Below are 288358 nucleotides of genomic sequence, written 5' to 3'. Positions count from 1 at the left end.
GGGGAAAAATTACACTTCAATGAATTTAAAAAAAATCTCTATTGATTTGAGATGATTTGTGCTAGGAGAGGGATTTTTTTTTTTTTTTTTGAGGGGGGGGGGGGGTTGCTAGAGATGGTAATATGGTAGGGGGTAGGGCATTTGCGCTATGAGGGGAATCTTTTTTTGGGGGGGAGGGGGGATTTGTGCTAGCAGGGATGATTGGGATATTTTTGCTAGAAGGGGAAATTTGGGGGGATTTGTTGTGCTAGGAATGGGGAATTGGGGAGAATGGGGATTGGGGAGAATATGTGCTGGGACAAGGGGGGGAGGGATTTGGAGTGGGGGTAAAGAATTTATCCTCAGAGGGGAAATTTAAGGGGTACAGGATTTGTACAAAGAAGGGGGATTTTTTTTGGGGGGGATGGATTTGTGCTGGGGGCATATGGGGAATGAGAGGATTTGAGCTGGGGGGTTTGAGGGGACAAAGATTTGTGCTGGGAGGGGGGATTTCAGTAAGAGGCGCATTTGTATTGGAAGGATGGGGAATTTATCCTTAGGGGGTAAGCATGCAGATTAGTGCTCAATTTTTTTTGGGAGGGGGGTTTGAAGACACATAATGCTCATACATATTTGGGGGGGGGGGGAATTTGGCATGTTCGTCCTGGGCTCTAGATGACCTTGTCCTGGCACTGGTGCTTATGTGCATCTTTACACTGGTAGTTACTATTCAGCATGCACCCTTGCATTGGTATTCAGTGTGTCTCCTTACACTGGTAGTCAGTGCTCAGTGTGTTCTCTTGCATTGGTGGTCAGAGCTCAATGTGCACACGTAAATTGGTTGTCAGTGCTCAGTGTGCATTCCTACATTGGTAGTCAGTGCTAGCAGGCACCCTTTCATTTGTGGTCAATGCTCAGCATGCCCTCTTTCATTGGTGATCTCAGCTAAGTGTGCACCCTTATATCATGTTCAGTGCTCAACATTCGCTCTTACATTGGTGGTCAGTGCTCAGTGTGTTGTATTACACTGGTAGTCAGTGCTCAATCTGTGCGATTACATTGATGGTCAGTGCTCATTGTGTTCTCTTACATTGGTGGTCAGTGCTCATTTTGTTCTCCTACGATAGTGGTTAGCACTCACTGCACTTTTACATTGGTGGTCATCAATACTCAGTGTGCACTTTTACATTGGTGGACAGTACTCAGTGTGCACTTTTACATTGGTGGTCATCAATACTCAGTGTGCACTTTTACATTGGTGGACAGTACTCAGTGTGTACTTTTACATTGGTGGTCAGTATTCAGTATGCACCTTTACATTGGTGGAAAGTACTCAGTGTGCACTTTTACATTGGTGGTCAGTATTCAGTATGCACCTTTACATTGGTGGAAAGTACTCAGTGTGCACTTTTACATTGGTGGTCAGTACTCGGTATGCACCTTTACGTTGTCGGACAGTACTCAATGTGCACTTTTATATTGGTGGACAGTACTCAGTGTGCACTTTTACATTGGTGGTCAGTATTCAGTATGTACCTTTACATTGTCGGACAGTACTCAGAGTGCACCTTTACATTGGTGGAGAGTACTCAGTGTGCACTTTTACATTGGTGGTCAGTATTCAGTACTGTATGTACCTTTATATTGTCGGACAGTACTCAGTATGCACCTTTAGATTGGTGGAGAGTACTCAGTGTGCACTTTTACATTGGTGGTCAGTACTCGGTATGCACCTTTATGTTGTCGGACAGTACTCAATGTGCACTTTTACATTGGTGGACAGTATTCAGTATGCACCTTTATGTTGTCGGACAGTACTCAATGTGCACTTTTACATTGGTGGAAAGTACTCAGTGTGCACTTTTACATTGGGGGTCAGTACTCAGAGTGCACTTTTACATTGATGGTCGGTGCTCATCCTGTCCATAAAGCTACTGAAATGGACAGCAAGGATTTTCAAATCTAGCGCAGACCATTTTGAAGGTCTGTACCACCAGAAATATGTCACTAGTACTTTATTGAATCGCACCGACTGTGTTCTAGAAGCTCACAGTGTGCAGTAAAACCAGATAAAGCAATTTCAGTCCAGGAGAAGGCTGGGGTTCAGCTTTAAAGTGATGAAATTGTGGGTTGCTGACTTGCTGTGTCTTGGTGTGAACATTTATGTCAGCCATTGTCCTGTACACTGCACTGACTTCAGAGACCATGATAGGTGTGCTTCTTCTATCCATCAGATGAGCACCATTGATAAGATCACCTCCTGGGCTGACTATCTCCCTGTGTAGCTCCTCCAGAATGAAGACAATGGTCTGTTTGGTGTCTGATGAAGGAGGACAGAGGGGAAAGGCGCTGAGGTCTGATGGCAGGACACATTCCAGGACAGACATTCATCTTCCACATGATAAAAAGGGAAAAGCTCTGGAAAAGAGAAAGTGTTAGGCGGCAGATGGGATGTAAAAGAGTGAGAGTGGGATGCTTCGTCTCCTTATATGGTCAAATGATATGGAGGGCTCCCGGGGCGCTGGGATCGGAGTCTGCCTGCACACACCGCCCGCCCGGGACACACAGCCGACACCACCACTGACACCGCCACTGACACCTCGCCGCCGACACCGCCAGCGCCATCCAGGTATTGTGTCTTTGTCTGATCGCACACAGGGCTGAGCATACACACCATCAGCTTCCAGCATCCGTGCTTTGTACTACTACACGTGGGTTGTCAGTGGGCTGTGTGTGTGCGGGTCCTGGGCATACACGGGGGATATATAGTGAGGGCAGGTGACAGCAGACAGCCTGAAGATCCATCTCATTTTAGATGGCATAGGACATTTATTCATGATGATCGGTGCCATCCCTACATCTGTTTTTAATTCATTCTAAACATTGCAAGGAGCCTCATTCATAAGCGGAGGTTTTTGTTGCAAATGTAGACATCTATTGCTTTCATTTATAGACTTAAAGTATATATCTACTGCTAGTTATATACAGATTGCTTTGGGAATTGGGTTATTTATAAAAAACGGAAGGTGTACCCCAGGAGATATGTGTACGGGAGGGGGTGATGGACTCAGAGAAGGACATGAGTACTTTGTAAAGGGCATCTTCATTTATAGACTATACATTAGGACTGAACATGGCATTTGTCATTTTAGAGCCATACATTACATTTATTGTTAATGGAATATACATGGCATTTATTGTTTATAAAATATAGATGTCATTTGTAGTTTATAAAATATAGATGGCTTCTGTAGTTTATAGAATATAGATGGCATCTGTAGTTTATAGAATATAGATGGCATCTGTAGTTTATAGAATATAGGTGGCATCTGTAGTTTATAGAATATAGATGGCATCTGTAGTTTATAGAATATAGATGGCATCTGTAGTTTATAGAATATAGATGGCAATCTGTAGTTTATAGAATATAGATGGCAATCTGTAGTTTATAGAATATAGATGGCATTTGTAGTTTATAGAATATAGATGGCATCTGTAGTTTATAGAATATAGGTGGCATTTGTAGTTTATAGAACATAGATGGAATCTGTAGTTTATAGCATATAGATGGCATCTGTAGTTTAAAGAATATAGATGGCATCTGTAGTTTACAGAATATAGGTGGCATTTGTAGTTTATAGAACATAGATGGAATCTGTAATTTATAGAATATAGATGGCATCTGTAATTTATAGAATATAGATGGCATTTTTAGTTTACAGAATATAGATGGCATTTGTAGTTTATAGACTATAGATGGCATTTAAAGTTTATAGATTATAGATGTCATTTGTATGTTATAGAATATAGATGGCATTTGTAGTTTATATAATATAGATGGTATTTATAGTTTATAGAATATAGATGGTATTTATAGTTTATAGAATATAGATGGTATTTATAGTTTATAAAGTATAGAGGCATTTCAAGTTTATAGAATATAGATGGCATTTGTAGTTTATAGACTATAGATGGCATTTAAAGTTTATAGATTATAGATGGCATTTGTATGTTATAGAACATAGATGGCATTTGTAGTTTACAGAATACAGATGGTATTTAAAGTTTATAGAATATAGATGGCATTTATAGTTTATTATACAGTATCTCACTTTAGGCATATATATAGTATCTCACAAAAGTGAGTACACCCCTCACATTTTTGTAAATATTTCATTATATGTTTTCATGTGACAGTACTGAAGAAATGACACTTTGCTACAATGTAAAGTAGTGAGTGTACAGCTTGTATAACAGTGTAAATTTGCTGTCCCCTCAAAATAACTCAACACACAGCCATTAATGTCTAAAAACCTGGCAAGAAACGTGAGTGCACCCCTAAGTGAAAATGTCCAAATTGGGCCCAAAGTGTGAATATTTTGTGTGGCCACCATTATTTTCCAGCACTGCCTTAACCCTCTTGGGCATGTAGTTCACCAGAGCTTCACTGGTTGCCACTGGAGTCCTCTTCCACTCCTCTATGACAACATCACAGAGCTGGTGGATGTTAGAGACCTTGCGCTCCTCCATCTTCCTTTTGAGGATGCCTCACAGATGCTCAATAGGGTTTAGGTCTGGAGACATGCTTGGCCAGTCCATCACCTTTACTCTCAGCTTCTTTAGAAAGGCAGTGGTCATCTTGGAGGTGTGGACTCAAGCAGCCCCAGACCCTGACACCCCCATCACCATGCTTGATTGTAAGCAAGACACGCTTGTCTTAGTACTCCTCACCTGGTTGCTGCGACACACGCTTGAAACCATCTAAACCAAATACGTTTATCTTGGTCTCATCAGACCACAGGACATGGTTCCAGTAATCCATGCCCTTCGTCTGCTTGTCGTCCGCAAACTGTTTGTGGGCTTTCTGGTGCATCATCTTTAGAAGAGGCTTCCTTCTGGGACAACAGCAGTGCAGACTAATTTGATGCAGTGTGCGGCGTATGGTCTGAGCACTGACAGGCTGACCTCCCACCCCTTCAACCTCTGCAGCAATGCTGGCTTCACTAATACATCTATTTCCCAAAGACAACCTCTGGATATGACGCTGAGCACATGCACTCAACTTCTTTGGTCGACCATGGTGAGGCCTGTTCTGAGTGGAACCTGTCCTGTTAAACTACTGTATAGTCTTGGCCACCATGCTGCAGCTCTGTTTCAGGGTCTTGGCTTTCTTCTTATAACCTAGGCAATCTTTAAGTAGAGCAACAATTCTTTATTTCAGATCCTCAGAGAGTTCTGTATCATGAGGTGCCATGTTGAACTTCCTGGGACCAGTATGAGAGAGTGATAACACCAAATTTAACACACCTGCTCCCCTGGAGGGAGAATTGCTCCAAAATGGCTAATTGGGCCCAATTTGGACATTTTCACTTAGGGGTGTACTCACTTTTGTTGCCAGCAGTTTAGACATTAATGGCTGTGTGTTGAGTTAGTTTGAGGGGACAGCTAATTGAGAGCCGGTTCACATATATGTGATGACTGACATCGCATGTGATTCGCAGCGCACTGCTCTGCAAATCACATGCGATGTCTGTGCGATGCAAATTCAGGTATACAGATTGTATGGCGGAATTCGCATTGCATTCGGACACAACTCGCACAGGACCCTTTTTTGGGTCTCCACCAGAATCGGATCACATGGGTGTTCACATCTTTGCAATCCGATTCATGTCCGAACTGACAGTTCACACTGCGATATGCAAACTGATCTGGGGGTGTTGTTAAGATTGTATTGGCACCCCCAGCGATTCGCATATGGCAGTGTGAACTGCCTGCGATTTGAATGAGATGTGGGAACCCGCTGTGGATTTTGCAGGGTTCTTGCATCGCATATGTGTGAATCAGGACTTACACTGTTATACAAGCTGTATACTCACTACTTTACATTGTAGCGAAGTGTCATTTCTTCAATGTTGTCACATGAAAAGATATAATAAAATGTTTACAAAAATCTGAGGGGTGTACTCACTTTTGTGAGATACTGTAGATGGCATTCTTAGTTTATAGACTATAGATGGCATTTGTAGTAAATGAAGAATAGATGGTATTTAAAGTTTATAAAATATATATGGCATTTGTAGTTTATAGAATATAGATGGCATTTATAGTAAATAAGGTATAGATGGCATTTAAAGTTTATAGAATATAGATGGCATTTGTAGTTTATAGAATATAGATGTTATTTATAGTCTATAAAATATACTGTAGATAGCATTTATAGTTTATAGATAGATGGCATTCGTAGTTTATAGAATATAGATGGCATTTATAGTTTATAGAATATAGATGGTATTTATAGTTTATAGATAGATGGCATTCGTAAGTTTATAGAATATAGATGGCATTTATAGTTTATAGAATATAGATAGTATTTATAGTTTATAGAATACAGATGGCATTTATAGTTTATAAAGTATAGATGGCATTTAAAGTTTATAGAATATATATGGCATTTGTAGTTTATAGAATATAGATGGCATTTATAAAATATAGATGGTATTTCAAGTTTATAGAATATAGATGGCCTTTGTAGTTTATAGAATATAGATGGCATTTATAGTTTATAAAGTATAGATGGCATTTATTGTTTATAGAATATAGATGGCATTTATAGTTTATAAAGTATAGATGGCATTTATTGTTTATAGAATATAGATGGCATTTATAGTTTATAGAATATAGATTGCATTTATTGTTTATAAAATATAGATAGCCTCTATTGTTTAAAGACTATGCATTGAATTTATACTTTAGGGCTATAGGTGGCATTGTTTAAAGACTATAGGTGGCATTTAGAATATACCGTACTCTAGTGTATAGCATATACTGTAGATGGCATTTATACAAGGACTATACATGGCATTCTTCGTTTATAGAATATACATGACTTTTATTGTTTGGTTTATAGAATATACATGACTTTTATTGTTTGGTTTATAGAATATACATGGCATTTACCATTTAGTTTATATAATATGCATGGCATTTATTGTTTAGTTTATAGAATATACATGGCATTTATACCCTAAGGAGTATACAGGCATTTATCATTTATGGAATTTACAGGCATTTCTAGTTTATGGAATATACATGGCATTTATTTCTTAAGGACTATACATGTTTTTTATAAGTTAAAGTGTATCTAACCCCTAAAGCAAAAATGCAACTAACCAAGCCCTAATGTGATGGCTGTGTTTGTTTTCCTTTTCCTTTTTTCCCCCTGTATTTAACAAATCAAGCAAAAGTTGCAGTTAGAGGGTTGAAACAAACCATTTCATGCTGATAAGGATGCATTCAATGGTCAGCCAACTTGCCATCAATAATGGTTATGTCAGGGAACAGGATTATTTGTTTTGTTTGCCATCACATTCACTGTTCTATGTTTAAATGTTTTGGCTTCCTTAAGGCTCCTTTCACACGATCCAATCAGGTCCTCCTGACGTTTTTTTAGGTGGATCTGATTGGATCCTCCATGCATCCCTATGGGGCAGCAGATGTCAGCGGAGACGTGTCAGCTGACACCCGCTGCCATCCGCATCCGATCCAATGGCCAATTCTAGTGGCCCTGGTGACAGCCTAGGCTTTTCTTCACTTTGCAGGGATTTCTTCTCATTTCCTGTTCTGGCTATGGGACAGAAAGTGAAGAGAAATCTCTCACATGGGACACAGGTCGGAAAAATATGTCCAAAAAATAAAATAAAATAAAAATTTGCAATTATTTGTTAGTCGCAGTTGATCCAACAGTTATTCTTTTTAAAAGCAGACCAATGTTACAACTTCTAAAACAAATGGCTTTAAATAATTGAGCCCACAACAAGATGCTATGCTTTAAATATTTTTTGAATATCTATGTCTTAACCCCATGATAATGTTGTGTGCTATAATTGCAACCATGCATGCATGCTCTTATATCTGTCAAACACTGCGGATAAGGGATTTGGCTTTTAATGTGTCTGTCAGTAAGTATTATAAATGACTGATAATAATACTGGCTGCCAAGTTTCTTCACTTTTCACGATAGGTTCCTTTGAGAAACATTGAGGGGCCACATCTATTATGTGTTAAACCCATAGCATTTTTAGCTTAACCTGTTGAGCACATTAAAAGAAAATTCCCTAGTAATCTATTTGTTAAAATTCTTTCACCAGCACTCACAGTTTACATAGTTCAATGGTGCTGGCTCCTGTTCTCTCAGTGAGGCTTCCCTGAACTTCACAGGAAACAGTTGATAGTGGACAGTGCAGTCACCAATCAGTCTGTTAGCTTGGAGAATGGAGGGGGAAGTGGAGAAAGGAGCAGGGGAGTACCTTGGCATCTTAAGCCATGGGACTGTGTGTTTCTATTGATGCATGCAGTGTAGAGAGACACAGCATGCAAGGGTGGGTCTATAGGATGCTGCAAGAGAGAGGAGCCAACCTAAAACAGGTAACCCGGGGCAGTGTGATGGCATCAGTGTAAACTGGAACATAGGCAAGGGATAAAAGATGAAAAAGTTGCATACTTAGTAAGTGATTAAATCTGTTACTGGAAGCTCTTAAAATGTGGGGTTAATAATCCCTTTAGGAGCTCTAAATGTTTAGCAGAAGAGATGAGAGTATGAAACCATGGCAGGGGCATACGTACAGGGGTCCCCATTGCAACTTGGTCCCACGCTCTAGGGGGCCCATGTGGACCCCCCTGTACACCTGAACAGGTGGATGGCAGCATGTAGAGGAACTGATCCCTCCATGTAGCCGCTGAATTCTCGCTTCTCCTCCTCTCTCTCCTGCAGACATTTAGCAGCTGCCAGAGGGAAATGGTCATTGGTTCCTCTACATGCTGGCTCCCTATCCCAGTCCTGCAGCCCCAGGCCCCTGTGTGCTTCCCTGCCCCCCCCCCCCCCCTCTGCTGCAGGTGATTTGTCAGGATGGAGAGGGAGGAAGGGGTCGGTAAATGTTTCATTTATTAGCCCCTTCTTTGTCTTAATGACACTGACTCTGTGTTTTTTTTTTAATTAATTCATAGCTGAAGCATAGTAAACTGTGTTTATTATGCTTCGGTTTATGAACGAACAGGAAACAGCTATTTCTGTTCATTCAATTTTTGTGCAGCTGAAGCTGCAGAGAAAGGGACTGATGAAGCTATCCTTAGTCCCTTTTTCTGTTTAGACCCCTGATATTTCAACAAAGCCCCCCAAAGGGGGTCCATAAAAATATGCAAAAAATAAACAATACAATTGTAAAATAAATTAAAATAAAATGGTAAAACAAATAATAAAAAATAAAACAACAAAAATAAAAAATACCAGTGGCGGAACTACCAGGGTCGCAAAGGTCGCACTTGCGACTGGGCTCTGGCGTTCCGCCACTGCGGGGTGGCCCCAAGACAGCAGGAAGGTGACCGCTGTGGAACTGTAATTAAAAGGTTCCATGATGGTAGTAAAGGACCCTGGGATTAGTGGGAAGGACCCCAGTTGAGGCCAGGGGGGCCCTTCATGGTTTCTTGCACTGAAGGTTCTAGTTGCACCTCTGAGCCACAGTATCCATCTACAGCATTTTTCCTATGACCAGTATGAAGCTATGTCACTTACAGTACCATTTCTGATTCTAGATTTGTCCCTGAACGTTCTGGGTAATATCACAGAGGCTTAGGCTGGCCATAGACAGTTAAAATCTGGGCCAGTTCAGCATCGACTGAAATCCGAACCATGTACGGGCAGGCTAAATCTACCAAGTTGATTGATCGATCAAATGGGTAAAACCAGCCTTCTGGATTTGACTTGCGATTATTGCTAGCTGCTTCCCCCACACCTGTGGTTGCAGGAAAGAAATTCACTCTGTGTAGGGCCTGCCTAAAGCCCCGTACACACGTACCGATCGTCGGCAGAACGATCGGCCGTCTTTTGTCCAGGGCTGTCGGTGTCTGTTGAAAAGTGCAAAAGACTGCACAAGAATTTTGTCCGCCGACTACAGCCGACTGCAGAAGTGATGTCATGTAATGGTTAACTTTCCCTGTATCTTTCCTTTTCTGAGCATGCCCAGTCTTGCAAATCTGCGGTCTGTCGGCCGAAATCTGTACTGACTGGCGAACAATCGGCCGCTCTGGTGTCGTCATACAAAAATTTTAATGCTTGCATGACAGATTCTTTTCGGCCGAATGTGCGCTGTCGGCTGTCGGAGGCATCATACTAACAAGCCTACAATCGGCAGATCGGTCGTCGGCCGAAGCTTTTCGACGATCGGTACGTGTGTACGGGCCTTTAGGGAACTGTCTTACAATTAATTTTCTTAGCAGTGTTTACACGCTCGCCTTGCAGACAGAGGGTGTTCTCCCACACAACTTTGCAGGCATGACCATAGTGTGTTTCCTAGTATGAGATTTTATCTGGACTGATTTATTGAAACATTTACCTGATACTGTCAAACTTCCAGTATACACTAATTTATGGGTGCAGAACATATATCCGCCTCCAGTGCTAAAAGACCAAGTGACAATCAATGCTCCTTATACTGTTTTATTTTGCTTTGATGGCCTGAAGCTGAATGCCAACTACAGAAGCAAATATTTTTAACTATTTTTTAGCAGATCCCAAATCAACGAGCTGCGTGCATTTGGGTTCCATTGTCCGTCAATGACTCTCCAAACACAATGTGATTCTGCTGCGATTGTTACAGGACAGGATTTTACGGCAAACTGCGCCTTCACAAATCACGTGAAGCAGGAGCTTCTTTCACGGCAACAAATGCCCATAGGGCAGCCCATTTAAGTGAATGGGCTGCTATATGTGGCACGCAGAATCGCGTGAAAATCACATGTCAAAATCATGTGGCGGGAACGTTCGCCCCCTGCTACACAATAATGTGAACAGGGCCTCTGTAGTATGCTGGCAGGGGACAGGCTTTCTACTCTGCATTGAGAAGAAACATCTCCTGCTTTGATGCACTTGGAATGTGTTTAACTGATTTAAAGTTATCGTAAAGGCAGAAGGTTTTTTTTTTTTTTTTATCTTAAGGCATTCTATGCATTTAGATAAAAAGCCTTCTGTGTGCAGCAGCCCCCTAATACTTACCTGAGCCCCATCTCGATCCAGCAATGTCCACGAGTGCCTTGGCCATCCGGGATTCTCCCTCCTGATTGTCTGAGACACAGCAGCCATGCCAATGGCTCCCCCTGCTGTCAATCAAAGTCAGTTAGCCAATCAGGAGGGAGAGGGGCAGGGCCAAACCGCAGCTCCATGTCTGAATGGACAAAGGGATCTGCGGCTTAGCTCGGGTGCCCCCATAGTAAGCTGCTTAATGTGGGGGCACTCCACAGGAGGGAGGAGCCAAGAGAGCCTGCAAGGGACCCGAGAAAAGGAGGATCTGGGGTGCTCTGTGCAAAACCAACTGCACAGAGGAGGTATGTATAACATGTTTGTTATTTTTAAATAAACAAAAAATGAGACTTTAGTATCACTTTAGGCTGCATTCACATGTCAGCGTTTGGATCGCGGGCAGAACCGCCGCGGTTCCGCCCGCGATCCGGAGATTATTGCAAATCGCGGGACGCCTAGCGTTGCCCGTTGATTTGCAATAGCCCCCCAAACGCTGAGCGATGTTGCCGCGATTTCCGCCTGCCGAATCGCGGTAACATCGCGCAAACAAAATCGCGGGACGCAATACGCTCCAAAAAAGTACAAGAGCTTCTTTGGAGCGTATTGCGTCCCGCGATTTTGTTTGCGCGATGTTACCGCGATTCGGCAGGCGGAAATCGCGGCAACATCGCTCAGCGTTTGGGGGGCTATTGCAAATCAACGGGCAACGCTAGGCGTCCCGCGATTTGCAATAATCTCCGGATCGCGGGCGGAACCGCGGCGGTTCTGCCCGCGATCCAAATGCTGACATGTGAATGCAGCCTTAAACTAAAGGTTCAGTTGGGTTTCAACTTTCATTTTTAATTCTTCTTCAGGACAGAATCACCGAACACAAGAGGGGATCAGGTAATTGACACTCCTGGAAGTGTCGGTTACTGAAGAGACTGCAGTGGATTATTTCCTATCATTAGAGTGGTAGAAGTGAGTACTTACCATCTTCTTTGCAAGGCATCCTTTTTTTTGCACTTTTTCTAGCAAAAGATGTTAGCAAAAAGGTCTTATTATTTTTTAGTTTATACTTGTAGAACTTTTCCTGTAATATTTGCTAATATCTTGTGTTTTTTTGGTAAATGACTAAATCTAAATTCTAAAATATGTCATAAGTACATTCGATCTTTTTTTTATTAGGTTTTATACCGGGAGGGATTCTCAGGTAGAAGGTAATAGAAGATGAAGCAGGATTTTTGCCTATTTTGCATTTTTTTATTTATACAGTTGTATTATATTATGTTGCTAAATATGTTTTTACTTAATATTAGTACACTGCCAGGTTAAAATAGATTTACACATTCAGCCCAGCATTTATCCCCAGATATTTTTTAATCAGACTTTAAATCACAGATCTCTGTAAAATGGCCATGCAGCCGCCAATGTTGAGTGTCTAGGAAACTACAAAGCTTTCATTGTATAGCCATACCTTAGGCTGTGGAATGTGGTGTGGTCACCGTAAAATAGTAACCCCCACATAGTTCCACAGCGGAGAAAGGGAGCTGCCTTTTATACATTCTTTTATATACGCTAACGCATGAATGACAAACATATCCACATCTGCACTTTCTGTATTACTTTCATTCATTGCACTCTGCTTGGGAAAATGCAGATTCAGCAAGTTTAGAAGCCTTTTTTTCTGTATTTCCAGGGTTCTATTTCCAAAGCAAACAACTCATTTAGTCAGTTATGTCACAGAATTTCAGTTACCTCTGGAACACATTCCACAGTCTCATTGTTCAAGTGGTTAAGGGGGCTGTTGTGGTTTCCAATCCAAACTTTTCCTTCCCTTTTCTAATTTCAATGTATATTCTCAGATTCTTCTTATATAAACAGTGTACTTGTTCATCATGATTACAACCATATTTTTAAGTTCAGTGCATGGAGCATGGTCACTAAAGTGCTACGTACAGTACATAGAAGAGTCTTTTGTCGTTGTTTATGCTGGACAACTGCTTTCAGTGGAAAATATCCTGGGACTGAAAATGTACCAATAAACTTTGGATAGTTGTCACCCTATACAGCTCATTCTTTATCTTCTATGGTGATGGATGTCATCAGATTCCTTGGTTGATATTTTAGCCATTCACTAGAGGTATTTGGCTTCCCTACTTCTCTTGCATAAAATGGGAATAAAATGACCGCTAAAGCAACCCAAACATAAATTTGCAGCTGATTTAAAAAAAAAAAACAGCTTTTCTCTATCGTCCATTGACAGACGCAGCCTCATCTTCAGGAGCTGTGTGGGTTATGCTGCCACCTATACACAGCTCGTGAAGATGATACTGCGTCTGTCAATGGACATCAGAGAAAAAAGATTTTATGGTAAGATCTTACAAAAATCTTATTTTCTCTATCGTCCATTGACAAACGCAGCCTGATCTTCATGAGCTGTGTGTAGCAGTGTTAATTTTGGCAGCACATTTCAATTTAGTTTTAGTCTTAGGACTAAAATGGCATTTTAGTTTTAGTCCCATTTTAGACTTCTGCAAGTGTTTTAGCTTTAGTCGTATTTAGTCGACTAAAACTCCAGTACATTTTAGTCGACTAAAACGTCCTACATTTTAGTCATCTATAATCGAACGGGTGTAGTTCAATTGTAATTTGTAATGCATTATTTAAGCATTTCTCTACAATTTCCAAACTCATTATATACTACTGCTGGTTCTGGAGTGAAAAATCTAATATGTTATTATTTATGGTATTAAGCTTTGAGCATGCATTTTGGCAGTGTTAATTTTGGCAGCAAATTTCGATTTAGTTTTAGTTATAGTCTTAAGACTAAAATGCCATTTTAGTTTTAGTTGTATTTTAGTCATCTGAATTGTTTTAGTTTTAGTCGTATTTTAGTCGACTAAAATTGTGTTAATTTAGTCGACGAAAACGTTTTAGTCGACGAAATTAACACTGGTGTGTAGGTGGCAGCATAACCCACACAGCTCATGAAGATGAGGCTGCGTCTGTCAATGGACATCAGAGAAAAAGATTTTACGGTAAGATCTTACAAAAATCTTATTTTTTTCCATTACAAAAATTAATTATCTGTTTTTATTTGGAACACTCTGGGGTTGGGGCATGGCAACATTACCTGACCTATATCTATAAAACCATGTGCTGTGCTTCAGTAAAATAAAGTACTTATTGTTTGTACACAAAGTAAAATATAAAAATTAAATCAAAATATGGCAAGAAAAAATTGGAAAAATAAATTGAGTAATCCACTTATAACTCAATATCCACTCATCAGTATCGGTATTCAACTCTAAGAACGAGATAGAATAGTGCATCCCACTCCAGTGAAATAAGCCACCACCAAGGGTAGATTTACAAAGGCTTAATGGAATTACATGACCCTCTAATTTAATAGAAATGTCATAGACCACATGAGTTAATATCCCTGGCACACTTCAAGGCACAAAACCTGATTGTAGATTAAGCCCAGACATACTCAAAGGTGTTCAATCGCTTCCACATAAAGCCCAAAAGGAATTGCAATAGTCATTCCATAGGACACTTTTGATGGTTAACGCTGATGGCAGAGATCCATACGCGGACACACAGAGGAAACACATCAGGAGACCCATGCTCCAGTGTAAATCAGTCACCACTCTTTTATTATAAACTAAAATTGCATTCACGTGTAAAAGGATAAAATACAGCCCTGTACAAACACATCAATCCAAATGCCCTCTTGGGGAAACTTCTGGTGCAAGCTGATTGCTATCCCATAAATGTCTTTTTTCTTTGGCAATCAGTTCATCATTTATAGACCTGTATGTTGTCTTTATATAAACCTATGCCTTCAGTGACCTATACTTACATCCCATTTTCTTCTTGCTTGTGGACCTTCTAATTTTTTCTTGTTGTAATTTTTCACTTTGTCATGTTGAAAATTTACAAAAAATTTAAAACATCTGTTTCATGCTATGGTTTGAACCTTTAGGCTGGGTTCACACTAGCTGCAGCCGCGGCTTGCAGCAGGGGGTCCGGTGCGACTCCGTCCTCCGTTTCAGGGCCAAATCAGGTATGAATTTTTGCAGACTTGAAACGGAGCCAAAGACGCACAGGACCCTTTTTCAGTGCAGACAGCGGCCGCCCAGAAGGTCTGTGAACGGGCTTTATTGAGAGCCAGTCACACTTTCCTGTCCTGCGAATTGGATGCAGGGAAACCTGCATCCAATTTGCATAAGTGTGAACCCAGCCTTGCAGTTTAAAGACAAAGCCTAACCAAGTGCAAATCAAAATACAACAGCCAATCGGAACCCATCAAAATTGTTCTTTTAATGATCTGACTACAGAAAACCCAATCCAATCGGTTGCTGTGCAGTACTTCACCTTGCGCAGCAAATTATAAACTCAAAAATTAAATATATTTAAGTGGTGGGTAAAGGGGGGGGGTTGCATTGTTTGTGACGTCCCATTTTCTTCTTGCTTGTCTACCTTCTATTTTTTCCTTGTTGTAACTTTTCACTTTGTCATGTTGAAAACTTACAAAAAGTTGAAAACATCTGTTTCATGCTATGGTTTGAACCTTTAGGCTGGGTTCACACTCGCTGCAGCCGCGGCTTGCAGCAGGGGGTGTGGTGCGACTCTGTTCTCCGTTTCAGGGCCGAATCAGGTCTGAATTTTTACCTGAATTCAGACTTGAAACGGAGCCTAGGACGCACAGGACCCTTTTCCAGTGCGGACCGTGGCCACCCGGAGCTGTGTGAACCGGCTCCATTGAGAGCCAGTCACACTTTACTGTCTTGCAAACTGGATGCAGGGAAACCTGCATCCAATTTGCATAAGTGTGAACCCAGCCTTGCTGTTTAAAGACAAAGCCAAACCAAGTGCAAATCAAAATACAACAGCCAATCGGAACCCATCAAAATTGTTCTTTTAATGATCTGACTACAGAAAACCCAATCTAATTGGTTGATTGAATATATTTAAGTGGTGGGTAAAGGGTGGGGGGGGGGGGTTGTTTGTGGTTGTTTGTGACGTCCCATTTTCTTCTTGCTTGTGGATCTTCTATTTTTTCCTTGTAACTTTTCACTTTGTCATGTTGAAAACTTACAGAAAGTTGAAAACATGCAAATTATAAACACAAAAATTGAATATATTTAATTGGTGGGTAGGGGGGGGGTACATTGTTTTTTTTAAATATTTTTTATTTTCACCTGCTGATTCTTGCACACTGATGAGGATAGTTGTACTTTGGGATAATTAGGACTTTCATTAACAGATTTGAAAAGACAGATATTTATTTGGATGAGGAAAAGTAAAAGTGCATTGTCCTGTAATGACTCCCAGTCCAAATTTTACATTGTTAGCACAATTCTACCATGTTTCACTGAAAATAAGATAGGGTCTTACATAATTTTGCCAACAAAAGACAAAGTAGGGCTTATTTTCAGGGTAGAGCTTATCATGTAATGTGTATTTGCCAGTTCCTGTGCCCCCGTCTTCTCTCCCCCTCTCCCTCCCTGCCTGTCAGCTCAGGAGTCATTAGCATTTAGCATTATCCGTTTAAGTGGTTGTAAAAATCCTATAATCCACTCTATTACAGTATTATATAGTGTACAATGTGTGTGTTTCTGTAATATAATTGTGCCAAATACCTTTGTTACAGCGCCACTGGGCACTTACTTGAACCACCAAGCTCTCTCCCCGCCTTCAAGCACTGCAGAGGGAGGGCTGAGATCCCCCCGCTGACAGCCAGGATAAGAGGAGGAGCAGCAGGAGGTCAACTACCGGCGTTGTAACAAAGATATTTGGCACAATATTATGACAGAAACACACACATTGTACATTATATAATACTGTAATAGATTGGATTTTAGGATTTTACAACCACTTGAAACTAGGGCTTATTTTCGGGGTAAGGCTTATATTTCAGTCATCCTGGAAAATCACAGTAGGTCTTATTTTCAGGGTAGGTTATTTCCCCTAACATTTGGAAGAGGAAGTCTGGCAAAAATCGACATAAGTGTGATTCATATGTAGCACTGTGGAGTGGTAAAGCTCAGTGTCAAAAGTTTAGATTTTCCCCTTATATTATGATGCACGCAGGAAAAATAATCTGTTTGCCTAAATCATTAGTGTGACATTGGGATAACACCAAGTCAGGTTTGTATAGACAGAAAGGAGAATGATGCAATTATTTTCACAAGTGCGCAACTGAAAACATTCTGAATTACATTGTACACACACATACTGTAAATGTTGATTTTATTTTTTACTTCTTCATGGGGGGAGGGGCTGTATTAGGTCATAGGGATAGGGGAATTTTCTGGATGTCTGCTTGAATAACTCCTAAAATAGGATAAGCTTTGTCTGATGGTTTACACGCTTTTTCACAACTGTATAATTGCTGTACTATAATAGAGGAGGAAGAATTTTGAATTTCTGCAGATACCTCCCTCTATATCATTATATTCAGCAGGTAAAATAAGTATTGAACCAGTCACCAGTTTTCTAAGTAATTATATTTCTCAATGTGCTATTGACATGAAATCTTCACCACATGTCAGTAACAACCTATGCAATCCATACATACAAAGACACCTAAACAAATAACTTCAGAAATTAGGTTATGTGTAATAAAATAGAATGAAACAGGGAAAAAGTATTGAACACGCTAACTGAAATGTATTTAATACTTTATACAAAATCCTTTGTTGGTAATGACAGCTTCAAGATGCTTCCTGTATGGAGAAACTAGTCGCATTTATTGCTCAGGTGTAATTTTGGCCCACTCTTCCACACAAACAGTGCAGTGCTATTTGACATGGTGTGTATTATGGCATCCAAAGAGTTAAATTTTGGTTTCATCTGACCAGACTATATTCTCCCAGTATTTCACAGGCTTGTATAAATGTTGGGCAGCAAACTTTAAAGCGTCAACATGCTTTTTATTCAACAATGGAGTCTTGTGTGGTAAGTGTGTATACAGGCCATGGCGGTTGAGTGCATTACTTTTGTTTTCTTTGAAACAATTATACCTGCTAATTCCAAGTCTTTCTGAAGCTCTCCACAAGTGGTCCTTCGCTCTTGGACAACTCTTCTGATAATTGTTTTTACTCCTCTTTCAGAAATCTTGCAAGGAAAACCTGGTTGAGGTCGGTTTATGTTGAAACTATGTTCTTTCCACTTCCGAAATATGGCCCCAACAGTGCTCACTGGAATATGCAGAAGTTTAGAAATCCTTTTGTAACGAATGCCATCAGTATTTTTGAAACAATAAGGTTACAAAGTTCTTAAGGAAGCTCTTTGCTTTTACACATCATGAGATGTTTCTAGTGTGACATATGGGTAATGAGAGACCATTTCTCTGTCGCTCATTGACAGACGTAGTCCTCCTTGATTAATATCAACTCGGGTTATACTGCCCTCTACAGGAGTAGGACTAGACAGGAAAGAAAACGTTCTGGCCACACCCTAGGGGCAGTCCCAGAGGGTATAACCTCTCACTTCCTGCTACAGCAAATCAGTTTTTTTCTGTCTAGTTAGGAATAAGGACCTAGATTCCTTGCTAGGATCTTCGGTCCTGGCAGGATTTTTTTTTTTTTTTTTTAGAAATACTTTTTTAGACAGCTTTTTTTCTCCAGTGTTCCTGTGAGATCTTCAAGCAAGTACGCTGAAACTGGGCGACGGGCTGGATGTTCAGATCCAGTGGTCACCCCAGTTCAGCCTACGAGCGCATGCAGGCCATAGCTCCGCGCTGGGTCGGCCGCGACATAGTCCCACTGGACGGGGACTGACCCTGCGAGTTAAACGTCTCGCCTGGACGCCAATGACCAACAGAGTCACGGCGTCCGTATTGGTCGACAGCCCCCCCACCCCAGTGGAGAGGGGTTCTGTCAGGAGTTGGCGCCCGCCTGGTTCCGGTATGGTGAGTAGAATGTTCCCCCTCTCCCCCTGTCGGGTTTGTTGGTGGACGCGGGCCCCTCTCTGGGATGGTCGGACACTCGGTTTTCTGGGTCTCCCCTCTATCCTATAACAGGTCACAGATCCCCCAATTTGAGTGTGATTTTTGTGAATAGAAACCAGGAGGCTTGGTTTGGGAGCTGACTATCTAAAGTCACTAGATGACTGTAAGGGTGACTGAAGTCAGTAGCAGACTACTAAAAGGCATTACTATTGAGGTATAGAGGTATCCTACCTGTCTAGTGTGTACACAGGCCGATGCCTATGCCTGAGTTACTGCAGCCACAGATCGTCATCCCTCCAGAAAGCCGGTCACTTCCACAGGCCACACAGCCTCCCGCAGGCCGAGGACACCTCCCGCAGGCCGCACAGGCCGAATGCACACATCCCGCAGACCGCTGCTAGCTTGCAAGCCGCCGCTATCCTACACAGGCTGCCGCCATTTTCCTGCAGATCGCACGAGGCCGCCATATTGGCGTAGCCTCGTGTCTCCAGCATGGGGGCAGCCATGTTTGAGGTGACCAAACACCTTGTGGAGTAATTGGGAGGCGCCAGAAGGCGTGTAAAGGGGCGGAGCCACCTCCTTGGCCCAGGGAAAGCAAGCCAAAGACTTCCTGTCTGTAACAGACAGTGCTGGAAGCAGATTGATAACAAACTTCTGTGCATCAGGTGAGCCTTGGGGTCTCTCTCTCTCTCTCTCTTTCTGAGGGGTCCAAGCAGGTAGACTGAGGGGCGCTACTGCGCTGGGGGACTAAGTTAAAAAAAAATAAAAAAAAAAAAAAAAAGTTTTTTTCTTGCAATTAATTTTTTGGTGTTTTGCTGGCAAGTGTCTTGTTACATGAACCCTGCCACACATGTATCCCCACCTGATCCCCTCAGGGTGGCCGCAGGACCCTCCAGTACCCCACTTGTGATGATGCATTATCAGCGTTTTGGAGTCTTTGGTGTCCCGGGTGGAGGTAGCCTGTCAGGGACGGGGGTCAAGAAGAGCGACCCCCGCCTACCCCTATGTCATCTGATACCTCAGATACGGATTCTGAGCTGGTCATTGCAGTCCCTTTTCTGGGGTTGTTGTCTCAGGTACGGTCTCCTCAGACAGTAAGGAGGACGCTTCTGCCTCCGCCATAGCACAAGAAGCGTTGGTGGAAGCACTAGTTGTGTCTGTCCGGGAAACCTTAAATCTTGAGGTTACACCGGCAGAGGTAGCTGAGACTCATATTCCTTTTTTGGTACTAGCAAGCCTACCAAAAATGGTGAAGGGTTTCCCTTGCCCAAATAGGGTCGTCCGTAAATGAGCCCTGCTATTTCCAAACGCATTGCTAGGCGCTATCATTTTGAGGAATCCCTCATTTCAAAGATGGACGGTACCACGAATAGTGGACTCACCGATTTCCAGACTAAATAAAACCACTGTTATCCCGTTGGATTGACAGAATGGGCCCCACCCATCTCTGGGGTGGGGGGACGTCTTCACCGGTTTCCGGATCCAGGGCTTTCCAGAATCCCAGATAAAGGGGTTCGCAAGGTCATATGGTCGGGATACAAGATCGAGTTTCGATCACTTCCACCGGTGCGATTCTTCCCTTCCAATATTCGACATCCCCGGGTCGCTTAAAAAGCTTTGCGGGGGACAGCTTGATACAACAAGCAGTGGTAGTTCCCATTCCTTGGAGGAGTTCTAGTCGAACTTGTTCACAATGCCCAGGAAAAAGGGCTAGGTGCGTCCAATTCTGGTCTTGGAAGAGATGGAGTCCATCCATACAGTGGTGGCCTCCCTGCATCAGGGGGATTTCCTGGCGTCCATAGACATTTAGGATGCCTATCCTCATATCCCCATCTTCGCAGGACATCAGCGTTTTCGTTGCTTTTCACAAAGATCATCCCTGGTTCCCACCAGGAGACTGAACTATCTGGGCCTAATTTTGGATACATCCTTGGCAAGAGTGTTTCTCCATGCGGAGAAACTCCAGAAGATTCAGTCAATGATTCGGATGTTGCTGTCCGTCAACTGGCTTGGATTGATGGTTGCCTCCTTAGAGGCAGTACCGTTTGCCCAGTCTCATACCCGAATTCTCCAAAGAGGAGATTCTTCCCATATGGAATCGGAATCCCGATTCCCTGGACAATCGGATCCGATTGAGTGAGCGGACCAGGGAGGCTCTGGTCTGGTGGCTTAGGTCTCCGATGCTCAGCCAGGGGAAGTAATTTCTTCTGATAAATTCCAGGTTACCGATAAATGTGTTGGAACTGAGAGCGATCAGACTTTCTCTGATTTACTGGACCGAGCAGCTCCAGGGCAGCCCGGTTCGGATTTAATCGGACTATGCCACGGTCATGACTTATGTCGATCACCAAGGGGCACCAAGAGTGCCCTGGCGGCCATAGAAGTGGCCAACATTCTTATTGGGGGAAAAGTTGTTCCAGTTCTCTCCGTGATATTTATCACGGAGTTGGACAGGCAGATTATTTCAGCCGTCAGATTTTGGATAAAGTGGAATAGTCTCTTCATCCAGAGGTATTTCACCAGCTGTCCCTTCATTGGGGCACCCCGGATATGGATCTGTTGGTAGGTTGGCTCAACAGGGCTCGCACCCGCGATCCTCTAGCGGACGCAGCAGACGCACTGAACGGCCTGTAAAGGCAGTATCAGCTACTATATGTCTTCCCCCCTCTCAAATTGCTGCTGAGATTTCTCCGCAGGATAGAGGTGGAGGGAATTCCAGTTATCCTGGAAATTCCGAGCTGGCTTCGTCAAGCCGGGTACGCCGACTTGGACAGGCTAGTCGCGGACGCTCCTTGGAGACTTCCTCTCAGGGAGGATCTGCGGTCTCAAGGACCGATCTTCCATCGTGCTTTACAGTCGCTGGTTTTAATGGCCTGGCTATTGAGACCCAAGTACTGAAGGACAGAGGGTTGTCAGCTTCAGTTATTCCTACTCTAATTAAAGCAAGGAAAGCGACTTCCAGCAAAGTCTATTATCGCACATGGAAGACTTATATCGCGTGGTGTGAATCTTTGGAATTTCCCCCACGTACCTATTCGGTGACCCGAATCTTGGCTTTTCTGCAAAAGGGGGTTGAGCAGAAACTATCCTTGAGCATTATCAAGGGTCAGGTTTCAGCATTAGCAATCTTCTTTCAGAAGCCTTGGGCTACTCATTCCTTGGTGTCCAGGGGGTGCGGCACTTGGCTCCGCCAGTGCGCGCGCCCTTACCGCCCTGGGATCTTAATTTGGTGTTTGTCGGTTCTTCAGAAACCTCCCTTTTAAAATATCAGGGAGATTCCCTTGCTTACATTATCCCAGAAGGTGGCCTTCTTGGTGGCTATCACTTCTGCACGCAGGGTGTCAGAACTGGCTGCATTATCATGCCATTCCCCATATCTAGTGGTTCATAGGGATAAGGTAGTTCTTCATCCGAAGCCATCCTTTCTTCCTAAGGTGGTTTCAGATTTTCATCTGAATGAAGATATTGTGCTACCTTCCTTGTGTCCTAAGCCCAATCATCCTCAGGAATATGCGTTGCATTCCTTGGATGTGGTTCGGGCAATCAGGGTATACCTGAAGACTACGGAATCGTTCCGTAAGACGGATTCACTTTTTGTGATCACGGATGGCCCCAGAAAGGGGTTGCCTGCATCTGCCGCGACTATCTCCAAATGGATTAGACAGACGGTGGTACAGGCTTATTCTATTAAGGGTCGGAATCCTCCGATCCCTGTTAAGGTGGTCCAGGTGGGCAAGGCGGCTACCTGGTCGTCGGTTCATACCTTTATAAAATTTTATAAAGTTGATGTGATGGCATCGGCGGATGCCTCATTTGGCCGCAAGGTTTTGCAGGCCGCAATTTGAGGAGACCGGTGGTCTACCTCGAGGGTTTTTTTCCATTGGAATTTCAGTTGAGTCTCATTGTGTGATTGATGAGCCTTAAAAACTTCTAGTTGGCACCAGTTGGGCCTTCTAGATTGGATTTTGATTTCCATTTTCCCACCCCTCATTTGTGGCACTGCTTTGGGACGTCCCGAGTTGATATTAATCAAGGAGGACTACGTCTGTCAATGAGCGACAGAGAAAAATTGATTTTTGTAAAGTCTTACCGTAAAATCCTTTTCTCTTAAGCTCATTGACAGACGTAGTACCCGCCCCTCTGTTTTTGAATTGGGTTGGGTTAAATTCTCTAAACACTGCTTTGTGACATAACTGATTTGCTGTAGCAGGAAGTGAGAGGATATACCCTCTGGGACTGCCCCTAGGGTGTGGCCAGAACTTTTTCTTTCCTGTCCAGTCCTACTCCTGTAGATGGCAGTATAACCCGAGTTGATATTAATCAAGGAGGACTACGTCTGTCAATGAGCTTAAGAGAAAAGGATTTTACGGTAAGATTTTACAAAAATCCATTTTTTATAGGCCGTCAATTGAGACTGAACTAGGTGATATTATTTGCACTGACAAGGGACAGGATTGAATTCTAATTACTGAAAGATATCAGCTGGTATCTTGGCTTTCCATGCTTTTTTTTTCACCTCCCTTTCTTCATGTGTTCAATACTTTTTCCCTGTGTCAGTCCATTTTATTACACATAACTTAATTTCTGAACTTATTTCTTTTAGTTTCTTTGTATGTATGGGTTGCATGGGTTGTTACCGACGTGGTGAAAATTTCATACTAATAGTACCTTTTGAAATAGATTTACCTTGAAAAATGGTGAATGATGTGTTCTTTACGTATTTTACCCACTGTACCAATTATAATCCTTTCACTTTAGTAGACAATTATATGGCTATGATTTGGCAACAAACCCTATTTCATTGACAGCATATGTTAGTCCACTATATCCTTTGAGCCATCTGAATATGTTTAATTAAAAATTATTGAGTAATTTAAAGTGACTGTAAAGTCTTGTTTTTTTTCTATTAAAATAACAAACATGTTATACTTATCTGCTTTTTGAAGTGGTTTTGCACAAGGCAGCCCCGATCCTCCTCTTCTCGCACCCTTGGCTGGAGCTCCTGGCCTCTCCCTCCTGTTCAGCGCCCCCACAGCAAGCAGCTTGCTATGGGGGCACCTGAGCCAAGCCACAGTTCCATTCAGACATGGAGCCGTGGTTCAGCCCCGCCCCTCTCCCTCCTAATTGGCTAACTTACTTTGATTGAACACAGTGGGAGCCAATGGCGCGGCTGCTGTGTCTCAGACAATCAGGAGGGAGATTCCCGGGTGGCTGAGGCACTCGTGGACATTGCTGGATTGAGATGGGGCTCAGTTAAGTATTATGTGGGCTGAGGGGGGCTGCTGCACACAGAAGGCTTTTTATCTTAATGCATAGAATGCATTAAAAATGCATAGAAACTTTACAACTACTTTAAGAAACTGGAGACTAATTCATGAATTTGGGCAAAAGCTGCATTTTTGCTTTGACAATGACACCTGTCTGTGGTGTGGAGGAGTGAACTGAGTTTTTGTATGAGTTCTGTGACTTGTAAGTCTATAAAGGGTGAGATGTTCACATCTCTGAGCAGATCTACATTCTTAAAAGTCAAAAGATGCCCCTGTAGAATCCAACTGGGACTGCTTTAGGCATATATATATATATATATATATATAGTATCTCACAAAAGTGAGTACACCCTTCACATTTTTATAAATATTTTATTATATCTTTTCATGTGACAACACTGAAGAAATTATACTTTTCTACAATGTAAAGTAGTGAGTGTACAGCTTGTATAACAGTGTAAATTTGCTGTCCCCTCAAAATAACTCAACACGCAGCCATTATTGTCTAAACCACTGGCAACAAATGTGAGTACACCCCTAAGTGAAAACTTTCAAATTGGACCCAAGTAGCCATTTGCCTTCCCCAATGTCATGTGACTCGTTAGTGTTACAAGACCTCAGGTGTGAATGAGGAGCAGGTGTGTTAAATTTGGTGTTATTGCTCTCACTCTCTCATACTAGTCACTGGAAGTTCAACATGGCACCTCATGGCAAAGAACTCCTGAGGATCTGAAAAAAAGAATTGTTGCTCTACATAAAGATGGCCTAGGCTATAAGAATATTGCCAAGACCCTGAAACTGAGCAGCAGCTAAGACCATATAGGGATTTAACAGGACAGGTTCCACTCAGAACAGGCCTCGCCATGGTCCACCAAAGAAGTTGAATGCACATGCTCAGCGTCCTATCCAGAGGTTGTCTTTGTGAAATAGACAAATGAGTGCTGCCAGCATTGCTGCAGAGGTTGAAGGGATGGGGGGTCAGCCTGTCAGTGCTCAGACCATACGTCGCACACTGTATCAAATTGGTCTGCATGGCTGTTGTCCCAGAAGGAAGGCTCTTCTAAAGTTGATGCACAAGAAAGCCCGCAAACAGTTTGCTGAAGACAAGCAGACTAAGGACATGGATTACTGGAACCATTCCCTGTAGTCTCATGAGACTAAGATAAACTTATTTGGTTCAGATGGTGTCAAGCGTGTGTGGCGGTAACCAGGTGAGGAGTACAAAGACAAACGTGCCTTGCCCACAGTTAAGCATTGTGGTGGGAGTATCATGGTCTGGGGCTGCATGAATGCTGCCGGTACTGGGGAGATACAGTTCATTGAGGGAACCATGTATGCCAACATGTACTGTGACATACTGTAGCAGAGTATGATCCCCTCCCTTCGGGGACTGGGCAGCAGGATTGTATTCTGATATGATAAAGACCCCAAACACACCTCCAAGAGGACCACTGCCTTGCTAAAGAGGGTAAAGGTGATGGACTGGCCAAGCATTTCTCCAGACCTAAACCCTATTTTGAATATGTGGGGCATCCTCAAATGTAAGGTGGAAAAGCACAAGGTCTCTAACATCCACCAGCTCTGTGATGTTGTCATGGAGGAGTGGAAGAGGACTCCAGTGGCAGCCTGTGAAGCTCTGGTGAGCTCCATGCCCATGAGGGTTAAGGCAGTGCTGGAAAATAATGATGGCCACACAAAATATTGACACTTTGGGCCCAATTTTGACATAACTTTTGTTGCCAGTGGTTTAGACATTAATGGCTGTGTGTTGAGTAATTTTGAGGGGACAGCAAATTTACACTGTTATACAAGCTGTACACTCACTACTTTACATTGTAGCAAAGTGTCATTTCTTCAGTGTTGTCACATGAAAAGATATAATAAAATATTTACAAAAATGTGAGGGGTGTACTCACTTTTGTGAGATACTGTGTATATAGATGTATATATATAAAACATTCAGTAAAATGTACTGTATATAATACTCAAGAGATCCATTTGCACTTAGTTTTATATACAGTTTACAGTCACTAGTGTATCAAGTCATGAGGCCATTTAAAGCTACTGATATACCACCCTGTAATTTTTACCTTCATGTCCAAGTGTTTATTTAAATTGTCTTGTCAAGCAAAAAACCTGATTTTACATATTCTGTAAACACACTGCTATTACTGTTGTTATCCTATAGCAAACCATTCCTAATTTCTAGGGTATACCCTGCCTGTTGTCACAGACCCAAGACTAACACACTTTGATGATGAAATTTTATATTTGATTAATGTGAAGTTCTCAAATGGTAATTAGGTACCTAGATGTGTTGTACACATAGATTAGGCAACTAAAAATTTTGGAGCAAGTAGTTGGGTGAAATTACTTTTAATTGCCAGAGATAAATGATGGCAGTGCATAATCAGCAAATATTTTAGAATGTGGTTAATTTAAAATACGAAGTAAGGATTATGGTAGGCTGTAATATCAGCACCCTGGACTGCAAATTAGAAGTTATAAACTAGGAATCTCTAGCAAGAATACTGAACACACATATCACACAAGGAGCCAGTTCAATTTTAGACCTGAGAGTGCACATATGCTCTCCTCTAGTAGCCAAAACGATCTTATTTGCACAGTTTCAGAATACCACACCCCAACATCTTGTTGGCTCTCAATTCCAAGAAAAAAGCCTATATAGTCTAAAAAAACATTAACAGTTGAAGTTGAAAAGTCCATGGGAGGAGTGTAAGATGTATAAAACCTAATTTGAGTGAATGTAATCACCCTACCATTCAAACTGGATTTTTTTTTAAGTAAATGACCTTCAACTGAGTATCTGCCATTCAGAAACATTCATATGGTTTCATTTAGCTTTTTTTTTTTTTTTTCTGGTAGTTTTGCAAATGGTAATATGTAGCAGTCTGTCTGTGACATAAATGCTTAAAGCAGTTGTGGGTAGACAAGCAAAGTAAAGCGGCAATACAGAAGAGACTAAGGAAAATGAGGTTTTATTTTTGGCTGTGATGTCTGGAAGGGACAAAACAGGAATAGAGGAAAGAAAGATATCTTGAGGGCATGGAAGTCAAATCATTTCCTTGTGTAATTCTTGTAGTATTTCAGTGAATGTCGGGGTGTGAAAGTAGAAATCCAATACCTTCTTTGGGTGGAATAAGGAGGTGCTGGGACCCCATATAGGGACTGTTGCTGTGACATAGAGGCCTTGTTGGGCTGCAAATGATAAGCATAGACACAGAGGTTACTCCCAAAACAGGGTAAGTGTAGGAATACCTGGGAGTAATTACCTGTTTCAAAATGGAAGTGTCTGATGATGATAGTAGGACACATAGGTTTGAAAGAGCAACTGAAGATATATTGGTTCTCATATAGGACCATTCCACAACGTGCTAGCCAAAGAGTTCATAAGATCCATATAAAAACAAAAATGAGACATCCTAAATACTGCTGTACAATTTTATTCATAACTAAAATTAAAACCCTAACCCATTAAACCACTTAAAACAAGGATATAGCTTTCTCTCATGTGCATTAAATAGGAAAAACTTCTTCAAAGAGATATAAATAAAAAACTGGCCGCCATTTACACTTAAAAGGAGATATGATCCCAATATACAAATATCTAGATCAGGGGTAATTAATTAGAATTCAAGGAGGTCCGGTCGCTAAAATTTTCTTTGGGCCGAGGTCCGAATCTGAAGTCTGTGCTATGACTCAGAAAGATGGGCAAAACAAAACGTGTCCATCAGCGTTGCTCTTAACATAAAATATGCCCATTTGAGTGCCCCTTAACATAAAATGTGTCCATCAGCGTGACCCTTAGCATAAAATTTGCCCATCAGCGTGACCCTTAACATAAAATAAGGGGCACGCTGATGGGCACATTTTATGTTAGGGGGCATTCTGAAGGGCACATTTTATGTTAGGGGGCACGCTGATGGGCACATTTTATGTTAGGGTGCACGCTGATGGGCACATTTTGTAAGGGGGCACACTGATGGGCAAAACAAAACGTGTCCATTAGTGTTGCTCTTAACATAAAATATGCCCATTAGAGTGCCCCTTAACATAAAATGTGCCCATCAGAGTGCCCCCTAGCATAAAATTTGCCCATCGGCGTGACCCTTAGCATAAAATTTGCCCATCAGCGTGCCCCCTAGCATAAAATGTGCCCATCGGCGTGACCCTTAGCATAAAATTTGCCCATCAGCATGCCCCCAGCATAAAATGTGCCCATCGGCGTGACCCTTAGCATAAAATTTGCCCATCAGCGTGCCCCTTAACATAAAATATGCCCATCAGCGTGACCCTTAACATAAAATAAGGGGAACGCTGATTGTCACATTTTATGTTAGGGGGCACTCTGATGGCCACATTTTATGTTAGGGGGCACTTTGATGGGCACATTTTATGTTAGGGGGCATTCTGATGGGCACATTTTATGTTAGGGGGCACTTTGATGGGCACATTTTATGTTAGGGGGCACTTTGATGGGCACATTTTATGTTAGGGGGCATTCTAATGGGACCATTTTATGTTAAGGGGCACGCTGATGGGCAAAACAAAACGTGTCTATCAGTGTTGCTCTTAACATTAAATATGCCCATTAGAGTGTCCCTTAACATAAAATATGCCCATTAGAGTGCCCTTTAACATAAAATATGCCCATTAGAGTGCCCCTTAACATAAAATGTGCCCATCAGCGTGACCCTTAACATAAAATAAGGCGCAAGCTGATGGGTACATTTTATCTTAGGGGGCACTCTAATAGGCATATTTTATTTTATGGGGCACTCTAATGGACACAAATGTGTGCCCCTTAACAAAATATGCCCATCAGTCTGCATTTTATAAAACTGTGCCCCACATACCTTTGGGAGCGAAAAATGTGGGAGCCAGGAGCAGCGAACATCAGGGGGGCAGGGCGTGCATGTGATGTCCCGCGGCTAGGCTGAGTGTGAGAGTCAGGAGCCGCAGTTAGGAGCAGGGGGGCGGGGCATGCACGTGACGTCACGCCCCAACTCGCGGCTGGCTGGGAGGGAGCCGAAGAAAGAAGCAGGGGGCGGGGCGCACACACGGAATGTCACTGGTTGCTGGGACACCCGCGGTCCCAGCAAACCAATGATTACTTACGGTGGCGGCCTGACGGGTCCGGGCGGAAGCCTCGTGCGGGCCGCTCCTGGACCACGGGCCGCCATTTAGTGACGGCTGATCTAGATGGTGATTCTAGCATATGGAGAAACCTATTCAGTCTCAGGTCGCTTAAATAGACACTTGCCACTCAATGTAGTTGGACAGGAAGTGGTTTAAGCTGAAATTGTGTAAGAGGTTCCTTACTGTTGGAGTAGTAAGGTTGTGGAACTCCCTTCCACAGTTGGTGGTGTCAGCATAAAGTATCGATAATTTCAACAATCTTTTAGATGGGCATTTCAGTGATGGGATATGGGAAATGGTAGCTATATAAATTCAAACACACATACAGTACACATATACACCCACACAGGTGGAACTGAACGAAATTATGTCTTTATTCAACCTTACTATGTAACTATGGGGAACAATGAGTTCTTTTAGATGGAGAAACCGGACATTTATTAAGAGGCAGGCCAGAGGATCGAAATTCAATACCAGAACAGTAGATAGGATTGTAGTTAACAGGTAAGCCCAATGTCAGTAACAGTGGTTAGAAATCAAGATACCAAATCATTGGACAAGAACAAAGTCATTAGGAAGGCCAAGGTCACAAAAGGGTAGTCAGAAAAGGGAAATAATGTAGCAAATACAAAGGATAGGGCAATATGGCAAAGGGCCGGACACACGTTTTAAAAGCTGGGGGTGCAATTAATGAGGGAGAGGTGCAGGGCTTGTTGAGATGAATAGTTGATGCACAGGCATTTGTAAGATTAGGCACTACAGTATTAGTTATGCACTTAATTCTGGATGTGGCTAAAGTCAAAGTTCCAGCATCATTCCAAAATAAACCCTGGATTTGACCCTAGGGCACCATTTGGCACCATTTGGTGTGTAGAGAACTGCATATAAATCTGTGTACCTGCACAAGGACTGTTCTGTATCCTGTTCCATTAAGGATTGTATGTACAGTACTGCCCAGTTACTGTATGGCATGTTTGCATGAGAATTAGCTATCGTAGGTATGCTATTACATAGGTACTATCCTGTACTTCTTATGATACCAAAATCAATTTTTTTTTAGATTTTCAGTTGTGAAACTAATGAGGTGACAGAATGCTGTCTAACATCCAAAATTAGTGCCTTTGCATAGATTTGAAGCTAAGCGGACATTCCTGAATGACATAATGTTTGTCAGAGCAGGCCCACACATCTGTAGATACAAAATTGTTAACAGTTGCATCTTGTGTCATCAGAAGCATAGGCCTGTGATGACATACTCTGTCATGTAGGAACCTCCAGACATCCTAGAAATTAAGAGATGTCTTCTGACAGCCAGCGACCACTGTAAAAGTAGGTCTGTGTTTCTATATTTGGAGCTGACACATTTCTCAGTAAGTGGTTATGTCTTATGTACAGTTTAGTTCTTAAAGTGTAATTGTGGCCAGGATATTGACATTCAAGTATTTACATATTCTTAACAAGCAGTAAATTAGCCCTCACTGAACAATAAAATAAGCCCTCGCTGACCTTTCTAGGTGCAGGCATTGTTGAACAAGTTGTTCTCTCAGCAGCTCAGCTCACCCTGCTTCCCATCCCAGCAGTGACTCGGCAGCCTGTCAGACTTTAAAGCGGTAGTAAACCTGTTAAGGAAATTGTAAAATCTGTAAATAATTGTATTCTATGTTGTATGCTTTGCCTGTATATTGCACAGTGCACTCATTGTGCACACTGTTTTGATTACATGTTGCATTCTTTTAAGTCCTGATTAGAAATTAGCTTGCCTATGTTACGCCCCTTGTTACCATAAAAGTACAATTGTAATAATAATGTGATAGCTACGTAATCATGTGTATAAAAACTTACATTAGGTCAAATAAATGGAACAGTTATTTGGAAAGATTCTGAGTGTATCTTTTGTGTCTGTTCCCTACTGCAGTAGTTAATATTTAATTTGGAATCACTAATCAATATGAGGATAGGAGTTGCCTATCTATAAAATTTCCAGAACAAAACCGCAGCATATAAAAAAAAAACCCTGCAAGACACTGGCAAATTGTGCTAATATGCATCGCATACTAGCATATTATGAAAAACGTACCTTACAACGAAGACTTCCAGTGATGCACAGTCACTGCTGACAAGGCTTACAACTTCCCCCAGTCTTCCTTCTGGGTTCACGGGCTCCGACTGTATGAGAGGCCGAGGCCACGATGACATCAATCCTGTACATGCGTGTGGGAGCCTTCGGCTGGGGCACAGAGTTCTGAAGGTCCAGCACAAAATGCCAATCCTTCAGGCCGCATGCGCCATTGATGTCAACGGCTGCATCCAGTGTGAATATCTCCTAAACCCTGCAAATTTAGGAGATACTCACTCTACCCACAGGTAAGCCTTAATATACCACTTATATGACCTTTCTACCACTTTAAGGAAACCATCACATGGGGAGATTACTTGTGTGCCCCTTGCAGGGCTGTTTCTGGCACAGGAATGCACAGGTGTTCCGTGCATCCCCATGCCGGCAGTCTGTTACATGTCTACTGGGACACAAGGCTACATGGACACAGCTGCTGTGGCCCAATGTGACATCAGTGCAGGCACCTGTGCAGGGCCTCAAACACAACCAGGGTGAATCTGAGGACATGCACCTGAACCCACACCAATGTCATATTGGGACACAGCAGCTGTGTCCCAATAGACATCTATGGGACTGCTGACACAGGGATGCACAGAACACCAGCACTTTCCCTTGCTGGCAAAATGTGGCCCCACACGGGGCATGCAAGTAAACACATTGTGTAATTGGGGCCTATATCTCTGGTGTAAAAACAGGCTAGGGGGAGCAGATTCAGCTGAGCTGCTGAGAGAACGGTTTGGATGTCCTCAGTGCTTCTGCACTGAACCTATAGGATGAATTTCTTCATAGTGTCTGCAGCTACAGACCTCGGTGAGGCATTAATTTAACCCATTTAATTGCAAGAACTATAAACATCCACAGCCTGACCACAGATACCTTTTAAAAGTGGTACGACTACATCTATCCTTTAAGAGCTGCACAAAGTAAAGCAACATTTCCTTTTCCTTCTCTTTTTGTAATTTCTCTAAGCTTTTCAGCATGTAGTAAAACTAAAAATATGGGAGGGCTTGGCTAGCAGCCTTACAGTATCTAGTAGAGATTGACCGATTATCGGCAACGCCAATATATCGGGGACCGATACGCACTTTCCCCGATATATCAGAATCGGCTTTTGTATGTTGCATCACGCGCCTCTGTGAACTAAACAGCTCTTAGGCCGCCTCCCTCCGCCTCCTTACAGTGTCTTTTACCCGCCGCTGCCACACTGGAGTTTGCATGCGGCACAGGCGGTCGGTCGGGAGAGTCGGGACAGAGTTCTTCTACATCTAGTGAGTGCAGTGACCAACAGTCTGACACACGCTCTGTATTCTGTTCTGTGATAATTGATAACAGTGACCAACAAAAAACACTCTCTCTGACACATGTTCTGTATCTGTTCTGTTCTGTAACACAGCCGCTGCGGCCTCCCACCCACCACCCACAGCTGCCCGGTGCCAGCCAGCAACCCAGTCCCACACAGTCCACAGTGTAGTGTACCAGCCAGCCACAGGCCCTGCCTGAGACCCTCTCCTGACTGTACCAGCTCTCCAGCCACAGGCCCTGGGCCTGTACGTAGCAACACATAAAGTTTTTGGTGCAAAGCACCTGTTCCCTGCGCTCAGAGTGGTGTAGTCTCTAGTCCACCTTATTAGGGTCTTTCCACTGTTACTGGTGCTGTGGACACGACAAATCAGGAGGTATGCTATGGCCTTGTTGCCCCTTACACGACCAGGGAAGTCTGGAAACACTGTAAAAAACAACAAACACAGGGGCGCATAGGCCTAGTGGATTATCCTTTGGATGATTTATTTAAAAGTAGAAAGATTAAAAATACTCAAAAACTAGTTCTTGTTAAAAAGCATATCACATAAGGAACGCAGTCCTCAGTAAAGGGATCCGAGGGTGAGTTGTCCCTTGAATTCGTGAAGGCTAACGCGTTTCGAGGCTTAGCCTCTTCCTCAGAGCCTAAAGAAGCATGTCTAGGCACTTACTTAAATACCATACAATGACATATGAAAAAAGACACAGATCTTTAAATAAATCATCCAAAGGATAATGCACTAGGCCTATGCGCCCCTGGGCCTGTACGTGCCAGGCCAGCCACCACACAGGGTGCCAGCCAGCCACAAAAGGGTGCAAGCCAGTCACCAAAGCTTGATGACCCGGTGCCAGCCAACCAGCCATGAAAGGGTGCCAGCCAGCCACCCACCCACCACAGTGTGCAAGCCAGCCAGCCACCCACCCACCACAGGGTGCAAGCCAGCCACCCACCCACCCACCACACAGGGTGCCAGACAGTCACCCACCACAGGGTGCCAGTCAGACAGCCACTACAGGGTGCCAGCCACCCACGCACCCACCACACGGTCCTTGCCAGCCAGACAGCCACCCACAACAGGGTGCTAGCCACCACAGGGTGCCAGCCACCCACCACAGGGTGCCAGCCAGCCACCCACCCACCCACCCACCACACAGTGCATGCCAGACAGCCACCCACAACAGGGTGCCAGCCAGCCATTTTGTGTAAGCCTAAATTAGTGTCTGACTGTTTCTTGTTTCAATGGAGATGGATGGAGATAGAAAAATTAAAAGTGTGGTCTGGGAGTATTTCTCTTCTCCATTGCCAGTAAAATCAATAGCACTGTGCAACACATGCAAAAACAATGTGAGCATGGGATCAATAATTGCAAAAACCAAAAATACGTCTAGTCTTTGGGCCCAGTTCATCATCGTCTTGAATTGTTCATCATTTTGAATTGTATAATGCAGCACAGAAAAAACAGGTGAATCATCCCTATCCCAGGCAACAATAACAGTGTTTCAGAAAAAAAAAACAGGTGGCTAAAATCTGAGGGAAGATTACAACTGCTGGACAGAGTAATCACTGAGATGATGGTCACTGATAACCAGCCATTTACAATAGTGTCTGACTCTGGATTTAAGCGGTTATTATCCATAGTTGAGCCATGGTACACACTGAAGAGTGACAAGTTTTATCGAACTGAAATGCTGCAAAAGATTCACCTAAAGGTTGTTGACAAAGTTAAGACTATGCTGCAACCAGAGAATGCTGGCAACTCACTCTCCTTCACGACTGACTGCTGGTCAGGACAAACAGAATCACTAATGAGTCTTACATGTCACTACATTGACAGCGGATGGACAAGAAGGCATTTGGTGTTGAATACAAAAGTGATGCAAGGATCCCACACTGGGGAGTACATTAAAGAAAAGATTCTAGGCATGCTAGAAGAATGGGGAATCAGCAAAGACCGAGTGATGCTTGCGCTGCGAGAAAGTGGAGCGAACATGGTTAAAGGTATGAGACTTGCTGAAGTGTCAGACCTCAGTTGCATGGCACACACACTCCAACTGGTGATAAATGATTGTCTGTCGCACCAGAAAGCATTGCTGGACATTATTACCATGCTGTAGAAGTGCGCAGGCCATTTCCACCATTCTGTTCTTGCCAAGCAGCAACTGAGGTGCATTCAGGAAGATCTTGGCCTACCCAAAGACAACCTGATACAGGCTGTTCCAACACGATGGAACTCAACGCTACACATGTTACAGAGGATGCTGGAGCAGAAGCGAGCTCTCACTATATATTCTGGTGAATATGGACTTGGAGGACATTCTTACCCTACTGCAGATCAGTGGGACATAGTAGCCAACATAGAGACGCTCGTACCCATTGAGGAAGTAACACTGGAGGTGAGTCATTACGACTCATCTGTTTCCTCTGTGATCCCATGTGTGAGAGTCCTGAAGATGCTTCTTCAACAGAATGAAGGACCCAAAGCACGTGGCATCAAAGCATGTAGGCAGGCCATGAGGGACAGCCTCACCAAAAGGTTTGAGAAGCATGAGGAGAATAAAACTGTTGTGCTTGCATGTCTTTTGGATCCTCGATACAAGAACTATCCTTTCTCTTCTGATGATGTATTGTTCAAGGCAAAGCAATGGCTGACAGAAGATATTCAACAGAAGGTGCAGGAGGTTCCTCCTGATGAAAAGAAAAGTCAAGGACAAGAAGAGAAGGTTTCTGAAGTGGAAGAGCAGGATGCAGGAGAAAAATGTCCCAAAAGACAATGGACAGAAGAGAAAATTCATCGTGGTCAAATAGATGCAAAGTTCAGCGTTTTATTTGGGTCTCATGCAGAGGATTCATCAGAATCGGCATTAATGAGCCTGGATTATGAACTTCATCTCTATTTGAAGGAACCAGTAGTTGACAGAAGAAGTGATCCTCTTCAGTGGTGGAAAGAAAATGAGGCATGCTACAAAAGACTTGCTTCTCATGCTAGAAGATACCTTTCTGCTCCTCCTTCCTCAGTACCAAGTGAGCGTGTTTTTAGTGAAGTGGCAGCAATTTATGAAAAGAAAAGAAGCCGTTTAACTGGTGAGCATGCTGAAATGTTATACTTTCTGTACTATAATATTGTTCTACTTAACTGGGAGTATTGATTTGAAAGTGTAGCTAGTCTATAGTAGTGTCTGTCCACCAGTCCACTGAGTCTGTCCAATTCACTGTCTAGATTGTGTCTATCTATTTTTTTCTAACAGTTTTGCACTGACTGTGCTACGCTGCAGTCAGTGCAAAAGTGATAGAAAAAAAATTAGACAGTGGCTACTGTGGATAATGAAATTGGCTCTTTACCACGTGTCCAATCACAGCCAGTCACAAATGTCAACAAAGATGTGGTAACTCACTGTTACCAGGTTCTCCTGCTCACACACCGATCCAGTGTGAGGAGGAGATCTGGAAACAGTGAGTTACCACTTTACTGTGCCCTGATTGCCCCACAAAATAAAGATGACCTGTCACCACACTGATCCTAGTACCTATCTGTGAGCCCATCAGAGTACCTGTCACCTGCCCATCTGAGTACCTGTCACCTGCCCATCAGCGTACCCGAGTACCTGTCACCTGCCCATCAGAGTACCCGAGTACCTGTCACCTGCCCATCAGAGTACCAGAGTACCTGTCACCTGCCCATCAGAGTACCAGAGTACCTGTCAACTACCCATCAGAGTACCCGAGTACCTGTCACCTGCCCATCAGAGTACCTGAGTACCTGTCACCTGCCCATCAGAGTACCCGAGTACCTGTCACCTGCCTATCAGAGTACCCGAGAACCTGTCACCTGCCCATCAGAGTACCCGAGTACCTGTCACTTGCCCATCAGAGTACCCGAGTACCTGTCACCTGCCCATCAGAGTACCCGAGTACCTGTCAGAGAGAGCAGGATCTGCTAGTGAGGTCTGCTCATGGTGCTCAGGTGCAGCTCAGTCTGTTTGAAGTGTTTCACACTGGTCCAATAGAGAGGCATTTGGACAGTGGGAGGAAACCTGACAAATGAGTGCACAGGCATTTAGTACAGCCCTGGTGATTGGCAGAGGAAAGTGACTTGGTGCATGCGGGGATACAATATAAAAAAGCCAAGGGCTCATGTTCTCGGGGTCTTTCAGCTGGAGAGCAGGGTCTCGGAGGGAGGGGGCAGCTGCCCCTCCTCTGTAGAAGTCACCATGCGGCCTCAGGTGGTCGACCTGAGGGCCTGAGAGTTAGAGAGGAGCTGAACCCGGATGTCCTGCAGAGCTGTCTAGAAGGGAGACAATGGAAAGGATCTGATTCGGCATACAGTGAGTAAAGATCTGTGTCACGGGGCCTATCCTGAGAGGGCCATCCCTTCAGCTAGAAGAGTCAGTGGATGGGTGTCAGTCAAGGGGATGCTAGAGAGTGTCCTGAAGATAATGTAGTGCATCAAGTCTGCTGCTGGAGAGAGCAAGAAGACCTAAACCCTTACATACAAGTGGCAGTATGGTTAAAAACGTGTGACTGCTTCCACAAGTAACCTGGTGAGGCCAAGTTATAGTTGTCCTTATCAACTGTAGATGGTTCAGGTTGGAGTATCCCACTGTTACCTTCTCCCATCCACGGTTCCACAATAAATACCAAAACCAAAACCCATGGACTGTTTATTGAGTAACGAGCCATTAGGAGTAAGAATGGACATGTGAATTGTACCTAAGTGACTGCCTGCAGGTAATCGGAGGAGGACCAGCAAGCCCTACGGGGACAGTGCTACACTTGGCAGCAGAAATTGCCTGCACCCTAGTATGCTTGGCAGCAGGAACTGCCTGTATCCTTATTTGCACTGCTCGCTGTAGACATGTGAATGATACCACAAATGTAACAAACATACAGTTTAAAGACAAGATTTTATGTAGGATCTTGCTGCCAACAAAATTCTGCGTAAATTCATAGAGCTGTGTGCCTGAGCCCTAATAAAACAATTTTGAAACAGCCACTAATTGGTTTGATTAGGTCCCAAGGTACCTGGGCCTTCTTATCAATTTATTAAAAATATCTAATTCAGTCCAAAACTATTTTTTACTAAAATAAAAGATAAAACTTCAATTTATAACAGAGTCAGACTGGGAACATGCATTACAATCTCATATACATGTATCATTAGAGATTAATAACCAGATGTCACAATTATATATTGTCCAACAATGTAATTTCTAGCACCTTATTTGGGACTTGCCACTATATACCTCAATTTTGATCAGAGATTGTGTTCATTTTGTCCAATGCGTTACACCACTAAATTACACTATACCCTAAACTTGTTTATTGGAAGTACTTGGCTCCTAGGAGAGTGTTTATTTATGGCAAGGAAAACTTTAGCACTAAATAGATGGGGATGCCAGTCGATGAAGGTAGTGTCAGAACCTTCATCGACTGGCATCCCCATCGATTTGTTGAAGACTACCATTCAATATGAACATATTATGTGCCAAAAAAGAGTTGTCTCAAAAAAATTTAGAAAATCTAGGACAATGGTTTTCTAGTGAACACACTGTATGAAGTATGATTACGAACTTATTGTGTAAATATTGACCCTGATTGGACAATCACAAACCTAAAGCCTAAGATTGTATACTCAACTTTATTATAATTTCATTGTAAGAATTTTTTTTCCATACTTTTTTTATTGATTATTGACATAAAAAAGAAAATAATAACTGTTGCACTTACATATGATGAGTGAGATCCTGTCCTCTACTTTGATAACTACCCCACGATGGTAGAACGATGGTTAACTTACCTTAACCACTTCAGTAGAGGGCACTTTCACCCTTTTTCTACCCAGGCCAATTTTCAGCTTTCAGCGCTGTCACACTTTAAATGACAATTGCGCGGTCATGCAACACTGTACCCATATGACATTTTTATAATTTTTTTGAGACAGATAGAGCTTTCTTTTGGTGGAATTTTATCACCATAGGGTTTTTAATTTTTGCAAAACAAATGAAAAATGACCAAAAATTTTGAGGAAAAAACAAACCTTTTTCTTTGTTTCTGTTATACATTTTTGCAAATAAGTAATTTTCCTTCTTCAATGATGTGCGATGTTGAGGCTGCATTTATGGGCACTGATAGGCTGCACTGATGGGAACTGATGAGGCGGCACTGATGGGCACTGATAGGCGGCACTAATATACTGCACTGATGGGCACTGATGTGCTGCAGTGATGGGCACTGATATGTTGCACTGATGGACACTGATATGCTGCACTAAAAGAGCCCACGTCATTGGTTTTTTACCCTGATCCGTGATGCATTGTATCAGAGGGACACAGCTTACCACCAATAATAATGATGCTGAGTGCCCCTGGGGGTGCGCATGAGTGGAGCGATATGAAGGATGTCGTTTAAAATATAGTCTGAACGGTAAAGCCACCAGCCGGCCATCATTCTGCTATAGGCTGGACAGGAAGGGGTTAAAAATAACTCTATATTGTTATTGATAATATAATCTTTATTATGATTCATTATTATTCTATATGATTCATATTAATACCCATTCAAGATTTTATGTGATTCTTTAATTTTCCATTATAAATGTAGGTATTGTTTGAATTTTTCATATTCATATATGTTATACTTCTATACTGTCAATTTTCTCACTCATCATTAAGAGAATTTATAATGTTTGTCAAAAACAATCTGATTGAATACTACACCATGGTTTCTGGTTTAAACAATAGAAGATTTAATAGTTTACATTCAGCCTACTTAATCTATTATAATGCATTTAGTAGTGTAATTCATCCTTTACCTATTGTTCATCTCCATCAGTGATGCTCTTTAATAATGTGATACAATGCATCGCCCTTCTCTTAGCAGGCTTGTACCAATAGCTATGTCTTTTAAAACCTGTTTACTTGTATGTTGTACTGATGGTAAACAAAATAAGTTAAAAAGAAAGGGAATATCAAGCAATGGGACTGCTATCAACTTGGAAAGCTAAGAGATAGTAGACTTTCCTGGACTTGTAAACATTGTTATAAGTATAACAGGTTTTATATTTTAGAAATGATTAGGCCCTGTTATTATACTGCTAATCTTAAATTGCTGGAATAGAACCTAATTATTTAAATATCATGCACACAGGTTTATATATATATCAAAACAAAACTGGGCAATTCACCCAACGTTCACCCTGAAGCATGTAATCAAATAAGTTCCTCTTTATTAATGCTCAAGTGGTAAAATAAATAGGGGCTAAGTGGATTAGTGAAGCCAAGGAGAATTTATACAGCAATGACAGTGTTAGACTCCATCTGTATGCTTCTCTTGTAAATATTTAGGAGGAGTGTATGCCTTTAGCTCACATGCCACTGTTTTTATTCCATTAGTGAGTGTGGAAAGTGACAGAATCCAGAATAGATATGTTGATAATGAGTTGGTATTAAATTATGAAATAATATACAAGAGCGTGCGGTCTGTATAGATATGACATATGACATTCACATAGTAAGTTCTGCATTGGGACTATTATTTATACATACGCCAAGACCTTCTGTCTGGACAGAGAAGTCTGGATCTGGTAGTCTCACCTAGAAGTATCTCCTGAAATGAGGAATCAGATCTCTCTTTCCTGTAACAACATGTCTTGGATATTTTCTTTTCAAATCACACTTTCATCTACTCTCTGGGAAAAATGTGAAATATTTCAAATCAATGATGGACTAAAAAAAAGAACTTCAGTGTATTCATGTGGAACAACTGGCTCAGTGTAACATGAAAGGGAATTAGCTCAAATATACAAGAATGCACAAGAAAATATACAAATTCAAGATGTAAAGGATTTATTTGCAAAAAAATTAGAACAGCAGATAGACAATGTGGCATGGTTTGGATGAAGCTTCCAAAATATTTAAGATATAATAGTTTGAAAATTGTTGCTCGGGGATTCAATATATAGTGGGGACAGGGAAGTCTTGTTTACAGTTCATACAGTTAAGCCATGGAATTAGCAAAATACCTTTAATTTATAATAATTTACCAAATGGAAGAGAAGCATATGTGTGTAGCCAGGTGCTGCTCCCTGGCTGTGTGTGAAGAGCAGGCTGTGTATCCTTGTACCCACCTACTCCTGCCCCCCCCCCCATCAGCAAGGCAGTAAACAAATCAGCTATAAAGGGAGAGAATTCTGGGAGATGTAGTCTTCAAGTAGCACAGTGCAGTGTAAGTGAATTGAGGCTAATGGGCTGTGGAGTTCACTACTCAGAGATCTCTGCACCACAAAGGAGGAGAAGTTGGACTTTTCCCGATCAATTCAGCAGAGAGCTGGGTCTTTTTTAGGAGAATGCCAAGTTGTTAGACCTGTTCCCTATGCTGGGACCAGGGGCCACGGCAGTTTTTGCCAAGAGGAACCGAGAGAGTGCAGGCCTATCGCTGGGATGTCTGTGCCCACACCAGAGACACTGAGAGTTCTCCTGCCATGCTGGGACCCAAAGCTGGAGGAACCCATTGCCACATGTGCCTACAGTCAGGACGGAACTAGTGAGAGTTTTAGTGTGAGGGACTGGTCATGAAGACCTGATTGTGGGGACTGAGCCTTCTGGTACAGCTGACCACCAAGCAGAGGGGACAGGATCCATTGCATACCAGGAGTGGTGAGCCAAACAACTGAGCTTAACCCCTTACTGCCCACAGTTAATGCCTATAAAGACTGCCCCATGCTTAGCAGCCAATTGCCACCCATTGCACAGTGTTATTTTCGGTAAGGGAGTCTTCAAACAAGACCTTCAAGATGAGATAGTGAGTCCAAATTGATGAAAGAAAGGTGCATTTATTCACTGCAGTGGAGAGATACAATACACAGAGGCTCAATTTATGTGAGTTGAGCAAAATAGAGAAGTATCTCTAGGTAAACATTAGGCTAACTAATTTATAGTAATAAATATGCATAAGAGATGGGCGTTTTCTAAGTTGTAATCTAGGTGTGATCGTATAATCAATCCAATCAGTGTCCATATCTTCTGAATGGCAAACTAATACATAAATGGGCGTTAACATCATGTGACTGACACAAAAAGGGAACTAGCAGCAGTATGCCATGACAGTTGTTGGTTCAAACTGGTTCTGACCACAAATGTCTATTCTTTGATCAAACAGGAAGGTAGGTGGTTGGTTTTCATCGGTGAGTGTCATCACAGGTTCAGACTTTTGTTTCCTACAGTTAACAGAAATGTTCATTAGCTCCTACAATGAAATGACAGTAATAAGCAGAAGTAACAATATATGTATGGTACATAGCACACACATTTCTTAGACCCCTATATATATTTACTCAATTCCCTCCTCTTGACCCCTATGGTTGGGTCAGTACCTTTTTTTCTCTACCTAATACAACGCCAAGGGTCCACAGTACTACTTCACTGCTAAGTAGAGTAAAGTTCATCTTAAGGTGTATGTGGATACTAGACTTTACTCATTCGCATCACTCATCTTGGTATCATATGTATCTGCTAGATTGACTTTCTGGTAACACTCTATCTCTTCCTTGGGGTCATCTTCCTTAGTCCTAACTGTCATTGTAGTAATCTTTTGTATTCCACTTTTAGCACACCTGTAAAACAAATAAGCAAGCAATCCTATGACAATAATTCTTGCAAAGACAAAAATAATTTGTTGAATCCATGAGCCCACCCACCAATGTTCCAACCAGCAAATTAATTCCAATTACTATCCTTTTCAGGGGTGGTGAGATCAATGGCCTGTTTCCTCAGTTTTACCATCTTCTGGAGATGGGCTTTTATCATGTCTTGTGTCTCAGAGCTTTCAAACCAGGTACAGCAGGCAGTATCATTTGCAAGCACACATACTCCTCCCTCTTTGGCTAATAGGTAGTCTAAGGCCAATTTAATTTGCATGGTATGCTTGTGTAGTAATCTTAGGTCTGCAGCTATTTCCTTGGTTGCACTGTCAATTTTGTTAAACATCTAGTCAACCAATGCACTATAATTATAAATAGGTTTTTTCATTTTGTCTACTATATTTAAGCCTCCCTTAGTATTGCTGAAAAACATGCCCATACCTTATCCCCAGTATTAAATAGAGCTCTACGTTTTTGTACAGGCATGGGTTGATGGTGGTCCTCTAAATGACTCATTGGTACCTTATATGTCCTGATGTCATTTTCCTCAACTACAAAGAGGGATGGCACTATTGTCCAAATGTAGCAAGAACCATAACTATGGGGAGGTATCCACTCATAAGTCTTTTGACCACAGATAAGGTAGTAAGGATCTATTAGTACATATGGTGGAAAAAGTCTGTGACCAGGGCAAAGTATATACTCCCTAGTCTGAGGATTGTAACATCTGGCTGCAGAAAGGTTTCCCATCTTGGGATATTGCCACATTCCAGCATGGATTAGAGAATACAGATTCTGATCAAACAGTGGGCAATTATCCACTTCAGCTTGAGTATAGCCCAATAAGGGCTCAATAGGATTTATAGGTAAATGGATAAACTTGGCCCCATAGTTTCTGGGTATAGGTGTTCCTGTGCAATCCTTGGTGGCTAGAGACCATTCTACTGACTTAATGTATTTACAATCTCTATAAAAAAAAGTAATCTGGGTTTGAAATATTTTCTATTTTAATACCACATTGTATACCTTTTTTCTGTGCCAAGCAAGGGGATGTTCCCAAATGTCTTTTATTATATATAGCATAAGGTGTATGTTCAAAATAGTAAAACATTTGTGCCATTTGTAGACACGCTGGTATTTGGGCAGCCTTGTATTGTTTAAAATCAGAGTGAAGATAAATTGGTTTAACATTTGGGGCCCTATCAAGGCCAATTTTTGGCCTGGCCCATAAAGATACAGTTTTCCAGTTGGTTAAATTAATGGTAATGGGTGTCAGGTGTATATCTTTTGAACTGTCTGGTTTATGTGAACAGTTCCAGCAATTACTCAAGTTACCCCTTATGCCTGCCAACATGTGCAATTTGTATAGGTGGTTTTCTTTTATAGCCTTGACTACTAGGATCAAGCAAAGGTATAACAGCAATTTATTCATCTTTTAAGAGTGGCTGTACTTTCTTGCAATAGCTGGCATGTATCCACATCTGTTTTCCTTCCAACTTTACAGCTGTGGCAGTTGTCAGGGTAGGGTCGCTCAAACTTTGGTCCCAATGGTACTTTCATGTGTTCTTTCAATAGGACCCAATCACCTGGCTGTAAGTCATGTGTTCTACAGTAGTTACTTGATCTGGATCTGGAATAGAATCAAAAACAAGCTTATGCGTCAAAGTCAGTTGTTTGTGCAAGGCAATTATATAAGCAGCAAGATCATTATACATTACAGCAGTCTGATGTGGAAAATACAATCCTGTCTTAGGTGGGCTCCCAAATAAAATCTCATAAGGGCTCAATTTCTCTGTCTTATAGGTAGGGGTAGTCCTGATGCTGTAAAGAACCAGAAGCAATAGTTCTGGCCACTGTTTCTTCACTGACCCTTCCTCTTTTTCCTGCATTAGCTTAGCATGCCTGTTCTTAATAATCCCATTGTATTTTTTTACCTTTCCTGAACTCTGGGGATGATAAGGGGTATAAAAGGCCTGCTCAACTTCCAAGTCTTTACATATAATTTGCATGATCTGTCCAGTGAAATGTGTTCCACAATCACTCTCTATGGTTTCAGGGACTCCAAAACTGCATATTACTTCAGAAAGGAGCTTCTTTGCTGTCGTCTTGGCATTTCCTTAAGTTACTGGCCAGGCGTCCACCCATCCTGAAAACATGTCCACGCACACCAAAACATATTGGTATTGGTCTGATTTAGGTAATTGGATGTAGTCAATATGAAGTCTTTAAAAAGGGAATAGTGGCTTGACCAAATGTCTTTGTGTCACTCTAGTTGGCTTTCCTGGGTTATTTTTAGCACAAATTATGCATCCCTCAACAAAGCCTTGACATGCATTCCTGGAGTAATGAATAAACCACCAAGCCTTCTTAATGTTTCTCTCCATTGCTTTAGGGCCTACATGACCTGGTCCATGGGCAAATTTCATGATCATTTTCTCAGTTTGGGGTGGGACACATATTCTATTTTCCTTGCACAAGAGTCCATCTTGCTTGCTCCATCCCTGGAAGTGTTGAAGAGCGTAATTGGGTCTCAACCACTTCCTCCAGTGTTGTCACTGCATTTGCCGTTGTTGGGACTCCGTCCTTGTATAGGTGTAAACCGTCTACAAACAGGATCAGATCGGGATTTTTAAGAGGAGTGTCCTTTACTGGGGAGATTTGCTGCATTTCTTCTTCCATGAGTTCCAAGCAATTGTGATCACCCTCCTCTTCATGGTCTTTTCCCCTCTCTGGGAGAAAGCTAGCAGGGTTGATTGTAGTACATGTTCCCACTTCTATCTCTCCTGATTCAAGCAGGATTGCTTCATATTTGCTCAGCCTTGCTCATGACAAATGTTTGGTCTTTGCTCTTTTCAAGATTTAATTTGCTGCATGTGTTGTGTAGACTGTCAGAGGCTGATTCATTCTTACAATGGCAACCTTCTCAACTAGTAATGCAGTGCTGCAACTGCTCTTACACAGGTTGGTGTTCCTTGAGGGATTGGGTCCAGTTGCACGCTTTCATAGGCCACTATGTGTGTTCCTGATGGTGACCTCTGAGTAAGGACTCCATTGCCTGTAGCTCCCATGACAGAACAATATAATTGGAAGGGCTTGTTTTGGTCAGGCAATTTGAGAGCAGGTGCAATCTGGATATCAGCTTTCAACTGGTTGAAGGCATCCTCCAATTCCTTTGTCCATTCGAAGGGTATAGTTAGGGCAGCATACAAGGGCTTCAACTTGGTGTTAGTATCTGGTATCCATTGTCTCACATATGACACCATCCCGATTAATTCCCTAAGTTGCTTTTGGTTTTTTTGGCTGAGGCATTTTATATATTGTCTGTTTTTTTTCAATGTCAATGTGCTTGGTTCCAGGGCCTATACAGTGACCAAGGAATTTCACATTACGCCTACACCATTGTACCTTTTCCTTTGACAGCCTGCAATTCTGTTCACTGAGATATTTCAAGAGAGAAAGAGAGTCTTATTCACAATGTTCTTTTGAGTCTGCACATAGCAAGATGTCATCAATGTACACTTTAATCACTTAATCACTGTGCCTTCATGGGCTGGTTGCCATCTGATCAGGATTGTCATCATGGCCTTTGAGAATTCAGTTGGGGAGGAAACCATACCTTGTGGAATTCTTGTCCAGGTGTACATTTCTCCCTCAAACTGGAAAGCAAAGAGTTTTTGGCTTTCTTCATCCAGGGCGACACCATGCATTGGCCAAGAATGCATTGGCCAATTCTATTATGGTGTACACCCTTGTTCCTGTAGGTATATCATTGAGCAAAGTACTAGGATTTGGAACAACAGGAGTGTCTTCCTCAATGATCTGATTGATGGCTCTTAAATCATCTACCATTCGATATACTGGCTTCTCTCCCTTTTTGACCTTTTTCTTTACAGGAAACAATGGCGTTTGTGTTCTGCTCTCTGTTTTCTTTATAACACCTGCTTCAAGTAGTTCTTTTATATGTATTTGTATACCGGTATTTGGGCAACAATTTCAGGTGCAATATTGCCTTTAATCTCTTCCTCTAGTACCATTTCTGCCAATCCACATAAAATGTCCTAATCTAATTTTCCAACATGTACTTCTACTCCCTTAGGTGTATACTGTACATCTTAAACTCCTTCTTTTGGGATTGGATCTGGTCTGTTTGTAGTCCAACCTATAATAGTCTTAGTGCCATTCCTTAACCACTGTCCGTCATTTCTGCCAAAGGACTAAATTTACTTGTGCCATTTTTACCTCTCTCAGCATTGAGAGGTCCATGGGTTTCCCACTGTCCCATGTCTAGAGTCCTGCTTGAGTCTCTACTACAATTTGGGTCGTCACCTAAATTGTTTCTCCAGGCCACACACAATAGCCGTCAAATGGCACACTTGCCACCCAGGCTTACACTTGCCACACAGGCTCTTTATACCACTACAGTCCTCTGGTCAAACCTTTTCACAAGTCTCACAAATCTATTGACACCCCAAGCATAAAAACAGAACATTAAGAATCCACCAATAGGTTCTATTATTTCTGCAACAAGTGAAATAGTGGAGTTATGTGGGTCAGACTGCGTAACATTAACAATATTCTATAATATAATAAAATATAATAAAACTCCTCCTACAAGCTTTATTAAGAACTGATAGAAGTCACAAGACTGCTATATACTGCTGATTAGAATGGTATTTAGCAGTTTATATTTAGTAAAATAATTGCATTTCCATGTAACAATGCAATTTTTAGATGTTATACAGTCTACATGTAATAAAGTCTAATTGTCCTGACTGATTAGCATTTGAGGAAAAGTCCGAAGAGGTTTGTCATTAAATGATGTCCCACACTCTTGGTGAAAAATTACTTATTTTATTATATTTGATTATATTCTGTAAAGGCACTCTGACCCCCCCCCCCTCCCCCCCCTCCCTGAAATGGAATGCACCTAAATGCAAGTAAATAAACAGTGTAGATTATACCTTTTAAAATAATTACATGCATTTATATGTCCTATGGTTATCTTTAAATGCATCTAAGTATATATGTGAATGAAGCCTAGAAAGATAAAAACAAATAATAAAGAAAACAAGAGGCAAGAAGGAAGGAAATAGGGAAAGAGTGTTACATAGGGCAAATTATCTCCGCAAAAATGTATGAATCAAGTAAAAGTACACTCTAGTCTAAGAGAAGTCATATGTTTTATTTTTTCAAATATTAGCAGAAAAATGATATATGTAATTTCTTTCAGGATAAAAAACGATTACATTGAAAATGGCAGAGCGCTTTGACTGCCATTACTGCAAGGAATCTCTGTTTGGAAAGAAATACCTGCTGAGGGAAGAGAACCCATACTGTGTGAAATGTTATGAAAGTCTGTACTCCAACACATGTGAGGAATGCAAGAAACCCATCGGATGTGATGGCAAGGTATGCTGACACTTCCTGTTCATCTGATCATGTCTCCACTGACTAAACAGAAAATTCCATTAGTGAGCTGGAGGTTTTAACATAATTGCAAGTCAAGTGGGGATCAGATGCAACTCCAGTATTAAAATCATCTGTGATTATGTTTGAGATTATATACTGTACATGTGCATCTTTCTTTACACTAGAGAGAATAACCTGAAAAATGAATCGCTGAAATCAACTTTTCATTATAATTTTCCTTATTTATATAGCATTTTATTGACCTATTTACATAAATGCCTGATAAGTTATTGTAGACTGATGGTCACTGTACATATTTGTAAATGAAAGTCATTGGAAATATCCAAGATGACCAGATCTACTTTGCCTTGCCTAATGGCAAACAGCCACATATAACGCATGATTTTGTGAGTATCAGAACTGGTAACCAAAAAATGACCTTTAAAAGTTAGCTCTTTTGGCAAAATGTTGAATAGTTAGAAAGCTAAAATGACTGTTTACTATTTAGAATGTCTGGATTCAAGGTATTCTGAATGTGGTAACTGGCAATGTTTTCGAATATGGTCAGATCTATCCCTTTTCAAGAGATGAGGTTTGCACTTGCTGTAAATGGCAGTGTCCAGTGGTAAATTATGATTATTCCATAACAAGGTCATCTATCTTGATAGGCCAAATCACAGTGTTTAAAGAAAAACATACAATTTAAACAAAATCCATGAGATATTTCTGGAGGATTGAAAAGAAGTTCTACAAACCTATCATGATATTGGTACCTGAAAAAAACTTGCAGACCTATTAATCCACATATACAAGCAAATATACCTTCAGATTGTAAAGGAATATACTAGAGTATATGCCCCGCGCCCGGTGTTCAAAGATAAATATGTGAGTATTAAATTAATTAAGTGAATAAATTAAATGGGTACTAAATAGTGCATTTTGTAGCAGCTGCTATAGAAATAATGTAAACGAAATGCAGGTAAGTAGTCTATAAGAGGCTACCTATAGCGCTTGCTAAAATTAATTATTGCAGTAAAATTATTGAAAATGAGGTATAAAGTGATATACATAAAATTTCATACATAAATTTCATTAAGGTGACTGCAGTGACAATATCATTTAGTGATATATACAAAATTAATTCATATAAAAAAATGTCATAAGGTGACTGTAGTGAAAATATTAAAAAGATGTCCAAAAAGAGTTTTAAAAGTCCAAAAAATAAATAAATAAATAGTGGGTCTCTTGTGCAAAACAATGCTTATTCCCAGACAATAAGTGCAAGTGCTCGGCGTAGTGTTTTCTCAATTCGCTCTGTGATACTCAGTGCAGCTTCTATTCCACCGTGATAAATGGTAAGATTGGGTCACTTACCAAATAACGTGGGTCATGTATGCCTTATGGCATCAAGACCAGCCAAGCTTAGATAGCCTTCCAGGCTATAATGGAGTCTCCTCGTGGCTTGCTTTGGGTGGATAGGATGGCGGGTTCCCCCTCTCTCTCCTCTCACCTCGGACAAAAAGCTCCGGATAGTGTAGTATTTTTTATATAAATTTTTATTTCCCAATTGTGGGTAAAAACGTACTGGCAGTAATACGAAGTATAAACACGGTATAAGTCAAAAATAAAGTAGTTTGCCAATTAAAAAGGGGCCGTAAGCGGCCGCTAGTGAGTGTGTGTATCAGTGCGAGCTGAATACAGGGTAGCGACTACTTACCTGCATATCTTCAGATTGTTATTTTCTGCATTTTGTACATTACTGTCCCCATAATGGGGCTATCTTGGTCAGAAGCCATGAATGTTGTTCAGCTTCCATATATATGCCTACCATGAGGTTTCTTCTAAATTACTAGTTCCTGGGCAATATGAATGAGCATTTAACTAAACTTTGGAATGGTGTTGCACATCATTTCTGAATAAAGTAAAACATATTTGCAAACGGTACTCTGACCCCCCCCCCCCCCTTCTTCTTAAGCTCCAAGTTTAAGAGGACAGGAAAGTGATGAGTTTGGATAGAGGTATCTGTCATACAGCTGGATAGCGCATACCAAGCAGTAGTCTTTTTTTTTTTTTTAAATATGCATGTTATAAACCACTAACAATTTTTTTTGTTAGGTACAGTATGCGTTATATAATGTAATTAATATTGCTGTTTGTATCTATATTGTGACTGCATGGTGGTTTGTTTTCTGAACTTAATTTAAACTTGCTGTTATGTGAATTTAGCATGATAAACACAGATTTTGCTGTTATGATTTAGAACATTTCAAGGGGTACCATGCTTCTTTAGCGATTTCTCTGAACATTGACTGATTATTGTGGTGGTGGTTGTGGTGGTGGTATATTAAATCAGACCATAGGTCAGGTTTAAGGCTACGTTCACATCTAGGCGTTGCTATTTTATAGCGTTTTCCAGGCGTTTTTTAGGCGTTTTAACAAGCGTTTTACAGGCGTTTTTATAGGTGTTTTTTACAGGCGTTTTTGTGTAGTCATACGAGTTTAGGTGACCAATGAAAAGCAATGTGTTTTTTACAACATTTGCATAAAAAAGGGACCTCCTCCTCAGGATTTTGTGGTGGTGTTTGGTGTCTGTGTGAGGTTGTGTTACTGTGTGGTCTCCGGCTTTTTGTCTTTAAAATGGCCGACAAATACAGATTTCTGTTTTTGTGCATCAGTTGCACTTCTGATGCTGGAGGAAAAGGAGGAAGCGAGGGATCGACAATACTGGGTCCATCCTGTGATCCCTAATTGGCGACAGCGTGGCCAGTTCTGGGTAATGTATGATGACCGTGTGCATGAGGACAAATTCTTCCAATACACACGATTCTTGTAATGCACATTCTTTGCATCGTACACACATTGATATGTTCTCACTAGTGCAATGAAGCCTTCAGCTTCCAAAAGTAAAGTGCTGTCCTTCATTTTGCAGAACATGTGCTAAAGCAGAGGCGTGACAAGGGGGGGGGGGGGGAGCTGCTGTTTGAGCAGATCGGCAGCTACAAAACGTCTGTAAAACGCTCTATATCACCATTTCAGCGTTCACATTGAATTCTATGGGGCAAAAATGCCTGTAATCTGCCCAAAAAGAAGCTCATGTACTTTTTGGAGCGTCGGGCGTTTTGCTCAAGGCGTCGTAACGCTCAGATGTGAACAGGGGCCATTGAACTGAATAGGATTTGTCTTGTTGGGCGTTTTTTGAGCTGATCCTTAGCGCTGAAAAACGCCCCAAAACGCCTACATGTGAACGTAGCCTAAGGGCCTTGAAGTTTTTGTATTTTAATTCTGCACACAGCAACATGGCCACACCCAAGCAGTTTTTGTTTTCCTGGAAAAGCCAGGAGACAGAAAGCAGGCCAAGAGACAAGCTTATAGTAAGGATAGTGCCCAAGTAAATACAACATGTTTGAATCTGGCCTGGTCTTTAAAGCAGCAGATTACAACGTGCTCATCACATGTGGCTGATATATGCTAATAAACACTGTTTTGAATTAAAAGCAGGCTCTTGGTGAATGACACACTTACACAAGTGAAAATGTAAGGCACACACAATTCCACAGGAAGGACTTGCAGCAAACAGTAAGCCAACTGGGAACTGAGGTTTAGATTATATTACTGCAACTACTGGCAACTGCTGCTCACAGACAGCGTGGGAGCTATATTTTTTCATATTCATACATTTTTAGACACACGATCAGAGTGTTAGACCATAGGTTATAAACGGTCTTCAGATGACTGGACACTGGCAAGCAACAGATGCCGTTTCTCTTTTTTGAGAGAAGCAAACTATTTCCTTTTGTAATTTTTTCATAAAGAATCACCTAGCAAAATTCCTCGCTGCTAAGTAGCCTCTGCGGCTTTCCCTTTGTAGCTTTCCAGAGTTTTGGCAGACCATACACACACCCTGTCAACAAGAAGATATGGGGCCAGCCTGTAATGTTGCTTTGGGCACTGGATCCTGCATTAGGTGCTCACCTAAGCATGTAGAGCAATGTATTGAGTTAGCCACAGGGTGCTATACAGGTTCAGGACCATGATCTATCTGTAGGTGGAACCCTGTCCCTGAAGAATCCTTAGGGATATGCCCACTGGGAGGGTGAAAGGTTCGCTGTGGCTTGGTCCCTAATATCCCCCCTTTATTGCAGGGAGGAGTGCTAGATTATAGTAAGTCAAGGATACAGCCCTATCTGGGAGCGCAGGGTGCTGTTGCTGCAATCCCTAAGGGGTTACATATGGAGCTCTGACTGCAACTCTATTGATCACAGCAGCTGAGATTTAACTTTTTAATGATGCCCTTTTGTTAATTTACCTTAGTCCCTGGGCTGTGATTATGCCTGCATGGTTTCTGTTTTATGGGGATTTACTGTGCTTTTGGCATTCAATTTTGCCTACAGCCATAGGCAGCCAGCTTCTCCTCTGCTCTCTAACCACTACTTTACAGCACAGTGGTCCTTGGACATTTCTGGGCTCTCACTACCTACAGTGACTGGTCAACAAAAGGATTTTTTCAGTACCGGTTGGTAGAACCCCTGGTGGGATACCCCTTTTACACATAGAAGATCATAAGTGCAAGGGGAAAAGGTCAGCAGGCCTTGCCAGCTCAAACTCAGCTAATGGCTCTGGGAAAGTGTGTAGCATCTCCACAAAAGGTCTTGTTCTGTTAGTCCTGACTGCTGTCTCCAGCCTGAGTCGCTTCCCTTCTCAAGGGCCCCTAACTTCTTCTGGCACACCCCTTCCTCCTGTTTCAACAGACAGGAGTTCTCAGCCATTATGTCTGTATTTATGGGTAGGCTTTCAGCTCCTTTGGAGGCCCCAAAATGCAGGAGTCACAAGCAGGTACCCCCAGCCTCTCTTCCCGATCCCATCTCTGATATTCCTCTTACTGCTTCAGTGCCTTGTGAAGATAAACTTTGAAGACTCTTTGGTGACATCTTGGACACCTACATCAAGGAAATAATGGGGGCTAAGAGTGCCCTCTTACCCCAAATAAGAAGACATAAACATCTGCAGGCAAGCCTTGGGTTCTTCAGATGAGTTAGAGTTCCCTTTGTTTCTCTCAGGCCCCATGGTCCAAGTCCAAGCCAGGAACTTAATTCCACCATAAAACCTGGACCTTTGGTGGTCCATTTACTGTGGTCATGGAACATTACCTATATGTTGTCATTTCCTTTGGTTTGTACACAATACCTCTGGTCTTCATCAAGGTGCTAGCTACGTTCCTAGCTCTGCTTCACTCTTGGGGTGTTCCTATAGTGGGATATCTGGACAACCTTCTGCTGAAGGAACACTCAAACAAAGCCTAACAGACAGTAGTTTGGATGGATCATAACATTTCATGACCCAACCCTCTGATTGAAGTACGTGGACCTTATTTTGGATACAGTCCTCACCAGGGCGGTCCCAGTACCATCAGCAGAAGCCCATCGTTTAAACAATTATCTGGAACTCAGGGCAATTTCATTGTCCCTTCAATGTAGGACCTTTGAGCTGCAAGTTTACCCAAGCAAGATTAGTCTGGACAGTGTCATGATAGTGGCCTACTTCAACCATCAGTAAAGAACCAGTTCTGCAGCTCAAAGAGAAGCAGATCTAATCCCAGCTTTGGCAGAACTCTACATTCTGGCATCAAAAAATAGCAGTTAGATCTCCTCAGTTGTCAGTGTCTGGATTCTGAAGTATGGTCTCTGCACCAGAGGTGTTTCAAGCACTTTTTCCCAGGTGGGAGACACTGGACAGAGAACTTCTGGTGTCCAGATTCAAATACTAACTGTGCAAGTGTGTCGCTAGACTCCCCCTCTAAAGCACCTTCCTTGTCTGCTTTACAGGATTGAGATGGAGGACATTTTGGTGATCCTCATTGCACTGAACTAGCCCGGGAGGATGTGGTACTCAAACATACTCGACATACTCAGACTGCTGGTGCACTTTCATCTGGCCCTCACGGATTGTCCAAATCTTCTGTCCTAGTGGTCGTTCCACCATCCTGCTTCTAAGGCCCTGGCTTTAACTGCTTTACCCTTGTGTGTGTATGTGTGTGTAGGTTACATGTTATCATTTGAATAGAAAGCATCAGAGAGATATTATTTGATCTTGATGGTGCTAGGGAAAATATGAAGGTAAGTTGCGTTTATTGACAGCTTAAACTGCAATCCCACTGGCAAATTTCTACTTAGCGATAAGCATAGAGTATGAATAACAAATGTGAAACATTATGTAGATCATTATTTGTGTTCATAGTATGGCATCAAGAAAACATTTCCTCACCTTCAATATCAAAATGATTCATTGATAGCAATCAACCCTCCAGTATAGCAGATTCTAAATCTCCTGCCAAACTCCTGTCAGCTCTTCCAACAACCAGCTTCTGTACCCTTGTTTCAAGACTGTGGTTTGATATTAGCTATATATTAGATATAGTAAATGCTGACAACTCAATATACTGTCCCGTATTCTATAAAAGGCACCATTGCTTTATAATCGACAGTGCCTTGCCAAAGTATTCGGCCCCCTTGAACTTTGCGACCTTTTGCCACATTTCATGCTTCAAACATAAAGATATAAAACTGTAATTTTTTGTGAAGAATCAACAACAAGTGCGACACAATCATGAAGTGGAACGAAATTTATTGGATATTTCAAACTTTTTTAACAAATAAAAAACTGAAAAATTGGGCGTGCCCCCTTAAGTTAATACTTTGTAGCGCCACCTTTTGCTGCGATTACAGCTGTAAGTCGCTTGGGGTATGTCTCTATCAGTTTTGCACATCGAGAGACTGAAACTTTTGCCCATTCCTCCTTGCAAAACAGCTCGAGCTCAGTGAGGTTGGATGGAGAGCGTTTGTGAACAGCAGTTTTCAGTTCTTTCCACAGATTCTCAATTGGATTCAGGTCTGGACTTTGACTTGGCCATTCTAACACCTGGATATGTTTATTTGTGAACCATTCCATTGTAGATTTTGCTTTATGTTTTGGATCATTGTCTTGTTGGAAGACAAATCTCCACCCCAGTCTCAGGTCTTTTGCAGACTCCATCAGGTTTTCTTCCAGAATGGTCCTGTATTTGGCTCCATCCATCTTCCCATCAATTTTAACCATCTTCCCTGTCCCTGCTGAAGAAAAGCAGGCCCAAACCATGATGCTGCCACCACCATGTTTGACAGTGGGGATGGTGTGTTCAGGGTGATGAGCTGTGTTGCTTTTACGCCAAACATAACGTTTTGCATTGTTGCCAAAAAGTTCGATTTTGGTTTCATCTGACCAGAGCACCTTCTTCCACATGTTTGGTGTGTCTCCCAGGTGGCTTGTGGCAAACTTTAAACGACACTTTTTATGGATATCTTTAAGAAATGGCTTTCTTCTTGCCACTCTTCCATAAAGGCCAGATTTGTGCAGTATACGACTGATTGTTGTCCTATGGACAGAGTCTCCCACCTCAGCTGTAGATCTCTTCAGTTCATCCAGAGTGATCATGGGCCTCTTGGCTGCATCTCTGATCGGTCTTCTCCTTGTATGAGCTGAAAGTTTAGAGGGACGGCCAGGTCTTCGTAGATTTGCAGTGGTCTGATACTGCTTCCATTTCAATATTATCGCTTGCACAGTGCTGCTTGGGATGTTTAAAGCTTGGGAAATCTTTTTGTATCCAAATCTGGCTTTAAACTTCTCCACAACAGTATCTCAGACCTGCCTGGTGTGTTCCTTGTTCTTCATGATGCTCTCTGCGCTTTAAACTGACCTCTGAGACTATCACAGTGCAGGTGCATTTATACAGAGACTTGATTACACACAGGTGGATTCTATTTATCATCATTAGTCATTTAGGTCAACATTGGATCATTCAGAGATCCTCACTGAACTTCTGGAGAGAGTTTGCTGCACTGAAAGTAAAGGGGCTGAATAATTTTGCACGCCCAATTTTTCAGTTTTTTATTTGTTAACAAAGTTTGAAATATCCAATAAATTTCGTTCCACTTCATGATTGTATCCCACTTGTTGTTGATTCTTCACAAAAAATTACAGTTTTATATCTGTTTGAAGCCTGAAATGTGGCAAAAGGTCGCAAAGTTCAAGGGGGCCGAATACTTTCGCAAGGCACTGTATCTGTACAAGAGTGATAAATGTATACAAAATATATGCAAAACTATATTTTTCCTTGTCCTGCTAAGAAAGATTATAGACACCAATCCTAGTACCTCCTGCATTCCAAAAAATGAACACATTTTGCTCATCTTTATTTCACAATACAGGAACTGACATAAAGGACTTTTTCTTTCTTTCATGTGTCACTGCAATAACTGATTTAGCAGCAAATGCTATTGCAAAAGAGTTACTTCAATACCAAGCATAGCTTTTATAATGGAAAATTGGCATTTTTCCATTGTAACATATTCCTGATTTCTAGATTTATGTGATCATAAATTATTGTTAATCATACGGTAGGCAGATGTGTTAAAGTTGTATTACTTTAATAACTGATGCTACAGACAAATGTCTATTTTTTTAGATGGGAATGAATTAGAAATTAGTTAGAATTTAGAACTCTTTTCAGTTTTTTTTTTCTTTTATGGTCTGTTGGGTAATTCCTCTTCATTTTCTATACTTGAGACATTACAAGAAATAAAGGAAAAGCCTCTCAAAAGTGAAAATAATCTTTTCCCCAGAAAGTTGTTACTTGTATCTCTATTGTAATGTTTCTGTTTCTATGTCTTTCTATGTCAAGCCTTTACCTGTTTTATTACAAGAGAGTATCTTCCTCACTCTGGAAGTGGTCTTCAAAATTTCCAAACAAAGGGCCAGTTTACTGTTCTTGTTGCCAGTGGGAGTAGAAAATGTCCCAGTGTCAGTAAACAATGTCTGTGCTAAATAGGAGTAGGAATAGTGCCCCATTGTTGGTGTCAGTTGGGAGGAATTGTTCCCCTAACATTGGTGTCAGTGGCAGGAACAGTACCCTATCATTGGTGTGGGTGGGAGGAATAGTTCCCCTTTTGTTGGTGTCAGTGGAAGAAATAGTGCCTCATTGTTGTTGGCATCAGCCAGAGGAAAATTACCCCATCATTGGTGTCAGTGGGAGGAAAAGATCCCCTTTTGTTGGTGTTAGTGGGAGAAATAATGCCCCATTGTTGTTGGTATCAGCCAGAGGAATACTGCCCCATCATTGGTGTCAGTGGGAGAAATGGTGAATCATCATTGGTGTCAGCAGGAGAAACAGTGCCCCATTGTTGGTGTTAGTTGTTGGAATAATGCCCCATTGTTGGTGTCAGAGAGAGGAATAGTGCCCCATCATTGGTGTCAGTGGGATGAATAGTGCCTCGTATTCTTGGGAGGAATAATGTCCCAAGGGCCAGGTAAAGGCAACGCATCTAAACCTGCAGACCGCAGACTAAAATGTCCCTGCGTCAGTGGTATCACTGGAAAGAAAAAAGGTCCTAAAGTGGAGTTCTACCCAAAATTCCTGCTTTAAGGACTCCTCACCCTCTTACATGCCACATTTAGCATGTCATTTTTTTTTTTGGGGGGGGTTACCTAGTTTTGATAGGTACCCAGATCCCACTTCCACTTGGAGCGCTGCAGCGCCCCAAGCAGAAGTTCTCCTCTCCCCTCCCTCCCTGCAATCTTCTGGGACATGTCACAGGTCCCAGAAGATTGTCCGGTTATTAAGGAGGAGCAGCGTGACTCACGCATGCGCAGTGCGCACCTGACTGTATAGCTGCAATGCTGTCACAGCTGGGTGCCCACACTTGTGATGCTGGCACCGGGGAGAGGCAGGGTAGAGAACCGAGGGCTTGAGTGGCTGCATCGCTGCATCGTGGGGCAGGTGAGTGTGTGTTTATTAAAATTCAGCAGCTACACTTTTCGTAGCTGCTGAATTTTAATAAACACAAAATAATGACTGAAACAAGCTGCTAAGTTACACTTGTTGAACTAGATGGACTTTGTATTATTGATTGAACTAGAAGGACTTTTTTGCAGCCATACTAACTATAAAACTACGTAACTTGTGGTTGGGGGTGGTAAAAACATTTGGTTAGGCCTTGGTTTTAGTGAAACCCACCCCCCACCCTCCCTCAAGTTGCAAAGACAGCAGTCACTCCTCGTCAATGAGGCATGAAGGCACAGGCATGAAGGCACAGAAGGTCCCAGTGCACCCCCCCCCCACGTATTAACACTGCACCCAGGGCACGTGTCCTTTCTGCCCCCCCCTCCTGTTTGTTCCGCACCTAATTCTTCTTACTATGGACATTTTAAGCATGTTGTGTGTGTGCCCATATGACAGTGCGAATGACATTATATTGTGAGCTTGGTTGAAGACAAGATGATAGAATTCCTATTGCTAAAAATGTAGACATGGTCTCCCATGGGAGTCCTGGAGTCTGCTAAAACCCAGCTGTAGCACACACGACAAACAGAAAGAATAGAAGCGTGTGCTCAGCTGTAAAACACACGACTAACAGAAATAATAGAACAGTATGCTCTCTGCATTGACATAACCCAGTCCAGACTGAAGTCACGCAGCCCTCTGAAATAAACAAAATTCTTTCTGTTTTCTATCAGTTTCACAGTTTAAGCAGTACTCTCTATGTTGATTTTATATGTTTTACCCGCAAAACATATTTTTTAAAAAATACTCAAGGAGGAATTTTTATAACAGCCATTTGTTAAGAAAAGAGGATAGAGTAAATAGACAGCTTTGCTTTTTCTCCCTGGGAAAGCAGACAGTAAATTATTTTCTGGATTTTTCTGTATAGGACATTAAGAATTTCAAAAGCTGGAAAAAAGTCAATACATCAGAGTTAGAAATGTATTTAGGCATTAATCAGGCTGAACTTTTAAACTCAAGATTTAATACAGTCACATACCATTTCCAAAATATGTTTACAGAAAAAAAGATTCTTTGTTGGCAGACAGATTATCTAATGAGGACATAAAACGACAATCTGCAGGAATTGGACCTATTTTACAGTATCAAATTAGATAATAGAAAATTTGTTATTATAAAACACTGAATATCTCTAAATCCTACTTTGACAGAATGTTTTTTCTATCCCGGTAAAGAAAAAAAAAAACTTTCCAGGGAGAAACATAGCTTTCGTTGCTGGCTTCTTTCTGAAAATAGGAGTTATATGGTTATCCTTATCTCCTAATTTAATATTTTGAGTCTCTGCTCAAATAAAACATAAAGATAAGGAATTCTGGTATAACTTTGATCAGCGTTATTTTTTAGGTTGGTGATTTAGAGTTTTGAAGTCAGAGGGTCAGAATGACAGCCAGGCAGTTAGCATTTTCAGAAGGAGGTCAGCAATAGGAATAAACAAGCAGATCCATGAAATGGTTTCTGTTTTCTCACTGGATTTAGCCAGTCCTAAACTTGATAGTTTTCAGGTTTTTATCACAGTTTCTGCAGGATTCAGGTTTTTATCCTGTCACTTATTCTCATTAGTCCTCCCTCTACTTGTGTTTCTGCTATTACTCACCAGGGCCAGGACAAGGGGTGGGCAGGAGCGGCGGCTGCCCTGGGAACTGTGGTATCATGTGAGCTTGGGGAGGGGGGGGGCACCACAAGGAGATTGGGGGGAAGGGATTTGTGTTGAGAAGGGGAATTTGGGAGGCGGGGGGGGTAAGAATTGTCCTAGGTGGGCAAATTTGGGGAGGTGTGCTAGCAGTGGTGATTTGGGAGTGTTGGGAAGGAGGACAGGGGGGAGGAGGATTTGTGCTAGGAGGGGGGGGGGGGTCGGTCGGTTTTTGCTATTAGAAATATAATGGCAGAGGGGAAATATTTTTTTGGGAGGGGGGATTTTTTTGGTAGAAATGATTGCAGGGTACTTGTGCTAAGAGGGGAAATTTGTAGGGGGAATTGGGGGAGGGGATGTTGTGCTGGAAGCTGGGTATTTGGAGTGAGGAGAGAGGATTTGTGCTTGGAGGGGGAATTTTTTTTCTTTGGGGTGGTGGGGGGGGGAGATTTGTGCTGGGGACAAATAGGGAGAGAGAGTGGAATTTATGCTTAGTGGCGAGCATGCAGATTAGTGTGCTTATACAACTTGGGAGGAATGTGCAATTTGGCATGTTTGCCATGAGCTTGTCCCAGCCCTGCTAGTCACAGTTGGTTAGCGTCAAATCAATTGATTCCCCCATCCACGCTAATAGGGTGGATGACTCTCCACTGCTGGCAGCTGCTGCAACTTGTGGAAGCTGATGCCACGACACTACTACAGTGGTTGCTGTTATCTTTTGGGCCCTGTGCCAAGTGGCTGCCCTTTCTGCACACTGACCATAGGGGTCTCTCGCTCTTCACTGCCACCATTCACAGAATGCCTTGTATTTTTGTTATTCTTTGATTGGAGGAGATGGAGATTGTGACATCACCACCCTGTCTCTCCATCTTGTCTAAATCGGAGAACACAGTGAATAATGGTGGTGCCAAGCGAACAACCCCTGTGGTCACTTGGCAGAAGATTGCAGCAATCACTGTAGTAGCACCAACTACTACAATGACTGTCTGCTACCACAATGGTCCATCAGATATAAAATATGCATACCTACATTGTTCCAAGCTAGGTAAAACAACCCAGCGTAATAATGTGCAACTTTCAACTCAATAAATATACTAACAATGTATCAAGGTATTGTAATAGTAAATCAGTGCCGCACAGTACTTCTCAATAATCCACCTCTGTTATATACCTCATATACACATAATCCAACATACCCAGAATAAAATAAAAATTATCCCCCAAAAAAACAGAAAGAAATATAAATCAGCGTGAGTCCTAAATATATCCACCACATGCTCCTTTAAGTGTCCGCACTTGTGCGTGTGCGGGGTTCGCATGTAATGTCGGAGCGCACTGCTCCGACATTACATGCGATCGGCTGTGCGGTGCGAGTTTAGCCATACAAACTGTATGGCTAAATTCGCATCGCACCCGCAGCAAACACGCACAGGAGGCATTTTTGCAGCCGTATCAGGATCGGATCGCACAGCAGTTCACACTTGTGCGATCCGATCCTGTGCGAACTGCACGATCGCACTGCGATATGCGATCAAACTGGGGGTGTCGTTAAGATTACATTGACACCCCCAGCGGATCGCATATGGCAGTGTGAACTGCCGGGGGTGCGTGTGCGATGCGGGAACAGGCTGCGAGTTTGCAGCCTTCCCGCATCGCATCAGTGTAAACCGGACCTAAGTCCACTTCAATTTGCAAATACTGTATTATAATCTTCATGTGCAATCTTCTCATGCAATTGTGTTTCAATTCACCCAACACGGTCTGCACCATTCAACAATTACCTGAACCTTCTGTGTTTTAGGTCAAATGGGCTTTTCCCCTTTAAACCAAGGTCAGTATAGCCTCGACCAGTTTCTCACTCTGCAGTATCCAGATGTTCTCAATCCACCTCCATCCTCTTTACACCATGGGAAAATCTTTGTTCCAACCTGAAAATGAACAAGCCATCATAGCGCAGTCCATTTACCCGTCAGTATTTTTTATTAAGCAAGTAAAATATCCACGCATATTAAAATTTTAATTAAAAGCAGTGCGTTCTCCCTTAAGGGATAGTATCTCTGGTCACTCACAAGATGGCGGTCCGCTCACTTCCAATTGCAGTGTGACGTCATTGTCTCCTCCCTACGCGTTACGTCACAAATCACGTGACTTCATCAGGGAATGGCTATCAAGGCAACCTGTGAAGGACGGCAGTGCCAAGCTAACAACCCTCTGTGATTAGTGTGCAGTGGAACACCCACTTGGCACAGGGCCCAGAAGAATGTGGCAATCAGTGTAGTAGAATCAAATACTACAATGATTGTCTGCTTCCACAGCAGTCCATCAAGTATAAAATATGCATATCCTCATTGTTCCAAGCTGGATTGTAACTATGCAATTGAGATCATACCTGGAATTTAGCTTTAAAGTTATATGGTAAAGTTCTCTGGCTATGTGAATGGCTGATTTTTACCATTTCAGAGTGAGAACTGTTGACTAAGAGCTCTGTTCAGGTAGGTAAAATGTGGTGTGTTCATAGAGAGCAGGAGAATCAATTTATAATATGTACTGGAGCCATCATGTATCCTCTCTTACCAAAAGTCAGAAACACCCCCACAATCAGCATTATAGCCATTCTTACATCAGATTTTATTAACAAAATAAATAAAGAAATCACAGAGGATTTCAAGATTTATAAGAAAAGACTGATGCAATGAGGAAGGATTTTTTAAACTAGTTTATTCTTGTTTTTTTTTTTTTTATCTTTCTGTCTGATGAATAGCAACTGCATGTGGTACTAATAACATAGTTGGCAAAAAGCCACAGCGTTGCATGTAGTCATTTCAAGTTGTTGTTTGTAAAACCAGTGAGTAAATTACAAACGCTTGCATTTTTTGTGGTAAAGTGATCTGGCACAAATTAGCAAAAAATGCTGTTTATCTTGGAATCTGTCTATGATACATGACTTAAAGGTTTATACAACTAACTGCACATCCCAAAGGTATGGAAGAAAAACTTTTCTTAACAAAGGAAGAGCAAGATTTTACAGACTACAAGTGCAGTATACATTTGCATGATTGTGCTACAAATATGTGCAAATGCATTCTCCTTGCAAAACCAACAACCACAATAATTAGTTGTTGGTATATGACTCATTGCGGTCCTTTAGGGAGAGCAAACAAAGGCGTTATGTAAACGCTGGCATCTTGTGCACCTCTGCTTCAAGGTCTTCTCCTACTGGTATTTAAATCAGAATTTATTAAAGATTTTCCTATAAACAAGATAAATCAAGGAAACAAAATACTAAGCAAATAGATAACAAATCCAACATATAACAACACTATTGCAACAAGTACAAAAAAAAAATCACATCACTTACTCTATAATCAAAATTGACTGCATGCAGGGCTGCTGATAGAAATCGCAGGGCCCCACAGACTACCTGACCCCCCCCCCAAGAAAACATTAAAGCTATATTTCTATAAAAATACAATAAACTCATTATTAGCAGACATAAATACAAGATAACTCACAGAATTCCTGAGAAATCTAAAAGATGAAAAGGAGTTGGTAAATAAATCTCTGTGTGTGGGGGAGATGTTGGGGTTCATGCACATGGGTGCTGTGGTCTGTACATCAGTGGTTCATTTATGTGGCTTGAACCACCTGGAGCTGTATGTACACAGCTGCAGGTCCTAATTTGACAGACGTGGGGATGTAGGCGTACGGCCCGAACACAGACAGTGTGCATTTGGGGACTGCTCATCTGCACACCTGTCCAATTAGGGTCTGAGGCTGTGTTCGTACAAGCGCTGCATTCCCATAGAATGACACAGAGTACCTGTGTGAATGAGCCCCTAATTATATTTATCTAACCTAAAAAACAGCGATGTGCTCCAGCGATGTGCTGTCACTACTAAGAGGGATTTCATCTTCATCTGGTCTTCTCTCTGGTTTCTTGGGCTCCATTTGTTTGGCCAAAGTGAGATGATGTAACTCAAATCACTGTACCTTTGTGTAAGCCCTATTAACGGCTTACCTGTAGATATAAGGTAAAAAATGGAGTATACTACTGCCAGATCGGTTAGTAAATGGTTAAATAGAGGGAGTTAATACATGGATGCAGAAGGAACTGACAGTGAAGGGAAGAAGAAGCAAAGCTGCACAGGTCAGGAAACAGTCTGGGGGAGAGGAGTGGGAAGCCCAGCCACATAAAGCACACTAAACTTCACTGGGACAAGATAACAGGCAGCTATGGAACCGGTAAAACAGTAAATTTTTCACCCCATGGGAATGCAGCTGATCATCTGTGACTGTGTCAGGAAGACAGAGCAATGGGGGAGAGAGAGAAGAAAAAAATATCCAGACTGGGACAAGGAGTATAGGAAGAACTGCAGGAAGAGGAACAAAGTTACAGAGATAACAAACTCAGGAGCAGAGCTAACATTAGAGCTTAGAGCCAATGCTGGGGGGGGGGGGCACACAGGGAGGGGGATTAGTGAGGGACAACTGTCTCTTTCTCAGCAGATAAAAGCTGGCAGCAGGGAGAGGAGGAGAGATCAGCTTTCAGCTGCTGGAGAAAGATTTCTGTAAATGTCGTTCATCACTAATCCCCCTCCATGTGTGGGCCCCCCTGTGTGCTCGGACCCCCTACAAGAGGACCAGTGGTCCCCCCTATCAGCAGGCCTGATTGCATGTATAGGGTGAGTAACAGAGCTGACCCCGCATAGGAGCACATATGGATAAATCATTGCGGGCCAGTTAAAATTGAAAGAAAAGTAACAAAGGGAGCAAAAAGCAATAGGATAGGGAAGAAGAAAAAAAGGGAGGGAACGAGAGAATGACAAAAAAACAAGGAAAGAAAAAAAAAAAATTGAACACTCCACCCAGAGGAAAATATAATACCAAGGAAGGCAATTGATTCCACTTCAGCGTGCTATTAGGAGAAAGTCTAAAGACCTTCCTAGGGGAGGCAAGTTTGGTGATTATGGTCATAGGTGCCCAGTTCACGTGCATTGAGATCCTCCATACACTCAATATGGTCCATCTGAGAAACCCATTTAAAAAGAGTTGTGTCGATTTCCAGTGGTGTGGGATAACTGCCTGGGCTACTGTTAAAAAAAGCCGTAATATGACTTTCTAAATATCTTTGAGAGTATCAGGAGTAACAGAGAGCAGTATGATCTGGGGAGAGTCGCATCAGTGATTTTTGTGTCCACCTCCAAGATCAGGGTCCAGAACCTATGAACAGAAGGGCAAGCCTAGATAGTAATTTGCAGCTGGTCTCATAGGCCCTACTGGCTAAGGATAAATGGTGAGTACGTTTAAAAGGATTTAACTTAGTTTTCCGATCAAATAAAAACATCAGATTCTGTTGCTCGGCCGTCTGTATAATCAGGAAAATCGGGATGTGCGTAACACACAAGGATGTTATATATCTCTGAGAGGGTATGATCAGGCACAGAGTCTTGAAGGAGCAGATCCTCTAAGGGAGACCTCTTAGGCTTCCACTCGGCTGTATCATGTAACAGTATTAGAGCCACCAGAGAACCCTGGTATAGCTTCTCTTGGTTCTGTGCTGCTCTGTATCTGAGTTCTATACACACCAGGGCAGAGGCAAATTTTCAATATGTTGGTGTAATAGATTCACTCAGGACAGAGGCTTTTGAAGGGGGCTGCAGGCTAGCCTCTTGCCTACTGACTATGGGCTCTGGCATTTAACCGCTTGCCGACAGCCGCAAGTACATATACTGCGGCGGTCAGCCCCTCACAGGCAAAGTGACGTATGGGTACGTCACTAGCCTGTGAGGCTCTGGGGAGCGAGCGCGCCCCCGGAGGCGCGCTCCCGCTCGGTCACGGACCCCCCCGCGCGTGCGGGCACTCGCGATCGTCCGTGACAGCGGGAGAAAGTCAAGCGGCTGATGTAAACAAGCCGCCTGTCATTCTCCCCTGTGTAAGAACAGTGATCATACGGTTCTACTATGTAGGACCGTGGATCACTGTTCCTACACCTCAAGCCACAGCCAATCACAGTAAGAATCACACCCCTAGAGACACACACCACCCCTCCCTCTCAAATAAAGTTAACCCCTTCACTACCAGTGTCATTTTACAGTAACAGTGCATATGTATAGCACTGATTACTGTAGTAATGTCACTGGTAACCCCAAAAGTGTCAAAAATGTCAGTCAAGGGTCCGATCTGTCCGCCGCAATGTCGCAGTCCTGCAAAAAAAAAAAAAAAAAAAAAACGCAGATCGCCACCATTACGCGTTAAAAAAAAACAACAAAAATGACAAAAATCTTTCCCTTAGTTAGTAAACGCAATAACTTTTGCGCAAACCAATCAAAATACGCTTTTTGTGATTTTTTTTACCAAAAATATGTAGCATAAAACAAATTGGCCTAAAATGTTAAAAAATTTTGATTTTTACATTTTTTTGGGGGGAATTTCATATAAAAAAATGTGAAAAATATTGTTATTTTTGCAAAATTGATGCTCTTTTTTTGTTTATAGCGCATGATCAAAAAATCGCACAGGTGATCAAATACCACCAAAAGAAAGCTCTGTTTGTGGGAAAAAAAGAACGTCAAATTAGTTTAGGTACAGTGTCGCACGACCGCGCAATTGTCCGTTAAAGTCACGCAGTGCCGAATCGCAAAATACCCCCTGGTCAGGAAGGGGGTAAAATCTTCCGGGGCTTAAGTGGTTAAGGGAACACTACTCTTTGGAAGGGGTATGCCTGGGGGGTCCGTAGAGTGGTCTTGTTTCTGATTCAAGTTCATGTCTCCCCAAAACACACAGACTCCGGGAACTGGAGGTTCCATATCCATTTGGGGCCTCTATGCCTCAGACCAGCAAATGACTGTAGATGTTAATGTAACATCTAAACCGCTGACTGCATCTGCAGTGCTCCGCACCTTGCCTTGCCATCCTCTAGTATTAAAGTATCTTGGAATTCCATGTTGGAACATGTGACATTACAAAATATATAAAGGACAGGGAAGAAGAAATTCTATGTGAAACATTGTATATATGTCTTTTTATTTGTTAATTTCTAATAAGAAATACTACTCTTTATTGTACCTTTTACTCTGTAATGGGAGATTAGCAAACTGTCCTTGCTAGACACATTTATGTCATCAAACTTTCCATAAAAATAGAAAAGACAAAATCTACAGGACTTGGCTGGACTTACAGATCTAGAATTTGCTGTGCGAGGCCTATTGTAAATTTTATAGCTGTATATACAGTATGTAAAAAAAGTATTCATCTTTTCATAAAACATCATATTTTATTATATTGAGATGCCTTGGCAGTGAGATGCAACATATTACAAGCCTAATCCTTTTAGTTGTTTGTTCATATTTGCAGATGGTAGCCATATAAACTGTTACTTGGATTAATTTAAGACCATGACTTTATTTATATAGGCTGAGAGAAACATTTTATTTTGTAAAGTGGTTTTGTAGCACAAGATGAATTGTATGTGTCAAGACTTTATCCTAGATTTGGCTAGAATTTAATGTTATCGGTATTGCAAAGATCAGGAAAGACAATATTGCTTTAGCTTAAATAAAAATGATCTGGCCAGTGACTTTGCATGCATGGAAATGCCTTTGGAAACAGAGGCTTTCATTAAAGTAGTCTAACTAGTTTTTATGATTGTATTAAAGTGTTACTAAACCCACAATAGTAAAATCAGTCTGTATATGCAGTAAAGCATGCTTGTTATACTCACTGTGGAACCTCCCTTAGGAGATTCCTGCGCAATGTGAAAAAAGGCTGCCTAATCCTGTCTTCTCTGATCCTTCCATTCTTTTACTGTCCCCAATCCATCTGCTGAGCTGGGGGCACTCTGCACATGCTCAGTTTGGTGTCTATTGCTAGAGATTTTTTTTTCTTCTTGGGAGGATCAGGACAGGGCCAATCAGCACTGTCCAGACAGAAAGTCGGGGGGTCATGCAGCCTCATAGGACAGTCAAAGGAGAATAAAAACTCCTCCTACAAGCTTTAAAGAGGTTGTAAACTCAAAAAAAAAAAAAAAACCCTGTAAGACAAAGGCATAATGAGCTAATATTCATCGCATACTAACTCATTATGAAATACTTACCTTAAAACGAAGCCCCCGCAGTGGCGCCTGCTCACCAGTGACACGGCTGACATATTCGGCCATCCTGCATTCTGGTTCACGTCCTCCGGCCATCTGATTGGCCGGAGGCGCGATGACATCATTCCCGCGCATGCTCGCGGGAGCTGTCGTTCACAGCTCCGCTGGTGGCTGTTCCTTCAGAGCGCATGCGCCGATTGCGTCATCGGCTGCATGAAAAGTAAATATATCCTAAACTGTGCAAATTTGGAGATATTTACAGTACCTATAGGTAAGCCTTATTATAGGCTTACCTATAGGTACAAGTTATCAGAGTGGGTTTACAACCTCTTTAACCAGACACTGATAGAAGTCACAAGACTGCTATATACTGCTGATGAGAAAAGGTATTTAGCAGTTTATATTTACTAAAAGAATTGCATTTCCATGTTCTGTGTACTGTTGGAGTCCAGATAGTGAATGCAGAGTCCTGGGTTTAGTAGCACTTTAGGTGGATTATTGGAATTTATTGTGAAAGTCTTGATGTGCCACATTACATACAGAAGGAATGTTAAGATTTATCTTAACTGGTTTGGATGCCAATAAAAGTAGCATATTCACCTGCAACCATATTTGAATGGTTTTGGTGGGATTGGAGGCCTCTAATTAGAAACATGAGTGGGACCCTAAAAAGCTGCTTCCAACTCCATTAACAGCAAAATAGAATCTTAAAGTGTTTGTAAGGCCTCATGCACACAGGGCGTATGAAAAAACTAGCTGCAAATCCAGTTCTGACGCCAGGAAAAAGCAACTCTAAAAACGTGCTTTTAGAAGCGTTTTGTATTGGCGTTAATGCACCTTTTAGCCAAGTTTAGCAGTGTTAGCATTTAGCAGCCTTTCTCTGCCCTCTTCTATTTTCCAACTTCAAATCCAACTACTACAGCTTAACCGGTTGCCGACCGCCGCAAGTACATATACTGCGGCAGTCAGCCCCGGCCAGGCAAAGTGACGTACCGGTACGTCACTAGCCTGGGAGCCAGTAGCGGGCGAGTGCACGCCACTGGAGGCGCGCTCCCGCCTCAGCTCGTTTACGGAAACCTCCATGCGTGTGACCGGCGGACCCGATGTCCGCCGGTCACTAGCGATCGTCCGCTGTGAAGGGAGAAAGGCAGGCGGCTAATGTAAACAAAGCCGCCTGTCATTCTTCCCTGTGTAAAAGCACTGATCTAACGGTCCTGCTATGTAAGACCATTGATCTGTGCTTTTACACACACAGCCACATCCCTGCACAGTTAGAAGCATGCCCCTAGGGACACACATAGTCACTGCATCTCTAATAAAATTAACCCCTTCACTGCCAGTGTCATTTTTACAGTAACAGTGCATATGTATAGCACTAATTACTGTAGTAATGTCACTGGTACCCCCAAAAGTGTCCAAAATATCAGTCAAGGGTCTGATCTGTCTGCCGCAATGTCGCAGTCCCGCAAAAAAAAAAAAAAAAATTGCAGATCGCCGCCATTACTCGTTAAAAAAAAAAAACAACAAAAAGTACAAAAATCTTTCACCTAGTTAGTAAACGCAATAACTTTTGCGCAAACCAATCAAAATACGCTTATTTTTACCATACATAGGTAGCAGAAAACAAATTGGCCAAAAATGTAAAAACATTTTGATTTTTACATTTTTTTGGGGGGAATTTCATATAAAAAAATTTGAAAAATATTATTATTTTTGCAAAATTGTCGCTCTTTTTTTGTTTATAGCGCATGATCAAAAAAAATCGCACAGGTGATCAAATACCACCAAAAGAAAGCTCTATTTGTGGGAAAAAAAGGACGTCAAATTCGTTTAGGTACATCGTCGCACGACCGCGACATTGTCCGTTAAAGTCACGCAGTGCCGAATCGCAAAATACCCCCTGGTCAGGAAGAGGGTAAAATCTTCCGGGGCTTAAGTGGGTAAAAACGTCTTACGCGGCCTAACGCTGCATGCAGCCTTTAGCGGCGTCAGGCATTTTTACAGCCTAACGCTGCTGCTCCAGAACGGGCTGGCCCTGGACTTTTTTTTACAGCTTAAAAAAGTTTTGCCTTTAGTTACACTTTAATAGTGGTTTACAGTTCTGACAGAGATAGTATATAAAGGAGCTTCTGAGTTATTTTATGATAGAATCAAAAATCAGCTGAACTCTTCTATTGTACAACAGGAAATCTTTTTTCATGGTAAAAGTGATCTTTATTAATACATCTGTAAACATTTGCACAAACAATGTTTTTTTTTCATGATTAAAAAGATTTAAATTTTATTGTGGTTTACAGATCTAGTGGAATACAGAATACTCTCCACTGGGTTATTAGCAATGACAACACGTTGAGAAATATCCTGTTTAGTCACTTTATTATTTATGAGCAGTGCTAGCTGGTTGCTCAGAGTTTGCCAAGTTTTGTGTTGCTAAATCTCAGTTCATACTGTGACAGATTTATTCTGTGTGCTGGAAGCCCTTATGAATTACAGAATAAAAGTGTCATAGGTATAAAGAGATGATTTCCATGTGCTATCAAATAACAACTTAAGGCAACAAGTCAAATTTTTCTGTGAACAGCTAAGGCAATTTAGGAATCATTGCCAGAGAACTAAAGTCTTTCACTCTACTTTTTGTATTTCAGACCAAGAAGGGCTTTCATAGTGCCTGTGTCTACCTTCTCTCCACTGTTGTCAGGGGGGGACTTGTTGCTTTTTTGTACTTCAAAAAAATGGTGGTCTGGTGCACTATATTAAGTAAATAATTATATATAATTATAATTATTTACTTAATATAGTGCACCAGACCACAATTTGTTCATTTTATTATTCCAAATCAGGTATTTGGATCTTTGGTCGAAGCTTTAGTTTTATATCAGCGCAACCTTCATATATACTTTCATTGTTTAACGCTTTTTTGTACAGTACTTACCTTATGTAAGTGTAATAAAAGTCATAAAACAGAGGAGCTTGCAAAGGGACCCTGAGTGGGAACCAGTTCTGCTTCCTGTATACTTCAGGGGAATTAAACAGTTACCCCCTCCTAAATAATCAGAAGCGTGCATAGTGAAACAGCATTGGGATTACCTGTTTAGATTGCAGAGAGGTTTGATTGGACAGGGCTGGGATTCTCTGATCTGCCACACTGGCTTTGCTCTAACAAAAAAAAAAGAAGTCAGGTAATATTGGATAGCCATCATCTACTGATAAGTATGTCATTTATAATCTCACCGGAAACACTTCAGCTAGGCTTTGGGGAAGATGATAAACAGTACTGGAAAAACTAGAGAAAGCTGCCAGGGGTGTTGCAAGTAATGGAAAAGACCTGAGGCCTTTCAATGAGAGTAATGTTGTGGTTGTGCATAGGGTGCTGCAGTGAATAATGTGTTTTCGAGGATTGCCCCAACATTGGGATGGGCTTAAAGTGCAATAGTGCAGGAATCAGGATTGTGTAACATGCAAAATGTGGGGGTAAGGAGTGGGTTTCCCACAGAGTGCAGGATCAGGAGTGTAAAACATACAGATTGCAGGAGTCAGGGATGTGTAAAGCACAGAATATTAAACGTGTGTAGAATGCAGTGTGCAGAGGTGAGAATAATGTAAGCACAGTGTGCAGGGGTCAGGAGTACATAACTCACAGAGGGCAGGGGTCAGGATTATGTAATGTACGGAGTGCAGGAGTGCAGGGGTAAGGATTATAAAATGCAGAGTGTGATGTTTTGCCCCCATTTATACTATTGTAGTGCAATATTAAATGTTGTACACATGCACTCTTTTTACATGTAGGGCATTTTTCGAATATTATACATTGTATTTTCTTCTTATTTGAAGTCGCAATAAAAATGTATTAAATTAAAAAAAAGAGGGAAAAATACATCTTACCAAATGGACATTATGCTCATCATGAATATTTGTTGTTTTCAGGATCTTTCGTACAAGGATCGTCACTGGCACGAAGGCTGCTTTCATTGTTTCCAGTGCAAGCGCTCGTTGGTGGACAAACCATTTGCAGCAAAAGATGAACACTTAATTTGTACAGAATGTTATTCTAATGAATATTCTTCAAAATGCAATGAGTGCAAGAAAACAATAATGCCAGGTTAGTAGAGAAGGAAATATGGGTACAAGTGTATACAAGTAGTATGACATGTGACTAATGGTGGCCATAAACCTAAAGGAGATGTACAGCCAAAGCTCGTTTGGCTGTACATCTCCTATGGATTACAGGAGTGCAGTTCGTTCTTCACCCCTGTGACCCGTTTTCAGCAGAGAGCGGTCTGAAGTCCGCTCTCTGCTGACATAAAAGATGTTGGTCCAGGCACAACGCCATCATGACTATGGATTTGGGATCTGCCAGGTGCTTGGACCGACACCCGACTCGGCTGAGAGCCTGAGCTGGCCGCTTCCCGCCCCTCCACAGCCCAGCACTCCAATGAGTGAGGAGGCGGCAGAGCGGAGAGCTCTGACTGACAGTCAGTAGCTCTCTGCTCGGGAAACTGTCAGAACTGAGCGATCTGCGGTGTTCGATCGCTCGGTTCTCAGTGCATAGGTGGCGGGGGACAAATGCAGCATCGGAGTGATGCTGCATCCACCTAGGTAAGTATAAATGGGGGAAAACATTAAAAGCCATTCTTCTTTTTTTTCTGTACAGTAGAATATATATATATATATACACACAAGATCCAACCATCATCCTAAAACCTCTTTTTGGCACAAACATACATGTTTGGACACCTGAGTGTGTAGGAGCTTAAACGTCATACAGAATGGTGAAGAAAGTATAAAGGTGGGCGATGACCATGTAGATAGAACTGACTCCAGCATATCTTAAGTGGAAAACAAAACCAAATAGACAGGATGTCTGTTGCTGCCATACACATACTGTCTGATTTTTGTTTAATCCAAATGAAAACATCTGGGTCAAGCAACAATTATGTTATGTGTAGGCCAGTTTTAGAATATTCTTCATTATCTGCCCCATCTATTTGAATGCGTAGGTCAAACTGCATTTACACTTATAAGGGTATAAAGATCCAACATCTTCATACTTGCACTATTCTACTAACTTTGACAACCATCAGCAGAGGCGGCTCTTTAATTAGGCAAATTAGGTTTTCACCTAAGGTCTGGCACTCACAGGCACCTCGCGGCCACTTAATTTGCCTAACGCATCACCTCAGTTTTGAGGGACAGGCGACCTTAACTCTGCTGTGCTCAGGCAGCGTTAAGAGCCCTGTCTGACTGAGGAGCGAGGCAGCCAGCATCCTTAACCACTTTACCACCGGAGGATTTTGCTGTCTTACGTCCAGGCCACTTTTTGCGATTCGGCGCTGGTTTGCGCAAAAGTTATTACGTTTACTATCAAAGGGAAAGATTTCTGTCATTTTTGGTGTTTTTTTTTTAACGCGTAATGGCGGCGATCTGTGATTTTTTTTTGCGGGACTGCAACATTGCGGCGGACAGATCGGACCCTTGACTGACATTTTTGACACTTTTGGGGGTACCAGTGACATTACTGCAGTAATCAGTGCTATAAATATGCACTGTTACTGTAAAAATGACACTGGCAGGGAAGGGGTTAATTTTATTGGAGAGGGAGGGGTTAATGTATGCCTGGTGCTTACTGACGTGTGGAGGGGGAGGTGACTGAGTGAACCAGGGACAGATCGCATGTTCAGCTATGCTGAACACTCCGATCTGTCACTCCCTGTCACTTGGGAGATCCGCCCGCTTGTGTTTACACAGGCGGACGGATCTCCACACTAGATCCCCAACGATCGGGGGTGAGATCGGGGGTGAGCGGCGGCGATCGCCGCTGCTCTTCCCCTGGCCCGACTCCCGCTGTGACCGAGAGTGACAGTGGGAGCGAGCCTCCGGCGGCGCGCAAGCGCCGCCCAGAAGGGGGAGTGTCTGACGACGTAGTACTACGTCGTCAGACGATAACGAGCCACTCTGCCGCAGTAATATTACTGTGGGTGGAGGTAAAGTAGTTAAAGCAGCTCTTCAGTCATTTTTTGAACTTTTCATCTATTAAATCTTCTGCCCTTGTTGTTTTAACTTTAGATAGTAAAACATTTTTTTTCTGCCATTAAATACCTTATACAGCCCACTTCCTATTTCTTGTCTGGTAAAAAGCCTAGGCTAATGACATCATGCACAGCTCTCTCTCTCTCACTCTTGTGAGAGTTTGCCAGCAAGGGAGGGAGGGATGAGTCAAAGGAGGGCCAATGAGAGTTTCAGAGCTGGAGGGGGCTGGATGAGGGCGGAGATAACAGGAGACTGCAGAGATCCATGTGCATTCAACCAGTGAGGAGAAATGTGCAGGTAAGCAGTGGTGTGCGTGTGTCTATCTGTATGTATGTGTGTGTGTGTGTCTGTAAATATATATATATATATATATATATATATATGTGTGTGCGTGTGTGTCTGTGTCTGTGTGCCTATGTTTGTCTGTGTAAATCCAGGAAGTGAAAAGACAGCAGCTTCAGCTGCCCATAGTTAAAATGGCTGCAGCCAGACTTATGCTGGCCATACACTATACGAAAAATCATTCAAACACATTTTCAAAAAACAAACACTCGGCCATAAGAGCAGACGATCGTGCCATCATGTTTTGACTGATAAATCATTCAATTGACATAAATGAATTTGTTTTTTTCACATATACCTAGTGTGAACAGTTTGGACGAGAAACACATTAACCTTTCAATTCGGCAGAACATGTCCAAACTTGTCCTTTGTTTTTTTTGGCTCAAAAACGTCACAACCGATTACTGATTTGTGCCCATTAACTGCCTGAAAAATGAATGAAGTGTCCAAATGGCCAAATTTCAGCCGATTTTTCTTATAGTGTATGGCCACTATTAGTAGATGGAGATTTCTGCAGCATATTTGGCAAGTAGAGAATCACAGTATAAATAAAATAATATGCAAAGTGGTTGGAGAGAAGCTTCATAATGGCAAAGATGTTTTTATTATAAATTATGTGAGCAGACTGCAGTTACTCTTTAATAACCACTGAATAGCTGGTTGTTAAGGAGTGGGCCGGGAAGCTGACTGCTGCGTCCGAGTCATCAGCTGTCAGCAGGGTTCCAGCTGACAGCTAAATGTAGAAAAAAGCATTGCAGGCATTAAAAAAATGTGACAAAAACAGCATGGGGGTCCCCCCCAATCCATGCCAGGTCTTTTGGGTCTGGTATGTATTTTAACCATTTCCGGACTGCCCACTGTATATATACAGTACATTGGTACTTTGACGTTAAATACCAGGGTTATAGCAGCAGATAGCTGCCATAACCCCAGTATTTTTTTAAATAGCGGGTGGTCCACTTTAACATAAAGGTGGTCCCAGTGGCGGATTCGCCGGGGGAATCACCTTTATGGGCGGCGGTAGAGGTGACCCCCCCGCCGCTTCCCGGTCGTTTTCCCCGCTTACCGGAGCCGTCGGTAGCCTCTCCTCTTAGGCAGGAAGCCGAGTGAGGGCAAGATGGTCCCTAGGTCCCTACTTGACTCTATGGCCTTGGAGGACTGGAGCAACGTCATACCTTAAAGGGCATTATATTTTTCCCCATTGAGATCTGATGTGTCTTCAAAGTATTCCTTTAATTTTTTTGAGCAGTGTATATACATTATCTCACAAAAGTGAGTACACCCTCACATTTTTGTAAATATTTTATTATATCTTTTCATGTGACAACACTGAAGAAATGACACTTTGCTACAATGTAAAGTAGTGAGTGTACAGCTAGTATAACAGTGTAAATTTGCTGTCCCCTCAAAATAAGTCAACACACAGCCATTAATGTGTAAACTGCTGGCAACAAAAGTGAGTACACCCCAAAGTACAAATGTCCAAGTCGGGTCCAATGTGTCGATATTTTGTGTGGACAACATTATTTTCCAGCACTGCCTTAACCCTTTTGAGCATGGAGTTCACCAAAGCTTCACAGATTGCCACTGGAGTCCTCTTCCACTCCTCCATGATGACAACACAGAGCTGGTGGATGTTAGAAATCTTGCACTCCTCCACCTTTTATTTGAGGATGCCCCACAGATGCTCAATAGGGTTTAGGTCTGGAGACATGCTTGGCCAGTCCATCACCTTTGCCCTCAGCTTCTTTAGCAAGGCAGTGGTCATTTTGGAGGTGTGTTTTGGGTCGTTATCATGTTGGAATACTGCCCTGCGCCCCAGTCTCCGAAGGGAGGGGATCATGCTCTGCTTCAGTATGTCACAGCACATGTTGGCATTCATGGTTCCCTCAATGAACTGTAGCTCCCCAATACCAGCAGCACTTATGTAGCCCCAGACCATGACACTCCCACCACCATGCTTGACTGTAGCCAAGACACACTTGTCTTTGTACTGCTCACCTGTTTGCCGCCACACATGCTTGACACCATCCGAACCAAATATGTTTATCTAAAGCCCGTACACACGCACAGATTGTTGGCCGTAAATTGTCGGCCAACGTCTGATCTGCCGATTGTAGGCTTGTTAGTATGATGCTTCCGACAACCAACTGCGAATTTTCGGCCGAAAAAAATCTGGTGTGCATGCTATAAAATTTTTGTTGGCCAACAAAGAACGGCCGATTGTTCCTCAGTCAGTACAGATTTCGGCAGACAAAAATCAGATGAGCAAGACTGGGCATGCTCAGAGAAGAAAAAACACACGGAAAGTCAACCATCACATGACATCACTTCTGAAGTTGGTTTTTGTTGGCCAACAAAAGTCCAGTGCAAGTCTAGAGCACATTTCAACCAACAAACAACACTGGACAAAAGACGGCCAGTCTGCTTTTCTTCAGCAAACTGTTTGCGGGCTCACCTGTAGAAGAGGGTTCCTTCTGGGACAACATCCACGCAGACCAATTTGATGCAGTGTGCGGCGTATGGTCTGAGCACTGACAGGCTGATCCCCCACCCCTTCAACCTCTGCAGCAATGCTGGCAGCACTCATACATTTATTTCCCAAAGACAACCTCTGGATATGACGCTGAGCACGTGCACCCAACCCCTTTAGTCGACCATGGTGAGGCCTGTTCTGAGTGGAACCTGTCCTGTTAAACCGCTGTATGGTCTTGGTCACCGTGCTACAGCTCAGTTTCAGGGTCTTGACACTCTTCTTACAACCTAGGCCTTCTTTATGTAGAGCAACAATTCTTTTTTTCAGATCCTCAGAGAGTTCTTTGCCATGAGGTGCCATGTTGAACTTCCAGGTGACCAGTATGAGAGAGTGAGAGCGGTAACACCAAATTTAACACACCTGCTCTCCAATCACACCTGAGACATTGTAACACTGGCTAATTGGGCCTAATTTGGACATTTTCATTTAGGGGTGTACTCACTTTTGTTGCCAGTGGTTTAGACAATAATGACTGTGTGTTGAGTTATTTTGAGGGGACAGCAAATTTACACTGTTATACAAGCTACAGTGGGTATGGAAAGTATTCAGACCCCCTTAAAATTTTCACTCTTTGTTATATTGCAGCCATTTGCTAAAATCATTTAAGTTCATTCTTCTTCCTCATGAATATACACACAGCTCCCCATATTGACGGAAAAACACAGAATTGTTGACATTGTTGCAGATTTATTAAAAAAGAAAAACTGAAATATCACATGGTCCTAAGTATTCAGACCCTTTGCTGTGACACTCATATATTTAACTCAGGTGCTTTCCATTTCTTCTGATCATCCTTGAGATGGTTCTACACCTTCATTTGAGTCCAGCTGTGTTTGATTATACTGATTTGACTTGATTAGGAAAGCCACACACCTGTCTATATAAGACCTTCCAGATCACAATGCATGTCAGAGCAAATGAGAATCATGAGGTCAAAGGAACTGCCTGAAGAGCTCAGAGACAGAATTGTGGCAAGGCACAGATCTGGCCAAGGTTATAAAAAGATTTCTGCTGCACTTAAGGTTCCTAAGAGCACAGTGGCCTCCATAATCCTCAAATGGAAGACGTTTGGGACGACCAGAACCCTTCCTAGAGCTGGCCGTCCGGCCAAACTGAGCTATCGGGGGAGAAGAGCCTTGGTGAGAGAGGTAAAGAAGAACCCAAAGATCACTGTGGCTGAGCTCCAGAGATGCAGTCAGGAGATGGGAGAAAGTTGTAGAAAGTCAACCATCACTGCAGCCCTCCACTAGTCGGGGCTTTATGGCAGAGTGGCCCAACGGAAGCCTCTCCTCAGTGTAAGACACATGAAAGCCCGCATGGAGTTTGCTAAAAAAACACCTGAAGGACTCCAAGATGGTGAGAAATAAGATTCTCTGGTCTGATGAGACTAAAATAGAACTTTTTGGCCTTAATTCTAAGCGGTATGTGTGGAGAAAACCAGGCACTGCTCATCACCTGTCCAATAAAGTCCCAACAGTGAAGCATGGTGGTGGCAGCATACTGGAAGTGACGTTGCGAAGGGCTTGTAGCCGGAAATTGCGTTGACGCGTTTCGCCTCCCACTAGGCATTCTCACAGACGTATATCATATACGTCTGTGAGAACGCCTAGTGGGAGGCGAAACGCGTCGACGCAATTTCCGGCTACAAGCCCTTCGCAACGTCACTTCCGGTAGCGGTGGAACGCACGCCGGAGCCAAGCCAGCCCCGCTGTGCACCGTCATCCCAGGGATCTACCGAACCTTTTCGTACAGTGCCTGTTTTTATTGCATAAAATGTGAGTTTTTTACTTTGAGATCAATAAATTTACTGTAGCAATATTACGCTATTGGGATTCCTTCTTTCCTTTCCATATGGTGATCATCCGTTGAGAATACATAGGGGATCCTGTTCTGGCCACCATCCCAATTCATAGCACCATTACCCGGACTATATGCTGGACTCTGCCTGTGAGACCCTTATGCTATATGGTCTGAGGGTCCACGTTGTCCGGTAAGTGGAATTACCTAGGGGAGAGGAGTGAATCACTATATCATCGCACCATTGCAGCATGCATTTGATTTCCAGCACTTGAGCACCTTTCTGGGTTGTTTCTTCATCAAACAACTTTCACTGGCTACTTGCTGAATATTGCATTTTGGGACTATCTTTTTTGGACTATTTATTATATATTGTTTATTCTTTCTATTTATGAATTCCACAATATTAGGTGTTGAATTGCACTATTAGAGTATGTATATGTTTTGAGAATTTATTTATTTATATGTATATTTGATCAATTTTATATACATATACACATATCAAATTAATATTATTTTTGCATCATCGGCACACTGAGCACTTTAGAAGTATATTACACCAAATCTGCGCTGTTTTCCTTTTGCACTATCATTAAACCCAATTGAGCATCTCTGGAGAGACCTAAAAATGGCTGTCCACCAACGTTTACCATCAAACCTGACTAAATTGGAGAGGATCTGCAAGGAGGAATGGCAGAGGATCCCCAAATCCAGGTGTGAAAGACTTGTTGCATCTTTCCCAAAAAGACTCCTGGCTGTATTAGATCAAAAGGGGGCTTCTACTAAATACTGAGCAAAGGGTCTGAATACTTAGGACCATGTGATATTTCCGTTTTTCTTTTTTAATAAATCTGCAACAATGTCAACAATTCTGTGTTTTTCTGTCAGTATGGGGTGCTATGTGTACATTCATGAGGAAGAAGAATGAACTTAAATGATTTTAGCAAATGGCTGCAATATAACAAAGAGTGAAAAATTTAAGGGGGTCTGAATACTTTCCGTACCCACTGTATACACTCACTACTTTACATTGCAGCAAAGGGTCATTTCTTCAGTGTTGTGACATGAAAAGATAAAAAATGTGTGAGGGGTGTACTCACTTTTGTGAGATACTGTATGTATGTATATATATATATATATATATATATACACAAATATATATATATATTGTGAGGGATTAGCTCGGTGGCGGGTGTATGGGTGACCCCTTTGGGGGTGCGTTTTCACAGAGAGATAGCCGAGCAGAGGTTGAAAACAAGACTGATTTATTCATGCAATTTACTTAACACAATTGCAAGCATCAAAACAGCCAAAATAAAATAAAAGACAAAATAAATCCTTGCCTCTGTGGGCGGCTACCTTCTCACGCTGGAACCTACCTAAGAAGTCTTTCCAACCTACTGTTGGGCCGACACTGCTGATCCTACAGCAGACACTCAAATGTCCATTTGTTTGCTTTTCACACAGCACAAACATTGTCCATTGAACATGTCCCTTTGTTTTCTTTCACACAGCACATGTTCATTTATAACAGGATCCTTTACTCTTCAGATTCTTCACATTGAACACAGTTCATTTAACAGGTCCCTTTACTCTTCACACTCTTCACATGGAACACTTTGTCTTCTCACCTTTGAGACGTCTTCACTCGTGGTTACCCTCCTTAGTTTCACATCGCTGTAGGGGGTCTTCTCCCATGCTCACCAGCTTGTCGGGAGGCACACATCCGACTGTCCCCCTCTCCCAGCCCACACGGCGACAGGAGGCAGCAGTCCTTCTCCCATGCCCACACGGCGTCGGGAGGTACACGTATGTCTGCCTTCCTCTCCCAGCCCACACGGCGACAGGAGGCAGCACTCAATAGATTTTCTCTGGACAAATTATAGAGGCCTTGATCTCCTCATTCTGAACAGCTGAATGGTTTTCAACTTCCTGCTGGCTCTCTCTGCAGCCAACACCCTATAGTATCAGTGAACTTTCAAAGCAGGTGGGAATGTGTCTCCTCTCAGTGACTACATTCCCAGATTTACCTGACTTCCTGTCACAATATATATATATATATATATATATATATATATATAACAAGCTCTGTATCAATCAGCAGGGTTGGAAATGTGCACACCCCCTTTCCCTTTGTATTTATAAAAGCCCAAAGCCTCTCAGTAATGGGTTAGGTGCAGGGCCGGCACTCCCGCTAGGCGAACTAGGCAGCCGCCTAGGGCACAGCCATACCTCCCAATCGTCCCTAATTCGCCGGGATCGTCCCCTGCGAATCAGGGCTGAGTCCCGGAATGCTTGTGGCAGTGCGAGCGGCTTGGTTCTCGCACGCCGCGATCGACACATGGCTCTCTCCCTGGCTGCCTGTGTCAGAGCAGAGAGAACTGAACCCACCCCTCCCCCTTCCTGTGTTTTCCTGTACACAGAGGAGGCGGGGAGCAGCTCACCACTCTTTGCAACAGTGCCACTCTGATCTGAGGTCTGTGATTTTTACAACTAATACTAACTTGCTGGGGGAGTGTATGGAGCTGGGAGGGTGAATGGAGATGGGAGGGGTGTATGTAGTTGGGGGGGGTGTATGGAGATATGGGGTGTATAGACCTGGGGGGGTGTATGGAGCTGGGGGGGTGAATGGAGATGGGGGTATATATAGCTGGGGGGGATGTATGGAGATGGGGGGTGTATTGAGCTGGGGGGGGTGTATGGAGATGGGGGGGTGTTTTGAGATGGGGGTGTATGGAGCTGGGGGGGTGTATGGAGATGGGGGTTGTATGGAGATGGGGGGTTGTATGGAGATGGGGGGTGTATGGAGCTGGGGGGTGTATGGAGATTGGGGGGTATGGAGCTGGGGGAGTGAATGGAGATGGGGGTGTATGGAGCTGGGGAGGAATGTATGTCATCTTCCTACCACCCCACCCCCTGTCATCTTCATTCCCCCTGTACCCCACTGTCAGCTTCCTACCTCCCCACCCCCTGTCATCTTCATTCCCCCTGTACCCCACTGTCAGCTTCCTACCATCCCACCCCCTGTCATCTTCTTTGTCATCTTCACCCCCCCTGTACCCCACTGTCAGCTTTCTACTATTCCACCCCCTGTCATCTTCACCCCCCCCGTCATCTTCCTACCATCCCACTCCCTGTCATCTTCATCCCCCCTGTCAGGTTCCTACCATCCCACCCCATGTCATCTTCATCCCCCCCCCTGTACCCCACTACCAGCTTCCTAGCACCCAAGCCCCTTAAATTTACTGGTGCACATCATATATGATGGACGCAGGGAAAAATGCTTTCTTCCAGTGACAACACGGATACAAGGACATTTGTCCTTCCAGTGAAACCACCAATGCAGGACATTTTTTATTCCAGTGACACCAAGGATGCAGGGACAATCTTTTTTCCAGTGACACCACAGATGCAGGTGCATTTTTACACAAAACCCTGCTCACCCATATGCAGTGGCCGTGTTTTAAAAATGTTTTAAAGTTTTTTGTTTTTTTTTTGGGGGGGGGGGGTGCAAGTAGCTGGTCTTGCCTAGGGTGCAAAATAGTCTAGCACCGGCCCTGGTTAGCTGCTACCACATGGGGTATCAGACTGTATATATACACACATACTATACACATACTAAGGGGGTAGTAAATTTACAGAAGTTAAGTCTAATTACGAGTGTCGAACTTAGGTTTGTATAATGGGACCTGAATAAGCTTCTAGCAAGGTCTGTGATTTTAAACGAAAACAGTTCTTTAAATGTTCAGAGTAATAAAAGCTGATTCACCCAAAAAAAGAAGAATGTCAGTTACATATTTAGCACAATAGCAAAGTAATAAATCATTCTTCAAGTAACTACGTTCCCAAAATCAAATCTGCTTACAGCTACCAAGTCCATTTTAGAGTAGTTACATCCTGTGCAGTTTGTATAGATGTCCATTAGGCTTATTTGAAACTATTCCCCTTGAGGTAGAAAAGAGGCAAAAGGCAAGGCATTGTTAGCATGTGGAATTTCCAAAATTTGCAGTCTCAAGTGTTTCTAATTTGCACTGACCACCACTGCTGTGTTTCTACATTTATACAGTGACTTGGATTTAAATAGCACATAAGACTAGACAGAAAAGGCTTAAAGTTTTGTAACATTTCTAAGCTTCAAATTTCTGTATATTATGCCTTCACAACTGTTATATTCTCCGTGTTGTGAGAGACACAGGACTCTGATCTGGAACAACGGGTGTTAATTCAGGACTCTCTGTACACTACAACAGGCATTACAGGACAGCTCTGTATAACCACACATCTCCTATATGTCTCCAAGATGGCCACTCTGCCCCTTGACCCCTGTCATCACTCCTGGGTGGAGCCAGCCTTAAAGTGACAGTACATGTGTAACACCTTCCATCCATCACTAAAAAAAAAACAACAAAAAACAAAAAAAAAAAAACACAACAAAACGAGAACAGGCATAAAACAGTAACTCATAATTGTCCAATACAGTCCTCCAACTCAGGAGATTTACATTGCTTCTTCCGTGTCCGGATGTGAGAACAACTTCCAGGGACGCTACGGGGAGAACATGGCAGCGGATCACTTTCGGCGGGCCCGTCGAAAGTCTTGTAACCGCTCTTGCATTTGAAACCGGTCAGGAGGGCGACAGCGTCATTGAGGACTGGCACCCAGCGACTCGGGGCCGGAGGAAGCAGGGCTGGCTGGAATGGACACCGGCGGGGCCAAGAGGGGATCCCCTAGCTCTGAGGGTGAACAGACCTCTGGACCAGGGCTGGAGGGCTCTGTTGGAGCTGAGTTCAAAAGTTCAGAGTCCCCCCAAGCATCAGTCTCAATGCCTCCTGATCCGGTAGGAGCAGATCCTTGAGACACTGGAGGTGCAGCCGATGTCAGGGATTCGGGCAGCTGAGAACGAGGACGCAATTGGTCCGCATGCCATCTGCAAATGGAACCATCTTCCAGGCAGACCCTATACATTTTGGGTCCCAAAGTCTCTGCGACGATAGCAGGAAGCCAACGAGTGTTGGAAGCGCCATAAGATCGGGCCCATACCTTTTGCTGGGCTGTAAACCGGGGAATCTCGTCGTGTTCGACCCTCTTGTCTTGGGACTGCCGTACATGTTCCTGGACCATTTGAGGGCGGAGCATGTCCAAAACAGTCCATGGCTGCCGACCCAAAAGAAGTTCAGCTGGAGTTTTCCCAGTGGTTGCATGTGGTGTGGTTCTGTAAGCAGAAAGGAAGGAGTCCAGCTGCTGGGGTGACAGGGACTGTTGTTTACTTGTAGCCACAGTAGCTTTGAAATAGCGTTTGAAGGTCTGTACAAACCTTTCTGCTTGACCATTTGTAGCCGGGTGGTAAGGTGCGGTCAACTTGTGTTTGATGTTGTGGGCAGTCAGGAAACTCTTAAACTCCTGGCTTGTGAATTGTGCACCGTTGTCTGTGACAATTTCTCTGGGGTATCCAAATGTAGCAGCGAGATGTAACAGTATGGAAATCATCGCCCTAGTCGTCGGCTGGGTAACAGGAATGACCTCAGGCCACTTTGAATGGGCATCAATAATGATCAAAAAGGTGTGTCCTCTGATCGGGCCTGCAAAGTCCAAGTTTAGGCGAAACCAGGGAACCGTGGGCCAAGTCCAGGGCTGGACGCACCTTCGAGGAGGGTCTCTTGCAGTTTGTGCACATCCAGCACACGCATTCACATATGTCGTGATATCAGAGTCGAGGTTCGGCCACCACACATAGCCTCGGGCCTTTTGTTTCATACGTGTGCCCCCGGGATGACCAGTATGTAGCAAGTCCAGAATGTGTCTCCGGAGGGTCTGTGGAACGATCACTCGGTCTCCCCATAAAACACAGTTGCCAGCCACAGTTAATTCCAGACGCCTACGGAAGTAAGGTTCATAATCCTGTGTGACAGTTGCAGGCCAACCTTACCGTACCCAGGAGAGTACTGTCTTAAGGAAGGTATCCTTGGCTGTATGGGCTGCTACCTCCCCAGAAGACAGAAAGTACAGGCTGGTGTAACGACAACCCTTGAGAAGAGTCTGTTAATGTCCTTGTCAGACGGGACATGGCGTCCGCATTAGCATTGGCATCATGGCTGCGATACTGGATTTTGTAGCTATATGCTCCCAAGAATAGGGCATAGCGTTGAAGACGGGCCGCAGTCGTCTGGGAAATGCCTTTGTCAGGGCTAAAGATCTGAAGGAGTGGTTTATGATCAGTCAGTATGGTGAATTCCCTACCATACAGGTTAAGATGAAACTTCTTAATTGCCCATATGAGCGCCAGAGCCTCTATGTCAATGTGAGAGTAATTGCTTTCTGCTTTTGTCAAGGACCTGGAGGCGAATGCCACAGGTTTTTCTGACACATCTGGTAAAACGTGAGATAGTACAGCCCCTAGACCATAGGGTGAGGCATCACAAGCCAAGGTGAGAGGCTTTTGGAGGTCATAGTGCACGAGCATGCGTGACGCCAACAGCTTTCGCTTAGAAACTTCAAAAGCACGTTGGCATGCAGCCGACCAGTTCCATCTGGAGTGTTTCTCCAAAAGCTTGTTTAATGGAAACAGAGTATGTGCTAGATCCGGAAGGAATTTGTGGTAATAGTTCAGCAAGCCCAGGTATGATCGCAGCTGTTGGACGTTGGTTTGGGCTGGAGCTTTTACTAAAGCATCAACTTTGGCTTCCGTGGTGTGTATACCCTCTGCATCCACAAGGAGGCCACAAAACTCCAATTTAGGTACCATGAATTGGCATTTCGCTAAGTTCACTTTTAGACCCTGCTCTTGGAGTCTCGCCAACACAAGCTCCACGTTACGCTTGTGTTCCTGGTCCGTCAGGCCCGTGATGAGCATGTCATCTAACAGGCACTGTGTGAAAGGAATGTCCGCCAAAATCTCATCCATTTTGCATTGCCAAATGGCTGGGGCGAAGGCTACCCCAAACACCATCCGATTGTATTCATACAGTCCCTTGTGAGTGTTGATAGTTAGAAACTTGGGGGACGAAGGGTGGACCTCAAACTGTAAATAAGCTTGTCTGAGATCAAGCTTGGTGAAATTTTGACCTCCTGCAAGAGAGGCAAAAATGTCATCTACTCTGGGTAGGGGATACTGGTCTATCTCCAGTTGAGAATTTAGTGCCATGCGGAAATCGCCACAAATGCGTAAGTCCCCATTCGCTTTCTTTACTGGTACAACTGGTGATGCCCACTGGCTGTGCTCTACCTTTGAGATGACACCTTGTTCCTCTAGCCGGCTTAGTTCAGCTTCCACACCTGCTCGGAGTGCGAAAGGTACCGTCCGAGCTTTGAAGAACCTAGGCTGGGCATTGGGTTTCAGCCTAAGTCTCACACAGTCATGCTTTATTTTTCCCAAATGGTGATCAAAGACTTGTGGGAATCGCTGTTTCAGGGATTCCACCCATCCCTTGTTATCTCTTGATGGGATGGTCACGGTGTTGCAGGGGTTTTTGGCGATGTCTGGCATGCCAAAGTGAGCAATCCAGTCTCTCCCAAAGAGAGGGGGTACCCCATGTTCTAGGATATACAATGGCATTCTCTTTGTCTGACCCTTGTAGGATACCTGTACTTTCATGTAACCCATTGGGTGGAGTATCTGCTTTGAGTATGTCTGCAGTTTGATTGGTGTTGGACGGACAGTTGTTCGGATCAGAAGTTTTCTCCATTGTTTCTGGGTGATAACTGAAACTGCTGCTCCTGTGTCTACATCCATCTTGAGTTTCTTTCCTTTCACGGTTACCTCTACAGTCATTGCTGAGGGTGCTGAATGCATATGATGTATGTCCAATCTGTGGAGCACTTCCTCATCCTCTGATTCAGATGACGATGTATATCTTCCCACCATATATGCCTTTGTCCTGGTGTTCAGAGGTTGTTTATTTTGCACCTTCTTACTACGGCAGACTCGTTTCAGATGGCCTGCCTTACCACAATTATGACAGAGCTGATCCTTAAACCCGCAGACTTTGTGATCATGGTCTGTATTCCCACAACGGTAGCAAGCTGACTCCCGGGTCGGTGAGGGTCTATATTTCCAGTCTGCTGCTGATGGCTTGATTGCTGTTCTGAAAACTTCCTCTTTAACCTCTTCCCTTCTGCTCTGGGGGTTCAATGCCTCTGTATCTTTCACAGCCATTTCCATCACTGAAGCTATCTCAATTGCCTTTGTAAGGGTAAGATCTTTCTCTGTTAACAGTCTCTTTTGGCTAGACTCACTATTTAGTCCCATGACTTATGCAGTCTGTAAGTACTCCCCAAAAGAACAGGTTGAGGCTAGTCTGCGAAGGGCAAGCACATAAGCCTTAATATCTTCACCCGGCTGCTGCTGCCGCTGATAGAACCTGAATCTCTCTGCAATCTCTAGTGGTTTAGGCTGGAAGTGATTCCCTAACAGTTTCAGGAGCTCTGCCAAAGTCTTAGTTGCTGTTTTTTCAGGGAAAAGGAGATCCCTAAGAGTGTCATATGTCCTAGCACCAACCAGTGTCAGAAATACTGCTACTTGCCGGTCGCTTGAGATGGCATTAGCAGCAAAATACTGTTCTAGTCTCTCAATCCAGGAACTCCAGGTTGTCTGTTCTCCATCAAATTCACTTAATGTCCCGATCAATGACAGTTTCCTGCTGAGCTCTGTGGGTGTTTGTATCCAGGTGACAATCCAGAGTATTTTTTTTCTTTCTTTTCTCACACGGATAGTAACCTTGTAAATCCCATCCTCGTCGCCACTGTTATATTCTCCGTGTTGTGAGAGACACAGGACTCTGATCTGGAACAACGGGTGTTTATTCAGGACTCTCTGTACACTACAACAGGCATTACAGGACAGCTCTGTATAACCACACATCTCCTACATGTCTCCAAGATGGCCACTCTGCCCCTTGACCCTTGTCATCACTCCTGGGTGGAGCCAGCCTTAAAGTGACAGTACATGTGAAACCCTTCAGGTATAACAATAACTTGGTTTCTATCCTTGTGATTCACATTGGTGTAATGCGGGAAACCCTGGGAATCCACTCCAAGTTCCCGCATCGCACCCGACTCGCAGGCAGTTCACACTGTCATATGCGAACCTCTGGGAGTGTCAATCCAAGTTAATGACACCCCCAGATCAGTTTGCATATCGCAGTGGAAACTGTCAATTGGGACAGGAATCGGATCGCATGGGTGTGAACACCCATGCGATCCGATTCTGGTGCGGACCAAAAAAAGGGTCCTGCACGCCTTTGGTCCGAATGTGATGCGAGTTTAGCCATACAATCGGTATGGCTGAATTTGTATCGCAAACACATCGCATGTGATTTGCATAGCAGTGCGGTGCAAATCACATGGAATGTCTTCCATCACACTAGTGTGAACCAGCCCTTAACCACATATTAGAATATTTTCCCGTGTTAGGCTCCATTTACATCTAGGCGTTTTTGAGCGATTTTGCTTTTGAGAATTTCTGTAGTGCTTTTTGCTGTGCTTTTCATTTTTTTTTTTACCGCAGTTTTACCACGATTTGCGTTTTTTATGTTTTTCTTTGGAAAATTTGTTATTGGGCAGATTTAAAAACGCAAAATCGTGGCAAAATCGCGCATTGCAATACTTTGAAGTCTATTACATGCAAAACACTGCATTTTGCAGGAAAAAAAAGTCCCCAACCCTTTCCAAAAATGCAGAGGCACAAAAATGCATTGATGTGAACGTGTTCCATAGGAACCTATGTTAAAAAAATGAAATTCATTTCTGCAAAAAGCAGAAAGCATGAAAAAACGCATTAGTGTGAATCGAGCATCAGCTCTAAAAACGCCCAACAAGACAAATCCCATTCGTTTCAATGGCCCCTGTTCACATCTGAGCATTCTGTCGCCTTAGGCGTTTTTATTTTTTTCCATTGGTCACTTGTCAACCTAAAAATGCCTGCACAAATACGCTGCAAAAATGCCTGTGAAACGCCCGAACAAACGCCTGTAGGGCTCCGGTCACATATTGACGTCTCGGATCGCAGGCAGAATCGCTGCGATTCTGCCCGCGATCCCTAACCATTGCCAATCGCGGGACGCCCGTGCTATTTCTGTGACTCGCAATGGCACCCCAAATGTGGCACGATTTTGCCACGATTGTCGCTCGACGTATCGCAGTAAAATCGCGCAGACAGAATCGCAGGACGCCTGTCACCCAAAAGAAGTTCTTGTACATTTTTTTGGGAGACATGCTTTACACTATACTGTTCGCACGATTTTACCGTGATTTGCCAGGCAACAATTGCTGCAAAATTGTGCCGCATTTGGGTTGCCATTGCAAGGCACTGGAATCGCACAGGTGTCCCGCGATTTGCAATGATTCAGGATCCGAGACACCAATATGTGAACAGAGCCTAAAAATAGCAACACCTAGATGTGAACATAGCCTAATACCTGACAACCTGACAACTGAATAACTCCCAGCGCTCACTCCAATGGGAATATTAGGCGTGCTGGTTTCCTCAGATGGGGAAACTCCAAAGACTACAAATATAGAAAAGAAAGGAGGCGCAAGCACCTAGTGCATTACCCTTGGACACCTTTAAAATGTTTATTAAAATGACAAAAACATACAAACATGAAGAGCAAAAATCGCATAAAATGAGTCCACCACGATGTGGAAAGGACATGTCCCTATAGTAGGACCGTTGATGCGTTAATGTAAAATATATACAAAATAACACAGGATTTATTTACTCAAAATTTCAGAACAAAGGTTTAGGATACAGAATAAGTATTTACATTTTTATGGCAAAGGAATGATTTGGAAGTTATTAGTCAATACATGGTTTTATATTTATGCAGCGCATAAATCCATGTTGGGATACCAGCCAACTGTAGTTACACTAAGGGGCATACTTCCAAAGCAGTGAATACGACATTAAACACTGTATATTAAATACACATTGCCCAGGTAGATTCCCCAGCAGTAAATATTTGGTAAATGTCATATTCGCTGCTTTATACAGTATATAGCTGTGGCCAAATGTTTTGAGAATGACACAAATATTAATTTTCACAAAGTCTGCTGCTTCGTTTTTAGATCCTATTGTCAGATGTTACTATGGTATACTGAAGTATAATTACAAGCAAGTGTCAAAAGCTTTTATTGATAATGACGTTAAGTTTATGCAAAGAGTCAGTGTTTGCAGTGTTGACCCTTCTTTTTCAAGACCTCTGCAATTCATCCTGGCATGCTGTCAATCAACTTCTGGGCCACATCCTGACTGATGACTGATGACAGCCAATTCTTGCATAATCAATGCTTGAAGTTTGTCAGAATCTGTAGGGTTTTTTTTTGTTCACCCACCTCTTGAGAAGTGACCCCAAGTTCTCAATGGGATTAAGCTCTGGTGTGTTTCCTGGCCATGGACCCAAAATTTCAATGTTTTTTTTCCCAAGGAACTTAGTTATCACTTTTGCCTTATGGTAAGGTGCTCCATCATGCTGGAAAAGGCATTGTTCACCAAACTGTTTTTGGATGGTGGGGAGAAGTTGCTCTCAGAGGATGTTTTTGTACCATTTTTTATTCATGGCTGTGTTCTTAGGCAGCATTGTGAGTGAGTCCATTCCCTTGGCTAAGAAGCAGCCCCACACATGAATGGTCTCAGGATGCTTTACTGTTGGCATGATACAGGACTGATAGTAGAGCTCACCTTTTCTTCTCTGGAAAAGGTTTTTTCTGGATGCCCCAAACAATAGGAAAGTGGATTCATCAGAGAAAATAACTTTACCCCAGTCTTCAGCAGTCCAATCCCTGGTACCTTTTGCAGAATATCCGTCTGTCCCTGATGTTTTTCCTGGGATAGAAGTGGTTTTTTTGCCCTTCTTGACACCAAGCCATGCTTCAAAAGTTTTTCCTCACTGTGTAGTACTCACACTTGCCTTCTGCCATTTCTGAGAAAGCTCTGCACTGATGGTTACGCCGATCCCACAGCTGAATCAACTGTAGGAGACGGTCCTGGCACTTGCTGGACTTTCTTGGGTGCCATGAAGCCTTTTCAAAAGTGCAGTGGAAATGTTTTTTGGGGGATTAAATTAATTTTCATGGAAAAGAGGGACTTTGCAAATAATTGTAATTCATGTGATCACTCTTCATAAGATTCTGGAATATATGCAAATTGTCATCATAAAAACGGAGGCAGCAGACTTTGTGAAAATTAATATTTGTGTCATTCTCAAAACTTTTAGCCATTGCTGTATACTGTATATGCCCCACACTTTTTTTCTATTACAGGAACAATATACTTATAAGTGTAGTCAAGTCATGAAGACTAACCTTTACAATCTTTGATTTGCCAAACAGGAACACGTAAGATGGAATATAAAGGAAATAGCTGGCATGAGACCTGCTTTGCGTGTTCCCGCTGTCAGCAACCGATAGGAACAAAAAGCTTTATCCCTAAGGAGAACCAGAACTTTTGTGTGCCATGCTATGAAAAGCAGTTTGCAATGCACTGCATCCAGTGCAAAAAAGTAAGTGAAAACCAAGACATCTGTTAAAGATTCCAAACGATATTGTGTGCTTTAAAAATATGAAAAGCACTTTGCCGACATCAGCCTCTATTGTCTTGGCCTACGGAACATATTGAGCAATACACTGAAGATAAGAATTATGGACAAAAATGAAGAAAACATTTTTTCTGTAACTGATACCATAAAAAAGTCTGCACATTGCTCAAACCTTTTCTCATTAGTTATACTTCAAGGGAAGGCAAAATATTTATCAAAGCTATGCATGAATAGCTTAAAACTTTTCAGCACACAGGAACATTATATCTTCTACTTTTTTTGTAGAAAAACATGATGGCTAGAAATCCCTTCTTTTATTCTGATTATAATGTAGAATCAAGTCTGTAGTAGCCTAAAGCTGAACTCAACATAAACAGCTAAATACACAGATATATAATGTACGTATAATGGAGCAGGTTAATCTACCAAAAGATTTCAAGCCAGTCCCATGATTTTCACTATGATTGCTGCTCTACAGTGTACGTATAGCCCTGTCACAAAAGGGAGAGAGCGAGAGAACAGTGCGGGATCCTGAGATCAGGTAAGTAACCAGTAGTGACCACCAAAGCCATAGGGTTAAATACCAATGCCCTTTACTACTAAAGTGTGTGTAGGGGGGGGGGGGGCTGGTTGACACAGCCACTATTCCTCTTACCCCTTAATAGTTCTGCATTTTGAAGAAAATGCCAGGGTCCCTTACACCCCAAGTTGATCCTGCTGTGCCCTGCCTATTTGAAGCAGGAGCCCTGTTGCTGGATTGCAGGCACAGGGAGTGAGCTCACCCTCTCAACTTGGAATAAATGGATGAGGTCATGTTGGTGAGCACAGTTAGAGATGTGTCAAGAGTCTTGTTGCCTGCTTGCAAGGACCAGCGCTGGAACTCTACCTAAATAGTATCACGATGTAGGCAGAACACTGACTATGTCTACTAAATCCTGGCTGCTTTATGGGTAAGGAGCAGTGCCAGGTTAGCGAAGGGGCACTGGGGCAGCATCAGGTTAGGGAGGGGGCAGTGCCAGGTAAGGTAGGGGAAAAAACAGAAATATTATCCTGTATTTAAAGCAAAACTTCCAGGGCTTTTTTTCAGTGGGAACATGGGGCAACCAGTTCCGGCTCCTCCAGCACTGATGTATGTAATGGCAAGGGGTGCTGGAGGGTCTATTGATGCAGACTGCAGGGGGATCTATTGTCACTGGTGAGAATTTATTGTTGCTTGGGGGTCAACTGTTGCTGGGAGGGATCTGTTGTTGCTCTGGGGGTATTTTGTGGCAGGGGTGTCTATTGTTGCTGCGGGATCTATTGTTGTTGGAGGGTATCTGTTGCTAAGGAGATCTATTATTGCTGGCTGCAGGGGATATATTTTATTGTTTTTCTTGTTATCATGAACTTCCATGCAAATTACTTAGCATCACAAAATTACACTTGGCTCTGTAAAAGGGGAGGTACTAGGAGGTGGGTAGGGGGTGGAATCAAGGGACGATTTTCCAGAGGTAGGTAAATGGTGGCGACAAGGGGGTGACTCTGAAGGGGAGTACCTGCAGATATTTTGTGAGAAAAAAAAGGCATGAGAACATCCACAGAAAAAATGATGAGGAAAGCTTAACCTGTGAACTATTTTCCAAGCCATTATTGGCCTGTCTTTGTACTATGGCTTAATTGTACTTCCTCCCTGCCAGTTGAATTTCCATAAAAAAGTGTAAGTGGGGGCCCTTTTGCAGAGACACCGGCCTGCATGGGCAAGGTGACAATATATCTTTAAACATAACATTGAAAGCAATAAGGACACTTTGATATCACATTTACAGTATCTCACAAAAGTGAGTACACCCCTCACACTTTTGTAAATATTTTATTATATCTTTTCATGTGACAACACTGAAGAAATTACACTTTGCTACAATGTAAAGTAGTGAGTGTACAGCTTGTATAACAGTGTAAATGTGCTGTCCCCTCAAAATGAGTAGTGTGGTGAGTCCTGCGCTGTCTAGGGAGAACGATTTAAAAGGGTAGGTGTAGATCCCAGATGCTGCTAGTACCAGAACTGGTAACCATACAGTGTCAAAATCATAAAAAGGTGGGGGGTACTGCGCTTCTGGGTTGATAGTGCATGAACTGTGCTCAGTATAAATGCCTGTCACAATGGATGAAGGGAACTATAACATGTGTGGGTGGTTTATATAAATAAGGTGCTATGTATAAAAAATGCAAAATTAATCCGTACTCAAATAAATAATCTCACAGTGCTAAAATACTGACACGGCACTCTAAAAAGTATATAAATAGATAAGAGAATAGAAAACCACTTATAGTGCTGATAATGCAATAGTGACAGATAAAGTGCTCAGGTGCATATAAAATGTGAACAAATATATTAGGCAAAATTAAAGTGTCCTCTATGCTCCACAAAAATACAGCAGTCTGGGTGAAATATAGTCCAAAATGGTTAAAAGTAAGTGTTCAAGTGGGGGGAATTCCACAGGTGCTGCTCCTTCACCTAACACCGTGCTTAGGGTGGTGGGGTGCTTCTCCTCAACCCCTCTAAGTGTCCTAGCAGCTCACCTCAAGGTCTAAGGGTAAAGGCCTTATAGTTTATCCAGGGGGCTCCTCTCCAATCCTGTACCGTGCTCCACTAGGGCCAGATATCTGGGCTGCTGCGGGTGGGTTGGCTCCCTACTCCCTCTCCAGGCTCCCAGCGGTCCCAGTGGATCTCAAACAAAGGCTCGAAATAGTGCAAGTATGTCATGGAAAACGGGGTGCTTTATTTAAATAAGGTTAAAAAAACTCACATTTGTTGAACAAGACAAGCGCATATAATAGCATCGGAGTGGGATCGCAGTCCTCACTTCCGCAGTGTGCGTCACTTCCGGTCCGAGCGTCCCTACGCGTTACGCCACTTCCGCATCACGTGGCTTCTTCAGCGTGTGAGTTTTGTGAGTTTTTTTAACCTTATTTAAATAAAGCACCCTGTTTTCCATGACATACTTGCACTATTTCGAGCCTTTGTTTTGAGATCCATTAGGACCGCTGGGAGCCTGGAGAGGGAGTAGGGAGCCAACCCACCCGCAGCAGCCCAGATATCTGGCCCTAGTGGAGCACGGTACAGGATTGGAGAGGAGCCCCCTGGATAAACTATAAGGCCTTTACCCTTAGACCTTGAGGTGAGCTGCTAGGACACTACAGGATAACTACATGTCGCAGTTGGTGGATTCCCCTACTAGAGAGAATGCTATCCTGGATCTATTGATCACTAATGACCCAGACATAATCTCGGAGGTAGGAGTCCAGGACAACCTGGGCTCTAGCGATCACAGGATGATCACATTTAGTATAAATAACAATATAAAAAGGCAAGTGGGGAACATAAGAACCCTAAACTTCAGAAGGGCAGACTTTCCAAAATTGTACTCATTGATGGAAAGGGTAAACTGGGACCAAACCCTGGGATCACTGACCACAGAGGAAAAATGGGAATGCTTTAGAACAATATTAAGCAAAGGCATCTTGCAGTGCATTCCTATGGGGAATAAATTTAGAAGAGACAAAGCCAAACCTGGCTGGCTAAACCGTAGCGTTAAAAAACTTATTAGGGGAAAAAAATTGGCCTTCAAGAAATATAAATCAGAGGGCACAGTATCGGCCTTCCAGCAATACAAGGAGGAAAATAAGAAGTGTAAACACGAAATCAAGATGGCTAAAATCAACTTTGAGAGACAAATAGCGGAGGATAGTAAAAAAAACCCAAAGAAATTCTTTAAATATATCAACAGCAAAAAAACTAGGGCAGAGCATATTGCACACATAATTAACGATGATGGGAGGATGGTTACAGAGGACACTGAAAAAGCAACCGTGCTGAATTCTTTTTTCTCGTCAGTCTTTACGCAGGAAAAGGAAGGGTACACTGACCATGACTGTATGGTTAGTAGTAATACACAGGACTTGCCACTATGGCTAACAGAGGGGGAAATCAGGGAAAGACTGGATAAACTTAACACAAACAAATCACCAGGCCCGGACGGCGTACATCCGAGAGTGCTCAAGGAACTCAGTATGGTTATATCTAGACCACTGTTCCTGATCTTTGCTGACAGTATTAGAACAGGAGATGTACCAGGGGATTGGAGGAAGGCTAACGTGATTCCGATATTCAAAAAGGGCCAGAGACATATCCCGGGAAATTATAGGCCTGTCAGTCTGACATCAATAATATGTAAACTTTTGGAGGGGATGATAAGGGACTATATCGTAGAGTATGCTAAAGACAACAACATCATCAGTAGTAACCAGCACGGGTTTACAAATGGGCGTTCTTGTCAAACCAATCTCTTAGCATTCTACGAGGAAGTGAGCTGTGAGCTAGATAGGGGGAGACCAGTGGATGTGGTGTACTTGGATTTCGCTAAGGCGTTTGATACAGTTCCCCACAAGCGCTTAATTTATAAAATAAGGTCTGCAGGTATCGACAGCAGGGTTTGCTCTTGGATACGGAATTGGCTAAAAGGCCGTGTCCAAAGGGTGGTAATAAACAGCGCATACTCAGACTGGTCTGAGGTAGTAAGCGGGGTGCCCCAGGGCTCAGTCCTGGGACCAACCTTGTTCAATTTATTCATAAACAGCATTGAGGAAGGGATCAGTAGTTCGTTATCAGTTTTTGCAGATGACACAAAATTGGCCAGGGCAATAACTGCACAGCATGAAGCAGATATCCTACAGAATGACCTGGACAAAATTACGGAGTGGGCAACGACATGGCAAATGAGGTTTAATGTGGAGAAGTGTAAGGTTTTGCACTTGGGGACCAAAAACATAAAAACACAATACACGTTAGGAGGGGAACCCTTGGGGGAATCAAAAATGGAGAAAGATCTGGGAGTCTTGGTTGATGATAGATTAGGCAACAGCATGCAATGCCAAGCGGCAGCTTCCAAAGCCAACAGAATATTAGCATGCATAAAGAAAGGGATGTATTCCAGAGATAAGACTATAATCCTTCCACTTTATAAAACTCTGGTCCGACCGCATCTGGAGTATTCTGTCCAGTTCTGGTCGCCAGTCCTCAGGAGGGATGTGTTGGAGCTGGAGAAAGTCCAGAGAAGGGCAACTAAACTGATTAGGGGGTTGGAGGACCTTACCTATGAAGAGCGGCTGCAATCGCTCGATTTATTTTCCCTGGAGAAGAGACGTCTGAGAGGGGACATGATAGCAATTTATAAATATCTTAATGGGGATCTCAGCTTAGAAGAAAAGCTGTTCATTCGAAGGAATTGCATGAGGACTCGAGGACATACAATGCGATTAGAGGAGAAGCGTTTTAACCTCAGGCAACGTGGGGGGTTCTTTACTGTTAGGGCTACAAGATTGTGGAATTGTCTACCACAAGAGGTGGTTTCTGCGGGTAGTATGGTGACTTTCAAAAGACTCTTAGACTTACATCTCAAGGATCAGGAGATTGAGGGCTATGTTAGATGATTACAGTCACACACACCTACACAGGTTGAACTGGATGGACTATTGTCTTTATTCAACCTCACCTACTATGTAACTATGTAACTATGTAACTTAGAGGGGTTGAGGAGAAGCACTCCACCACCCTAAGCACGGTGTTAGGTGAAGGAGCAGCACCTGTGGAATTCCCCCCACTTGAACACTTACTTTTAACCATTTTGGACTATATATCACCCAGACTGCTGTATTTTTGTGGAGCACAGAGGACACTTTAATTTTGCCTAATATATTTGTTCACATTTTATATGCACCTGAGCACTTTATCTGTCACTATTGCATTATCAGCACTATAAGTGGTTTTCTATTCTCTTATCTATTTATATACTTTTTAGAGTGCCGTGTCAGTATTTTAGCATTGTTAGATTATTTATTTGAGTACGGATTAATTTTGCATTTTTTATACATAGCACCTTATTTATATAAACCACCCACACATGTTATAGTTTCCTTCATCCATTGTGACAGGCATTTATAATGAGCACAGTTCATGCACTATCAACCCAGAAGCGCAGTACCCCCCACCTTTTTATGTGCCCTCAAAATAACTCCACACACAGCCATTAATGTCTAAACCGCTGGCAACAAAAGTGAGTACACCCCTAAGTGACAATGTCCAAATTGGGCCCAATTAGCCATTTTATCTCCCCGGTGTCATGTGACTCATTAGTGTTACAAGGTCTCAGGTGTAAATGGGGAGCAGGTGTGTTAAATTTGGTGTTATCGCTCTCACTCTCTCATACTGGTCACTGGAAGTTCAACATGGCACATCATGGCAAAGAACTTACTGAGGAACTGAAAAAAAGAGTTGTTGCTCTATGTAAAGGTGGCCTAGGCTATAAGAAGATTGCCAAGACCCTGAAACTGAGCTGCAGCACAGTGGCCAAGAGCATACAACAGTTTAACAGGACAGGTTCCACTCAGAACAGGCCTCGCCATGGTCCACCAAAGAAGTTGAGTGCATGTGCTCAGCGTCATATCCAGAGGTTATCTTTGGGAAATAGACGTATGAGTGCTGCCAGCATTGCTGTAGAGTTTGAAGGGTTGGGGGGGGGTCAGCCTGTCAGTGCTCAGACCATACACCGCACACTGCATAAAATTGGTCTGCATGGTTGTCCTCCCAGAAGGAAGCCTCTTCTAAAGATGATGCACAAGAAAGCCCACAAACAGTTTGCTAAAGACAAGCAGACTAAGGACATGGATTACTGGAACCATGTCCTGTGGTCTGATGAGACCAAGATAAACTTATTTGGTTCAGATGGTGTCAAACGTGTGTGGCTGCAACCAGGTGAGGAGTAGAAAGACAAGTGTGTCTTGCCTACAGTCAAGCATGGTGGTAAGGCTGCATGAGTGCTGCTGGCACTGGGGAGCTACAGTTCATTGAGGGAACCATGAATGCCAACATGTACTGTGACATACTGAAGCAGAGCATGATGTCCTCTCTTTGAAGACTGGGCTGCAGGGTAGTATTCCAACATGATAATGACCCCAAACACACCTCCAAGATGACCACTGCCTTGCTAAAGAAGCTGAGGATAAAGGTGATGGACTGGCCAAGCATGTCTCCAGACCTAAACCCTATTGAGCATCTGTGGGACATACTCAAACAGAAGGTGGAGGAGCGCAAGGTTTCTAACATCCACCAGCTCCGTGATGCCATCATGGAGGAGTGGAAGAGGACTCCAATGGCAACCTTCGAAGCTCTGGTGAACTCCATGCTCAAGAGGGTTAAGGCTGTGCCTGGAAAATAATGGTGGCCACACAAAATATTGACACTTTGGGCCCAATTTGGACATTTTCACTCTGTGTGTTGAGTTATTTTGAAGGGACAGCAAATTTACACTGTTATACAAGCTGTACACTCACTACTTTACATTGTAGTAAAGTGTAATTTCTTCAGTGTTTTCACATGAAAAGATATAATAAAATATTTACAAAAATGTGAGGGGTGTACTCACTTTTGTCAGATACTGTATGTTTGCAACTCCTTACACCATAAGAAGGACAGATGGTTTATGTCCAGAAGAGGAACTGTCCCACAACAGGTACATCTGGAAGCTTTGATCTATGCAAAATTCTTTTGACTCTTAAACTTCAATAAATTATGCTTGCAAAAATAAAATGAATAAATGGATAAAGTAATGACATTTTTAGTAAAAATGATTGTTTCTCTTAAAGGCTATCACCACTGGAGGTGTCACCTACCGAGATCAGCCCTGGCATAAAGAATGCTTTCTTTGTACAGGATGCAAGAAACCTCTGTCAGGACAACGATTTACTTCTAGAGATGAATTTGCCTATTGTCTGAACTGCTTCTGCAACCTGTATGCCAAGAAATGTGCTGCTTGCACTACCCCCATAAGTGGTATTTATTCTTTAAATAAGGATTTTTTCCTGTTATTCCTAGATATATATTGCTTAAAGTATATACTGATTTCAAATTCTTTAGCTTTATTTTCTTTTATTATGAATATAGAAATTAAAACAAAACTAAAGGCAGTTTGTTCGATTTGGACAGAGTGATGAGGGGTTAGAAACACTTTTATTGCTGTAGCTTCATCTCCTTTGGAGAATCACTCTTTCAAATTGTCCTAATCAATCACCAATATCACCAAGAATAAAAGTGAGGGTAATCCCATAATTTTGTTTTATCTTTATTGTTTATTGACAATAGAATTTTTTTCTGGATTAGCAGTAAGAGTCGGTTCACATTAGCGTGACTTGTCAGGCGACTTGTCAGCCTGACAAGTCGCGCTCCCTCGCGGTCCATTGACCGCTACAGAACCCGTTCTAATAGGAGCGACACAAGTCCTGTACTATTTCGGGGCGACCTCGGAGCGACTTGCATAGACTTCCATTATGTGAAGTCCCTGCAAGTCGCTCCGAAGTCGTGGTACACGGGACTGACAAGTTGCCTCCCGAAGTAGTAAGGAGTCGTGTCGCCCCAGTGTGAACCGACTCTTAAACTATATTCATTTTGATTTAATAAACCCAAAAACAAAAATGCAAATTACTACAGTTTACCAATCCTTATACAGTATGTGGTGGCTGCATTGGTTTTCTTTTTTTTCTGGTACAATACTTTCATTGACTCATACAGGGAAACTAGAAGCCAAATTCCTATGCAGAGGATTTAAACATGAAGCATAGTGCATGGAGTTCTTGCAAAAACATAAAGAAAAATGTGCTATAAGATATCGATTATAGACTAACAGGGACCCTCAGCCTGGGGATGTCTGAGCTTGCAGACTTAGGAGCAAGGGAAGCGGAGCTGTCTGCAATAGTAGGGAGAGGAAAAACCAAAACCAAACACAGGATAAACAAAAAATGGAGAGAATGGAGAGAGAGGGGAAGAGCAGAACGGCAGGTAAGAGGCCTAGAAAAAGAAAAGGGTAGGAGGAGAAGCGACAAGGAGATGGGAAAGGGAAGTTCCCCCAGGCTGGGGACAATTTCGTTGGAGAGGCCTAGGCTGGTCAGGTGTAGAGTAGGGAAAGCATAGGACCACCACGTGACCCATACTTTGAGGATTTTGATTTTCTTTTTTTTAGACTTTTGTTTCCTTTACTTTGCCTGGTGATCCTGCCATAACACGCTTCCTGTCTTTGGGTGTCTGCATTCTGCATGGGGGAGTAAAGCAGACACGAGAAGAGGGTAGTAATCTTAAGCTTAGTATACACTGTTTCCTATTAACATTTGATTTTAGAATGAATGTCATTTCCCTGAACCAAAACCACATACAGTTAGAAAAATGTTAGTTGGAGAAACATTTTTCATTCTGTTCCTTCAAATGTAAAACAAATGTCAATTTCACTCCACTAACGTTTAGAAAAAAAAAATGTATGTTCTTAAAACAAATATTTTCGTTTGGAAATTTTCTAGTGTTTACCCAGCTTTAGATAAGCAGATTTAGATGGACTTGACTAACAAAGCTAAATTTTAACAGGGACACAATACAAGAGATTGCTAGAGTCCACTGTCATTACAGTCCCTTTACAAGTTGGTGCCCCAAAAGCCCCTCAAAATTTGCCACATGTCATATTCGTTTTGTAAGATCACTTACAGAAGGTCAGAGAAAAGGATACACAAAAAGAGAAAAGAGAATGGAGAGCACAAAAAAGGTAAGAAGGTGTAATTAAAATAAACCAAAGCATTAGGACCAAGGTTAAAGCATATTCTCATTCATTCATTCCCTTATTAGGCACCTAGGCAAGCAATACAGTCACTGCAGGCTACTGGGGCCCATGGGTCTTACAGTAAGTAACAAGGGGTTACATGCTGCCTTTAGACCATCAGCTATACACCAGGACCCTAGTGGTACACAGACATCAATAAAAACCTGACAGGGGTTCTAACCTTAAATTAAAATGTTTGAACTTTTAAATAGGTATAATAGTATATGTGTCTTAAAGTGGTTTTAAAGGCTGAAGGTGTTTTACTTTCATGCATTCTATGAATGAAGGTAAAAAACTTTCAGTGTACAGCTTCCCCCTCAGCCCTCCCTAATACCTACCTAAACCCCATCTCAATCCAGCGATGTACATGAGAACAGCAGCTCTTCTGGTTTTCTGTATCTCTCCTTCCTCATTGGCTGAAATGCAGCAGCGGGAGGCATTAGCTCCCACTGCTGTCAATCACAGCCAGTGAGGAGGGAGTGGAGGGTGGAGCTGAGCCACTCTCTCTGTGTTTTATGGTTACAGAGATCTGGCTCAGGGGCGAGCACCCACAAGTGCTCGGATAGCAAGCGGCTTGCTATGGGGGCACTTGGCAGGGGGGAAGGCCCCGGAGCCCTGGCGGAGGACCGGAAAAGAGGAGGATCAGGGCTGCTCTGTGCAAAGCCATTGCACAGAGCAGGTATGTATTATAATATATGTTTTTCGTTTTCTAATTAATTTTTGCCTATACAAACACTTCAATTTGCATTGTCTGTTATCTTTCAGGGCTTGGAGGAACAAAATACATATCCTTTGAGGAGCGCCAGTGGCACAGCGATTGTTTTAACTGTAAGAAGTGCGCCATCTCCTTGGTGGGCCGTGGCTTTCTTACAGAAAGAGATGACATTCTGTGTCCTGAATGTGGGAAAGATATATAATAATCACATGATGGAACAAAAGCAGCAAAAAAGCATATACAATGGGTTTTACCAAGACATAAGTTTGACATGTCCTTTTTCAATAATAAAAAATAAATAAAAAATGTTATGACAGTCTTTAAATATCTATACTGATCTAAATAGATTGTATATGGTAGGTGAGTTTCATGAATATCCTCGAAGATTTCTGAAAGTAACCCAGTCTAGATTTATATTTTATAGCAATATATTTTCTTATAATACACATGCATCGTACATGGCTTATGTACAATGCTTTATGCTTTTCTATGTCCTTTGTTACGATGATATACTTTTCCCTTGAGAAGGTAACAGTAAGTCAGCTCTTGGAACTAACTTGTGTATGCCATCTTCTGTGCAAACAAGGATTGGGCATGACTCAATGATGCAAGAGCTACAGTACAACTGATTTTGAAATGTGCTAGAATTTAGATGAATCTATCCAGATGAGTTCTTCTTGATACAAAAAAAAAAAATTGCCACTAAATTAGCATATATACTTTAATTGAATATAGTAGGAGGGTTCTTGACCTACTGTGAGTCAATAAACAGTGACATTAGTATCACCATTATATTATAATAATTATAATTATTATTAACGTAATACAAAGACACACTATTGCACATCACATCAGTGAACCATTGTGGAGGTTCTACTAGACAAGAATTACCCTCCATCACTGTCCTACTTGACCTCAAAGCAATTTAAAATAAACAGCTGTAGCTATAGCTATACCCTTGATTCACATGAACTGTGAGGCTAGATCCACACCACGTGCAATGCAGTCAGTGTAGTAAATGCATGTGAGTTGATGTGCATTGCCATGCAATTTTTATTGCATTGTGTTGATGTACATTTTTTTTTTCGTATCACAGTTGGAACCAAAATACTTACAACACTTTGAATTCACGTTCAGCATGTTCCGGTTTTACCCAGTGCACGCCGCACACCAATGCTGAGCGTTTATATGAACTGAGCCTTGTAAAAAAAATAGTACTCAACTTGTCATTGTGTTGGGTTTAGTTTGAGCAGTGCAGCCACATGCATGTGATGTGAATGGGCCCTGCAACATGCAGTGGCAACAACTGTACAAAATTCTTCATAAAACCAGGTCTAGCATACAGGTAACTGGACTGTTAAATAGCACAGTGTTTGTACAAAATTAAAGAGAGCATTTAAAAAAGCAAAGATGTAATAAAAAATGTAATTTTTTTTTTTAAAATATTGTATACTAATTACTTATCCAACAAAATCTAACCCTGTTACTGAAATCATTTGGAAGAAGTGTAGACTTTAGTGCGGATGTGTGAAATGTCTAATCTAATGATGTTAGGTATAGTGCAACATTATTCACGTAGAAATCATTTATTGCACTTAAAGAAACAAGTGACATGTATTGTATGTAGTATTGTAGTAAAGAGTTTATTTAAACTTACTGAATAAAAAGAACCTAAGTCTAATGTAGTACTGGCTTTTACATTAAAGATGTTTTATTGCATGATAATAGTTGGTATGAATTGCAACATGGTAAAAAAACAAAAAAACACACCGTCAGTATTATATCTTTTGGAATTACATTGCACTACATTTATTTCTGTAAAAGGAAAAAAAAAATAAAACAATTTTTTAAAAAGTTGTACTTTTTGGAAATCTGAATATTTTCATCTTAAATAACCATTTGTGAAATATAAACTCAGTTCTCACTTATAAAGGTAAATAATTGCTTACAGTGATGAGTAGGAGGCAAACACCAGACAGAACACAGGTTTGATGAACAGATCATTCTTCATTTTATGAAGACTAAAACCATTATGCCACCAACCAAAATTAGAACTGTAAAAATCCAAAACACAAATTTGGTTCCTGGATGTAGAATGTTGTATGCTTTATCTGAGAACATTTCAACATTTAACCTGACTGGTTCTGCAGAGATTTTAAATAATCTACAGCGAGTCTTGTGACTCTAGAGGCTTTGCAATCCTCTTTCCTCCAATGCTTTGCTGCCAAACAAACATAAAAATGAAATCAAATAAATGTTAGCCTAGGTTCACACATATGCGGGTCGGGGAACTTGTTCAATTAGCACTACCCGCAGGCTGCAGCACCATGCGGTACTGCGCGGTCTCATTTTTATAAAAGGTTCGCGAGCCGCACAAACCACACAAGTATGAATCTAGCCTTATACTTAGTTGCTTTTTACCCTGCTGCTTTAGGCATATTTATTTATCTTTAGTTTCAATATATCATAAGTTCACTGGTTTAAAATACACAAAGTAATTTTGTGATCATTGGTCTACCTTGACTACTTGAAGGAAAGCTCCATATTTGGAGTATACAGTATATGTAATTGTTACGCAAGATTTTTCATAATATGCATAATTTCAGTCTACACCCACTACGGGAACAATATTCTGTGTAAGAACAGAGAATTTGAAGTCAAATTAAAAGCATCCCCTGCAACAGAGGTGTAGTGCAACCCCTGTAGGAGCCACTGGTAATTTGAGCCTATTTCCCCTAACTCACAGCTTACACAGCACACAGCATTTTTGGCATTCTTCCTCCTCTGCCTCAATAATCAGTCTAGGGGTTTAGTTTTGGGTTTTTATTGGAGAAAGATGAACCTGGATAGGGGTAGGGAGCATGGGATACCTCGGAACTGTAAACCTAAAATTGAACAACTTAAGGACCACTACATTTCTGGCTGCTCTGCACAATTCTGGAGAACCTTGCACTTGGCTGCACTTATACAACTCCCGGCTGTATTCCACAACTGCTTGGTTGTACTGCACAACTTCTGGCTGCATTCTCCTAGCAAAATCCCATAGAATCTCCAGCTGCCTGTGACCTGTACTTCTTTTACAGTCCCAAGTGCCTCACAGTTAGCCTTGCAATGGGGTGTTGTACTCACTCAGCCACCCGGAACATCAGTTGACTCCTGCTGATATCCTTCCAGGCTCTTCCTAGTGAAAGAGATGTAGACTCACTCTGCCTCTAGACAATTTGGGTTCTCTCCCATAGCTTCCCCCAGGTTTTATCATGTGATCTCTCTCCTAACCCTCTGGAATCTTTGGTTGCTTTGAGAATAGGCCCCCCCAGCTAAGCCTAGCTGAGACCGTGGTGTCTTCAGGCTGGCTTCCTTCCCCGGCTTCTGCCTAGGAGGGCAAGGCCTCTCAACAGGGATCTGCAACAGCAGTTTGGCTCTGGAACACTGATCTACACCCATATACTGCAACCTGTCCTTGCTGCACAGGCAGTGCAATATGTATAGGCTCTCCCCCACCTTCTGGGCACACATATTCCCAGGGATTGGCTCGAGTCCCATAAATTTTCAGGCTGCAGACTCTGCCCTCCCTCCCGCTGTGCTCTAGAAGTCTCTAGAAAACAGGGAGAAGTTTCAGAACAGCAGCCTGAGCAGCCCAAATAATCAACTCCAGCTCCCCTGATTACAGTGAAACCAAAACTAAATTTGGCCTAACAGCCTACTCTAACTAGGAGGGTGCTACAGAGACTATATAGTACTTGTTTTCATTACAGACAGACCATGATTTTTATAAAGAAGGCAGATTCTCCCAGCCAACTAGGGGAAGAACTGGCTAGCCTTACTGTATTTTAAAACTATTTGTACAAAGGTTCAGGATACATTTTTTTTATCTGCATAGCCATTATACACTATTCAAGCTATCTATATTTCCTACCAAAATGTGATGCGCCAGAAATATAATAAAAAAGTGATGACTTTAAATACAATAAATCATATCCAGTTCATAAGGCACATAGCAATGTGTGTGCTTCCAATAAAGTGATATGAAGAGTGTCCCCGTATCCAATTGAAGAAAATCCAGTGATGAAAACAAGTTGTAAACACCAATTAGTGAATCCCTCCACCAGGTGAATTAGCCTCTCACCTTCCTAAAGGACCCAAACGGGCCAGCAATCACATGTATCATGGATCAGACTTCCAGGAAAGAGCCACACTGTATTGCACCTCGAGGGATCCCGGGACATATAAAAAACAGATGAAGAAATCTAGTGCTCTCTGCTTACTAATAAGGGTGTGCTTTATTAGAGAAAGGCAGATCAACTCACATTTGTTGGGCACTCAGCCGTGCCTGCTGTATAAGCGATGTCAGCGATCTGTTACCAGAGAGAGACTCTGAGTCGGCCACGCACGCTCCGTCCCCCTATACGCGTTATGTCGAGCGTAATGCTCCTTTGACTTCCTCGGTAGGGCCTACCGAGGAAGTCAAAGGAGCATTACGCTCGACGTAACGCGTATAGGGGGACGGAGCGTGCGTGGCCGACGCAGAGTCTCTCTCTGGTAACAGATCGCTGACATCGCTTATACAGCAGGCACGGCTGAGTGCCCAACAAATGTGAGTTGATCTGCCTTTCTCTAATAAAGCACACCCTTATTAGTAAGCAGAGAGCACTAGATTTCTTCATCTGTTTTTTATATGTCCCGGGATCCCTCGAGGTGCAATACAGTGTGGCTCTTTCCTGGAAGTCTGATCCATGATACATGTGATTGCTGGCCCGTTTGGGTCCTTTAGGAAGGTGAGAGGCTAATTCACCTGGTGGAGGGATTCACTAATTGGTGTTTACAACTTGTTTTCATCACTGGATTTTCTTCAATTGGATACGGGGACACTCTTCATATCACTTTATTGGAAGCACACACATTGCTATGTGCCTTATGAACTGGATATGATTTATTGTATTTAAAGTCATCACTTTTTTATTATATTTCTGGCGCATCACATTTTGGTAGGATTTATAGTTTATTGTGATTTGTGAAACACGATTGGTGTATGCTGCCGGATACCACTTATATACTTTCACACACCTGATTTATGCACAGTGAATTGAGGTTGAGTTATTTTATCACATATATTGGGTTTGTGCTGATAGTTTTTTTGTACTTTATTAAGCTATCTATATTGCTTAGAATTAAAATGAAAACACTGTACGTTCATTTATTTAAATTTTACCAGCAGATGACATTGGGCTGATTCCAAAATGACTTTTGGAATGAATAGCAGCTAAAAAAATCTGCCCACTGGCTATCACAGGCAAGGCAGACATGATAGAGAACTAGTCTCAGAGTTCCCCATTAGGTTCTGCCCATCCAAAGTTCAGTGGCCGTGACCTCTGAGAGACTAGTTCCCCATCAGGTCTGCCTTTGACAGCTTTTGGACTGAGAATCCAAAAGGCTATGGAATCCACCCACTGCCATCTGCTGTCAATCACAGGTAAGCAGGCATCATCAATGCTAAAAGATATACGTATCGAGGTTTTAGAGCAGCATATGCTCCCATCCAGAGGACTTTTTCAGGGCAGACTATGGATATTTCAGCAGGACAATGCTAAACCAGATACTGAATCTATGACAACAGCATCGCTTCATAGTAGAAGAGTCCGGGTGCTTGCCTGCAATCCAGAACTTTCACCAATTGAAAATATTCAGTATACCTTGAAACAAAAAAATAAGACTAAAGAAGACCTAGAACTGTTGAGCAGTTAGAATCCTATATCAGGTAAGAATGGGACAACATTCCTCTTCCAAAACTCCAGCAACTGGTCTTGGACATTTACAGTGTTGTTAATAGAAGAGGGGATGCTACACTGTGTTAAACATGGCCCTGTCCCACCTTTTTTGAGTGTCTCTGTCCTCAATTTTAAAATTATCTTAAATGATATGTTTTCTCAATTTAAACATTTGATATGTTTTCCATTTTCTTTTTTTTTTAATTATTATCTTTTTTATTTATATTTATATTAAATAAAATAAAATACAAACTTGGTATACAGAGCTTAAAATGGTACAATCCAAGCATGCAAAGATACAAGTCCAGATCACATATAAGGAAAGAATGCAGGAAAAAAATTCTTGCAGTTTCAAAGTAAAGTGGATAGTCATATCTCAACAATGACAGAATGCCAGCATTTGGTGGACAAAAAGAGGAACAGTGGACTACACGGAGTAAATCTAATTGTGTGGATTACCAAGTAATCCGTGTTGATATAACAAATAAGGAGATGAAAACCAACAGAGAAGAGAGTGGAAAGAAGTAAGAAAAGGGAAAGAATGCCACAACTATCCAATGCAGTGACTACGATCCTGAAGTCTGACGGAAAACTGACTCAGAAATAGGGCCATTCAGGGCTGGTCCTCTTTAACCACTTCAATTCAGGGCACTTTCACCCCCTTCCTGCCCAGACGAATTTTTAACTTTCAGCACTGTCACACTTTGAATGACAATTGTGTGGTCATGCTACACTGTACCCATATTACATTTTTATAATTTTTTAATTATCAGTGCAGACCCCCCCCCCCCCCCGTTAGGAGAGACGCTGATTGGCTCTCCTCTACTTGTGCCTTGCCAGCGCGAACTGAGGAAAGCCGATTACCAGCACTTCCTATGTCATAGGCTCTTTACTGAGATTGGAGATGCGGTGTGTCAGAGCGACACCCCGCACCACCGATTGCCACTCTGCATGCCCCAGGGGGTGCGCACTAGGGGCTTATCCTGCTGGAGGTCATATGACACCCAGTCAGGATAACTGATCCCCTGCCCAGCCGTCATTCTGCTATAGGCCGGGCAGGATGTGGTTAAGATGCCACAACTCCCATACACAGTTATGGGCTTCTAGTTTATCATAAAGTCTAGCCATTAGTTTTTTCCATAAGTTCTAAATCCTTTATTCTATTGTACAGAGCAGCCGAGGATGGCAGGGTGTTTTTTTTCCAGTGAAGTGCTATAAGACACCATGCTGCTGTGAGTTCTTGGCATAGCAGTTTTTTTATATGGCTTGGCGATTCTCAGAGGACAGGCCCAGTAGAAAACATTTTGGGGTAAAAGGGATAGACAAGTCAAAGAGGCTCTGCAGTAAACCTTGAACTGATTTCTAGTAAGAGGTTTTTCTGGGACAGTTCCAGTAAATATGATACAAAGTACCTTTAGCATTGTGGCATCTCCAGCAACAATCTACAATAAATAGGCTTGCAGGATAAATAGCGTGTAGGACATCTGGTGTCAGGTATCAAAAGTAGAGAATTTTATAGAGTATATATTTATATAGAGTTTTCTTTATAAAGAGTACAGAGAGAGCTCTTAGCCGCCTGAGACCAGACCGCCTGCCTCGCCTCTAAGGAGAGCTCCTTACCCAGGAACCTCTCCCATTTATGCATATAGTAATGTTTACCACTAGTCTGCAGCAAGTAGATATTCAGAATCTTATAGATATCCGATATTAAGCCCTTTTGAGAAGGACTTTCCAAGATAGTTCTCTCAAAGGAAGTCAAGGAGAGAATTGTAATGTGGGAGTGATAGATTGGGTGTAGTGACGGATCTGTAAGTATCCATAAAACACCTGGTGGGGAAGGTCAAACCTGTCTTTAAGTGCCTCAAACATGAGAACTACGAGACCTGGGATCAACCAAATAGCCAAAGGGGAATAAATTTCGTATTGACCAAATGGAAGACATCTGAAATAGTTACATAGTTAGTCAGGTTGAAAAAAGAAAAAAAGAAAAAAGTCCATCTAGTTCAACCAATTTAAAAAAATATATAATACCCATACCATATACACAATCCTATACCCACAGTTAATCCAGAGGAAGGCGAAAAACCCCAGCAAAGCATGATCCAATTTGCTCCAGCAGGGGAAAACGTTCCTTACTGATCCCTCGAGAGGCAATCAGATATTCCCTGGATCAACTTTACCTATAAATGTGACTACCCAGTTATATTATTTTTATTTAGGGAAGAATCCAGGCATTTTTTAAAGCAATCTACTGAGCTGGCCAGAACCACCTCTGGAGTCTATTCCACATTTAACAGCTCTTACTGTGAAGAAACCTTTCCATATTTGGAGACGAAATCTCTTTTCCTCTAGACGTAAAGAGTGCCCCTTTGTCCTCTGTGATGACCTTAAAGTGAATAACTCAATACCAAGTTCACTATAAGGACCCCTTATGTATTTGTACATCATGATCATATCCCCTTTAATCTCCTCTTCTCAGTTCCAATAATCTATCTTCATAGCTGAGCTCCTCCATGCCTCTTTTTAGTTTGGTTGCCCATCTCTGCACTTTCTCCAGTTCCCCGGTATCCTTTTTGAGAACTGGTGGCCAAAACTGAACTGCATATTCCAGATGAGGTCTTACTAATGATTTATATCTCTCTCTCTGGAGTCCATGCCTCTCTTAATACAATAAAGGACTTTGCTTGCTTTGGAAACTGCAGCTTGGCATTGTATGATTAGGATCTACCAAAACCCCCAGATCTTTCTTAACCACTTTAGCCCCAGCCCTATTTCGGACACTTTTTGTTCACAAGTTAAAACCAGTATTTTTTCCTAGAAAACTACTTAGAACCCCCAAACATTATATATATTTTTTTAGCAAAGACTCTGGAGAATAAAATGTCGATCATTGCAAAATTTTTTGTCACGCGGTATTTGCGCAGCGGTCTTTAAAACGCCATTTTTTTGGAAAAAATTTGAAAAATCACATTTCACTGCATTTAAAAAATACTAAACAGTAAAGTTAGCCCATTTTTTTTGTATATTGTGCAAGATGATGTCACGCCGAGTAAATAGATACCAAACATGTTACGGTTTAAAATTGCGCCCCCCCGTGGGATGGCGACAAACTACGGTCAATAGAGATCTCAATCTGCGACGCTTTATATTTATTTAACGGTTACCAGTTTAGAGTTAGAGTGTAGCTCTTTTTTTTTAATTATTGCCCACGCTCTGGCGATCGCGGCGATACCTCACATGTGTGGTTTGAACAGCGATTTCATTTGCGGCTCGACTTGCGTATACGTTTTTTTTTGTGCGCGAGCTAACGGTGACGGGGACGGCTAAATTTTTTTTTTTTTTTTTTTCCTATTTATTTTTTCTTTTTTTTTAAACTTTATTACAGGTTTTTTAAAAAAAAAAAATCTGATCACTTTTATTGCTGTCACAAGCAATGTAAACATCCCTGGTGACAGCAATATGTCGTGACAGGTACACTTTATGGAGGGATCGAGGGTCTAAAAGACCCTAGACCCCTCCACTACACTTCCCTGTATGCAAAACGCCGAAAACGGCATTTTTGCATACAGCCGTTTTTCAAATCTGCCGCCTTTTGCAGCACAGTAACCCGGACGTGACGTCATGGACGCCGCCTCCGGGTTACGTCATCGGAGACCCGATCGATGCCGTTTCCGGCATTCATCGGGACTCCATCCAGCCGGCGGACGTGCCGGCTGGGTGCTCGGGGCTCCCGGTGGGACGGTAGCCCCGAGCAAAGCCGCGGAAGGCGGCGGGAGGGGGGGACGTCCCCTCCCGCCCCCCCGGGTAACGATCGAGCGGCTCCCGAGCCGCATCGATCATTACCGACGGAAAGCCGACCGTCGGCTTCAAACAACGGTACCGGGATGATGCCTCTAGCTAGAGGCATCATCCCGGTATAACCACTCAAAGTCAGCCGACGTAGAGGTTACGTGACTGGTAGTAAAGTGGTTAACCATTGATTTCCCCCCAAATGTCAGACTATCTGGCACTCTGGGGTTTTTCAAAAACGAAGTCATTAAAGAGGCCTCTGATTGGAGGGCATGTTGTTGGGACAGTCCACACTATTTTTTCCAGAGCTGAGCTATTGCCCGAAATAGGTTACATGGACCTACCTCCGCATTCGCATTCCATATTTTCTATTGTGAAAAAATATGGGTTTATAGGATTTGCAAATCATTGCATTCTATTTTTATGTAGATTTTACACAGCAACCCAGCTTTTTTAGAATTGGGGATGTAATAAAGAAAGGGGTATTTGCCAGAGACCCATATGAAGTAACAGATGCAGGTTTTGGGCTTGTTGCCTCCCCTTTCCACCCTCATTTTAAGTCCCCACCCTTTGCTGCCTCGTTTATCTACATTCGGTTGCAGCAAAGAATGACTGATTGGCAAGGAGCCAGCCACATAATCCGTAGTAGGGTTGTACAGGGAAATGATTAAGAGGTGGATCTGGGACTCGTTCCAATGCATCCTTTATACAGTGCCTTGCGAAAGTATTCGGCCCCCTTGAACTTTGCGAGAATCAACAACAAGTGGGACACAATCATGAAGTGGAACGAAATTTATTGGATGTTTCAAACTTTTTTAGCAAGTAAAAAACTGTAAAATTGGGCGTGCAAAATTATTCAGCCCCCTTAAGTTAATACTTTGTAGCGCCACCTTTTGCTGCGATTACAGCTGTAAGTCGCTTGGGGTATGTCTCTATCAGTTTTGCACATAGAGAGACTGAAATGTTTGCCCATTCCTCCTTGCAAAACAGCTCGAGCTCAGTGAGGTTGGATGGAGAGCGTTTGTGAACAGCAGTTTTCAGTTCTTTCCACAGATTCTCGATTGGATTCAGGTCTGGACTTTGACTTGGCCATTCTAACACCTGGATATGTTTATTTGTGAACCATTTCATTGTAGATTTTGCTTTATGTTTTGGATCATTGTCTTGTTGGAAGACAAATCTCCGTCCCAGTCTCAGGTCTTTTGCAGAGGTTGCATCAGGTTTTCTTCCAGAATGGTCCTGTATTTGGCTCCATCCATCTTCCCATCAATTTTAACCATCTTCCCTGTCCCTGCTGAAGAAAAGCAGGCCCAAACCATGATGCTGCCACCACCATGTTTGACAGTGGGGATGGTGTGTTCAGGGTGATGAGCTGTGTTGCTTTTACGCCAAACATAACGTTTTGCATTGTTGCCAAAAGTTCAATTTTGGTTTAATCTGACCAGAGCACCTTCTTCCACATGTTTGGTGTGTCTCCCAGGTGGCTTGTGGCAAACTTTAAACAACACTTTTTATGGATATCTTTAAGAAATGGCTTTCTTCTTGCCAATCTTCCATAAAGGCCAGATTTGTGCAGTATACGACTTGTCAGGGTTATTGGGTAGAACAAATAAAAGAAAAATAAAATTTTGGCATAGTCCTATATAGATATTCTGTTTTTATATAGAAATTTTGAGCAGTGGCGTCCATGTTGTAGAAGGTCACTGAAGGTTCAAACCTCCTTTTAGGAAAGGTGTCTATTCAAGAGATTTTTCAACAGACATGCTGTGTTGACCTAAGGTAATAAATAAATAGTCTGTTTAACTTTCTTTAGCTAAAGTCTAGCTGACGCTATACCAAGATAATCTTGTTTGTGTGGCGATCATAAAACACAAGTCAGTATTTTCTGTGTTTAGACCATTTAAAAATAAGATTTACAAATATATTACAAGCCTATATGTAACAGAATATTAACAATGAAATATATATATATAACTAACATACATAGATATGTAGAAAACCGTTATATATTATAATTGTTTCATTCTTGCTAAATCCTAGCTTTAACTGATTTTGATGACTCATCTCTGTATGTCAAGAGAGGCTTCAGTAAACATTTGTAAATTGTAAGTTGTAGAAATTAATCATAAAACTTTTCTAACCTTGCCAGAGTCTAGAAGGTCTGAGATTGTAAGCTCTTTGTCAATATAAGGGTCAAAGTTTATTTGTAGGTAAATAATGCTGTTATACTGAATTAAAGAGCAACACAATTCTGCCATCTTTGCTGACTGCTACTAATTGAAGTCTTAGGTTTAAAAGTCATTTTCAATATATATATAGATATATTAATAATATTAAAAATGGTGTTACCAGATTTAATCTTTACCTAGATACATGATGGAGATTAGATGGACATGTATATTAGATGAGAGTATGGATAAATTATTATGTTGTTTTTATGATAGTCTTAAATGGAGAAATCATCATTTAATTTTAATATACTGGTCAACCAAGAGGTGTTGACCAATGACATCACCAGTTCATGAATAAGATGTCCCAATCAATGGGGATGAAGTTACTCCCTCTGGGTTTAACTTATGGTAATTTTAATAGTCCTTTGTTCAATACCATATAAACAGGAAAACCCAGATGAGAGAGGACACAACACATTACACAACATACATTACACATACAACACACACACACTACTACAGCCATGCATATACTCATCTACACATACTCCAATTTGCTCCATCATGTATCTGAAACTTTGAGGGACGCCAAACGAAACTCCTCCCTACCTGGCCACCATCTTGGGAAGGCAGCCATTTTAAGGACTCTGGTAACGACCATTCTAAGCTAGCAGCCATTTTAAATATGGTAAATATACCTTGCTATGTTATTTGATATTATTTACTATCATTTGTTTGCTTCATTACATGTTTACATTTCATGCTAAAGGGTAACGAGAATATAGTCCCAGCCGTATTAACCATATGCAGATTTTTCTCTAAGAGCTGATTTTTGCTTTTTATAACATTTTTATTAATATCAGATTTAGCGCATTATTGGCGTATTAGTCTCACGTTTTGCATGGCCTATTCTCGCTCCATCTGCAGTGGAGTGACTGTCGGACTTCGCAATTCGCAGACAATTGTGGTCTGATTATATAAAACATTTAAATATGGTTTCTACTACATCTGGGGAAAACGTAATCTTGCTTTATTTTTACTTTCATTATTGAGCTACAAATCACATTGCATTTATTGTTTGAAATTTGTATTTTATGCAAAGTTATCTTTTTGTGTCATCTCAAGTCTGATCATTTATTGTGAATACATGTCTTGTGAATAAATATTCTTATATATTCCATACTGTAGACTGTTTTCACTAAGATTGGTATATGCTTTTAAAAATAAATTAATCAATACATTTTTAAAAATAAAAAGAATTTGCTACATATTGATTTGTGGTAATAAGTTGAGATTCTCCTACCTCACAGATCTTTGCTTATTGACATAAATAGACACTTTTATATTCAGAGCAGTATAAATATTCTGACAGACTGATTGTTGTCCTATGGACAGAGTCTCCCACCTCAGCTGTAGATCTCTGAAGTTCATCCAGAGTGATCATGGGCCTCTTGGCTGCATCTTTGATCAGTCTTCTCCTTGTATGAGCTAAACGTTTAGAGGGACGGCCAGGTCTTCGTAGATTTGCAGTGGTCCGATACTCCTTCCATTTCAATATTATCGCTTGCACAGTGCTCCTTGGGATGTTTAAAGCTTGGGAAATCTTTTTGTATCCAAATCTGGCTTTAAACTTCTCCACAACAGTATCTCGGACCTGCCTGGTGTGTTCCTTGTTCTTCATGATGCTCGCTGCGCTTTAAACGGACCTCTGAGACTATCACAGTGCAGGTGCATTTATACGGAGACTTGATTACACACAGGTGGATTCTATTTATCATCATTAGTCATTTAGGTCAACATTGGATCATTCAGAGATCCTCACTGAACTTCTGGAGAGAGTTTGCTGCACTGAAAGTAAAGGGGCTGAATAATTTTGCACGCCCAATTTTTCAATTTTTTATTTGTTAACAAAGTTTGAAATATCCAATAAATTTTGTTCCACTTCATGATTGTGTCCCACTTGTTGTTGATTCTTCACAAAAAATTACAGTTTTATATCTTTATGTTTGAAGCCTGAAATGTGGCAAAAGGTCGCAAAGTTCAAGGGGGCTGAATACTTTCGCAAGGCACTGTATTTGGAGTCTATTGATGATGACTGCTGGTAGATCTTTTGTTGCTGCAGAGTGGTATTTTGTTGTGGGGGTTCATTGTTATTGGGGGTGACTAATGTTCCTGGGTGAATCTGTTGCTGCTTGGGGGGGGGGTCTATTGTTTCTGGGTGCAGGGGATCTATTTTACTTTTTTCTTGTTATCATTCACAAATTCCATACAAATTACTTAGCACTACAGCACTACAAAATTATACTTAGCTTTATACTCTCTAAAGGTGCAGAGTTTGACAAGTGGCACCGCTTGTTAAACTCACCCACTGAGTTCAGCTGGGCCACGCTGCAACCACATGCAATGCATAGGATTATAGAGTGGTAGTGTGGCATTATGCAGGTAAATCAGGCGGTGAGGAAGCAACCTAACACCTTTTCACCACCTACCAAATGCCCTCTGAAAAGCACTGTAAGTGGAAGGAGAGCCTGAGATCGGCTCAGCTGAGATTTCTGCCCATCCTGATCTGGAGTGAAGAACATTTTCATGGCTCCCGGGGTTTGCAGCATTCAGGTGCAGAAACAGGAAGAACTTGGCCTGGTAGCAAAGTGGCAGGAGAGTGCTGGGATGTCTCCTAGGCAATGCTTCCCTGTCAGAACTAAGCCTATTTACTGTACCGATCAGCTTCTTAGGCTTTCTTCTTCCAGTTCTTGCAACTTGGACATCTTGCGCAAGGACATGATCTCAGTGAGAAGAAGACAGGCTCAAAGGCTGGGGCTCACCTTGCCAAGGTCTGTTATAAACTATGCAACTATGTAACTCCTCAAGCCCTTCTGCCATTTGTATAGTTTTTTATAACCCATCATATTTGCCAGTTAACTTGCATTTAAATATGGAAATACAAATAAAGAAGGAATAAGCTGACTACTGTCATTAAGGATATTAACCACTTAAGGTTTTAGGAATACAGTATTTTTCATTAATCTGACACTTATTCCATAGAAAACGAGACCACTTCAATGACAAAACTTGAATTGACTTGTTTTTAGGCATTTTCTGATTTATAATTATGTTACAAAGACTCCCCCTAGTGAAACTAGTGAGGAAATATACACATTATTGTTTAGATCCTGGTCACACTTCTGTTCTCTTGCTGCAACACTCAAAATGCATGATGGAGTCTGCACTACTATAATACATTGACTTTTCTTTTCATGTATTTTTTTCCATTATACTTATTAAAAGTCCTGTAAGCAGCATTTTGTACTGCATCTCAACAAAAACACATCTGCCACAGGGATGAGTGAAATTGTAAAAAGCACAACAACAGCAAGTACCCCATCTACCCAAAATGTGGGCAAAAAAACCTAAAAAAAAAAAAAGTCTAGGTACTCTGTTTTAATTAAAAAAAAAAAATAGAACCCTGCTCTGGTTTATTGAAGCATACAAACGTGCAAACATTTTTTTCTTTTGCTTAGAGCGCTATTAAACCCAAAAGTAAACATTTATTATATTGCAGCTTACCAATTCTTAGTAGGGGTAGCTGCATTAGTTTTAAATTTTAGGCTTTTTTTCTTTTATTTTACTAAAGGCAAATAGGCTGTGCACTTCGCAAGTGCAGTTGCACTTTTTTGCCCCTCAGAGCTTAGTGAATGTGGAGTACATTATCTTCATCAGAGGTCATTACTTGTGATCTGGTCGATGCTTTCTACTCATTGGCTATCCCTATTATTAGTGTATTTTATGTTTGGCCTAAAACAATTCCTCTTCTTCCAATGTGGCCCAGGAAAGCCAAAAGGTTGGACACCCCTGCTGTAAGTGCTCTTCTAATACGCCTTTAAATGCCTATGTGCGCATGGGCACATAGGGGTAGATTTACTAAAATTGGTGCAAACAGAATCTGTTTCAGATTTTCATAGTAACCAATCAGCTTCTAATTTCAGCTTTTTCAATTAAGCTTTGACAATAACTCCCCGTTTACACTGCTGTGACATGTCATGCAATATGACAGTTTGAAATCGCACCCTATTGTCGGCAATGGAACTGTTCAAAACGGTGCGACTCCGACTTTGCGGTGCCGCACAGATTTAATAAAAAAAAGGTTTCTGCATGATTTTTTGCAATTTCAGGTTGAACCTGAAATTGCACTGACCCGCGGTTTTAAAATCATGCTACTTCAAGTGAAGTAGCATGATTTCAAAGTTGCATTCAGTGTGAACGGGGGCTAAAACCTATAAGCTAACTGGTTACTATGCACTGCTGCATCAGACTCTGTGTGCACCATGTAATGATATCCCATACTGGACACACGAAAAGCTGTAGCAAGCAGCCATGTTGTTCAGTCATTATAGGTCAGCCATGACAGTCTTGCAGAACAGTTACATATTGCCGCAGTGATTACCCCTTCCTCCTCCTCTAATTCATGGAATGCATAGGTTCTACACTTCAAAAGAGCCTTATCTCAACTCAGAGACATTAAAAAGCAGCACTTAGGCCTGTGCAGAGCTGTAAATCGCTAATTGAGTCACGGCAGGATGTTTCTTCTGTCCACGCCTATCGTAAAACTTTGACCAAATCCATTAGGGATAACCATAACTAATGGGGAATCGTAAAAGGCAATCACAGAGCTCTGCCCAATTCAAAACTTAACAAATCCACACATGATTCATAAACTCAGACAGGAACATGACACATTAATAATAAGTATATATTTGAATGAGAAATGTTGAACTGAATGAAAAAAGGTCATACATGACCACACTAGCACATATAGAAGGGAAGACAGCTGTCAGATATTCTCTGGGTGACAACTTTATCTGAGCTATCCTGTGTTTAGTATCCCTGGATGCAAAATTCAATGCTGAACAATAATCTATCAGTTTCACTTACACACCACATTCTGGCAGTGGACTAAAGACTTAAAAGCTGATTCTTTTGAGGCCCTGGAAGATCTTATGATTGAAGATCAACTTTTGCACATCTGTCCTACAGACGTCAGACAGTTTGTGTTGGAACGGAAGCCAACCTCTGCCAAAGCAGCAGCAGAATTGGAAGATACCTATATCAACACTCAGGTATCTGACCATCGCAAGGCTCCTCCGAATGGCTGGAAAGGAGGGAAATCACCCATGGCAACCCCTCCTGCACCTGTAAGTCAAGTTCCCCAGCAACTAGCACCTGCAGTCTCTGGTGTCACCTCAATCGCAACTGGCACCCGCCGATGCTACACCTGTGGGAAAGCCGGACATCTCAGGACACAGTGCCCTGGGCAGAAGATGACCTCACCTGGCAAGCAACTCTTCCTCCATGCTATTTGTCCGCAGGAAATCTTGGGTTTACCCCTGTCAACCTGCAGCCAGTCACCATGGGCAACCGGATCGTAACTGGTTTCCGAGACACAGGAGCTGAAGTCACCTTAGTCAGACCAGAGGTGATAGGAAGAAGGACCTCATCGTTGGAAAGTTTTTTACCCTCACCAGAGTCAGGGGGACCCGCTCACGAGTACCTCATGCCTATGTTTTCATTGATTGGGGTGCTGGAAGTGGAATGAGAGAAGTGGGAGTCTCGGACGAGATCCCCACAGCTGTTCTGTTGGGTGCCGATTTAGGTACCCTTGTTTCTTACTACACACCTGCTAAGAGCACCCTTGATGCCCCCACGGAACTCTATGGCCCTACCAAGGTACTATGTACAGATGTTGGGTTAATGTCTGAGCAACCTGTGGATGGACAGAGGGAGGGGGAGGGTGGAGTGGAAGTACAGGGTTCTCCTTCTACTAAGGAGAGCAGGTCCTCTTGCATGTGCTATTATCCAACGCATGTGTAGTTGATGTTAACAATGTAACTCATGAATGTAATGGTGCTTTGTCTTTATTGGAGGTCCCTCACAGTGCTGGGAGGGTGGAGGAGATCCAGTCTCTTGCTGCAAAGCAAAGGATTGGGCCAGATGGCCCTTTTCCTTGCTCTGACCCAGAGGATTCTGCCTCGAATACACCCACAAAATTGTCCTTGTCACAGGACAGCTGGCTGGCACTTTTAGTCCCACGTCTCAGCCAGCACTGCGGACCGACAAAAGCTTTGCAATGTTCAGCAGGCCAGCTGTTAGCTTCCCTGCTGAGAAAAGTAAACAAAAGCTTGACCGGGACAGTGAGCAGATAGGTTTGACAGGTCTATGGGCAGGAGGCCTGAAGACCAAAAGGGTTAAACAGCTGCTCCTTGTGTCCAGTCAACCTAGAAGGCATGTGTTAAAGGTGTCACCCGATAAGGTCTGTGAAGATCCATGTGAAATCAGGAAGGCCAGGGCTGGAGTGAAACACAATGGTTTATGGCCTAGTTTGATCTCACACAACATCCCAGCACAGCACGTCCTGGCCAGAGGCAGTACACCTGAATTGGAAGAGATTGGTGCTCTGTTAGATGTGGTAGCTGACACTCATGGAGTGGGCTTAGGAATTCAGCTGAAATCACCCTTATTCTCCCTCCAGGTACCTACGTTGCGGGCAAGTGCTTACAGCATGCCGTGTCAGGGTCATGGAAAACCCTGGGAGGGCACACCATGGCGTCCATGAGGTGGGCAGCTGGGTGTTTCCCCCCCCCCACCCCTGCAACCTGCCTTGTCTCAGAGGAGGCGCAGGCAAGCGGGGGAAAGGAGACTTAGGGAAGGCTGCAGTTAGGGGTCATTCAGGGAGCTCGGTGGGGCTAGATGTCATCAGAAGTCTAGGCTTTGTGGAGCCCTTAAAAGCAGAATCCCAGCAGGGGGCGTGGACCAAACCCTCTAACCCGAAAGGCTCAGGACAAGTCAGTATTCACCACCCCATGTGTCTTGCCTGCATTTACGACAATGCTAGTTGGGGTTGAGAATGCATCAGCCACCTTTCTAAGGGTCATGGATGATCTACTGGGAGGGGTGGAACCTTGTGCAGTGGCCTGCTTTAGGGGCCTTCTAGTGTTTGGCCCTGTCTGGGTGGAACACCCAGGGCTCCTGTCAGCAGTCCCAAACAATCTGGCAGGGCCTAGTTTGACAGTTTCACGCAGTAACTGTCTAATGGGCAAGTCAGCGGGTTGGTACTGGGAACAGCAGGGATGAGTAGGCACCCAGAGATCTGGAACTAGGAAGGTTGATGCTATCAGGGCCTGGCCCACTCCTCAAATCAAAATATTGGTTACATCATTCCTGGGTACAGCTGACTACAGTAGGATGCTGGGATGCAACTAAAGTGGCTCAGCTGAACCCAACTGACTGATCCAATGGGAAACTGACTAAAATGGCGTCCTTGATGCCAGCGTGTAAGAAGGACCGTCCTGCCCTGACAGAGGTACTGGCCGGTGCACCTGGGACATGAGCCCCGGAATTTAACTGTCCGGTCCTGGCACACACCAATTCCACTACCTTTGGGTCAGGGCCAGCCCCTGGATCCTCTACCTATGAAGGAGGGCAGTTAACATATGCCATCCATGAACAGAGGTGTCTGGTGATTAGGTGGGCACCACGGAAGCTGCCACGCTATCGAGGTGGTTACAGACGACTGGTACTCGCCCATCACAAACCACTTTGTCGGCCAAACCATATTGCTAGGGAGAACAACCCACTCCTCAGAGGGAACCTGGTTCACCAGCAGGACCAGATCGCACAAAGGTGAACGCCTTAACAAGGTGGACCTGTGGGGTGACAAGCCAAGCCTGCAGCAGTTGGTTGCATCAGGAGGGAAAACTGCGATTTCTACGTCCTGTTTGCATGAAGCCTTAGGCCCCTTTCACACATACGGTCCGTTCAGTTCTTCAGTTCAGTCACGTCAAAATGTATCCATTTTTCATCCTTTTTTCGTCAGTTGTCATCCGTTTTTCATCCGTTGTCATCAGTTGCCATCCGTTTTTCATCTGTTTTTCGTCCGACCCGTTTTTCAAAAAAACGGACATTGACTGAAGCGGATGAAAACGGATGTTAACGGATGATCATCCGTTGTCATCCGTTTTTACATAGAGATACATTAATGTCCGTTTTTCATCCGTCAACAGATGGATGAAAAACAGACAAACGGAAAGCATGTGTGAAAAGGGGCCTTACAATTAGTTAAACCACATTACAGTTATTTTCATACAGCTGAGCAGTAATCTCAGAATTGCAGCATATAAATATAATTTATGTTGCAACCGGATATGAAAATAGTATATAGGGAAAAAGTTATGCTAAAATCATATAGTTAAAATAAAAAATTTGCTGAACGTGCATGAGTCTATGGGTTCATTCACAACACAAGCACGTTGTGTTTATTGTAACGCGCTTTGATGTATTTTTTAAATGCATTGCATTTTTGCTTTTACCCTGATTTACCTTGCAATGTGTTGCACTTATGGCTGCTTGCATACATTTGAATGCAATATGCTGAAAAAAGCAGTGGCTGCTGTACTTTTTTTCCAGAGCTGCACAGATGCAACACAATGCGCTAGTGTGAACTGCATTCATGGGACCATCATTTTTTGGTTTGCATGCATTGGGAATGTATTCCCAAACACACCCCAGTGCATCTGGTGTGAATGAACCCTAAATGTATATTCTCTATTTTATACCTCATGTTTCATATTCTTTATATATTTACTATCTTCACTGAGAGTTTTAAAGGCGAAGGACTGGTCTCCTTGCAATGCGTCATTAATTTTTACATTAAAAACATATATTCCAAGCGGTTTGAACTTTGATTGGAATAGTTCCTACGTTTATGACTAATTGCACGATGTAAAGCTTGTTGCGGTTCAAAGCAAATAGGCCGTAAGGTGAACTAGGAAAAAAATGATTTTCGTTCCCACGTCTGGGCACTACTTTTTAAATGCATTTTTGCATAGACAATACCATTGTCGACTTTGGGTTAAAAGTTCTCCGCAAAATTCCCTGCAGTTTTTTGTCACAATCCACAAATGTACATAATTGCGAATTAGAAAAAACGAAAATCTTATGCTGCTAGTTTTGTTTATAACTTTGTTTAAAAACATTTTAACAACAAAAAATATCTTTCAAACTGCCAACTATACATATACCTAAACATTTTAGACAGGTTTTGGTGAATTATATTCTCAAGTGTGAATGTAGACCATGAAATATGGCAAATTTTTAGAAAACTTTATTCAAATTCACAGATTGGCACAGAGCAAAATTAAACAAAAACATTACAAATTGAGCAAAACAGATGTTTTATACCTCAAAAATTTCAGTAGGTACTTTGTAATCACACAAAGAAAGAAATATAAGCACACTTTGGTCCAAGTTGCCGTAAGTGACTCTAAAGTCTACCATGTCGCCCTAATTTTGAATTCTACCAAAAAAATAGACAATTCTACAAAAAATTGTTTACAGCTCAAAATCACCTTAAATTATAACACAGCGCATATTTACTCATCGGTATCATCACTATCAGAACCATCATCCCATGTTTCCTGTGAAACATTTGCACAATTTTGGCACCGACATAAATCAGTACAAGACAGTCTTGCAGACATACAGGAACATCTTTCAGTCTCACATTTGCTATGTTTGCAACTGCAGTGGACTGCCTGCAGCACACTATCAGGGGCAGGATTTCTAGTCATCCAGGTCACTGTTAACTCACCATCCTCGAGGTGCCATCCATTGCCAATGGGTGAAGGGGCACACATTATACCTTTCAGAGAATGTCTCATTATGGCTGCTTGGTAATTTGCCCTTTTGCAGTGTTGGTACAGGGCGTCACTTGTCGGGGGCATGGATAGTTCTGGCAAAGCTGACGACGCCATGCAGAATGCTTTGTATCTAGCATCGTTCACATTTTCAGCAGATGACTGTCCATAAAGGTGGCACACATATGTGCAAAGTAGCTCAAATGTAGACTGGTCTAGGTTAAAACTGCTACCCAGATTTGTAAATGCAGTCAGATATTCTTCTTTCTCACAAGCAACAGAAAATGCCTTTCTTTTGCCTTTGCCATAAAAGGCACTTGTAGAGTCACAACCTGAGAAGATATGGATCCCAATAAGTGCCAAACAGACACGTGTGCCAAGAGCTGATGAGACCTTAGCTAAGTCAATGAGCCTTGTTTTGTTGCCAACCCCTGTGAAAAAGTACAACCTACATGGTAAATCTGGCTGCAGACTTAAAGCAATCACTGCCACATCAGTATCAGTGCTCTTGATGACTACAGTTTGATGTTCCTGTGCAGCATGTTGTGCATGTAAAAACACCCTGGTGTCACATTCCTCATGATCACATGTCAGATCTTCAACAGCACTGAGAGTTTGTAAACCGTCCATTACTGTCACACAGTGACACTGGTCTCCGTGTGCTATGTACAAGCTTAAGTCCTTCCCCACAGTGGTTAGATCAGCCTCTCGCCAAACAACATAGAGGAATTCTGCCAGTGCTTCTTTGTTTGTTCCATCTGATAGAAACTTTTTCCATTGTGTTGGTGTTTTCTGATCCCGTCCATAAATTTTCACCAGTTGTGTACCACCACCAGCTCTACGTGACCGTTCTAGGTTTTTAATACTCATTTTTGGATACTGGTCAATCACAAAGTCTATCCGTGTACAGTTGTGCTTCAGACCAAGCTTGACCATGTACTGCAGTATGGTGTCTGCAAGCTCTCCAAAGGTACTTGGTATGGACCGAATGGCTTGAATGACTGCCATGCCATCAAAGAGAATAGCTCCATCTGTCGGAACTTTGTCAACTAAACAGTCTCCACCTTTGGTTTCCAATAAATCACTTGTTTTAGCAAGTGAACCATCAGCACTGGCTAAAGGATATGACACAGTTCCCAAGGAGTAAGATAGAATTTCTTACTGTATAGTTATATCTTGTATGTATAGTTGGCAGTTTGAAAGATATTTTTTGTTGTTAAAATGTTTTTAAACAAAGTTATAAAAACTAGCAGCATAAGATTTTCGTTTTTTCTAATTCGCAATTATGTACATTTGTGGATTGTGACAAAAAACTGCAGGGAATTTTGCGGAGAACTTTTAACCCAAAGTCGACAATGGTATTGTCTATGCAAAAATGCATTTAAAAAGTAGTGCCCAGACGTGGGAACGAAAATCATTTTCTATCCACTTTTTCCTAGTTCACCTTACGGCCTAAAAATAAAAAGGAGTGCAGCCTATGTGTTTGTATGCCTGGAGGGGAGAAGACGTATGCTAGTAAAGCCTATCTGCCGGCAGCAGGCTGCTGCATGTGCTTGCCTGAAGTGGCGTCATTTATACACTTTTTTCATTTTCTTTCAGTAAAACCTCCAATCTGCATGTAATCAGTAACAGTGATCACATGATCGGGAACAACACTGATTTGCTCCCAATCATCAGTGGGGACCCTAGAGACAGCTGGGATCGAAGGACAGCAGCTGGGCAAAGTGTCAGCTGCTCGCTCTCAAAGGGGGAAGGGTTATTAACTTTATCCAAACATGGGAACATTCATAAATAGATATTTCTAAGGAAGGGTTAGCTGGACCTAAAGCTAACCTCCCTCCCAAATTACATTACACTAACCCCTCAGATCCAGAAGTGCAACCTACTTTGACGTTTACATCCCTTACAAAAAAAAGTATAGCTGTCCTGAATGTCTATGTATGTGTTAGGTTTAGTACCTACATAGAAAAAAAAAAGTCTAAAAAAAAAAAAAAAAAAAATCCAAGTGGCCACACTGACCAATGACAGTTCCCCAATGTTGTGATGGTACACAGTCTAGTGAAATCTAGTGTGGGGACTGTTATACCTATTAGCATGGGCGACAGTAGAAGCTGATCATATTAGAGAGGTGTAGTCGAGGTGGGAAATGTGCTGGAATGGGCTAGTTCAACTTTTCATTTTTTTTATAAAAATATGCATTTAGGATTCATTGGATTAAAGTCATCATTATTTTATTTGGTAGCACATTGAAGGGATATTAAAATGTTAGATTACTGTGGTAACTAATTTTATTTGTAAAAGTAAAAGGTGATTGGTCATGCAGTCAACATGGTAATAACTTCAAGCATTCTGACCCTCTGATATGTCCACAAAGAGGAACATTTTGCTTGGCTAATTATTTAAATGAATAAATGAGGACAGGGGAGGAGATGAGTGGCACAGGCACATGCACATGGTACCAACATCACAACTCAATGGCACAACAGCGATCGAACCTGATTGATTGTTCCCCCATTATAGCAAAAACTGGCAAAAGTCATCTTTAACCACTTCTGGATCAGAAGGTTTTACCCCCCTTCATGACCAGGCCATTTTTGCAATATGGCACTTCATTACTTTGACAATTGCGCGGTCGTGCGACACTATACCCAAATAGATTGATATCCCCCCCCCCCCACAAATAGAGCTTTCTTTTGGTGGTATTTGATCACCTCTGCAATTTTTATTGTTTGCGCTATAAACAAAACAAGGGTGACAATTCTAAAAAAAAAAAAGAGCTAATTTTTTACTTTCTGCTATAAAATATTCCCAATAAAAAATCTAATTGTTTCATCATTTTAGGCCAATTTGTATTCTGCCATATATTTTTGGTAAAAAAAAAAATCCCAATAGGTGTATATTGATTGGTTTGCGCAAAAGTTCTCAGTCTACAAACTAGGGGAAAGAATTATAGTATCTCACAAAAGTGAGTACACCCCTCGCGTTTTTGTAAATATTTTATTATATCTGGTGCGCAAGGTCTCTAACATCCACCAGCTTTGTGATGTCTTCATGGAGGATTGGAAGAGGACTCCGGTGGCAACCTGTGAAGCTCTGGTGAACTCCCTGCCCAAGAGGGTTAAAGGCAGTGCTGGAAAATAATGGTGGCCATGCAAAATATTGACACTTTGGTCCGTACTCACTTTTGTTGCCAGCGGTTTTGACATTAATGGCTGTGTGTTGAGTTATTTTGAGGGGACAGTAAATTTACACCGTTATACAAGCTGTACACTCACTACTTTACATTGTAGCAAAGTGTAATTTCTTCAGTGTTGTCACATGAAAAGATATAATAAAATATTTACAAAAATGTAAAGGGTGTACTCACCTTTGTGAGATACTATGTCATTTTTATTCATTTTTTTTTTTTTACTAGTAATGGCGGTGATCAGCGATTTTTAGCAGGACTGCAACATTGTGGCGGACAGATCGGATGCCTGACATTTTTGACACTTTTGGGTGACCAGTCACATTACTACAGTAATCAGTGCTAAATATATGCACTGTAACTGTACTAATGACACTGGCAGAGAAGGGGTTAACACCAGGGGAGCTCAAAGGGCTAAATGTGTCCCTAGGGGGTGCTTTCTAACTGTATGGGGGATGGGCTTGCTGAATGAACACAGAGACCTGTGTTTCTAAATAAGAAAAACACAGGATCACTATGTTTATTACTGACAGAACAGCGGTCTGCCGTGTTTACAACGGCAGATCGCCATCTTGTCTCCCCAGGGAGTGATCTCGGATGCCCGGTGGACATCGCGGACACCGGACCCGCTGATAGCCAATCGGCACGTGCCCCCACGAAACAACATATAGGTGCGTTGTTTCACGGGACAGAGCCAACCTCCCGCAGTAGAAGCACGTCGGCTGGTCGGCAAGTGGTTCTAAATCCTAAACATTTACCCTAATGCATTTCTAAAATGTTTAGGCATCAGCATCCCCCTCACTCCGTCTACGTACCTGAGGCCTCATTCGATCCAGTGCTGTGCACATCTGAAGCTTTTCTCTCCCTTCACTTCCAGGTCTCACTGGCTTTTCTGGGGCACCGGGAGCCATTGGCTCCAAGTGCTGTCAATCAAAAGCCAGTGACAAAAGGAGTGGGGGGCGAAGCAGAGTCTCGCTGTCTGTGTTAACGGGACGCAGCAGCGGGGCTTGAGAGCAAGTACACACGAGTGCCTCCATGGTAAGTGGCTTCCCATGGAGCACTGGACTAAGAGGAGGGGCCAGGAGAAGACTGGGGCCGGCAGGGGACCAGAGAAGAGGTGGTTTTGTGCAATTCTATTGCACAGAGAGGGTAAGTATAGACATGTTTGTTATTTTTTATTTTACATTTACAATCACTTTAAGTACCCATAAAGTGTGTGACCTGGCCAAAACACACCTGGATCAACCACCCATTATCCCACTTCTATGGCTAGTTTAGCACACAAACCATAAATTTAACAGAGACAGGCTTTATTCATTTTTTTTATTTTTTTTTATTAAAATACTGGAAGACCTCTTTGATTAAACCACAATGAAGAGCATTCGTACATGTAGTAAAACATATATCATTGTATGTTTTAGGTGAGATTCTGGAGCATACAGCTGGTCAACCATATTAACAAACTTCAAAAAAACAATATTACTGTGAGAGAACGGTCATTTCCAAGGGCCAATCCATCTACTGGCCAAATTTGTGCTCCTGCTGCAGTTCCATATTGCTTCTGGGCATCACAGTCACTTCTATCGCCGCCAAAATTGGATCAAATGTTGAACCATCTACAGTCCAAGCTATGAGAACCTTAAGCATTTGTACAGTCAGCTAGCATTCAGGACTTGATAACAAAATAAATCTGTATCAGGACATGAATGTACCATTATCCCCCTGACCCAACTACATGTGGAAAAAACCTTACCTGCTGGAAAAGATTTAGGACCTTCAGTGCAGGTATATCTGCAGCTAACCGAAAAAAAAAAAAAAAAAAAAATCAAATCAACCTCCCTAACCTGATAAAAAGTTTTCTAGTAACCTCTCAAGTCATTATTTAAAATCCTCTATTCAACATTTACTTTATTCGACTCAACCCACCTTCTGCGAGTACCTATCAAAGCAAACTTCAATTTGAAGCATTGACTGTAATTGGCAAGTTCAGCCTGTAATACATGTAAAGGTTAAATCTTCATCAGTGCATTATTTAAAAAACCTAAATAACTATCTCTACTTGACAGAATTCCGAGGGTTGTTCCAACTGGAAAAGAATTATGGTAATGCTCCAAAGCTAAGTGGGGCATCAAAAGACACTGCTGGGTAGAAAGACCGAATGTCTGTATTTGAAGACAAGGTTATCCAATGGCAATGAGATTTTTAGGCAAGTCTATGGGAATATGGCATATTACCCCTTTTAAATCATCATAATCTTGGAAGAATCCAAAGTAATCAAAAGGAGTACACATGACACAGCAATCCAAAACCATTTAGAATATAAAAAATAATATAATGAATTCTAACACGCAAAAAAGGTCTACTCTGTACAGTTTTCCAAAAAACACATAAACACCAGGAACAAACAGTCACACAAAAACGACTTAACGGCTCTGAAATGTAAAGAAATTAATATGTGAAGATGTGATCTATGTGAAGATGCACGTTCCTGGTCCTGTAATGTTTCTGTGTCGACCAACTGCTTTCTCAAATCCACCATCAAAAAGTCTGAATTTCGTACGGCATGACAATAGTTCTGTGAGGTTCTAAGCAGAGGGACTAGATCCAAACATCCCAGTGTGCTCTGTCCCCAAGTCCTTTTAAAAAAAGACACTTCATCAAGTAAAAATCAAGGCCATGTAACATGCGTAATCTTCTTCTTTGCTTCTGTAGGTTTTACGTCACTCTGAAAGAGAAAAAAATTGAACAATTGTTTTACTGTTTCATACCAAATGATATAAATGCACACCAGTAGGTGTTTTTTCTAAAAATTCAGAAAAAAGTGGGGAAGGGTTAGAACCTTTTGGCAGGTTTTTATTGCTGTCTGTGCTCCATTGCGTAGAGTCATTCTCTCTATTTGTCCAGTTTTCCATGTAACAAAGAATAATGGCAAATCCAAAGTGTTTTAATGGTCACCAGAACAAAAGGTGAGAGAAAATATTCCAATGAGGACCCCTTTTCAGGTGGCAACTGTCTAAAAGGGGAATTTCCCTCACATTGGAGATACTTCCTCTCACATCCTGTTGGGACCATCAGAATAGTTTCCCTACAAAAAACAGAGCAAATAATAGACCATGATATTAACCACTTTACCGCTGAGTACCGTAGTACTACTGCGGCAAAGTGGCACGATCCCGTCTGACGACGTAGACCTACGTCGCCAGACTCCTCCCCCTGTAGGCGGCGCTCCCGCTGTTTTCATTCACAGCGGGAGTCGGGCCAGGGGAGGAGCAGCGGCGATCGCCGATCGTCGGGGAATCCAGTTTGGAGATCCGCCCGCCTGTGTAAACACAGCGGGCGGATCTCCTCAGTGACAGGGAGTGACAGATCGGAGTGTTCAGCATAGCTGGACATCCGATCTGTCCCTGTCTCACACAGTCACCTCCACCCCCACACGTCAGTAGGCACCAGGCATACATTAACCCCTCCCTCTCCAATAAAATTAACCCCTTCCCTGCCAGTGTCATTTTTACAGTAACAGTGCATATTTATAGCACTGATTACTGCAGTAATGTCACTGGTACCCCCAAAAGTGTCAAAAATCTCAGTCAAGGGTCCGATCTGTCCGCCGCAATGTCGCAGTCCCGCAAAAAAAAAAAAATCGCAGATCGCCGCCATTACTCGTTAAAAAAAAAAAAACACCAAAAATGACATAAATCTTTCCCTTTGTTCGTAAACGCGATAACTTTTGCGCAAACCAATCAAAATACGCTTATTGCGATTTTTTTTTTACCAAACATGGGTAGCAGAAAACAAATTGGCCAAAAATTTAAAAAAAAATTGGTTTTTACATCTTTTTTGGGGGGAATTTCATATAAAAAAAAAGTGAAAAATATTGTTATTTTTTCAAAATAAACGCTCTTTTTTGTTTATAGCGCAAAAAGTAAAAATCGCACAGGTGATCAAATATCCACCAAAAGAAAGCTCTGTTTGTGGGAAAAAAAGGACGTAAATTCCGTTTGGGTACGGCGTCACATGACCGCGCAATTGTCAGTTAAAGTCGCACAGCGCCGAATCGCAAAAAGTGGCCCAGACGTAAGACAGCAAAATGCTCTAGTGGTAAAGTGGTTAACCACTAACTACTTTATCTAAAATTAAATAAAACATTTTTGGCTACATGCATGGTTTAAGCTGATCAGAATTATCCTAAATATGTATCTTGACTTGCTTCTAAATCTGAATCCAGTGTACCATCATATTAAAGAAACGCTTCATTTCACTTATTTAGCAAATTCTAGTTGTCTGCATATGATTCTAACCCTTTTACTTCAATACTTTAAGCTCACTAATCCAGAAAAAGAATGCAGCTCAGGACTTCTGACTTCAGTCTAACTTTCCTGATATCTATTTATGCTCACGGATTCCAATAGTACTGATACCAGTGGGTCATCAACAAGCAAGAAAGACATTAGGAATAGAAATCCCCACTTTTGGCCTAGAAAGAGTTTACTTATAGCAAATCTGTGTTTAACATGTTTTTGACACCGCATTCACACTTGTGCGTTTTGTGAATCAACTTTGGACATCAAAGACAAGTAGTACCCCATGTTTTCCAATGGTTACTACTCATATGTGTGCAATCTAAAGTTGCACCGACTTTAAAAGTAGTTCGTGCAACTTGAGGGCCACAGAATTCAATGTTACCATCAAAAATACATGAAAGTTGAACCTGAATGTTTTACATGCAACAGTGGGTCTGACTTTGTAGAGGGACAAGTCACTTCCAAGTCACAGCCATCCTAAGTTACGTCAAAGTTGCATCAAAGTTGAACACCAAAGTCGCACCGCTTTGGAGTGGTACAAGTGTGAATCCGTCAGGCAGACTCCGTTTATCTCAGCAGGGGATCGATCCGCCGATCCCCAGCTGAGCAGGAGGATGACAGCTCTGTCTCCGTGCTGTGTGCGGAGACAGAGCTGTCAGGTCCCCATGCATCTCTATGGGGGAATCTGATGGGAATGGACCGTCTGTCCGTTCTCACCCGATCCGCTGGACAGATGGAAAATAGGGTTTCCATCCGTCCAGATTTGACGGATCGGATGGCAGTGGACATGTCTCAGCTGACATCCAAGGCCCCGTGGAGATGCATGGGGTGACCGTTTAGATCCGCCAACAAAAACTGACAGGCGGATCTGAACTGTGTGAAAGGGGCCTTAATCATTTACGTTTGTATGTAATGTTTATATTCTATGTATTTTTATGCATGGTTGCTTAAAATCTACTATATGTTTCTATGTAATGTTGTTTATACCTGGAAATGGAGACAGAATAATAACTAAACTTCCCCAGAGGACTCCTATCTTATGCCTATTTAAATGAAATTTCAGTTTTATCAAAAGAAAAAAAAAAAAAAAAAACAACAACAACTAGTAGTAGTAACAGAATACTACTGCTATGGTTTTAAATAGGATAGAAAATTACAAATTGTCTTTTGTGGTAGCTATTGAAGATGCTTTTTAAGAAAAATTACAATTTTCCCTTAAAGTATGAATTTGACAGAACTTCCAATCTGGTCTACAAATAAAAAAAAAAAAATCTCATGGTGGATTAGTGGAAGGTTAGTTTGCAAAACCTCATTGATAAAATTACTTTATCTTTAAACAAGATTTTATAGAATAATTTACCCTACTCCCCCCAAGTAAGACCTACCAAATTTTTAAGTTTTCAAAATTTCCATTGTTCCCCAACCAAAAAAAAAATGGGGCTGAAAAGAAGCTGCACACAGTTTTTATCCTAATGCATTAGAGTGCATTAAGGTAAAAAAAAAAAAAAAAAAAAAAACCCTTTAGCCCTTAGAACAACTTTAAAGCCCAACTAACTCCATCTTTCCTTTCGGTTTAAATAGTTTGTTTGGACCAAGCTGGCCCAAATTAACTATTTCCTTTACTAATTGCTGCGGCCGCTGTCAGTGTTGCATAAACTGTATGTAGCATCAGCTACATATATGCATATCTGTGTCTAGGCAGCAGTACAGGTGACTTCCTATCTGCTGCCAGAATAAAGTGGAGTAGGCCTAAGTGCTGCTCAGCCATTCACAGGAAACCTTTTATTTTTATCAATGAATGCAAGGCTTCCTTTGAAGGTGGAGATTGTGATGTCATCTGCCTGCCTCTTCACCTCATCCATTAAGAGGAATTCATGTTTTCATTAGTAAAAGGACAAGGCTTCCTGTATATGGCTGAGGACCCCTCACAGCCCTTTTCAATTTTGTGGCAGCAGAAGGAAATTCCCTGTACCACTTCAGGAACTCAGTGCTGCATACAGTAAGTAGCTGTGCTATATTCAGCTTATAAAGCACTGATCGGCAGCAGCAGTTAGAAAAGGGAATAGTTCATTTAGGCCAACTTGGCCCAAACAATTTAAAGTGAAAGGAAAGATGGAGTAATGCTGGCCATACACGCACAGAGTTTTGGCCGAAACTGGTCCTTTTCGGAAAGATCGTTTGACATTCGTGCCGTTAGTGAACCCAACTCTACCAACGATTTCGACCATAGGCCCCGCTAATGTAGATGAATCAGAAGCAAAAACTTATACCGTTTCAACTAAAGTGTATATGTGTATGTTAAAATCAAAATAATATTCTGTCTTGTATGTTTTTATTGTTATCGAACGATCACTACGAGCATGGAAACGATAAAATAAACAAGTGTGTCCCATCAGTTAGTGGACAATTCGCTTTCAAACGACGAATAATCGTTCAGTGTCGGTTCACACTTGTGCGATGCGGGAAGGCTGCGAATTTGCAGCCTGTTCCCGCATCGCATCCGCACCTCTGGCAGTTCACACTGCCATATGCGATACGCAGGGGGTGTCAATGAAATGTTAACGACACCCCCAGTTTGATCGCATATCGAAGTGCGATCTGACAGTTCGCACAGGATAGGATTGCACAAGTGTGAACCACTGTGCGATCCGATCCTGATGCGGATGAAAAAAAGGGTCCTGTGCGTCTTTGGTGCGGATACAGTGCGAATTCAGCCATACAAAGTGTATGGCTGAATTCGCATCCGCGCATAAGATCGCATGTAATGAAGGAGCAGTGCGCTCCGAATTACATGCGATCTTGCAAGCCGCACATATGTGAACCGTCACTCAGTCTGCAAACAGCCGAAATTCTGTGCGTGTATGGCCAGCTTTAATTTGATGTCCCATAGCAGAAAAAAAAAATCAGCTTATTTACAAATAGCACAATTGCTGCACCATACAACCTGGAGGGCTGAGGACATCTAGTGGTAGAAAATAATTACTGCGGATGACAGTGCTGAGGAGGAAGGAGTATTGCAGCCTGAGTTCTTTAAAGGAGATCTCACACGTATATTAGGACCCCTAATGTAACCTTTGCACTCTGTTAAAGCTGATTGAGCAAACTGTGCTTGATCAGCTTCTTCCCTGGCCATAGCTACCATGGTTTGACAGCTCAGAACCCATAAGTGCCAATAGCTTAGCATTTGGGCTCATACTACCCAGGGAAGATCAGCGAATGACACTCAACATCCTGACACCTGCTATTGAACTCTCGGGCACTGAGGGGGGACAGCTGGGCTCAGGACACATGATGGGGTGGAGGAAACTACCTCTACATGTAAAGGTGAATCCCTTCTACATGAATGATGACAGAGGAGAGTAAAAATATAAAAACATTTTGTCTGTTTACATGATGGCGCTGCCGCCAATGCGTTTAGTTATGTTGTTGTTGGCAAAGGGTTAAACAATACCAGTGCACATAAACCTTAAAGCATTTCACTTGTGCCAATGCTTGGAATTTGCATTGTTTAATCACACAGGTACTTAAAAAAGAAAAGAAAAAAAAAGCTTGCACATTACACTGCTTAACTAAAGGCTATCGGCTTTTTTCTATTTCTGTGGCACGAAAAGGGAAAGACAACCTAAAAGTTTTGAATAATGGGACCAACCTATGGAGACTTGCTTGTAAACAGGTGAAAATCTTGACAACGCACTACTTCGGCATATGTGAATATCAAGTAGGACATCTGCATACATGGGCCTGTACCTGGCTGGTGGCTCATGGACTGTGCACCTTCAATAAATCCTCAATATTGCCAGCTGCCACATTTACTTTTTCAGACGTTTCTTTTAAAATCACATATTTCCTACTGACTAATGAAGCATTAGGCTTTGTTTAACAAAGACTAAAGCCTGGTACACACCACTACTTTTTTTCCAATGTTAGTACAGCAATCTCCCCCGCTGAGCTTTTGTGATCTGACAGGGGGACACTCCCCCTGCTAGAACACTGCGGTCAGCGCTCTCAGCCATTGGCTGAGAGCGCTGATCGGGAGCCAGACCGAATAAGCGTTGGACCGAATTTCGGACAGTTTTTATTGAACCGGCCGTTGTTGCCCGACATTTGGCCCGTGTGTACTACACCTGGGTTTACACTACTGTGCAAAAATTTAAGGCAGGTGTGAAAAAATGCTGTAAATTAGGAATGCGTTCAGAAATAGTGTTAAAATAGTGAAAAAATGTTAATAAGCCTATTTTATATTAACAAAATGGAGAGTAAATGAACAGAAGAGAAATTCAAATCAATATTTGGTGTGACCACCATTTGCCTTCAAAACAACATCAATTCTGCTAGGTACACCTGCACACAGTTTTTGTGGGAATTCGGCAGGTAGGTTGTTCCAAACATCTTGCAGAACTAACCACAGATCTTTTGTGGATGTAGGCAGCCTCAAATCCTTCTATCTCTTCATGTATTCCCAGGCAGGACTCTGTGGGGACCAAACCATTACTTCCAGGACTCTTGTTCTTATTTATGCTGAAGATAGTTCTTAATGACATTGGGTGTATGTTTGAAGTCGTTATCCTGCTACAGAATACATTTGGGGCCAATCCCTCCCCTCCCTGATGGTATGGAATGATGGATAAGTATCTGCCTGTATTTCTCAGCATTGAGGACATCATTGATCCTGAACAAATCTCCAACCCTATTTGCAGAAAAACAGAATTTTTGTAAAATCTTACCTGTAAAATTCCTTTCTCTGAGTCCTCCGACAGTCGCCGCCTCTTCATATTCGTCACATATGGGGTATTAGACTTTGCTCCGAAGGAGTAGCTAGGCAACAGAATATGTTAACATTAAAGCTTTTAACATATCCCACCCTCAAGGGGTGGTCCCCTCAGTCAATACCCTCCTACTTCCTGCAACCATATCTCAGTTTTAGTGGAATAGCAGTAGAGTATACAACCAAACCCCAAAAGAGGGGCGGGGGCGGTGACTGTCGGAGGACTCAGAGAAAGGAATTTTACAGGTAAGATTTTACAAAAATTCAGTTTTCTCTTACGTCCTCCGACAGTCGCCGCCTCTTCATATTCGTCACATATGGGGACGTCCCAAAGCAGTGCAAACATGAGGGGTGGGAAACGCATCCGCGCCGAAAGGCAACGCAGTCTCCGCATCAAAGAAAGGAACCTTACCAAAGGAAGGAACCCAGCTGGGCAACAGGAAAAAACAGGTGCTCAACAGGAGCAACAACCCAGGAAAAGACAAATAACCAGGGGATAAAAAACTTATCCCAACAGCCAGTGGTCCCCATAAGGGACCCTAGGGAATCGCCGCACTAAGAACCTTGCGGCCAAAGGAAGCATCCGCCGATGCCTGAACATCTACTTTGTAGAATTTTGTGAAAGTGTGCACGGTCGACCAAGTCGCCGCCTTACACACCTGGGCTATAGAAGCCCCATGACGACAGGCCTAAGACGTACTCAGAGATCTAGTAGAGTGCGCCTTCACAGGCACAGGGGGAACCTTCCCCTGCAAAGCATAGGCCTGTTCAATGGTCTGCCTGATCCATTTGGCGATGGTAGAGGCCGACGCCGCCATGCCCTTCCGAGGACCCTCTGGAAGAACAAACAAGGAATCCGTCTTTCGAAAAGACTCAGTCGATTTAAGGTAAACCCTTATCGCCCGAACAACATCCAAAGAATGTAATCTCACCTCCTTTGGATGTGTAGGCTTCGCGCACAGCGAAGGCAAGACAATATCCTCATTAAGATGGAATTCCGAAACTCGTTTCGGAAGAAAAGAATGATTAGGTCGCAAGACCACCTTATCCAAATGAACAACCAGATACGGAGACTTGCAGGACAAAGCTGCCAGCTCCGACACTCTGCGAGCCGAAGTGATCGCAACCAAAAAGGCAACCTTTTTGGACAACATAGACAACGAGATCTCCCTGATCTGTTCAAAAGGAGCACGTTGCAACACAGATAGAACGAGATTCAAGTCCCAAGGGGGCAGAGGATCCCTCCTAGGGGGAACCAGATGCCGCACACCCTGAACAAAAGTGCCAACCAAGGAGTTGGAGGCCACGGGACGTTGAAACAGAACGGCCAGCGCAGACACCTGACCCTTTATCGTAGCCAGCGCCAAACGCTGATCGACACCCGTTTGAAGGAAGGACAGCACTCGGGAAACCGAGTATGTGCGGGGAGAAAATCCCCTGGACTCACACCAAGCAAAATAGGCCTTCCAAGTACGGTAATAAACCTTCCCCGAGGAAGACTTCCTCGCGTTGATCAAGGTATGAACGACCTCTGGGGAGAGACCCTTCTCCCTCAGGACCTCGGTCTCAACAGCCAGGCCGTCAAAGCCAGCGACTGTAAAGCAGGATGGTATATTGGACCTTGAGACAGGAGATCGTCTCGAAGAGGCAGACGCCACGGGGCGTCGACCGCCAGATTCACGAGGTCTGCGTACCAGGACCGGCGAGGCCAGTCCGGTGCCACAAGAATCACCGTGCTGCGTTCCGAGTGTAACCTGCGAAGGAACCTGGACAGCAACTGAATCGGTGGAAACGCGTACATCAGCCTGTACTGATGCCACGGGGCCACTAACGCGTCCGACGAGTCTGCCCGAGGGTCGCGCGTCCTTGCCACAAACCTTCTCACCTTGTTGTTGAGACGAGACGCGAACAGGTCCACATCTGGAAGACCCCACTTCACGCACAACATCTGGAAGACAGTCGGGTGGAGAGACCATTCCCCCTGATCCAGGGTCTGGCGACTCAGATAGTCCGCCTGCCAGTTCTCCACCCCCGGAATGTGAACCGCCGTTATCGCCGGGACATGAGCCTCGGCCCAAGACAGAATGTCGGCCACTTCTCGAGCCGCTCGGGCACTCCTGGTGCCCCCTTGGTGGTTGATGTAGGCCACCGCCGTGGCATTGTCCGTCTGCACCCGAACCGGGCAGCCCTGCAGCCGGTCCGTCCAGCGATGAAGACAGAGATTTATCGCACGCAATTCCAGAATATTGATCGGAAGGGAGGACTCCCCCCTCCGACCAAGTCCCCTGGGCGGACAGAACGCCCAGAACACCACCCCAGCCCGACAGGCTGGCATCCGTGGTGATTACCGTCCACGAGATAGGACGAAACGACTTGCCCCCGGACACCATCGGGGACTGGAGCCACCACAGAAGGTCTCTTCTGGTGCGATGACTCAACGAGATTCGAAGATCCAGAGAGTGAGGTCGCCCGTCCCACATGGACAGGATCTCCGCTTGGAGACCCCGCGTGTGAAACTGAGCGAAGGGAATCGCCTCGAAGGCCGAGACCATCAATCCCAGACATCTCATGCATGTCCGCAGAGACGAGTGCGGAACGTCCCTGAGGGACCTGACTTCCTCCTGAAGAGTTCTGAGTTTGTCTTCCGGCAGGAAGACCTTCGCCTGCACCGAGTCCAGAATCATTCCCAGGTAGGGAAGACGAACCGACGGACTCAGCGTCGACTTTGGAAAATTTATCGTCCAACCAAACTCCTGCAGAGTTTGCATCGTGACAGACAGGTCCTTCTCCAGACCCTGGCTGGTCGCAGACCGAACCAGAATGTCGTCCAGATACCCCAGGACAGAAATGCCCTGGGCCCTCAACAATGCCAGAACCGGTGCAAGCACCTTGGTGAAGACCCGCGGAGCCGAGGCGAGACCAAAAGGCAACGCCACGAACTGGTAGTGATCCTCCGCAATGGCAAATCGAAGGTACCTCTGGTGACCCTCGAAAATGGGGATGTGAAGATACGCATCCTTCAAATCGATGGAGGCCATGAATTCCCCCGGAACAAGGGCAGCCACCACCGATCGCAGGGATTCCATGCGGAACTTGCGAACCCGCACAGAGCGGTTCAGAGCCTTCAAGTCCAGAATTGGACGAACCTTGCCCTCCTTTCTGGGCACGGTGAACAGATTGGAATAAAACCCCCGAAATCTGTCCCGATGAGGCACCGGAACTACCACTCCCTGAGCCCTCAGGTCCCGCACCGCCAGGTGCAGGTCCCGTAAACGCTCTGGAGACAGTTGAAGATTTGAGGGAAAAAATCTGCTCTCCGGCCGAGAGAGAAACTCCATCTTGTAACCAATCGAACGATCTCCTGAACCCATCTGTCCCGCACACGGGCCAACCAGGGCTGAAGAAAACCGAGCAAGCGTCCCCCCACCCCAAAACTGGGTGAGGGCGCCCCTTCAGGCCGCACTGTTATGGGCTGCGGATCCGGATTGACCGGACTTCTGTTTACCAGACCAGGGCTTCTTCTGAGAGCCTTGACCTTTGAACGGTTTGCCCTTGTAGTGCGACCGAAAGGCACGAAAGGACCCCTGAGGGGGCCGAAAATTAGCATGCTTCTTCCCAGAAGCCCCCTTAGCCTTGGGGAAATGGGGCAAGAGAGTGCTCTTACCTCCAGTGATCCCCTTAATCAACACATCCAAGGACTCCCCAAAAAGGCGAGACCCATCATAAGGCAGATTGGCTAAGGTCTTACGTGAAGACTGGTCCACCGACCAACATTTCAACCAAACCAGGCGGCGAGACAACACCGCCACGCTGTGCACACGTGCAGCCAACGGAACTAGGTCCAAGTCCGCATCACACAGATACATGACACCCTGGTGGATTTGATCCACCATATCCAGGGTCGCCGGCGAGGCCGAATCGGCCACTAGGACGCGCCTAAGCATCTGCGTCCAACTTGCGATCGCCTGGGCCGCCATGAGAGAAGCAAACAGAGCCTTAAGCATAGAACCCGTAACAGAATAAGTATGACGGGCAAGAGACTCCAATCTCCTATCCGTGGCATCACGGAACACAGGGGAATCCTCTGCAGGAATCGCAGTGGATTTGTTTAAAACCGCAATTGCGTGATCCACTGGGGGAGGCACACACCACCTTTCATCAGTGGAAGGCGAGAAAGGATAACGCAGCTTGAACCTACTTGGTACAGCAAAAGGTTTGCGCAGATTGCGCCATTGTTCCTTAACAGCGCGCTGAAAATCATCATTGCAGGGAAAAACCTGCGGTGTCCTGCGTTTCCTCTGCGTCCCATAAGCCGCCAAGGCAGCGGGGGGACACACTTCATCCTGCAAACGCAGCGTTTGCTTTATGGAAGCAATCAATTCATCCATGATTGCAAGCTCTTCAGGCGAGCCAGGGGGAGAATTATCAACCCCTTCAACTTCAGCCTCCACCTCGGACCCCACTAGATCCAGGGAGGAGCGGGACCCCGATAAGGAGGCCCCCGCCATAACAGCCCCATCACCTTCACCCTCAGAATCAGAGGAAAGAGCAACTCTGGGTCTTTTAGTAGATTGAGCAGCCACCAGCATCTGCACCTGAGCAGCAAGGCCAGCCACAATGGTGGCTAAATCCCCCCCTGGGGGGGAAACAGCGGTCCCCTGGCTTTCCACCAAGGCGGTAGGAAATTTGCCCTCCTGAGAATCCATTGCCCCTATAACAAATGCCGGATAATAAAGGGTTAACTGCCCCTTTAACAAGCGCGGCGAGCGCAGCCCACCGCACCACACACAAGCACAATGAGACCCCCACAGGGACAATAAAACTGACACAGGCAATGGATAGGAAGGATAAAACCTGAGGAGACCCTCGCCGCTGCTGCTGCCTCGATCGGTGTTCCTGGAGAAGAGGAAGTGATGCTGCCAGGGCGCTCTATGAAAGCCTATGGGAGGCTACAAGAAAATGGCCGCCATGCATGTAAAACATGCGGCCGGAGCGAGTGTAGGCAAAATGGCGCCGTTTGGCGCCGAAACCGCCGCTCCACAGTACAGTAATGCACACATGTCATCCATGTATAAAAAAAAAACATGTCAGATCGCCGCAGCGATCGCTGTATAATGCCCAAACATGCCACAAAACATGCCCCACAGCACACAGCTTCTCACACTGACAAGGCTGACACACACAGTGTCACACAGCTCCCCCCCCCCCCTTGCAGCCCACAGCATGCAGCCGAGAGATAGGGAGACAAACAGTGTGAATAGAGGCAGGTTACACAGTCCCAGACTGACACCCCCCCAGACAGACAGGTCCCCACATAAATACACTTACCTCACAACGGCGTGGGGGACCCGCACAGGCGAACAAGCCGCTGCACATGAGGCAGGGAGAGTCGCATACAAGACGCACAGAATGGGGGTTAAGAAACCGCACAGCGTCCAGTGAGGTAGCCACCTCACCAATCATCCCTGCACCGAACAGGGATGGGTCGTTCACTGTGCCAGGAGCGTTACCTGGCTGAACGCTCGATGGCAGGCTGGGAAGCCACTGACCCACGACCTGCGACCAGGGGGGATCAGCCCGAGACCCAGCCCGCATGATCCTCTTCATCAGAAGAACTAACTAATGCTGATAAAAAGAACAGCTAAGTAAAGGTAGAGAGAAAACTCAAACAAAAAAATCAAAAAAGAAGAAAGAGTCTGGGGCAGAAAGCCCCAGCACAGAGAGAGCCAGCCACTCCTGACAAGCTAGACATTAAAACTGAGATATGGTTGCAGGAAGTAGGAGGGTATTGACTGAGGGGACCACCCCTTGAGGGTGGGATATGTTAAAAGCTTTAATGTTAACATATTCTGTTGCCTAGCTACTCCTTCGGAGCAAAGTCTAATACCCCATATGTGACGAATATGAAGAGGCGGCGACTGTCGGAGGACGTAAGAGAAACCTCAGATTAGCAAGGACCCTCCACCATGCTTCACTGTTACCTGCAGACACTCATTGTACCGCACTTCAGCCAGTTAGTGAACAAACTGCCTCCTGCTACAACCAAATATTTCAATATTTCACTCCTCAGTCCAGAGCACCTACTGCCATTTTTCTGCATCCCAGTTCCTAGGTTTTCATGCATAGTTGAGCCTTGTTTCCACGTCAGGGGTATGACTTTTTAGCTCCAATCATTCCACTAGGACCACTTCTGGCTAGGCTTCTCCAGACAATAGAAGGGTGTACCTGGGTCCTGCTGGTTTACACTAATTTTGTGCGGATGGCACTGCTGGACATCTTCTGATGTTGAAGGGAAGTAAGCTGACCACTGAGTCCTCAACTTTGCCCGTTTCTTTGTGCTTCTTCAAAAGAGCTTGAACAGCATACCTTGAAATCTTTGTCTGGGACAGACCTTGCTAATGCAGTATAACCTAGTGAATTGTTGCTTTGCTCTGTCCTGCCATGACCTGTGACATGAAACTGTCTTCCACAATCTCACCTTAGTAGCAGAGTTTGGCTGTTCCTCGTCCAGTTTTAGGCCTACACCTGACTCTAATCCTACAAAATCCCTGACTTTGTGCAAATGTACAACATGTGCATATAGAACTGATGCTGGTTTAAAACCAAAAGGGTAGTCACACCAAATATGGATTTGATTAGGATTTTTCTTGTGTTTGCTCACTTTGCACTTTGTAAATTGATTTAAACACTTAAACATATTTTTGAAGGCATTCTTACTTAACCAATTTCCCACCGCTCACATTGCTGCTACTGCAGCAATGGGGCTCGTTATCGTCCAGTGACGTAGACCTACGTCGCTGGACTCCTCCCCCTGTAGGCGGCGCTCACGCGCCGCCAGAGGCGCGCTCCCGCTGTATTCAGTCACAGCGGGAGTCGGGCCAGGGGAGGAGCGGCGGCGATCGCCGCCGCTCTTCCCTGATCGTCGGGGAATCGAGTGAGGAGATCCGCCCGCTTGTGTAAACAGAGCGGGCGGATCTCCTAAGTGTCAGGCAGGGACAGATCGGAGTGTTCAGCATAGCTGAACATCCGATCTGTCCTTGTGTCACACAGTCACCTCCCCCCCCACACGTTAGTAAGCACCAGGCATACATTAACCCCTCCCTCTCCAATAAAATTAACCCCTTCCCTGCCAGTGTCATTTTTACAGTAACAGTGCATATATATAGCACTGATTACTGCAGTAATGTCAATGGTACCCCAAAAGTGTCAAAAATGTCAGTCAAGGGTCCGATCTGTCTGCCGCAATGTCGCAGTCCCGCAAAAAAAAAAAAAACGCAGATCGCCGCCATTACGCGTTGAAAAAAAAACACCAAAAATGACAGAAATCTTTCCCTTAGTTAGTAAACGCAATAACTTTTGCGCAAACCAATCAAAATACGCTTATCGTGATTTTTTTTACCAAACATAGGTAGCAGAAAACAAATTGGCCAAAAATGTAAAAAAAAATTAGATTTTTACATTTTTTTGGGGGGGAATTTCATATAAAAAAAATGTTAAAAATATTGTTATTTTTTCAAAATAAACGATTTTGTTTATAGCGCAGGATCAAAAAAAAAAAAAAAAAATTCGCACAGGTGATCAAATACCACCAAAAGAAAGCTCTGTTTGTGGGAAAAAAAGGCCGTAAATTTTGTTTGGGTACAGCGTCGCACGACCGCGCAATTGTCAGTTAAAATCGCACAGCGCCGAATCGCAAAAAGTGGCCTGGACGTAAGACAGCAAAATCCTCCGGTGGTAAAGTGGTTAAAGCGGAGTTCCACCCTAAAATTATACTTACCTCCATCTTCTCGCTCCGGGTCACCTGAAAAACAAATGGATAATCGCAATTTTTTTTTTTTTAACTTACCTCGTTTAGAAGAAATATACTTACCTTACTTCCTCTTCCTCGCCTCGGCGGCCATGGCGATTCGTCACTTCCTGGCTTTGCAATGATTCCTGGGAGCTGAACAGCATCGCTCCCAGGAATCAATGCGCCTGCACCGGCGTCAGTTCCGGTGCGGGCGCTGTCATACCTTGCTAAACAGCTTCTGGGCATGCCCAGAAGCTGTGCAGGGATGACGCTGTCGCACCGGAAGTGACGGCGGGGCCGGTGCAGTGCACCATGGGACCAAAGAAGACGGAAGAGGACACAGAAGAGGATCGCGCTGGCTTCAAGCTGCCCACACCTGAGATGCCACCAAAACCTCCATTTAAACTTTTCATAAAATGGACTGCTTGCTATAAAAAAAAAAATTTTTCTCAAAAATACTTGTAAAAAAAATGACTCATACTTACTGTCACATCAGAGTCCTCCTTTGGAGCAGCTCTTTTTATTTTTACAGCACTTGCAGGGGTTTCTGTTTTTACTTTGCCTGTTGATGCATTGGTTCCTGGGCTTCTGGCCTGCTGTCCATTGTTACCAGTGTTGACTACTTTGGCAGAAGGAGAACAAAGTTTGGACACTGGGCTGGTTGGCTGTCCTGTTCGGATAGTACTGTTTGCTTTTTCCATATGCAAGGGATTAAGTCTCTCAGCTGTGTCTCCATTTTCTGTCTTTTTCACTTTTATGCTAGTGTTAGTAGAGCTTCCATCAAACACAATGAGAGGTCGTTTTCTTCCACTCTCTGCACTGCAACTTAAAAAAAAAAAATATATAAGTTAATGAATGTGGAAAAGGTTGCCGACTCCTGCTATAGAGTGTCACTTGGGTGACAGCTCTGAGTTTGCTGGGGCAGCTGACAAGGAAGGAAAGGAAGTCTTTTACAAGTTAAAAAAAATAAATAAAAAATGCAGAAAATGCATTAAATATATACATATTATATTATTGGAAGATTGTTGTTGAAATGAATAGTCTGGTGACAAGGTCTCTAAATATTGCATGTAACCGATTTCTTTTTCTAATAGTAACTAGAGCTCAAAAGACCCTTCTCATCACCAGTTTTTTTTCTATTGATCTCCAGTTGCCATTACTTGGGTGTATTCTATTTTGGGACAAATGACATTGGATGTGTGTACTTACAATTTCTCTCTATGCTCTGTTGTCTAAGTTTTATTAATATTATTGTTATTCTTCTATCATTATCTAACTTGCCAGTCAACAACAGAGCACGGTACTTTAAGTTTTTTTTTTTTTTTTTAATCCACTCATAGTTCTGCTAATAAAAAGTTAAACTCATTCATTATATAAAACAGCCCCAATTTTAGCCCTCAGGTCATCTCCAAATTCTGAAACTTCAGGCCTCAGATCAGCCCCAATGCATGTAACTATCAGGCCTCAGATCAGCCCCAATGCATGTAATTATCAGGCCTCAGATCAGCCCCAATGCATGTAATTATCAGGCCTCAGATCAGCCCCAATGCATGTAATTATCAGGCCTCAGATCAGCCCCAATGCATGTAACTATCAGGCCTCAGATCAGCCCCAATGCATGTAACTATCAGGCCTCAGATCAGCCCCAATGCATGTAACTATCAGGCCTCAGATCAGCCCCAATGCATGTAACTATCAGGCCTCAGATCAGCCCCAATGCATGTAACTATCAGGCCTCAGATCAGCCCCAATGCATGTAACTATCAGGCCTCAGATCAGCCCCAATGCATGTAACTATCAGGCCTCACAACCTTACCCGATTTCTTGCGGAAATGGGAGTGAGACCTCGGCTCCAGGATCTCTGATGTCCAAAAGGACAAAGGTTCTTGCTCTAGCCCACACTTCCTCCATTTCCACTAAAGTAGCTGAATACAACTATAAACTGTTGTCTAGGTGGTATTACACCCCGCTTAAACTGCATAAAATGTCCCCCTCCAGCTCCCCGTTATGTTGGAGGAGGTGTGGAGATGCTGCATCTCATATGCCCACATCTGGTGGAACTGCCCCTTGATACGGCCATTCTGGTTGGAAGTTCTGAGCTTCATAAAAGGAGATCATGGGAGAAGTCGTCCCATCGGACCCCTGGACTGTCCCATTACATTGCACTACTAAACCAATACTCCATTACAATCTTTCTATCTTGCCTAACTTGCTAAACGCAGCTAAAGTTCTCATACCTGTCTTCTGAGGCAAACCTACCATCCAGTGGTCTGCAAACCCCTTTTCTTTGCCCCTCCTCTCCCCCCCCCCCGTACCCCTCTTTTCTCTTGAATATCTCTGCTTCCTTTGGCTTTCTCCTTCCCTATCTCTACCTCTCTCTTTGTCTTGCCCTCGGTTTTATCAAGAGGGATACTTTTCCTGATGGCAACATTGTTTACTACACTGTCTATGGCCTCCCGTGTATTACTTTTTACCCTTCCTTGTACTATGCTGTTTGATATGGGGCCACCCCCCTTATTATATTGTTCCTCTGTTTATATTATGCTTGGTTCCACTGTACGCATTCTGTCTTGTTGTTCTTCTTTCAATAAACATATATTAAAGCGGTAGTATCCCGCTTTTTGACACTTTTACCTACAGGTAAGCCTATAATAAGGCTTACCTGTAGGTACAATTAATATCTCCTAAACCGGCACGGTTTAGGAGATATTTGCAGTGCATGCAGCCGCTCACGTGAGCGGCGCATGCGCTCTGAAGGTCCGGGGGGACCTTCAGCTTTCCTTGCCGGGAGCTTGCCGGGAGCTTGCCGGAAAATCACTCCCGCGCGCATGCGCAGGGAGTGACGTCATTGCGGCTCCGGCCAATCACAGCCCCGGAGCCGCCGAACCCGGAAGAGGCGCCGAGGGATCATGGCAGCGCCCGCAGCGATGTCCGGGGGTCAGTGTTGGGGCTTCGTTCTAAGGTAAATAATACATAATGCCTTTGTCTTGCAGGTTTTTTTTTTTTTTTTCGTTTTCGGGTTTACAACCGCTTTAAACAAAAAAAACTATCAGGCCTCAGATCAGCCCTAATGCATGTCAGGCCTCAGATCAGCGACATCTACTGAACTGTCGATAACAGCTAATGGCAGTGGGTGTCAGCTGAAATTAAAGTCTAAAACATGAGGTAATGGGAATTAGCACCCAAAGCCACATTTATTGCAATGCATTTTCCATGTTGTATGCATCTACCTTTTTTTTTTTTTTTTTTTTAGCTGCTATGGACAACTGTGATATTCACACAGAGGAAATTGGGGAGATTTACTAAAACTGGAGAGTATTTCCGCTTGTTCAATTAGGCTTTGACAAAAAAAAAAAAAAAAAAAAAAACCTGAAAGCTGATTGGTTTCAATGCAGAGCTGCACCAGATTTTGCACTCTCCAGTTTCAGTAAATCAACCCCACTGTGTCCTGGCGACCAAAAAAACAGCACTCAATATGGTAGTTTTAATCTACTGAAAATCAGGTCTTTGGGGTATTTGTTTCGCCTGTGTAAGAGCTCTGCAAAACGCTGTTATTATACCTGGCTTTACAGAGCTTGATTTCTTCTGAGAATAATGTGAATGAAGGAATCTCCACTGTCGGCTATTTAGGAAGGTCCAACACCCTCATCTGCCCACAGGGCTGAATGAGAGAAATCAAGCCCTGTATGAACAAGTCTTAGTGACAGCTATTTACGAAAACCACAAAGTTACACAGGCCCAAAAAAATACCCCTAGATCTAATTTTAGAGTGGATCAAAACTGCAGTATGGAGTGCTATTTTTAGGTTGCCAGGCTTTTGTGTGAATGACAGTTGTCCATAGGTCTAAAAAAATGACATACATACAACAGCAGAAAGAGCACTTGGGTGAATGTGGCTTTGGGAGTTAACTTCCATTAGATCTTCAGCTTAAACTTAAAAGGTCAACTGTAAGGAATCCTTGCTCAACAAACTTCCTGTTAAGCATGGATGGAGTAATCTATTTGAGAAATAAAAGCGTGTGGCTAGTCTTAAGGAAACTCAGTCACCAACCTAAAATTTGCATGTGTTTGCAGGGCCAAACACAGCTCCAATTTGAGCTGTCTATGGCCAGCTTAATGCAGACCCTTCCTCCAAAATATACAGTGAAATACGTTCAGCACCTTTCAAGCTCCAATCTCGAAGGCTGGGTTTAGCGTGACTGTATCCGTGTTTTACACGTGGTTTTAGGGGTGCTCCCATTGAAAAAACTAAACTCCACAATACCTACCTCTCCTTTAACAGTTTGTCATCCCCTGCTGACGATGGCATTCCCTACCCAGCCTTTTACAGGTGCCAGGCTGCAGCCATCTTCATTGGCCAGTGCGGGATGATGTCGGCTGGTGCAGGAGTGTAATCATCCTGGCAAATAGGCACTGTGCTGGAATGTAGACTTCACGCAGCAGGGGAGGAATAGGCCAGGGGCAGGGGGACAATTGCCCCCTGGGCCGCTCTGATGTTCTGTAAAAAGACTGCACCACTTCTGCCACAGACATGCCTAAAGGATTACTGGTGAAGAGAAGTAAAACGTCTCTGCCACTGACCTACTGAGTGCGGGATGAAGAAGTGCAGGATGGTGTAAACTGTCTGAGCAGAGGCCGGTTCCATGCCCCACTTGAGACTCTCCTCCCCTGGCCAGCCCCAACTGAGCTATCCCAGCTCCCCCCAACCGCTCCCGGCTGGCCAGGTTGGGAACCCGCATTCAGCCAGTGAGTAGAGAGTACCTGGAGCAGGGCTTCAGCCTGGAATTGGGTTCAGGAGGAGGACGAGAAGAGGGAGAGTGAGAGGGTCGAGTTGCTGCACCATGGGCCTCTGGTTTGTACTTGTCCCCTGGGCTGAGAGTTGCCAGTCTGCCCCTGACACGCAGGCAGGTTGTTGTTTTTTTATTGCAAAAGAGAGACTTCATATCACTTCTGCAATAAAGAGCCTGCTTCCAGTTTTTGAAAGAAGGACTTTAGTTCCACTTTAAAGTTAGGTAACAGCAAACTTTTCAAAAGAGATGTGTAGGGATAAATATTCCACTTGAGACTTTATTGTGCCCCAATAAATAAAAAGACACCATACCTTTTCTGTGGCTTGGTGTGCTCTTTTTCTCCTTTTTTACTCTCCATCATTTTACCCCAACGACTCTTCGGCAAAGCTCTTTGAGGAAGGGGCATGGCGTGCTGGACAAAGATTTCAGTTAGTTTCTCCTTGTCATTAACAGAATCTTCCACTAAAATGTTTTTCTGTAACAAAATACACAATTCAGAACTTATTGTTGTCAAGCTTCATTAGGAAAAAAAAAACATTATGGGCATCTGCCATAATATAATAGTAATATATATATATATATATAAAGTTTAGTGGCGAAGCTGCCATTGTAAACTTTGGATCAGATGATGCAGTGCAGCTTTAAAACTAAAACAATACTTATGTATTGGAATGCATTACAAGTAAATACTTGCTGCAATTTGCTGGACTATGTTCTTAATAAAATATAAATAATTTTATCATGGGAGACAAGTCTTTTATCACTTCAAGGTACTTCCACTTGGGTGGGGTTTACATTTAAGTTTGAGAAAAATCATTTTTTGAGTGGTAAGAATTATTACAAAATCATATGGTTATTAGGTCGTTTTGGAAAAAACTGATGTAAATAATTCATAATGCTGTATAACAAGGGCAGGAAAGGGGTCCTGTGCCCCCCAAAGCAGTGTCGTCTGTCCCCCCTCACATCACCCCCCCCCCAACTAAAATGTCCTGTGCCCCCCACAAAGCAGTGTGCTCTGTCCCCTTAACATCACCCCCCCCTCACTGTAGTGTCTTCTGCCCCCCAATAGCAGTGTCCTATGTCTACACACAAACAGTAGGTAGCACTCCCCTACCTTAAACTTGGGGTACACTTTACAGCAGAGCGGAGAGCAAGAGGTGTCACAGTACTGAGTGGAGGGTGGGAGAAGGAGCTGTCAGAGTTAACATTTCACCTTAACAAGCTGGTAATTGGTTGCTAGAACCACCTGGTGTCCTAGAAATCAATTACCTGCTGGCTAATGTGAACAGTGAACTCCGGCAGCTCCCACCCTCTATCCAGTACTGTGATATGTCCCGCTGTCCACTCTGCAATGAGACAGAAGAGTAGCAGGGGCTGAACGGGGAAGGGACACCTACAATGCAAGGCCGTGTTTGTGATTTACCTGTCAGCTGCCAGCGGTCGACTAGTGGATCGCGATCAACGGCTTGCCGACCCAAGCTATATAATATTAGGATGAGACAAATCCAATAAACCATCAACATTATAAATTCATTTCATACAACACCCCTATTTTAGGAGGTTTCTTTTATTTTTCTGATCTCTGACCAAAATGCAATAACAGCAGAATATCAACCAACAAAACCATATGTTTGAGTGTTATACATTTTATGGTAGCTTGGTCATTACTAGGCTTGTGACGGTATCAGATTTTCATGCTGCGATTAATTGATTAAGGTTTTGCCACGGTATACGGTATTATCATGGTATTCTATTATTAAATTTAAATTATTAAATTTCCACCTCACTTCAATTTCATTGCTGAATTTAGGGGCTTTGGTTCACTTATGCACATTATTATATAGTCAGTCAGTACAGACTCTGTGAACCAGGCCTAAAATAGGTCATCAAGCAGTGTCTGGCCTAACTGGTGATAACTGGTCCTGGCGCTCGGCTCCGATCCGATGGCCTGGTTATTAAGAGGGCAAATCCTTGTGGTCAAGAAGTGGTTAAACCTGAAGGAGGTGTTGTTTATAAATTACTTTACTATTGCTTTAGGCCTGGTTCACATGTATGCGGGTTGGCGGTTCACATGTGTGCGGGTTGGCGGCCCACATTTGCACAGGCATAGCAGCCCATTGATTTGAACGGGCTGCTATGCCCTCATTTTCCACAGAAAAAAGGTCCATGCAGCATTTTTTTAAAATTCAGTGGCCTTGAAATCCATCCCGCTTTTGCACCATGCGACTAACCTGCAGTTCCTGCTCTGGCAAGCTTTCTGCATTTTTTGTATACGTGGGCACGGCATTTAAAAACAGTTTGCGTGTGCCGCAACAGCAGGTAAGTCGCATGGTGCAAAAGAAGGATGGATTTCATGGCCACTGCATTTTTTTTAAATTCTGCATGCACCTTTTTTCAGTTGAAAACGCAGGCATAGCAGCTCAAGCCCATTCACATCAATGGGCTGCTATGCCTGTGCAAATGTGGGCCCCCAAACCGCATACATGTGAACCAGGCCTAAAGCAATAGTAAAGTCATTAATTGGTTAAACCTGCAGGAGGACCGGTGTTTTTATCTATTAATGACTTTACTATTGCTTTAGGCCTGGCTCACATGTATGCGGGTTGGTGGTTCACATTTGCACAGGCATAGCAGCCCATTGATGTGGATGGGCTTGAGCTGCTATGCCTGCGTTTTCAGCTGAAAAAAGGTGCATGCAGAATTTAAAAAAAAGCAGTGGCCATGAAATCCATCCTTCTTTTGCACCATGCGACTTACCTGCCATTGCTGTACACGCAAACTGTTTTTAAATGCCGTGCCCACGTATACAAAAAATGCAGAAAGCTTGCCAGAGCAGGAACTGCAGGTTAGTCGCATGGTGCAAAAGCGGGATGGATTTCAAGGCCACTGAATTTTAAAAAAAATGCTGCATGCACCTTTTTTCTGCGGAAAATGAGGGCATAGCAGCCCGTTCAAATCAATGGGCTGCTATGCCTGTGCAAATGTGGGCCGCCAACCCGCATACATGTAAACCGCCAACCCGCATACATGTGAACCACCAACCCGCATACATGTGAACCACCAACCCGCATACATGTGAACCAGGCCTAAAGCAATAGTAAAGTAATTAATAGATAAAAACACCGGTCCTCCTGCAGGTTTAACCACTTCTGGACCGCAAGACCAGGCCATCGGATCAGAGCGCCAGGACCAGTCATCACCAGGTAGGCCAGACACTGCTTGATGGCTATATAATAATGTAATGTGAGCTGCTAGGCGTGTGTGTGTGTATATATATATATTAGAGCTGCACGATTCTGGCCAAAATGAGAATCACGATTTTTTAGCTTGGAGTAAAGATCACGATTCTCTCACGATTCTCTGTGTAACAAAAAAAAAATTGGGATAACTTTACTGTTACGTTTTTTTTTTTTTTTTTATTCATTAAAGTCTATTAATTGCGTTTGAAAGACTGCTGCGCAAATACAGTGACATAAAATATTACAACAATCGCCATTTTTTTCTGTAGGGTCTCTGCTAAAAAAATATATAAAATGTTTGGGGGTTCTAAGTACTTTTCTAGCAAAAAAAAAAAAAACTGATTTTAACTTGCAAGCAACAAGTGTCAGAAAAAGGTCCAGTCTTTAAGAGGTTAAACTTCCTTTCTCCCTGGCAGAGGGAAGGAAAAGATACAATGTAATCATTTTTGTTTATAGTTACTAGAAACTCGGTATTTTAAAAATGCAACAATAACAATACCGTGGCTATGCAATACTGCGATATATCGAATTACCGAAAACCGGCATATGTCTAGTCATTACACATGGAAGGAACTTTAGTGGGTGGAAAATATGCTCTACACGATTTGTCACAGGGCATGCCCTAGAAGTTACGTGTGATGAAACGCATAGGTCAAAAGCTACGTGCTGATGTCATTGCACAACCGGAAGTGACCCCGAAGAGGTTTGTTTTTGCAGGCTGGACTGTTTTTTCAATGCACAATCACATGACATTAGGTGCAATACAATTTAATAAAGGGTATTTTTAGAATGTTACACTATGCAGAGCATATGCTCTTCTCTTTTGATCTGAGTGCAAGTGGCTGGTGGTGGTTATGTTTAGTTAACACTGGGATTCTTTTTGGACTCTATGAAGGAGCAGAGGGAGACATGAGAGATGTGGAGTAATACCATACATGCTTTACATGACCACTCTTTTACCAGAGGGTCATATTCTTCTGGTAAGCCTGCAGTCTTTATCTTCCTGGTGGAGGGGGTTTGATCTGCCGTGGCAAATTTATCAAATATTTTCTCAGTGGATTTATTTTTCAAATTTTTGCACTTTGGGGGCTTTCACAATATTTTTGAGACTTTTCATGTTTTCTAATGCCCCATACACACGTGCAGATTATCTGCAGACTTTTGTCTGCAGACTTACCTTTTCTATGTAGTGCAAGGGCCTGCCGGATTGCATACAAATTGAAAGTGTTTAGGTTTGACCTCATATTATATGGTTTTGGTAAGTCTGCAGACAAAAGTCTGCAGATAATCTGCATGTGTGTATGGGGCATTACTTATATCAGTATGAAATATATATAAATGCGCAATTTATCAAAATAATACAACAGCCCTACTCAAAGGCAATACGTTTTAGGGAAACAGGATAAATGGAAAACAAAAGAGGTGGGTAAGTTCCCATAAAGGTATCACATAACAGTAAGCATACTTTAAATAACATTTATCTTCAAAAAACAACCTGGAGAGCAATATGAAAGAAAAAGAATTCTCACAGCATGTACAGTATGATAGTCAAAGATGGAAAAATTAAAAGCAGACAGTATTAGGAATCGTTTGTTGGGCAGCTAATGTTTAGAATTTACACAGCATTTCTGAGCTTCCAGAAGGGGGTGGGGATCGGATGTCACTCTCTACACAGCTCAGAGAGGAGAGCTCAGTGTAATCAGAGATCTGAGTGGATGGAAGGGACACAGCCCCTCCATACAAATTCAGGGAAATATGCACAGCTGAGGCTTTCAAACACAGGCTGTGTGCTGGAGTTCCCACCCCCCTTCTCCCTTGATCCCTTGGAGTCAGCATAACCTGTCAGAAATGACTCAGAGGTTTACAGCCACTTTAAGAAACTAGGTTGCATGCAAATCCTACACAATGTAAAGGCTGTACCATATAGGGCCTATCCACTGCAGAAAAGATACAATACAGTATATCTGTTCAGGGTCATATGTCATCATATCACTGCCTGCTTTAACCCTCAAAATGCTGAATAACTGCACAGCAGCCATGTGCACTGCATGTGGTTACAGTGTGGCCTCTCTCACTTGAATGGGTCACAATTTGCAGCAGTTTCACCTGCTGAATGTGACATGTTGTTTAATTTTTGTCATAGCTGTGGCATGGGTGGCATATGGGTACAGCCCTGAGCTGCTGCATTTCTCAGTTTAGATTGGCGATAAAACTGCAACTCAATTGCCTGCTTTTACTGTGAATTAACCTTAGCAAAATGCACCCTATTAATGGCTATCATTACTCTGTACGGAGTTGCTGCATACACAGTAAAATCATACAAGATTACAAATTATTGGCTTATAGATTTACTATCTTGTACTGCAACCCTTAAAAACAGTTTATGTAGGCACACATTTGGAAGCGTTCCACAAATGTGGACTAACATGTAAAGTATGACAGAGCCTAAGAATAACAATTCATTAAAATATTACCTTTTTCAGACTACTTGGACAATTTTGATCAAATACACTCCTTTTCACTACTAGAAAATCACTGAAAAAAAGTGAGAGGGGAAGTGAGGGAAAATGCCTCTAAAGCGGGGTAATGCCTGGTTGTCACCAGAACTAATGTCTTCACTGGAAGATATCCCCATCATTCCTGTTTTGGGGACAATCCAAAATTTGGGATTATCCTTTACTTTCACTTTCTTCGATCACGGTAAATATTATAGGTGCACCGACTGGAAATGTTGGTGCTAAAACCAAAACCGAAAAGGCAAGACAGTTTTTAAAAATATATATATTTTTATATACAATTGTTTATATTAAACTTTTTAATATCATCAATTTAAATGAATAATAATTTTTTTATTGTCGGCCATTATTTGCACCTTTACCGCAAGAAAAATGTATCCCTTCAAATTCTATGTATGTCTTCACACTGGTGAACTGGCGCTTCCATTGTGGTGTTAAAAATCCAGCTTGCTGCATTTTTGGTCAGTTAAAAAAAAAAAAAAAAAACGACCGCCCCGTTGAAACGCATTAAAAACGCAGCAAGAATGCTTCAGTACCGCACCCGTATTACGTTTTTGAGTCACATGTCCTATAAAAAAAAAACCAGACCATTCGCACAGGAAATTTTTTGTAAAATCGCAGCAAAATCACGTGCGTTTTCGGCACCCTTTTCGCTTATCGGCAAAATGCTAACAGGCTTTTCGGCCGCTGAAATTTCAGCGCATCTCTAGTAAACATGGCAAATAGAGAGGATGAATCTCCCTAAGGGAGGCACACAGTATTAAAACCTGACAGGTGTTCTAAACCACCTCCACTCTATCTTAAAAAAAAAAAAAAAGTTTTGCCTAAAGCCTCGTACACACGCAACGATTATCGGTCGACTTTTGTCCAGTGTTGTTGTGTTGGTTGAAATGTGCTCTAGACTGCACAAGAATTTTCTCGGCCAACAACAACCCACTTCAGAAGTGATGTCATGTGCTGGTTTACATTCCGTGTGTTTTTTCTTCTCCGGGCATGCCCAGTCTTGCTCATCAGATTTTTGTCTGCCGAAATCTGTACTGACTGATGGAAAATCGGCCGTTCTGTTGACGGCCAACAAAAATTTTATAGCATGCACACCAGATTTTGTTAGGCCGAAAAGTCGCAGTCGGTTGTCAGAAGCATCATACTAACAAGCCGACAATCGGCCGATCGGACGTTGGCCGAAAATTCACGGCCAACAATCGTTGCGTGTGTACGAGGCTTTAGAGCTCACAAGTTACTCACCATTTTTTTTTTTTTTTTTATCCTGGTTAGAGGGCACTATGATGGCTACTTCAAATTTAGGCCACCTGCACATGGGCAGAAAAACCCCTGCTTTTAGAAGCATTTATTTTGGTATGCCTCTGAGTGCTGCTCCATTTTAGCCAACGTATCTATGGACATTGTAGCACTTACATTCATAAAAAATGTATTTAGAGAGGAGTGTACGGACATAATCTATGCACATGTATGTATATAGTCATCCTGGTGGCTTGTATAAATAAATATTCTAGCCATCAGAAAGAGTGTACATGCATATGCTTTCTAAAGGACATATGCATGCAATTATGCACCAAAACAAACATTGTTTTTTTTTTTAAAATGGAACCTTACCCATATCAACTTGATAAAAAATAATGGGGTCAAATCACTAAAGGTTAGTGCATGCGATGTGGAGGTCACATGACTAGTTTTTTTTTTTCAAATATCACATGAGATAATAAAAGAGGTAATTCATCAAAGTAAAATATCAAATGTGAGCACATAAAAAAAAAAAAAAAAAAAAAAAGATGAATCATTAAAGTGGTTGTAAAGTCAGAAGGTTTATCTTAATGCATTCTATGCATTAAGATAAAAAGCCTTCTGTGTGCAGCAGCCCCCCCTCATACTTACCTAAGCCCCCTCTCTATCCAGTGATGCACGCAAATGCCTCAGCCCTCAGGGGCTCTCTCTCTCCCGATTGGCTACCACTGCTGTCAATCAAACTCAGCCAATCAGGAAAGAGAGGGGTCAGGGCACAACGGCAGCTCCGTGTCTGAATGGATGAAATGCTGTTTACTGCGGGGGCACTCAAAAGGAGGGAGGGGCCAGGAGCTCCAGCCAGGAACCCCAGAAGAGGAGGATCCGGGCTGCTCTGTGCAAAACCACTACACAGGGCAGGCAAGTATGACATGTTTGTTATTTTGATTAAAAAAAGACTTTACAATAACTTTAAAGTCAATTCACTAAAAAACAAAACCATTCGTATTTATGACCTGGTGTTTGTTGGCGGTATTTTAGAAATGTACAAAGTAACAATGAAGGGAACTGGCCAGGAAGTGAAAAATATACAATGTCTCAGTGCGAAAATGTTCTGCCCTGAGCTCAGGGATGAAATTAAAGTGTTTGTTACCCTAAAAAAATATATACATTTGATCTGGTTCCTTTAAAGCATGTTATACAGCACTGTGCTTGTGCTGTGTAATTTGGCCCCCTGTAATACCTGGCTGATCCTGCCTGGCTATACCCTCCCCTCTGTAAACTAACCACGGTATATCATGGCTGCTGAACCCTGACACCGTGGTCAGTTTCCGTGCCTCCGTCAGCCGCAGCCTTGCTTTTTGTCTCCTCTCCCCCCCCCCTTCCTGCCTGTCAGCTCCCCGATCCTCCCCTCCTGCTATATTTATAAAAATATGCTGTAGAATACCTTATTTACGAGCGCAGCTCAGCACTCACGGTCTTATCCTCTTCTAATCCCGGCTGAGGTCAGGGGGGGGGGGGGGGGATACCCAGCACCTCCTCCTGCCGCTATCAAATCAGGAGAGGAGACCAGTGGGCAGTCACGTAAGCACCGAGCGGCGCTCATAAATAAGGTATTATACAGCAAATTTTTATAAATGACATCCACTGGGGAGCCTAATGTTATCTAATAGAGGGAACTATGAAAAAAAAAAAGTGGCTTAACAACCACATTAACCAGTTTTACTGCTACAGAGCGGCCGATGTGCGCAGGATCAAGAATATATACGTGATCATGCACTTCTGGGTAGGGGGCGCAAATGCTTGCCACTGGCGGCTCACTCCTGCTGCGATTATGCTCATATAGTCCGCCAGCCCCTGCTGAACATCCTGCAGAGAGGCAGAACAGCAGTCTATGTAAACTAGGCGGATTAATGTTCTGTCAGTAGGGAAGGCATGGATCCTGTGTGTCTGCAAAGCAGGGACAAGGATCTTTGTCTTCTCCAAGTAAAAGCACCTCCCACACTGTAATAAAACACAAGCTAGGCACATAGTTAACCCTTTGATCAGTCAGTGTCATTAGTACAGTAACAGTGCATATTTTTAGCACTGATCACTGAATTAGTGTCACTGGTTCCCAAAAAGTGTCAAGTGCCGGTTAGTGTCCAATTTTCTGCCACATTATTGCAGTCCCGCTATAAATTGCTGATTGCCGCCATTACTAGTAAAACAAATAAAAATTCCATAAATATATCCCATAGTTTGAAGATGCTATAACTTTTGTGCAAACAAATCAAATACACGCTTATTGGTATTTGTTTTTTTTTTCAAAAAATATGTAGCAGAATACACATTGGTCTAACTTTATGAAGAAATTTGATTTTTTTTAATTTGTTTTATTGGAGGTTTTATAGCAGAAAGTAAAAAATATATATATATTTTTTTTTAAATGGTTGCTATTTTCTTGTTTATAGCGCAAAAAAAAGAAAAAAAAAAAAAAAAAAACCACCCTGCAGTGGTGAGAAAACATCACCAAAAGAAAGCTCTATTTGTGGGGGGAAAAAAGGACATGCATTTTTTTTTTGGGTACAGTGCTGCATGACCGCACAATTGTCAGTTAAAGTACTGTAGAGCTGTATTGCAAAAAATGGCCTGATCCTGAAGGGGGGTAAATCTTCCGGAGGATTAAGTAGATAAATTGGAGGGAGCTGGTTTTGTGAATAAAAGCACCTTAGAATGTTTCCTAGCTTCACAATATTGCTGTGTGCCTTCTGGTGCAGTGCTAAGGCCTGTAAATACGATCAGAAAATTGTACGATAAATACCGCTTTTTAATCGATCGTACGATAATCTGATTGTTAGTACACAGCTTTCGAGAGCTGATCTTGACAATTCATGCAAACTTAACCCGATGGGACAAGCAGGAAAATATTTCTTGTTTGATACCAGATTGTACGATTTTCGTTTAATCTGCACAGTTGTTGCTCAAATATACAATACATCACTTCTGAATTTTTATTCTGTCGTACGAGAATATTCCTAACTTTAGTAACCTCTTTGTTTTTGACATAAGATTTGCATGCAAAAAAAAAACAGATGATCATTAGTCTGATAATCTCATCAAGTGTACCAGGCATTAGCCTGCATAAAAAAAATAAATAAAAAAAAAAAAAATTGTGAAAGAACGCCAAAAATAACCACAAAATGTAAGCTCTAAATATGGCAAAACAAAAATATTTAACACATTCGGGGAAAAAAAGTACATGTTTTTTATTGAACTGACTACTTTTGAGATAAATACCGTATGAGTTATTTTAACTCAAAAATGCAAGCAGTATTTATCTCTTAGTGAAATGACCCCAATGTTCTGTAGCAAGGAACATACATGCAACATTAATAATTATGCTACCAAAATGAGTGTGAGCTGTAAATTGCCTCCAGCATTGCTCCTGTTTCTTCTTGCTGGAGGCTGCCATTTTGCCGAACCCCAGATCCCCTGAACAGCAGTAAATCTTTAGGCTAACAGCAGAATGGCCTCTACAAATTTGGCACAGTGCGTAAAAATAGAGAGCACCTGAGCATGTGCAGAGCAGGGAGGGACAATGTATTATTGGATTTAAAAACAGTAAAGACATTTATTTTTAATGTTTTACATAGTTGCAAAAGGGGCCAGTCTGAAGTGAATCTAGCAGGACTTAGTCCCGGTTCACACTTATGCGATGCGGGAACGCTGCGAATATGCAGCGTGTTCCCGCATCGCATCCGCACCCCTGGCAGTTCACACTGCCATATGCGATACGCTGGGGGTGTCAATTTAAAGTTAACGACACCCCCAGATCAGTTCACATATCGCAGTGCGATCTGAAAGTTCGCACAGAATCGGATCGCACTAGTGTGAACCACTATGCGATCCAATTCTGCTGCGGACCAAAAAAAAGGGTCATGTGTGAGTTCACTGCGATTGTGGTGCGAATTCAGCCATACAAACTGTATGGCTGAATTCGCACCGCACAGAGATCGCATGTAATTTTAGGAGCAGTGCGCTCTGAATTACATGCGATCTCTGTGATCGCAGAAATGTGAACCGGCACTTTTTCAACATGGACTATTTCTAATCCTTATGGTGCTAGCATTAGTAAAAAGATCGGAAAGTATATCATATTTACTTGTTTTACACTTTTTCTTTTGCATTTCTTCAATTACTTCCTGGTTTCCAGGCCTCGGCAAATGATGTCATACATTCCAGAAGGCTTGAGAAGGGGAGGGAGAGTTCTCAGCTCAACCAATGCCTAAGATGGATTCCAGGAAGTAAATGATACATGAATCATCTGCCCTTACTCAAGATGGCCACAGCCAGAAATGCCAGGGGGCCTTTTTCAAAATTATTTCTCAGAAAAAAAAAGCATGGAGGAGATTGCTTTAAATACTAAACATGAATGAAATAGCGTTTTTGGTTTGTGGTGCCCAGATGCAGTGCAGTTTCTCTTTAATATTCTGACTAAAGTTCCACTTTAAGCTGCATTTTTCTACCAACTCCTGCCAGAAAGATCCAACATAGATAGTAGAATGTTAATATTCCAAAAAAGATAGGTGCTGGACAGCACCCCCTTTTTCCTGCGCTCGGAACCTGGTCCTCAGGCTGTTACAATCCTGGAACTCGTACTGGTATTAGGCATCCATGATGGCTAGGCTTTGCTGCCCCTTACGACCAGGGTGGTCGACCAGACACTGAAAATACAAAGCAAAAAAGGGCGCACCAGCCTAGCGCATTATCCTTAGCAAGTTTATTTGGATAAAATTGTTTAAAATCAAATACTCACAAACAAACAAGAAGTTTCAGGCACATCAATTCCATACACCTGCCTCCTACCAGAGGATCAACGTCTTTACTGGAAGCAGAGGGCTGACGCGTTTCGAGGCTGTGCCTCTTCCTCAGAGCCTGGAGGCCATGGTCAAGTCCATAGTTTAAATATAGTATGTAGGGCCAGGCCTCCATATGACCCCTGGGAGATGTGGGAGGAGATATCGCCCAAATGGGCGTGGCTACACAGCCATTTACCCAAAAGCTATTGCAAGTCACAAGTGTAGTTACATTTACATTTTAGTTGGCAAAGCCCCACGTGACCATTTGTTCCATTGGTGAGCTATCCAAAACACTGAGCTGGGAAGTGTTTTGGATAGCTCACCAATGGAACAAATGGTCACGTGGGGCTTTGCCAACTAAAATGTAAATGTAACTACACTTGTGACTTGCAATAGCTTTTGGGTAAATGGCTGTGTAGCCACGCCCATTTGGGCGATATCTCCTCCCACATCTCCCAGGGGTCATATGGAGGCCTGGCCCTACATACTATATTTAAACTATGGACTTGACCATGGCCTCCAGGCTCTGAGGAAGAGGCACAGCCTCGAAACGCGTCAGCCCTCTGCTTCCAGTAAAGACGTTGATCCTCTGGTAGGAGGCAGGTGTATGGAATTGATGTGCCTGAAACTTCTTGTTTGTTTGTGAGTATTTGATTTTAAACAATTTTATCCAAATAAACTTGCTAAGGATAATGCGCTAGGCTGGTGCGCCCTTTTTTGCTTTGTATTTTCAGTAGAATGTTAATACATGTGTACATGAAACATTAGGGCTGGTTCCCACTGGAAAGTGCGCGACTGCGTGTCATTTCAATAGGCTTCCAAAATGCACAAATATAAGTGCAGGTACTACTTTCCCAAATCAACACGCACCAAACCACATGGTACTGTGGTACCGTGGGATCTGGTGGCTGCAAAAAGGTTATGTCAATAATTAACGGCACCTGCACACGCAGCGGTGCAGGAAACAAGCACAAAACGCACCTTTCTCCCACCGCGTTCTAATGTGAACCCGCCCTTAGGCAGATTCTTACTAAAGATGGACTCAGGTGTGTTCAGGATCGTAGTCCCAACCCACATGTCCGATCCCACCAGTAAGCCGATACTGCGCACCGCTAATCACAGGCGGTGAGACATTTCTTGGTCCGCAGCTACACAGTGTGAACTGGAAAATATCAAGTTTCCTGATAGAATGTTTATTATAACATACCTGGAAGGAATCGTGGCAGAGCAGCTGCTATGGGCTACTTCTATCTACCTAGCATTGTCACACCTTCCAGGTTTCTGTGATGAGAACAAAGTGCGTAGTCAAGGGACACATTCCTGTTAAGAGTCACCAGACAGGTTACAATCTCATCATACTTTGTACTATCAAGTTTAGACTTACCAAAACTATGCGATATGAGCACCTACCTAAACAATCTGTGTCCAGACAGGCAGGCCCTGGCACTACACTGTAGGTAGTTCTAAAGGAGGCTGTACAATCAGATTGTAAAATGTGTGGTGAGCCTATGCAAATCACGAAGAATTAAGCATGAACTTTCGAATTTGGAAAATTTGTCGGAAATGCATTTGTGGCTAAACGGCCATACCAAGAAGCATCAGCATTCACAAGAGCATGGTCACATCAAGCCATTCACTTGTATGGCATGATGTACATGGCAGGGGAGGCTCCCTGGATGCATGTAGCCTCATGCGGTTTAAAAAAAAAAAAACTGCAATAATTTAATGGGGTGGAAGTATGCGGTGAGGCTTGCTGGCTAATTCAGGTTTTGTGGCTTTTCTTCCAGCTTATACTGAGCTATAATTAAAGGATAAGTTCACCATTGTAAACAAAAATAATAAAACGCTCATCTTTTGGCAAGTACAAAAAAAATTACATTTAATAAATAAATATATATATATATATATATATATATATATATATATTTTTTTTTTTTTTTTTAATTAGGAGCCTGCAGAACATTGCACCTGCAACCAGCAGGGTATGGGTGCAATCTCAGGCTCTTGCAGACCCTCAGTGTAGCTGAATGACAGGAAGTAGTGATGCACCAGAAATTATCGGGCAAAAATATTTTTTTTTTAGCATTATGCCAAAAGCAAAAAAGGTGCCAATAATGGCTGCCAAAAAAAGCTTGTTTTTTTTTTCAACAGTTTTACCATGCTTCTGGTGTGTTTTTCATAGGTCATGTGACTCAAAAAAATACATTAAAAGAACACAACACGGGTGCATTTTGATGCGTTTTTGTGCATTTCAATAGGGGGGTGCCAATAATGGCTGCCAAAAAAAGCCTGTTTTTTTTTTCCCCCCACAGTTTTACCATGCTTCTGGTGTGTTTTTCAAAGGTCATGTGACTCAAAAAATACATTAAAACACAACACGGGTACATTTTTGATGCGTTTTTAGTGCATTTCAATAGGGGGGGGGGGGGCGCTGACCAAATAGGCATAAAAAAAAAAAACAGCAAGCAAGATTTATAACGCAATAATGGCCGCCAATAAATTAATATTCATTTAATCCCATGATATTCATAAAAAGTCAAATACAATACATTTATAATATATATTTTTTTAAATCATTCATTTCGGTTTCGGCCGAGTGCATCCTGAATTTTCGGTTTCAGCATCGGAATTTTCATTTCAGTGCACCTCTAACAGAAAGCATCAATGATCTATCTAGAGTGCTCATCAGTGCCCTGGTAGTTCATTGAGAACTGTAAGCTGCAATGGATAAAGGTACTTGTAGCTCCCCCCCATTCACAGAACTCTGTGAATGAATGATGTGGCCAAATGGGGAAGGGGGGGGGGGGGATAGGGTGCTGGACAGTAACATGTTACACCCTGGGTATGGGTGCAATAGATTAGGAAAGATGATCTTATCCTTTATAGTGTTTGTTACCCCAATATTTCATAATCCTTATATGTGCCTGCTTTACCAGGTACTTGTATAAAAAAAGTATTCTGCTCTCTTTGTATTGCTTCCCTTTATGTGAAATCCCTGGTGTTCCTGCCAGTGCCTCTACTTTTGTAATATAAACTGACCACACTAAGCAGGAGGGCACACCATGGTCAGTTCTCTAGCTAGCTCTCCTCCAAAGATCAGGCTTGTCCTGACACGCCCCCCCCCCCAGTCTATCCCTGGGAAGCTCAATATACTGATGTTTCTTCTCCCCAAGCTCTTATGTAGCTGAGAATAGAGGGAATGTGATCACTTATAGAGAAGAGAAAAAAAAAAAAAGGTATTTATATATTTTCTTTTCTATATCTATACAAAAATGTTTGCCTTTCATTTCCATTTTAACATGAATGGGTTGTTTTATAAGGCGATCGCTTACAATCACTTTAAAGTGGAAGCAAACTTCCATTGATTGTTTGTACCTATAGGAAAGCCTATTCTAAGGCTTACCATTAGGTACTGTAAATAGCTCCTAAACGTGTTCTGTTTAGAATATATTTTTGGTATATGCAGCCGGTGACGTCATCGGCGCATGCACCCTGAAAGAATGACCATCTGTGTAATTTCTTCAGAGCCCTGTCCTGTGACACATGCGCAGAAGTGACGTCATGCAGCTCCAGCCAGTCACACAGCTGGGAGGAAGTAAGACAGGTGAAGAGGGTGACAACGAGGGCTTTGTTTGCAGGTATGTTTCACATAATGTGCTAGTATGCAATGCATACTTGCACATTATGCCTTTACTATGAAGGTCAGAAAAAAAAAAAAAAGGCAGCGTTTTACTTAAAGCTCCTTTCACACGGGCTTTCCGATCAGGTCCTGTCAGTTTTTCAGGCGGACCTGATCGGATGCTGCATGCACCCCTATGGAGCAGAGGTGTCAGCAGTAACATGTCCGCTGACACCCGCTGCTATCTGATCTGATCCTGTCCGTGAAATCCAGACAGATGGAAACCATATTTTTCATCCGTCTGAAGGATCGGATTGGATGAAAACAGACAGGCGGTCTGTTTTTATCTGATCTCCCATAGAGGAGAGCAGGGATCTGACAGGTCTGTCTCTGCACAGAGAGCGGAGACAGAGCTGTGATCCGCCTGATCAGTGAGGATTAGCGGATTGGTCCCCGCTGAGCATAATGGAGTCCGCCGGGTGGAAAGCCCGTGTGAAAAGACCCTTATGCTGAATTCACACTGCAATGGAAAACTAGCCAAGTTATTCACCTCTCCTGCAGGTCTTTGTTGTCCGCTACAGTAGGAAGCAGCGTGGTGCACGATTCAGCGCATCACACGGCCCCACTTTTTTTTGTGTGAACTTTATTTGAAGTGTACAAAATATACATTTTATTCACGGCAATATACAGCAGTGTGATACACTGCGATGCTGTGCTGTAATAAAATGCTGCATGCCTGCATTGCAGTGTGAATGGGACACATGGGACACACTTGTTCCTCGTGTGTCCCTTTGTTGCAATAAAACATATGTCACAGCACACAGTGTGAATGAGCCCTTAGTGAATGCATGCAGGATTTAGTGCTACACTGCAGATTTGCCAGCTCCATTTCATGATTCTAGGTCTATACATCAGGGAAGGAAGGTGGACAGAGGGGGTGTTAATGAGGGACAATCATTAGGTATAGGACACAACAGTCACCAGCCTCACCTGCTCTAGAGACAGCAGCAGGAAATCCCTGGAAAGCAGCTCTGGGTGCAGGAAAAGATCGCAGTCCTGCCCCATGGCCACTGATCGGCCACCAACCTGAGCCATTACCAGCACCTCCCACAATGCCCTGCGCCTCGGCCGGAAGTGACAACACCGCTTGCAGGGCCGTAGAGCGACTGTATGTTAGAAGCCCTGGTGGATTAAAAAAAGTTATTGTTTCATTGTATAGAAAAAAACAAAAGACTGTTCCATAAAACAAGTACCGGATGGATTACTCGGTGGGCTGCCTTCGTCTGTTATTCTATAGCACGCTTTACTTTGTGATACCCAAACATAACATGGCAGAAGCGGCCTCGCTGACATGTCACGTGGGGAGTGATAGAGTAAGGGCGACGCGTCATGTGTGTCCTGAACCCGCCCCTGTCGGTGGCACGTGACCGTGGCAGAGAGGAGGCCTGGGGCTGCCAGAGCATAAGCAGGTACTGACCCCTCCATCCCTTCCCCCTGGCATACCTGTGTATAGGGAAGCTCTCCCTAGCTGTGTTTGTCTTCTAGTGCTGTGTACATGGCAGCATTCATGGGAAGGGAAGTTGTATGTGTTTAGTGATTCTATAGGAAGGGGGTTTGTACACTCTGCATGTCAGAAATGTTCTTCTGTGTGTATATAGGAAATGATTCACCTCACCCAGCACAGATACTCTGCCATCATCTACTTGTCTGCTTCATTTAGGGGTGCCTCACCCACAGCTTCTGCTGGGACCCCAGACTTTACACAGTCAGGGAAGGAACAGCCATTAGCTATGCTGCAATGAGCTCAGCCTAAGTGACAACCACACTGCTGAGGATATGAATATGGATATGGGGGGGGTCATCCTTCAGGAAACTATATCCTGATTCTCCAAACATAATCCATACACTTCCACTACCTAATTGTCCTTTATTTAGTTTTTTTATATTTCTTGCTGTGCTCCTTGTAACATCCTTTGTGAGCCCTGAGACTTATCCATTTATGCCATTGCTTTTGTTAACTCCTTTTATGTACATAGTTTTTCACCTTTAGGCCCCTTTCACACATGCTGTCCGTTTTTCATCCATTCGTTGACGGATGAAAAACGGACATCAATGCATCTCTATGTAAAAACGGATAACAACTGACGAAAAACGGATGACAACTGACGTTGTGTGAAAGGGGCCTAATCCATTAAGATGAAAAACCTTTTCTGCTTCCCCTTTTTCTTACCTGAACCCGATCGTTCCAGCGACTAGCACGAGCCCAGCAGCATCCGCCGCGGTCTTGGGTCCTCATTGGATAGATTGATAGCAGCAGGAGCCATTGGCTCCTGCAGCTGTCAATCATATCCAGTGACACAGGTGTCGGGGGCAGGGCTGAGTCCTGCTGTCTGTGTCAATGGACACTGCAGCAGGACTCGAGAGCGTGCCTGCACAGGTGCCCCCATGGAAAGTGGCTCTCCGTGGTGGCACCTGATGAAAAGGAGGAGCCATGCTGGGGCACCCCAGTAAAAGGAGGATCCAGGCTGCTCTGTCCAAAAGCCTTGCACAGAGCAGGTAAGTATAACATGTTTGTTATTTAAAAAAAAAAAAGAACCTTAAAGCGGAGTTCAACCCTGGAAAAGCTTTTTTTAATAAAAATACCCCTGGGACAGTCAGGGCTAGTGCATTCCACATTGGCTAACCTCTGATCTGTCCCGGGTTGCACTTACCTTTTAGAAGAAATACTTACCTTGAAAATGTATTGTCCAGTGCTGCCATCTCAGGTGTGGGCAGCTTGAAGCCAGAGCGTCCTCTTCTGTGTCCTCTTCGGTCCCACGATGCACTGCACCGGCCCCGCCGTCACTTCCGGTGCCGCAGCATCCTCCCTGCACAGCTTCTGGGCATGCCCAGAAGCTGTTTAGAAGGGAATGACGCGCCTGCACCGGAACTGACGTCGGGGCCGGTGCAGGCGCATTGATTCCTGGGAGCGATGACGTTCAGCTACCAGGAATCATTGCAAAGCCAGGAAGTGACGACAGGTCGTGGCTGCCGAGGGGAGGAAGAGGAAGTAAGGTAAGTATATTTTCTTCTAAACCAGGTAAGTAAAAAAAAAAAAAAAATTTGCTATTATCCATTTGTTTTTCAGGTGACCCCAGGCATGAAGATGGAGGTAAGTTTAATTTTAGGGTGGAACTCCGCTTTAAGTCCCGGTTCACATATATGCCATGCGGGAACCCTGCAAATCCACTGCGGGCTCCCGCATCACATTCAACTCGCAGGCAGTTCACACTGCCATATACGAATCGCTGGGAGTGTCAATACAAAGTTAATAACACCCCCAGATCAGTTTGCATATCGCAGTGCAAACTGTCATTTCGGAAATTAATCGGATCGTATAGGTGTGAACACCCATGCGATCCAATTCTGATGTGGACCCAAAAAAGGTGTCCTGTGCGAGTTATGTCCGAATCCGATACAAATGCAGCCATACAATCTGTATGGTTGAATTTGCATTGCACAGACATTATAAATAAAATTCAAAAAAATTTCCGCGCTAGTGTGATAAGTGAGATAATGATAAATGTCAGCAGCCAACACAAAATCAACCAACAATGACTCAAATTAATAATAAAACGTAAAAGTGTAGCGCTAAAGGTAAAAAATGATAAATAGTGTCCAAATGAATAAACAGCTGATAATCACAATACTGTGTATATGAGAAAAAAGGAAAAAATTAGTGTCCAAATGAATGAGTCCCATAGAAAACTGGTGTGAAGTCAAATCAATCCGCATGCACAATAATCCAAGGGGGGATCTTCCCGTGACACCAAGGGTATGTGGAAGAAAGGAACACCTCTGTGATGGGATAATAAAAGCAGCTTACCAAATTTCCATGGCTGCTCAACTTAATGAGTCAGCCTCTCCCAGCTCTTAATCAAGACCACTGAAGATCTGATATTACATGGATGCTTATTCAGTACAGATGGACCACCTCTCAAGATGTGTAAAGGGATCAATACAGGATAAAGTTTCCTCCTCTGTTGCCACTTCAAGCAACGTCTTCTCTCTACTTCCTCCGAAGTAGAGAGAAGACGTTGCTTGAAGTGGCAACAGAGGAGGAAACTTTATCCTGTATTGATCCCTTTACACATCTTGAGAGGTGGTCCATCTGTACTGAATAAGCATCCATGTAATATCAGATCTTCAGTGGTCTTGATTAAGAGCTGGGAGAGGCTGACTCATTAAGTTGAGCAGCCATGGAAATTTGGTAAGCTGCTTTTATTATCCCATCACAGAGGTGTTCCTTTCTTCCACATACCCTTGGTGTCACGGGAAGATCCCCCCTTGGATTATTGTGCATGCGGATTGATTTGACTTCACACCAGTTTTCTATGGGACTCATTCATTTGGACACTAATTTTTTCCTTTTTTCTCATATACACAGTATTGTGATTATCAGCTGTTTATTCATTTGGACACTATTTATCATTTTTTACCTTTAGCGCTACACTTTTACGTTTTATTATTGCACAGACATTGCATTTGATTTGTAGGGCAGTGCGCTGCAAATCACATGCAATGTCTGTCATTGCATATATGTGAACCGGCGCTTGCAATCACTTTAATTGTGGTCACAAAAATAGGAAAACTTGGAGAGTTGCATCAACTTCCTCAGAGACCGCACATTTTATGCAAAAACGTTTAGTGGGCAGATCCCCTCTTCCTCAGAGGCCAGATCTGCCTTTGGAACATCTTCTTGTGTTTGGGATTTGTCCAGTGAGCCAAACTGTTTCGAGCATTCTTTGATGTGCCTTATTGATGTTGCAGTTTGTGAGTATACATCTGCACTTGTTTTAATAAAGTCATCTCAGGCTCGGTTCACACTACTGCAACCTACAGTGCAACTTCATGTGACTTGTACTACTTTTGATGTGACTTTGAAGTGAGGGAGGGGCTACATCCCAGAGAATGCATGTGTAGTTTTCCAGTAATATCAAATCCATATCACATTAATATAGATGAGAATCCGACTTGGAGACGACTTCCATTAAAGCCTAGGGGCACAAGTCGTCTAGAAGTAGTAACTGCCGTGACTATCATGGGATTTCACATGTCATGCGACTTGGGGTCTCACAAGTCGGATCCCGAGTCACGGCAGTGTGAACTGAGCCTTAAAGTGTTACTAAACCCACAACAGTAAAATCAGTCTGTATATGCAGTAAAGTATGCTTGTTACACTCACTGTGGAACCTAAGGGGTTAATCCTCCACATTATGTAAAAAGGCTGTTTGATCCTGGCTTCTCTGATCCTCTTCTTTTTCCACTGTCCCCAATTCATCTCCTGATAGTACAGAGTCTTGGAGTCACTCTGCACATGCTCAGTTTGGTGTGTATTGCTAGAGAGTTTTTATTTGTTTTCTTGGGAGGGTGCATGTGATCAGCACAGGGCCAATCAGCACTGTCCAGACAAAGGGTCAGGGGCCTGTAGCCTTATAGGACAGTTAGAGTAGAATGAAAACTCCTCCTACTAACTTTAACCACACACTAATAGAAGTCACAAGACTGCTATATACTGCTGACGAGAAAATGTATTTAGCAGTTTATATTTACTAATATAATTGCATTTCCATGTTCTGTGTATCTGGAAGACCAGATATAGTGAATGCAGGCTCCTAGGTTTAGTAACTCTTTAAAGGTAATGCACTAGGCTGGTGTGCCCTCTGATTCTTGTTTTTGCAGTTATTCCTTTGGGTTTCCCCGGCCCATCTTTGGGGGGTACCAAAGCCGGTGCAAAGTTCTGATCAGCTGAGGACTGTATATTGATCCTTGCCAACACATCTCTCTCGAGGGTAGGATATTTGTTTGATTTGCAGCACATTTTATGTATGAAAGCAAAGTTTATTATAAACATTTAAAAAACATTATTGGTGTATATCATGTAAAAAGCACAAAACGTTCACCATTGAAATGTGCAAGATTCATACACTTAACCCCTTTTGACCTCCTGCTGCTCAACCTCGTATGTAGTAAAATATCTCTTTTAGACCCCAGATCTCTCCTATGCCCTTAAAAGCATCTGATCGCACCAAGATTGGTGCGATCAGATGCTTTGACTGTTTAAAAATGGAACGGTTTACATCCAGGAAACTGGAAGTGACAAAAATGCTTCTCGCTTCAGGTCTCCTAGGCTATAGAGGTGATCGAAGATGACCTGGTCTCCGGTCACCTCTATTTTAAGCCGGCACAACTGCTGGATCAGATGCTGGGAGAGCCTGGAGAGGTAAAGATAAAAAAAACCTGTGTGCAGCATCCCCGCCCTAGCCCCCCTAATATTTACCTGAGCCCCATCTCGATCCAGCGATGTACACGAGTTCCTCGGGTCTCTCAGTACTCTGCCTACTCATTGGTGCAAGCAGCAGTGGGAGCCACTGGCTACCGCTACTGTCAATCACAGCCACTGAGCCAATCGGGACAGAAGGGGGCCAGGGATGAGCTGTGGCTCTTTGTGTGAATGGACACGCAGAGCTGCAGCTCGGGAGTGAGCCTGCTTGGGGGCCCCATTGCAAGCTGCATTCTCTGGGGGCACTCGACTGGAGGGAGGGACCATGAGTGTAGATGAGGGACCCAAGAAGTGGAGGATCGGTACTACTCTGTGCAAAACCATTACACAGGTAAATATAACATGTTTGTTAAAAAAAAAAAATAATAATAATCTTTAATATCACTTTAAAGCTGAACTAAGCCCTTTTATAGCCAAGGAAGCACCTGTCTTGGCCTCTGTTTGATCTGCAGGGGCCATGGTCCAGCGCATGTGGATCAGCTATGACACCAGCTATTTAATGGCTTGACAGTTCAGTTGAGAGCACAGGCGACTGTGACCATTATCATTCACAGCATGCCTTGAAAGTAACTCTTTTGGGGAAACTGTAAGCCCCCGTTCACATTGGTCGCCTGACAGGTCGCTGTAGGTCGCCTCCCATACAGAAGCTGTGGACCCGTTCTAATAAGAGCGACACAAGTCGCTCCGACTTAGAAAAAGGGTCCGGAGCTTCTTTGGGGCGACCCGGAGCGACCTGCATAGACTTCAATGTTATGAAGTCCGTGCCGGCCGCTCCGAGGTCGCGGTGCGAGCAGCGCGCCGCGACCTCTGTGGTCGCCTGGGGAAGTCGGATCGCCCCAGTGTGAACGGGAGCTTAAATTGATGGGTTTATTTCTGTTTTAATAGCTGTAGCTGATTTTTTTTTTTTTTTTTTTTTATTAAAGTGCTATTCTTTAATAGGAACAACTCCTCCCCGTAGGGCCCATTCATGACATGTTCTTTTTGTCAGATATATTTCTTATTGAAAAAGATGTAAACAAATCGAAATGCATGTAACCAAACGTTTTAATAAATGTCAATGTGCATTATGACATTTTGATTTTCAAGTGCATTGCAGTATGCATTTAGACCCGTTTTAACTTCCATCTAAAATGCATGTGTCTAATCTGAAAACATGATGGCTGTTAAACTCCCCTTTGCTGTATAGTATTTTGATCTCAATACTCTAGTGTACTAACTGGTTAATTCGCCTGCTGGAAGGGTTTGAATTGAAGCTATTTGGGTCAAGTGCAGGGTTACAATTTGTCTTTGAGAATTTTCTGACAAAAAAGGTGCTGGGTATATAATGTGCTTGTGCTGCTATGCATACTGGGTGTCATTTCTAACTATTGAAAACAAACAGGAAATTGATGATTTTCCTTTCAATAAACAAGAAAGTATGATCTGATAAATAGATGGGAGGCCAGGCACTCATGTGCACCTATTTTTATATTGCATGGATATAGAAAATATATTAATACTATACTGCCAACCTGTGTACACACCTACACAGGTTGAACTGGATGGACTATTGTCTTTATTCAACCTCAACAGCTACTATGTTAATGCATCAGCAAGGCCAGCAAACTTATGTTATAGTGCAGGGGTCCTCAAACTTTTTAAACAGAAGGCCAGTTCATGGTCCCTCAGACACTGTTGGGGGCCGGACTATAGTTTGAAAAAAAATGCCAGAGTGACCACAGCGTGCCCCCTTTCAGTGCCATAGTGACCACAGCGTGCCCCCTTTCAGTGCCAGGCTGACCACAGCGTGCTCCCTTTCAGTGCCAGGCTGACCACAGCGTGCCCCCTTTCAGTGCCAGGCTGACCACAGCGTGCCCCCTTTCAGTGCCAGGCTGACCACAGCGTGCCCCCTTTCAGTGCCAGGCTGACCACAGCGTGCCCCCTTTCAATGCCAGGCTGACCACAGCGTGCCCCCTTTCAGTGCCAGGCTGACCACAGCGTTGCCCCGCATTCAGATTACTCATTGAATTGTTTGATTGTAACTCTGTTTAAATTATTAACTCTTTTAATAGACAGAATTAAAAAAAAAAAAAGACACAAAACTAAATGGGCCCTTAAAATTGACTTGGCAATAATATGCCTGTTTGGAATAAGTCTCTGTTTTTAATGTATCCTTTTAAGCCAACAAGCGGAGATAATATATTGTGATTTTATGTCAGGTAAGTTGTACATAGGTAGCAGTATGTGCCTGTGGTTGATCCTTTTTCTCTGTTAGTAGAGGACAATGAGGAATTTGCTGACTCTTTGCAACCAAGCTAAAAAAAAAAGCAGGAAATGTATGTACTCTAAGGACTCTTTCACACGGCCGCTCCGTGTGTCCGCAAATCATCCTATTTTTTTGCGGATGATTTGCGGACATAATGTAAGTCTATGGCATTGCGGATGTCAGCGGAATACCATCCGCTGACATCCGATTTTCCTCCTTTTAGTTCTGTTCCGTTTTTTGGAACGGAACAGAACCCTATTTTTCCTCCGTTCAAAAAACGGAAAGGAAGGAAAATCGGATGTCAGCGGTGTCAACCGTTGACATCCGCAATCCCCATAGACATACATTATGTCCGCATATCATCCGCAAACGTATGGGATGATATGCGGACATACGGAGCGGATGACACAAATGTCATCCGCTCCGTGAAAAAAAAAAAAAAGGCCCGCAGCGGAACTTTCACACAGAGCGGCCGTGTGAAAGAGTCCTATGTCTGCAACTGTATAACAAATCTACCAGGCTTGATCTATGTATGCTTGTAGCCTTGTACACTTTTCAAGCATGGCAGATTTGCTTCACAGTTACATAAACTGGTGCAAGGGGTTTCATACGTACATATACTGGCTATATTTTTATTTTCCTTTTTTATTTATTGTAAAAAGAGAATATCAAGTGAAACGTATAATGTACACAGAAACTGGTAACAGGGTATCAATAAAAAAAAAAAAAAAAAAACTGATACGGATCTTACTTCACAATATGTCCTACCTTTTCTAGATTTCATAGTTTTCATTTTAACTTGCTGGCAGAATTTGTTTTATTAAAGTTTGTTTTTCCATCATGTTAAATCTTTCAACAGTGCAGTAACCATTGGTCTAAGCTATGTACACAAGGACTGTTTCCCATTATTATCACATGCTATGCTGCCTAAAGTAGGTTTACTGCAGAGATTGATAACAGCAGAGTTTGTCCTCCATTGCATTCACAAGGATTGAGGTAGGCACCAAAAAGGTGCCCATTTGTATTGTCTGTTCTGCCATAGTATGTCCCATGAGAGAGAATTGCCTATAATCTCACCCTCCCTTGTGAAGCTGGGGTGGGCATGTGCACAGATTTGACTAATTGCGATATTCCCCTGGTTAAATGCCAGAGCATAAAGCTTGTAGCTGGACTGCCTGGGTACACATTGGGCCCTAGGCTCATGCCCACACTGTCTTGTGCAGAATCTGGCTCTGGTTTTCCTGACATAATGTTGAAAGCTGAAATGTGGAAATATTTGATTGCTTAAGTTAAAGGGATGGTAAATATTTTGTTGCCTGTGTTTTTCTTGGGGCCTATATACATCCTTGGGTTGTGCTAATGTACCCACATTAATGAGCATTGTGTTGAGGTAGCCAGTTCATTTGAATGGGCCTCCTAATTCCTAATCCAAAATGCACTTTATGTACTACTTTTAGCAAGACAGTGCACCTTTACACAAGGTAATGCTTTACTGTGTGTTATGGTGCAGTGCAGCATACAACCCCGATTCCAAAAAAGTTTGGACACTGTAAAATCTACAAAAACAGATCGCAATCATTTGCAAATCTTGTAAACCCATGTCTTATTTACAATAGAAAATAAAAAAAACATATCAAATGATTAAACGGAGAAAATGCACCATTTTAAGAAAAAAGTAGGGTCATTTTAAATTCATGGCAGCAACACGTCTTAAAAAAGTTGGGACGGCAACAAAAAGCTGACAAAGTAAGTGGTACTAACCAGGAAGAACTGGAAGGGCTCTTTCACACGGGCTTTCCGTGTGAGAGCTCCGCTGCGGTCCTTTTTTTTTTTTTTTTTTCACGGAGCGGATGACATTTCTGTCATCCGCTCCGTAGGTCCGCATATCATCCCATCCGTTTCCGGATGATATACGGACCTAATGTAAGTCTATGGGGATTGCGGATGTCAGCGGATGACACCGCTGACATCCAATTTTCCTTCCTTTACGTTTTTTGAATGGAGGAAAAATAGGGTTCTGTTCCGTTCCAAAAAACGGAACAGAACTGAAAGGAGGAAAATCGGATGTCAGCGGATGGTATTCCGCTGACATCCGCAATGCCATAGACTTACATTATGTCCGCAAATCATCCGCAAAAAAAATAGGATGATTTGCAGACATACGGAAAGCCCGTGTGAAAGAGCCCGAAGATAATTTTGCAACTAATTAGGTTAACTGGCAACAGGCCAGTATCATGATTGGGTATAAAAAGGGCATCTTAGGCTTCATGTACAAAGCCGGGGCCAAAGCTCCTAAACTCAACTCTATAAAAGCCTATGTGTCAATATACACAGGCTTTTAGCAGAGTTTAGGAGCTGCCGTGGTTAGGTGAGGTTCAACCTCCCTCTTCTGAACAAGGAAGAATCGCATTCAGTTTTGACACAAAACGCTTTGACACAAAACGTGGCAAGATCCTGCAGCAATTTTTGTCTTGTTTTGCTGCGGTAAATGACGGCCAAGTGTACATAAAGCCTGAGTCTAAATGTCTCAGAAGTAAAGATGGAAAGAGGTTCCCCAATCTGAAAATCCACGTCTAAAAATTGTTGCGCAATTTCACAATAATGTTCCTCTACATGAAATTGCGAAGACTTTAAATACACTCACTGGCCACTTTATTAGACACACCTTTTCAATTGCTTGGTAACACCAATTGCTAGTAAGCCAACATGGCAGAAACTAAATGCATTTAGGCATCTAGGCATAGTGAAGACGACTTGCTGAAGTTCAAACCAAGCATCAAAATGGGGAAGAAAGGGGATTTAGGTGACTTTGAATGTGACATGGTTGTTGGTGTCAGGCGGGCTGGTCTGAGTATTTCAAAAACTGCTGATCTGCTGGGATTTTCACGCACAACCATCTCTAGGGTTTACAGAGCATGGTCTGAAAAAGAGAACATATCTAGTGAGGGGCAGCTGTGTGGATGCAAATGCGTTGTTGATGTAAGAGGTCAGAGGAGAATGGGCAGACTGGCTCGAGATGATAGAATTAGAAAGGTAACAGTAACTCAACCACTTGTTACCAAGGTATGCAGAATATCATCTCTAAATGCACAACACATTGAACCTTGAAGCAGATGGGCTACAGCAGCAGAAGACCACACTGGGTGCCACTCCTGTCAGGTAAGAACAGGAAACTGAGGCTAAAATTCGCACAGGCTCACAAAATTGGTCAGTAGCAGATTGGAAAAATGTTGCCTGGTCTGATGACTCTTGATTTCAGCTGTGACATTCATATGGTAGGGTCAGAATTTGGCGTAAACAACATGAATGAAAGCATGGATCCCTTCTGCCTTGTATCAATGGTTCAGGGTGGTGTAATGGTGTGGGGGATATTTTCTTGGCACACTTTGGGCCCCTTGGTCCCGATTGAGCATCATTTAATGCCCCACAGCGTGGCTAAGTATTGTTGCTGACCATGTCCATCACTTTATGACTACAGTGTACCCAGCTTCTGATGGCTCCCTCCAGCAGGATAATGCACCATGTCACAAAGCTCAAATCATCTCACCACTGCTTTCTTAAACATAACAATTAGTTCACTGTACTCCAATGGCCTCTACAGTCACCAGATCCTAATCCAATAGAGCACCTTTGGGATGTGGTGGAACAGGAGATTTGCATCATGGATGGGCAGCTGACAAATTTGCAGCAACTGTGATGCTATCATGTCATTCTGGACCAAAATCTCTGAGGAATGTTTTTAACAGCTTGTTTAATCTATGCCACAAATAATGCAGTTCTGAAGGGAAAAGGGGGTCCAACTCGGTACTAGCAAGGTGTATCTAATAAGTAATAATAGGTGGGTGGTAAGTGTATATCATCATCTACAGTACATTATATCAAAAGAATGTAGTGAAATCTCTGTGGTTAAATGACAAGCCCAAAACCCAATATTGGATGCCTGTGATCTTTGGGCCCTCAGGTGGCACTGCATTAAAAACAGACATGATTCTGTGATGGACATCACTGCATGGGCTCAGGAATACTTCCAAAAATTACTGCCTGTGAACACAGTTTGCCATGCCATCCAAAAATGCAATGTAGAGCACTATCATGCAAAGAAGCCATATCTGAACATGATTCAGAAACGCTGCCGTCTTTTCTGGGTCAAAGACAGGCGCTGCGTCCTCCAGACTAAAGAGAGGGACCTTCCGGCTTATCAGTGCTCAGTTCAAAAGCTTGCATCTCTGATGGTATGGGGGTGCATTTTTGAGTATGGAATGGACAGCTTGCACATCTGGAAAGGCGCCATCAATGCTGAAGGATATATTCAGGTTTTAGAGTAGCATATGCTCTTATCCTGACTACGTTTTTTTAGGGAAGGCCTTGCATTTACAGCAGGTCAATTCTAAACTGCATGCTACATCTCCGATAACATGACTTTGTAGTAGAAGATTCTGAGTGCTTAACTGGCCTGCCTGCAGTCCAGATCTTTCACCAATTGAAAATATTTGGCGCATCTTGAATCGAAAAATACGACCCAGGACAGTTGAGCAGTTAGAATCCTTTATCAGGTAAGAATGGGACAACATACCTCCCCTAAAACTGCAGCAACTGGTCTCCTCAATTCCCAGATATGTAGTTAAAAGAGGAGGGGATGCTACACTACTGTAGTAATGTACCAACGTGGTCCTGTCCCAACTTTAGGAAACGTGTTACTGCCATCAATTTCAAAATTACCTTTTCTCGTTCGTTCATTGATGGACACAGCTCCTGATCTTCTTAACCATTGGGTTATACTGCTATAGGTACCCAGTTTTTTTCTGCCTAGTCAGAAGTAAGGACATAGTTCCTTGCTGGAATCTCTGGTCCTGGCAAATTTATTCTTTTTAGATTTTTTTCCCCTTATTTTTTTTTTCTGACAGATCTACATTTAACTGCCGGACTGGGCGACGGGGCTGGATTATCTAGATCCAGTGGTCACCTTAGTCTGGTCAGCGCTAGGTCAGCCGCGACATGGCCCCACCAGATGGAGGCTGGCCTGCGAATTAAACACTTTGCGAGGTCACATACGATTCTCGGACCAAGTCACAGCATTCCTCCTGGCCGACAGCCCCCCATTTCGATGGTGAGGGGTTCTGTCTGGAGGGGTTGCCCATCTGGTTCCTGGTATGGTGAGTAGCTGTCTCCCCTCTTCCCGTGAAGGGTTTTGTGGTGGACGTGGGCCCCTCCATGGGATGGTTGGACCCCGGGGGAACCCCTGGGTTCCCCTTCTTCCTGTCAGGCACCCCCCTCACCTATCCCCCCATCCTCCCCCCCCCCCCCCCACTTATGCTGGGGCTGTTTGGGTTGTCTGGTCCACCTCCTGGGGTGGGGGCGGGGGAATGTGCCACCAGCAATCAGCTGTGCGGGGGGGAGCTGTACTTGGTGGGGGCCCCTGCCCTTCCTGGGCCTGTTCTTGAGGCCTAGGGATCCCTCCTGAGAGCCTCATGGTGCCGTGCGGTGCCTCCATTTTGTTGTAGCCTTGTGCTGCAATGCACAGGGCCATGTTTATGTAGTCCGGCGGCCATTTTGCTGTGTTTTGCCATAGCAAAAACTGCGCAGTCATGTCTGTGGAGCTTTCTGGGCGGCTTTTTTGGCGGTGGGAGCCCCTCCTCATCCCCTGGTGCTGACCTCTGAATCCTTTTCATTTCCTGATCTCCGCTTGTGCAGTGCAGATTCTCCTGGTGGCTGTGATGCCTGGTTTCTGTGGGGTGATGAGTCTGGAGGGGTCCTCTCCCTCTCTGCTGAGGATTGATTGGTGCTCTGTGACTGGCAACCAGGTGGTGCTGCCAGAGCGGTGGGGGTTGTCCCTTAGTGTGTTAAACTTTTTTTTGTGGGGTCCCCCCTGGTGACTCATGGAGTCTTTGGAGCACATCTCCCCACCTGATCCTCTCTCTGAGGCTGCGGGGCCCTCCGGGTCCCCACCATCCATCGATGCACTGAAGGCAGTCCTGGAGTCCCTTGTGTCCTGGGTGGAGATGGCTTTTGGGCGATGGGCTGGCAAAAAGCGCCTCCTGCCTCATCTGTCTCATCAGATCCTGAATCTGATTCGGCTGCCGCAGACGTGGGTCGCCCTGCTGGGTCTGCGACCACGTGCCCTGGATCCTTAGATAGTGAGGCGGAGGCTGTGGCCCACAATATGTCCACCCTGGTTAGTTCGGCACTGAGGCCAATATTCACAATTGCCCTGGTGTCACAAACTCTGACCGAATGGGCTAAGCTTTTGCGCCGTGACCTGGAGGGGGAGCAGCTCCCCCCTACCTTTGCTGAGCTGGCAGACCAGCTGGTCCAGGGGCTGCAGTTAATCTGTGATGCCTCTTTGCATGCGGCTCCCCTAGTGGCTCGGCTCTCTGATTCGGGAGTGGTCCTTCGGCGTGTCTTTTGGCTCAAATTCTGGTCTGCAGACCAGACTTCTAAAAAAGGCCTTGACTATCTTCCCTTTCAAGGAGATTGCCTGTTTGGTGCTTCCCTGGATGACATTATTAAAGGTCTCACAGGGGGGGAAGAGTACCTTTCCTCCGCAGGCTACTAAGGGCAAGGACCTTCGTTGTAGACAGGGGCCCTCCTTCTCGGCTCATAAGAAGTTTTTTCTTCCCTCAGGATCGACTGACAAGAGATCGAAGCCCTTCGGAGGATTTAAGCTAACTTTGTCTGGCAAGTCAAGAGCAGGCTTCACCAGACCCGCAGAGAGGACGCCTTCAGCATGAAGTTGCGCCCTCACCCGTATCAGGGGTGGGGCGTTTTCGTTGGTTCCCGGACCGTGGACTTCCCAGATACAAGACAAGTGGGTCCACATGGTCATATGGTCTGGCTACAAGATCGTTTTGTTCTTACCCTCCAGAAAGGTTCTTCCTTCCCCCCGGTCTGCTTACAGGCTCTTTTTGGGGCGCAGTGCAAGACTTTTTTTACTTTGAATGGTGATTTTCCCGTTTCCGACTTCAAAACGTTTTCAGGGGTTTTACTCAAACCTGTTTACAGTCCCTAGGAAGGAAGGAAGGCAAGATGCGTCCAATTCTGGACCACAATGTGCTGAACTGCTTTGTGCGAGTGCAGAAGTTCAGAATGAAGTCCATTCGCGCGATGGTGGCTTCCCTGCATCAGGGGGATTTTCTTGCCTCCATCCACATCAAAGACGATTACCCTCACATTCCAATATGTGTCAGTCACCAGTGCTTCATCCGCTTTGCCGTGGGAGAGGAGCATTATCCGTTTGTGGCGTTACCCTTTGGTCTCGCCTACGCTCCTCAGGTCTTCACAAAAGTGTTGGCCCCGGTGCTAGCATTGTTACATCAGCGGGGGTTCGCTGTCCTGGACTACCTTCTTCTGCGAGCAATCCTCTCCTCTCCTACTGCGCTGGTGGAAAACATGTAAATCATCATACGGACCCTGAAGAAGAATCTTCAGAAGTCTGCCTTGGTCCTTCCACGAAGCTAGACTATCTGGGCCTGACTCTGGATTTGGCCTTAGCCAGGGTACTCCTTCCTCTGGACAAACTCCAGAAACTGCAGGCTGCAATACACCTCCTGCTGTCCAGCAGATGGTCATCCCTCCGGACGTACATGTGCTGGGCCTGATGGTGTCAACCTTTGATGCTGTCCTGTTGCACAGTTCCATATGAGCTCCCTGCAGGGGAGATTCTTATCAAATTGGACAAGAATCCGCAGTCTCTGGACAACCAAATTCAGCTGAGCCAGGGTACAAAAGGGTCCCAGCTCTGATGGTTTTGTCCTCCGGCAGGGTAAATCCTTCCTCCCCTTGTATTGGACGATGGTCACCACGGATCGTCTCTAAGGATGCCCAGTGCGCATTCTATCAGACAATGTCACGGCTGTGGCTTATGTCAATCACCAAGGGGGCGCAAGAAGTGTCCTAGCGGCTCTGGAGGTAGCCTGCATTTTCAGGTGGGCAGAACTTTTCGTTTCAGCCCTTTCCACCCACACCTTCCCGGAGTGGAAAACTGGCAGGCAGATTACCTCAGTCGGCAGGTGTTTGACCAAGGGGAATGGTCTCTTCATTCAGGGGTGTTTCATCAGTTGTGTCTCTGGTGGGGCACCCCGAGGTGGATCTGTTGGCGTCTCGGCTCAACAGAAAGGTGCAGAAGTTTGTGGCCCAGTCACAGGATCCTCTGGCAGATGCCACAGATGCGCTGGTGGCCCCTTGGAGTCAGTATCGTCTGATTTTCGCCTTCCCTCCTCTCCAGCTTCTGTCAAAACTTCTACTCAAGATCGAGGCAGAAGGGATTCCAGTCATCTTGGGGGTCCTGGGCTGGCCTCGCCAGGCCTGGTACGCCAATCTGGTGCGGCTGGTTGCTGACGTTCCTTGGAAGCTTCCTCTCAGGGAGAATCTGCTGTCCCAAGGGCCATTCTTCAATCCTGCTTTATAGTCGCTGGCTTTGACGGCTTGGCTGTTCAAAGCCAGGTGCTGAAGGATAGGGGTTTTTCTGAATCAGTGATTCTAATGCTGTTAAAAGCTAGGAAATCTACTTCTAGGAAGATCTACCATCGTATGTGGAAGACGTACATTGCATGTTGTGAGTCTCTTGGGGTTCATCCTTGCTCTTTCTCGGTTGCTTGGATCTTGACCTTCCTTCAACGGGTGGTTGAACAGAAATTGGCCTTGAGTACCATCAAGGGCCAGGTGTTGGCTTTGGCAGTCTTCTTCCAATGACCCTTGGCCACAGCCACCTTGGGGCCCCAATTTGGTGCTTTCGGTCCTCCAGAAGCCTCCCTTTGAGAATCTTCAGGAGATTCCCTTGCTTACGCTGTCTCAGAAGGTGGCTTTTTTGGTGGCTTATCACCTCTGCGCACAGGGTGTCGGAACTGGTGGAGTTATCCTTTCGTTCACCTTACTTGGTTATACACAGAGATAAAGTGGTTCTTCGCCCCTGTCCGTTCCTTCCAAAGGTTGTCTCTGATTCCTTTTTGAATGAAGACATTGTGTTGCCTTCCCTGTGTCCCAGACCAAAACAAGAATATTGCCTTGCATGCCTTGGATGTGGTTTAGGCAATTAGGGTGTGCCTGGCAGCTACAGAGTCTTAGGAAGTCAGACTCCCTATTTGTGCTTACGGATTGGTCTCAGAAAGGGTTGTCCGCTTCCTCTGTGTCCATTTCCAGATGGATCAGACAGACCGTGATTCAGGCTTATTATTATCAGGGGTCAGTTTCCTCCTTTTCCTGTCAAGGCGCACTGGTGATGCAGGTTTGCAAGGTGGCCACCTGGTTGTCAGTGCACACTTGTACAAAGTTCTGTAAAGTGGATGTGTTGGCATCTGTGGATGCTTCTGTTGGCTGCAAGGTTTTGCAGGCTGCTGTTTAGAGGACCTGGTCCACTTTGAGGGTGTATTGTTTTTTTTTTCAGGTGGTCCCAGGTTGTTTTGGTTAAGCTCCTGTTACCTGGTTGGCTACTGTTTTAGCCTTGGGAATTTTTTGCTGTTCCCACCCCTCTTGTTTAACACTGATTTGGGACATCCCAATGGTTAACAAGATCAGTAGCTGTGTCTGTCAGTGAACGAAAGAGAAAATGGGATTTTTGACTTACCGTAAAATCCCTTTCTCTGATGTTCCTCGACGGACACAGCACCCACACCTCTGTGGAGTTGTAATTCTTCTAACACTGCTTGTAACAAAACGGATTACCTATAGCAGAGAGAGGGTGTATACCCCCTGGGACTGCCCAGAGGCGAAGCCAGACTTTTTTTTTTCTGCCTAGTGTGCTACTCCTATAGGGGGCAGTATAACCCAATGGTTATGAAGATTAGATTTTATTGTAAGTCAAAAATCCCTTTGTTTTCTTAAAATGGTACATATTTTAATTTTCAGCATTTGATATGTTTTCTATTTTCTATTGTGAATAAGATATAGGTTTATGAGATTTGCAAATCATCACATTCTAGTTATATGTAGCAATTATTCACAGCAACCCAACTTATTTGGAATTTGTGGTTATAGGTGCGTTGGAGTGCCATTTATATTGAAAGGCAACCCAAAAAATGGTTTTCAAGTATGTTAATGCACTGTGATTTTGAGAGTCTGACCTTAAAGCTGAATTCACACATTCCCTGCCCCTTAAGAGAAAAATCATAATTCCTGATCTCTGTTCTGGGTCAGTTACTTGGATGGTTTGACAGTTTTGTTGAGACCATATCCAATGTGACAGTTAGCATTCCCCGCATGCCGGGAATGTAAGGCTCCTTTTCACACGGCTTTCCGATCATGTCCGCCTGTCACTTTTTCAGGCGGACCTGATCGGATGCTCCATTTATCCTTATGGAGCAGCGAATGTGGTGGTGACATCTCCGTTGACACCCGCTGCTATCCGATCCGATCTACCATAGAGGAGAGTGGGGATCTGACAGGTTTGTCTCTGCAAAGTAAGTAGAGACGGATCTGTCATCCGCCTGCGCAGTGGGGATCGGCGGATCAATCCCCGCTGAGCAAAACTAAGCCCACCGGGCAGAAAGCTTGTGTGAAGGGACCCTAAGTGTTTTTTGAAACAGTTAAATCGATGGGTTTACTTCTGCTTTAAAGCGGTACTAAACTTACCACCTCTTTAACGGTCCCGGTCCCTCACCCTTGCCAGCATCTTCTGCCCGGGTTGCTGGTAAGCCCAGTGGTTGGTGGAGATGACGTATCTCCTGTGCATACTCATCACGGCACATGGAGACTGTGTAAGCGATGTAGGTGGAGCTTCACATGCCCAACTTGGTTTACATGCCACATAAGAATGCGAGCAGGCAGGTAGGAGTATTTTATTGCAGAAGGAACTTTACATGTCTCTTCCTCTGAAAACCTGCCTGCTTGCAGACTTTTGTTAAATGCCTTCATTTATTTGCACTTGAAATTATATCTAGAGCCCAAAACTCTTTTGTTCAGTTATGGATATAGTAGTAAATGTGTCAGTTTTTGCCTTCTGAGTCCTGTTTGTTGCAACCCTCAATTTTAATTAAGATCCGGCGGGCATGCTGTATAGCACATTGCTTGTGCTGTGTCATTTTTTCCCTTCCTATTTTGTAAAGAACCTGGTTGATCCTGCCAGTTCCTGTATCCCTTTGCCTCTGCTTACCTTGGTAGTCATGGCTGCTGAGCCCTGATTACCATGGTCTGTTTATGTGCCTCCGTCATATGCTACTGTGCTCTGAGAGTCCCTCCCCCTCCTTCACTGTCGTCATGAGAGTGGCTCTCCTGCCTGCCCTTCCTGCCGCTATTCAGCTGCATAATGCAGCTATTATACAAGTATCTCCTCCAGAGCATGCTGTCATTTACTACAGTGGATTTGTTTTTAAAAATGAAAAGGCTAAATACCTTTTGTCACACTGCAGGTGTGCAGTCACATGACCCCCCCCCCCCTAAGCTGGCCAGCCCCAATCTATGGGGAGAAGTGACATTACAATCACTTCAAGCTGGCCATACATTATACAGTTTTCTTGTTAAATTTACGTTAGATGTACCTTCAGCTAGGTAGTACAAGGGGCTGCCTGATTGCATACAAATAAGTGTTTAGGTTTGACCTCCATAGTATATGGTTTGGTAAATCGAAAGGAATATTGTATAAGGTATGGGCAGTCCAAGTATTTTTGTTCCTATTTCACTGCGTCCTGTCCTGGTAAAGACGTGACTGCTAAGTTGTGAGACATTAATTTTGAAATGTTAAAGTATTACCTCTGTTCTCTTTTCTTGTCTCTGCTTTGCAAAGATTCCATAAACACTGCATTTGCCCAGTCCATGAAGAAGATGACATTTTAAGACTATGGAAAATTAGATTGAGATGTTTCTAATTGTTTCCTTTTAACTTTACAGGACGCCCTGGGGCTCTCCCCTCCTTGGCCATGAGTGTGCAGGCATTCAGATTGGTGTGTGCATCTGGGAAGGATCACCTCCCTGCTGGAATACAGATTGAGTGCTTGGAGTGCTCTGGACATGATCTGTACATTGGCAGCAGTGATGGCTGCATTCACCATCTTCTGCTGGTGGAAGAAAATGGCACAGAGTCAGCTGGACTTCCTCTGGGTCAGCAGTCAGATTATCCTAACACTAGCTTTACTACCAGCCGACAAAACCAGAGACAGCTAGGTGTAAAGAAGCCAATATGTGAATTGAGAGCCTCCTCTGCCCTTGGCCGATTACTTGTGCTGTGTGATAATACGATTTTTTTGCTGTGCAGTGACTCTCTGGAGCCAGTACCAGGGACCAAGATCAGGGGTGTTCTCAGCTTCACCCTAAATGAGAATCCAGTAAGCGGAGACCCGTTCAGTGTAGAGGTCTGCTTGATCTCCTCCAAGAGACGCACAGTGCAGATCTTCAGTGTGGGACAGGAACGGGTACAGATAGTTCGAGAAGTGGCTACACCTGAACAGCCATGTTCTCTTGCTGCTGATGGATATTATCTGTGCCTGGCGCTCAGCAGTCGTTATGTCATCCTAAATTATAATACAGGGCATTGCCAGGATCTTTTTCCTTATGCCAGCGAGCAGAAGAGGCCAATTATTAAAAGGATCAGCAGACAGGAGTTTCTGTTGGCAGGACCTGGAGGATTAGGTGGGTACCCCAAATAGATATTTCTTTTTGGATTGAAATGAATAGTTGCATTATCAGATCATGCATATCAAGTTTACATTTTTTTGTTTGTTAATGAAAAATGGTGAGGTTGATTTACTAAAACTAGAGAGTGCAAAATCTAGTGCATATGTGCATGGTAGCCAATCAGCTTCTAACTTCAGTTTGTTCAATTAAGCTTTGACAAATAAAACTGGAAGCTGATTAGTTTCTATGCAGAGCTGCACCAGATTTTGCACTCTCCAGATTTTGCACTCTCCAGTTTTAGTAAATCGACCTTAGTATGTCCTATTGCCTTTTAATAATTTCCACTTTACTGGGATGTTGTTAAGGTGATAGAAATTTCCTTAAAATAGATTTAAGCTCAATAGCTAACATGTCATAAAATATTTTACCTGTTAATGTAATTTCAACATTTTTATGGTATTTTATAAAATCTGAAGCTTTCATGAAAACAAAAAAAAAAATCGTAGTTACTGTGCCATGTAGGCCTTTTGTACAGATGCTTCTGGTATAGGGTGACCATGCAGTTCATTAATGGGATGCGATTTTTGCTTTTGAAGTCAATGGGAGTGATTTTGCATTGTAGTTAATGGCACGCAGCATTCCATCATTTACAAAGTGCCGATATCCATATTTTCAGTGGCTGACATATCGATGCATCCCTAGAAAAAAGTTATGACCTACAGTTCTTTAGTATACTAAATTTATTTGTTAGGATTTACATCTACTTTAAAATATTATTAAAATAAGCCCTGCTTGAATAGAGGTGCTCACTCCTGGACTTCCATCTCTTCTATCTCTACTTCTTCTCTCTCTTAGAGCCCATTCACACTGGCGCGACTTGTGTGCCCTCAAGTCGCCCCAAGTCACTTGACATAACAAAAGCAATGTTAATCAATCAGTGCCGTCTTAATTGGCACTACTGAAGTTGCTCCGACTTCAGAAAAGGGTCCTGTACTACTTTGAGGCAACTTGTGATCCGACTTGTCCCATATACTTCAATGGGAGTCGCCTCCTTATCTTAATTGAAGCGACTTGTGATCCGACTTTCCATAAAAATGGTCCTGAACAAGAAAAAAAGAGCATTTTTCTTATAATTTTTAGTAGCACAGGCATAGGGCTCCTCTCCACCTGGGCGTTTTTGTTGCAGGCATTTATCGGGCATTTTTGGAGGCAGGCATGACTTTTTTTGGATTTAGCGTCTGGGGGGTCTAAAAAGTGTACCTGTGAAGTTTCAGCTCTGTAGCATGTCCAGAACCAGAAAAAAAAGAGCATTTCTCTTATAATTTTTATTCGAACAGGAATATGGCTTCATCATTTTTCTTATAATTATTAATACAGCAGTGTGGCGGCTTCTCTACACCTTGCATTTTTTATTGCTGGCATTTATCGGGCATTTTTGGATGCAGGCATGACTTTTTTTGGATTTAGTGTCTGGGGGGTCTAAAAAGTGTCCCTGTGAAGTTTCAGCTCTGTAGCATGTCCAGAACCAGAAAAAAAGAGCATTTTTCTTATTTTTATTAGAACAGGAATATGGCTTTTCTGCACCTGGCCGTTTTTCTTGCAGACATTTATCGGGCATTTTTGGATGCAGGCATGACTTTTTTTGGATTTAGTGTCTGGGGGGTCTAAAAAGTGTCCCTGTGAAGTTTCAGCTCTGTAGCATGTCCAGAACCAGAAAAAAAGAGCATTTTTCTTATTTTTATTAGAACAGGAATATGGCTTTTCTGCACCTGGCCGTTTTTCTTGCAGACATTTATCGGGCATTTTTGGAGGCAGGCATGACTTTTTTTGGATTTAGTGTCTGGGGGGGGGGGGGGGGTCTAAAAAGTGTACCTGTGAAGTTTCAGCTCTGTAGCATGTCCAGAACCAGAAAAAAAAGCATTTTTTCTTATAATTATTAATGGAGCTGTGTGGCGGCTTCTCTACACCTTGCATTTTTTATTGCTGGCATTTATCGGGCATTTTTTTGGCGACTCTGGAGGCAGGCATGACTTTTTTGGATTTAGTGTCTGGGGTGTCAAAAAGTGTACCTGTGAAGTTTCAGCTCTGTAGCATGTCCAGAACCCACACTGAACCCACTGAACCCAAAATGCTGTATTAATAATTATAAGAAAAATGCTTTTTTTTTTTTTTTCTGGTTCTGGACATGCTATAGAGATGAAACTTCACAGGGACACTTTTTTGACCCCCCAGACACTAAATCCAAAAAAAGTCATGCCTGCCTCCAAAAATGCCCTATAAATGCCTGCAAGAGAAACAGCCAGGTGGAGAGAAGCCATATTCCTGTTCTAATAAAAATTATAAGAAAAATGCTCTTTTTTTTTCTGGTTCTGGACATGCTACAGAGCTGAAACTTCACAGGTACACTTTTTAGACCCCCCCAGACACTAAATCCAAAAAAAGTCATGCCTGCTCTTACTTTTCCCTTTTTTGTCTTCTTCCAGATTTGTTATGACTTTGTGTTTTAGCCATGTTGGGATCAGGGGTCGCTGACCCCGCAGTAGCTCCGGCTGTGGCGTTCACCCTTCTACCCTATGGCCCTGAAGGGATTGAGGTCAGGTGGGGGGGGGGCACGCACCTTTCTGAGGTGCCTGGGCGCAGATCGCCGTGTTGGTGACCGGGCGCTCTGAGCTTTGTGGCAAACTATGGGTGGGGTATGTTTTTCATGGTTTATCTTCTGAAACTGATTTTTGCTGTGTACGCCTTTACATGATTTTCCTCTCATGTGCTCCATGTGCTACATATTCTTTCTTGTGAATTGTATTGTTGTACTCTTTGACTCATTCTGTTTCATTTGACCATGTTTGATTTGATTTTCAAAGAAAAACTCAATAAAAATGATTGGAAATGAAAATAAAGCCCTGCTGCTAACATGCCCATTCTGCTTCTCTAAAGCAAACTTTTATTTATAAAAATAGGTTCAAAGTAATCCTGACACAATATAGCAAGTATATACACATAAGCAGCGCTCTTAATATCATATTAATAAAGTATTCTCAAATTGAATAAAAAAATCTCTCTGCATTTATATAGATGAATTTTATTAATATATTAAGAACGCTGCTTAAGTGTATGTATATTTGACTTTCCCTCTTCCCACGCAAGCTGCAGAGGATGAGAGGCTGTGATGCTATGGCTGCTGCAGAGGGAAAGGGAAGCAGCCGCCTAAACCCCCCTCCATAATAAGCCCCGGAAAGCTTTTTGGCTTACTGGATCGCAAAAGGATCTCAAAAAGGTCCATCCTTGCTTTACAGTTACATTCTGACTTAGAGAAATACACTCTGCCCAAAAGTGCATGCAGTACAGAGTGGGTGGGGTGGGGTAGGAGAGGGGTTTTGGCAAAGGAGGAGCAGCCACTGTCACTTGTAAACACACAATCTCGCAGAAGAAGTCCTCCACTGCTCGCTTTCTCTGTGGCTCACATGACCTCATCTAATGCACAGCGTGGAAGACCTCTCCTGACAATTTCTGTGTTTACAAGTAGCAGTGGCAAGTGAACTATCACAGTGTGCCCTAAGTACAGGACCAAAGTTGGGAGGTGCCAGGATGCAGTTCTGGCTCAAAAAAAGGCCTACTTACCTGTCTGGTATCTTCAGTCTTTGCTCTGTTCAAGAGACACAAATATCCAACACCTAGTGTGCCCCCTTCTTGGGTACTGTGTTCTTCAGATTGACTGCTACATCACTACTGTGTCCATTACCTTCATTTTGCCTTATAACAGATTTCCTTTAACCACTTTAATACCAGGCACTTTAACCCCCTTCCCGCCCAGGCTAATTTTCAGCTTTAATCGCACTTTGACAACTGCGTGTTCATGCAATGCTGTACCCAAACAACATTTTTATCATTTTTTTTTGAGACAGAGCTTTCTTTTGGTCGTATTTTATCACCACTGAGGTTTTTTATTTTTTGCTAAACAAATAAAAAAAGACAAAAAGAAAAGTTATTCTTTTACAAAATTTTGTAAATATGTAATTTTTATTCCTTACTGCAGTGCACTGACGAGGCAGCACTAATGGGCACTGATGGGCGGCACTGATACACATTGATGAGAAGGCACTGGAGGGTACCACTGGTGGGCACTGATTGGCATCGCTGATGGGACTGCACCATTATTGCACTGATTCGGAGAGCCGCTTATTGACTCTCCTCTACTCGCGCACTGTCAGCATGAGTAGAGGAACACAGATAACCGGCATTTCCTATTTACACTGTGATCAGCTGTAGCCATACTTTGCCAATCATTTGAAAATCTGTGATTTGAAATCACTTTTGTGAGATACTGTGTGTGTGTGTGTGTGTGTGTGTGTGTGTGTGTATACATACACAGTATGTCACAAAAGTGAGTACACCCCTCACATTTTTCTGTAAATATTTTATTATAAATCTTTTCATGTGACAACACTGAAGAAATGACACTGCTACAATGTAAAGTAGTGAGTGTACAGCTTGTATAACAGTGTAAATTTGCTGTCCCCTCAAAATAACTCAACACACAGCCATTAATGTCTAAACCACTGGCAACAAAAGTAAGTACATCCCTAAGTTAAAATGTTCAAATTAGGCCCAATTAGCCATTTTCCCTCCCCGGTGTCATGTGACTCGTTAGTGTTACAAGGTTACTGTTGTAAATGGGGAGCAGGTGTGGTAAATTTGGTGTTATCGCTCTCACTCTCTCATACTGGTCACTGGAAGTTCAACATGGCACCTCATGACAAAGAAAAAAATAATTGTTGCTCTACATAAAGATGGCCTAGGCAATAAGAAGATTGCCAAGACCCTGAAACTGAGCTGCAGCACAATGGCCAAGACCATACAGCGCTTTAACGGGACAGGTTCCACTCAGAACAGGCCTTGCCATGGTTGACCAAAGGAGTTGAGTGCACATGCTCAGTGTCATATCCAGAGGTTGTCTTTGGGAAATAGACAAATGAGTGCTGCCAGCATTGCTGCAGAGGTTGAAGGGTATGGGGGGGTCAGCCTGTCAGTGCTCAGACCATACGCCGCACACCGCATTAAATTGGTCTGCATGGCTGTCGTCCCAGAAGGAAGCCTCTTCTAAAGATGATGCACAAGAAAGCCCGCAGTTCACTAAAGACAAGCAGACTAAGGACATGGATTACTGGAACCATTTCCTGTGATCTGATGAGACCAAGATAAACTTGCCCCACGCAGATTTACGGCGGCAGGGCGGCTCGGCTATGCGATCTACATGATGATGTGCATGCAGTCTCAGTCACGCGCACACCTCCGGAGGCGCACTCCTACTGTTATTAGACACAGCGGGAGCCAGACCGCGGGAGGCCGGTGGCGATCTTCGGGGAAACTGACAGGAGAGCCACCTGCCTATGTAAACAAAGCAGGCAGCTCTCCTGTCAGACACAGTGAGATTATGTATCTAAGCTAAGCTGAAACACCGTTCTCTGTGTGTCTTTCACAGAGCCCTCCCCCCACAGTTAGTAAGCACAATTAGGCTCACGCTTAACCCCTTGATCACCCCCTGTATTAACCCCTTCCCTGCCAGTGTAATTTATACAGTAACAGTGCATATTTTTTAGCACTGATTACTGTATTAATGTCACTGGTCCCCAAAAATTGTCACTTAGTGTCAGATTTGTCCGCCGCCATGTCGAAGTCCCACTAAAAATCGCTGATCGCCGCCATTACTAATAAAAACAAAAAAATAAGTAAGTCCAAAAGTCTATCCCATAGTTTGTAAATGCTATAACTTTTGCGCAAACCAATTAAAATACGCTTTTTGGGATTTTTTTTTTACCAAAATTATGTAGCAGAATACAAATTGGCTTAACCACTTAAGCCCCAGCCCTATTTCGGACACTTTTTTTTTACAAGGTAAAATCAATATGTTTTCCTAGAAAACTACTTAGAACCCCCAAACATTATATATATTATTTTAGCAAAGACTCTGGAGAATCAAATGGCGGTCATTGCAATATTTTTTGTCACGCGGTATTTGCGTAGCGGTCTTTAAAACGCCATTTTTTTGGAAAAATTTTGAAAAATCACATTTCACTGCATTTAAAAAATACTAAACAGTAAAGTTAGCCCATTTTTTTTGTATATTGTGAAAGATGATGTCACGCCGAGTAAATATATACCCAACATGTTACAGTTTAAAATTGCGCACACCCGTGGAATGGCGACAAACTACGGTCAATAGAAATCTCAATAGGTGACGCTTTAAATTTTTTTAACGGTTACCAGTTTAGAGTTAGAGTGTAGATCTTTTTTTTTAAATTATTGCTCATGCTCTGGTGATCGTGGCGATACCTCACATGTGTGGTTTGAACAACGATTTCATTTGCGGCTCGACTTCCATATACATTTTTTTTGTGCGCGAGCTAACGGTGACGGCTAAAATTTTTTTTTTTTTTTTCCTATTTATTTTATTTTTTTTTTTTTTAACTTTATTACAGGATTTAAAAAAAAAAAAAAAAAAAAATCTGATCACTTTTATTGCTGTCACAAGCAATGTAAACATCCCTTGTGACACCAATATGCAGTGACAGGTACTCTTTATGGAGGGATCAAGGGTCTAAAAGACCCTAGACCCCTCCACTACACTTCCATGTATGCAAAACGCCGAAAACTGCGTTTTTGCATACATCCGTTTTTTAAATTTGCCGCCTTTTGCAGCACAGTAACCCGGAAGTGACGTCGTGGACGCCGCCTCCGGGTTACGTCATCGGAGACCCGATCAAAGCCGTTTCCGGCTTTAATCGGGACTCCATCCAGGCGGCGGACTTGCCGGCTGGGTGCTCGGGTCTCCCGGTGGGACGGGAGCAGTGTTGGGGTAGTTACTCAAAAAATTTAATTAGTTACTTCTGTAAATTGTAATGAGATTACTTTACTAGTTACTGCATTTGAAAAGTAACTTTACTACTTATTACTTTACCTTCCTCTTTCTTAATTGACCCTGTAGAAGAAGATACATGAAACTCTTTCTGCATAGAGTTTATTGTATAAACACATGCTTTGGGAAACATGAGAACAAAACCTGAAAAAACAGAATAAAACATAAAGTGCAACAAAAAGTCATAAACTTCATCCCTCTCTATTCTTCGAAATAACGATTGTATCGCACGGCTTGGGTAACACAGGAAAGCGCGTTCCTATAGCCTAGTAAAGTAGTGTAGTTACCTCCTATAACCTAGTAAAGTAGTGTAGTTACCAATATTAGTATTGTAACTAGTTACATTACTGTTACCAAAAAAAGTAATGTAGTTACTGTAATCAGTTACTTTGTAACTAGTTACCTCCAACACTGGACGGGAGGCCCGTTGCAAGTCACAGAACGCGGCGGGAGGGGGGGGGGTATGTCCCCCCTCCCACTCGCATCGGTCATTACCGACGGAAAGCCGACCGTTAGCACTAAACCATGGTACCGGAATGATGCCTCTAGCTAGAGGCATCATCCCGGTATAACCCCGCAAATTTACCCGACATACAAATTTTTTTGGGGGGGGGGATTTCATATAAAAATATATTATTTTTTCAAAATTGTCGCTCTTTTTTTGATTATAGCGCAAAAAGTAAAAATTGCACAGGTGATCAAATACCACCAAAAGAAAGCTCTATTTGTGGGGAAAAAAAGGACATAAATTTAATTTGGGTACAACGTCGCACGACCACGCAATTGTCCATTAAAGTAACGCAGTGCCGAATCGCAAAATATGGCCTGGTCAGGAATGGGGTAAAATCTTCCGGTCTTAAAGCGGTTAAAAATACACTAATTGAGAATTTTTTTGTCAAAGACATGTAGCTAAATACATTTTGGCCCTTAATATATGACAAAAATTGAATACATTGGATATTTTTTAACTGTCAAAGTAGAAAAATATTGTTTTCTCTTACGTCCTCCGACAGTCGCCGCCTCTTCATATTCGTCACATATGGGGTATTAGACTTTGCTCCGAAGGAGTAGCTAGGCAACAGAATATGTTAACAATAAAGCTTTAACATATCCCACCCTCAAGGGGTGGTCCCCTCAGTCAATACCCTCCTACTTCCTGCAACCATATCTCAGTTTTAATGTCTAGCTTGTCAGGAGTGGCTGGCTCTCTCTGTGCTGGGACTTTTTGTCCCAGACTCTTTCTTCTTTTTAATATTTTGTTTGAGTTTTCTCTCTACCTTTACTTAGCTGTTATTTTTGTCAGCATTAGTTAGTTCTTCGGACGAAGAGGATCATGCGGACTGGGTCTCGGGCTGATCCCCCTGGTCGCAGGTCGTGGGTCAGTGGCTTCCCAGTCTGCCATCGAGCGTTCAGCCAGGTAACGCTCCTGGCACAGTGAACGACCCATCCCTGTTCGGTGCAGGGATGATTGGTGAGGTGGCTACCTCACCGGACGCTGTGCGGTTTCTTAACCTCCATTATGTGCGTCTTGAATTGCGACTCTCCCTGCCTCATGTGCAGCGGCTTGTTCGCCTGTGCGGGTTCCCCACGCCATGTGAGGTAAGTGTATTTATGTGGGGACCTGTCTGTCTGGGGGGGTCTCAGTCTGGGACTGTGTAACCTGCCTTTAATCACACTGCTTGTCTCCCTATCTCTCGGCTGCATGCTGTGGGCTGCAAGGGGGGGGGGGGGGGAGCTGTATGACACTGTGTGTGTCAGGCTGGGCAGTGTGAGGTGCTGTGTGCTGTGGGGCATGTTTTTTCTTGGCATGTTTGGGCATATACAGCGATCGCTGCGGCGATCTAACATGTATCCTTATATTGGGATGTAATGTGTGTGTTTTTTATGCACTGTGGAGCGGCGTTTTCGGCGCCAAACGACGCCATTTTACCGGCGCCCGCTCCGGCCGCATGGTTTACATGCACGGCGGCCATTTTCTTGTAGCCTCCATAGGCTTACATAGAGCGCCCTGGCAGCATCACTTCCTCTCTCCTGGAACACCGATCGAGGCAGCAGCAGCAGCGGGGTCTCCTCAGGTTTTATCCTTCTGTTCTTGTTATCCATTGCCTGTACTCAGTTTGTATATTCCCTGTGGGGGTCTCATTGTGCCTGAGTGTGGTGCGGTGGGCTGCGCTTGCCGCGCTTGCTAAAAGGGGGCAGTTAACCCTTGGTTGTCTGGCATTACAGGGGCAATGGATTCTCAGGAGGGCAAGTTTCCCACAGTATTGGTGGAAAGCCAGGGGACCGCTGTTTCCCCCCCAGGGGGGGATTTAGCCACTATTGTGGCTGGCCTTGCTGCCCAGGTGCAAATGCTGGTGGCTGCTCAATCTACTAAACGGCCCAGAGTTGCTCTGTCCTCTGATTCTGAGGGTGAAGGTGATGGGGCTGTTCTGGCAGGGACCCCCCTATCGGGGTCCCGCTCCTCTCTTGATCTAGTGGGGTCTGAGGTAGAGGCTGAAGTTGAGGGGGTTGATAATTCTCCCCCTGGCTCGCCTGAAGAGCTTGCAATCATGGATGAGTTGATTGCTTCCATTAAGCAGACGCTACGTTTGCAGGACGAAGTGTGTCCCCCCGCTGCTTTGGCGGCTTATGGGACGCAGAGAAAACGCAGGACGCCGCAGGTTTTTCCCTGCAATGCTGATTTTCAGCGCGCTGTTAAGGATCAATGGCGCGATCTGCGCAAGCCTTTTGCGGTACCAAGTAAATTCAAGCTGCGTTATCCTTTCTCGCCTGCCACTGATGAACGGTGGTGTGTGCCTCCGCCAGTGGATCATGCAATTGCGGTTTTGAACAAAGCCACTGCGATTCCTGCAGAGGGTTCCCCTGTTTTCCGTGATGCCACGGATAGGAGACTGGAGTCTCTTGCCCGTCATACTTATTCTGTTACGGGCTCTATGCTTAAGGCTCTGTTTGCTTCTCTCATGGCGGCCCAGGCGATCGCAAGTTGGACGCAGATGCTTAGGCGCGTCCTAGTGGCCGATTCGGCCTCGGCGGCGACCCTGGATATGGTGGATCAGATCCACCAGGGTGTCATGTATCTGTGTGATGCGGACCTGGACCTGATTCCGTTGGCTGCACGTGTGCACAGCGTGGCGGTGTTGTCTCGCCGCCTGGTTTGGTTGAAATGTTGGTCGGTGGACCAATCTTCACGTAAGACCTTAGCCAATCTACCTTATGATGGGTCTCGCCTTTTTGGGGAGTCCCTGGATGTGTTGATTAAGGGGATCACCGGGGGTAAGAGCACTCTCTTGCCCCATTTCCCCAAGGCTAAGGGGGCTTCTGGGAAGAAGCATGCAAATTTTCGGCCCCCTCAGGGGTCCTTTCGTGCCTTTCGGCCGCACTACAAGGGCAAACCGTTCAAAGGCCAAGGCTCTCAGAAGAAGCCCTGGTCTGGGAAACAGAAGTCCGGCCAATCCGGACCTGCTGCCCATAACAGTTCGGCCTGAAGGGGCGCCCTCACCCAGTTTTGGGGTGGGGGGACGCTTGCTCGGTTTTCTTCAGCCCTGGTTGGCCCGTGTGCGGGACAGATGGGTTCTGGAAATCGTTCGATCTGGTTACAAGATAGAGTTTCTCTCTCGGCCGGAGAGCAGATTTTTTCCCTCAAATCTTCAACTGTCTCCAGAGCGACTGCGGGATCTGCACCTGGCGGTGCGGGACCTGAGGGCTCAGGGAGTGGTGGTTCCGGTGCCTCATCGGGACAGATTTCGGGGGTTTTATTCCAATCTGTTCACCGTGCCCAGGAAGGAGGGCAAGGTTCGTCCGATTCTGGACTTGAAGGCTCTGAACCGCTCTGTGCGGGTTCGCAAGTTCCGCATGGAATCCCTGCGCTCGGTGGTGGCTGCCCTGGTTCCGGGGGAATTCATGGCCTCCATCGATTTGAAGGATGCGTACCTTCACATCCCCATATTCGAGGGTCATCAGAGGTACCTTCGATTTGCCATTGCGGAGGATCACTACCAGTTCGTGGCGTTGCCCTTTGGTCTCGCCTCGGCTCCGCGGGTCTTCACCAAGGTGCTTGCACCGGTTCTGGCATTATTGAGGGCCCAGGGCATTTCTGTCCTGGGGTATCTGGACGACATTCTGGTTCGGTCTGCGACCAGACAGGGTCTGGAGAAGGACCTGTCTGTCACAATGCAAACTCTGCAGGAGTTTGGTTGGACGATAAATGTTCCAAAGTCGACACTGAGTCCGTCGGTTCGTCTCCCCTATCTGGGAATGATACTGGACTCGGTGCAGGCGAAGGTCTTCCTGCCGGAAGACAAACTCAGGACTCTTCAGGAGGAAGTCAGGTCCCTCAGGGACGTTCCACACTCGTCTCTGCGGACGTGTATGAGATGTCTGGGATTGATGGTCTCGGCCTTCGAGGCGATTCCTTTCGCGCAGTTTCACACGCGGGGTCTCCAAGCGGAGATCCTGTCCAAGTGGGACGGGCGACCTCAATCTCTGGATCTTCAGATCTCGTTGAGTCATCGCACCAGGGAAAACCTTCTGTGGTGGCTCCAGTCCCCGTTGGTGTCCGGGGGCAAGTCGTTTCGTCCGATCTCGTGGACGATAATCACCACGGATGCCAGCCTGTCGGGCTCGGGTGGTGTTCTGGGCGTTCTGTCCGCCCAGGGGACCTGGTCGGAGGGGGAGTCTTCCCTCCCGATCAACATTCTGGAATTGCGTGCGATAAGGCTCTGTCTTCATCGCTGGACGGACCGGCTGCAGGGCTGCCCGGTTCGGGTGCAGACGGACAATGCCACGGCGGTGGCCTACATCAACCACCAAGGGGGCACCAGGAGTGCCCGAGCGGCTCGAGAAGTGGCCGACATTCTATCTTGGGCCGAGACTCATGTCCCGGCGATAACGGCGGTTCACATTCCGGGAGTGGAGAACTGGCAGGCGGACTATCTGAGTCGCCAGACCCTGGATCAGGGGGAATGGTCTCTCCACCCGGCTGTCTTCCAGATGTTGTGCGCGAAGTGGGGTCTTCCAGATGTGGACCTGTTCGCGTCTCGCCTCAACTACAAGGTGAAGAGGTTCGTGGCAAGGACGGGCGACCCTCGGGCAGACGCGTCGGACGCGTTAGTGGCCCCGTGGCATCAGGTACAGGCTGATGTACGCGTTTCCACCGATTCAGTTGCTGTCCAGGTTCCTTCGCAGGTTACACTCGGAACGCAGCACGGTGATTCTTGTGGCACCGGACTGGCCTCGCCGGTCCTGGTACGCAGACCTCGTGAATCTGGCGGTCGACGCCCCTTGGCGTCTGCCTCTTCGAGACGATCTACTGTCTCAAGGACCGATTTACCATCCTGCTTTACAGTCGCTGGCTTTGACAGCCTGGCTGCTGAGACCGAGGTCCTGAAGGAGAAGGGTCTCTCTCCAGAGGTCGTTCATACTTTGATCAACGCGAGGAAGTCTTCCTCGGGGAAGGTTTATTACCGTACTTGGAAGGCCTATTTTGCCTGGTGTGAGTCCAGGGGGTTTTCACCCCGCACGTACTCGGTTTCCCGTGTGCTGTCTTTCCTTCAGACGGGTGTCGATCAGCGTTTGGCGCTGGCTACGATAAAAGGTCAGGTGTCTGCGCTGGCCGTTCTGTTTCAACGTCCCGTGGCTTCCAACTCCTTGGTTGGCACTTTTATTCAGGGTGTGCGGCATCTGGTTCCTCCTAGGAGGGATCCTTTGCCCCCTTGGGACTTGAATCTCGTTCTATCTGTGTTACAACGTGCTCCTTTTGAACAGATCAGGGAGATCTCGTTGTCTATGTTGTCCAAAAAGGTCGCCTTTTTGGTGGCGATCACTTCGGCTCGCAGAGTGTCGGAACTGGCGGCTTTGTCCTGCAAGTCTCCGTACCTGGTTGTTCATTTGGATAAGGTGGTCTTGCGACCTAATCCTTCTTTTCTGCCGAAACGAGTTTCGGAATTCCATCTTAACGAGGATATTGTTTTGCCTTCGTTGTGCGCGAAGCCTAAACATCCAAAGGAGGTGAGATTGCACTCTCTGGATGTTGTTCGGGCGATAAGGGTTTACCTTAAATCGACTGAGTCTTTTCGTAGGACGGACTCCTTGTTTGTTCTTCCGGAGGGTCCTCGGAAGGGCATGGCGGCTTCGGCCTCTACCATCGCCAAATGGATCAGGCAGACCATTGAACAGGCCTATGCTTTGCAGGGGAAGGTTCCCCCTGTACCTGTGAAGGCGCACTCTACTAGATCTCTGAGTACGTCTTGGGCCTGCCGTCATGGGGCTTCTGTAGCCCAGGTGTGTAAGGCGGCGACTTGGTCGACCGTGCACACTTTCACAAAATTCTACAAAGTAGATGTTCAGGCATCGGCGGATGCTTCCTTTGGCCGCAAGGTTCTTAGTGCGGCTGTTCCATAGGGTCCCTTGTTGGGGACTCCTGGCTGTTGGGATAGTTTTTTGTATCCCCTGGTTTTTTTGTCTTTTCCTGGGTTGTTGCTCCTGTTGAGCACTTATTTTTGCTGTTGCCCAGCTGGTTTCCTTCCTTTGGTAAGGTTCCTTTCTTTGATGTGGAGACTGCGTTGCCTTTCGGCGCGGATGCGTTTCCCACCCCTCATGTTTGCACTGCTTTGGGACGTCCCCATATGTGACGAATATGAAGAGGCGGCGACTGTCGGAGGACGTAAGAGAAAACGGAATTTTTGTAAAATCTTACCTGTAAAATTCCTTTCTCTGAGTCCTCCGACAGTCGCCGCCCCCGCCCCTCTTTTGGGGTTTGAATGTATACTCTACTGCTATTCCACTAAAACTGAGATATGGTTGCAGGAAGTAGGAGGGTATTGACTGAGGGGACCACCCCTTGAGGGTGGGATATGTTAAAGCTTTATTGTTAACATATTCTGTTGCCTAGCTACTCCTTCGGAGCAAAGTCTAATACCCCATATGTGACGAATATGAAGAGGCGGCGACTGTCGGAGGACTCAGAGAAAGGAATTTTACAGGTAAGATTTTACAAAAATTCCGTTATTTTTATGTTGCTTTTTTTTAATATCGCAAAAAAAATTTCGTTTGGGTACGGCGTTGCATGACTGCGCAATTGTCAGTTAAAGTCGCACAGTGCCGAATCGCAAAAAGTGGCCCAGACGTAAGACAGCGAAATCCTCCGGTGGTAAAGTGGTTAAAGCCCAAAATCTAAAAATCGCAGAGGTGATCAAATACCACCAAAAGTAAGCTCTATTTGTGGGGAAAAAAGGAGATCAATTGTATTTGGGTACAGCGTCGCACGACCGTGCAAATGTTGGTTAAAGTAATGCAGTGCCGAATCGCAAAAAATGGCCTGTTCATTAAGGGGGTAAAACCTTCCAGAGTTGAAGTGGTTAAAGGAAACCTTTTATAGAGGGAAGTATACAGGCTACCATTGCTGCTTTCTAAAATACTTTTACATACCTGTCTTGGGTTTCAGAACTTTGAGTCACTGACCTAAAACTGCAGGCACCTCAAGTGGGGAGAAATCAGAATTCTTTATATGCACACTTATTTCAGGTCAGTGAAGTCCTAAAACTATTGGATCAACTTGGCAGCCAATCAACATATTTCTACCAGTACAGGTTTCCTTTAACAAAGTAAATTAAAATGATTGTAAAACAACCCATTTAGTTTAATATATAAATAAATGGCAAAACATTTGTGTATAGATACAAAAACATTATAAATACCGTATTTATCTGCGTATAACTGGCACCTAAATTTTAGGAGAGAAATTTCAGGAAAAAAGCTGAAATTTATAATAAATAGCTTTTAACTCGGGACATATATATATATTTTTTTAATCAAATACAGTCTCACCAGTGCCCACGAATGCAGCCTCATCTGCGCAGTGCCCACGAATGCAGCCTCATCAGCGCAGTGCCCACGAATGCAGCCTCGCCAGCGCAGTGCCCACGAATGCAGCCTCGCCAGCGCAGTGCCCACGAATGCAGCCTCTTCAGCACAGTGCCCACGAATGCAGCCTCGCCAGCGCAGTGCCCACGAATGCAGCCTCGCCAGCGCAGTGCCCACGAATGCAGCCTCGCCAGCGCAGTGCCCACGAATGCAGCCTCGCCAGCGCAGTGCCCACGAATGCAGCCTCGCCAGTGCCCATACATGCAGCCTCGCCAGTGCCCATACATGCAGCCTCGCCAGTGCCCATACATGCAGCCTCGCCAGTGCCCATACATGCAGCCTCGCCAGTGCCCATACATGCAGCCTCACCAGCGCCCATACATGCAGCCTCGCCAGTGACACTATCCGAATCACTTTTAAAAATGTCCAGGAAGCAGCGCCTGAGAGATATGAGGGCGGGTGGCGCCGAGGAGAAGGAAGGACGGCTGTCATCAGAAGTCCCAGCGCCTATGATAGACGTCGGCATAGGAGGCGGGACTTCCGATGACAGCTCGTCCTTCCTTCTCCTCGACGCCGCCCGCCCCCTTTTACCTCTTGGCACTGCTTCCTGGGCATTTTTTTTTTTTTTTATATCAGCGTATAACACGCACTGTTACTTTTTTCCTCCATTTTTAGGAGGAAAAAGTGCGTGTTATACCCCGATTAAATACAGTACTTTTTTTTTTTTTTTTTTTTTTTTTTTTTTTTTTTTATTATTAATAATATTTATTTATTTTTTTTACAAGTGATCACATTCCCTCTGCTCTCAGCTGCATAAGAGCTGGGGGAAGGAGAAACAGCAGTGAATGGCTATGCAGAAGGGGGTGTGTCCAATCATTGGAGGAGAGCAAGCTGAGTTCCTAGCATAGCCAGAGAACTGACCATGGTGTGTTCTCCTGCTTAGTGTGGTCAGTTTTTAATAGGAAAGCAGAGGGACTGGCAGGAATACCAGGGATTTCACAGAAAGGAAGCAATACAAAGAGAACAGGATACTTTATCATACAAATAGATGGTACAGCAGGCACATATCCTGAATGTGAAATGTTGAGTTTACATACTCTTTAGAAGTACAGCCAAAGCTCGTTTGGCGGTAATTCTGCTGTGGATCACAGAAGTGCAGTTGGTTTTTCACTCCTGTGACCCGCTGTCAGCTGACGTCACAGGGCCAGCCCAGGCTTGGGAAAGATTGCGACCATATGGTCACGATCCACCCAGATGCCTGGACCAGCACCTGGCTCAGCCTTCAGCGAGCCAGTGAGAGCCTAAGCCAGCCTCTCTCTCCCCCTTCACAGCCCAGTGCTCCAGTGAGGGGTGGGGGTTGGGGCAGAGCAAAGAGCCGGTAACTGACAGTCACCAGCTCTCTGCTAACAGAGCACTGAGAACTGAGCGATCAGCAGTGTTTGATTGCTCAGTTCTCTGTCTTGGAGCCGGTGGGGGACCGATCCATGCTGCATCCACCCAGTAAGTATAAATTCTTTAAAAAAAAAAAAATGATGTATTTTGCTAGTACTGATATATTTGCTTACATTTTGCAAACTGTTAACAGCCTCTGTTCTTGTTTTGGCAGGGATGTTTGCCACAGTAGCAGGGATCTCCCAGCGTGCTCCAGTTCGATGGTCTGAGAATGTAATTGGAGCTGCAGTGTCTTTCCCTTATGTGCTGGCTTTAGATGAAGAATTCATCACAGTGCACAGCATGCTGGACCAACAGCAGAAACAAAGCCTACCCTTCAAAGAAGGAGTTATCCTGCAGGATTTTGAAGGTACTGGTTGTGAATTGGGGTTTGTAAAATAAAGTAAAGTAAAACACATTTATATATATATATTTATAACATTCCAGAATATGATGGTCCAAATGCCTCGCGCGCATGGGTGCGTGAAGCAGTACAGCTTTAGGTGATAAAAAAAAAAAAAAGGCTGTTTTTTTTAAATTTTTTTTATTTAAAATAAAATAAAGGTTATACTTACCTGCTCTGTGCAACGACATAGTACAGAGAGGTCCCTTTCCTGCTATACTGGCAGTCTGTTGCCATGGACACACACAGCGCCGGAAAGCCATTCCCCGCTTCTTCTTACAGCAGTTTGACTGCCTCAGTGTTTCCAGTAAAAACATGAAGTCAGGGGAGCGATTCTACGGTTAAAACAGCGCTTAAAGTAGAGTTCCACCCAAAAGTGGAACTTCCGCTTTAGGTAGTCCTAACCCCCTGACATGCCACATTTGGCATGTAATTTTTTTTGGGGGGGGAGCGGGTACCTAGTTTTGACAGGTACCCGCTCCCACTTCCGCTCGGAGCGCAGCGGCTCCCTGAGCGGAAGTTCTCCTCTACCCCTCCCTCCCTGCAATCTTTTGGGACATGTCAGAGGTCCCAGAAGATTGCCGGCCAATCAAGACGCGCAGCACAACTCGTGCATGCGCAGTGCGTACCCAGCTGTGAAGCCGCAAGCTGTCACAGCTGGGTGCCCACACCAGTGATGCCGGCACCGCCGAGACCAGAGGGAGAGGATCGAGGCTTCGGGCGGCTGCATCGCTGGTTCATGGGACAGGTGAGTGTGTGTTTATTAAGTCAGCAGCTACACTTTTTGTAGCTGCTGACTTTTAGTAAACACAGAAAAGGCTGGAACTCCGCTTTAAGTGATGACAGGAGTCAGTAAAGTGTTTAGGGGTGGGGGTGGGTAGGACAGATAGTGGGGCATTTTTTTACTTTATTGCAGAGCATGCATTAAGGTTAAAAAAAATAATAATAATAATTTGACTTTACAACCACCTTCAATTTGTGGTTATATTTTGGCACCCAGGGAGACACAGATACAGCATATGGCTGTCTATAGCAATTAACGGTTGTACACAAGTATATGCTGTAGTTACATAAACGAATGCATGAGCGTAAACCCCTGGATGTGCCTATTATACGTGTGGTGAAATCATTCAAATCGCTGGCCGTAGAAAATAAATTTATTATTTATGTATCTTTCTACATAGATGTGTAAATGTCAGCCCCACTTTAAATGTCTGAATGTTTCATGTTAGATAGAAGTTAGGAATGTTAGGATTCGATTTCTCATTGAGCTTTATGGGTTTTTGGGAGCCTGATTTTTCCTACTCTTTGCTTTCGCTGTATGCAAGAACAAATTATACAGGCAAAAAAATATATATATATGTGTGTGTGTGTGTGTGTGTATATATATATAGATCACATACCTGGTACGTCATTGGACTTCAAGCGGGACCCCGATACCGTTTTTTTTAGAGCTGATGGTCGGCTCTCTCGCAATAGCACCCGGAGTGGCTAAGTAGCCACTCTGTTGCTATTACAAGCAACAGGAGTGGACAATCTTTTTGACCCCAGATCCCTCCATAAAGAGTACCTGTCACCTTCCTATTGCTGTCACAAGGATGTTTACATTCTTTGTGACTGCAATAAAAGTGATTGAAAAAAAAACCATTTAAAGCAACAAGCTCGCAAATAGTGATCATCCCACACATGAGGTATCTCCGTGAACATCAGATCATGGGCAGTAATTCTAGCACCAGACCTCCTCTGTAGAAAGTGGTAACCTGTAAAGGCTTTTAAAGCATCGTCTATGGATAGTAAAATTCACATTAAAATTGCGCAGACCCACACACGACAAAGCATGACAAGTTTTGGTATCTATTTACTCAGCGTGACCTTATCTTTTACAAAAAAAAATGGGCTATGCATTGTGTTTGTGTTTAGAAAAACCGCCGCACAAATACCTCATGACATAAAAAAACGACTGCCATAAAAAAAAAAAGTAAAATGTTTGGGGGTTCTAAGAAATTTTCTAACAAAAATACTGACAAATGCCTGAAAAAGGCTAGGTCCTTAAAGCGAAGCTCCACTTGTTCACACCCTCCCCTCTTCACTGCCACATTTGGCACTTTTTGGGGGGGGATGCGGGTACCCTCTAGAGCTCCGCTCTAGTAAGATCGCTGCACAGTGATTTGCATCATGTCTGGCCCCTCCTCATTCCCCCACCCATCACTGCGTTTTGGGACCTGGATGTGTCCCAGAAGTCGACTGGACCATTCAGAAAACGCAGTGTGACTCACACAAGTGCAGTAGGAAACCGGCTGTGAAGCTAATGCCCCATACACACGTGCAGATTATCTGCAGACTTTTGTCTGCAGACTTACCAAAACCATATAATATGAGGTCAAACCTAAACACTTTCAATTTGTATGCAATCCGGCAGGCCCTTGCACTACATAGAAAAGGTAAGTCTGCAGACAAAAGTCTGCAGATAATCTGCAGGTGTGTATGGGGCATTACTTGCAATTCCAGCACCTGCACCCAAAGCCAATGGACAAATTGGCTTGAGATGCCGACATTGCAGAATCCCTGGACAGGTAAGAGTCCTTATATTAAAAGTTAGCAGCTACATTATTTGTAGCTAGCTGGTGACTTTTTTTATTTATTTTTGGAAGGGTACTAGGCACCTCTCTGGGCTACATTACATCAGATGGCTTTGTACCATTACCACAATGGCAGAGAGAGAATTGTTTTGAACTGTGCACAGTGAAGATGTTTGCACACTAGGGACATTTGCATGGAATTCCATGTTGTGTTTTTGTATTAATTTCTTGTGAACAGTGTTTCATCCATTGCAAGGAAACTGAAGCACAGTCAGCACTATAAGTAAACTCAATGACCCCTACCGGAAATGGTGCAGCGTACGTAAGCAATTGGAATAATCACTGAATAGACACCAATAGGACATTTTCTTGTCTGTTAGTTTCCTCATAGGATTCAGTGATAGAAAAAAAAAAAAAAAGACCAAAACAGTCTTCAAAAATATGGATTTCAACTGTTCTCTAATATTCATAAATTTATGAATGTAATATAATAAATTCCTTCAAAACACTTTAAGTAGTTAATTCTTTTATATGTTACCTTGAACACCATTTAATGTTCGAACCAACAAATGTACTTGTGAAATATGCTTGAATACAATCATAAGTTCAACAATGAATTCTCTCCTAATATAAAAAGTGACACTAATGTTTAAAATTTGAATATTAATTAATATTTGTTGTTATACTATTGACACTATCGATACCTACTCCTTTTATGTTGTGTACCTTTTTTCTATACGTGATTTAAATTAAGAGTCGGTTCACACTAATCCGACTCGAAGTCGCCCCGACTTCGGGCGACTAATGAAGTCGCCCGTGCAGCGCGACTTCAGCGCGGCTTGCAACAACTTCTCATAATAGAAGTCAATGCAAGTCACACCGACTTTGCAAAAAAATAGTGCAGGAACCTTTTTCTAAGTCGGAGCGACTTGAGTCACTGTGATTAAAACTGTTCCATTGCACAGCATTGGAAGCTACTTGTCAGGCGACTTGGTCGCCTGACAAATCGGATCAGTGTGAACCGGCAGTAACACAACTGTTTAAAAAAATTACATCTTCCAATCCAGGAATACTCATTTTTTTCTTTTTTTTTTTTCTTTAATTGTTAGAACCAGAAGTGTTTTTTTTTTTTTTTTTTTTTTTTTACTTTTTTTATTGTTTTTTTACATATTGTCAGCATTAGCTTGTTTCCTTCCTCTTATCAGAACAGGATATGCTCGGGAACAGGTCAACAGCACATATATTCACATTGCCTTAATGATAAGAGTGAACCTAGCAGAAAACAGGACACTGGAATAATAGCATTGATTTAATTTTAGGCAAACTTTTAGTTCTGGTAGATATAATGCAGAGAATCACAGTAGCGCGGAATACTGCTAAATCATTACAGAAGAAATGTTACATTAGGTTTATCCTCTTGCAGGATGGCCATGGCTATCACTGTTTATAACCTCAGCAGGTTTGCTTCAACACATTGAGCACAATAAAAGGAAAATACCCTGTAAACCTGTTAAAATTCTTACTCCAGCACTTGCAGTTTAAAACTTTCAAGGCTGCTGGCTCCTGCTCCCAGTGCTGCTTCCCTAAATTTCCTTTCTTCACAGGATAGTGTTAAAGTGACAAATGTTTTTTTTTTTTTTAAAAGGGAAATTCTATTCAAGTATGTATTCTTAAAGTGGGGCTCCAGTCTCTGAAGTGAAAATTTAAATTCACCAGCTACAAAAACTGTAGCTGCTGACTTTTAATAAACAGCCACTCACCTGTCCCACGATCCAGCGTGTGCTCACCTCAGTTGTGTTCTCCCTGTGTCCTCCCTTGCCAGCATCTTCACTATGGGCACTTGGCTGTGACAGCTTGCGGCTTCACAGCCAGGTGCCCATTGTGCATGGGCGAGCTGCGCTTTGTGACTGGTCCCAAAGTCTTCTGTGATCTGTCACGTGTCCCAGAAGAGTTTGAGAAGGAGAGGGAAAGAAACTGACAGTCACCCTCTGTCTGCGCACGAGAACCGAGTGATCAGCTGTCTTTGATTGCTTAGAGCCAGCGGGGGACATATGCAGCATCCACCTAGGTAAGTATTATTTTAAAGAACAAAAAATCATGTGCAGAATTTAAAGAGGAAATGCTTTTTATTTTGGTCCTCCTTCTAGCAATATAAAAATTGCTCAGGAGACACTTGTCCTTTTTTTTTCCCCCCTCTTACAGCTGTGTATATTGGTTTATTTGAAAATTCTACTCAGCAATGTACCAATATTAATTAACATATTTCCTGTGTAATAACTGTTTTCTTTGCTGTAGTATTGTATAGATAGATATATTAACTGTTATCTGGGTTCCTTGTACATCCTATTCCGCTGGCGACTACATGGTGCTTTGCCTTTTTTTTTATAATGTACATGAATCCTGCATTGAAACTAGGAAGCTTAGTTTGCATCTGTTCAGTAGCTTACAAGACTAGACCCAGGTTGGTGGAAGAGCTCTTTTCTGGTGTGTCCAGAATAAAACCGGGCAGGTCTGTCCTATATTGTCTATTACATACCAAAACATTGGATTGGGTCTGCTTCACCTTTTAAATAGCTGATATTTGGGCCTATTGGTTGTAGGCTACGTCTGAGGGTTCTCCTTTTTGAAATGGTTAAATTAGCCGAAAGCAACAAATGCACTAAGGCCTCGCTTTGGCCCAGAGTAGCAGAATAATGGTTTTATAGTCAGTTACTTTAACACAAAACTAGTAAAATGTGAGCATCTTCTGCTTGCCATCACTACTTTATTGCGGCGCTGGTAAACAAAGGGTATTTCGGCAGGGCCCCATAAGTGCTGTGTTTTTTTTCTTTTTACTTTCTGATCATTTTTGTTCCACATGTTTTACAGGGCGGGTGATTGTAGCAACTACAAATGGTGTATATGTTTTAATTCCCTTACCTTTGGAGAAACAGATTCAGGATCTACTATCAAACCAGAGGGTAGAAGAAGCACTTGTGCTAACTAAAGGAGCACGGCGCAATATTCCAAAGGAGAAATTTCAGGTGTGCTTTTAAACTTCCATCTCTGAAATATAGACAAACTACCTGTTGCTTAAAACCACTGCAGTCATGAAGAAGTGGAAGCATGTGTGTTGAAATAGAATGGATCTAAATGGGCCTAATGCCCTTAGACTGCATCTCAGTTCTATATCTGCTTGTAATAAATTACTGCACAATCTTGGTGCAATAATACATTAGAGCAGCTATTCCTTCCACTAACACAAACAATGGGACGATAGTTCTTCCACTGACACCAACAATGGGGCGCTATTCCTTCCACTGACACCAACAATGGGGCGCTATTCCTTCCACTGACACCAACAATGGGGCGCTATTCCTTCCACTGACACCAACAATGGGGCGCTATTCCTTCCACTGACACCAACAATGGGGCGCTATTCCTTCCACTGACACCAACAATGGGGCGCTATTCCTTCCACTGACACCAACAATGGGGCGCTATTCCTTCCACTGACACCAACAATGGGGCGCTATTCCTTCCACTGACACCAACAATGGGGCGCTATTCCTTCCACTGACACCAACAATGGAGAGCTATTCCTTCCACTGACACCAACAATGGGGCGCTATTCCTTCCACTGACACCAACAATGGAGAGCTATTCCTTCCACTGACACCAACAATGGGGCGCTATTCCTTCCACTGACACCAACAATGGAGGGCTATTCCTTCCACTGAGACTAACAATGGGGCACTATTCCTTCCACTGATATTAACAATGGGGCACTATTCCTTCCACTGATACTAACAATGGGGCACGATTCCTTCCACTGATACGAACAATGGGGCACTATTTTTTCCACTAACACCAACAATAGGGCACTATTCCCCCACTGGCACCAAAGATAGGTAATTGTTTATTTCCAGTGGATGCCAGGACATTTTCTACACCCACTGGGCCTAGTCCGGTCACCCTAAAGTCTGAAGGACCGTAAACTTGCCCTTTGTTTATAAAGATTGGAGACCCCTGCATTACAGTAAAACATTTTTGGAAAGAGAATATTACCATGCTTATTTTTTGCATTTAGTAAAGCTCAACTAGTTATGGTAGTTGAAGGGCATGTTCTAGTAGCTTCTGTATTACAGTGGGAATGTTTTCAGTTTGTCTGCTCTATTGTGGTAGTGAAAGCTGTGTATGTAGACCTTTCTGGCCTTGCCAAGGATCAGCCTAAACTACTAGTATGTTTATCACAATATTATATTTCTACAGGTTATGTACAGAAGAATCCTGCAACAGGCTGGATTTATACAGTTTGCTCAGCTTCAGTTTTTAGAAGCAAAAGAATTATTCAGGTAAATCATTCTTTTATATCAGTACGGTGCATCCCAAAGTATTCACAGCGCTTCACTTTTTCCACATTTTGTTATGTTACAGCCTTATTCCAAAATGGATTAAATTCATTATTTTCCTCAAAATTTTACAAACAATACCCTATAATGACAACGTGAAAGTTGCAAATTTATTAAAGCGGAGTTCCGGGCACAAAAACGATATTTTTTTTTTTTTTTTTGTGCCCCTCCGCTAGGTAGACCTCACCTGAAAAGGAATTGGATAGTTATTTTTTTTTTGTTTACTTACCTTGTAATTGAAGATCGAAGATACTCACCTCAGAGTACTTCCTCCCTCGGAGCCGCGGCTCACCCCGTCACTTCCTGTCTCGCTATGATTCCTGGGAGCTGAACGTCATAGCTCCCAGGAATCAATGCGACGGCACCGGCCCCGCTCGTCATTTCCGGGCGACGCTGCATTCCCCTGCTAAACAGCTTCTGGGCATGCCCAGAAGCTGTGGAGAAATGCGGCGCCGCACCGCAAGTGACGAGAGGGGCCGGTGCAGGCGCATTCTGGGACAAGAAGACACAGAAGAGGACCGCGCCGGCTTCAGCTGCCCACAAGAGAGATGGAAACGCTGTGGAAGAAATTTTATAAGTAAGTATTTCTTCTAAAAAGTAAGTGCGAACCGGGACAGATCAGAGGCTAGCCATTGTGGAATGTGCTAGCCCTGACTGTCCCGGGGGTATGTTTAGTAAAAAATTACTTCTGTGCCCGGAACTCCGCTTTAAAAATAAAAAACGAAACAAAATCCCATGTACATAAGTATTCACAGCCTTTGCTTAAAACTTTGTTGAAGCACCTTTGGCATCAATTCTAGCCTCAAGTCTTTTTGAGTATGATGCTACAAGCTTGGCACACCGATATTTGGGCAGTTTCTCCCATTCTTCTTTGGAGGACCTCTCAAGCGCCATCATCTTGGATGAGCGGTTCGGTGCACAGCCATTTTCAGATCTCTCCAAAGATGTTCAATCAAGTTTTAGTCTGGGCTCTGGCTGGGCCACTCAAGGACATTCACAGAGTTGTCCGTAGCCACTCCTTTGTTCTCTTGGCTGTGTGCTTAGGGTCGTTTTCCTTTTGGAAGATGAACCTTCGCCCCAGTCTGAAGTCTAGAGCGCTCTGGAGCAGGTTTTCATCAAGGATGTCTCTGTACATTGCTGCATTCATCATTCCCTCGATCCTGACTAGTCTCCCAGTTCCTGCTGCTGAAAAACTTTCCCACAGCATCATGCTCCCACCACCATGCTTCACTGTAGGAATGGTATTGGCCAGGTGAGAAGAGGTGCCTGGTTTCCTCCAGACATAACACTTGCCATTCTGGCCAAAGAGTTCAATCTTTGTTTCATCAGACCAGAGAATTTTGTTTCTCATGGTCTGAGAGTCCTTCAGGTGCCTTTTGGCAAACTCCAGGTGGGTTTGTGCCTTTTACTGAGGAGTGGCTTCCGTCTCTCCACTCTACCATACAGGCCTGATTGATGGAGTGCTGCAGAGATGATTGTTCTTCTGGAAGGTTCTCCTTTCTCCACAGAAAAACGCTGGAACTCTGTGAGAGTGACCATCGTGGTTCTTGGTCACCTTTCTGACTAAAGCTTTTCTCCCATGATCGCTCAGTTTGGCTGGGTGCCCAGCTCTAGGAAGAGTCCTGGTGGTTCCAAACGTCTTCCATTTATGGATGATGGAGGCCACTGTGCTCATTGGGACCTTCAATGCTGCAGACATTTTTCTGTGCCTCCATACAATCCCATCTTGGAGGTCTACAGACAATTCCTGGATCTCTGTGGCTTGGTTTGTGCTCTGATAACTGTTGGACCTTATATAGACAGGTGTGTGCCTTTTCTAAATCCTGTCCAGTCAACTAAATTTACCACAGGTCGACTCCAATCAAGATGTAGAAATAGCTCAAGGATGATCCGTGGAAAAGGATGGCTGTGGATACTTCTGTACACATGATTTTTTTGTTTTCTATTTCTATTAAATTTGCAAAGATTTAAAACAAACTTCTTTCACGTTGTCATAGGGTATTGTTTGTAGAATTTTGAGGAAAATAATAAATGTAATCAATTTTGGAATAAGGCTATAACATAAATGTGGAAAAAGTGAAGTGCTGTGAATACTTTCCAGATGCACTGAATATTCTCACTGGCAGTATGCACTGCTGTATACATGGTTATATCCATGCTCATATGAGAATGTATTCAAATGAGGTTGTAGCATGATTGAGTATATGCATTTTTAAATTCTGCTTGGATCATGCACACCAAACACAACAATAATGAAAAGATACAGGCCGATGAGGATGTAGAGATTATACAGAGAGAGATTGTAAATTAACTATTTCAGGTTATTTTTGTTTTCCAAAGCTCATAGCAAGACCAAAAGTAATGTTTTTGTATTTAAAGTGTTACTAAACCCAGGACCCTGCATTCACTATATCTGTTCTCCCACAGTACACACAACATGGAAATGCAATAGTTTTAGTAAATCTATAAACTGCTAAATACCTTTTTTCATCAGCAGTTAGAACAGTCTTGTGACTTCTATCAGTGTCTGGTTAAAGCATGTAGGAAAAGTTTTCATTCTGCTATGGCTTTCCTATGAGGATGCAGGACCCCTGACCCTCTGTCTGGAAAGTGCTGATTGGCCCTGTGCTGATCACATGCAGTCTCCCCAAGAAAGTAAAAAAAAAAAAAACACTCTAGCAATACACACCAACCTGAGCATGTGCAGCTTGTCCCCAAGACTCTTTAATATCCGAGATTGGGGACAGTGGAAGAAGGGAAGGAACAGAGAAGACAGGTTCAAACAGCCTTTTTACACAATGCAGAGGATTAACCCCTTAGGTTCCACAGTGAGTATAGTGAGCATGCTTTACTGCATATACAGCTCTGGCCAAAAGCTTTGAGAATGACGCAAATAGTTTTGCAAAGTCTGCCTCAGTTTTTATGATGACAGCTTGCATATACTCCAGAATGTTATGAAGAGTGATTATATGAATTACATTTAATTGCAACGTCCCTCTTTGCCATTACAATGAACTAAATCTCTCTCCCCCCCCCCCCCCCCCCAAAAAAAAAAACTTCCACTGCATTTCAACCCTGCCACAAAAGGACCAGCTGACGTGTCAGTGATTCTCTCGTAACACCGGTGTCGGTGTTGACAAGGCTGGAAATCACTCTGTAATACTGATTGAGTTAGAAAAACAGACGGGAAGCTTTAAAAGGAGGGTGGCGCTTGAAATCATTGTTCTTCCTCCATTAACCATGGTTACCTACAAAGAAACATGTGCAGTTATCATTGCTTTGCACAAAAAAGGAATCCCAGGCAAGGATATTGTTGCTACTAAGATTGGACCTAAACCAACCATTTATCGGCTCATCAAGAACTTCAAGCAGAGAGGTTTAATTATTGTGACGAAGGCTTCAGCGTGGCAAAAAAAAGTCCAGCAAGCGCCAGAACCGTCTCCTACAGTTAATTCAGCTGTGGGATCAGGCACCACCAGTGCAGAGCTTTCTCAGGAATGGCAGCAGGCAGGTGTGAGGGCATCTGCATGCCCAGTGAGGCGAAGACTTTTGGAGGATGGCCTGGTTTTAAGAAGGGCAGCAAAGAAGCCACTTCTCTCCAGGAAAAATATCCGGGGCAGACAGATATTCTGCAAAAGGTACAGGAATTAGACTGCTAAGGACTGGGGTGAAGTATTTTTCTCTGATGAATCTTCTTTCTGATTGATTGTGGCACCCAGATAAAACCTTGTCCAGAGATGAAAAGGTGAGCGCTACCATTAGTCCTGTGTCATGCCAACAGTAAAGCATCCTGAGACCATTTATGTGTGGGGTTACTTCTCAGCCAAGGAAGTTGACTCCCTCACAATGCTGCCTAAGAACACAGCTGTGAATAAAGAATGGTACAAAAACATCCTCCGAGAGCAACTTCTCCCAACCATCCAACAGTTTGGTAATGAACAATGCCTTTTACAGCATTATGGAGCACCTTGCCATAAGGCAAAAATGATAACTAAGTGGCTTAAGGAACAAAACCTGGAAATTTGGGGTCTATGGCCAGGAAACTCCCCAGACCTTAATCCCATTAAGAACTTGACGTCAATCCTCAAGAGGCGGGTGAACAAACCCCCCCCCCCCCCCCCACAAATTCTGACAAACTTCAAGCATTGATTTTGCAAGAATTGGCTGCCTTCACTCAGGATGTGGCCCAGAAGTTGATTGACAGCATGTCAGGACGAATTGCAGAGGTCTTGAAAAAGAAGGGTCAACAATGCATTATTGACTCATTGCATAAACTTAAAGTGGAGTTCCACCCATTTTTGGAAATTTAGATCTATGTAATCCCCTTTAAAATGGCTTTTACCAATGGAAACTTTTTTTTTTTTTTTGCTAGTAAGTACCTTAATTTCGGCATTATTGCTCCTCTCCTCACTTCCTGGTCCGATCGGCGATGACGTCATTCGGCGATCCGCAGTGTCTGCTGGGATGTATTCTATTCCAGAAATCTCGCAGTAGCTGTATCTGTACTGAGCCGTGCCTGCCCCGCCTCCGCCCCGCCTCCGCCTCGCCTCCTCTAATTGAGTTGCATTGTATGAATGTATTAAGGCTGTTCTCTGCCCCGCCTCCGCCCCGCCTCCTCTCATTGAGTTGCATTGTATGAATGTATTAAGGCTGTTCTCTGCCCCGCCTCCTCTCATTGATTTGTAAGAGGAGGTGGGGCGGAGGCGGGGCGGAGGCGGGGCAGAGAACGGCCTTAATACATTCATACAATGCAACTCAATGAGAGGAGGCGGGGCGGAGGCGGGGCGGAGGCGGGGCAGGCACGGCTCAGTACAGATACAGCTACTCCGAGATTTCTGGAATTGAATACATCCCAGCAGACACTGCGGATCGCCGAATGACGTCATCGCCGATCGGACCAGGAAGTGAGGAGAGGAGCAATAATGCCGAAATTAAGGTACTTACTAGCAAAAAAAAAAAAAAAAAGTTTCCATTGGTAAAAGCCGTTTTAAAGGGGATTACATACAGCTATGTATTCCAACCTATTAAAAATGGGTGGAACTCCGCTTTAATGTAATTTTCAATGAAAGTGTTTGGCACTTATGAAATGCTTGTAATTATGTCATTATACCATAGTAACGTCTGACAAAAAGATCGGAAAACATTGAGGCAGGAGACTTTGTGAAAATTAATATTTGTGCGATTCTCAGAACTTTTGACCACAGCTGTACAGACTGATTTTACTGTTGTGGGTTTAGTAACACTTTAACTACTTGCTGACCGCTGCGTCACTAGCCTGTGACCGGTTTGTGAGCCAATAGCGTGCGAGCGCACGCGCGCTGAGGCTCGTTCACGGAGGAGTCCGCGCGTGTGACCCGCGGACCCGATGTCCGCCGGTCACACTACGATCGTCGGTAGAGCGGGAGAAAGGCGGGCAGCTTATGTAAACAAGCCGCCTGTCATTCTCCCCTGTGTAAAAATGGAGATCAGACGGTTCTCCTATGTAGAACCGTTGATCTCTGTTTTTACAATAGGAGACCTGTCCCACTACAGTTAGAAACACGCCCCTAGGACACACTTAACGCCTCCCTCTCCAATACAGTTAACCCCTTTCCTGCTAGTGTCATTTTTACAGTAACAGTGCATATTTTTAGCACTGATTACTGCAGTAATGTCACTGGTAACCCCAAAAGTGTCAAAAATGTCAGTCAAGGATCTGATCTGTCCGCCGCAATGTCGCAGTCCCGCAAAAAAAATCGCAGATCGCCACCATTACTCGTTAAAAAAAAAAAAAAACACCAAAAATGACAAAAATCTTTCCCTTTTGTTAGTAAACGCGATAACTTTTGCGCAAACCAATCAAAATACGCTTTTCTTTTTTTTTTTTTTTTTTATCAAACATATGTAGCATAACACAAATTGGCCGAAAATGTTAAAAAATTTAGATTTTTACTTTTTTTTTTTTGGGAATTTCATATAAAAAATGTGAAAAATATTGTTATTTTTGCAAAATTTACACTCTTTTTTTGTTTATAGCGCATGATCAAAAAATCGCACAGGTGATCAAATACCACCAAAAGAACGCTCTGTTTGTGGGAAAAAAACAGACGTGAAATTCGTTTAGGTACAGCGTCGCACAACCGCGCAATTGTCCGTTAAAGTCACGCAGTAAAAAATCGCAAAAAACCCCCTGGTCGGAATGGGGGTAAAATCTTCAGGGGCTTAAGTGGTTAAGGGTTCATACACATGAGCGTATTGGACACAACAGCTTAAAGTTCTGGCTTTTTTTTTTTTTTCCGTGCCTGGAAAGCCCAGGTACTGCATGCAGCCTCCCATAGATATGAATGGCTGTACACCGGTATATGCACATGCTCAGCTCAGTTTACAGTGCTGGAGGAGACAGCGAGAAGACAGGCAAGAGCATTTTAATACAGAAGAGGTATTGTCTCCTCTGCAATAAAAGCCTGCCTGCTCACAGGTTTTTACAGCAGGACTTCAGTCCTACTTTAACAATTAAGTATAGGTCTATGTCAAAGTTTTTTGTCTGTAAAAGAATGGTTGGAAACTTGTACACCATTAAATAAAAAATAACATTTCAGATACAACAAGAACAAAATGTATGACATGGTTCTGAATCTCTTTATGTTCCATCTCTGTATTACATTTTAGTTCTCTTTCTCATCTTGAAATTTTTAAATATTTTTCTTCACTATTGTGTACAGTTTGTAATTGATTTATTTTGGTCATTCTAGAACTAGTCACCTAGATATCAGGGAGTTGATTTCTCTCTATCCTCTCCTGCTACCATCATCCTCTGGGTTTATCCGCGCACATCCTCCCCTGCACGAATATGCAGATCTTAACCAACTCACCCGAGGAGACCAGGAGAAGGTTTCCAAGTGCAAACGTTTCCTCATGTCTTATTTAAGCGAAATCCGCAGCACTGAGGTGGCTAATGGCTATCAGCAGGACGTGGACACGGCCTTACTAAAACTTTACGCAGAGGCAGATCACGAGAGCCTGCTTGATCTGTTGGTGTCGGACAATGCTTGTGAAGTGGGAGATAGTGCAGCATGGCTGGAAAAGCACAAAAAGTGAGTAGTTCAAGATTTAAGTAGATGTGCAGTCATGTGACCTCCAAGTTGCAAATTTTAATACAGCTTTTTTTTTCCTTCAATTCCTCAAAACGATTTTCTACAACTATCTGTTTTCTTGTCGTTTTAAGTACTTAGAGAAATCAATTAAAGATGTCCCTAAGCCCCGGTTCACACTACTGCGTGTGCGGGGTTCGCATGTCATGTCGGAGCGCATTGACACCCCCAGCGGATCGCATATGGCAGTGTGAACTGCCGGGGGTGCGTGTGCGATGCGGGAACAGGCTGCGAATTCGCAGCCTTCCCGCATCGCATCAGTGTGAACCAAGCCTAAGAGCTGTTAAATCTTCTGCATACAAAACCTCCTTTAGTGCCAGTGATAAGGGTCTGTGGAAGCTTTGTGCACACATTTTAGAGTACCAGTAAACCAGAATATACATTCCATACATGTAAAAAGGGCTAATTATAACATACGCAAATATGTAAACATTTCCATTCCTATACAGAAATGGGGTACGTGCAGATAGTTGATACAGAATTTGACCTTTCTGTGCATTTATAATATTTTGTTGTGCATTTCTGGGCAAAATAGTAAAAATGCAAGGAAGCTGGTAGAATATAAGTATGGGAGCTTCTTTCTTCTTTGCTCACTTAGTTTTAAAGGTGAATGCTTTAGGTCCTTACTGCCTAGAGCAGTGATGGCAAACCTTGGCACCCAGATGTTTTGGAACTACATTTCCCATGATGCTCATGCACTCTACAGCAGGGTTTCTCAACCCTGGTCCTCAGGGCCCACTAACAGGCCAGGTTTGCAAGATAACTGAAATAAATCCCAGGTGATATAATTTGCTGTTCAGTGATTGCAGTACTCTAGTCTGCATCTCCCCAAGGTAATCCTTAAAATCTGGCCTGTTAGTGGGCCCTGAGGATGGGAGTTGAGGACCACTGCTCTACAGTGTAGTTGAGCATCATAGGAAATGTAGTTCCAAAACATCTGGGGAGCCAAGGTTCGCCGTCACTGGCCTGGAAACAAGCCTGCCAGGAGGTTGTCAATTTTGACTTTACTGACTGAATACCTGGTCATGGTCATGGTTTCTTTAGGTTGTGAAATAAGGAGGAGGATGATGGACCTCAAGCTTGCATCTTTAAATCAAAGTTTCCTGTGGCATCTCTAAGATTTAAGTCCCGACAAGTTTTAATTCAGAATAGCAGTAGTTGTCAATGTTATGTGGATTTACTACACAAATCAGACAGAATATCTACACCACAACAAAAGTTTTTTTTCAAATATTGTAATTTTTGGTAAGCTTTAGAAATGTATGCATTTTTTGTGAATGTAATTACAAATAGAACTATACTCATTTGTTATCTACTGTTAGCCATTTGAAGGAGGTTTGTAGGTGCTTCTAATTACTTGAATTGTAAAGCCTACTCCAACTGCTTACGTCAGAAAGATAACCATGTACTGCTCTGAGCCACAGCAATCCTCAATGCTGCCTGTTCCCATTCAGTGAGTGAGCATTTATAGACTTATCCACTGAGACTGGAGATAATTGGAAGATGGCTCTGTACAGGCATATAACTGCTTCCTGTACTGGTGTGAGTGGGAGTAAGGCCAGGGAGTATGAATAAAATGCCGTGGCTAAGAGCAGGATGTTTATCTTTTAAGGTAAGTAATCAGCTTAGCTATGATTGGTAGGGTTTAAGCAGAAGCTTAGGCAACAATTGTCTTTTTTTTTCACTATAGCTGCAATCATATCACTTACCTTTTACTGACATGTGCCCAATTTTAAGCAGGCAGCTGTTTCATCTTATCTTATCTAAATCTTATATGAAGGGAGCCTGGTCCTCTTCCTGGTGCTGAATTCCTGGTATGGCAGGGATTAATAGCTTCGGATCTACAAGCTGAGCTGCATTCAAGAGAGTCTGAAAGAGACCCACCCCCTGCTGCTCTCTCATCCATTGAGATAAGCCGGTGCATATTGTACATTAATACATACGTGTAACACAATCACTGAACATAGAAAAGTCGAATGACAGGATTAAGAGATTGTGTTCTATTAATTTTAAACAATGCACAGACTTTCTCAAAGGTTGAGAGGGAAAAAGGAGGGGTTCCAGGTGAACTATTTTGAATGCAGTTCAGCCCAAAGAACCACAGCTTTTAACCCCCACGTTCAGAAGTTCAGTGACAGAAAGAGGACCAAGCACCCTGCAGAAAAGATTTCTCTAGCACGTGGGACATACTTCATTACAGTTAACTGATGCAGCTATAAGGGAAACATGTCATTTATGACCAAATTTAAGTTGTAAGTTTAGCAAGGCTAGAGAAAGTGGTTACCGTAAAGTACACTTTTTTCCTTTTAATACTATACAAGGTGCTTTGATTACATATGTTTTACATGCTGCATTTATTTTAGGTATTTTGCACTTGGCCTACTGTATCACTATAACAAGCAGGATGCTGCTGCTCTTCAGGTATACTATTACATTTGTTTGTTTTTTTTAGGCTTCTATCTTTCAATTTGTGTTATTGCAAAAGCTTGCATGCTTACTTGGCTATTAGTGTGTTTGACTGAAGTTGGAAGAATGATAGTAAAGTAATGTATGGTTTTAGATATTTCATTTTGGACATTAACCACTTAAGCCCCGGAAGATTTTACCCCCTTCCTGACCAGGGCCTATTTTGCGATTCGGCACTGCGTGACTTTAACGGACAATTGAGCAGTTATGCGACGCTGTACCTAAACAAATTTGACGTCCTTTTTTTCCCACAAACAGAGCTTTCTTTTGGTGGTATTTGATAACCTGTGCGATTTTTTTTTTTTTTTTTTTTTTTTGATCACGCGCTATAAACAAAAAAAGAGCGTCAATTTTGCAAAAATAACAATATTTTTCACTTTTTTTTATATGAAATTCCCAAAAAAATCAAAATTTTTTAACATTTTCGGCCAATTTGTTTTATGCTACATATGTTTGGTAAAAAAAATCGCAAAAAGCGTATTTTTATTGGTTTGCGCAAAAGTTATCGCATTTACTAACAAAGGGAAAGATTTTTGTCATTTTTGGTGTGTTTTTTTTTTTTTTTTTTTTTTTGCTATGGCGGCGATCTGCGATTTTTTTTTTTTTTTTTTTTGGGGCGGACAGATTGGACCCTTGACTGACATTTTTGACACTTTTGGGGTTACTAGTGACATTACAGTAATCGGTGCTATACATATGCACTGTTACTGTAAAATGACACTGGTAGTGAAGGGGTTAACTTTTTTTGAGAGGGAGGGGTGGTGTGTGTCCCTAGGGGCGTGATTCTAACTGTGATTGGCTGTAGCTTGAGCTGTAGGAACAGTGATCAACGGTCCTACATAGTAGAACCGTATGATCACTATTCCTACACAGGGGAGAATGACAGGCGGCTTGTTTACATCAGCCGCCTGCCTTTCTCCCGCTGTTACGGACGATCGTGAGTGCCCGGCGGACATCGGGTCCACCGGGCACACGCGCGGGGGGGGGGTCCGTGACCGAGCGGGAGCGTGCCTCCGGCGGCGCGCGCTCGCTCCCAGAGACGCGGGCTCGCTCCCAGAGACTCACAGGCTAGTGACTTACCCATACGTCACTTTGCCTGTGAGGGGCTGACCGCCGCAGTATATGTACTTGCGGCGGTCGGCAAGTGGTTAAAAGATGGGCATAGCTGCCTGAAAAGACAAACTTTCTGACAGGTCTTTTTAATAGGAACCTATTCAAACATATCTGGTCTGTTAAAGCAGCCCATTTTTTACACTAAAAGAAGGGTGCCTAAAAACGCACATAAAAAAAAAGAAAATGTACATGCACCAGTTTTACGGTATGTTGTGGTGCTATTGCATTGGCAGGTACTGTACAGTGCATTGGGGTCCTAGTCACAATGAATGACTCCACAAGTGCGGTACATAGAGCTGTGCATTGACATGCATTGTAGTAACAAGCTTTACCACAGCACAATGGTATGATTAGACATATTAGGTAGATCCAACACTATCAATTTCTATTTCATTCAGATTGGCTGACTGGCAATGTCTGTGGAAGGGTACTAGTGCCCATGGCTTTTGGGATCATCCGTGAAACCAGTTGAGGCTATCTGGGTTCAGGCAAAGGATCATAACATTTTAAGTACACATGTACTTTCATCAAGCTTTTGATGGAAAACCTAATCAAATAACTTATCACCACAGTTCTGGTCAATACCGTGAATCTATGTAATCTGTTGGCAGTGTGTTTGAAGAAAAGAGTTCACAGGAATAATAACTATGCTTTATCGTATTATATTTAGTTATAGCTAATGCTTTATTTTCTGGAACAGGTGGAGATAAAACCTACATATTTGCTATATCCAGTAGGCATATGTAACTCAGTCAAACGAATGTTCATACACACTTTCTGTTATGTTTCTTTTAGTGTAGTCTGTAAATTATAGCATTTTATACCCACTAACGTGTTTTTTTTTTTTTTTTTTAACTACAGATCTGGGTTAGAATAGTGAATGGTGACCTGGAAGACAACACTCGGACAGACCTGTTTGAGTATGTAGTAGATTTTCTCACCTTCTCCAAAGACCAGCAGTTGGTGTGGCAGTATGTGGATTGGGTTTTGCAGAAAAGTGAGCAGGTTTGTGGTTCTTGGCTTAGGCTTAAACTACGTCAGCCTTTGTGACTGTGTGTGGTTCATGTTTGTATATTATTTCTGGACATATACAGTATTAGAACGTTTATGATCCAAACTGTATATACTTTATTTGAGTAACTGGGTTGCATGACACAGGATGGGAATGGAGGAAAGAGGGTATTTTAATGCTACAGAATTATCATATTCGTCTAAATCTACTCCAAAAGGTATTTCCCTAAAACGTCTTTCAGGACAGCACCTTAGAGAGATGGCTCCTCCCTCTCCTCATCAGGAAACACCCCATCCACCAGATTTTAAAAGGAGGCTTCTCCCACCATTCATCAGTTTTTGTGTTTCCTCCGGCCGAGGAACACCTCTGTGGGGAGCTGGGCTCTTAAGGTGCTATCCTGAGAGACCGGGCTTCCTACGTCCACCTACCCTTTTTTGGAGACGATTGCTTCTCCCATTCACGCGACCGACTGCAGTGCATGGGCTCCTTCTTCCTCTTCAGTGCTCTAGGCTGAGCCAAGACCCCGCAGAGCACAGCCCTGGGAAGGCATCTTGGAGGAGCGGAACGATTTTTCTTAGGTTTCCGCCGCCTTTTTTTTTTCAAATTTGCCGCCATTTCTCCGGATCGAGTGACGCTCGTCCGGACCGGAAGTGAGGTTCCGGAAAGGGCAGCGTTCTGCAGGGGGCGTATGGCGTCATTTCCGCCAGACGCAGAGGAAGAAGGGAGGAGCAAGCTGGTGCCTTATTCCGGATCCGGTCCAGTGCAGGTGCGCTTTGGTCTCCGGAACCGGTACCGAAGCCACGGGTGATACCGCTGCCAAGCGATGGAAGCTTCTTCAGCGAGTGGGACAGGCACAGGCACCAGTAAGGCCCAGGTAAGGGGTATCTTTATATGGCCTATCTTACTGTGGGGTCTCTCTCCATCCCTTTTACTTTCCCCCCGGTGGCTGGGGGCCTGTCAGGGCACATGGGACTTCCCTTTAAATGTCTTTCTGTGCTCCTTTGGTGGCCCTGAGAATCAGGCTGACTTTTAAGAAGCATGTGTATGTTTTCCCATTCATGTCTTCCAGGCTAAAAGCTCTGAAACTGTTTTCAAGAGAAAGTGTCCTTCATGCAAAGCAAAGTTGTCGGAAAGTTGGAAAAAGACACTTTGCCAGGGATGTATTGATGCACTAGTAAAGGAAGAAGCATCTGCAGTTTGTGGCGATTTAGTCGCATCTGTGAGGAAGGAATTGGATGCTACCATCCAATCTTTTCGGTCATCCCTACAGGACCCTGCCCTGAGTCAGCCATCAGCCTCACTGTCCTCTTAGGGTTCACAATTGGTTCCTTCGGTGGGGACAGAAGGGGTTCCTTCCACCCAAGGAGATAATTCCCCCTCACATTCCAAGGAGGATTCAGAGGAAGAAGAGGAGGGAGGGGCACAAAGCAGGCCCACTAAATACAAACTATCCTTAGAGCAAGTGGATGGTCTCCTGAGGGCAGTTTACATCACCCTGGGTCTAGAGGAGGAAAAGAAGGAACTGTCCCTACATGACAAAATGTATGCAGGCTTGGAAGAGCCTAAGGGCCGTATCTTCCCAGTGCATCAGACCATCTCAGATGCAATAAAACATGAGTGGGCTGATCCGGAAAAGAAAACCTTCTTCCCTAAAGCCTTTAAAAGGCGATTTCCTTTTGATGAAGACCCAGGAGCTCCCTGGAATAAGATGCCAAAGATTGATGCAGCCTTCTCCCAGGTTTCTAGGTCAACAGACCTAGCATTTGAAGACATGGGAATCCTGAGGGATCCCATGGATAAGAAGATGGACCAGCAACTTAAGAGATCCTGGCAATCCATCATGGGGAGTCTGAAACCTGCCATGGCAGTAACCTGTGTGTCCAGGAATCTGGAATACTGGCTTAGCCAGCTAAAAGCACACATCACAGCAGACTCACCTAAACAGGAAATTTTGGATTCCTTTTCCACGCTCTCCACGGCCATAGCCTTCATTGCTGACGCTTCAGCAGAGTCAGTGAAGATGACAGCAAGATCTGCAGCTTTATCCAACTCAGCCAGAAGGGCTCTTTGGTTAAAGACATGGCCTGGAGATACAGCTTCTAAAAATAAGCTGTGTGGACTTCCTTTTCAAGGGGATCTACTATTCGGGCCTGGGCTAGACTCTGTTCTAGATAGAACAGCAGACAAAAAGAAGTCTTTTCCTGTGAAGAAGAAACAGGCAGCAAAGAAGCTTTTTCGACCTCAAAAAGCTCAGCAAAATAGCAGACCCCAGGAGAAGAGAAGAAACTGGTCGACACAAAAACCCAAAGGGAAAGGAGGTGTTCTCTTCCATCCTCCTGTGTCAACCAACAAAACACAATGACAAGACATTGCCGGTGGGAGGAAGATTGAGGGAATTCCTCCCCTATTGGGCAGCCATAACAGAAAATCAATACATTCTGAATATGCTGTCCCAAGGCTACAACATAGAGTTTTCAGAGACGCCACCCGAAAGGTTCTTTGTCACAAACCTCCCAAGAGATGCAGAAAAAGCCCTGGCTATGATGGACCTGTTAAAGGACCTGAGGCAACAGGGAGTTGTCTGTCCAGTTCCAGTGGAGGAACAACATCAGGGATTTTATTCCCACATATTTTTGATAAAGAAACCATCGGGGGATTTTCGTCTTATACTGAATCTGAAACCATTAAACAGGTCAGTTCTGTACAAAAAGTTTCGAATGGACTCAATTCTTACAGTCAGAACCCTGTTAACAAAAGGATGCTTCATGGCATCAATCGACTTAAGGGATGCTTACCTACATATCCCTATTGCCCCTCGCTCACAGAGATTCCTAAGGTTGGCAGTAAATCTGGGAAAGGAAATGCTCCATATCCAATTCAAAGCACTCCCTTTCGGGCTATCATCCTCCCCTCGTATTTTTACGAAGGTAATGGCAGAGTGTCTAGCTCCCCTCCGCCTTCAGGGAATCTCTGTGGTGCCTTACCTGGACGACCTGCTTTTCTTTGCCCCGTCAAAGGAAAAACTTCAAGAGGACCTGCACAAGGCAAGAGGTCATCTAGAAGCTCTGGGATGGATAGTGAACATCAAGAAATCGAATCTCACACCGGCTCAGCGGGTTCAGTTCCTAGGGTTTCAGTTATGCTCTGTGGAACAAAGAATCTTCCTACCAGAAGACAAACAGGTCAAAATACAGAATTTGGTAGCAAGGCTACAAACAAATCAGTGGTGGTCGATCAGAGAGATCAGGTCAGTCCTTGGAAACCTGACTGCATCAATTCCAGCTGTCCAATGGGCAAGGCTGCATTTTCGACCACTCCAATATTTCCTCCTCAGAATCTGGGATCACAATCCAGAGACTTTGGACTTAAAGGTAAAAATCCCCACCAAGGTCAAGAGGTCCCTTTGGTGGTGGAGAAATCGGATAACCTTGTCTCAGGGTTTGGCCTGGTCCTTCCCGGCAGACCAGAGGTTAACAACGGATGCCAGCAGGTGGGGGTGGGGAGCCCACTGGAACCAAAACCTGGCACAGGGGGTTTGGTCTCAGACCGAGACAAGAAAATCCTCAAATTGGAAGGAATTAAAGGCAGTCGGCCTAGCCCTAACTGCCTTCTCTCAAAATCTTCAGGGGACTCATGTTCAAGTCCTTTCAGACAACGCCACTACAGTGGCATATCTAAACAAGCAAGGGGGCACAAGAAGCAAAACCCTACAGCTTTTGGCAACGGAAATTCTGCAATGGGCGAAAAGGCAGTTACTTTCCTTGTCAGCAATCCACCTAAAAGGTACACTAAACAGTGTGGCGGATTATTTAAGCAGGCAGAAGATCCGAGAAGCAGAATGGAGCTTGAACCCAGAAGTCTTTATGTTGATAACCAAGACTTGGGGAAAGCCAGAGGTGGATCTGTTTGCAACGAAAGAAAACGCAAAACTTCCACTTTACTTCTCACTCCACAGAAACGACAACTCTCTGGGAGTAGATTCCCTGGCACATCCCTGGAGGTTCAGGTTGGGGTATGCCTTCCCCCCCTTCCAGCTCATTCCATTGGTGTTGAGAAAAATCCAAATGGAAAGAGCCTCAGTGATCCTGATCACTCCTTATTGGCCCAAAAGGGTTTGGTTTTCGACTGTCCTTCAACTATCAGTCAAACCTGCTTTTCAGCTCCCTCTTCGTCAAGACCTACTGTTTCAAGGTCCAGTTTATCATCCAGAAGTGGAAAAGCTAAAGCTCACCGCCTGGTATCTGAGGAGCAACTGCTGAAAAGGAAAGGATTTTCAGACGCATTAATTGCTACTCTACTTTCCAGTAGGAAAAAAGTCACAAGGAATATATATGCAAAAGTTTGGAAGACATATAATACCTGGTGTGAATCGAAAGATCAAAAATTGGACAGTATTACTTCAATTTTGGAGTTCCTACAGGAGGGCGCAGGAAAAGGTTTGGCAGTAAGTACCCTCAAGGTACAAGTTACAGCCCTGGGGGTATTCTTGGAAAGGCCCATTTCTTCAGAATCTTTAATCCTCAGATTCTTCAGGGCCCTTACCCGCTCCAGACCAGTGCCTATCAGAAGCTTCCCCAAATGGGATTTGTCGGTGGTCCTTCAGGCTTTCACAAGGGAACCTTTTGAACCACTAGAAACGGTTACACTAAAAAACCTTACCCTCAAGACAGTCTTCTTGGTGGCAATAACATCAGCAAGAAGAATCAGTGAATTACATGCTTTATCAGCTATCGAACCTTTCTTGTCCATATATCCAGATAGGATAATTCTCAAGACGGATCCAGGGTTTCTCCCAAAAGTAGCTTCAACGAGAAACCGATCACAAGAAATTGTGTTGCCTACCTTCTGTCCTAATCCATCAGGAGATAAGGAAGAAAGCTTTCACTACCTAGATGTAAGAAGGGTTCTTATACACTACTTGGAGGTTACTAAAGAGTTTAGATCATCAAACTCTCTTTTTGTTCTTTTCTCTGGCAACAAAAAAGGTCGCCAGGCATCAAAAGGATCAATAGCCAGATGGCTCAGATCCGCTATTTCAGAGGCTTACTCCCAAATGAAATTGTCTCCCCCGCAGGGGATCAGAGCTCACTCTACTAGAGCGTTAGCCACTACATGGGCAGAGAAAGCTGGTGCCACTCCAGATCAAATCTGCAAAGCGGCTACGTGGTCAAGCTACTTTACATTTGCAAGACACTATAGGTTGGACCTTTTGGCAGCTGAAGATCAGGCTTTTGGCAGAAAGGTCCTGCAAGCTGTGGTCCCTCCCTAAATTGAGTAAGTCTCGATAATCCTCTCTAAGGTGCTGTCCTGAAAGACGTTTTAGGGAAAATTCAAGTTAGACTTACCGGTAACTTGTTTTCCAATAGTCTTTCAGGACAGCAGGAGGATCCCGCCCTATTGTATAAAATGTATTGCTGTGATTAACCATATCTGTTTATGTGTTCCAGCATGGGCCGGAGGTACTCTTCTACAAACTGATGAATGGTGGGAGAAGCCTCCTTTTAAAATCTGGTGGATGGGGTGTTTCCTGATGAGGAGAGGGAGGAGCCATCTCTCTAAGGTGCTGTCCTGAAAGACTATTGGAAAACAAGTTACCGGTAAGTCTAACTTGAATTTTTCCTGAATAAATCATAAAGAGATATTGTCAGAAATGCTTAAAATTCTCCATGGCCATCTCTGGGGAATACTGTTGCAGACAGTATATTTGGATATATATTAACCTCTACACGACCTTATTATGTCTACTGATATTTTGATTGGTAAAATACAGTGCCTTGCGAAAGTATTCGGCCCCCTTGAACTTTGAGACCTTTTGCCACATTTCAGGCTTCAAACCTAAAGATATAAAACTGTAATTTTTGTGAAGAATCAACAAGTGGGACACAATCATGAAGTGGAACGAAATTTATTGGATATTTCAAACTTTGTTAACAAATAAAAAAACTGAAAAATTGGGCGTGCAAAATTATTCAGCCCCTTTACTTTCAGTGCAGCAAACTCTCTCCAGAAGTTCAGTGAGGATCTCTGAATGATCCAATGTTGACCTAAATGACTAATGATGATAAATAGAATCCAGCTGTGTGTAATCAAGTCTCCGTATAAATGCACCTGCACTGTGATAGTCTCAAAGGTCCGTTTAAAGCGCAGAGAGCATCATGAAGAACAAGGAACACACCAGGCAGGTCCGAGATACTGTTGTGGAGAAGTTTAAAGCCGGATTTGGATACAAAAAGATTTCCCAAGCTTTAAACATCCCAAGGAGCACTGTGCAAGCGATAATATTGAAATGGAAGGAGTATCAGACCACTGCAAATCTACGAAGACCTGGCCGTCCCTCTAAACTTTCAGCTCATACAAGGAGAAGACTGATCAGAGATGCAGCCAAGAGGCCCATGATCACTCTGGATGAACTGCAGAGATCTACAGCTGAGGTGGAAGACTCTGTCCATAGGACAACAATCAGTCGTATACTGCACAAATCTGGCCTTTATGGAAGAGTGGCAAGAAGAAAGCCATTTCTTAAAGATATCCATAAAAAGTGTCGTTTAAAGTTTGCCACAAGCCACCTGGGAGACACACCAAACATGTGGAAGAAGGTGCTCTGCTCAGATGAAACCAAAATCAAACTTTTTGGCAACAATGCAAAACGTTATGTTTGGCGTAAAAGCAACACAGCTCATCACCCTGAACACACCATCCCCACTGTCAAACATGGTGGTGGCAGCATCATGGTTTGGGCCTGCTTTTTTTCAGCAGGGACAGGGAAGGTGGTTAAAATTGATGGGAAGATGGATGGAGCCAAATACAGGACCATTCTGGAAGAAAACCTGATGGAGTCTGCAAAAGACCTGAGACTGGGACGGAGATTTGTCTTCCAACAAGACAATGATCCAAAACATAAAGCAAAATCTACAATGGAATGGTTCACAAATAAACATATCCAGGTGTTAGAATGGCCAAGTCAAAGTCCAGACCTGAATCCAATCGAGAATCTGTGGAAAGAACTGAAAACTGCTGTTCACAAACGCTCTCAATCCAACCTCACTAAGCTTGAGCTGTTTTGCAAGGAGGAATGGGCAAAAATTTCAGTCTCTCGATGTGCAAAACTGATAGAGACATACCCCAAGCGACTTACAGCTGTAATCACAGCAAAAGGTGGCGCTACAAAGTATTAACTTAACCACTTAAGCCCCGGAAGATTTTACCCCCTTCCTGACCAGGGGGTATTTTGCGATTCGGCACTGCGTGACTTTAACGGACAATTGCGCGGTCGTGCGACGCTGTACCTAAACGAATTTGGCGTCCTTTTTTTCCCACAAACAGAGCTTTCTTTTGGCGGTATTTGATCACCTGTGCGATTTTTTGATCACGCGCTATAAACAAAAAAAGAGCGTAAATTTTGCAAAAATAGCAATATTTTTCCCTTTTTTTTATATGAAATTCCCCCAAAAATAAATGTAAAAATCAAAATTTTTTAATATTTTCGGCCAATTTGTTTTATGCTACCTATGTTTGGTAAAAAAAATCGCAAAAAGCATATTTTGATTGGTTTGCGCAAAAGTTATTGCGTTTACTAACAAAGGGAAAGATTTTTGTCATTTTTGTTGTTTTTTTTTTTAACGCGTAATGGCGGCGATCTGCGATTTTTTTTTTGCGGTACTGCGACAATGCGGCGGACAGATCGGACCCTTGACTGACATTTTTGACACTTTTGGGGTTACCAGTGACATTTCTACAGTAATCAGTGCTATATATATGCACTGTTACTGTAAAAATACACTGGTAGTGAAGGGGTTAACTTTATTTGAGAGGGAGGGGCTGTGTGTGTCCCTAGGGGCGTGCTTCTAACTGTGATTGGCTGGGGCTTCAACTGTATGCAGAGTGATCAATGGATCTACATAGTAGATCCATGTGATCAGCTCTCATACAGAGAGGAGAATGACAGGCAGCTTGTTTACACAAGCTGCCTGACTTTCTCCCTCTCCCCCGCCGATCGCAGAGTGGCCGGCGGCGATCGGGTCCGCCGGTCACGCGCGCGGGGGGGTCCGTGACCACGCGGGAGCGGGAGCGCGCCTCCGGCGGCGCGCGCTCGCTCCCTAAACCCTCACAGGCGAGCGACGTAGACCTACGTCACTTTGCCTGTGAGGGGCTGACCGCCCACGTAGATAGTCGTGCGGCGGTCGGCAAGTGGTTAAGGGGGGCTGAATAATTTTGCACGCCCCTTTTTTTCAGTTTTTTATTTGTTAAAGTTTGAAATATCCAATAAATTTCGTTCCACTTCATGATTGTGTCCCACTTGTTGATTCTTCACAAAAAATTACAGTTTTATATCTTTATGTTTGAAGCCTGAAATGTGGCAAAAGGTCGCAAAGTTCAAGGGGGCCGAATACTTTCGCAAGGCACTGTAAGTAAAGAAAGTAGCCCGAATATATTCAGAACATAAGTGTAATGAAAAAACAAATTTATATGCATACATACATACACACATACATACACAAAATTTTTTTAGGAAACGGTTTTAGAAAGTACTAAAAACCAACAACTTACACTGTTACATACTTGTTTAGCTGTAAGGAATTAGCCTATAAATTTGCACCCTATATTTGGAATTGTTTGTACGGAGACTTACCACTACATCATACAGACTGATGACAGTACAGGTGTACAGAGAGAAAAGCAGAGGAATCACTCTTTGCATTATGGTAGCTGAGCTTTTTCTGGTTCATATCTCCTTAACAGTTGCATACTTAATCAGAAGTGACTCTACACAGGTCCTAGCTTTTTCTAATCATTTCACAATAGCATGGCATGGGATTGGGTAAAAAGTGACACACACACACTTGCCAAAAGTATTGGGACACCTACCTTTTGTCCCACTCTTTGCAGCTTCAACTCTTCTGGGAAGGCTGTCCACAAGGCTTAGGAGTGCGTCTATGGGAATATTTTTCCAGAAGCGCATTTGTGAGGTCAGGTACTGATGTTGGAGAGAAGGCCTGGCTCGCAGTCTGCACTCTAATTCATCCCAAAGGTGTTCTATTGAGTTGAGGTCAGGACTCTATGCAGGCCAGTTAATTTATTCCATCCCAGACTCACTCATCCCTGTCTTTATGGACCTTGTGGCCGGTAAGTAAGGATATATACTTACTTACCCAAAACAAAAAGGGGCAATGGTCTGGTTCCCACCAAAGCACTCCTCCATCCCAAAATACATATACAAACAAGAAAAATTGGCCCGCGGGACTTTGTATGAGGTACGTGCTTAGTGGCTGGAGAGCAATGAAATACACAATCGATGAATAAAGCAATATTTGATTTTATTTCATAATATACACAGGTTGTAAAGGTAAAAATAGTAACATGTGCTCAATGGCACATGATGTAGCTCAATGGCTATAATGTGGATGATATACAACATAGGCAATATTACATCACATATTGGTAAACATCTTGGTGTAACCACTCGGTTTCAAACATAGCATGAATAATATACCGAGATGACATAACGGTAGAATATATAACATCGTGAACTGACGCGTTTTGGGAGCAACATCTTCCTTCTTCAGATATCAATATATTCAAGGTATATAAATCAATGAAACTTAAATGGAGAAATTGGACTCCTGTGTGGCGGCGGCGTGCCATGTCTGACCCGGGAGCTGAAGGGTCCCAATGTAATAGCAACCAGAGAGGGGGGTCCATGGTGGGTGGGTGATGAATGTGCAATAGAATAAAGCACCTTCCAAACCAAGTTGATCCGAAGCTGGCAGCAAGAATGGGACCCTAGCGTCATGTAACGGGTAAGAGCAGATCAAACAGAGCTGCGGCATCTGTGATCTCGTGGAGGAGAGGGACGCCACGAAGCACGTACCTCATACAAAGTCCCGCGGGCCAATTTTTCTTGTTTGTATATATACTTACTTGCTGCTTTTTTTGGTACACCCTGCTAGTACCGGGTTGAACCCCCCCTTTTGTCTTCAGAACTGCCTTAATTCTTTGTGGGATAGATTCAACAAGGTGTTGGAAACATTGAGTTTGGTCCATATTGACATGATCGCTTCATGCACTTGCTGCAGATTTGCTGGCTGCACATTTATGATGCAAATCTCCACCACATCCCAAAGGTGCTCTATTGGATTGAGATCTGGTGACTGTGGAGGCCATTGGAGTACAGTGAACTCATTGTCATGCTCAAGAAAGCAGTGAGATGTTTTGAGCTTTGTGACATGGTGCATTATCCTGCTGGAAAGAGCCATCAGAAGATGGGTATACTGTAGTCATAAAGGGATGGACATGGTCAGCAATAATACTCATGTAGTCCGTAGCATTTAAACTATGCTTAATTGGTACTAAGGGGCCCAAAGTGTACCAAGAAAATATCCCCCCATCATTACACCACCACCACCCGTGGATACAAGGCAGGATGGATCCATGTTTTCCTGTTGTTTATGCCAAATTCTGACCCTACCAAATGAATGTCGCAGCTGAAATCAAGACTCTTCAGACCAGGCAACAATTTTCCAATCTTTCGTTGTCCTGTGCGAATTGTAGCCTCAGCTTCCTGATCTTAGCTTGACAGGAGTGGCACCCGGTGTGGTCTTCTGCTGCTGTAGTTACTGTTGTCTTTCTATCATCTCAAACCAGTCTGCCCATTCTCTTCTGACATCGACGAGGCATTTTTATCCACACAACTGGCTCTCACTGGATATTTTCTCTTTTTCAAACCAATCTCTGTAAATTCTAGAGATGGTTGTGTGTGAAAATCCCAGTAGATCAGCAGTTTTTGAAATACTCAGACCAGCTCGTCTGGCACGAACAACCATGCCACATTCAATGTCTTAAATCTCCTCTATTCCCCCATTCTGATGCTTGGTTTGAAATTCAGCAGGTCGTCTTCACCACGACTAGATGCCTAAATGCATTGACTTGCTGCTATGTGATTGGCTGATTAGTAATTTGTGTTACCAAGCAATTGAACAGGTGTACCTAATAAAGTAGCCGGTGAATGGGTGTATGTGTATATATATTTAAAAAAAAAAATGTATTGGCCTTTTGTACAACCAGTTTAGATGCTAATAGTGCTTTAAACCCTACCTTATTCTGAAAAAGGATGTCATCTGGATCCCATCCCTCTGATCGTTCCTTTAAGGAAAATTGTTGATCATGATAATCATAATAATATTTTTAGCACAGGTAAAGTTATGTAAAAATGTATTTCTGTATGGAGTACATTCGCAGCTTTATCACTTTGTTTCACATTCTATTCTTTCAAAATCATTTCTATTTAGAGATGTGTGTTCACTGTGTTTAGAAAATTATGATTTAATTACTCTAGTCAGACACACAAGACATTATTGCCTCCTTCACATGCGCATAAGTGTACACTCGTGTGAGGGCTGGGTTTGCTCACGTGACGGCAGTCCCATTCATGTTAATTGGGTTGCAGCGGCTGCATCTACATAGCTACTGCTCCCAATTTGACATCCTTGTGGATGCGAGAACATGTCCTTGAAAACAGACATTTGAGGGACACACACTCATACCCACACAATCGGGAGCAGAGGCTGTGTCCATGCAGCCACTGCATCCCAATTAATATAAAAGGGAATGCCTGCTTGTGGATGCACAGGAACACATATGCATCCTGCATGGGCAAACACCGCCCTCACATGGGTGTACGCTTAAGTACGCCCATGTGCATGAGCCCTTAGGGTTTATATTCTGAAAGATTGTATGGAAATGTGTTTTCAATCTACTTTTTACTATAATCCATCTTCCAGCTTGGGGTCCAGATCTTCACAAAACGTTCTTTAGACGAACAGTTGCAGAATGGCTTCTGTCCAGATAAAATTGTGAGCCACCTGTGCAAGTACCGACGGGCTTTGCTACTCTACTTGGAACATTTAGTCATGGATAAGATGATCCAGGTAATTGTCTTATGAAAATCCTTCATTATACTTAGGTCTATAAGCCAAGGGAGAAGTCTGTATGTGAACACGAACTGCTTTTAATGATTGTATGATTTGCTTTATACAAGATGTGATACATAAACCTTCATTATGTCCTATAAAGCCACATTGATAGCAGAAACTTCTATTGGGGTAAAGGCATGTGCAGACTTTGAATTCCTGTGTTTATAAGAATATTTAGATTTTTTTTTTTTTTGAAAGTCCAATGGTGGGTTAGAAACACAGCCAGTTTTTTATTGTTTGTGTCCCTATTGTGGATATTTTCCACAGCTTCCTTCTATAAAGGGTGTCACTGGGACAGATGTGTCGCCATGGAAGGGATAGCCCTTTTTTGGCAAAGAGATAGGAGGTAAAAGGGACATTTCCCCACTCATTATTTGCTATGTCAATGTAAGTGAAATGTAAAAGCCTAATGTTTTACTTGATCTTATTATGATGAACCTTTAAACACATTGATTGAAGACAGATAGACCTGATTTATCTTCCTGTATATTCATTTAACAAAACTAGTACAGACAGAATTATGGAGGCTGCTGTTGGTGAGCTTCTTCTGAAAATGCTAATTACTTGGCTTTTTCTGGCTTCAGTGCTCAATCAGTGATCCTGTTAACCTGTTTTGCATGCATGTTCTTTGCATACCTGTTGGTCAACAATTAAATGAAAGCTCGCATATTTCTCTCAGTACGGGTTTCCTTTAGAAAATGATAAAATCTACGAGGATGTGTAAAAGTTTGAATTCACCCAAAAGTTTTGATGTTTTTAGCAAATTATGCTTTTAATAAGCAAGGTAGTTATACAGTGGGTACGGAAAGTATTCAGACCCCCTTGAATTTTTCACTCTTTGTTATATTGCAGCCATTTGCTAAAATCATTTAAGTTCATTCTTCCTTCTTCCTCATGAATGTACACATAGCACCCCATACTGACAGAAAAACACAGAATTGTTGACATTGTTGATGATTTATTAAAAAAGAAAAACTGAAATATCACATGGTCCTAAGTATTCAGACCCTTTGCTGTGACACTCATATATTTAACTCAGGTGCTTTCCATTTCTTCTGATCATCCTTGAGATGGTTCTACACCTTCATTTGAGTCCAGCTGTGTTTGATTATACTGATTGGACTTGATTAGGAAAGCCACACACCTGTCTCTATACTATAAGACCTTCCAGATCACAATGCATGTCAGAGCAAATGAGAATCATGAGGTCAAAGGAACTGCCTGAAGAGCTCAGACAGAATTGTGGCAAGGCACAGATCTGGTCAAGGTTACAAAAAGATTTCTGCTGCACTTAAGGTTCCTAAGAGCACAGTGGCCTCCATAATCCTCAAATGGAAGACGTTTGGGACGACCAGAACCCTTCCTAGAGCTGGCCGTCCGGCCAAACTGAGCTATCGGGGGAGAAGAGCCTTGGTGAGAAAGGTAAAGAAGAACCCAAAGATCACTGTGGCTGAGCTCCAGAGATGCAATCAGGAGATGGGAGAAAGTTGTAGAAAGTCAACCATCACTGCAGCCCTCCAGCAGTCGGGGCTTTATGGCAGAGTGGCCCGACGGAAGCCTCTCCTCAGTGTAAGACACATGAAAGCCCGCATGGAGTTTGCTAAAAAAACACCTGAAGGACTCCAAGATGGTGAGAAATAAAATTCTCTGCTCTGATGAGACCAAAATAGAACTTTTTGGCCTTAATTCTAAGCGGTATGTGTGGAGAAAACCAGGCACTGCTCATCACCTGTCCAATACAGTCCCAACAGTGAAGCATGGTGGTGGCAGCATCATGCTGTGGGGGTGTTATTCAGCTGCAGGGACAGGACGACTGGTTGCAATCGAGGGAAAGATGAATGCGGCCAAGTACAGGGATATCCTGGACAAAAACCTTCTCCAGAGTGCTCTGGACCTCAGACTGGGCCGAAGGTTTACCTTCCAACAAGACAATGACCCTAAGCACACAGCTAAAATAACGAAGGAGTGGCTTCACAACAACTCCGTGACTGTTCTTGAATGGCCCAGCCAGAGCCCTGACTTAAACCCAATTGAGCATCTCTGGAGAGACCTAAAAATGGCTGTCCACCAACGTTTACCATCCAACCTGACAGAACTGGAGAGGATCTGCAAGGAGGAATGGCAGAGGATCCCCAAATCCAGGTGTGAAAGACTTGTTGCATCTTTCCCAAAAAGACTCCTGGCTGTATTAGATCAAAAGGGGGCTTCTACTAAATACTGAGCAAAGGGTCTGAATACTTAGGACCATGTGATATTTCAGTTTTTCTTTTTTAATAAATCTGCAACAATGTCAACAATTCTGTGTTTTTCTGTCAGTATGGGGTGCTATGTGTACATTCATGAGGAAGAAGAATGAACCTAAATGATTTTAGCAAATGGCTGCAATATAACAAAGAGTGAAAAATTTAAGGGGGTCTGAATACTTTCCGTACCCACTGTATATTGATCAGAAATATTAACATTGACAATGTCATAACATTTTAATTAACTGGTCTTTTTTATCAGACTTTGCATTCATCAAACCACCATATGTGGTATTTACAGCTTGCAGACCTTTACATTTCAGCTGTCTGTTTTTGAAGATATTCAGAATAAATTTCAACCCACAACATTTAAACCTTTTCCCAGATTAGGCATTTTACTCTGACCTTACAGTGAAGCCATTCCCACAATTGCTTGATAGGGTTAAAAGAAGCATGGGAATTTTTTTTTCTTGTAGAATCATACTTACCTAGATGGATGCAGCATCAGTCGAGTGTTGCACTTGTCCCCCGCCGGCTCTAAGACTGAGATCTGAGCGATCAAACATCTCTGATCCAGTGGCGGCTGGTGCTCAAAATTTTTTGGGGGGTGCAAACAGAAAAATGTAATAGGCATTGCTTTGCGGCAAAAAAATGCTGTAAAAAATTGCGTGACTTTGAGGTCACAAAAGTGTGAAAGGGGCCTTCAGTAATTAAGGTATAATGTGCCCCCTTTCAATGCAGAGTGACCAGCGTGCCCCCTTTCAATGCAGAGTGACCAGCGTGCCCCCTTTCAATGCAGACAGACCAGCGTGCCCCCTTTCAATGCAGACAGACCAGCGTGCCCCCTTTCAATGCAGACAGACCAGCGTGCCCCCTTTCAATGCAGACAGACCAGCGTGCCCCCTTTCAATGCAGACAGACCAGCGTGCCCCCTTTCAATGCAGACAGACCAGCGTGCCCCCTTTCAATGCAGAGTGACCAGCGTGCCCCCTTTCAATGCAGAGTGACCAGCGTGCCCCCTTTCAATGCAGAGTGACCAGCGTGTCCCCTTTCAATGCAGAGTGACCAGCGTGTCCCCTTTCAATGCAGAGTGACCAGCGTGTCCCCTTTCAATGCAGAGTGACCAGCGTGTCCCCTTTCAATGCAGAGTGACCAGCGTGTCCCCTTTCAATGCAGAGTGACCAGCGTGCCCCCTTTCAATGCAGAGTGACCAGCGTGCCCCCTTTCAATGCAGAGTGACCAGCGTGCCCCCTTTCAATGCAGAGTGACCAGCGTGCCCCCTTTCAATGCAGAGTGACCAGCGTGCCCCCTTTCAATGCAGAGTGACCAGCGTGCCCGCCTTTCAATGCAGAGTGACCAGCGTGCCCGCCTTTCAATGCAGAGGGACCAGCGTGCCCGCCTTTCAATGCAGAGGGACCAGCGTGCCCGCCTTTCAATGCAGAGGGACCAGCGCGCCCGCCTTTCAATGCAGAGGGACCAGCGCGCCCGCCTTTCAATGCAGAGGGACCAGCGCGCCCGCCTTTCAATGCAGAGGGACCAGCGCGCCCCCCTTTCAATGCAGAGAGACCAGCGCGCCCCCCTTTCAATGCAGAGAGATCAGCGTAGCGTGCCCCCCCCCCCCCCCCCAGACCAGCACTTACCTGATGCGGTGGCGGCTTCTCCTCAGTCCCCCAGCGTCTCCTCGAGTCGTCCCGCCGCCTCCTAGGCCAATGGCATGATTCTTTTTTTTTTTTTTTTTTTTTTTATTTCAAACTGCTGGTTGATTGAAAAAAACTGACTTATCTAGGGCCAGCTTTAGGTTGGTTAATTTTTATTTTTTTCAATCAGACAGCAGTCTATACGAGAAAAAAAACAACAATTTATGGAATCCTTTATCTACACATGCTAGCTGGCTGGAGGAATCCCCCCCCCCCCCTCACTATTCCACTGTGTATTTTGACAGCGGCACTCCTAATCAGTGGCTGCAGTTGATTGACAAAAGTATTTTTACTTCTGTCAAGAGGGAATGGCCATAGATGGATTGAAATTCAACTGGTCCCTGCTAAACCATACAAATTTTCATCCATCTTTGGACAGCCTTAGATTTATCTATGTGTATTATTAGTATATCTTAGCTAAATTGCACATTGATTAAAAAAAAAAAAAGTATTAGTGTGTAATTTAAACAAGGGCTTGATCTTTCCACAGACTTCCACTGTCCCTCACCAACCTGTAATGCCGCTGGATGTGCGCTATAAACTGCATGTAGCTGCAGTTACATACAGCATACCGAACTGTGTTCAGGGTGTGAGCGGAGACTCAGAAGAGCATACAGAGGAGTCTACCGCAGTGGCGCCTAATCACTCAGAGCAAGCAATGTATTCTATCAATGAATACAAAGCTTCCTCTGATTGGCTTCTTATTGGAGTCAGAGGTTGTGACATCATCAGCCCGCCTCTTTGACTCAGAGGAATCAGAGGAAGCTTTGTATTCACTGATAGAATACATTGCTTGCTCTGAGTGGCTGAGCGCGGCTGCGGTAGACTCTTCTGTGTTTCGGTATAAGACCGGAAGTCTCTGCTCGCACCCCGAACACAGTGCGTTATGCTGTATGTAGCTGCAGCTACATATAGTTTATACTGCACATCCAGCAGCCTCACAGGTTAGTGAGGGACATAAAATGTTCAGGCCAGATCTGTGGCAAGATGGAGTTCTTTAAAATTGTTAAGTGATTCCAAACATTTGGTTTATTTCAAGGCTTGAATGATATATGTTTTTCTAATATAAGTATATCATTTTTTTTATAAATATGTTTTTTTTTGCAGAACAATGTTAATGGAAGTTAGTATTGCTGTGATCTACAACCTCTTTTTTTATTATAGGGCCTCTACACATACTGATGCAGAAGCACATATAGTATATAAATTAGGAGAGCCATGTCTTCCCTAGCAATGTGCTTTCTCCCTGATTTGTGGAGCTTATTTGCCTCAACATATACTTTCAGTGTTTAAGGCCACTTTCACACATGTGGACCATTTGGTTCATCAGTTCAGTCATGTTTTTCATCAGTTTTTTTCTTCGGAAGTTTGTCATCTGTTTTTACAGCCTTTTTTGTAACCACTTGTGTTCTGGAGCCATTTTTTATGCAAAAACATACCGTTTGTCCGCTTTTACATCCTGCTTTTCGTCTGATCCGTTTTTTAACATTAGAAAAAAATGGCTTTGATCCGTTCTAAAAAAAAAAAAAAAAAAACGGATGTTGATGAAAGCTCATGTAAATGGATGATCATCCATTTTCCTTTTTTTTTTTTTCCATAGAGATGTATTGATATTCATTTTACATCCGTCAACGGATGGATGAAAAACGGACTAACAGGTCCGCATGTGTGAAAGGGGTGTAACAGCCATTTAATTACAAGTTGTTCTTTATTCTGAGTTATCAAATGTTTTTTTTCTCCTTACATCCAGAAGGAAAAGTACCACACACACTTGGCTGTGTTATACCTTGAAGAAATCTTAGGACTAAAATCTATGGACTCTTCAGACCATACTGAACTGGAGGAGCTGCGTCACAGATTTCAAAACCTTCTGCGGCAGTCAGACATTTACCGGGTCCACTTCCTCTTAGGTGTGTGCTTAGTTTTTTTCTCTCATTCTTGAATGGAACTGTACTGAAGCTATTTTGTCTCATAATTATTTCTCGTTTGCAATGGTGGTGAAGTTTTTGAATAAATATATCTATTTTGTGTTTGTTCTGTATCTTAGTTTACTCGGATTTGTTCTGTTATTTCCTCTATCAGATAAAATCAAAGGCACAGATATGCATATGGAGCGAGCAATACTACATGGGAAACTGGAAGAGCATGATCAAGCATTGGATATCTTAGTTCATCATTTAAAAGACTTTTCTGCAGCTGAGAGTTTTTGTATGTGGAACTCTGAGGGCAGGGATGCTCCTTATCGCAAGAGACTTTTTCAGCTCCTCCTTTCCTCCTACCTCAGTCCGTCCACACCTGGCAATGCTTTGACAGTGGCTGCTGTAGACTTATTGAATAACCACCCCACAGAATTTGATGCTGCCACTGTTTTGCATCTGTTGCCACAAGAATGGTCTGTGCAGCTTCTTTGCCCATTCCTGGCAGGGGCCATGAGGGAGCATGTTCATGCTTTAAGGATGTCACAGGTGGCAGTAGGATTAGCAAGGGCAGAGAACAATATCTACAAAAAGGAGAAGGTGAGTGAAGAGGCGTTTTAGATTTATAGTGACTTCTAAAATGTTTTTATTCCTAGTACCAGATCTGATATACATAAGACATATCCGCATATCTTGCAGGTTCAATGAAAGGAAGTCAGGACACAGGTTGTAAATAATCTTGTGAACTGTCTGCTTCAATTGCCAGAGGCAATTTCTTGTGGACGTTTACCACAGTTTTCTGTAAATACCTGTTGACCATCTTCCAATGAGACAATAGATTTGTGTGATCGATGCTAGTGTCTATACTTGCTGACAAAATCCATGCTGAATTTGGCATATGTTCATGTAACGGAACCGCCGACCCACACTGTACTTTTGGTCTTCCGTCAGTATACGGCTTCCTTGCAGTCATTAACATAGATATCAAATCCTAGCTGCACTACATACAAAGCTAGACAACAACTTATTTTTGGAACCTTCTCCTTTATTGAACAGTTTCACACTCAATTTATACACACATGAGCACATCCCCCTCCTGATTAAATTACAGGTCAGGGGTTGCCTGATTACATTATCATATGCAGATGAAATTGTATACAGAAATATAATTAACCTGAACTAATTATCTAGTTGTCTGTTTAATGAGGTGGGATGTGTATTCTGTCCAAACAATAGGGAGAGCCTGTCTGACATTGAAGTTCAATACACATTAGCATAAGTGTAAATACAGACCCTATTTGAAGCAATCCAAACCATTAAGTATCTGTCTTTCACTCCTAGTGACGGTTAATACCGTCACAGTTCAGTTTTAATGCCAGCAAAGAATGAAATAAAGAGACTCTGTCAAAAGTTGACATGGCTGACATTTTGAAAAGGCTAGTTGCCTGGCTGCCTGTCTTCCATTTTTTTTAATTAATCACTTGTCTGTAACATGTATACAGTAAATAAAATCAGTGAAGCCTGACAGTTGCTGGCCCATAAAAAAAATTAGTGGCAAATCTTCTATTTTAAAGACTTTGAAAAAGTATTCCTTTTTTTTAACCATAAAACCATTCTTTGTTTTGTTAAACCTCTGTATTATGCTGGCTCACTTGCAATACAGCTATAAAAAGTTAACCCTTTAAAAGTTTAAAATTGGAAGGCCAGTTCAGTTACATTCCTTTGATTTATTTTTTCTAGTATTAACACAAGACAAAAAGTAGAAGAACCGAATTTTGACATGCCTTACAGTAAATATCCACTTGACCCCCAGAAGGTTTTACTCCCTTCATGATCAGGGCATTTTTTGCTATTGAGCACTGCGCTACTTTAACTGGCAATTGCTAAGTCATGCAATGCTGTATGCAAATTTAATTTTTTTCCTTGTTTCTTTTCACACAAATAAAGCTTTCTTTTGGTGGAATTAGATCACCACTGGGTTTTTGATTTATTGCGATATAAATGAAAAAAGACTGAAAATTTTGGAAAAGGACCCCCAGATATTTTCTACTTTCTGTTTATAAAACATATCCAATAAAATCAAATTTCTACATAAACTTGGGCCAAAATGTATTCTGCTACATGTCTTTGGTAAAAACAAAATCCCAGTAAGTGTATATTGGTTTGTGTGAAAGGTATAATGTCTACATACTATGGGTTATATATATTTGATCAGTTCTGATGTATTGACCTCCTCTCATTTCTTGAGGCCCCAAAATGCCAGGACAGTACAAATAGCCCCCCAAATTGCCCCTTTTTAGAAAGTAGACAGTCTGAGGCAATTAGTAAGTGGCATGGTGAGTTTCTTGAAGTTGTATTTTATTTGTCACAGTTTATTTGAAAATGAAATTGAATAGATTTTTTTTTTCACAATTTTCTTTTACATACTGTCACTAGTGCAGTACAGCATCATCATATGACTGGCGTGGTGGGGATCAGGGACAAAAAAAATGTAAATTATTTTTTTTCAACTTTTTGTTTTTCTTTTTAACCCTTTTTTTTTTTTCCTTTTTTTTTTTTTAACCACTTGCCGACTGCCACACGACTATTTACGTCGGCAGTCAGCCCCTCACAGGCAAAGTGACGTATATGTACGTCGCTAGCCTGTGAGGGTCTAGGGAGCGAGTGCGTGCCCCCGGAGTCGCGCTCCCGCGTGGTCACGGACCCCCCCCCCCCCCCCCCCGCGCGCGTGTGACCGGTGGACCCGATGTCCGCCGGTCACTCGGCAATCGTCGCTGCAGAGGGAGAAAGTCAGGCGGCTAATGTAAACAAGCCGCCTGTCATTCTCCCCTGTGATCATACGGTTCTACTATGTAGGACGGTCACCGTTGATCACTGTTCCTACAGCTCAAGCCACAGCCAATCACAGTTAGAATCACACCCCTAGGGACACACACAGCCCCTCCCTCTCAAAAAAAGTTAACCCCTTCACTGCCAGTGTAATTTTACAGTAACAGTGCATATGTATAGCACTGATTACTGTAGAAATGTCACTGGTAACCCCAAAAGTGTCAAAAATGTCAGTCAAGGGTCCGATCTGTCCGCCGCAATTTCGCAGTACCACAAAAATTGCAGATCGCCGCCATTACGTGTTAAAAAAAAAAACCAACAAAAATGACAAAAATCTTTCCCTTTTGTTAGTAAACGCGATAACTTTTGCGCAAACTAGGGATGCACCGAAATGAAAATTTTGGGCCGAAACCGAAAATACAGGATGCCATTGGTCGAAAACCGAAAATGACTTTTTCCCCCAAATAATTTTAAAATAGATAGAACAGGGGCATACACCAAAAACAGGCAGCGACGTACACCTGTCGCTGCCACCCTGCCACAGTATATGTACTGTGATGGGTTGGCAATAGGTTAATTTAATTACCAATGGTATTTGTATTATGCAGCATGAGGGGGTTAATGTATTGTCACTGCTGGTCACTCATCTATTAGTGACCAACCAGTGACAGTTAATTAACCCCTTTGTTCTGCATTAGTGCAACCAGTATCAGTGTTAATTAACACTGGTTGCACTGATACTGGTTGCACTAATGCAGCACAAAGGGGTTAATTAACTGCCACTGGTCGGTCACTAATGCAGCAGTGACAATGCATTAACCCCTCATGCTGCATAATTAATACAAATACCAATGGTAAGCTGCCTCAGCTATCACCCCCCCCCCCTCCCCCCCGCATCAGCCTCAGCGTCCCTCTCCTACTTACTCAGCTCCTCCGGTCACGGTGTCCATTATTCAAAAGTCCCGCCTCTGGCCGGCCGCCCGCCTCCCGGTGATGTCACTACTACTACGATCTGTACATGAATGAACTGACACACCGGGCGGGCGAGCGGCCGCTAATAGCTGTCACTATGTGAGCTTCACTTCTCTTCAATTCCCTGACACTCCGGGCGGGAGGGCGGGGCGAGCGGCCGCTAATAGATAGAACTATGTGATCCTTCCTGTCAGCGGGACTGTGTGAAATTCTGTGAATGAGAACTGACCTGACACCGGGCGGAGCGGCCGCTAATAACTGTGAGCCCTTCACTTCCCTGTCAGGCACGTATCTCCTCTGACAGGGAAGTGAAGGGCTCGCATAGTTACAGCTATTAGCGGCCGCCCCCTGCCCGGTGTCAGGTCAGTTCTCATTCACAGAATTTCACACACAGTCCCGCTGAGCTGACAGGGAAGGATCACATACAGTGGGTACGGAAAGTATTCAGACCCCCTTAAATTTTTCACTCTTTGTTATATTGCAGCCATTTGCTAAAATCATTTAAGTTCATTCTTCTTCCTCATGAATGTACACATAGCACCCCATACTGACAGAAAAACACAGAATTGTTGACATTGTTATAGATTTATTAAAAAAGAAAAACTGAAATATCACATGGTCCTAAGTATTCAGACCCTTTGCTGTGACACTCATATATTTAACTCAGGTGCTTTCCATTTCTTCTGATCATCCTTGAGATGGTTCTACACCTTCATTTGAGTCCAGCTGTGTTTGATTATACTGATTGGACTTGATTAGGAAAGCCACACACCTGTCTATATAAGACCTTCCAGATCACAATGCATGTCAGATTAAATGAGAATCATGAGGTCAAAGGAACTGCCTGAAGAGCTCAGAGACAGAATTGTGGCAAGGCACAGATCTGGCCAAGGTTACAAAAAGATTTCTGCTGCACTTAAGGTTCCTAAGAGCACAGTGGCCTCCATAATCCTCAAATAGAAGACGTTTGGGACGACCAGAACCCTTCCTAGAACTGGCCGTCCGGCGGCCAAACTGAGCTATCGGGGGAGAAGAGCCTTGGTGAGAGAGGTAAAGAAGAACCCAAATATCACTGCGGCCGAGCTCCAGAGATGCAGTCAGGAGATGGGAGAAAGTTGTAGAAAGTCAACCATCACTGCAGCCCTCCACCAGTCGGGGCTTTATGGCAGAGTGGCCCGACGGAAGCCTCTCCTGTAAGACACATGAAAGCCCGCATGGAGTTTGCTAAAAAAACACCTGAAGGACTCCAAAATGGTGAGAAATAAGATTCTCTGGTCTGATGAGACCAAAATAGAACTTTTTGGAATTAATTCTAAGCGGTATGTGTGGAGAAAACCAGGCACTGCTCATCACCTGTCCAATACAGTCCCAACAGTGAAGCATGGTGGTGGCAGCATCATGCTGTGGGGGTGTTTTTCAGCTGCAGGGACAGGACGACTGGTTGCAATCGAGGGAAAGATGAATGCGGCCAAGTACAGGGATATCCTGGACAAAAACCTTCTCCAGAGTGCTCTGGACCTCAGACTGGGCCGAAGGTTTACCTTCCAACAAGACAATGACCCTAAGCACACAGCTAAAATAACGAAGGAGTGGCTTCACAACAACTGTTCTTGAATGGCCCAGCCAGAGCCCTGACTTAAACACAATTGAGCATCTCTGGAGAGACCTAAAAATGGCTGTCCACCAACGTTTACCATCCAACCTGACAGAACTGGAGAGGATCTGCAAGGAGGAATGGCAGAGGATCCCCAAATCCAGGTGTGAAAGACTTGTTGCATCTTTCCCAAAAAGACTCCTGGCTGTATTAGATCAAAAGGGGGCTTCTATTAAATACTGAGCAAAGGGTCTGAATACTTAGGACCATGTGATATTTCAGTTTTTCTTTTTTAATAAATCTGCAACAATGTCAACAATTCTGTGTTTTTCTGTCAGTATGGGGTGCTATGTGTACATTCATGAGGAAGAAGAATGAACTTAAATGATTTTAGCAAATGGGTGCAATATAACAAAGAGTGAAAAATTTAAGGGGGTCTGAAAACTTTCCGTACCCACTGTAGTTCTATCTATTAGCGGCCGCTCGCCCCGCCCTCCCGCCTGGTATGTCCCTTCATTCATGCACACATCTAGTAGTAGGGATGTCATTGAGAGGGCGGCCAGAGGCGGGACTTTTAAAACCTGCCCTGCGCTGCGCCCTCCTCCTTCCTCACGGTGGCCATATTAATTTCGGCACTGTTAACCCATTATCGGCCGAAATAGGATAGGCTCATTTTCGGCCGATTAATTTCGGTGGCCGAAATTTCGGTGCATCCCTAGCGCAAATCAATCGAAATACGCTTTTGCGATTTTTTTTTTTTTTTTATTTATTTTTTTTACCAAACATATGTAGCATAAAACAAATTGGCCGAACATGTTAAAAAATTTCGATTTTTTTACATTTTTTTGGGGGAATTTCATATAAAAAAAATTTGAAAAATACTGCTATTTTTGCAAAATTGACGCTCTTTTTTTGTTTATAGCGCATGATCAAAAAATCACACAGGTGATCAAATACCACCAAAAGAAAACTGAATTTTTGTAAAATCTTACCTGTAAAATTCCTTTCTCTGAGTCCTCCGACAGTCGCCGCCATCTTCATATTCGTCACAATGGGGCATTAGACTTTGCTCCGTAGGAGTAGCTAGGCAACAGAATATGTCAATATTAAAGCTTTTAACATATCCCCACCCCAGGGGGTGGTCCCCTCAGTCTATACCCTCCTGCTTCCTGTTTCCTGCTTCAGTTTCAGTGGAATAGCAGTAGAGTACCTAAACCCCAAAAGAGGGGCGGGGGCGGCGACTGTCGGAGGACTCAGAGAAAGGAATTTTACAGGTAAGATTTTACAAAAATTCAGTTTTCTCTTACGTCCTCCGACAGTCGTCGCCATCTTCATATTCGTCACAATGGGGACGTCCCAAAGCAGTGCAAACATGAGGGGTGGGAAACGCAGCCGCGCCTAAAGGCAACACAGTCTCCACATCAAGAAAGTAACCTTACCAAAGGAAGGAAACCAGCTGGGCAACACGAGAAAAAATTTGCTCAACGGGAGCAATAACCCAGGAAAAAAACAAATAACCCAGGGATACAAAGAAATCCAACAGCCCAAAGGACCAAAACCAAGGACCCTAAGGGACCGCCGCACTAAGAACCTTGCGGCCAAAGGAAGCATCTGCCGATGCTTGAACATCCACTCTGTGGAACAGAGTGAAGGTGTGCACGGTCGACCAAGTCGCCGCCCTACACACCTGGGCCACAGAAGCCCCATGACGACAGGCCCAAGACGTACTCAGAGATCTGGTAGAGTGCGCCCTCACAGGCATAAGGGAAACTTTTCCCCGCAAAGCATAGGCCTGTTCAACGGCCTGTCTGAACCAATTGGCGACGGCAGAAGCCGACGCCGCCACGCCCTTCCGAGGACCCCCGGAAGGACAAACAAAGAATCCGACTTGTGAAAAGATTCAGACGATTTTAGGTAAACCCTAATCGCCATGAACAGCATCCAAGGAGTGCAACACCACATCCTCCGAATGTTTAGACTTCGCGCAAGGCGAAGGCAAGACAATGTCCTCATTGAGGTGAAATTCCGAAACCCTCTTCGGAAAAAAGGAAGGGTTAGGTCGCAAGACCACCTTAACCAAGTGATTTGACCAGATACGGACAATGGCAGGACAGGCTGCCAGCTCCGACACTCTGCGAGCCGAATTGATCGCCACCAAAAAAAAGAAAAAGGTGACCTTCTAGGACAACATAGACAACGAGATCTACCCGATCCGTTCAAAAAAGAACCATGTTGTAACACGGACAGAACAAGATTCCAGTCCCAAGGAGGCAGAGGCACCCTCCTAGGAGGGACCAGATGCCCCCGAACAAAAGTGCCAATCAAGGAGATAGATGCCATAGGACGTTGAAAAAAGAACGGCCATCGCAGACACCTGACCCTTGATCATAGCCAGCGCCAAACGCTGTCAACACCCTTTCGAAGGAAGGACAACACCCCAGACACCGACCACGGGCGAGGTGAAGACCCCCTGAACTCACACCAGGCAAAATAGGCCTCCGAAACAGGGTAAAAGACCTACCCCGAGGAAAAAATTCCTTGCGTCGATCAAAGTGTGAATGACCTCAGGGGAGAGACCCCTATCCCTCAGGGCCTCGGTTTCAACAGCCAGGCCGGCAAATGAAATGGATGAAATATCAGCCCTTGAGACCGGAGATCTTCCCGAAGAGGCAGACGCCACGGGGCGTCGACCGCCAAATGCACGAGGTCTGCGTACCAGGACCGGCGAGGCCAGTCCGGTGTCACAAGAATCACCGTGTTTTGGTTCCGAGACCAACCTGCGAAGGAACCTGGGCAGCAATTGAAACGGTGAAAACGCATACATCAGTCAGTACTGATGCCACGGAGCTACCAACGCGTCTGGCGCGTCTGCCCGAGGATCGCGTGGCCTTGCCACGAACCTGTACACCTTGCTGTACAGACGAGACGCGAACAGGTCCACCTCCGGAAGACCCCACGTCGCGCACAACATCTGGAGAACACCCGGACGGAGGGGCCATTCCCCCTGGTCCAGGGACTGGCGGCATCAGATAATCCGCCCGCCAGTTCTCCAACCCCTGGAATGTGAACCGCCGATATCGCCGAGACATGCGTCTCGGCCCAAGACAGAATGTCGGCCACTTCCCGAGCCACCCGGGCCCTCTTGGTGTCCCCTTGGCGAATGACGTAAGCCACCGCCGTGGCAATGTCCGTCTGCACCCGAACCGGACAGCCCTGCAGCCTGTCCGGCCAACGTTGAAGGCAGAGAATCATCGCACGCAATTCCAGAATGCTGACCGGAAGGGAGGATTCCCCCTCCGACCAAGTTCCCTGGGCGGACAGAACGCCCAGAACACCACCCCAGCCCGACAGGCTGGCATCCGTGGTGACCACCGTCAATGAGAGAGGACGAAAAGACTTGCCCCCTGACACCGGCGGGGACAGGAGCCACCACAGAAGAACCCTTCTGGTGCGATGGCCCAACGAAATCCGGATCCAGAGATCGCGGTCGCCCGTCCCACCTGGACAGGATCTCCGCTTGGAGACCCCGCGTGTGAAACTGGGCGAAGGGAATCGCCTCGAAAGCCGAGACCATCAATCCCAGACATCTCATGCACGTCCGAGTGGACGAGGACGGAGCGTCCCTGAGGGACCTGACTTCCTTCCTGAAGAGTCCTGAGTTTGTCGTCCGGTAGGAAGACCTTCGCCTGGACAGAGTCCAGAACCATTCCCAGGTAAGGGAGACGAACCGATGGGCACAGTGCTGACTTTGGAAAAGTTATCGTCCAACCAAACTCCTGCAGAGACTGCATCGTAACGGACAGAGCCTTCTCCAGACCCTGGCTGGTCGCAGACCGAACCAGAATATCGTCCAGATACCCTAGGACAGAGACGCCCTGGGCTCTCAACAAAGCCAAAACCGGTGCCCGCACCTTGGTGAACACCCGTGGAACCGAGGCGAGACCAAAGGGCAATGCCACAAATTGGTAGTGATCCTCCGCTATGGCGAATCGAAGGTACCTCTGGTGACCCTCGAAATTCGGGATGTGAAGATACGCATCCTTCAAGTCGATGGAAGCCATGAACTCCCCCGGAACCAGGGCAGCCACCACCGACCGCAGAGATTCCATGCGGAACTTGCGCACCCGCACAAAGCGGTTCAGCGCCTTTAAGTCCAGAATCGGACGTACCTTGCCCTCCTTCCTGGGCACGGTGAACAGATTGGAATAGAACCCCCAAAACCTGTCCCGATGAGGCACCGGGACCACCACTCCCTGAGCCCTCAGGTCCTGCACCGCTAGATGCAGATCCCGCAAACGCTCCGGGGACAGTAGAAGATTTGAGGGAAAAAATCTGCGCTCCGGCCTATAGAGAAACTCGATCTCGTAGCCAGATCGAACGATTTCCTGAACCCACATGTCCCGAACCCGGGACAGCCATGGCTGAAGGAAACCGAGCAAGCGTCCCCCCCACCCCAGAGTCGGGTGAGGGCGCCCCTTCAGGCCGCACTGTTGTGGGTCGCTGAACCGGACTGGCCGGACTTTTGCTTACCAGTCCACGGCTTCTTACCAGGAGCCATCTTAGCCTTGTGGGATTAGGGTAAGAGCGTGCTCTTACCACCCGTGATCCCCCTAATTAACGTATCTAGGGACTCACCAAAAAAGGCGAGAACCATCATAGGGCAGATTAGCCAAGGTCTTACGCGAAGATTGGTCCACCGACCAACACTTCAATCCTGACAAGCTAGACATTGAAACTGAAACAGGAAGCAGGAGGGTATCGACTGAGGGGACCACCCCCTGGGGTGGGGATATGTTAAAAGCTTTAATATTGACATATTCTGTTGCCTAGCTACTCCTACGGAGCAAAGTCTAATACCCCATTGTGACGAATATGAAGATGGCGGCGACTGTCGGAGGACGAAAGAGAAAGCTCTGTTTGTGGGGAAAAAAAGGACTATAAATTAGTTTAGGTACAGCGTCGCACGACCGCGCAATTGTCCGTTAAAGTCACGCAGTGCCGAATCGCAAAATAAACCCTGGTCAGGAAGGGGGTAAAATCTTCCAGGGCTTAAGTGGTTAACCACTTGCCGACTGCCTACATGGACAGTACTGTGGCAAAGTGGCTCGTTAAGGTCTGGCAACAAAGACCTACGTCGCCAGACTCTCCCCTCTCTCGGCGGCACGCTCCTGCTGTATTCAGACACAGCGGGAGTCGGGCCAGGGGAGGAGAGGCGGTGATCTCCGCCGCTCTTCCCCGATCGTCGGGGATCGAGTGAGGAAATCCGCCCGCTTGTGTAAACAATGCGGGCGGATCTCCTATGTGACAGACAGTGACAGATTACAGGATTCAGCATAGCTGAACCTGCGATCTGTGTCTGTGTCACGCAACCCCTCCCCCCACACATGTCAGTAAGCATGAGGCATACATTTAACCCCTTGATCACCAACAGTGTTAACCCCTTCCCTGCCAGTGTCATTATTACAGTAACAGTGCATATTTATAGCACTGATTACTGTAGTAATGTCACTGATACCCCCAAAAGTGTCAAATGTCAGGGGTCCGATCTGTCCGCCGCAATGTCGCAGTCCCGCAACAAAAATTGCAGATCGCCGCCATTACTAGTAAAAAAAAAATAAACAATAAAAATGACAAATCTTTCCCGTAGTTGGTAAACACAATAACTTTTTTTTTTTTTTACCAAAAATATGTAGCAGAAAACAAATTGGCCTAAAATGTTAAAAAATGTTGTTTTATAAATTTCTTTTGGGGAATGTTATATAGCAGAATGTGAAAAATTTTTTTTTTTTTTTTTTTAAATTGTCACTCTTTTTTTTTCAAAAATTAAAAATCGCACAGGTGATCGAATACCACCAAAAGAAAGCTCTATTTGTGGGGGAAAAAAAATTTAATTTGGGTACAGCGTTGCACGACCGCGCAATTGTCTGTTAAGTAACGCAGTGCCGAATCGCAAAATATAGCCTGGTCAGGAATAGGGTTAAAGCGGTTAAAAATATGCTCGTTGAGAATTTTTTTGTCAAAGACATGTAGCTAAATACATTTTGGCCTAAATATATGACAAAAATTGAATATATTGGATATTTTTTAACTGTCAAAGTAGAAAATGTTAATTTTTTCGCAAAATTTTCGTTCTTTTTTTATTAATATCGCAAAAAATGAAAAGCGCAGAGGTGATCAAAAACCACCAAAAGAAAGCTCTGTTTGTGGGGAAAAAAAGGACACAAATTTAGTTTGGGTACAGTGTTGCATGACTGCGCAATTATCAGTCAAATTTGCGCAGTGCCAAGTTGCAAAAAGTGGCCTGGACGTTAAGCAGGAAAATCCTCCGGTCTTAAAGTGGTTAACATACTTTCTTAAGAGTAGTTCAGTGTCACCATAGTAACACTGTACTACTTGGGGGTTCGATCGGGGATTTATTTATATATTTGTACACTTTGCTGTCAACTGTCATGAATGGGTTACATTTATCATTAATGTAAAAATCATAGCTGTCATTAATGATTAATGACAGCTATGATTACTAATGATCTGTGATGGGCTACAGCTAATCACATAGTACAGGGTGCTGTGATTGGTCCATGTACCATGTAATAGCTATTGGCCAATCATAGCATAGGAAACACAGCTGTTAAATTCATGCATACCAGCTTTATTTACAATTGTGATCATGTGATCAAAGCGGCCGGGTACTGGCAACCACAATCTGCTGTGTCCTGTGGTAAGTGATGTATGAGTATGTCACTTTAGGCTGTAGCTACCGCCCATCCACAGTATTTGTGCTGCTGGCAGGTGGGTGGGCGGGCGGGCCGGCCGGCAACAGGATATTATTATTATTATTATTATTATTATTATTATTTCAGGTACTTGTATAGCGCTGTCAATTTACACAGCGCTTTACATATACATTGCACATTCACATCAGTCCCTGCCCTCAAGGAGCTTACAATCTAAGGTCACTAACTCACATTTATATATACATAGTAGGGCCAATTATATATTAAGGGTTTAAAATATTGAGCGTTCAGTGTTAGCTGTTTTCATACCAAGGTGATGATACCACTGATGCATGTTTTCTATTTTCAGTTAAGCATGAAGGAAAAGCCAGTAATACTTTCCGAGAAGAAGCTTTGCCACATGTGCCGAAAGCCATTCCAAGAACCGGTATTTGCCAGACAGCCCAATGGTCACATTGTTCATACCCACTGTGCCACCAACCAGCACATTAATAGCAGCATTGACCATGTGCCCAGTCAAGGCAAAAGAACATGATCTAAAATGATGAAGCATAACGGTGACTACAGTAGCCTCCCCCTGGAGACCACAATGGAACAGGAAAGCTGGAGGCTTCAGTGCAATGTAATGTGAAAACCAATGCACTTATCGGCAGACCTGTAGACTAATGATGATGATAGAAATTTGACTGTGCAGGACCTGGCATAGAAGGATGCTGGCTATATCTGTCTTTGCTCAGCTATGTAAACCATGGCGGAATCAAATGTCCATCTGAATTCTTAACTGAGCTATTTGCATTTTTTTAAAGATATTTGCACTGAGGATATTTTGCATATACTTTAATAGGCTGGGTAAAGGAACATGAACTGTAGGAGACAAGATGTGGTGAATGGGTCTGTCTGCCCAGCTAAGATGGCAGTCATTGTGGAAGTTTATGGTATGGGTCTATTCAATCATAGATGTTTTATGTATTGCATTCTATCAATCTCATGGTCATAGTCAGCATTCCAGTCACGTAGAAGATGATCCTTTTCCATGGACCGAGCACTGGCTGTACCACACTCTTCCAAATGTAGTTCTGGGAATGCAGTACAACTTCAAAAGGCTTATCAATTATGTCATAACCATCTGATTAGAGCTGAAATCCACTAAACATTTTAAAGATTATTTCAGTATACAGCGATTTAACTTGATTTAATATATTGATTATGGAAGTCCTGTGTGTTCCATTTTTTATTTTTTTTATTTTGTTTGTTTTTACTGTTTCCTTTTTTTACCATTTCCTTTTTTTACTGTTTCCTTTTTCTGCTACATGTAGAGGTTTACAATCAGGGGGAGCCACTAATTCACTGCCTGCAATACCCCACACCCTGTATTTTTGACCTTGGCATGTACATATTGTTATATGGTTAGTTAGGAAAACCTTGCACATAGCTGAAAAGTGGTTGGACCAGTGGAATGAGGATTTATTTTTTCTTTTTAAGCAAATAAGCGTGTCTTTTACTGTTCAAGTCCTGTATCACATTGAAACAATGTTTTGGGAAATTTCAAACAAGTGAATTATTTTCAGTCACAGTTCTGTAGAATACATGTACCATGCAGCTGTAAATCTCTATGGCATTGAAGTTATGATGATAGTCTGTTATCCAGTTCTCTGAACGGGGTAAATGTTCAAAGGACGGTGCTATTGTACAGTTTTGCAACTCTGGAAACATACTGCTGACACCACTGCCCCATGTACTCCCATGTCATATAGTGCATGTTGCATTTATTGGCAGTTACCACACAACTGGCTTGTGCTATAACCGCTAGACCGAGGCATGTCCAACTCATTCCTTTGATTGGCCATTTTAATCTCCCCCTCTAAAGATCCATACTAAAGATTTAGTATCTGCTGTATCAGCTGTGCTACCAGTGCAAGTTTTTAACATGAGTTGGTTAAAAACCTGGTCATATGTAAGTGACATTATCAGGACAGGGAGGCTTTATACCTTCTTGCGATGTGATGTTTGCCACCATAGTTTTACGTTAAAGAAGTAAAATTGAAAACGGCATGAGACCGATAAGTTTGAAAATAACTGAAATAGCCAGATCATAGTGGTTAAAGAAAAAAAATCATATGTAATGCAGCAACTTACTTTATTCTTAATAAACTCTGTCTTGCTCTGCCTCTGCAGCTTGGTTCCTGTTTCCTGTCCGTTTATTTTCCTTTCCTTGTTTCCTGTCTTTTGTAGCTGTGATTTTTAGAATATGCGCCACTAAGGCTCTGTTCTCACTAGTGCGACTTGTGACATGTGAAGTCCACATGACAAGTTGAAAACCATGTATTTTAATGGCCACCCTCCTAATTTCTAAGACTCCAGTTGCGACTCTAAAAAAGGGTTCTTGCAATACTGTGATGCAACTTTCTTTAGACTTGAATGCAATGCATGAGCACTTAACCAGTGGCCCTCCAGCTGTTGCAGAACTACAAGTCCCACGAGGCATTGCAAGCTGCTGACCGTTACAAGCATGACTCCCAAAGGCAGAGGCATGATGGAACTTGTAGCTATGCAACAACTAGAGGGTCACAGGTTGAGCACTCTTGCCGTAGAATGTAATAAGTCCCATGAAAGTCGCACTGGGAATCAGCACTAGTGAGAATAGAGCCTTAATATTGTATTTGTGTTTATTTTCTTTTTACTACTGTCCCAGCAGAAAGAAAACTTTCCAGGAATTCAGCCATTTTGTAAAATGTGCTGGCATACTATGAGTTTAGTCCAGTGACATGTATACCATCTCGTGGACTTGCCTCTTTAACTTACATCTCATAGTTTTGCGGAGCTCGGAGAGTGCAGTTAGAACTACACCTGTGAAGCTCTGACAGGAGAGACGCTGTGTTCTCCAATAAAGCATCTCTGCCCATCAATCCCACCCTACTGTTGGTTCACAGAAGCCTTTTGAGTCTGTAAATGAGTTCACTTAATGCAAAACGCATTGTTGGTGGGCAGGAGGAGAGGAGGGGAAAGCATAGCGGCTGCATGCAACTCTGCAGCCTCAGGAGTGGAAACCAGAGGTTTCAGTGTCATTAAATAAAATGGAAACAGTGTGATAGCTATGGTGTCAATTAAAGAGATAAGTCCACAAGGTAGCATGCACCTCATTGGACTTAACCACTACTAATCCAGCACATTTTACAAAGTAGCTGCATTCCTGGGGTTCAGCTTTTAACTGTTTTTCTCCAAAATGTTCTAAATGGAGCCCTCCAAAGCAGGCATTCCCAATATAGACATTCCTACAGCCACCCACTTGATTACCAATCAGTAGCAGAAAAAACTGATGATACTAAAGTATCAGCTCCTCACTGCTTTGAACAAGAGTTAACCAGAAGTCTGCACGTGGTTCAGCCTGGTCTTGCTAAAGGGCAGAAATATATGGCTTTTGCACAATGCTGGTCCACTAATGCAGTATGGCATTAAAGACCATACATTGTGGAAGAATGCTTCACAATTTGGGTTGAAAGTCCCATAAAAAGAAAATACTTAGAAACCTTGGCCTTTACCATCCTTTGAACATCTTCCCACAGAAATTATGAGTGGGTTCTTTAAAGTAGATCTACATTTTACCTGTTTTCTTTCATAAAATACTGTTTTTAACCTTTATCGTCCTTATTTTTATCTTTGTGCTGCTAATCTACTCTAGCCTCTTTTAGCCACTTATGTCTACATGCACTCATTCCAGTAATGGCTTAACATTATTGCTCTGCAGCTTTGTGATAGTAACAACAGTGGACCATTCCTGCTGTGGGTATTCCGAGCCAGGGGCACATGTGACAAAACAGGAGTATACTAGGGATATAGTTGTCACAGAACAGAGAGTGCATGGACCTTTATGCCAGGAACATCAGATATTCTTTTAATAGAAGTCTCTCCTTTTGCTCCAACCTAAAATGGTGAATGAAATACTTGACCTATTGGTTTCTGAGGACCATAGTTGAATATATGTTACTTAGAAATATAAATGTAAAATAAAACTCCAACTATTTCTTTTTTTTTTTTTTTTTTTTTTAGTTTTAGACACCCTACAGAAGGGTCAACATCTCTGCTGGGTTTTTATGGCTGTATTTTTTCCCCCACTGGCCAGATTTATCCTCCTTGTCTCTGGGACAGAAAGTTTGGGAAAAATCTCACAGCTGATAGGGATTTTTTTTACTCCAGCATGACTGTTTCTCTGTGCAAAAAATTCAGGTCCATATAGACATTGTCAATTTTAGTGTGGAGGAAATTAAATGGCCCTTACAGAGTCATGGCCTCAACCCTATTTAAACTTTTGGAATCATTTGGAACACTGACTGCGTACCATGTTTTCTTATTCAATATCAGTACTTGACCTCACAGTTTCTCTTTTGCTGAAAGGGCACAAATTCCCACAGTCACTCTGACTCTCTAAAACCTTGTGGAAAGCCTACTTAGAGTAGAGGGTGGTATAACTGCAAAGGAGGTGTGGGGTGGGGGCAGCTTTATATTAATGATCATGGTTTTGCAATTGGATGTCTAACAATCTTATATTGGTGTGATAGTCAAGTGTCCATTAACTTTGGGAAATATTTTGTATCCCTAAACAATTAACACAAGGTTGCAAGAGCACAATTTTTCCAAATGTATTTGTAGGTTGTAGCATTAACCAAACTCTTCCCTGCAATTCCCCTGCAGTAATTTGGAGGGTATCCACAAACTGTTGGTCATATAGCGTAGTTGTCACAAGATTTTGAGGTGAAATGAAAATCTTCTAAAGCATGGGTGTCCAACCTTTTGGCTTCTCTGGGCCACATTGAGTGTAGAGAAATTTTCTCGCGCCGCATATAAAATATATACTATAGTTAAGGTAAATAAGCAATAAAACGCCGCCGTGCCCTTCCCGCGCTGCCACGAGCCCACCACCCCCCCCCAGCACTAATTTAACACAACTAGAGGACGATCAAATGAAGTGGAATCAGTATACAGAGATTTACGTCTTCTGGGAGATATTAAAGGAACACCCTAACCACCATGACCACTTCAGTGATTTGAAGTGGTGATGGTGGGAGGAGTCAGAAACATTGCACATGCTGGGATATTTACAGTTATGTGCTGGGGGATAGTTGCACCCCTAGCACCTATGACTTAGGCAGCCAGAAAATGTCATGTCCTTATTTATACATGTATGAACAAGGACATGACATATTATGACAAAGCACAACTAGTTATTAAAAAACATATTGCAACAATTTACACACGCTAATGCACATACCTTTTCTACTTATTTTGTAGACTGCTGGCGGGTAATGCTGGTCATGCGGCAGATACTCCTGGAGGAAGCAGTGGCTGCAGTAGAGAGCAGAGCCGCTGCTTCCTGTATGGCTCCTGTCACAGGCGGAGGAGGGGTGCATTTCATATCACTCCCCCTGTGACAGAGCCAAAACTATACAGGAAGCATCGGCTCTGTCACTGACTGCAGACATCCTAAGTCTCCCGCAGCAGCCGGGAGATCGCACGGCACTTGCAGCCCAGTGCGTGCCCATCCAGTGCAGCCTGATCAGTGCCCATCCAATGTAGCCTCACCAGTGCAAGCCCATCCAATGCAGTCTGCAATGAAGATAGAGGAGAGCCGCTGGATTACACAGAGCGGGGAAATCCCGTTTACCCGGCGATAGGCTTGTGACGGTATCAGATTTTCATGCTGCGATTAATTGATTAAGGTTTTGCCACGGTATACGGTATTATCACGGTATTCTATTATTAAATTTAAATTATTAAATTTCCACCTCACTTCAATTTCATTGCTGAATTTAGGGGCTTTGGTTCACTTATGCACATTATTATATAGTCAGTCAGTACAGACTCTGAACCAGGCCTAAAATAGGTCATCAAGCAGTGTCTGGCCTAACTGGTGATAACTGGTCCTGGCGCTCGGCTCCGATCCGATGGCCTGGTCATTAAGAGGGCAAATCCTTGTGGTCAAGAAGTGGTTAAACCTGAAGGAGGTGTTGTTTATAAATTACTTTACTATCGCTTTAGGCCTGGTTCACATGTATGCGGGTTGGTGGTTCACATGTATGCGGGTTGGCGGTTCACATGTATGCGGGTTGGGGGCCCACATTTGCACAGGCATAGCAGCCCATTGATGTGAATGGGCTTGAGCTGCTATGCCTGCGTTTTCAGCTGAAATACAGAATTTAAAAAAATGCAGTGGCCATGAAATCCATCCTTCTTTTGCACCATGCGACTTACCTGCCTTTGCTGCACACGCAAACTGTTTTTAAATGCCGTGCCCACGTTTACAAAAAATGCAGAAAGCTTGCCAGAGCAGGAACTGCAGGTTAGTCGCATGGTGCAAAAGCAGGATGGATTTCAAGGCCACTGAATTTAAAAAAAATGCTGCATGCACCTTTTTTCTGCGGAAAATGAGGGCATAGCAGCCCGTTCAAATCAATGGGCTGCTATGCCTGTGCAAATGTGGGCCGCCAACCCGCATACATGTGAACCGCCAACACGCATACATGTGAACCGCCAACCCGCATACATGTGAACCAGGCCTAAAGCAATAGTAAAGTCATTAATAGATAAAAACACCGGTCCTCCTGCAGGTTTAACCACTTCTGGATCGCAAGGATTTGCCCCTTTAAAGACCAGGCCATCGGATCAGAGCGCCACGACCAGTCATCACCAGGTAGGCCAGACACTGCTTGATGGCTATATAATAATGTAATGTGGGCTGCTATGCGTGTGTGTGTATGTGTATGTATGTATGTGTGTATATATATATATGTGTATATATATATATATATATATATATATATATATATATATATATATATATATATTAGAGCTGCACGATTCTGGCCAAAAGGAGAATCACGATTTTTTAGCTTGGAATAAAGATCACGATTCTCTCACGATTCTCTGTGTAACAAAAAAAAAAAAAAATTGGGATAACTTTACTGTTACGTTTTTTTTTTTTTTTTAATTCATTAAAGTCTATTAATTGCGTTTGAAAGACTGCTGCGCAAATACAGTGTGACATAAAATATTACAACAATCGCTATTTTTTTTCTGTAGGGTCTCTGCTAAAAAATATATATAAAATGTTTAGGGTTCTAAGTACTTTTCTAGCAAAAAAAAACTGATTTTAACTTGCAAGCAACAAGTGTCAGAGAAAGATCCAGTCTTTAAGAGGTTAAACTTCCTTTCTCCCTGGCAGAGGGAAGGAAAAGATACAATGTAAACATTTTTGTTTATAGTTACTGGGAGAGCTGTGTGAGTGAATGAGTCATCCAGCTCACTGAAATGTATCAATTCACAAGTCAGACCCAGGGCAGAGAAACTCGGTATTTTAAAAATGCCACAATAACAATACCGTGGCTATGCAATACCGCGATATATCGAATTACCGAAAACCGGCATATGTCTACCCGGCGACCGCTGTCATACGAAGTCCTGCCTCCTGGACCGGCTCCTATAATAGATGTCACCAATGTGCTGTCTATCACAGGAGCCAGTCAGAAGGCGGGGCTTTGTATGACAGCGGCCGCCGGGTAAGCAGGAGATCCCCCCCTCTGTTTGTAATCCGGCGGCACTCGCCCCCTCCCCTCCAAGCCAGCCTCTGTCTACAGTTAGTTGGAAACCGCTGTGGTCGTGCCCCTGACTCGATTTCCTTCCTCCCCAGCAAAAAAAATAAAAGTGTCAGGGGGCAGTGGGCCGCATTGCCTGCGGTTCTGGGCCGCAGGTTGGACATGCCTGATGTAGAGCCTTCAGATATACACTGTTGCATTTATGGTTTAATGTTGTCTGTCTTATATCCCATATTATTCTCCTGCCTGTAAATATGAGAGGAACTCATTGGCTGAAATGTTGGTCTGCGGAACAGCAAAGAAAAAAATGTACCTCCTGCATCTGAAGCCAAGTTAAATTTTGTTTTTTTTTAGTCTTCCCACTCCAACCTTAAGCCAGGTGCCTGGGTCAGTGGCAGACCCAAACCCCAAACCTGCAGAAAAGTCCTCTTCGTCATGAAGAGGCTGCCCCACTTTCCATAGAGGGGGGTTGTCTGTTGGCCTTTGTAGTCACCTGGTCAGAAAGAAACATGTGGGTGACGTGGTGTCCAGGGGCTACAAGCCATAGTTTCTCTTTCTAAGTCTGCCCCACTTCAGGTTGTCCAGCCTACCTGTCTCTCTGTATAGGCTAGCAGACCTTCATGCTGCTCTTGCAGATCCTTTTAAGCAAAATAATTACTGTCATCGTTCCAATGCCAGAAAGCCCTATAGTTTTTGTTAATCTTGGATCTAAAAGCTTTAAATAAGTACCTTAAGCCTCGTACACACGTACCGATTGTCGGCCAACCGATCGGCCGTCTTTTGTCCAGGGCTGTCCTGTCTGCGGAAAAGTGCAAAAGACTGCACACAAATTTTGTCTACCGACTGCAGAAGTGATGTCATGTGATGGTTAACTTTCCCTGTGTTTTTTCTTCTCTGAGCATGCCCAGTCTTGCAAATCTGCTGATTGTCGGCCGAATTCTGTACTGACTGGCGAACAATAGGCCGTTCTGGTATTGGCCAACAAAAATTTTAATGCTTGCACGACAGATTCTTTTCGGCCGAAAGTGCACTGTCGGAAGCATCATACTAACAAGCCTACAATCGGCCGATCGGTCGTCGGCCGAATATTTACGGCCGACAATCGGTACATGTGTACGGGGCATTAGAGTCCAAAAAATTTACACTAAATCCACTCCCATAAGAGTCTCAAGTATGCTTACTTGTATGCCCCAATCTTTCCAGCACCACCAATACTACCTCTGTTTTTCTGTGGGCACACAGTTTGTAGTCCTTTTTGGTGTTCCTTCCATGCCTTGAGTATTTACCAAGGTATTAGTACAAGTTTTAGCCTTACTGTACTTCCAGGGCATTCCTATCATGGGATATCTGGACGATCTCCCACTGTGAGAACAGTTGGCACAAACTCTATGCAACAACGTACTATGGACAATCCATGTCTTAAAAAGGTTTGGTTATATTCTGAACATTCCGTCATTGGTAGGGGAACCAAATCATCACTTGGGAGAACCTTGGTCTTATTCTAGACACAGGTCAGACCAGAGTTTTTTTTTTTTCACAAGAAAATATTTTAACACTCTCAATTTCTGATTACACAGTCCAGGATCCATCCAACGTTGCATTTCCCAGGCCCTATGGTAGTTTGAGTAATTTCCATTTGCTCGGTTTCACTCATGACCCCTATGACACAACATTCTGTTGTTTGACACCGAAGACCAGATTTTCTCTGGCCTGGTGGCTCAGGATCCCAGCTCTGGAGTTAGGGAAACCCTTTCCTGCCACTATCTTGGAAGATTGAAACAACCCAATGAATGCATTTTTAAAAAAGTAAATACAGAAATTTCCATTGAGTACTACCCGGAATATACCCCTTCATTACCAGGTAATTTTTCAGTACTAGAATAGTTTGAAAATTGCTCAGTCATGCAACACTCTATCCACAAAAATGTAAATACATTTTGGAGACAGACCTTATTTTGGTGGTATTTAAAGTGGTTCTAAAGGTTGAAGTGTTTTTTTACCTTTTATTTTTTGTATGAAGGTAAAAAACCTGTCCTTGTGCTACTCCTCCCACAGCCCTCCCTAATACTCCTGTGAGCCCCCCTCAATCCAGCAAAGTGCACATGAGCCTCAGCTGTCCTGAGTCTCTGTCTCCTCATTGTCATCAACCACAGCCAGTGAGCCAATGAGAGGAGAGCGGGGGCCTAGCCGCGGCTCTATTTGTCTTATGGATGCATAGAGCAGGGCTCAGGAGCGAGCACACACTAGTGCCTCCATGGCAAGCAGCTTTCTATTGGAGGCACCGATCAAGAGGGAGGAGCCAGGAGCACCAGTGAGGGACCCAAGAAGAAGATGATCAAGGGCTGCTTTGTGCAAAATCATATTACACAGGGCAGGTAAGTATGAAGTTTTTTTTGTAACCCTGAACCTTTAATATTAATTTAATAACCACTTTTTTTTTTAATACTATACAAGGAAAAGACAACATTTTGAAAAAAAGAACCTAATCTGGCTGCCTATCACATTTCTCAAAGGCCTAAAATGCCATGGAAAGTATAAACGGCTACAAATAGGTTAGTTTAGGAAAGTGTATACAGTACAGTGCAGCAGTCAGAGTGCAGGGATCAGGACTATGTATTGCACAGAACAGCTTGCAGATTTCAGGAGTCCCCTTATGGTGGTGGTTGGTGGTGAGTGCCCCTTTATATGTTGGTGATCAATGGTGCATGCCTCCTTAAATGTTGGTGATAAGTGGCGAGTGCCCAATATGCCCTGTTTGATGTACCCTTTGCTGTTCAATACACCACCACTCTGATTTTAATGACAGCTCAATCACATGCTTTCAAAGGGTTCACTGGCCTCCTGGTTACTTTCTGCAGCTCTGTTGGAAAATAGCACTCAAGAAAACCGGGTCCACCTCTCTGCCTTTTTTTTACTATATGGTGGTATTGGGGTGGTTACATATATTATATACAATGAATATAAAAAGCTGAATGTGCTGTGGTGTAGAATGATGGTGTATACCATTGTTGTGTCCTTTCTGCTGGATATGGTGTGTGCTGAAGTCCTGTCCAATGTGTTGAATTAGGAGTTTGCTGTCTGGTATACTAGGAATAACGCATGCTTCTGCATGCCATGACCAATGTACTAGGTAGTGTCTGTGCTGCTGCATCCTGCATCCGGTGTGCTATTGATCGGCTTGTGTACAACCAGCCAGTCAGGTTTTTCGTGAACGATAAGTGTCGCTGGATGTAGGCTGAAGGCTCTCTGCTGGCAGAATACAATACCACAGAGGAAAGGATTTTTTCAGTGCAATCCGCTGGGTAAATCAAGAAAAAAAATAATCCATGCATAAGCTGCTTTTGTTAAGTCTAGTCGGAGCACAAGAAGAAAAACTGACTTCTACTTAAAGTGGTGGTGACCCTCCGACATGAAATACGAACAAACCATATTCTTCAATAGTGTGTACTTGTCTCAGTTAAGAGCACTAAATGTAATTTCTGTCTGCTGCTTTGGTCCTCTGCGATCAACATGACTCATTGCTGATGAGTTTTCCTGACACCAAGAGAAAAAAAGTGACAGGGGAGGGACCTCCAGCAGATTGAAAGCCTCATCTCTGTTCCTGTGTGCTGTGTGAAGGGGGGGAGCGTGTCTCTTTCCTCCAATCAGCTCTCAGAGCTCTCCTCCCTGAGCTCTGCACTGTGCAACTTCAGCTCTCCACCCCCCTTTTTTTAACTCTCAGACAAGCTTTAAAATTCAGCACTTGGAATGGATGTAGAGAGGAGAATACTGCATAAAACATATGCAGGAGGATTTGTTTAATCTCTGCGTATCACCTGAGGCCAGTAACTTTACTGGGTATATGTAAGGGTTTACATCCACTTTAATATCAGGCAAAAAACATAAAGAACTCCATTCAAATGCAAAAACATCAACAGCCTGCTAGACCATTTACACTTTATTGTAAAATGCAGAGGCCGCAGGGAAACCCTTAAGGCTACATTCACACCTGAGCGTAGCGTTTTTCGCGCGTTTTTTACCGCGATTTTACCGCGATTTTTGCGGCGTTTTTTACCGCGATTTTACCGCGATTTTTACCGCGATTTTTGTGCAGGCGTTTTTAGATTGAATAGAGATCAATGGAAAACGCCTGTAATCTGCCCAAAAAGAAGCTCATGTACTTTTTTGAGCGTTGGGCGTTTTGTAAACAGCGTCAAAACGCTCAGATGTGAACAGGGGCCATTGAAATGAATAGGATTTGTCTTGTTGGGCGTTTTGAGAGCTGATCCTAGAGCAGAAAAACGCCCCAAAAACGCCCCAAAACGCCTAGATGTGAACGGAGCCTAAAAGCTTACTGTAGCAATAGTCATATCACCTCGACAGCTGATGTGTTACCAGAAAGCATTAAACCTATGAACTATATATATGTACCCCAAATAATTTAAGTTTCCCTTTTAAAGGGAGTGTAATTTTAGTCAACATGTATTTTAAGTTATGTCTACATTGTCTTCTTTTACATTTTTCACAAGCTTGCTCAAACATTCGTAGATTAGACAGTAGAGGCAGGGTAGACCAGCTACTACAACTAATCTATCTAGATTAGACATCGGACATACAGAAAGTGAATTGTTTTTAAATAATCAGCCTACTGACTGAATTGCATTGTGATTATTGCAAGTACCAGTAAGGGCCCATTCACACCTTGTGTGCATTAACTCATTGCGTTAAAGCTGATTTCCAGCTTTACTGCCACTTTAAAGGATAAGTTCACCTTTTGTAAACAAACAATAAACTTCAGCCTGTAAAGCATTGCACCTGTGATCAGTGGATTGCGGGTGCAATGTCAGGCTCCTGCAGACCAGACAGTATAGCTGTCTGCCTACACCTCCCATATGGGCAGACAGTTACTGAATTGCAGGAAGAAACAAACAATGAACATAAGAACGCTCATCAGCGCCCTCGCAGTTCATTGAGAGCTACAAGCTGTCTGCCGCGGTGGGCAATGGGACTTGTAGTTCATTCATTCACTAATCTCTGTGAGCGGAGAACAGTAACTTGTTACATGTTAGACCGTTTATATGGATGTAACAGGTACAAAAGGTGGGTCTATCCTTTAACTATTTCCTGCATTAACAGGTGTGCCCACTGGGCATGTTGTATAAACTGAGGCTACATACAGTGTACAGCCTTGTGTTCCAGGTGTGAGAGGGGGAAGGTCCCGTTTCTCGCTAGGAACAAAATAAAGTCAGGCTGAGCGGTGTTCAGCCATTCATTGGCAGCTTTGTATTCTATGAATGAACACAAAGCTTCCTCTGACTGCCTGAGCTGGAGATCGTGACATCATCTCTCTGCCTCAGAGGAAGATTTGTATTCATTTAAAGTGAAACAGTAAGGTCTTGTCTCACTGTAACACAAGGGGTTGTATAGTGTATGTAGCCAAGGCTACATACATTTAATTCAATGCACCCAATGGTTGCACCTCTGAGGTTGGAAATATTTTGTTAGGGCCAGCTTGTTAAAGTGACAGTAAAGCTTTAAAGTAACCCATCCTCTATGAAATTGCCATCAACTAGCCTGAACGTATGAAATAATGCCCCTGCCCTATTTTTGGCAACACAATCCACCAGGTATTTACATCAGCACACTGTGGTGTCCTATGAATCTGGTATGCTTGTTTTTACTGCATATGTGTGTTGTAGTGCAACGAAGAGGCGTTAAATTCTCTGTGTTTTTTTTTTTCTTTTACCTACAGGTAAGCTTATAATAAAGCTTACCTGTAGGTAAAATGAGTATCTCCTAAACATGCACTGTTTAGGAGATATTCTAGTGATCAGCAGCCAGTGACATCACCTGCGCAATGGCTTTGAAGGAACAGCATACCCCTGCCGTTCCTTCGGAGCTCTGTGCCTTGGCCACGCATGCATGGGAGTAATGTCATCATGGCTCTGCAATTCAAGCAGCCACAAACCCGGATTGAAGATGGAAGCCTTTGCAGTGGTGACAGCGCACCGCTGGAGGGCCTGGCTTCAAGGAAAGTCTTCATAATGTGCTTGCATTCAATGCATACTTGCACATTATGCCTTTAACTTTCAGGGAATATTTTTTTTGTCCACTTTTTGCTACAATTATTTACATCAATAACTTTTACATGTATTATCTAAAACAAGTTTTAGGTAGAAAAAAAAACCAGTCCCTTTAAGACACACATTATATCAGTACAAATACTTGCAATCTGTCAAGTGCTCTGAAGAGTATTGGCTGTGAGGTACCTGAGCATACAGAGTATAATTTAGCCTTCTATAAAATCTAATATCAGATGTTGGTCACTTTGATACTGAAAATACTAGCCTGGTTTTCATGCTCCTCCGGTGGTTTCAGTGCTTTGGGATACTGACACAGAACAAGTATTCAGATTGGGAGTTTAAAGTGATTGTAAAATCTTGTTTAAAAGAAAAAAATAACAAACATGTTAATATACTTACCTCCCCTATGCAGTTTGTTTTGCACAGAGTGGCCCAAATCCTCCTCTTCTTAGGTCTCTCTTCCCTGCTTATGGACTCTCCCACCTGCCCTCAAGCAGCTTTCTATGGGGGGGGGACCAGAGCTGAGCTACAGCTCAGTGTGTCTATTCAGACACGGAGCTGCTGTTTGGCTCCGCCCCCTCTCTCCTGATTGCCTCACTGACTTTGATTGACAGCCACGGGAGCCAATGGCACCATGGCTGTGTCTCAGTCAATTAGGAGGGAGAGTCCCGGATGGCCGAGGGACATTGCTGGATAGAGGGGGCACAGGTAAGTATTAGAGGGTGCTGCTACACCCAGAATGCTTTTTATCTTAATGCATATAATGCATTAAGATAAAAAAAACATTCCTGCCTTTACAAATCTTGTAAACTTTGCTTGCATAATGAAGCCAGAGGATTAGCATGACACCCAGGAACCCAGCATTTTTAGGAGGAGGTCAAAAGTGGCATTTTTAGATTTTTCTCAGTTTAGAGTTGTTTTAAAAACTCAATTATAGATAAATGTGCCCAAAAGGTGTGTACTGAACCAACCATGCACAATATCATAAACCGCATTTGAAATTTTTCAGAATCTATTTATTATATTCCACGATCATCATTCTTCAATCTGTCTGCATTTACCTAATGCGAGGTAGATAAGTGTGGCCAATCAGATGACCAAAACGGTCACATGAGTACAGTGCTTCCATTTATAATCCTACGCAATGTTACAAAAGCATCTGAAGAACAGAAAGAAAAAATAAAATATATTGAAATGCTACTTTTATTCCTGGTTTTATTGCAAACTGTGTTATATACCCATTTCTTATATTGCTTAAAGTGATCATTTCCCGTTTTCCTTGAGAAAAATATGTACAATAATTCAGTGCAATATAAACATTTTTCTTCTGCTGCTTCTGGAGAACATTATCAGGGCAATTTACGTAACCTCACCTACAAGTTGCATTAGATTAGATTATTCATGTACAGGCAAAAACTTCATTATGAAGGTCAGGAAAAACACTCTACATTACCATTAAATAATGCATATGAATGTCAGCAGCAGTAAACTTTAGGCTGGACAGTGGTATTGATATTAGAAAACCAATATACATACATTTAAACAATAAATAAAGGCAAACAAATATGTAAAAGTAGTGTCCTGTGTTGGATTAAAGAATATCTAAAAACAAAACTTTTCGTTTTCCATTTTGGATACAGTAAGGGAGGGTTAAAACTGCTATTTTTCCTCTGTTAGGAAGATTTCTCCTAAATTCAACAGGGAGTGAGAGGATACCCTTCCAATGTGAGGGAAATCCTCGCTTTGACAGTGGTCATGGAAACGTGTGTCCCTATAAGAAGATTTCCCCTATATTGCTGTTCTGGTGCCAATCTTCACCTTGCCTTCAGTTTCATTCATGGTGACTTAGGTGATGGAACAACAAAGCCCCGTACACACGCGTCGAAATTCGGCAGGGAATTTTCGTCCGATGACCGATCTTCCGATTTTCGGCTTGTATGATGCTTCCGACAACCGACCGAAAAAAATCTGATGTGCAGGCTATAAAATTTTTGTCCGCCGTCAAAACACGGCCGATTTTCGTGCAGTCAGTACAGATTTCGACATTGAAAAATCTTATGAGCAAGTCTGGGCATTCTCAGAGAAGAAAGAACACAAAGAAAGCAAACCAACACATGACATCCCTTCTGAAGTAGAATTTTGTCGGGCGAGAAAATTTGTGTGCAGTCTAGGCACATTCCAACCAACAAAACACCACTCTGCACAAAAGATGGACGACTGGTCGGGCGATAATCGTTGCGTGTGTACGGGGCTTTAGAGAGAGAGTGAATGCTCCAAATAGGGACACAGACAGTAATAAAAAAAAAATCCAACAGTGGTTCTAGCCTCTCACCAGTCTATCCAAATAAAAAAATAAAAAAAAAGGTTTGACCTTAGTTATACCTTAACAGTTATCCCTGAAAATGTTTTCTGTAACCACTTGAGCTACGGAAGATTTTACCACCTTCATGACCAGGCCGTATTTTGCTATACAGCACTGCGCTACTTGAACTGGCAATTGCTCCTTTATACAAGGTTGTACACAAAGGAAATTTATAGGATTTCTTTTTTTTCACACAAATAGAGCTTTCTTTTGGTCACATTTGATCCCCACTGGGTTTTTTTTGTTTATTATATAAACAAAAAACAAAAAAAAAGACCTAAAATGAAAAAAAAAAAAAAAAACAATATTTTTTACTTCCTGCTATAAAACATATCTAATAAAAAACATCTAAAAAATCAACAGAAAAAAAAGAGGGCACAACAACCTTGCGCATTACCCAAGTGGTGTTTATTAATGTGAAAAATGGATGAGATATACTCACAAAGAAATCAGTCATAGAAGCATATCAAAGTCCACAATGGACACAAAGCAACCAAGTCATCTGGACTATGCCCAGCACACCGGGGAACCCTACAGATGGCTGACGCGTTTTCGATGGAAGATCACCTCTTTCTCAGAGTGGCTCTGACAAAGAGGTGATCCTCCCTTGAAAACGCGTCAGCCATCTGTAGAGTTCCCCGGTGTGCTGGGCATAGTCCAGATGACCTGGTTGCTTTGTGTCCATTGTGGACTTTGATATGCTTCTATGACTGATTTCTTTGTGAGTATATCTCTTTCATTTTTTACATTAATAAACACCACTTGGGTAATGTGCAAGGTTGGTGCGTCCTCTTTTTCATTTTTTCTGCAGTGTTACCATTGGGTGTTCCCCAACCCTTGGAGGGCAGCAAGGTCTGTGCATTTACGAGGAGCCATAGAGATCCTTGACTACATCCGCCCTCACATCACTTTTTGAGCACAGGAGAGACTCCCCCCCCCCCCCCCAATATTTAAAAAATCGAATTTCTTCATAAATTTAGGCCAAAATGTATTCTGCTACATGTCTTTGGTAAAATAAAATCCCAATAAGAGTATATTAATTTGTTTGCGTGAAAGTTATAGCATCTACAAACTATGGTATATATACTGGAATTTTTATTTGTTTATTATTTTTATACTGGTAATGGTGGTGATTAGCGACTTATAGTGGGACTATGATAGTGCAGCAGGCAATCTGACACTAACTGCCACTTTGTGGAAACTGACTAACTGCCCCTGACATCATCAGTGAAACTAATAAAGTGATTAGTGCTAATAATATACACACTCACTGTACTAATGACACTGGCTGGGAAGGGGTTAACATCCTCACATCTGCTTAGCAGGGAAAATAAACAAAGTGATCATTCCCCTGTATAGAGCCCTTTGTTGTTTATCAACACAGGGTTCTAGGCTTTGACTCGACACATGGATGATTGGCCAGGATCGGTTGACAAACTCCCGCTGTGTCAAATCACAGGGGAGTAGGTCGGCAGGGGCAGGCGCTTGAAATTTGGAAACAAGCAGCGACGTGCCGGTACCTCGCTGTGCCTGTAGCTGCTGCCTTGCCACAGTACATGCACGGTTTTGGGTCAGCAAGTGGTTAAACAGCAGACTGGTGTTCACTACAAACATAGATAGTACTGGGGCGTATCCTCCTCCTCGTCCTCCCGCGTATTTTAGGAAGAATTTTAAATGTTTTGGGCATGAACTCCATACAGGCCTCCCGGAATTTCTTGATTCTCCAACAGTATATAACAGGGTTGAATACAGACTTGAGGTAACTGAGCCACAAGATGCAAGTGCTGATCACATAAAATGAGTTACTGTAGTAGAAAGTCCTACTAAACACTGACAACAGACTAAACACAGAGTGCGGAAGCCAGCAAAGAGAAAATCCAATGAACAAGATCAGAATAGTGGTGAAGGCCCTTGTCTTAAAACTCATGTCCACATTCATTTGATGAGGCCTCTGCAGACCCATCAAGCCTAACTTGCTTACTTGACTCAGACAGAGGCTCTCTGCATGGTTATGAATCCTGACAGCATTTCTTCTGACAGTGTTCAGGATGCATAGATAGGAGTACAGCATTACACTGAAAGGGATAAAGAATACTGCTACAACCAACATGACTGCATATGTCCTATCAGCTAAAAATTCTGTGTATCCCAAGACACATTGAGGTGCACGTGTGGGAACCTCCACCAGCGTCCAGCCAACTACAGATGGAAAGGAGATACAGAAGGACAACACCCAAGAAGTAGCAATCATTATCTTGGCACGGTGTGGATTTAGTTTATCTTGTCTCTGTACAATGATCAGAAAACGGTCAACGCTGATAATGAGTAGAATAGCAACTCCTTCCAAGACAAAAAACCAGTACAGCATGGCTGAAATCTGGCAGAACTGGCTTCCAAAGTGCCAACTCCCAGTAATAATCGTAACTGCTGTAAAAGGCATGCAGAATAGGGAAAGCATGATGTCCGAAAATGCCAGCGTTGCAAGTAGAAGATTGATTGCAGACCGCATAGCTGGCTTCTGGTAAACAATAAGGCAAACAATAGCATTGCCCAAGAAAGCAATGGCAATCATTAATACCAAAATTATTGCCAATAATATCCTGAGTGGGGTAGGGAATGCAGCAAATCTGGAGTCTGAGTTCGTAATAGTTGCATTCTCACTGGAAATCACGCAGCTGCCAAAGGCTGTGCTATTGCAACCCATGGTTACAGCTATGGCACGGAGAATCCAGTTTTCATTTCTCCTCGATATTCACTTATTACAAGTCACACATTACTGCACCATTCTTTCTTTCAGGTTAGTGGAAAGATCATCCAAATATTCTGCATCTGAACAAACCTAGTGAGAACAAGAATAAAAAGATAATAATGAATATAATTGCATAGATTATACCTGGCCACATACAGTACAAGAAAATGATGTATCTTCTACAATAAAAAGGTATTTAAAAGAGAAGTAGGGGCAAATCTATTTAAGCTAGGTTTCTCCTATGAATCACAGGAGTGCAGTTTGTTTTGCTCACTCCTGTGACCTGTTCTTAGCCGACAGCAAGCTAAAGTTTGCTGTCAGCTGACATCACTAACCGTTTAAGACTTTGGAAAAGATCCCAACTTTAATGTTGGGATCCACCCAGATGCCTTGACCAGTAGCTGAATCAGCTTCTAAGCGAGCCGCTGAGAGCCTGAGCCATCCCCTCCTGCCCCCTCCACCACCCAGCACTCCAATGAGCGCTGAAGGTGCAGAGAAGAATGCCGGGGCTGAGAGTCACCGACTCTCTGCTGGCTCAAGACCAAAAGCTGAGTGATCAGTGGTGTTTGATTGCTCAGTTCTTGGTCTTAGCAGGGGACAAGTCATAAACTATTAAATATAAGACAGACATTATATGTCTCTAAAAACCAAAACAGTAATAGTATAATGATGGACTTCTCACCCACAGAAATGGTCCACGGAGTATACAACATTTAATAAAAAATCATTTTAGTATTGCAACTTGAACGTGATTCATGACAAAAAAAAATCCTTACTTTGATGAACAACGGGACAGGACTCACCAGGAGGGAAGGAAAGAAAAGGCCTGTAAATGGAAACAGAAATAAATATCAGTGCTAAAACATCAAAAGACTGCAAACTATTACTCAGGCCCTGTGCGAACGGGCATCTGTATTTACTTAGGATCTTGCTGGCAGGAAGCTGCCTACAATACCCTGTGTAAAAACTGGTTCACAGTGCATCTCAACTAATACAGGTATACACATGCTTATGTCCATAAGTGCTAAGATGCATACGTAGGGGCTTGGTTATGTAAAGATCTCCCTCCAGCCCATGAATAATTCGAATGACTGCACAGGTGCACAATGAACTCAGCCTCCAGTCATTCATGGGCTGGGAGACATGTAAACATTAACAATGGGTAGGCAGCAATGCAGGTGAGGAATTACTTTCACATTCAGTCATTCATGAACAAGGGCCAGTTCACACTGGTGTGATGCGGGAACCCTGCAAATTCACTCCAAGTTCCCGCATCGCACCCGACTCGCAGGCAATTCATACTGCCATATGCGAACTGCTGGGAGTGTCAATACAAAGTTAATGACACCCCCCAGATTAGCTTGCACATCGCAGTGTGAACTGTCAATTCGGACAGGAATCGGATTGCGTGCCTACACACTGTTTATGACTACATCTCCTCTTCACCCTGCATTTACTAGGCAGCAGCCACAAAGCAATAGGTCATATCCATTTGATATACCATCAACAATGGACTGTGGATGCAGACTTTTCCTATTTTAGCAAAAAGCAATGGACCAAAATGTTAATGGACGCAAAGCATAAAATACTTCTGCATTTAGAACGGTACACATAGTACTGATCTGAGCCCAGCATATTTTACACCCATGTGCATGAGCCCTATTAGTGAGATGTTACCCAATACCCATGGTGACCAACCAGATTCTTTAGGGTTCAGTTACTAAAGGCAAATAGGCTATTCATGTTGCAAGGGAATTTTCCCCAGAGTGAGTATGGTAATATTTCACTTTGCAAAGAACATCCAATTACATGCAAGGAAAATATTTGCACAGCATTTTTGCTTGCACATGATTGGATGAAAAAATCAGCCGTGTTTACCTTATTCATTAGGATGGGGGGGGGGGGGGGAATTCCCTTGCAAAGTGCAACTTTTTTACAAAGTGAACAGCCTTTATGCCTTTATTAAATCAAAGCCTCTGTTTGGATTTCCAGTAAAAAAAATATTAAAGAATCTCTAAAGCAGTGGTGGTCAACTTAAAAATTATAGAGAAAAAGTATATAAAATATTGACATTTATTAGTTGTGTTAAAATCCAACAAGTAACATACAATAAATAAAATTGAAAATAAATGACATTCCCTATACATATCCTAGTAGGGATAACACATTAGGGGTTCACGAGGCAGGTGAGTGTGTCCTCCAACATGTTTCGGAATTTTTTTCACAATTCCTTCTTCAGGGAAAATACATACACACAACCGTGCTCTCACCACTTGTATATCTATGTATAAAGTACAAATGACATTATGTATAAAGTACAAATGACATTATCTTGAATAAGTACATATGCAGAAAGGCACAATATATCTCGTCATCTATAGGGAAATCCCCATAATCCCATAGGGGTAGAGGATACCCATAGTAGACATGTATAGGTATATGTCTCCTCTAGTATATCTAAGCCAGTGTCCTTTTCAATTTTTTAGAAAGACAAACAAATATCTGTAAGGATATCAACTTACCCACAAGGGGAATATGGAACGAGAAACGTCCTTCTAGTTGTATCCTTGTAGAGAGGGCACTGAGGAGATAGCCATTTGTATGATATAGGGGTACCACACATTCATACAGTCCGACTGTGTTGCATCATGATGTTGACCGAGTCTGTATAACATGCAGACTCAAGGGGATATAGATCCCTTCGCAGCCTGTTAGAGTGTTAGTGTTCCCACCGTCAGCTTCCTCTATCACCCAGTGACCGTATCCACACAGTGGTCACGAGGAGCACATGGGGAGGGATGGGTCCACACCTATCAAGGATGCATAGATAGGGGAAGTTTAGCCATTTCGAATCATTCATCATGTGTAAAATGGGATAAAGGTTAGGAAAGAGGAGTAGGTGTCAATGACCTACTTACCTAGCCGGGAATCCAGTGCGGAATGACAGAAAATACCCTTGTCCCACTCTTGGTACAAGGAACTGCCGTTTCCGATTTATTTGTTTGTTTTCTGATCTCATCTCTTAATTGGCCATCTAGGCCTTAGCATTTGACCTAAATTTTTCCTTTTCCTCTCCTTTCCTTACCCTCTTCCCTCCTATGGCTGAATTCCAGGGTAAAGTATGGGAGGACTTTGTTTCTGGCCTCCAAAAAGATTTTGGTCAACAAGAATCTGTAACTTCAGAATTGACCTTTATCTTTTCAGGCCTCACAAAATGGCTTGAGAAAAAATCAGCCATTCACTGGCATATAAAAACTTTTGAACAATATAGAGAAGATGAACTAAACCCCTTGGGCTTACGTATCCAAATCTTCCCCTCTTTTGAGGACATCAATCCTGCCTTCAAGAAAGCTTGGGAAGATAACTTACAACAGTGTTCCAGTAAGATGATGGAACTTTTAATAGGGGAATATAGGAGACAATCCATAGAGGTTAATGCTAACATTGAAAAAATGTATCTAGAGCTTGCCCCCTTTAAAACGCACCTTCTATACGAAGAACTCAATACCAAACTTACAAAACATTTGGAGCATTTTAATAGAGAAATACTCAAAAAGAAAGAAGCAAAATATTTACGTGATAGACGTGCGTTCAAAGAGGGCAAAGCATATAAATGGAAACAAACCCAAAATCATATTCCTAGAGATGTCTTTAGGAACAATGAATTACGCAAATTGTCATATACCTCTGATAACTCCTCTATTTCTTCTAGTTCATCAAAGTCCACCACGAGTAACAGACGACAAAAGAGACACCAACAAGGTGAGGGTCCCCCCAAAAAACACCCAAAAACCCCTAAGGACATAACAACTAAAATGTTTCCATCCGGGCCCGCCCAGGAAGGAGCTGTTGCCCCTACAGGTGGGCAACAAAACATTCCAGATGAGGCCATGGACCTTGCCATTCCGAGCAATACTTCACTCACAACCACCCCCAAAATTCCTAAGATTTTTTTAGGCAAAGAACCTCCCCCCAACCTCCAAACCCAATGATCCCCAACACTAAAAACTTGAATTGCACTGATCAACTTAGTATTATCAATCTTTCTTCACATGTTCTTTCAAACACTGAAACACAACTCCTTCACAAAGGTCTCACTTTCTGTCCTGACGCATGTCTCGACAAATTTGAGACCATAAAAGATATACACCTTTTCACCCGCAAACTCTTACTAAAGAGTATGTATTCTAAAAAAGTTTGTGACACTGCACAGACCCCTAAGGAACGGCAAGCCTTGACCAATCTAGAGGCTCTCTTGGAAGAAAATGAACCCCTAGACTTGATTGATAGCCTCGACATTGAGATGCTATTATCTCAAGTAGAGGACCCTGACCCTCCGGTGCCTTTGATGTCGGCCGAACAAAAACTTTTAAAAAAGCCATCTAACATTTACCCATCACCCAGCTCTAACCATGCCATAGCCACCTTCTTGAAACTCACCTCAAGGGAGATAAAAACTTTAAAAACTGATGGCATTGATGTGAAGGTCCATGGGAATCTCTCCACGGAAGAGAAAAAAGCTTTGCACAATTTGCGCAATAACCATGAGTTGACAATAAAGCCATCCGATAAGGGTGGCAATATTGTCCTCATGGACAATAGCCAGTACATTGCTATGTGCCTACGCATTCTTAAAAACACCGATTGGTACCGTCCGATCAATAAAACCGTGGTCGAGAGATTCAACATGGACTTTTACAATCTTGTAGATGAAGCCTACTACAGCAATGTCATCCCAAAAACAACTTGGGATTTTGTCAGAACTACCCATCCACGCATCCCTACGTTTTATGCCCTCCCAAAGTTCACAAAAGTATATATAACCCGACAGGAAGACCCATTATATCAGGTAATGGGGCAATCACCGAGAATCTCAGCAAACTCATTGATCAACATCTCAGGCCCATTGTAGCTGATCTCCCATCTTATATTCAGGACACAATCCACATGCTACGCATTTTGGAGAACATCCACATACCACCAAATGCTAGCTTAGTTACTATAGACGTGGAAGCACTCTATAGCTCAATACCTCACACCTTGGGATTGGCAGCTATACGTAAGGCCCTGATGAGAACTAATGAGATTGATGGAGCATTCCAAGAGTTCATTTTATCTGCATTAGATTTCATTCTAAGACATAATGTTTTCTGTTTTGCTGGCTCCCACTACCTCCAGGTACAGGGCGTTGCCATGGGCACCTGTTGTGCCCCGGCATACGCCAACCTGTACCTGGGGGGAGTGGGAGCGAAACCTCTTCCTGTCTGAGGAATTCACGATGTATGCGGACCACATACCCATGTGGTACCGCTACATCGATGACATTCTCATGATATGGGATGGACCTCCCTCTCTTCTCTTGGAGTGCATGGATTACATAAATCACAACGATTTAAATTTGAGGTTCACCGTCAGGATATTCAGAGGGGATAATGACATGCTGCACTGTGAGCTTTTCAGAAAATCAACCTCTGGCAACACTATCCTGCATGCCTCTAGCTCGCACCCCAAGCCCTTGGTAGACTCCATCCCATATTCCCAATATCTGAGGGCCAGACGCATATGCACCACAGAGGCGGCATTTGCTGTGGAGGCTTCCAATATACAACAAAGGCTATTAGCAAGAGGATATACCTCAAAATGTCTAAAACGGGCTTTCAAAAAAGCCAAATCTCGATCCCGTCGGGATCTCCTCTCATACAAAAAAGAAGTTGAAGGCTCTAGTGACACTACCAGAATCATAACCAAGTATTCCCAGGGACACCATAACGTCAGGAAGATTTTAAAAAAATACTGGCATGTTTTGACATCCGACCCGTCCATTAGCCCCTTTATCTCAGAGACACCTCAGATAACATTTAAACGGGCTCCCTCTTTGAATGATGCCCTTGTAAGCAGTGAATACAAGGGCCAGTCAAGAAAGGACCCATATGTACATCTGGGCACATTCCCTTGTGGATCCTGTGCCCAGTGTCGATATATTAACACCAAGAAAAATATCATACTCCCTAACTGAAAAAATTATCGTCCTAGACACTACGTGAACTGCCAGACTACAGCAGTCGTATATCTACTATCATGTGATTGCGGCTGCTACTATATTGGCAAGACTATTCAAAGATTTGGGAAACGGATTAGTCAACATATGGCGAGCATCAAAAAGAAGGATCCAGAGGTACCATTAGGCAGACATTCGGCCTTGGTACATGGTGCCAATACCCCGCATGTTAAATTTTTGGCATTGGACCGAATCCACCCCAGCTCCCGCGGAGGGGATCTTAACAAATTTCTCCTCCAGCGTGAGCTTCGTTGGATTTCGGAACTAAATGCCACCTTTCCCCCGGGACTTAATGAAGCCTTCAACTTCAAACCCTTTCTCCCCGGTTTCAGTTCAGGTGGTTTTGAATGGGACCTTTAGCCTCTAGGATGGATGGGGAGGGTTGTATGCAATAGACTGGATCAGTTTCTTGGGGTAATACTCAGATCCGCTAAATGGAATTCTTTCAAAAACAGCCCAAAAGCTGATAGAATCAAAAAGATCCAATGAAAAGATGTGTAATTCCTTATACATACTTTTCTCCCCATTCTACTTTTGTTCTTTTTTCATGTTTTTGTCTTTCTATAGAACATTTTACTTACCCACTCGTATAGATATATACTCTTCATGGTCATATTATGTGCTTGAGATGTTTTCAGCTCTAACCAAAAAAATCGGTATATATACACAATATTATATTATATATTTATATGTGTTTAACCTGTAATAAAAATTATGTTTTTGCAGAAGGGCTCTTATCTCCTCATCGACCATCAGGGATCCCTATCCCATATATAGGTATTATTGGATGCATCACGACTCTCGTGCATTTCGCTGTGTTGCCTCATCTGTTTGTTTGTTTTTTATTCTTATTTTTATTGTATACATAGCCATGATACAGTGTTGCCCATCACGGTTTTCCTCTTTCCCTTTGGCCTGTCCGCACTGTGTTCCCCGGCACGGACAGGCCCCCGCAAGGTATGCTGGGGCCTGTAGTTTGAGCAGTCATCCTGGGGGTGGTGTCGGTACCAGAGTGCCAACCGACGCTACGAGTCCCTCATTCACACCCCCTCGCGAGATCTATCCATCTTCTCGCGGGAGCTGCGCACGTCCGTGCCGGCGGTCATGTGACGCTGGGCGCCGCTGCGTCATCAGTACGCGGGGGCCTCCGGCGCCGCTTAGACTGGGGGAGCGCAATCCGTATGTTGCATTCACGCCTTCTTCTCCCTGGTCTCCTTTCCCACTCAGGGTTCACGGAGGAGGGGATGATGCACAACCAGCTGGGATGAAATAAAAGGATATGGCCAGAATCCATTGAATGGGGACATATACAATGGAACCACCCACCCTCCTCCCACTCTCCTCCCACTCTCCTCCCATCACCTGCTTGGGTACTCCCCCAATTAGGTAAGTATTCACAGATGGAGCATATAAATGCTCCCAGCTCAATATGGCTCATTACCTTTGGGTCACTACAGAGATACCTGTTGCTGTCATTCCGCACTGGATTCCCGGCTAGGTAAGTAGGTCATTGACACCTACTCCTCTTTCCTAACCTTTATCCCATTTTACACATGATGAATGATTCGAAATGGCTAAACTTCCCCTATCTATGCATCCTTGATAGGTGTGGACCCATCCCTCCCCATGCGCTCCTCGTGACCACTGTGTGGATACTGTCACTGGGTGATAGAGGAAGCTGACGGTGGGAACACTAACACTCTAACAGGCTGCGAAGGGATCCATATCCCCTTGAGTCTGCATGTTATACAGACTCGGTCAACATCATGATGCAACACAGTCGGACTGTATGAATGTGTGGTACCCCTATATCATACAAATGGCTATCTCCTCAGTGCCCTCTCTATAAGGATACAACTAGAAGGACGTTTCTCGTTCCATATTCCCCTTGTGGGTAAGTTGATATCCTTACAGATATTTGTTTGTCTTTCTAAAAAATGGAAAAGGACACTGGCTTAGATATACTAGAGGAGACATATACCTATACATGTCTACTATGGGTATCCTCTACCCCTATGGGATTATGGGGATTTCCCTATAGATGACGAGATATATTGTGCCTTTCTGCATATGTACTTATTCAAGATAATGTCATTTGTACTTTATACATTTCTCTAGATATACAAGTGGTGAGAGCACGGTTGTGTGTATGTATTTTCCCTGAAGAAGGAATTGTGAAAAAAATTCCGAAACATGTTGGAGGACACACTCACCTGCCTCGTGAACCCCTAATGTGTTATCCCTACTAGGATATGTATATGGAATGTCATTTATTTTCAATTTTATTTATTGTATGTTACTTGTTGGATTTTAACACAACTAATAAATGTCAATATTTTATATACTTTTTCTATACATTTTTTCCACTATACTGACTATCTCCAGCCCCTCCATTCAAATTCCCCAGGGACATGTATGGTTGCTTCTTATATGAATTTAGTATTGGGGAAGGGATTCTGGGCTGGTTCGGCATAGCCCTGTACCAACTATTTTTTTTTTCTTAAAAATTATAGAGGGCCTTAAGTGTGGCCCCCCCCGACACTGCCAGAGGACCACACAATAGCACTGCATTTTTGCGCATTAAGGTGCCTAAAAAAAATTTGGTTCTGTGGCACTTTTTTGCCGAGTACCACAATGCACACTGAAGTGGTTGGAGTACAATAGCCACAGCATTGGTGTCAATGAGTGCAATAATAACCCCTAGTATTAGTGTCAGTGGATGCAGTAATTATCCCCATCACTGGTGTCAGTAGACACATTAATAACCCTCAACATTGGTGTCAATGAATGCAATAGCAACCCTCAACATTGCTGTCAATTAATGCAATAACAACCCCCAACATTGGTGTCAGTGAATGCAACAATAACTCCTGACATTGGTGTCAGAAGACACAATAATAGCCCCCTGCATTGGTGCTTATTGGCAGTGAACGTTAGCTCCATTCCCCCTGCATTGATGATCATGGTAGTGTGAGTCCCCCACATTAACCCTGCACTGGTAATCATGGCAGTGAAAGCTAACCCCCCCTTCCCTGCACTGGTGGTCATGGCTATGAAAGGTGAATCATCCTCTCAATCACCCCCACGCCACTGTAATCTTCTGGTACGGTGGTGGTTAATACAAATAAGGGGCTGTCACAGGCTTTCATTAAAAGGGACCGACTATGCCCACCCTTTCCACCCAGCTGCTCCCCTCATAGAAGCCATACTAAAGCTTCTATGAATGAAACAAGATCTATGAATGGAGGATGGGTGTACGATTGATAGCAGTGACCCCTCCATTCAGAGATCCGGTTTCAGTCACAAGGGACATATGTCCCTTGTGCTGATTCTTCTGTTTTTCTTTTGGCTGCTCTGCATGGAGGGCTTTAATGCTGTGCGGCCGCAGGGAACAGCATATCGTGCTCAGAGCGCGCTCTTAGCAAAGTAAGCAAAATGTCACTGAAAGCTCCTGATTCTTGTGATTGGGAGCTTCTGATCATGTGACTGCTGTGACAGTCAATCATAGCAGTCACAAGATCTTAATGCCTGCCTCCCGCTACTTAGATTCTATTAACCGCTTTCCGACTGCCTTACGTAGGAGTACGGCGGCAGAGCAGCTTTCCTGCACTGGATCACGTATCTAATACGTACGGTGGTGGTTGATACAAATTGGGCCCAAAGTGTGAATATTTTCTGTGGCCACCATTATTTTCCACCACTGCCTTAACCCTCTTGGGCATGGAGTTCACCAGAACTTCACAGGTTGCCACTGCAGTCCTCTTCCACTCCTCCATGGCGACATCACAGAGCTGGTGGATGTTAGAGACCTTGCACTCCTCCACCCTCCGTTTGAGGATGCCCCACAGATGCTCAATAGGGTTTAAGTCTAGAGACATGCTTGGCCAGTCCATCACCTTTACCCTCAGCTTCTTTAGCAAGGCAGTGGTCATCTTGGAGGTGTGTTGGGGGTCATTATCACGCTGGAATACTGCCCTGCGGCGCAGTCTCTGAAAGGAGGGGATCATGCTCTGCTTCAGTATGTCACAGTGCATGTTGGCATTCATGGTTCCCTCAATGAACTGTAGCTTCTCAGTGCCGGCAGCACTAATGCAGCCCCAGCCAAGACACCCCCATCAGCATGCTTGATTGTAAGCAAGACACACTTTTCTTCTTACTCCTCACCTGGTTGCCGCCGCATACGCTTGACACCATCTGAACCAAATAAGTTTATCTTGGTCTCATCAGACCACAGGACATGGTTCCAGTAGGTTCCATTTCCCTAGTCTGCTTATCTTCAGCAAACTGTTTGCAGGCTTTCTTGTGCATCATCTTTAGAAGAGGCTTCCTTCTGGGACGACAGCCATGAAGACCAATTTGATGCAGTGTGCTGCGTATGGTTTGAGCACTGACAGGCTGATCCCCCACCCCTTCAACCTCTGCAGCAATGGTAGCACTCATACGTCTATTTCCCAAAGACAACCTCTGGATATGACGCTGAGCACGTGCTCTCAACTTCTTTGGTCAACCATGGCGAGGCCTGTTCTGAGTGGAACCTGTCCTTTTAAACAGCTGTATGGTCTGCAACTCAGTTTCAGGGTCTTGGCAATCTTATTATAGCGTAGGCCATCTTTAAACAATTCTTTTTTCTTTCAGATCCTCAGAGAGTTATTTGCCATGAGGTGCCATGTTGAACTTCCAGTGACCAGTATGAGAGAGTGAGAGCGATAACACCAAATTTAACACACCTGCTCCCCATTCACGCCATTGAGACATTGTAACACTAACGAGTCACATGACACCGGAGAGGGAAAATGGCTAATTGGGCTCAGTTTGGACATTTTAACTTAGGGGTGTACTCACTTCGGTTGCCAGCGGTTTAGACATTAATGGCTGTGATTTACACTGTTATACAAGCTGTACACTCACTACTTTACATTGTAGCAAAGTGTCATTTCTTCAGTGTTGTCACATGAAAAGATATAATAAAATATTTACAACAATGTGAAGGATGTACTCACTTTTGTGAGATACTGTATATATATATATATATATATATTTTTTTTTTTTTTTTTTAACAAAGACTCTGGAGAATAAAATGGGGATCATGGCAATATTGTTTTGTCATACAGTATTTGTGCAGCGGTCTTTCAAACATATTTTTTGGAGAAAAAATATACTTCACTGAATTAAAAAAACTAAACAATAAAAGTTAGCCCAATTTTTTATATATTGTGAAAGATGATGTCACGCTGAGTAAATAGATACCTAACATTTTTCAGTTTAAAATTGTGCCAATAGCAACAAACTGCGGTACTTAAAAATCTCCATAGGCACACAATAAAAATTTTTAACAGTTACCAGTTTAGAGTTGCAGAGGTCTTTTGCTAGAATTATTGCTCTCACTCTTACAATCACGGCGATACCTCACATGTGTGATTTGAACACAGGTAATATTTATGTAGAGATTTGGGGCTAAAAAGACCCCAAATCCCTGCTTTGCATATAAAACAGCAAAATCAGTGTTTTTGAATACTGTCAATTTTTTTAAAATCTGTGCCATTGGCAGCCAAGTAAACTGGAAGTGACATCGCTTTTGGGTTACTTCATCAGAGAATCCGGCTTAGTTCCGGACTCTGACCAGCCGGCGGATTGCTCTTGTCTCCCGGTGGGACAGGAGACCTGGGCAGAGCGGCAGGAGGGGGGGGGGGATGTCCCTTCCCGCTCGCTGGGATAAAGACCAAGCGGCTGCTAAACAGCATCAGTTGTTATCATCAGAAAGGCGACCGCCGGCTCTAAAAACGGTACTAGGGTGATGCCTCTAGCTACAGGCATCACCTCGGTATAACCGCTTCCTCAAGCAGAAGTCAGTTTGCGGGAAGTAGTTAAAGTAGCACAGTACTGAATAGCAAAATATAACCATGATATGGTCATGAAGGGGGTAAAATCTTCCGTAGCTCGTGGTAAATAAGACAATTTCAGGGGTAACTGTATAAGAGGTTGTAAACCTCCGAATTTTTTTCTTAAAAAAACAAACACCTGAAAGAAAAACACATAATGAGCTAGTATGCATCGCATACTAGCTCATTATGAAATACTTACCTAAGAACGAAGCCCCGCAGTGCCGACCGCTTACCTGTCGCATGGGCGACATGTTCTGTCACCCTTCTTCCAGGTTTGCGGCATCCGGCCATCTGATTGGCTGGAGCTGCGATGACGTCACTCACACGCATGCACGCGGGAAGGAACGGCACAATCGGCCGTTCCTTCAGAGCCCATGCGCCAGTGACGTCACTGGCTGCATGTAAGGTAAATATCTCCTAAATGGTACATGTTTAGGAGATATTTACAGTACCTATAGGTAAGCCTTATCATAGGCTTACCTATAGGTACAAGTTACAGAGGAGGGTTTACTTCCTCTTTAGGGCTCTTTCAGACAGCCGCTCCGCTGTTTGTGTCCGCTGCGGGACTTTTTTTTTTTTTTTTTTCACGGAGCGGATGACATTTGTGTCCGCATATTATCCCATCCGTTTGGGGATGATATGCGGACATAGTGTAAGTATATGGCATTGCGGATGTCAGCGGATGACACCGCTGACATCCGATTTTCCTTCCTTTCCGTTTTTTACACAGAGGAAAAATAGGGTTCTGTTCCGTTCCAAAAAACGGAACAGAACTGAAAGGAAGGAAATCGGATGTCAGTGGATGGTATTCTGCTGACATCCGCAATGCCATTCACTTACATTATGTCCGCAAATCATCCGCAAAAAAATAGGATGATTTGCGGACACACGGAGCGGCCGTGTGAAAGGGCCCTTAAAAAGGTATAACTAAGGACTAAGGTCAAAACTTTTTTTTTTTTTTTAATTTGGATAGAGTGGTGAGAGGCTAGAACCACTGTTGGGTTTTTTCATTTATAGTACAAAGAATAAAAACCCAGCGGATATTAACCACTTAAGCCCCGGAAGATTTTACCCCCTTCCTGACCAGGCCCTATTTTGCGATTCGGCACTGCGTGACTTTAACGGACAATTGCGCGGTCATGCGACGCTGTACCTAAACTAATTTGACGTCTTTTTTCCCACAAATAGAGCTTTCTTTTGGTGGTATTTGATCACCTGTGCGATTTTTTGATCATGCGCTATAAACAAAAAAAGAGCGTCAATTTTGCAAAAATAACAATATTTTTCACATTTTTTTATATGAAATTCCCCAAAAAAAATGTAAAAATCAAAATTTTTTAACATATTTGGCCAATTTGATTTCTGCTACATATGTTTGGTAAAAAAAAATAGCGTATTTTGATTGGTTTGCGAAAAGTTATTGCGTTTACTAACTAAGGGAAAGATTTTTGTCATTTTCGTTTGTTTCTTTAACCACTTAAGCCCCGGAGGATTTGGCTGCTTAAAGACCAGGGGGTATTTTGCGATTCGGCACTGCGTGACTTTAACGGACAATTGCGCGGTCGTGCGATGCTGTACCTAAACGAATTTGGCGTCCTTTTTTTCCCACAAACAGAGCTTTCTTTTGGTGGTATTTGATCACCTGTGCGATTTTTTGATCATGCGCTATAAACAAAAAAAGAGCGTCAATTTTGCAAAAATAGCAATATTTTTCACATTATTTATATGAAATTCCCCCCAAAAAAAATGTAAAAATCAAAATTTTTTAACATTTTCGGCCAATTTGTTTTATGCTACATATGTTTGGTAAAAAAAAAAAATCGCAAAAAGCGTATTTTGATTGGTTTGCGCAAAAGTTATCGCGTTTACTAACAAAGGGAAAGATTTTTGTCATTTTTGTTGTTTTTTTTTTTTAACGCGTAATGGCGGCGATCTGCGATTTTTTTTGCGGTACTGCGACATTGGGGCGGACAGATCGGACCCTTGACTGACATTTTTCACACTTTTGGGGTTACCAGTGACATTTCTACAGTAATCAGTGCTATACACATGCACTGTTACTGTAAAAATACACTGGTAGTGAGGGGGTTAACTTTATTTGGGAGGGAGGGGCTGTGTGTGTCCCTAGGGGCGTGCTTTCTACTGTGATTGGCTGTGGCTTGAGCTGTAAGGACACTGATCAACGGATCTACATAGTAGATCTGTGTGATCAGTGTCTTTACACCGAGGAGAATGACAGGCAGCTTGTTTACACAAGCTGCCTGACTTTCTCCCTCTCCCCCGCCGATCGCAGAGTGGCCGGCGGACATCGAGTCCGCCGGTCACACGCGCGGGGGGGTCCGTGACCACGCGGGAGCGCGCCTCCGGGGGCGCGCGCTCGCTCCCTAGACCCTCACAAGCAAGCGACGTAGACCTACATCAGTTTGCCTGTGAGGGGCTGACCGCCGACGTAGATAGTCGTGCGGCGGTCGGCAAGTGGTTAACGAGTAATGGCGGCGATCTGCGATTTTTTTTTTGCGGGACTGCGACATTGCTTCGGACAGATCGGACCCTTGACTAACATTTTTGACACTTTTGGGGTTACCAGTGACATTACTACAGTAATCAGTGCTATAAATATGCACTGTTAGTGTAAAAATGACACTGGCAGGGAAGGGGTTAACTTTATTGGAGAAGGAGGGGTTAAGTGTGTCCCTAGGGGCGTGTTTCTAACTGTGCAGGGATGTGGCTTTACATGTAACAGCAGAGATCTATGGTCCTACATAGCAGGACCGTTAGATCTCTGCTGTTACACAGGGAAGAATGACAGGCGGCTTTGTTTACATTAGCCGCCTGCCTTTCTCCCTTCACAGCGGACGATCGCGAGTGACCGGCAGACATCGGGTCCGCCGGTCACACGCACGGACTTGTTAGGGAACGAGGCGGGAGCACGCCTCCGGCGGCGCGCGCTCGCCCCCTATTGGCTCACAGGCTAGTGACATACCCACTTTGCCTGGCCGGGGCTGACCGCCGCAGTATATGTACTTGCGGCGGTCGGCAAGCGGTTAAATACCACCAAAAGAAAGCTCTATTTGTATGTAAAAAATTACATAAATTTGGGTACAGCGTCGCACGCCTGCGCAATTGTCAGTTAAAAAACACAGTGCCAAAAAAGCAAAAAATGGCCTGGTCATGAATGGGAGGGGGGGGGGGGGTTGGAGGTAAAAGTGGTAATGAGCTGGGGGCCAGGGGGTGGGAAGGAACTAAAAGACACAGAAATAGTAAACAATTATAGACAATTGGGTTATACAGCCGCCTTCTGGAGGTTAAAGCGGAGTTCCAGCCATTTACTCACCTGTCCAACGGTCCAGCGATGCGGCCGCCGGAAGCCTCGATCCTCTCCCTCGGCGCCGGCATCACTGCTGTGGGCACCCGGCTGTTACAGTTTGCGGCTTCACAGCCGGGTACCCACTGCGCATGCGCGAGTCGCGCTGCGCGCCGTGATTGGCCGGCAATCTTCTGGGACCTCTGACGTGTCCCAGAAGATTGCAGGGAGGGAGGGGGAGAGGAGAACTTCCGCTCAGGGCGCCGCGGCGCTCCGAGCGGAAGTGGGAGCGGGTACCTGTCAAAACTAGGTACCCGCTCCCCCCCCAAAAAATGACATGCCAAATGTGGCATGTCGGGGGGTCAGGACTCCCTAAAGCGGAAGTTCCACTTTTGGGTGGAACTCCGCTTTAAATACAACCCAGTTGTTTAGGATTATCTCCAATCACTGTATGCTTTATTCACTAAAACAGGAGAGGGCAAAATCAAGCTCACTGCATAGAAACCAATCAGCTTCCAGGTTTTATATTGCCAAAGCTTAATAGAATAAGCTGAGGTTGGAAGCGGATTGGTTTCTATGCAGAAGTGAGCGTGATTCTGCACTTTCCAGTTTTAGTGAATAAACCCCACCGTGTCCTTCCATGGAGGATAAAGAAATCCATGCAATGTGGTAATGACTCCCATAGTATACTATAATATCTGTGACAATAAGGTTTAGTCTGCCATGACACTACAAAACCATCATACCATAGGGATTGTTCATATTTGGGGAGCAGTGCATTATGAATGTGTTTAGTATTCCTCTAGATTTTAGGGCACACTAGGCCCAAAGCCGTCTATACCCACAGCTACATAGAAATCAGAACATTGTCATCAATGTGTACAGTGTATGTGAAGGCCTGCTGTACACAGCACACACTGCACACAGCACACACTGTACACAGCTCCTCACTGAGGTGTACTATGTGTGTGGTATGTACACCGCTCTGCACATCCATGGACGGCACTCGGCACTAAGCACATAGAAGAACATCACAGCGCTCTCTCCCTCCTTCCTTCCTTCCATCCATCGTATCACTTTACCTGGCAGGATGCTACTCTCCTCCCTCCTGTGCGCTCTGCACACTCCGGAATAGATCACCTCCCTCGTTCGGGCTCCCACACCTGGCCCTCCACCTCCTCTCATATACAGCAGGCACACCGCCACAGGCTCCCTCACAGCTGCCATGAATCCCCGCTCTACGATGTCTACAAGGGGAGGGCCGAGGATGTGCACCCTGCGCTGCGCCTGCTCCCATACTGTGTGAGGGGACGAGTCCTGTGTACCATGAGTCAGTGAATGAGGGAACGAGTCCTGCATAGCCTGAAATAGTAGGGTAGGGTACATGAGGCATGTGTATAAGGAGACATGTCCTATGTACCCTGCTCCTACCCACCCTGGAATTAGGGGGGTCCTGAGCAGTGGTGGGATTTAAAAATTTTAGTAACCAGTTCCGACTTTCAATGCACAGTGACCAGTGTGCCCCCTTTCAATGCAGAATGACAAGCATGCCCCCTTTCAATGCACAGTGACCAGCGTGCCCCCTTCAAAACAGTGACCAGCGTGCCCCCTTCAAAACACAGTGACAAGCATGCCCCCTTCAATGCACAGTGACCAGCGTGCCCCCTTTCAATTCAGAATGACCAGTGTGCCCCCTTTCAATGCACATTGACCAGCGTGAGTCCTTTCAATGCACAGTGACCAGCGTGCCCCCTTTCAATGCAGATTGACCAGCGTGCCCCCTTCAATGCACAGTGACCAGCGTGCCCCCTTTCAATGCAGAATGACCAGCGTGCCCCCTTTCAATGCACAGTGACCAGCGTGCCCCCTTCAAAACAGTGACCAGTGTGCCCCCTTCAAAACACAGTGACAAGCATGCCCCCTTTCAATGCACAGTGACCAGCGTGCCCCCTTCAAAACAGTGACCAGCGTGCCCCCTTCAAAACACAGTGACAAGCATGCCCCCTTCAATGCACAGTGACCAGCGTGCCCCCTTTCAATTCAGAATGACCAGTGTGCCCCCTTTCAATGCACATTGACCAGCGTGAGTCCTTTCAATGCACAGTGACCAGCGTGCCCCCTTTCAATGCAGATTGACCAGCGTGCCCCCTTCAATGCACAGTGACCAGCGTGCCCCCTTTCAATGCAGAATGACCAGCGTGCCCCCTTTCAATGCACAGTGACCAGCGTGCCCCCTTCAAAACAGTGACCAGTGTGCCCCCTTCAAAACACAGTGACAAGCATGCCCCCTTTCAATGCACAGTGACCAGCGTGCCCCCTTCAAAACAGTGACCAGCGTGCCCCCTTCAAAACACAGTGACAAGCATGCCCCCTTCAATGCACAGTGACCAGCGTGCCCCCTTTCAATTCAGAATGACCAGTGTGCCCCCTTTCAATGCACATTGACCAGCGTGAGTCCTTTCAATGCACAGTGACCAGCGTGCCCCCTTTCAATGCAGATTGACCAGCGTGCCCCCTTCAATGCACAGTGACCAGCGTGCCCCCTTTCAATGCAGAATGACCAGCGTGCCCCCTTTCAATGCACAGTGACCAGCGTGCCCCCTTCAAAACAGTGACCAGTGTGCCCCCTTCAAAACACAGTGACAAGCATGCCCCCTTTCAATGCACAGTGACCAGCGTGCCCCCTTCAAAACAGTGACCAGCGTGCCCCCTTCAAAACACAGTGACAAGCATGCCCCCTTCAATGCACAGTGACCAGCGTGCCCCCTTTCAATTCAGAATGACCAGTGTGCCCCCTTCAATGCACAGTGACCAGCGTGCCCCCTTTCAATGCAGAATGACCAGCGTGCCCCCTTCAATGCACAGTGACCAGCGTGCCCCCTTTCAATGCAGAATGACCAGTGTGCCCCCTTTCAATGCACAGTGACCAGAGTGCCCCCTTCAAAACAGTGACCAGCGTGCCCCCTTCAAAACACAGTGACAAGCATGCCCCCTTTCAATGCACAGTGACCAGCGTGCCCCCTTCAAAACAGTGACCAGCGTGCCCCCTTCAAAACACAGTGACAAGCATGCCCCCTTCAATGCACAGTGACCAGCGTGCCCCCTTTCAATTCAGAATGACCAGTGTGCCCCCTTTCAATGCACAGTGACCAGCGTGAGTCCTTTCAATGCACAGTGACCAGCGTGCCCCCTTTCAATGCAGAATGACCAGCGTGCCCCCTTCAATGCACAGTGACCAGCGTGCCCCCTTTCAATGCAGAATGACCAGTGTGCCCCCTTTCAATGCACAGTGACCAGCGTGCCCCCTTCAAAACAGTGACCAGCGTGCCCCCTTCAAAACACAGTGACAAGCATGCCCCCTTCAATGCACAGTGACCAGCGTGTCCCCTTTCAATTCAGAATGACCAGTGTGCCCCCTTTCAATGCACAGTGACCAGCGTGAGTCCTTTCAATGCACAGTGACCAGCGTGCCCCCTTTCAATGCAGAATGACCAGCGTGCCCCCTTCAATGCACAGTGACCAGCGTGCCCCCTTTCAATGCAGAATGACCAGCGTGCCCCCTTTCAATGCACAGTGATCAGCGTGCCCCCTTCAAAACAGTGACCAGCGTGCCCCCTTCAAAACACAGTGACAAGCATGCCCCCTTTCAATGCACAGTGACCAGCGTGGCCCATTCAAAACAGTGACCAGCGTGCCCCCTTCAAAACACAGTGACAAGCATGCCCCCTTCAATGCACAGTGACCAGCGTGAGTCCTTTCAATGCACAGTGACCAGCGTGCCCCCTTTCAATGCAGAATGACCAGTGTGCCCCCTTTCAATGCACAGTGACCAGCGTGAGTCCTTTCAATGCACAGAATGACCAGCGTGCCCCCTTCAATGCACAGTGACCAGCGTGCCCCCTTTCAATGCAGAATGACCAGTGTGCCCCCTTTCAATGCACAGTGACCAGCGTGCCCCCTTCAAAACAGTGACCAGCGTGCCCCCTTCAAAACACAGTGACAAGCATGCCCCCTTCAATGCACAGTGACCAGCGTGTCCCCTTTCAATTCAGAATGACCAGTGTGCCCCCTTTCAATGCACAGTGACCAGCGTGAGTCCTTTCAATGCACAGTGACCAGCGTGCCCCCTTTCAATGCAGAATGACCAGCGTGCCCCCTTCAATGCACAGTGACCAGCGTGCCCCCTTTCAATGCAGAATGACCAGCGTGCCCCCTTTCAATGCACAGTGATCAGCGTGCCCCCTTCAAAACAGTGACCAGCGTGCCCCCTTCAAAACACAGTGACAAGCATGCCCCCTTTCAATGCACAGTGACCAGCGTGGCCCATTCAAAACAGTGACCAGCGTGCCCCCTTCAAAACACAGTGACAAGCATGCCCCCTTCAATGCACAGTGACCAGCGTGCCCCCTTTCAATTCAGAATGACCAGTGTGCCCCCTTTCAATGCACAGTGACCAGCGTGAGTCCTTTCAATGCACAGTGACCAGCGTGCCCCCTTTCATTGCAGAATGACCAGCGTGCCCCCTTCAATGCACAGTGACCAGCGTGAGTCCTTTCAATGCACAGTGACCAGCGTGCCCCCTTTCAATGCAGAATGACCAGCGTGCCCCCTTCAATGCACAGTGACCAGCGTGCCCCCTTTCAATGCAGAATGACCAGTGTGCCCCCTTTCAATGCACAGTGACCAGCGTGCCCCCTTCAAAACAGTGACCAGCGTGCCCCCTTCAAAACACAGTGACAAGCATGCCCCCTTCAATGCACAGTGACCAGCGTGCCCCCTTTCAATGCAGAATGACCAGCGTGCCCCCTTCAATGCACAGTGACCAGCGTGCCCCCTTACAATGCAGAATGACCAGCGTGCCCCCTTTCAATGCACAGTGACCAGCGTACCCCCTTCAAAACAGTGACCAGCGTGCCCCCTTCAAAACACAGTGACAAGCCTGCCCCCTTCAATGCTCAGTGACCAGCGTGCCCCCTTTCAATTCAGAATGACCAGTGTGCCCCCTTTCAATGCACAGTGACCAGCGTGAGTCCTTTCAATGCACAGTGACCAGCGTGCCCCCTTTCAATGCAGAATGACCAGCGTGCCCCCTTCAATGCACAGTGACCAGCGTGCCCCCTTTCAATGCAGAATGACCAGTGTGCCCCCTTTCAATGCACAGTGACCAGCGTGCCCCCTTCAAAACAGTGACCAGCGTGCCCCCTTCAAAA

General features: G+C 43.5%; 4 protein-coding genes across 5 annotated transcripts; 2 read left to right on the top strand and 2 right to left on the bottom strand.

Annotated features, from left to right (window-relative positions):
* Nucleotides 1–11920: 11920 nt before the first annotated feature.
* Nucleotides 11921–101322, top strand: FHL2 (four and a half LIM domains 2). Its single transcript, XM_082244737.1, has 6 exons — nucleotides 11921–12010; nucleotides 47700–47878; nucleotides 71393–71567; nucleotides 90495–90664; nucleotides 98381–98567; nucleotides 101140–101322. Exons 2-6 carry the CDS (start codon nucleotides 47723–47725, stop codon nucleotides 101289–101291), a joined length of 840 nt encoding a protein of 279 aa, XP_082100863.1. The 5' UTR covers nucleotides 11921–12010; nucleotides 47700–47722; the 3' UTR covers nucleotides 101292–101322.
* Nucleotides 101323–127756: 26434 nt separating this feature from the next.
* LOC309547464 (ashwin) lies at nucleotides 127757–163903 on the bottom strand. Of its 2 annotated transcripts, none has more exons than XM_082247324.1 (4): nucleotides 163777–163903; nucleotides 147644–147807; nucleotides 143028–143367; nucleotides 127757–128412 (listed from the first exon to the last, which is right to left on the bottom strand). In XM_082247324.1, exons 1-4 carry the CDS (start codon nucleotides 163879–163881, stop codon nucleotides 128356–128358), a joined length of 666 nt encoding a protein of 221 aa, XP_082103450.1. In that variant the 5' UTR covers nucleotides 163882–163903; the 3' UTR covers nucleotides 127757–128355. The 2 variants fall into 2 exon arrangements, with proteins under 2 accessions (XP_082103450.1, XP_082103451.1); XM_082247325.1 differs by having other exon boundaries at nucleotides 143028–143361.
* A 283-nt stretch (nucleotides 163904–164186) lies between these two features.
* TGFBRAP1 (transforming growth factor beta receptor associated protein 1) lies at nucleotides 164187–250343 on the top strand. The gene is made up of 12 exons (XM_082247370.1): nucleotides 164187–164255; nucleotides 183171–183908; nucleotides 200273–200467; nucleotides 205948–206102; nucleotides 207331–207413; nucleotides 214202–214543; nucleotides 216964–217021; nucleotides 219041–219184; nucleotides 230969–231115; nucleotides 236851–237010; nucleotides 237183–237616; nucleotides 249495–250343. Exons 2-12 carry the CDS (start codon nucleotides 183200–183202, stop codon nucleotides 249678–249680), a joined length of 2613 nt encoding a protein of 870 aa, XP_082103496.1. The 5' UTR covers nucleotides 164187–164255; nucleotides 183171–183199; the 3' UTR covers nucleotides 249681–250343.
* A 16376-nt stretch (nucleotides 250344–266719) lies between these two features.
* On the bottom strand, nucleotides 266720–284437 carry GPR45 (G protein-coupled receptor 45). Its single transcript, XM_082244390.1, has 3 exons — nucleotides 284231–284437; nucleotides 268681–268730; nucleotides 266720–267994 (listed from the first exon to the last, which is right to left on the bottom strand). The coding sequence occupies exon 3, from the start codon at nucleotides 267857–267859 to the stop codon at nucleotides 266738–266740; it is 1122 nt and encodes a 373-aa protein (XP_082100516.1). The 5' UTR covers nucleotides 267860–267994; nucleotides 268681–268730; nucleotides 284231–284437; the 3' UTR covers nucleotides 266720–266737.
* Nucleotides 284438–288358: the final 3921 nt, after the last annotated feature.

The sequence above is a fragment of the Pelophylax lessonae genome (genome assembly GCF_965119305.1).
Source record: "Pelophylax lessonae genome assembly, chromosome: 2".
NCBI lineage: Eukaryota > Metazoa > Chordata > Amphibia > Anura > Ranidae > Pelophylax > Pelophylax lessonae.
This window is presented reverse-complemented; position numbering and strand designations above follow the sequence as displayed.

Coding starts and splice junctions, on each gene's coding strand:
- FHL2 (XM_082244737.1), top strand. CDS start 47,723: ATGGCAGAGCGCTTTGACTGCCATTACTGCAAGGAATCTCTGTTTGGA. Junction 71,568..90,494: donor CAAGAAAACAATAATGCCAG/GTTAGTAGAGAA, acceptor TTTGCCAAACAG/GAACACGTAAGATGGAATAT. Junction 98,568..101,139: donor TTGCACTACCCCCATAAGTG/GTATTTATTCTT, acceptor GTTATCTTTCAG/GGCTTGGAGGAACAAAATAC.
- LOC309547464 (XM_082247324.1), bottom strand. CDS start 163,881: ATGGCTCAGGTTGGTGGCCGATCAGTGGCCATGGGGCAGGACTGCGAT. Junction 143,368..147,643: donor CACACCAAGCCACAGAAAAG/GTATGGTGTCTT, acceptor TTTTTTTTTAAG/TTGCAGTGCAGAGAGTGGAA. Junction 128,413..143,027: donor AGGAGGACTCTGATGTGACA/GTAAGTATGAGT, acceptor TTTCTCTTTCAG/AGTGACGTAAAACCTACAGA.
- TGFBRAP1 (XM_082247370.1), top strand. CDS start 183,200: ATGAGTGTGCAGGCATTCAGATTGGTGTGTGCATCTGGGAAGGATCAC. Junction 183,909..200,272: donor GGCAGGACCTGGAGGATTAG/GTGGGTACCCCA, acceptor TTGTTTTGGCAG/GGATGTTTGCCACAGTAGCA. Junction 237,011..237,182: donor CCGGGTCCACTTCCTCTTAG/GTGTGTGCTTAG, acceptor TTCCTCTATCAG/ATAAAATCAAAGGCACAGAT.
- GPR45 (XM_082244390.1), bottom strand. CDS start 267,859: ATGGGTTGCAATAGCACAGCCTTTGGCAGCTGCGTGATTTCCAGTGAG.